The sequence below is a fragment of the Mesocricetus auratus genome, unplaced genomic scaffold (genome assembly GCF_017639785.1).
Source record: "Mesocricetus auratus isolate SY011 unplaced genomic scaffold, BCM_Maur_2.0 Super-Scaffold_100018, whole genome shotgun sequence".
Lineage (NCBI taxonomy): Eukaryota > Metazoa > Chordata > Mammalia > Rodentia > Cricetidae > Mesocricetus > Mesocricetus auratus.
This window is the reverse complement of record NW_024429199.1, coordinates 10,713,863-11,002,220: the sequence shown is the minus strand read 5'-3', so window position 1 is coordinate 11,002,220 and position 288,358 is coordinate 10,713,863. Positions and strand designations below refer to the sequence as shown.

Here is a 288,358-nt window from a genome sequence, read left to right as displayed (position 1 = left end):
CTTACATTTTTAGAGGTTTAGTCCATTATCATCATGAGATATGATAGGATGCAGGTAGACATGATGCTAGAGATGTAGCTGAGATTTCTACATCTTGATTTACAGGCAACAGGAAGTGGTCGGTCTCACTGGTAGTAGCTTGAGCAATGGAAAACACAAAGCCCACCCCCTCGGTGACACACTTCCTCCACCAATGTCATATCTACTCCAACAAAGTCACACCTCCTAATAGTGCCACTCCCTTTGGGGGCTATTTTCTTTCAAACCACCAGTGTGTGTGTGTGTGTGTGTGTGTGTGTGTGTGTGTGTGTGTGTAGTGTGTAGTGTGTGTCTGTGTCTGTGTGTATGCATATATATTTATGTGTGGAAGGTACCCATGTGCATGTGTTCTTAAGTGTATGTATAGAAACCAGAGAACAACTTACCTGTCATTCTTCAAGAGCTATTTGATATTTTTGTTGACATAGGGTCTCTCTTTGGCCTGGAATTTCCCCCTAGTTTAAGCTGGTTGACCAGAGAACTGGCAGGGATCTGGTGTCTGTCTCCACCTCCCCAGTGCTGGGGATATAAGCATGTAATACCATGCCTGGCTTCTTTTTTTCTCTCTCTTAAAAATGTGTTCTTGGGATCAGATAGGCTCTCTTGCTTACATATCAAGCACTTTACTGACACAACACTACCACCCCAACTCCAAACTCTCAAAGAACCTGATGGAAACCTCAAGGAACTTCCTGGGAAAGAGTCAAACACTCAACTAAGCTGGTCTCAGATTCCTGTGCAAAAATAATTTTAAAAATAGTACATACTTGTGCTTTGAGCTGATAACTGGCACTGCTCTATATTTTGTTTTTATTTCACTCATAACTAATACCATTGACATTCTCCTATGGTTGTAGAACCTGTACCTTCACATCTTACTCATGGGCTTTTCTCATTTTTATACTCTTTTCTCTCCATTCTTCCAAAGTCCAATACTCTAAAGATGCTAATCTTCTGTCAATAACACAAATTGTGAATCTGTTCCTTTTTTCAGATTGCTTTCTTCATTCTCTTCATTGTATATCTTGATGGTCTCAATTCTTCATTTTATTGGATTGAGTCTATCACTCTTTCTCTGTGTGGCTTGTACTTTGGGTCCTCTTTAAAATCCCACTCTTACTCTATGCTTTAAAAGTATCCATTCATGGCAAGGACTATTATAAAATTTTATGGATTCACCTTTCACATTAATTATTTTACCACCTAGATTGATTGGGGTTATGACTAAGGTAAGACTCTTTTCAGGATGGTATTGTAAAAGATACATATGTGTATGTGTAACAATAAATAGACAGACAAACAGACAGCTGAACTAAATTATCATTTAGGAATATAAGCCATTTATGAAATAGTCTGGTCCCTCCCTGTTGATCTGTGCAAATAAATTTCTGTGTAGTAATGGGTTTTTCTGGACTCTTCTGTTCTGCTCCATTGCCCTTGTTTATTTGTTCTGGTATCAGTATCATGTTTTTAATTACACAGTCTGGTGAGTTTTCATGTCCACTAGTGCAACTCTCCCACCAATCACCTTCCTTCTTGATTCTTCCATATAGATATTCAAGTCAGCTTGTCAAATCCCAGGAAAAATATAGTACAGGTTTGGTTTTAATGGAATTTCATCAAATGTATAGGTTAACTTCAGATAAAAATATTTGCAAAACGTTCCTTTCTATAAGCACTGTATTTATGTAGGTATTCTTTACCATTTTAATTATCATCATTTTATCCACAAATGAATTACACATTTTGTATATATTTTCATTTATATCTATGGCTGACAATATTGCATATCTGAGAACTGTTAAGAGTAGATCTTAACATTAAAATCTAATTTCAGCAATATCTATCTACTAATCCAATTCTCGAGAAAGTGATAGAAGGAAAACTTCAATCTGGAAAGGTTAACCACTCCCAAGAAAACACTAGAAATAAATAACTCCATACCAGAAAGTCAAAGGAAGTGGGCAAAAATATACACTGTAAGAACAAAATAACAGGGATCAATAAACACTGATCATTGATAACTCTCAATGTAAATGGTCTTATCTTACTTGTTAGATAAACAAAATACCATCACAATTCCCCTTCTTGTCTAACACAAAAAGGTTATAACTAATATAAGAAAAACTGTATATAATTATATAAAATATATACAGACCATAAGTACATAGACAATGTTTAGTCCATTTGCATTTGACAAATTCAGAGGAAATAAATACTCGATTATCTATCCTAACTTGGTGAGTCCAAAAGGTTGTACCTGATTTACTTTCTATTCTAATTTGCATTATGAAATTATCTTTTAATTTCTCTCAGGCTTTTACACTTTAAACCTCTGGTGGGTTTTTTTCTGAGTCTGGTAAACAAGGAAAACACTGACTAATAGATTGGATTTGAAAACAATATCCATCTTTCTGATTCATCCAAGGAATATACCTTGCCATCAAGGATAGATATCACTTCAGGGTAAAAGGGTGAATAAGATATTACAAGAAAATGAAGCCAAAGACAAAAATGACATGATCATCTTACAAAATACAGAAAAAAACATTGTCAAAATCCAACATCCCTTCCTATTAAAATTTCTTGGGACTGGGGACTAGAGATATGACTCAGTGGTTAAGAGCTGCTGTTCCAGAGGACTCAAGTTCAATTCCCAGCACCTCTGTGGCAGCTCACAAACATCTACAACTCCAGTTTCAGGGAACTAAAGCCTTCACACAGACAAACATGCAGGCAAAACACCAATGCACATGAAAGATAGTTTTTTAATTTTTAAAAAGAGAAAAAACAATCCTTGAGATTGGAAATACAATTGACATAACTCAACATGATAAAGGTGATTTAAGGCAAGCCCACAGCCAACATCAATCTAAACAGAAAGGAACCAGCATTTCCACTAAAAATCAGGAAAAAGACAAGGCTGTCCACTCTTTTCCATATCTATTCAAAATAGTACTTGAAATCTTAGTTAGAGCAGTAAGACAACTGAAGGATATCAAGGGGATACAAATTGGGCAGGAAAAAGTCAAAGTATCTTTATTTTAAGATAATATGCTAGTATACATAAGTGACCCTAAAAATTCCACTAGGAAAACGTCTACAGCTAATAAACACTTTCTGCCAAGTAGCCGGATACAAAATTAACTCATAAAAATCAATAGGCATCCAACATACACAAACAACAAATAGACTGAGGGGGGAAACAGGGCAACAAGATCTTTCATAAAGACTCAAGTAATAGAAAATATCTTGGAGAAACTCTATCCAAGGACGTGAAAGACTTGTGTGTTGTGGGTTCTCCTACATAACCACCTTTTTTTTTTCCTTTTTTCTCTTTTTGAATAAAGCTTAGGAAGAGTCTTCAGTCTCATTGTCCCCACCTCAGAGGCATCCAGCATGATGGACTGTGCCTGTCTTAGGTTGGCCTGCCCCACAGGTTCTTCCCTGTCATTGACTACCATCCCTCAAAGGACATCTCTGGGAAGCACGCCCGGGCAGGAGGAATGCCTATGAGCCAGGTCCAAGAGACTTCCCAAGGAGGGCCACATTCTGGGTGTTGAAGTGCTATGAGGACCTGGAGTGTGGAAATATACTGTAGGAAACACTTAGGGAGAATGATTAGTAATAAGACAATGTCCCCAATCAAAGCATAGAAAAAAAGGGATCATACCTGAGCCGACCTCACACTTTGGAGCAAGAAAGATCAGGCTCCCACATGTTTTTGGGAGAAATCAGGCAGCCAACACCAGGATCTCATCCCCCAAATCCTCCAGATCAGTAGTCTTAACTTTAAGGCACCTGGTGACCACTATTGATTTTAATGTCCTCACCTGAAGTTCCTTACAGTGGGAGGGCAAGTTTCCCATTCTCTTAATGGCAGAAGTAGACAAGAACAAAGTCTAAAAAAAAGCCAGACTCGAACAAACATAGCAAGTATATCGGACCTAAGCATAGTAGATATTCCTACCTAATGCACAAGGGATACCAAGCGACACAAAGAAAAAGACAGAAAAGAAGGAGGGTCCCAACGCTCACCTTCGTGAGGACCAAGGATATGAAACGGGCCAACTCACCAAACAAGTCACTGAAGAGGGGGCGCCTAAACGTGCCTCAAGGGTGAAGAAGAGTTGGAAAGGGCGCTGATAGAGAAATAGAAACTGTACCGATGGAGGATCCATTCTCCAATGCAACACCATCAACAAAAGACAAAGATCAGGGCCAAAACAAAACACACACACACACACACACACACACACACACACACACACACCAGCTGCAGTGATGGAAAAATGAATACACCCTGATTCAAGCAGGGTTGAGACCCATGGCAGTATAGGATCCACAAGCCCCACATCTAGGCACCAGATGTTTCGAGTTACCCTGCTCAGATACCCCTTGTGGGAGGGGATGAAAAGATAGAGCCCCAACGACTCAGGAAATGGGAGCCAGTGAGCAGCAGAGCTTGCTGCAGACTCGTTTATTAAGGAAGTCAGGCCTGCCTTTATACCCCCTCCCAAGGTCCTATTGGCTCAGATAGCTGACTCTGCTGTGTTGTCCTTTCCTCATTGGTGTTTCTGGGTCAGGTGTCTCTTGGTCAGTAGTCTCTGGGCATAGAGGCAGGCTTGGCTAAGGGAGGAAGTGCCTGCTGCGCATGCTCATGCAGGTTAGCCTGCCAGCTTGAGTTGGCTGGCTGGCAATTTCACCTACACTTGTGCAATAAAAACTTTAAAACACTGAAGAAAGAAATTGAAAAATGTATCAGAATATAAATAGATCTCCCATGCTCATGAATCAATAGGATTAATATAGTAAAAATGACCATTCTGCCAAAAGCAATCTACAGATTCATTGCAATCCCCTTTGAAATTCCAACACAACTCTTCACAGAACTTGAAAGGACAGTTCTCAGATTCATATAGAAACACACACACACATACAAAAGATAGCTAAAACAGTCATGAATAATAATAAAAAACCTACTAGAACTATCACCATCCCCCCAATTTCAAGTTGTACTACAGAGCTATCTATAATAGCAGCATGGTATTGGTGCACACACACACACACACACACACACACACACACACACACACTGACAAATTGATCAATGGGATCAAATTGATGACCCAGACATAAAACCACACACCCATGGACACATGATTTTTTTATAAAGAAGCCAGAAATAAACACTGTGAAAAAGAAAGCATCTTCAACAAATGCTGCTAGTCAAACTGGATGGCTGCAAGTAGAAGAATACAAATAGATCCACACCCATCACCCTGCACAAAACTCAACTTCAGCGGGATCGAAGACATCAACACAAAGCAAGATACCCCAACTCCGAGTAAAGACAAAGTGAGGAATAGTCTTGAACTAATTGGCACAGGAAATGACTTTCTGAGCAAGACACCAATAGTGCAGACACTAAGACCAACAATTGATAAATGGTACCTCATGAAACTGAAGAGTCTGTTGAGGGAACTATCAACCAGAGAAAGTAGCAGGCTATAGAATGGGAAAAGACTTTTACCAATTACATATCTGATAGAGGGTTAATATCTAAGGTAGATTTTTTAAAAACTACAAAATAACTGGATATCACAAAAACAAATAACCAAATTTAAAATGGGGTACAGAATTAAGCAGCATTTTCAAAAGATTAAATACAATGGCTGTGAAACCCACAAAGTTGCAGCATCCTTAGTCATCAGGGAAATGCCATTAAAAAATACATTTTGATTTCATTTTACACCAGTCAGAATGGCCAAGATCAATAAAACAAATGACAGATCATGCTGGTGAGGATGTAGAGTAAGGGGAGCACTCATCTATTGCTTGTGAGAGTGTAACTTGCACAGTGACTATGGAAATTGGTGTTGTAACTCCTCAGGAAGCCAGAAATAGATCTAACAAAAGAACCAGCTATACCACTTTTGGGCATATGCTCAAAGGACTCTACATACTACTTCAAAGACACTTGCCCAACCAGGTTCATTGCTTCTCTATTCATAATACCCAAAATTGGAAACAGCCTAGATGTTAGTCAACAGATTAATGGATAATGAAAATGTGTTATATTTACATACTTGACTATTATTCAACTTTTATAAAAAAATGAAATTCACAGGTAAATGGATGAAACTAGAAAAAAATATCCTGAGTGATGTAACCTAGACTCCAAAAAGACAAATATGATATGTATTCTCTTATATGTAGATGTTAGTGTTCAGGTCTTCAATAGGCATCCCACAAACCATGAAACCACAAAGGTTAGATATAGAATAAGGGACTTGGAGTAGAGGAATGGTCTCACAAGATGTGGAAATAAAATATATAATTATGGATAGTTGTGGGGGGAAGAGACTGGGGTGGGAGGATCAAGCAAAGAGGGAGAAGGCAGGGAACCGGAAGGAATGTAGGGACAACTGAAACTAAGGGCCGTCTGAGAGGTCTATGGAAACCTACGACAGTAAAAACTCCTTAAGATAAATATATACATGAAAGAAACCGAAATGGAGTCACCAAATAATGGAGGAGCCAAAGCCCCAACTAGGCTTTTTTACCATCAAGAGAAACCTCCAGTACCAGGAATGAGTTGTTGGCCAAAGGGATCTCGTGAAAACCCCCCAAGCAATTCAGGCTTTTGTCAAGGCTATTTGTTGCTCTCCACAAAATTATGGTAAGACCCTATTTCTGAAGAAAACCCCCTACATATCTCATTGAATAAGGAAAAGTCCTGCTGGTGCCTAACTACTAACTAGAGCCTTCTTCTCAACTGACTACTGTTCATGCTACTGAAAGGTCGTCTGCATGCTACCAGAGGAGAAAGGTAAACCCCAAGCCAGCTAAAAAACTCTTCAATCTACAATGGTGACCACATGCACCACATGCTGGTCCACTCATGGCAAGAAGGTTGTTAGAGCAGCCAACCACTATCTGATTGGATTTAAGAACCACTCCAAGAAATGGAACTCATGCCTGACCAAGAATCTGAGATTAGAGCTGGGTGTTGGTGGTGCATGCCTTTAATCCCAGCACTCAGGAGGCAGAGGCAGGCAGATCTCTGTGAGTTTGAGGCCAGCCTGGTCTACAGATCAAGTTCCAGGACAGCCTCCAAAACAATATAAAGAGACCCTGTCTCGAAAAACAAAAACAAAAAAAAAAAAAAAAAAAAAAAAGGAAAAAGAATATGACATTAGACAGGTTGTGGATCTAGAGGAAAATTATATACAATTGTTATGCTAAAGGAACATAGCAATTAAATGACTCCTAAGAACACTCTGCTAGATCCTTAGAACTTGTAGATCCACTGCCATAGATCAGTGTCTTGTTCAACCAACATCAGAGACGCTTTCTTCTGCAGTAGATAGAAACAACACAGAGTCCCATGACTAGGCAATGTACAGAGAGTAAGAGAATCCCGAACACCCAGTTTTAAATGGTAGATCTGCACCAAATCTCTCCCCTTAGGGCTCAGGAATCTATGTGAGAAAATAGACAGATTGTGAGAGCCAAAGGAGGTAGATAATACCAAGGAAACAAGTCTCCCAGACACGGCAGGATTGATGCATGTATGAATTACCTCACAGAGACTGTGGCAGCATGCACGTGGCCTCCACAGGTCTACGCCAAATTGGGTTCTAGTGCCGGGAAGTAGCCCTAAGCATCCATGCCCAACCAAGAAGCCATCTCCAATGACAACTACTCACAAAGGAAAACAGTTTCTCCAAGGGAGGTAGGTGTACTGGGCATACAAACGACACTTAAGGGCAGCCCCTACACCCACATTAGATGACCAACACAAAACAAACTCAACTGTTTTTTTGGAGAGTTTTTTGTCTCATAATTTTGGGTCATTTTTATATTACTGTTCTTTTGCTTATGCGGCTTGTGCATTATGGTTTCCAATTTTGGTTTTACGGGTCTTGTTTGTGTCTCTGCGTGTGTATGCATTTCTTGTACTTTGTCTCTTTTGTTTGTTTGCTTGAATGTTCCTTTTGTTTTATTCTTTTCATCTTTTTTTTTTTATTGGCTTATTTGTTTTCTTCAGTGAGAGAGAAAGAAGGCTGAATTTGGAAGGGTGGGAGGTGGAGAGGATCCGAGTGGAGATAAAGGAGGGGAAACTGTGAACTGTGATCAGAATATATTGTATGAAAACAACTTTATTTTCAAAAGTGTGATATATATGTATATATGTATATATCACATATATATGTATATCAAGAACCACTACACCCTGGCTAGACAGCAGTACAGTCTGTAGGGCAACCCTTTGTGACCACCTCCAGTACCTGCCCAGAGCATATGGCAGTGGGAGACTTGCTCCTGACTATTGCTGGCTGCCCCTTTCCTGTCAGACTGAGGGGCTGAGGAGTCCCCAGCATGGGGAGGGCGATCCCTTCACTCCAGTTGCCAAACATCTGCCCCACCCCCTGGGCCATCCTTCTATCTCCATCCCTGATGGCTGGACCTGGCCTTCCCAAACTGCTTTTGATCCCTCTTGGGTGGAGGCAGACCAAGTCCCTCCCCAGGCATCCGTGTCAGGGAGGGGCCTGCATTTTACTACAACTCCTAACAATGTCTCACTGCAATATTGGCTCAGCGCTGATCTGTTTGTCACAGGAATGTTGTGGAAATGACCTCCCTGGGCCAGCTTAGTACCCTCCTTTCCCCTTGATCTTGGCCATTCACGAAAGCAAGAATAGTAAGAGAATGTCAAATTTGATTAACCGGCTAATTAATGAATTAATTAGTGTGGAATCTGTGTGACTTGCTTTCTCCACCCCCTTGGCTTTCTCTCCTAAATGAGTGAGGCTTGATTTGTTTTTCCCATTCCATTTCCTTGTCTATTTTTTCTCACACTATTTCTAGGCTTTTAATGGGAACACAAGCTATTTTACCATACTTACTTTAAAAGCTCCTGTTAATCAATGTCTTTCTTCCTGTCCTAAATAAGAGCATTAGGTAATATTAACTCTTCACACCACACACACTATATAAGCTGTATAGCATTGAATTTTACCTTATTTTCCTCCACAAATAAAATAGTTGTGTTTTATTCAATATATTTCTATACATGCCCCCATATTTGACAATAGTCTGCTTCCTATTCCCTGAATCGTAGGCCTTCTAATTGTGATAATTTTACCTTGCCTGGTGGTAAGTAGAAAGTTCTAAGTTCCTTTTCATGAAGATCAATCATGTAAGGAAAACTCCCCAGTTTTATTAGTTCGAACCCTCTTGTATGCCACTCACCCAGGGGTACCACCCGTTGATCTTTTGCTTCAAATGCTAGGATAAAGCTGGAGGGGGGAGTCCCTGGGTGGGGCCGTGGCGGATTCCATGGTTGGCGAGGGTGACCGAGGCAGGGGACAAACACACCAGGCCGACAGAGAAGTTTTATTAGAAAGGGGAGGGAGGGGGGGAGGGAAGAGAAAAGATGTAAAGAGACACGGAGGGAGGACAGAAGAGAAGAGGGAGACAGGAGCAGAAAGAGAGGAGAGAGAAAAGAGAAAGAGCAGAAAAAGAGCAAGAGAGAGTAAGTGGGCGGGGCCTGTCTTTTAAAGGGGTCCTTTGCACCTGCGTGCTGACTAGTACTCATGGAACCCTGGGTTGATCGGGGTACTGCCTGAGTGCATTCTGCCAGGTGACAGGGGCAGGCCAGCATAATGTCTGAATCCTTACACCACCAACCTGGAACCCCTTTAAATCATGTTACACACACACACACACACACACACACACACACACACACACGAGGGATTTAGGCCACATGACCATCATGAGTTCAGACTATCAGCCACAGGAAAGAGTATCAGGTTGTGAAATTTCCAGAGACTTCTTATCATCACTGGGTTCTTTGCAGGGGTCTTGCTTCTTGTCCCCTAAGACTCAGAGTCCAGCCCTTTGCTTTCTCGCTTGGTGGAAATGCCTCAGAAGGTTTGTGCTGTACTTCCTGCGCTCAGTTAAGTTTGTGGAGCTTACCATCCCCTCAGCCCTGTCCGAGAACCACTGCACTGGAAGAGAAATGTTTTAAACCATTTATTCAATGCCTTGGTGTTGCAAGCAGGAAAGCTGTTGGGGGTGACTCACCTATATTGTTACCAGGAGCAGAAATGTATATCTTCCACTTTAAAATAAATCAAGATAATCACAAACTAGCAAAACAACACAGAAAAAATAAAACTTACTTGGAGCCGGGCGGTGGTGGTGCACGCCTTTAATTCCAGCACTCGGGAAGCAGAGGCAGGCGGATCTCTGAGTTCGAGACCAGCCTGGTCTACAAGAGCTACTTTCAAGACAGCCTCCAAAGCCACAGAGAACCCCTGTCTCAAAAAAAAAAAAAAAGAAAGAAAGAAAGAAAGAAAAAAAGAAAACTTACTTGAAAAGGGCTATGTGGGAATTGGACTGTAGGAGGCAATTGGCAACTACCAATTAACAAAGGTTATTGTGTGCCAAGTGCTTTACCAAGATTTTTCTTATAAAGACATGCTTCCTCCAGGGAATTTACTAATCCTCAAACCTCTAATGAGACTATCGCTCACTGGCCACACAAAATACCTTCAATTGAGTGCAAACGAGAGAGTCAAGGAAGATTTACTGTGCCCCAGTTTCTCAAGTCAACCAGGAGACTTGGGCCAGTAATGTGTGAGAGTGACTTGTCTTTTTCTGTGTTTGAGTTGGTTGTTTGTCCCCTGGTATTTTCAGCTCTACTCAGCACTTTATGAACTTGTGTGTCCCAGTGCAAACCATCCTCCAACTCCTCCTCACCTAGGGAAAAATCCGTTGAAATCTAAGGTTCCCCCAAAGATATAACTAAAATCAAGGGTAATAAATAGATTTTGCCTCAAGTGCTAACTGCCAATGAAGTTGCTTCAAATACTTAGGTTCATGTATTGGAAGGCTTGTAGGACAGTGCCCCCATTTATCTCTAACCCGTTAAAGGGAGTGCAGGCAGGGTGAAGGCAGGAAGTGGCTAGAGTGTAAGTAAACAGGTTTAGTAGATAAGAGAAGAAACCACAAGGGAACTAAAGTGATACAATTTCACCTTTCTCTTTAAAATTGGAAGTTTGTGTTCTGCTGGAAGCTCCACCTCAGCCCCTGGCATCCACATACCCAGAGAGTCTGGAAAGTTCTGGGAGCTCCACCTCAGTACCCCTCCCCCATCTCTCCCCTCTCCTCCCATGTGGGGACACCAGACCTTGAACAGAGACCCACTTCCCCTTCGGCCTGGGAGCAGGCAGCTGTGTAATGTTTACTGAAAACAATTCAGTGCTATAAAGCTCTTGATAGGGCTCAGATAAGGGCTCACTGAAACACCATGACTTTGACACCCCCTACGGCTAGATGCCTCTTCCTGCTCCCTGCTGTTTCTCCCCGTTCTGGGGCCGGAGATTAAACCACCAGCCAGGAGGGTGAGAAGTCTGGAAAGAATTATATGTAGATGGATGGCAGAAGTCCTTAAAAAGGGAAGCGGTTTTTTTCTTGGAGAGATATTCTCTCCTAAGCGGACTTAGGGTCTCCTCCTAAGCTGACTTGGGAAGCATAAAGTTTTCTTAAAGCAACTGACCGGTCTCTGTGTCATCTATCCCGACCACCTCGCTACATTCTCGGATGCAGGCCGCACAGCAGGTGCGACACTCCCACCCCCCCCAAACCCTGCCGGATCCCAGAAAGTCTGCCAAACGGGACTCCTCCCCCAGAGATGCTCAAGACCACTCCCACAAGGTATTTAAATTGCCCCACAGAAAACAGACCACGGTTTTTCGGTCTCTCTTTTCTGGGGCGTGGAAAATCATACGGGAGCATTTTACCCATTAAACGTGGGCTTTTTCTAACTCGGTTTGATTCTGTGTGATTTGGTCTGACTTGGATTGCTGCTTCGGCGAAGAGGCTTATCAGGATGCAGAAACTTTTCAGTGTGGTGTGCAGGAGTTACTGAGACTGGAATCCAGGCATCTATCACAGCACCAGGTGACAGCTGGGGCCATGCCTGAGACCAACTGTGGCAAGGGGGGGGGTGCTTCAGGTCCCAAAGGGGAGGTGTGGAATCTCTGGGGGAAGAGACAGAAGGAAGAGATGGACACGATGTAGGGTGAATCAGGATGGCTGCCAGTAGCTTTTGAGAAAAGATTACACCTTTTATACTGAATAGTTGCATATAGGATTAAACGGGAAACAAGGGACATGGGAGCTGGTCTGTGGTTTGAGATCAGGAGTTGAGAAATTAGCACTGACCTTGACAATAGGCCACAGGCATATGTTAATGAAAGGGCCACAAGTTCCTCTTATTAAAGAATGACTGCTTTATCAAACAGGAACTTTCCTCAAACCCTTGACCAACCAAGAATGGAGACTCTTATCCAAATGCCTGACCTTGGAAAAAGGACTTCTGGGGAGCAGACACTATACTATAATTTCTTAGCCTTACTAAATGAGCCTATTCCCCTCATAATGCGCCCCCAAAGGGCAGGACCTGATGTCTTCCTCTTTTCCCATTATACCTTTCTGATCTCTCTGTATTTAGTCACTGAACTTTAATGGCCTCAGGCTCTGGGTCTGAATTGTAGGCATTCCATCCTTGGGATCTGGTGTGTCTAGTAAATCTCTAACATTCCTGTTCTTGGTGTAATTAGGAGGACACAATGGAATTCCTGGTTCCTCAGAGGCAGGGATTTTTTTTTCCAAAGAATCATTTTGTTTAGGGAAGATACCATTGTACACATCTTAATCCTTTACCAAAGCCCATACAAAATTTCCCCAAAGGAAAGGCATTAATAGTATGAATCACTAAAAATAAAAGTGAAAAGGTGCTGGAGAAGCATGGTCTGCAATGAGGAAACGCTGACACTTTGTCAAGCAGCAATGGTGCCACACAGCCCACACCAGGGTCATATCCCAACCTTAACCAAAAGAACTTGCCCACTAGCCAAGTCCGTTTAGTAGGGGTTACCCAGGTTTGCTGCCAATAGCATCTCCAACTGTATAGCAACAGCAGTCACCAACTAATGGGGGAAAATACCCAGAATTCTGGAAGGATGGGTAACTGAATTAGCTTACAATTTTTAGGATCTGTCTAACGATGTAACTTCAGTCTTTATCATGAAAGCAATGACATGTGCTGGTAATCAATATCATTGAAACCTATGTAGAATTTAGCATTTCTTATTTCAAAACAGAAGTAAATAGCTAAAATGTTTGTGGGGACCAAATGTCAACTGTTTTCATATTGGGGATGAGGTTATGCAAGAAAGGAAGCATCAAGTTAGCCAGAATTTCATTATCTATATTGCTACTCTCCATTGTTAGCATCCAGGCACACCGTGGCCCCACCCCTTGGGGACCTGGCAGAGTGAATCACTCCTTCCGGCATGGCAGGCACTACCCTGGCTCTGCAGAGGCACAAAAGGTCTTTTTAAGACAAGCTTCATCCTCTCCCATTCCCTTCCCACTGTTCCTCTGAAGATGCAGGCAAATCTTTGCCTCCCTCTGGCTCTCTCTCTCTCTCTCTCTCTCTCTCTCTCTCTCTCTCTCTCTCTCTCTCTCTCTCTCTCTTCTCCTTCTCTTTCCCCACTCCCTTCCCTTCCCCCAATAAAACCCGTCCACATGAGCTCTGGTGCAGGGCATTTTTGTCTTTCACCACCATGGGATCCGCCAAGGTCCCATAATATACTGTCTTCTAAATGCTGTCTCAATGGAATTTAAAGAACATCTTTGTCCTTTTAACTGTCTGTCCTAATTTGGTTTCTGCCATTGGGATAAAACTTGACCAAAACCAAGTTGGGCAAGAAAGGGTTTATCGCTCTCTGGTTACAGTATAATATGCTAAGCCAAAGCAGGAACCTGGAGTCAGGAGCTGAAACAGATGCTACAGAGGAACACTACTTCCTGGCTTGCTCCCCATTTCTCGGTAGGTTTGCTTTCTTATACACCCAGGACAACCTGCCAGTGGTGGTAGCACCCACAGTGGTGAGCCCTCCCTGAATCAATCACTAGTCAATGAAACGTCACACAGAATTGCCTACAGGCCACTCTGATGAAGGATAGTCCCCAATTCCCTCTTCCCAGATGGCTCTAGTTTGTGTCAAGTTGACAAAAACTGTCCAGCATGCTGTCCTTGCTTCATCTTCTAACACTCTACTATTTTACCTGGTAAAATGTATGTATCGTAGCACAAAGCACAACACAGAATTGCATTTTAATGGCCCGGTAGATTCGGCTACAAAGAGCTCTCCACACAGTGTGATCAAGACTTTGAAGAAACAGTAAGGAAGGATGCTGATTCCTGGAAGTCTGCCAGAATTCTTCAGGCAAAAACTTAAAGGGGAAGCCTGGTACCCTCACTTAGCAGGGTCTGCTGAGTCTTCTAGACCTTACAACATTTTTTAAATGATTGTTTAATGTAATTAATTCAGAGTAATCTTTTGTTTTGAGTTCTTTAAGTCTGACTAGATCCAAATCTTCAGTGACGGAAGTGCACTAGTCATTCCCTTCCATCTTTTGTTTACAAACGACACTGGTGTCAAGAAATAACACTCTGAGACTGAGATTTTCCCGGATACCCAACTGGGGTGGACATGGACCCTGGGAGACAGAAGAGTACTGTTTTGAGTTTTGTTTATTTGCTGTTTCTTTAAGAACTCAGAAGACAGCTAGTTATTGCCCACTGCAAGTAGATGAAGGACAGGAGTGATTTCCAATGCCATCCTCCAACAAAGGAAGCACGATGCTTTACTCTGGGGAACCTGTAAATACTCAGTAAAGCACTTTGGGGGAAAGCACGTTACTGAGCATGCTCAGATGGGAACTATATTCTTTTTTTTTCTATTTTCTTTTTTATTAATTTTTATTTAAATTAAAGCAATCTTACTTTGCAGAAACTATATATTCTTAAGTGTGCTCAATTCAAGGTCATAATGCACTTGGGGGCATGCTTAGTCCTAGTCTACGGAGCGCTCGAAGGGCTATACCATGAGCAAGAACCCATTGGACATGTCCAGATCTCATTCTAGTGAAGACAAGTAGTGTTTCTGAGGGTGCACAGGCTGCCTTGTAAAAACAACAAATAGCAACACATCTAGGCACGCTTAGCTTTCTCTAAGAAGTTTTAGCTGGGTAAAGGAAAAGACTTTAAAGCTGCTTCAGCTTAGGAATCTGCTCACAATGATACCTGGGTATCTTAGAAGCTAACAAATCCTGTTCATCTTCCTGCTTCTGGTGGGAGGCCACAGTCATTAGCACCCCACAGCTTGTGGCTGTATCAGTCCAACCTCTGTGGTTTTCTTCACACAGCCTTGTCAATCCATCCATCCATCCATCCATCCATCCATCCATCCATCCATCTATCCGTCCATCGACATTCAAGCCATGCGTTCTAAGACCAGTTATAAAGACTGGCTCATGTCATAGACTTTGGTTACTTGGTGTTTGCTTAAAGAAATTAGTTTGTAAGTTTTTATGGTGAAATGTTGGAAGGCATTGCTGGCAGTCTACCATAGCCTGGCAGCTTTCTCTAAGCTCGGCAATATGGAAACTCCCTCCCTCCCCAGCAAGGCTTTCTGCTCTCTACCCAGTCTTATCTGGAGGATGACTCTAGGCCCAAGATGCCTGGCTTACCTCAAGGGTGACCCTTGCCACAGTTACCTATAAGCATTCTTCCCCAGATAACCCACGTGGTAATTAGGCAAGTGCTCTCGTCATTTTGATCATTTTGATAGGACCCTACTGCCACACACTACGCCTTGTGATAGGTGTGTGCCACTTATCTGGGTGTTGGTGGTGCACACCTTTAATACCAGCACTTGGGAGGCAGAGGCAGGCAGATCTCTATGAGTTCGAGGCCACCCTGGTCTCCAGAGTGAGTTCTAGGACAGCCTCCAAAGCAATACAGAGAAACCATGTCTCGAAACACCAAAAAAAAAATAAAAGGTGTGTGCCACTTAATGCAAATCAGGGTTTGTCCCCAAGCTTCCCGATCCTATATATACTTTATACTCTGGAATAAACTTGAGCTGAGTCACCAAAGTCTGTCTCCTGGAAGGCTGTCTCCACTTGTGTTTATGAGCTGAGTATAAAGCTTTCTGTCACTACTAGTGCCTCTTGCTCTCTCAACCTGGTGGCCTACAGGCCAAGAGGGAAAGAGGATCCCCCACAGTGCTACCTGAGATAGTTCACTGTTTCTTAAGCTAGATTAAGAATTTAAACTATACCTCAACATAAATCCAGCCACACTGAACCTCTTAGAAGAGAAAGTGGGTGGTACCCTTGAACGAATTGGTACAGGAGACAGCTTCCTGAACATCACACCACTAGCACAGACAGTGAGATCAACAATTAATAAATGGGACCTCCTGAAACTGAGAAGCTTCTGTAAGGCAAAGGACATAGTCAGCAAGACAAAAAGGCAGGCCACAGAATGGGAAAAAATATTCACTAATCCCACATCTGACAGAGGGTTGATCTCCAAAATTTACAAAGAACTCAAGAAACAAGTCTCCAAAACATCAAAGGACCCAATTAAAAAGTGGGCTGCAGAACTAAATAGAGAATTCTCAATAGAGGAGTCTAAAATGGCTGAGAGGCACTTGAGAAAGTGCTCAACATCCTTAGCCATCCGGGAAATGCAAATCAAAACAACTCTGAGATACCATCTCACTCCTGTCAGAATAGCTAAAATCAAAAACTCCAACAATTTATGCTGGAGAGGATGTGGTGAAAGGGGGACACTCCTCTATTGCTGGTGGGAGTGCCAACTGGTTCAGCCACTTTGGAAATCAGTATGGAGATTCCTCAGAAAAATGGGAATAAACCTACCACAAGACCCAGCAACTCCACTCTTAGGCATATATCCAAAAGATGCCCATTCATACAACAAAGATGTCTGTTCCACTATGTTCATAGCAGCATTATTTGTAATAGCCAGAACTTGGAAGCAACCTAGATGTCCCTCAACCGAAGAGTGAATAGAGAAAATGTGGTACATCTACACAATGGAGTACTATTCAACAGAAAAAAACAACGGAATCCTGAGATTCACAGGCAAATGGATGACGCTAGAAGAAACTAGCCTGAGTGAGGTAACCCAGTCACAAAAAGAGAAACATGGCATGTACTCTCTCATATATGGATTTTAGACATAGATCTGGGGAGTGCCAGCCTACAATCCCATGGCCAGAGAGTCTGGGAAACAGAAACTTCATTCAGTGGCTGATGGAAGAAGAGGCAGACACCCATGGCTAAGCACTGAGCTGAACTCAAGAAAGCCAGTAACAGAGAGGGAGGACTGATGATCAAAGGGATTAAGACTGGGCTGGTTTAACCCCCAGAAACAGCTGACCAGACAAAGGTTAACTCTTGAATCCCAGGCATCAGCCTGGGAAGCCAGCATGGGACTGATCAAGACCCCCTGAATGTGAGTGTCAGTGAGGAGGCCTAGGTAATCTATTGAGCCTTGGGCAGCAGATCAGTACCCATCCCGAGTATACACACGGACTTTGGACTCCAATAGAACAATGTGAGGTGCACTCTCACCCTGAACTCTTGGGGAAGGGTCTAGGCCCTGCCCTATATGAAATGACAGACTATGGACACCCCCATGGAGGGCCTCACCCTCCCTGGGGAAACGAGGGGATAATGGGGGGATTGGGGGGGAGGGCATGGGAGGAGGGGAGGGAAAGGGAGAGGGACCTGGAACTGACTTGTGAAGCAACCTTTTTTCTTATCTAAATTTAAACTGAAAAATAAATAAAAAAACAAGAATTTAAACTATATAGTATATATACACTATTTGTTGTAAATATATATTATATTCTCATGAAATTTTTATTAGCAAACAAGCTTTCCTATGAATCAGTATTTTTTTTTCCTTCCCTGCCCTTTACAGGAATCGACTGTGTTAATGCTTCCCACATGACAATCCTGTGGCCTCTCTTCTTCGTGTAATCCCAGGACTTGTCTCTGGGCCAGTTTGCCAGATGTATCTAACACTGGAAACATCTGTGTCCAGTGGCAGCTGGGTTAAGGACGTTTATTTTGGTTCCCTGCAGAAGATACTACAGAACTCAGTGGCTCTTTTGGGAAATGCTCATCTCAGAAATAACACCCTTTTTTCTGATTAGGGGCTCCCTAAAATTTCATTTGTGGAGCCAGAAATGTTCCTCAAAAGGTAGATTTGGATTTTCCTCTCTAGGAGAAAACCACATGGATTCTATTTAACAATTGGAGTTGCTCAATTGGAAAAACACATGACTCATTACAAATGCTGACAATCTCCAGGTGTTCCTGGTTACTCTGAACCAGTGAGCATTTGTTCTCACGTCCTGCTTTATGAAGTTAAAATGTTCACTTGCTTCAATTATGTCGGGCTTCCCATTTACCTGGCAGGGTGGGGTTTTACCAAGAGCAAAGACTCCACCAAAGTTTACAATAGGGAGCCCCCCAACCCTGAGCTTAATCCCCAAAGCTCCAAGCTTTACAGACCAGGATCACCTAGAAATCTGCATATTTCTACAATGCTTTCTGTTTAATTTTTTCATAAATGCAAAACTTATCTAAAAATAGTTAACTTTTAATGAGAACAGGTTATAAAACAAAAAGTACTTTTCTAGTGTTTCTGGAGGTCAGCCCACTTTAAATACCCCTGGGAACTTCTCTATGACAAATAAATCTTGTTGGCTGCATTGTCTAGTCCCTCTGGCTCCCTCTAGTGGAGTAGAATGAATTGCAGTTTCTATACTTTGAATCATGAACACTTTGAACCCTATGAATCAGATTAAAACAGAAAAACCACTAAGCATTTCAAAAACAACATTCTGCCTTCCAGAACAATCACTGTTGACCCAGAACAGGTGGGAAAGCGTCGCCTGTCTGCTTTCTAGGTAGGCACTGAGTGTGAGCCAGGGACGGAACTCTCCTCACTGTCCTTTGAAGATTGCTATCTACCCAACCTCAGATTCACGCCAGCAACAGTACTTTCTGCACATGGAGTGAACGAGATCTTAGAACACACTGAATTTTATGTTGAATCCACATCGATAGCCTGTACTTGTTTCATCTTCCATAGAGAGGGGAAATTGAAAGGAAATTGAATCTGGTTGAATATTTCCTGTGTTCAGGTCAGATAACCTTATGTTGTGAAAAGTCTAGAGACACCACGATAGAGAGCAGAATTTGTGGGAGTGACAGCCTCTGTTCCCTGCCTGCTTTACTCCTGGGCCTGGCATAGTTCAGCAATCTTCAGTGAGGGAGACTTGCTCCGAAAATGTAGTACACTCAGGAGTCAGTGCTAACCGTTCTATTGCAGAGGCCAGCAGCTCAGGGCTGCCTGAAGAGAAAGCATCAGGCCAGTGAGTGCCTCTGAGTCATTTCCATGGGCTGTGGAAGGTCAGCCTCAGAATCAGCCATTAGGTTTTCAGCTTAAGTCCTCCATTAGCAGAGAGGGAACCCAGACAGTGGAATCCAGATGTGTTTTGTTTGAGAAGTTTATTCCCAGTGGACTGTTCTGTCCCAGAGGAGTGAGTGTTCCAGTGTGATGTAATAGACATGCCCTGAGCATGCAGAAGCATCAAACGGCAGGACTGCTGCGGATTCAAGATGCAGCCTCATTCAGGGCTGCACCACCTGTAATGTGTGCATGCCACCGGTGCCCACTGTTGACTCTATCTCAGCATCTCTCTCTAATCTGCCTTCTCTCTGTGACCACAAGGACCATCCGTCTGGTCCCAGGCTTGGGGGATCGTTTCCTGGTCTCTAAAACAAGCACCTCCTTGGCGATGTTTCCCAAACTACAGTGCGTGTAACTGTTTTACATGCCAATCCCTTCAAGCAACTCAAACTTAAAACTTTTCAGAAGCCAGGGACATGGCTATTGGTAAGCTGCCAGCCATACAAGTATGGGGACATACGTTTGGATCCCCAACACTTCTGTAAAAGCCAGTAATGCCGGAGCTGAGGGTAGAGACAGACAACTCCCTAGAGTCCATTAACCACCCACTCTAGTCAAATCAATGAGCTCCACATTCGGTAAGAGTCTATGTCTCAATATTAAGATGGAGAGTACTTGAGAAAGAACATGACATCACCCTCCGGCCTACACATACACACCCACACACACATGTGCACACTCTCTCTCTCTCACACACACACACGTGTGTACATACACACACATACAAAACCCTCAAATATATCCTGCCAGTTATGGGTATAAAGTCATAGACACATAGTTTATATGTATAGTGAAATACATGTATTATAGTTAATATGCAAGATGAAAGTGAATGATTTCAAAGCCAGTTAAGTGAACTGGTATATCCCTCTGTACTTATAGCTTGCCCTTCAATGAGTGTAATTAAATTAGCCTAAAAGAAATGGTATTGCTTATATATTAATAATAAACACTCAAATAATAACATTGCATGTAATTGTACTTGCTTTATTTATTTACTTACTTGCTTATTTTGGATTTTCGAGACAGAGTTTCTCTGTATTGTTTTTGGAGGCTGTCCTGGAACTCACTGTGTAGACCGGGCTGGCCTCGAACTCACAAAGTTCTACCTGCTTCTGCCTCCCGAGTGCTGGGATTAAAGCATGTGCCACCAACACCCAGCCTTGTACTTGCTTTAAAAATAGTAATTATTGTCAGGCAGTAGTGGCACACACCTTTACACCTTGAGGCTGAGGGGTGGGTGGGAATGTAAATCTCTGAGTTCAAGGATGACCAGGGCTACACAGAGAAACCCTGTCCTGAAAACAAAACAGAAAAACAAACAAAAAACAGTAACAATGTCTGTATTGATGACTGGTTATCGAACCTAGCTCATCACAGACTAGATTTGTAAGCAAATTTTCTGAAGACATGGCATAAGCAAGCTATTCAGATAGATACAACAACTTGGTATGAATTAAAATGTCTGAATGTCAAGATCCAAGGAACTTTATAAAAATAAACTGAGGACCATGCACACCCCTGTACTGTTAGCCCTTGGGCAATGGAGACAGGAAAATCAGAAGTTCAAGATCACCCTCCACTGCATAGCAAGCTCAAGGCTAGACTGAGATACATGAGATCCTGCAAAGTAAAATATAAAAGTTAAAGAATGATTTATAGACAAATTTTTAAGCTTAGGAAAATTTGCTTAATTACAATGAATGTTTGTTTTGTAACTAAATAGGAGCTCTAAAGAGGTATGCACCCCTGGAACTTTATGTAGAATTAGATACACACATGTACTTCTTCCTAGAGTCATGGACTTACCATTTTCATCAGATTCATGATCACAAGAAACTAAATCCAATTGTGCTGTGAAGCTTCTGTCTCTGTAACCATTTGGAATATACATATTAATAATGGTTACCAAAAGTACTTTTAAGACATATAAAATGAACCATTGGGGCATGGTTTACTTGAGGTCTTAATTGGGCTATCAGTTTGTTCATGACTTAACATCTCTTCAAGTATTATTAGATTTGCCAGATGGGGGAAAAAAGACTTCTTTTATGAGCATAACTTTATATCCTCAATCATTTAGATGAACCCTTGTAAGTAGTGATTTCAGCATGGCTCATTTTACTTTTACACAAAGTTATCCTCATTTTAATAGAATAGGAGAAGCCTTTCATACCCTCAGGTAAAATTTTACAAATAAATGTAGATGTTTAAATTGTAATTACAATAAGTGGTATAAAGTTAAAGCCAATGTGTTAGTTACCATCATTACTACCTTGATTTAAACATATAAAAAATGCCGCCACAATTTTCGACGTAGCCTGATTTCTAAAAATTACCCAAAATATTGCCAGTCAGTAGAAGCTGTTGAACATATGAGATGAACTTTGACACCATAAAGCTCTCTGCATAGTTCACATATGGAAGACATCTTCAACATGGCTGCTAAGCATGGGAATATGTTTAGTATTGCTGGAATTTAAGTGGTCAGGGGTCAGCAAATGAATCCAAATGAACTAAAGAGATAAAAATCCTTTCAAGTAAACAATTTCTTTGTCTAGCTCCTTCATTTTTATAAGCACCTATTAACTAACATAGCAATGGTATTTCCCAGCTAAAAAGAGTTCAGTGAAAACCATCATTTCCAAGGCCAATGCTAGACATATAATGCTGTTTAACAGTGCCTATGTGCTTGTTGTGTATAAACTGTATTTTGAGGTTGCTGTAGATCAGATCCTGGTGGTCCCCCAAAGCCACTGTGTTGGAGGCCTGGTTCCTACTGTGGCTGTATGGGGAGGTACCGGAGTCTTTAGGTAAGGATCTAGAGAAGGCCGTTGGGAGGTTGGGAACATAACCTTGAAAGGGACTACACGGCTCTTGGCTCCTCCTTTGCTTCTCTTTTTGACACCTTAGCCATAAGATGGGACGTCTTCTGTTCTACTTTGTGCTCCCAGAACGTGCTGCCATATGTCCAAGGTAATGGGGCCAACCTGTTTCAGACATGATCTCAAAAACCATGAGCCAACTAGACTTTCCACCACCTACATTAACTTTCTCAAGTATTGCCCCAGTAAGAGAACGTTAACACACACTGAGCTGTACTTTGTAAATGTTGGTTTCTGGAGCTTTAGCTAAATCCACATGTCACTCTGATGTAATCCCACTGGAAACGAGCACACGGATAATGAGAGGGCATCAAAACTGGAGAGTTGGGGTACACCTGGATTGCAGAGTGCCTACCCGGCACTCACAAGGCCCCAGCTCCGCTCCAGAATGTCAATGAAAAGCATCTCTGTGGCTTAATCAAGTTGCTGGCATCATCCACAGCAGAATTCTGAAAGGTGAGCTTGCTGTCACTGGCCAAACAATAATTGAATTCCCAGAAGCCCTTTTATGCAAGCCAGGCCCTTTGGAGTCTTTTAAAGGCTTCTGTCTGGCCAACAAGAAAGCATGTTCAGAAACCTGGAGGATTGCACCTCTGGTAGGTCTAGAACGATGGTGAGAATATGCACAAACAATAATAGGACCCCTAGGATATGCTGCATTGCAGGGAACAGGGGAGTTGGCCTGTCCTGGCTGCCTTGAGAGGCATGTGTCATAGGTTTTTCATGTTACAGCCCATGGCTGCTGGGTCACAATGTACCTTCCAATTCCTGTGAGACTGCCCCACTCCCTCAGGCAGTGAAGCATTCAGGCCTCTTTGTGTTTATCTGTAAATTCCCTTAGTAGTCAAGGAAGCGTGAAGGCTTGACAGGACAATTGGTCTTAGACATCAATCTTATGTGCCCTGTATAACTTGCAAACTTCTCTGTATCCTGGCAACTACAACCGTATTGATCCTGGAAATTTCCATTGTATTCTGTTTCTGATATGGGTCTAGAATGTCTGATTGCTCTCAATAAAATTGTCACAGCCTCAGCTGTTCTGTGGCCCCTCCAACCTGGCCTGATTTCATTACTCTCGGCCATATCAGGTGACCTTGGTCCAGGAAGCAAGCTCAGGGTGCTTCCAGTATGTAAGTTCACACCTCGAAAAGAGTTGCCCTAAAATCAGGCAAGTAGTCTGCTTAGAAAGCATTGTAAATAAAGCCAGGCCTGCTGAGTGCTTCTTCACTGTTGTGAGCGAGGCAGGGCCCAGCACTTCCTGTGGTGGCTGAAGTCTTCATGCCTTTTTGAGAAACCATTTTGCCTTAGTCTCAATCCACTTAGTTTCCCAATCCATTTAAGTCACACAGTGGATGGTTCATTTACACTTAAATACTGAAGGATCACTTGACTGAAGGTCAGTATCTCTCAGACCTGCACTAGAATGTGGGCACCGCTAAAATACTTATAAACACACACATGTCACTCCAGATCTTCCCACATCAGGAGTTTTCTTAATTTCTGGATCATGCAGTTTCAAGGACGGTTTCAAGCCACTGGAGATGGCATTTGAACTGAAGATCACATGCGAGTTATATGTTTAAACTATTTTTAAATAATAATTTCCATTAAAATGATAGCATTTGGGGGCTAGAGAGCTAAGAACATATATGGTCCCTCTAGATAACCCAAGTTTGGTTCCCAGCACTCACATCAAGTGGCTCACAACTGCCTGTTATTCCAGCTCCAGAGGATATGGTGGCCTCTTTAGGCCTCATCAGATACAACACACACACACACACACACACACACACACACACACATACACACACACACACACACATACACACACTTAAAAATAAAAGTAATTCAATCTAACATTTTCTTCACCCAAATAACAACAACTCTGCAATGAGATATCACTTCACATGCTAGGGTGACATCGATAGATGATACATACATACATACATACATACATACATACATACATACATACAGATATATATCACAAGTGTACATGTGTGTTTGCCAGTATGATGGTTCATGCCTGCAATCTACAGTACGAAAGAGGCTGAGGGGAGACGATTGCCATGAGTTTGAGTTCAGTGTGGGTTACTTAGTGGATGATTCCTTGGAGAGGGAACAAGGAGGACGAGGAGGAGGAAGAAGAAAACCAGATTCAAAGAACTTTGCATCTCCAGACATTACTGGCGAAATTATAAATACTACAACCACTTTGGAAAACCATTTGGAAGCTCTTCAAAATGTTACTACAGAGTTTCTGTGTGACACAGCTGTTCTAGTCACTGTCTGTACTCAAAAGACTACCAAACATGCATGCATACAGTTGAAGATAGTGTTAATAATAGCAACGTAATAGCCCCAAAGTAGGAACACCCCAGATGAATCTCAAACTGATGAATGAATAAACAAAGCAGAGTATACCAATGCAATGGGATATTATTTGGTTATGAAAAGAAGCGAAATACTGGAACATGACAAAGCATGGATGAATCTTCCAAAAATGTTTACTGAAAACATGACATGCCAAAGATATACTATACAATCCTAATTCTACCAAAAGTTCACAATAGGCAAATCTATAGAGAAAGCAGGTTAACGGCTGATAAGTACTGAGAGTCTTTCTGTGGTGCTGAGATGTTCTATAGTAGAAACTGATAATGCTTACAGGGCACTATGATTATACCAAAAAAGAAGAAAGAAACACTAATTAATAATTAAATTTTAGTATTCATAATTGCATTTATGCAGTGATTTATTTTTTGTATTTTTAGATGGGGCTTCCACTAGCTGGCCTGGAACTCCCAATGTAGACCAAGCTATCCTGGAACTCAGTGACTCACCTGCCTCTATCTCCTGAGTTCTGGGATTGATGGTGTGCACCACCATGCCTGACCCCACACACCTATAAAGAGTTGGAGTATGGATGATAGTCAACGCTATAGGAAAACAATATATTTATTTACCAGAGAGAGAGAGAGAGAGATAGAGAGAGAGAGAATCGCACAAACCAGGAGTTAGAAGCGTGGCTGGCTTTCAGGAGAAAAGGGAGGTTCCTTTTCCTTTCACTTCCTTTTATATCTACCTGTGTCAGTTTACATGTCCCCGCCCTCATGGGCAGATAGCTTTTTGGGGTTCACTCCTACATTGGAGAAATGCTGTAGTCTTTTTTTCAGTATCTTTTATAGTTGAGGTTATGTTAGATTTCTAAATTTAAAGTTTTAAGACTGCATAATCTTATTACAAACACCAAAACATAAATCTAAGGGCTGTTTAAATACTCTCTTAAGATGATTTGTCAAAATAAAATTTTCTACTGAGAACTTAATACATGATGCACATTGCTTTAAGCCCTTCACTTATCAACAAAGTTAATGTAACCACTTTACAAGGTAGGTGTTTTTAGTTTCATCTTTCACTAGGTTAAATAAATTAATTATCAAGGTTAAACTAATCTTATGGTTCATAAGTAGTGGAGTCAGTTTCCAGTTTATTACTACTACAAAGCAGTGAGTATTATCTTTGACTGAAGACCACACTTTCTTTGCTTCTACAAAAAGGCTAGGCTTAATTAAAACCTTCAATCTGTACCACCTCTGCTCACAAAGATTACCTGCTTCAGTATCTGAGTCATCTTTGGCGCCACCTAATGTGCTCTGGGTGATCAGCAATGCAGACATTGCCTGTAGGCTTGTAATATGCAGTTTACTAATAGCGGAAGTTTGAGGTCTTCCTGGATTTCTAGAGATGTAGGTTAAAAATTCCAAGAGGCCATCTCTTCTCCTTTGCTCTTTTATACCAACTGGTCCACAGCCAAATCTATTCCTCCCACCTCCTGGCCTTGGTTATGGTCTTTCTAGTCCATAATCCAGACAACACTCACAATAGTCTCTGATCACACTGGCTGATTCTACTTGATGACACCTTGTCCAATTCTCCTGCATCTATGAGTTGACTGGCACTTCTGATATGCAAATGTGATCATATCTATAAGAATTTTCCACTTTCCAAGGGATAAAGTCTAATGTTTAGAATGGAATCCAGAATACTAGCAACTTCATCTAACCTTAACTATCCCCCTGGAAACCCCATCTCCAAGTCCCATCACATTCAACATAGGAATTTGTCACCTACCCTTGAAGACATGGGAAGTTCACTCTCCTATCAGTAACTCATTCCTGCTCTGGGCTGTGAGAGGCGCCAACCCTCTTGGGAGGCTGTGAAAAGCATCTGCTGGCTGAGAAGCTCAGTGAGGGTGGAGTCTACACACTGCTCTGTTTGCCTCTCTAGACCTACGGGATCTTCCGGCACAGGGAGACACTGAAAAAGAGGAAAAGGAATGCATACACCATCTCCAAAGAAAAGTGGCTTTATTAGCATCCTGAGAAAGGAAGATTTTCCCAAGTATCACTGGCCTTAGCATCTCTCTCTGCACACACACACTCCACATCCCCAGTCTGAAAGTAAAGATTGCTCTTTCTTTTGCTAGAACACCTCTCCCCGCATTTCTGCTCACCAGGGTTAATACACAGAGCAAGCACTTGTGTGATAATTCCTGTCACCACCCTCCAAAAAATGTCAAGGCCTGTGTTCATGTAAATGTAAATGAAGGTAACCTTGCAGGCAGATGTTCAGAGCCGTTCTCAGCTAGTCCAGCTGGCCACATAAGGAGTCTCCATTTGGCAAAATGAATACAAAAGGCATAAACAGACAGTGTTTGGTATCCTATTCTCATAAATAAGGGTCCTTGTGCGGTGCATACAGGGTTCTTGAACTTCCAACCTATAATGGTATAAACTAATAGAAGGAAAACATTGGTGTCAGTAACACCAATGTGACTATTTTCACCTTGAATGCCTCTTTAGTAGTTTTTAACCTTTATCTTTACACATTTAAATCAAAATACAATTGCATCACTTTCCCCTTCTCTTTACTCCTTCCAGTCCCTCCCAAGTCCCCTCCCCCAACTCCTTCCATGCCTCCCCTCATTGATAGCCTCTTCTTCCCAGATTATCATTACACGTGTGCACAAATACATGAATACAAATTGCTGAGTCCATTTTCGCTGTTTGTGTGTGTACGACTGCAGAGCTGAACACTTTGTACTGGACAACCCCATAGGGAGCTTGTCCCTGGGAAAGCTAGTCCTCCTTCTCTCAGCAGTCATCAGTCTAAGGGTGTGTGACTCTATGGCACTTACCCCTTGCCCATTAGCATGTCTCTTCTGTTCAATTAGACACCAGCCTGCGAGAGCCACTTACTGTACCTTTATGCTTACTGTGCCATGCTGCTCATTGTTGTGGTTCACAGCTGGACAGAACCATGACTTACCGCCCCTGCCCCCACAGCCTGCATAGTGTTTTCAGGTACCATGGAAGCTAAACTACAGGAAGGAGGCATTCAAGTTAGATTCTGCCAAATTATGCTAGCCCTGTGTCCCAAGCAGGCTGTGTCTTCAGCAATAGGGACAACTATTGCTGGGAGACAACTAGGGACAGTTGCCATAGTCTATGTTTTGGGAATCACTTGAACTATCCTGATCAACCATTCTAAAAGAGATTTCTCATGTCTGGTGCTGGGATTTTGATTAGTCTATGGGTCCCACTAGCCCCTAGAGGGCATGCCCTCTGGTATACTGAGGTCAAGATGGACAAGCAATTGTTTTATTAACTGTGGTGACTCCCCTGGCCCTATCTGAGTTTCATTTATTCAAACATTGTTTACTAGGTACTTATGCCAGATATATGAGTCAGTAGATACAAGAGCAACAACAAATGTAGTATGATGGTTAATCACAGTTGTCAACTTCATGGGTTTCAGAGTCACCTAGGAGACAGGCTCTGGAAATGTCTGCAGGAGATTGTCTATATTGAGTTAGCCTCTAGGCATGGCTACAGAGATAACTTCATTATCTTAGTAGAGGTGAGAACACCATCTGTGGGCAACACCATCCATGGGCTGGAGTCCTTTCTCCACTGAATAAAAGGGGGAAAGTGAGTTAGGCACAAAGACTAAGTCTCTGCTTCCTAATTAGGTGTGCCATGTGACCAGTAGCCTCCAGGTTCCTACCACTGTGCCTTGCCCTCCGCTGTGGACTTTCCCTCAAGCTGTGAGCCAAAATAAGCCCTTCCTTCCATAAGTTGTTTTTGTCAGTTATTTCATCACTGCAATGGGACGGCTAACTAATACTCATAGTGTTTTTTTTCTTATGGATGTTTAATTTGAACAAACATTTACACACAATATATAAAGCCTTGTGAAGGAAATTCGAGGTGCCATGGTGGACAGCTAGGGAGTCTACATTTGGCTTCACTGAGAAAGTGATATTTCAGAAGAGAGCTGAAGAAGGGGAACCATCCACACAAAGACCTAAAGAAAGGATGTTTCAGTCAGAGGAAACTGCAAGAGCAGAGGCAGTGGGCTGCCCCGGGAATTCTTGGCAGCAAGCAGGACAAGGCCAAAGAGGACACTGATCTAGGCTAAGGTAGATGGAGCGGGACCACACCCTCATCATCAGGAGTGACAGAAGACCTGCCACACCCTCACCAGCAGGGGTGACAGAAGACCTGCAAAGCCAAGAGTCCACCTCCTTGACCCTTGTTGCTCAGCATTCACAACTTGGTACCTCTCAGCTTACACACCCATCCCAGTGCTCTTCTTGGTTGAGATCTGTCCCCGGAGAGACACCTATTCTCTCCACATCCCAACCACACGAGGCTCTATGTGCCCCCTCTTCTAACCCTGTCTGTCATCCCTCCCCAGTTCCTGCGATCTTGCTTTTGTATTTTCTGTGATTCATGGTCCTTTGTTAGTCAAGGCTTCTAAACAGTCAATCAGTCTGGACTGTTTCTCCTTGTTTTCTCACACTGATTGGAACTGGATCGTCTCCCAAGCACACTGCTTCCTCTGCAGCCCTTGGAGGTGGACCATTTTCTCTCACACCCCACAGACTGCAGGGCCTGGAGCCGAGGCGGGGCGGGGGGGGGGGGGAGGACCTCTTACTGCCGTTTTCAGGCTGCTTCTCTTTCTTCACTTAAACACACATACTTTGAGCCTCTCATCATGAGCTCATACCATGCACTACCTGTCATTATAGCCATCGTTGACCAACTTCCAACTTGCCTACCTGGCTTTCCAGTGGGATCTATATCCCTACTTGCTTCCCCATACCCACTGCACCAGAATTGTCCATCTCAGCTAAGGATAACTTTCTCTGGATTCTCCAGGTAAAACCCTTGACATTGTCCTTGATGTTTGCTTCCATGTGTCTCATCCAATCCATTGCTATTACCATCCCCCTCAAATGCATCCCCCAGGGTGTGATCCTCTCTCGTGCCACGGTTGCCTCCCTCTCTCCCTAGATTACCACAGCAGCCTCAGAACAGGTCTTCTTACTTAAGTTTTTGCTTCCTGGAAAAGGAACTCTTTTAAAACCCTCATTACATTATAAGTAACTCATGAGCTGAAATCATACAACAGGCTCTCTTTCTATTTCACTGAGTGAGAAAGTTAAATTACCAGGGCTGGCCTACTTAACTTGAGACTTCTTGGCCCTGGGCAATTCACAGAAATATTCATTAGGCTCCCTCCCTTACAGAGTCCCTTCTTGATTCTTGGAAACCAGACATGTCCCTGCCTCAGAGCATCAGAGCTGCCTGGAGGCTCTCCTCACAGATCTTCCCACAGCAAATCCTCTCCTCTTTAACACACTAATCAAATGTCAGCTCCTTCCAAACCTAAGCACAAGATTGAAATATTATTGCCCTCCCCAGCCCTCCCCAGCATTCCCAGCATTCCCCAGCATCCTCAGCATTCCACAGCATCCCCAGCCCTCCCCAGCATTCCCAGCATCCCCCAGCATTCCCCATCCCTCCCCAGCATTCCCCAGCATCCCCCAGCATTCTCCAGCATCCCCAGCCCTCCCCAGCATTCCCCAGCATCCCCCAGCATTCCCCATCCCTCCCCAGCATTCCCCAGCATCCCCAGTATTCCCCAGCACTCCCCAGCACTCCCCATTCCTCCCCAGCATCCCCAGCATTCCCCAGCACTCCCCAGCACCCCCCATCCCTCCCCAACATTCCCCAGCATTCCCCAGCATCCCCAGCATTCCCCAGCACTCCCCAGAATTCCCCAGCACTCCCCAGCATCCCCCAGCGTTCCACAGCACTCCCCAGCATCCCCCAGCATTCCCCAGCACTCCCCAGAATTCCCCAGCATTCCCCAGCACTCCCCAGCATCCCCCAGCATTCCCCAGCCCTCCCCAGCATCCCCCAGCATTCCCCAGCACTCCCTAGCATCCCCCAGCATTCCCCAGCACTCCCCAGCATTCTCCATCCCTCCCCAGCATCCCCAGCATCCCCAACATCCCCAGCATTCCCCAGCACTCCCCAGCACTCCCCATCCCTCCCCAACATTCCCCAGCATTCCCCAGCATCCCCAGCATTCCCCAGCACTCCCCAGAATTCCCCAGCACTCCCCAGCATCCCCCAGCGTTCCACAGCACTCCCCAGCATCCCCCAGCATTCCCCAGCACTCCCCAGAATTCCCCAGCATTCCCCAGCACTCCCCAGCATCCCCCAGCATTCCCCAGCCCTCCCCAGCATCCCCCAGCATTCCCCAGCCCTCCCCAGCATCCCCCAGCATTCCCCAGCACTCCCTAGCATTCTCCATCCCTCCCCAGCATCCCCAGCACTCCCCAGCATTCCCCAACATTCCCCAACATTCCCCAGCATCCCCCAGCACTCTCCAGCATTCCCCAGCCCTCTGCAGCATTACCCCGCATCCCCCAGCATTCCCCAGCCCTCCCCAGCCCTCCCCAGCATTCTCCATCATTCCCCAGCATTCCCCAGCACTACCCAACACTACCCAGCATCCCCCAGCATTCCACAGCATCCCCCAGCCTTTCCCAGCATTCCCCAGCCCTTTCCAGCATTCACTAACATTCCCCAGCATCCCCCAGCCTTTCCCAGCATTCCCCAGCCTTTCCCAGCATTCACTAGCATTCCCCAGCATTCCCCAGCCACTTGTTTGTTCCACACACCACTTTTGATGCTGTTACTACATTTACTGTTCATTAGTTGCTAATATACTTCAGGTCTAGAACATCCCCCAAAAGACGCACATGTTAAATCTTGGTCCCCAGGGTGCTAAAAGATGATAGAACCCTCATTGGGTGGGGAATAGAGGAAGAAAGCTAGGCCTTTGGAGTTCACCATTGAAGGGAAGAAGGGAAGTCCAACCCCTTCCTCCTTCTCCAATCCCCAGTTGCTATGAGGTGAGCGGTCTTCCTCTGCCATACACTCCGTCATGAAGCACCATGATGTCACAGATCCGAAGCAGCAGGGCAAAGTGATCCTGGACAAACCCCTCTGTGACTCTGACTAAGGCAAACATTTCCTCCTTGTAAGGTGTCTATTTCAGGTGTTTTGCTACAATGACAAAAAGATGACTAACACTTCTGTCCGCAGAATGTAAATCCCATGAGGCAAAGATTAGTTTTTGTTCTGTTTGTTTCTGTTGCCCCCTTTCCCCACTGAAGATCCATGTCTTTGGAATCACAGCACATGATGAAGCATTGGGGCTACACAGAGAACAATTAAAGTCACTGAGAGTTTTAAGTAGGTATCTGTTGCAATCCAATTAGTCCTTTTAAAGATGGCTTTGGTTGAGATGTAGCACCAGTTACAGAGTAAGCTCCCAGGGCCATGGGCAATAGATTCAATGTGTGGCTTGAAGGTACTGCTAACAGAACAGTATTGAATGGAGACACTCAAGGTGACTCAGTCCTTGGTGCTTTCAGAGACAGTGTTTGAATGACTTATAGATATCCATCAGTGTTAAATGTCTTATAGATCTCTGACAATGTTTGAATGAATTATAGATCTCTGGCAGTATTTGAATGTATTATAGATCTCTGACAGTGTTTGAATGACTTATAGATCTCCATCAGTGTTGAATGACTTATAGATCTCTGACAGTGTTTGAATGATTTATAGATCTCTATCAGTCTTTGAATGACTTATAGATCTCTGACAGTGTTTGAATAACTTATAGATCTCCAACAGTATTGAATGACTTATAGATCTCTAACAGTGTTTGAATGACTTATAAATCTCTATAAGTGTTTGAAAGACTTTTAGATCTTCATCAGTGTTTGAACGACTTATAGATCTCTATAAATGTTTGAATGACTTGTAGATCTCGACAGTGTTGAATGACTTAAAGATAGCCTGAGAAAAGTGGCGACTAAAATCATGCAGTGGGTCTTCCCTGAGTCCTCTGTGCTGCCTGGCCTCCTAGGCTCCTGATACCCTTTCCTGGCTCAGCCATCACTGTGTGCCACTGAGGTGACCAAGAGACCACACTACCAAAGGGTCTCACTCCTCCTGTGATGTAGAGATGGGAAACGGGAGCTGTGAGGACCTGGGAAGACTAGGTGTCTTTGCAGTCTTCTACAGGGTAACTTCTTGTCATGATTTCCCCACCAGACCCAGAGCTCCCCATACTCAAGCCTTTCTTAGTTGCCTTTGGAAGTGTGTCTGCCAAGAGGCATAATGAGAAGATAGCAGGTGAAACAGTGGCCTGGGACATAGCCCGGCTTCCCTTTAGAGCAATTCAGGGGAAAGATACTAGACATCCAAGAAATGTGGGATGGGGAGCAAGTTGGGCACGTGAGAGAGAATGGCAGTTACGATGTCAACATCTCCGTGAAATCATTTTAAAGGAGGGAGCCAGGCCTGGGGAGATGGCTCAGTCTGTCAGGTAAGGTGCTTGCTGTGAAAGCATGAGCACCGCTTTCAGATCCCAACACCCAAGTAAATGTCAGGCATTTACTATGGCTGTAATCCCAGTGCTGGGGACAGGATGCAGGCACAGGCAGAGCAAGGGAGCTTGCTGTCCAGTCAGTCTCGTCAAAATGTGGAGCTCTAGGTTCAGTCAGAGACCCTTTCTCAAAGCCTAAAGTAGAGAGTGATGGAGGAAGACCCCCGGTTTCAACCTCTGGCCTCCACATGGATACATATGCACATGCATCTACACATAAACATGTACATACAAATACATACACTCACACCCCAGCCATTCCCACACACACAAGGGAAGGAAAAGTCAAATAAGATGATACTCAACATCTTATGGGAATCCCCCATGACAGCAGTGCCCATGCCACTGGAATGAGTGGGCAATAAACCCTTGTCACACTGTCATTGGCAAAGCAGCCCTCAGGCTTTGTGGGTTCAGCGAGGTCACCTCGGGCAGTCAACTTTACTTCCCTCAGTGGTAAGAAGCAAGAAGTATCACTTCCCCCCTTCTCTCTCACGGGGCTCCATTTAGCATCAGGCAGGAGACTAACTGTCCGGTGACACCCTTTGACAGAAGCTGATATATTTTTCTACTGTTCTTTGCGGAAACATCCTTTGTCTCACACAGGCACGTCTTCCATGGGTGCTTTGGAGTCCATTACTATTTTCCATCTTTTGTGTTATTTTTCTCACTTTAGTGTCTATCCTTGCCCTGTCTCCTTTCTCTCCCCCAACTGCTATGAGAAATGATTGCAGTCAGTTTTCTAAAATACTAAAATTCAGTTTCTCCTTAGAGCAACACCTGTCACCTGGATCCTTCTGCAGGGCCGTGACATGCTGCAGCGGCCAACACCCACCTGCCCTACGCCATCACAGTGCTGGAGTGAAATCCAATTGAATTCTCGACTGAATGGGGGGAATGAGAAAGAGACTGCTTTCCTTGAAAACTCATTAAATTCTCAATGGCCAGAGAACTAAAAATATCAGCTCGGGATTGCTCCTAAGAGGATTTAACATAACTGGATAGAAGTCATTACACTCAAGGTGTTCAACTTGAAGGAAGACCATTCAGCATTTCATGGGCACAGGAAGTCGTTGTCTGCCTTCTTTCCAAAATAAATAAAATGCATAGATCATAAACTCTTAGTTAAAATAACACACCCATATAAATGACCTTGTTATTTTACTCTGTACTAAAACCACGAAGGGGGCCATGGAAATTATTTCTTAAGGAATTTCTCCAGGGCTGCTAAACAATCCAAAAAATAGTTCTTGCAATGAAAACATTCAGCTCCATCTACCAAGAAATTGCTTTTATAGAGAGAAATGTGAGTTGCCCAAATTACCCTTATTTGCCTCTTTCCTGCAACTGAAAATGCTATGTGCTTTTCTGGTAGCATATTAAATTCTTGTATCCTAGATACTGCCAAAAATAATTTGCCATAGCAATTTAAGCATGACAATCTGTTCATGCAAGGCATGGAACCCACTCATTTGGGAGCTGGGAATCCCAGAAGAGTTGGCGCCAATTTATTAGTGCATGGTAATCTAAGAGTACATCTAGCTTCCGTGTTCCACAGAATCAGTTTATTTCCCTGGAAATGGAATATCCAGTTCACGTTTATTAAGGTAAACATACACGCCACAAAATTTACCACCTTGACCATTGTTAACTGAGTAGTTCTATGACCCTAAGTATTGCCATATTGGTACCATAATCAACCTTCTCCAAGTCTTCACCATTTCCCCAACAGAAACTCCATAGCATTCGATGCTAATCCCCACTGTCTTCCCCATCCCCTGACAACCACCATTCTACTTCTTGCCCCTGTGACTATGAATGTTACAGGAATGCACAGAAAAGGAATCCAGCAGCATCTGTCCTTTTGTGACTGGTGTATTGGACGGAGCATAGTGTCTTCCTGATTCATCTCTCGGTAGCGTATGTAAAAATGTGGTCTTTCAAGTTGATAATACCCTATTATTGCATATCTACAGTATAGTCTGCAGTATAGTTTATCTATTCATTTATCCATCAGCAGATACTTTAGTAGCTTTCACATTTGTACTGTTGAAAATGATGCTGCGCCAGGCAGTGGTGGCGCACGCCTTTAATCCCAGCACTCGGGAGGCAGAGGCAGGCGGATCTCTGTGAGTTCGAGGCTGGTCTGGTCCGACAGCCTCCAAAACAATACAGAGAAACCCTGTCTCGTAAAAACCAAAAAAGAAAAAAAAAAAAAAAGAAAATGATGCTGCTTTGAGTGGGGACTTACAAATACAGAACTCGTTTTCTAGAAACTGGGAGGGGGAGGTTAAAGAAATGACTCGGCAGTTAAAGGCACTCTCTGTGCAATCATAGGGACTAGAGTGCAGATCCCAGTACCCACATAACACACTAGACAACACACACGCATGTACCCACACACACACACACACACACACACACACACACACACACACACACACACACTTAGAACTCTGAGGGAGGTGGAGGAGGAACAGAAACAGGAGGATTGTTGGGGCTTGCTGGTGTGAACCTTAGTTGAAAGAATATAAACTGGATTGAGGGAAGATCTTGCCACAAAGGCATAGACAGAAAGCAAAAGGGGAAATAACACACACCTCCTGGCCTCTATGCAGACCCAGGCACATGCGCCTTCTTTATGAAAATCATGAAAGGTAACAATTAGAAACACTCAACTCATTCTTTTCCCATTCTAGGTCATTTTGCTTTACAGCCAATGACCAGAGTAATATCAAGTTTAAACTGCAGGTGGCAGCAAATATCCAATAAGCTAAGTAAAAAAAAATTTGACAGCAGACTGGAAATGCAGTTTTGCTTTTTGTGCTCAGTTCTTTTTAAACTGTGCTCAGTTCCGTTTCTTCAGGGTTGACTGGTGTTCTTCTCCAGCTTCTGCTGTGATTTGATGGTTTACACGTTTTCCTCAAATGCCCATGCAGTTAAATTTTATCCTCATTAAAAGGGATGGAGATTTAAACCAGTGTCTGTCTGGAGGTGGGTGTTTGGATGTGATTAGTATAAGGTATGATCGCTAATGGGAGCCCTGTGGCCCACTACTGAGATTATAAAAAGGAGAGGAGCCTCCAGGACAAACATTCCTGATCTTTGTCATGTGATGGTCTACATTTACTCTTGGACTCCCAACAGCATTAGGATATCATCATTTGGTTGTAGGCAACTAGACCACAAGCCAATTTTTTGTTTGTTTATTTTGTCAGCTAGCTCTTGTTTGCTTGTTGTGAGACAGGATTTTATATCCACAATGGGGCTCAGGTTAGCCTTGAGCTCAGGGTTATTCTGCCCTGGTTTTCTGGTGTGGGAGTTACAGGCGTGTGCCAGCACACCTTGCTTCAAAACTTTGCTTCATTAAAATGTATCCAGTATGCAGTGTGTTATTAGCATCAGGAAAACAACCAATACCATCTCCTATGTTCTATCTAAGGAACACTCACATGTGAAGTGGGTTTATTTTCTGTTTTCTTTCTTTTTTTATTTTTCAAGACAAGGTTTCTCTGTATCTTTGGACCCTGTCCTGGAACTCGCTCTGTAAACCAGGCTGGCCTCAAACTCACAGAGATACACCTGTCTCTACCACACAAGTGCTAGGATTTTCTTTCTTTTTTTATTTTTCAAGACAAGGTTTCTCTGTAGCTTTGGACCCTGTCCTGGAACTCACTCTGTAAACTAGGCTGGCCTCAAACTCACAGAGATATACCTGTCTCTGCCTCACAAGTGCTAGAATTAAAGGTGTGCACCACCACTGCCTGGCAGGTATTATTATTATTATTATTATTACTGTTATTTATTCTTCTCTCATACAATACATCCTGACCACAGCCTCTCCCCTTCCCCCCCAGATTTACTGCTCCTGTGTTCAGAAGAGAGCAAGCCTCCCAAGGGATATCAACCGAACACAGCATAACAAGATGCAATAGGGCAAGACACACACCCTTATATCAAGGCTGGATGAGGCAACCCAGTAGGAAGAAAAGGGTCCCAAGAGCAGACAAAAGAGTCAGAGAAACCCTTACTCCCACTGTTGGGAGTGTCACAAAACCCCAAGCTAAACAACTACAACATTCATGTAGAGGACCTCGTGTAAACAACCATGAAGGCTCCATGATTGCCACTTCAGTCTCTGTGAGCCCGTATGAGCCCTGCTTAGTTGACTTTGTGAGCCATGTTTTCCTGGTGTCACTGAAACCTCTGGCTCCTACAATCCTTCCTCCTTGTCTTCCACAGGGTTCCCTGAACTCCAGTTACTGTTTCACTGTGGGTCTCTACATCTGCCCCCATCAGCTGCCAGAGGAAGCCTCTCTGATGATGATTGGGCTAGGCACCAATCTATGAGTACAGCAGAATATCATTAGGAATCACTTCATTGACTTTTTTGGAGTTGTGTTTGGTTCTACCCTAGATCTCTAGGCCAAACAGCTTCCAGTTTCTGGCCATCCGGGCAGTGTCAGGCATGGGCTCCTTCTCGTGGCTTAGGCCTCAAATTAGACCAGTTACTGATTTGCCACTCCCAGAAGCTCTGAGACACCATTGCCCTAGCACATCTTGTGGGCCTGAAAGCTTGTGGGTCAAAGGCTTTGTGACTCAGTTGGTGTTCCAGTCCCACCACTGAGGTCTTGCCTGGCTGCAGAAGGTGGCCAGTTCAGACTCCATATCCCTTATTATCAGGAGTCCTTACTAGTATCATCCTCCTAGATTCCAGGAAGTTTCTACTGCACTAGGTTTCTATATCCCTCCCAAATGTCCCTGAAACATTATTTGGGCTAAACTATTTGAGTTTTAAAGGGCAGTAAATCCAAGAATTAGTATCTGAGTGCTTGGAACTCTACTCAGAATTTTTCCAACTCCACTAAAATGCTCAGGCCGCTGCAGGGTTTTAATCTTGCCACATCTGAGAGCTCTGAAACTCAGTGTCTAAGACTCACAAGGCATTGCTTCTAGCTTTTCTATGTGTCAGACACTACCAGTTGTCTAGCCAATATTGTCCTCACCTTTTTGTCTCCTTTTAAAAAAGCTCAATTTTTAAAAAGGCTACAGTGTACCCAACTAAAATTAACTGTACTTCTTTTTCTGCCTTGTAGCCAGATATGACCACCCAGCATAAGTCTGCTCTTGAGATGAAAGTTCAGATATGTAGGAAATTAAAATGTGCTTACTGAGTGAGCTCAAACCCACCTTGTTTCACACAATGTCTATTTTTTTAGCTGTCTACCTAAAACTTGGGTGACCAAAGGGAGGAGCATCTACATTGAAACAGGGAGGATACCAGGAATATGAACACCATTTATCACGCATTGCAAAGTAGGAAAAGGAGCATGGAGCAACAATGAGCAGATGAGGCCCACCTCCATCCCTGAACTCCACTTCTAGCTGGGATTTTACTTCCAAGTAGAATTTTCTACTTCCTGCGACATGAGAAAATTACACTATATAGATTTACACTAGATGAGTTAGAACCAAACTCTTTTTGGGCTTTCAAGAGAGGGTTTGTCTGTGCAGCCCTGGCTGTCCTGGAACTCGCTCTGTAAACCAAGCTGGCCTTGAACTCACAGAGACTCACCTGCCTCTGCCTCTCCGGTGCTAGGATTAAAGGTGTGTGCCACCACTGCCTGGCCAGAATCCAACTCTTAAGCGAGAAGAATGGATACACTGTAAAACCATAGTTTTAAAATCAGACACGAGTCTATAAATACAAAAACAGTGTATGTACAGTATTTACAGTAATAAGTTCAGAGACTCTTAGATAAATGGAGAAATAACATTTAGAAGTGAAATAAACAGAATAGGATGTCTTTTGTTTTACTTGTTACTTATGTATTACTTATATGTATGTGAACTTATGTATACCACATGAGGATGACTCTTTCAAACAACAAAAATGAACCTACAGTTCCTAAGATGTCTTGTAAAATCCCTACAAATAAAGAAAACTTAATTCAGTAACAGGTTGGGGTTCACCATGATGTTACAAGAAATCGTCTCTGAAGTGACACAGTCAGAATAATCCATATCCTATTACATTTTATAAGAACATTTGAAGGTCTATGAACACAGCCAAAATAGTCTTCCAATTAAATGAAACCTGTGTCAACATCTGAGAGAGAGGAGAGGGAGAAGGGAGGGAGAGGAGGGAGAGGAGGGAGAGGGAAGGATTCATGGAAAAGAAGTAGGAGAGTTGAAGAAATTATTCAAGGATCAGAACACCCAGTCGAGCTAAACAGGAGGAAAGTGAGGGTGAAGAAGGCTGAGATCAGAGCACCCAATCAAGCTAGGCAGGAGGAACGTGAGGGTAAGGGAGGCTGAGGCTCATGTGCTACAGCCAAGTCTAAGCCTATGGCCCTAATTTATCTTCTATACTTAGAGCAGGTCTCTTATCACTTGTGAAGTGAGAGATGTGGAATGTCTCATGATGCTTACAATTTAGCAGCAGAATAAAAAACCAAGACACACTGGCACAAAGAAAATAGTGTGCTGCAGTATATAATTATGCCCAAATTATATGGTTTGGTTTTGAGAACTGCTACAGAAATTGAGAGTGCAAAGAGAGCTGTAGGACCAGAGAGAGTTGGGAAGGGTTTCATGGAGGAGCTGGAAACAGGGAAAATTCACAGAGAGAAAAGGGAGATGGAGCGTTCTAAGTAGGAAGGAATGAGGCAAGAATGATTACAGATAATTGGCTTGCTGGTGCATAGGAAGGAAGGCTCACTTTGGAAAACAGTGGGAATAGATGTAGTATGCAGTGTTGGGTGAACTCATAGAAGCTATCAAAACCTTGGAAGAATCACTTTGAAACAATGAGAAGTAAGTCTTATTTCTTAAAGAATAGAGATAATTCACTATGACATTCCCAACTGCACTCAAATCCTTAATGATCAGAAAAATCAGCTACATCCCAAGGATCCAATTCATACCAATTATTGGCCCTTGGGCCAGCAGCTCCCTTCCTTGTCCATCACACTCCAATATAAAGGAGGAAATTCAGCCTCCAAAGGGAACTAGCACTTTAAACCTTCAGAGAGGAAGCAAGAAAATGTTTTCTGCAATGTGAAAAATACTACACCATGAGAAAAGAAAGATAGGGGGTCTTTTTAAAGGTCAGGGAAAAGTTGTCTAGAGTAAGAGCTTTAACTGAGGTTGTGTCATATGTGTTGCTGTGTTTACCTAATACACACAAGCCCTGGTTTTCTCCCAAAACACCACATGAATCTGCCATGGTAGCACACACCTCAGAAAGTACAAGAAGTGTGGAAGTTCATCTTCGGCTACATAATGAGTTTCAACCCAACCTGTGGTACACAAGGTGAGGGAAGGAGGAGGGAGGAGAGGGAGAGACAGAAGAGGGCATAGGAGGCATAGAAGGAGGTGAGAGAAGGGGGAAGGAGAGGGGAGGGGAGAGGATGGGGAAGAAGGAGGGAGGAGAGAGGGGAGGGGAGGGGAAAGGAGAGTAGAGAGAAGGGGAGAGGGGAGGGGAGGGGAGAGTGGAGTGAAGAGGAGAGGGAAGGGGAGAAGACAGAAGGGGAGAGGAGAGAAGAGGGGAGGGAAGTGGAAGGGAGGGGAGGGTAGTGGAAGGGAAGAGAGAGGAGATGAAACAGCACACTATAGAACTTTGGCAAAGGCAAATATAGCCACCAGGGTTTCCTGTTTCCCATAGCCACTAACCTGAAGGATGCAAACTCATCCACAGAAGCTCAGGGCAGCTTGGATGACTGGAGTGTGTTGAATTGTGATTCAGAGGATAGACCAGAGCTCTAATTCCTGCTGGTCCTCCATTCCACCCTGGGAAAACTCTCAGCAACCGCTTATTTCCATGAACTCACTTACCACAAATGTAATTGTGGGTGAAGATGCCATAAAGAATTCACCCAACCTGTAGAAAGGCATCAGAAGGTGTGGATGAGTGACACACATCAGTCACAAACAAGAAGAGGAATTTAGTGGCAACCATGCAAAAGCCCTACCTACACAGCCCCAAAATCAAGTCATGGGACTGCTATACACAATTATGACCAGGTCTCCTGAAAGCACCAGGAGAGGCCCCACCTGCACACACTGGAAGAAGAGATGGGAAGACAACAGTATAAGAACAAATTCAACAACATAAAGAGTAATATGACATCACCAGAGTCTATGGGTTCTACATCAGCAAGACCTGAACATCCCAATGCAGATGAAGCAGAAGAAACCAAACTTAAAAACAAGTTTATGAAGATGATAGAGGCCCTTAAACAGGAAATGAGAAAATTCAATAAAGAAATGATAAAAAATGGAAGAAATGGAGGAAAAGATAAACCAAAAAAATGCAAGAAATAAACAAATCTCTTTTAAAAAGAGATTTCTTTGTTTATTATGTATTCACATATCAGAAAAGGGCACCAGTTCTCATGATAGATGATTGTGAGTCGCCATGTGGTTGCTGGGAATTGAACTCAGGACCTCTGAAACAGCAGGCAGTACTCTTAATCCCTGGGCCATCTCTCCAGCCTCTCAACAAATCCCTTATAGAAAGCAAGAAAAGCCAATAAAATAGGTGAAGGAAACAATTCAAATAGTTCAAGATCTAAAAACTGAAATAGAGACAATAAAGAAATCACAAACTAAGGAAATGCTGGAAATAGAAAATCTGGGTAAACAATCAGGAACTACATATGCAAGAATAACCAACAGAATATAACAGATGGAAGAGAGGAAGTAGATCTATCGACCAAAGAAAATGTTAAGTCCAACAAGTCCTTAACCCAAAATATCCAGAAAATATGGGACATCATGAAAAAGACTAAACCGAAGAATTATAGATATAGAAGAAAGCAAAGAAGACAAATTCAAAGGTGCAGAAAATAAATTCAACAAAATCATAGAAGAAAATTTCCCCAACCTAAAGAAGGATGTACCTATGAAAGTACACGAAGCATATTAAGTGGTGTTTTCTATTAATTAACAACTACTAAATCTTCAAAATGACATGCAGTTAGTTCCCAATTGGATATTTGCACAAAAGCAAGGAAAGCCACCATCCTCTCCAGAAATATTTCAAAAAGTGATTGACTCTGATAATAATGTGACAAAAGATATAAGACTATATTCCATTTTTCTCAGTTATCAGTGTCTCTTTATAGAATTTTTCTCATTCACCCCAGTTTCTCAGAGTCTCTGTGCCTGGGAGGAGGGTGTATGTGTTTGCATAAGCACATACATGTGTGTCTGTGTGTGAAGGCAGAGGTTGGCAGTGGGTGTCATCTTCATCTTTTTTACTCTCCACCTTATTTATCTACCTCTCTATTGTTTATCTATTTATATATCCATCTACATATTATTGTTTATTTGTATAGTGATTCAGCGGGGCTTTCTGGCACTGCAAGGATCTACTATTTCCACTCCCTTCCTCAGTACTGAGGTCACAACTATTTGGCTTTTTGAGGGTGCTAGGGATCAAAACCCAGATCATCCTGCTTGTGTCTCTCTCCCAACAGAGCCACATCCCCAGCCTCAGATGGATTTGATATTTGGTTTTTCAGCCAATATCAGCATTTTCAAAGAATTTAGCACTCTGAAACACACCTTATCTCCCCAAACAGCTTTCATATCTGCTGTGGCTTAAATATGATTTGTCTTCTCTAAAACTTTTATCAATATTTAGTAGTGTTGGGCGGGTCTTTAAGAGGTCTCTCTAGCCTGCTGGTTCTCAACCTTCCTAATCCTGCAACCCTTTAATACAGTTCCTTATGTTGAGATGACCCCAATCATAAAACTGTTTTGTTGATACTTTACAACTGTAAGTTTGCTACTATGATGAATTACAACGTAAGCATTTGATTTCAGGATATCTGGTATGTGAGCCCTGAAGGGGTCACATCCCACAGGTTGAGAACTGCTACTCTAGAGAGAGTAGAGGAAGAAGGGTAGCTATATGTGAGTGAGTCATTATAAAATGAATTTGTGTACTCCTCCCCCACATTTCCCAGAATGTGTGGATAGGTATGAAGATTGGCTGGAATTTAAAACTGTATCACAAAATGTCCTCAGACATTCACCTTAGCACCATCTATCATTGGTGTTCTGCTGGAAGATGTTCCTGGGAGTGGGGGTGGTGTCCTAGTTTACTCGTTGGGGCTAGTGCCCCAAAGGAGGACCTAGACAGCCTTTGAAAAAAATGTCTGAGGCCCCACAGACCTGTCTCAGTGCCCAGATGTCACCGGGGTCTCCAGTCATCCAACATTCCTGCCTACTTAGATTGATGTAGCCTTGACTAGGGCAGCAAGAACCGGGCTGAGTTGAAAAAAGGAAACTCGGACATATATGAAGAAAATCTCCATTACCCCCTTCTGCTTACTTTAACCAAAATGGGATAGAAGACAGAAAAAAATCAGATGCATAAGGAATTATTTTCCCAAGAAGAGAAATCTGCCACAGGTCCCCCGAAACTCAGGACCCCACCCACTTTTGCACATTCCACATCTTGGTCCTGGGACTCCACCCCCTTCCCCCCCCCCACATCACTGCCTTCATAGCTCCCTCACCTTTTCTCACAATCAGCTTGTTGCTCTTCTATACCAAACCTTTGTGTGTTTTTATGTACCAGCAGGCAGTCTGAGATCAGAACCGAACCTGTGAGCAATCAAAGTATTTTCCTCTGTAAACCTGAATTCTCTCTTTTGATGATCCCCTCCCTTTTTTTTTAATTGTCATTGTTCTGTTTGGTAATAGTAGTCTAGATCTGTAAATACAGAAACATCACCCCTTCTTTTCTGTTTAAATTTATATATATGTACATGTTGCCCCCAAAATAAAAAAAAATGAAGCTGTCCATTATTACCTCTCACTTTGGCCTTCATCTTTTCCATCATTTTATAATATAGTACAAGGTCCTTGATAGATGCGCACACCAAACTTTAGACTCCAAGCTTCTGAATCTGCAAGCTTTAAAAGAGTGTTTCCTTTATAGATTCCCTAATTTCAAGTGTTGAGGTATAACAATTGATAATAGACAACACTGTATTGTCCCTCTTGTCATCACTATAACTTTATGCTGTATCTGCTTATAACAACTAGTCCTTTTTAGAGACTCAAACACTGAGATACAAAAAGATACCGAGATACCAGAATCCATGCAGTTAATTACTTTCAACACTGAACTGAGAACAAAGCAATTAGGTAGTTATGTTGAGGTTATTGTTAATAATTCATGTAACCTTTTCATAAATTAAATTAGTATCCTAAGGGAATAGCCAGAACTTGTTTTATTTTTCACTGTTGCAATACGTGAAGGCAGATAGAGTACCTATAAGAGTTAAAGTCGTGCTTACATTTAATGTGTCCTCTTTTAAGAAATATCTGTTTGGTTCTGTTATTGGCCATCCCTTTTAATTAGTATTCAAAATTAAAGGCAAGATGTGGCCTTAAATAATGGTATAATTTGCTTAAATATAGAATTGATAACTTATTGATGTTCAGGCATTATGACTAATGTCTTTAGTTATACATAGCTAAATTAATTAATTAAAATCAGTGTCTTCCAACCAACTCATTACATCTTTTAAATAGATATGTCTGATATGGGTGTCAAAGCACATATTATAGTTTATTCATGTAACTAGCATATATTTTTAGATATTTTTATTAATTTGTATTAGTTGCCGTGGTGGTTTGCATAGGTATGGCCCCCATAGACTCATGTGTTTGAATGCTTGGCCCATAGGGAATGGCACTATTAGCAGGTGTGGCCTTGTTCTAGTAGGTGTGGCCTTGTTGGAGGAAGTGTATCACTGTGGGGGTGAGCTATGAGGTCTCTTATGCTCAAGCTATGCCCAGTATACAGTCTCCTTCTGCTGTCTGTGTATCAAGATGTAGAACTCTCAGCTCCTTCTCCAGCATGTCTGCCTGCACACCACTATGTCCCACCATGATGATAATGGAATAACCCGCTGAAACTGTAAGCCACCCAACTAAATGTTTTCCCTTACAGGAGCAGCCATGGCCATGGTGGCTCTTCACAGTAAACTTTTTAATGCATCTGTTTTTCATATCTGTAGTTCATGCTACTCACTCTCTCTTCCATTCATGGGTAAGAACCATGTTCCTAGACCACATAATCAATTCCAAAAATGGTAAAACTGTAATATCACAAATGACTCAGGCTAATTGTAGTTGACCCATGAGTTGGGGATCATGTAGACTGCCGAGAAGATAGATAAGTATCTCAGTAGAATGAAGTTCTTGCAGAAGAGAATAGATCTAACAGAGTGCTAGAAAAGCTGAAAGTATGGTCCACATGGTCTTGTCTATGTGATCCCTGGATCTCCAAACACCACTGGTACCCTTTCTACCATGTTATTGTTTTCAGTTGATTTTGCCAGACTACGCCTTCCTTAGGGGAACACTGAAAAAAATCTTTCACTTCTAAGTTACTCTAAATATGTATGAATTTGTCATTATATAGGCTATATTCATGTTATTTTTCACATGAAATAAAGCTAATACATTTTCACTACCTTGCCAGAGAAGGTCTATATAGCCAAGGATAATCTTGACCTCGTAATTCTCCTGCGTTAGCCTTCCAAGTGTTGGGATTAGAAGCATGTGCCATCATGCTTGTCTGAAAAGTCCATTGTCTTCACATAGTTGCTAGGTATACTTTCCAGTTAGATGGTCGGCTTTTTCCAAGTACAGCTGGAAAGTTTGTTCTATATGAGTTGACTTATTAGACTTTGAATGCTAAATTTTGTCCTGAATTCTTAGTCTTCTACAGAGCAGAATTTACTACCTTTATTGCAAACACCCATGACATGTCTGACAAAAGGGGAGTCTAGAACTAAGGAAACGAAAACATATAATGTTTGGGCTGGAAGGCTGGTTCAGCAAATAAGAGCTTTTGCTGCTCTTCCTGAGGACCTGGATTCAGTTCCCAGTACCCACCTGGGAATTCCCTCTAACTCAAGCTCCATAAGATCTGATGTCCTCATCTGGCTTAGTGTGGCATATTTATACACATGATGCACATACCTGCCTACATTCAGATAAGTACAGATGCATGGTAAAATAAAATTAATTAATTAATTAAAAATTTAAAACGATCTAATTTAATTTAAAATCTAAAATTTAAAATTAATTTTTAAAATCAAACAAATAAATTTATACCCTCAACCCCTCCCCCCTTTTATTTTATTTTTTTTACAAATGTACTATTTGCTATTTTATTCAAGACTTAGCAGAGTTAGGGGTGGAATTCAAGAACTCCTCAACTGTGGTTTTATTTTGTTTTAACAGAAAAACACTGATAGTTTTGAAGTGACTGGTCATTCCCCTACTTCTCTTTCCAAGCAAACAGGAGCACAGCTGAAGAGAATAGCATTGTCTGTTCCCTTGTTTGAAACTGAGTCTCCTGGGAAGTCACCGAGCTAGTCAACACTTGGCACAAGCCAGTGCCATGGATGCTCTGAGAAGGCAATGGTGATGCAGGATTGCTGTGAAGGAAACACCAGGGGCAATGTGGTAGGAGAGACAGAGATAATGAACCAGAAAGGAACCAGACATTTAGGAAATTGAGAGAGTTCCTTGGGGGCCTTTTACGAGAGGCAGGGAAAGTAAGTAAAGAGTACATCTGTATAGGAAACCAAGGCCTGCCCGGCTTACAGTTTTCCTGGAAGACACTGGTTTAAACCCAGGTTTAGACTTCATACCATTCTCCTCTGATTTTCTGATTTTCCTTAATGATGTTTTCCAAGTCTAGAATTTCTCTGTAACAGCCCTCTGCCTTCCTGATCCACAGTGAGGCTTATTTTTGCTGCAACTCATTTTAGTTTGTAAGCCTGACTCTAAGTAGAGATTATTTTAGGCCCAGGATTCCTTTCTCGTGCTTCTTGGTGTTTGATTTATGACAATTTTAGTAATCATGGAGGGAAATTAAGAATTATAGTAAATATTGGTATACCGCCAATCCTGAGGCCAGTGTCTTACATTTATAATCAAATCTACTCTTTTTGTTGAAAATTACTTTACTAATAAGAAAAGGAAAACATTCTTCCTGTCCCTTTGCCCCATCCTAAGCCCTGGTCCATAATGAATATTCTGTTTCTTCTAGTTATGTCTCCATTTGAAGGGTTAATATCCTTTATTCTTTCATTCATTTTTGTGATTTCTTTTTCATATAATATGTTCTTATCACCTTTTTCCCTTCATCCAACTCCTTTCAGATCCTTCCAACCCAATTCACCCAACTCCAGGTGTCCTCCCTCCCTCCCTCCCTCCCTCCCTCCCTCCCTCCCTCTTCCTCTCCTTCTCATCTCCCCCTCTCTCTTCCTAGAAAACAAACAGGCAACACACAGAGAGACACACACAAATTTCTCACTACTTCTCTCTTGTACTCTCTCTCTCTTACACACACACACACACACACACACACACACACACACACAACATTGAGTCAAAAATCTACAAAAACCACAGCTGAATTCCTTTTGTGTTGACTAATCACTCTGGGGCATGGGGCCTGCCCTGGAGTATGGTTAATGTATACCCAGTGAAACTCCATTGAAAACAACTAATTTTTCCTTTGCAAGTGGTGTCAATTGCAGATAGCTTCTTGGTAGGGACCCCCTCTCTGGCTTGAACTTGTGCAGGCCCTATGCATGATGCCACAGTCTCTTTGAGTTAATCTATGAACCAATTGTGTTGTGTCTGGAGGATGCTATTTCATTAATGTCTTCCATCACTTCTGCCTCTTGCAATCATTCCTCCACCTCTTCTGCATAGATCCCTGAGCCCTGAGAAAAGGAGTTTAGTAAAAACATCCCATTTAGGACGGAGTGTTCCAACTCTCTCATCCTCTGTATAGCCCAGTTGTGGGTCTCTGGGTAAGTTCCCATCTACTAAAAGAAGAATTTCATTCTTTTTAAAAAATCTATATGATGGTTCTTATTTTCTACTTGTGTCCTACATGTTAGGGATATAGGGATAGACATATCACAACATGAATGTTAAAATGATCTGTATATGACATTTAATCATCATTAATGTATTACACCCCTTGAATCTAAGACCTAAGTTTTAGTATTAACTAAAATTAATCAACTTTGATGGTTTTATGAGGAAATGATTGGCTTCTCTAGTAAAGTTAGGTTATCAGTAGTCATCTCAAGAACTGTTTTGCTATCAAGTGAGATAGTTGGCTTGAAAGGGACATTATTACTATCGTGGAGTATAAGAAGATATAAGGATAAGGGAAATATTTTGGGTATTTTAGGAAATGAAAAACACATAGAAGAATAAAAAGAAAATTAATAAATGGCTTTATTCAGGCAAAAATATGCAACTGGTTAAAATGTCAGTTCTCAGCTCATATTCCCTCAGCCTGCATATTAACTGAGTTCAGCTATGTGGTAATAAATTATTTATGATTTAATAAAGCTTGCCTGAGAGTTCAGAATGCAAAGCTAGCCACAAGCCAAAGAGGCCAGGCAGTGGTGATACATACCTTTAATCACAGCAGCTATACTAGATAGCTATAGAGTTAGGTGGTGATGGTGCACATCTTTAATCTCAGGACTCAGAAGACATGCAGATAGATTTCTGTTAGTTCAAAGCCACACTAAGCTACACAAAATTGATCTAGTCTAAAAGAGAAACTGTAATGTGGTCTCTTCCCGCCAGCTGCCTCCATCCTGCTGCTGTCTCTGCCTCAAATAACACACAAGACAGTATATTAATTATGAAGCTGTTGACCATTTGCTATGGTTTCTCATCGGCTATCTATCAATTAATTATTAACACATAATTACTAATATATATTTTAATAAGGTCTTATCTTACCAAGGAGGCAGCCTCATGCATCCTCTCTTCCTAGGATCACATGGCGACTCTCTCCTCTTGACTACATTTCCCAAAATCCTCCTCCACTCCCACCTATCTTGCTTCCCTATTGGCCAACAGTGCTTTACTTATCAATCAATCAGACCAACATATACATGGAAGAACTTCCCCCATCAAGTGATCTCAGCACTTGGGATTACTTGTCTTTAATCCCAGCACTAGGGAGGTGGAAAAGGAAGAAGCAAAGAGTCTTATGTGGAGATTTAGTTTCCAGACAGGGAAGGCATAGGATTGCAGTCTGAGGATTCGTTAGGACAGGACAGTCCTTTCAGCCTGAGCTAGTGGCCAGCTACTTTGCTTATTTGGCCCTCAGCTTGAACCCCAATATCTATTTCTGGGTCTTTATTATTCATGTTACACAGCTAGATGTTTTCTCACCTCTAGTAGTTTCCCTATGCATGCTCTTAGGGTTCTTGGGGAGTTAAATTTTCAGAAAGCAAGTATCAACAAGTAAAGGATAGCTATTAATATAATAAAAAATCACCTGTGCTTTTTGTTGTCTTATTAGGACAGATTAAGAAGTGCCTTGTGCCAGGCTGTGGTGGCGCATGCCTTTAATCCCAGCACTTGGGAGGCAGAGGCAGGCAGATCTCTGTGAGTTCGAGGCTAGGCTGGACCAACAGCCTCCAAAACAATACAGAGAAACCCTGTCTCATAAAACCAAAAAAAAAGTGCCTTGCACAGCCTCTCACAGCATCCACAGTGACCTTGAACCCTACTTGCCATAGCAGTACCTAGAATGTAGGACCTACACCATGCTTCCTGGATCACCTCCCAGACAGACTGCTAACACTCAACTCCTGAGCTCGGAACCTGCTTTTGAGCAAAATACAAAGTAAGATTTTTCATTTTTTAAAAACTGTTTTTTTAAAGATTGATTTTATTTTTAAACACGTGTGCATGTGCGTGTAGGTCCAAGCAGAGTCCAGAAGAGGGCTAGAAGATTCCCTGGAGCTGCCATTACAAACAGGTACAAGCTTCCTGATGTGGGTGCTGGGATTTGAACTCTAGTCCAGAGTACCACGCCCTTCTAACCTGTGAGCCACCTGTCTCTCCAGCCCCATTTCTTTCTTTCTTTCTTTCTTTCTTTCTTTCTTTCTTTCTTTCTTTCTTTCTTTCTTTCATTCATTTTAAAACTCTACTGTAGTGATCTGTAAGGTTGGCTTTTACGGATGTGTGTTAAGGTGCACCTTTTGTTTCAGGTTTTGTTTTCATTTTTCTATTTTAAAATGTTTCTATTTTGAAAGTATGAGAAATTAAAGAGTAGGACAGGAAGAAGAGGAAAGAGGTGAAGGGCTGAACGCTAAGCTCTTTTGCACCAGTCAGTTGAGTGAACAGTTTTTGTAGAAGGAAGTCATGCTTTTGAAGTGTGAATCAAGCCAGTCAGGAGGCAGAGGTGAGAAAGGATGGTGTGATCCAGCAGCCAGAAAGCTTGGAAGACACCAACGTCATTCTCTGACCCCAATATGCCTTTAGATACATTTTTTTCTAAATATAGTTTCTTCTTTATTGACTCTTTGGCCCCCAAACTTTGTAATTCTTTCTTAGCCCATTTCTCAACCTTCAAGGTGACACATTAAATCTCCATTGAGAAAAGGAAGGCTCCTTCAAGCAGGGCTATGAAAGTATAGTGTTTCCCTGCCTGCCCTCTGCATTCTGAAGCTGGATGGACGACCTAGAGCCCAGCTCTATCTGCCAGTGGCAGAGTCAGAACCAGATCCGAGAGGAATGTGCAGGGGAAAGAGGATACTGGTGTTGGGAAGTGCAGGAAAACAGGTAGGCAAGCATCTAGGACATACATGGTCACTCCCACACTGGATCGAAGCCTAGAGATGGGCATCAGTCCTAATAATGTGCCTTGGCATTACTTTCTTCTACTCTGTCTGCTGCCTCTCTTGCCTCAGCCAACTTCCAAACTGTGTAAAATAGTACCACACTGAAAAACTACACAGCCTGATGTGAATTGTTTGAAGATACCTCCTGGGGGAGGGCAGGGAAGAAGACAGGGGCCACAGGACAGAAAGTATAAAGAAGCAGGCTGAGGAGGAGGCTGTCTGCAAGCCGCTGGCTCAGAATACACAGTAGCTATCCCCTGTCCCTGGTACCCAGTGGCACAGCCTCAAAGGGGTGATTTTCAGTCTTCATTCTAATGAGCTGTTTCCAAAGGATCCTAGCGTTGTCTAGAAGAGAATTGTGAAGAGACTGACTCGGGTAGGATAAAACTCACAGGACCGTGTAATGTTATAGAAGAAAACACAGTGAAAAGGAAACCAAGGATAAACCCACTGCCACAGATATCCACCTCTGGACCCCAAAGGATGGACAAACCTATAGCATTTCCCCTCTAAATGAGAACCACCCATACCATGACAGGGAGCCTGAAGCAAAAGTTTTATTTCCTGAACACCAGATTTGCGGCTCAGAAGCCAGGGTTTGGCCTAGTAACCTGAATAAAAGCAAAACGAAATGGAAAACTGACCAGCGCGTCACCAACTCCTACTGCCGGGATCTTCCCCAAGCTCGGCACTTGCTTACTCACTTTGTAGGTAGATTGCTTCTCCTTTACTGCTTTTCCCGGAGGCAAAGATTACTCTGCATTGCCTAATTTGCATGTTGCCACTCTTTGCAAAGAGGTCAGCACGTTTATCAAGGCAGTGGTTCTCAGCCTGTAGCTCACAACTCTTTTGGCAACCGTCTCTCTCCAAACATATTGACATTACAGTTCATAACAGTAGCAGAATTACAGTTATGAGGTGGCAATGAAAATAATTTTATGGTTGGGGGGTCACCATAACATTAAAGAGTTGCCGGGCATTAGAGGCACACGCTTTTAATCCCAGCACCTGGGAGGCAGAGGCAGGCAGATCTCTGTGAGTTCGAGGCCAGCCTGGTCTACAGAGCAAGTTCTGCGACAGGCTCCAAAGCTACAGAGAGAAACCCTGTCTCCAAAAAACAAAAACAAAAAAACAAACAAAAAAAGGTATCAAATAACATTAAAGGGTCACAACAGTAAGAATGTTGAGAACCACTGGCTTAGGAGAAACCAGGAACCTAGTTACTATCAGGACTGGCTTCTGTGAGGAAGCAAAGCTTGTAGGGACTTGCGCTACTTCAGTCAGCCACCTTTGACTTGTGCTGCAGCGGCAGGGGCCTAGGCCCTGTGTGCTTTCAGAGTCCCACCACACATGCGCACTTTACCCTTTAGAGTCTCTCTCCCAAGTCTTCCTCTGAAGCAGTAGGAACTTACATATGTGTGGGCAGGGCAAGCCCAAAGAAGAGGTTAGAATGTCTTCAGAGGAATGGTCGGCCAAAAGGACCAGGAAGCAGCAGAGGACGACGTTTCAGCCTCCCATTCTTTGTAAGGACACTTGTGACTTGTACCCCAGGTGACCCTTCAGAAGACCTGAATGCAGTTGCCCTGATAGCTCAGTAACCTGCTGTTTATTCACTTGTCCAGCTTGCTTTTCTTAAAAAAGATAACCTTCGTTTTTCCTTCATATCTTTGGTAGTCTTTAAAAATGAATGCCTAGACTTGAGCATTCATCTCAGACTCTACCTTTGAGGCCAAACAGAAGCTTAATATCAAATGAACTGCAGGAAAGCAGACCCTCCATGACAGGACTGTGCAAATGCTTTATTTGCCAGTGAGATAGAAACAGGAGTCCATCCCATGTAGAGTCAATCACCTCTGACCTAACTATAGAATTCTCATCCCTGCTAAATCAGATGTGGGTGAATTCCAGTGGCTCTAATATGTGAATAAAAGTGGCAACATTGTAAGAGTATAAGTTGACTTCATAGTCTTGCATGCCTCAGTGAAAAAGACAACAAATTATTTGAGGCTTTCTGTGAAAGTTAAAATCCCTCCCTGGGTACAAATATACCATGGGGCGAAAATAGAAATCTGGACTAAAAGTCAGGCTCAGAATTTAATTATAGAACTGCAGGAAGAACCCCAAATGTGAAGGTCTCCTATGTCACAGCTCTGTGTCAAAGACATGGCTCTGACAGGAACGAGCAGGAGCCTGAGACATGGGATGAAGACACATGGGAGTTATGAAGACACATGGGAGTTATGAAGACACATTGGAGTTATGAAGACACATGGGAGTTATGAAGACACATGGGAGTTATGAAGACACATGGGAGTTATGAAGACACATGGGAGTTATGAAGAAAAATGGGAGGCTATGTTGATGTCGATATGGACATGACTATGAGTGTGGCTACAGATGTGGATGTAAACATGGATGGGATCTGGACAAGGTTAGGAATATGGACAATAAAGACCTTATACCCTGGATGCTCTTCAATCATGGAGCCTGGAGAAAGCAGTCTCTCCCTCTTGCCAGTGGCCTCAGTCTTCTCTTGCCTAGACAGAAAAGGAAAGCCTCTCTTAATTGAGTATCTTGTAGGACAGCAAGCTTCCTTGGGATCTTGTCTTCTGCGTCCCCAATAACTCATATGTTGATAACATGTAAGGGTCTAGTATATGAGGTTGGAGGTTCAGAATCTGGATGGGAAGGCATAACTTACTGAAAGAGTTATAGAAAAATTCTGACAGAAAATAAGAAGAGAGCTATGACAACAGATTTGAAGGTGCAGAAACTAGGTAGGGTGATGCAGATGTAAGGCTGTATGGAGTTTATTGACTTGGAAACTTTTCCCCCACAATTCAAGGTTTAATATCATGTCAAGGACACCTAGAATTTGTTTCAAAATATTGTTCTTGGAAGAAAATGATGACATACAGAAGCCCAAGATACCTTTGGATTTTAAGGACTATGCTAGAAGGCTCCAGGATGTAGGGATAGGGTTTTCAAATGATATCCATTGCCTGTGTTTCCTAAGATAGTCCCTTCCCTGGGAGGAATATGAAATGTGCTAGCATGTTTTGAAAGGTCAGTGAAGTATTTCATATGAGTTAGGGTTTACAGAAGAAAATTTGACCGTAGAATACAGCTCCATGGGGCCTATGGAAAATAAAAAAATATGATTTTAGAGTTCATATAGCAAAGGCATAATCAGTATGACAGAAGTGGTAAACAGAGTTCTGGCATCCTAGGTGTTTGGAGTAATGACTAATAAACCTTAGTAGTCCTAGGTATGAAGAAGAGAGGTGAGGCAGCTTTCAACATTATTATTTGACTTGTGGCAACAACTCCCACCCCCAAAAAACCCAACCATTAAATACAGGCGAGCACTAGATGAGGATTGAACCATAATTGGAAAGCACCATCTGGTTGAATTCCCAGGTTACAGCCAATTATCACACCCAGAGCCCAGTGGCTGGAGAGGAAGCCTGCCTCCGCGCGAGCGCGCGTGTGTGCGTGCGTGCGTGCGTGCGTGCGTGCGTGCGTGTGTGTGTGCGTGTGTGTGTGTGTGTGTGTGCGTGCTCATGCTTGCCCATGCACACATGCATGTACACTAACACTCCAGCTCTCCTGTTAAAAAAATATGTTTACCCAGACCTTGTAAAAAGTCAGGGAAGTGAGGTGGTTGTGACAAGCGCCTTTAATTGCAGCACATGGGAAGCAGAGGCAGGCAGATCTCTGTGAGTTCAAGGCCAGCCTGGTCTACAAAATGAGTTCCAGGACATCTGGAACTGTTATGCAGAGAAATTTATCTTGAAAAACAAAACAAAACAAAAAAGTCAGAAAGAAATGGAGACCATCCTGTGTCATTCTCTTCAGCCTGAGGGTATAACTGGGATAGAGGTACTTAATCATGGACTGCAGTTTTGTTGTTGTTGTTGTTTTGTGGTTTTGTTTGTTTGAACTAAGGTTTCTCTGTGTAACCATCCTGGGTGTCCTGGAACTCACTTTGTAGACCAGGCTGGCCTTGAACTCATTGAGATCTGCCTGGTTCTGCCTCCCAAGTGCTGGAATTAAAGGTGTGCACATTTCTAATGTTTAGGATCATGGCACAAATTTGGTCTCTTTTAATCTTGGAGGCAACTTCACAGGGAAGATGCTGCTCCACCCCATTTACTGAGTAACTCAGGATTTCACCAGTGCCTCTTCAGACACAATGCAAAAGACCACTCTGTTACAGGTTCAAACAATGAAGCAGTTTTCCTTGGCACTAAAACTACAGGACACAACAGATTCAAGGGTGCCAGAGGCCATCAGTAGAGGAGAGGTAACTCAGCTCCTGTCAACTTCTGCATCTTCTTCAGTGAACTACTCTCTGCTTAAGTAACACTTTCTGCTATGCCCCAGGGTCCACTAGACTGAACACCTGGTCATGGGGCATCAAAAAACTGCAAGTGGAGATGCCCACTCTGAGCAGTATATTGTCAAATCCTCTAAGTTATAAGTTCACACAACCACTATGCACCATGTGAGGGGGAATTAGACAGATAGAACTGGACTTAAGCAATTCCTCGGGGTAAGAAAGTTTCATGAACAAGTGTCCAGATTCCCATTGCACCAACCTATGCTGCACTAGTGATCTTCTGAGATGCTCTCTGTGCCCAATGACAGAAGAAAAAGTACAATTCCATGTGCAAAATGAAATGACTTTAAAAATGTACGTGTTAGTGTATCTTGTAATGTCAACACTTACGAGGCAGAGACAGAAAGTACAAGGTCATGCTCAGCTATTTAGTGAGTTGAAAGCCAGTAGCCAGTCAGGGCTGCATGAGACTATATATATAGGAAATGGCTTAATATGTTGTTTTATGAAGTCTGGAGTGTGGCACAGAGCACCTGGTATATAGAGAAAGAATGAAGTAAGATATATATGCTGTCCCATATAGTCCTTGTCTTAATTAGGGTTTCTATTGCTGTGAAGAGACACCATGACCACTACAACTCTTATAAAGGAAAACATTTAATCAGGTGGCTTACAGTTTCAGAGGTTTGGCTCACTATTATCATGATGGGGCATGGAGACATACAGGCAGACGTGGTGCTGGAGAAGGAGTTAATACATCTTCATTCACAGGAAGTGAACTGAGTGTCTCACTGAGAGACGCTTGAGAAAAGGAGACTTCAAAGCCCACCTCCACAGCGCCACACTTCCTCCAACAAGGTCACACCTACTCCAACAAAGCCACACCTCCTAATAGTGCCACTCCCTATGAGCTTACAGACATTCAAACTACCACAGTACTGAGTTTATTTGATTTGTTAGGGTAATGGGATAAAAACTACAATGCTGAGCATAAAGAGTCATATGGAAGTAGAATCAAATATGTGCATCTTAATGTCTCACACTCCTATCCACTGGAGTGCATTCATCAGCAAGGAGGCTGGTAGCTGGTACCCTGTCTGGTTCAGGGTCAGCTAGGCTCTGTTCAAGGCATGACAGTGTGATAGACCCATAAACATAGTGGCATTTTGACAGGCGGGGGACATATAAAGCCCCAGTATTCCTCTCACCATGCTGACATACCTACTACGTCTACAGAATTCCTGTTGTGCCGGCAGCAAACCCAATAACTAGCATTTGATAGAGTATGAACTCTTAAAGACACATCAGGGCACTTAGTGATAAATTGTTTTCATCAGATCTCTCTCACACACACCCTCCTGAGAACAAAGGAATGAGTCATCCTTACTGGAAGTGCCTTTGATTCTGAATATGTGTTTGGCTGACTTTCCCATGAATGTCACTTCTAGGATTATTATTTGATGACTCACAGAATGATTTATTTACAGACACTGCATCCTAGAATGTATCACTTTTGATAAGGGACCCATAGTAAAGAATCCCAATAAGGCAGAGGTCACAACAACATGGAATCCACTGCTCCTACCATATATCTCATTATTCAAAAGTAGTTACTTTGCTAGAATGCTAGAATGGATTATTAAAAGCTCAGTTCACTTGGGGAAATGGCCCTGTGTGTGGTTGGAACCTGTCCTACATGGCATGGTATATGCCTTGAGATAATGTCTAATATATGGTTCAAACACTAGAACCAGGTCTGGAAACCAAGATGAAGTAAGAATGGCTATTCAGAGCATCCCACTAATTCAATCTCAGAATCTACACTCTGTTCCCATATACCATAAGGCTCTGTTTGATTCTAGGCCTTGCCTATAACCTTACAGGGGAAGAGGAAGACATGCACTGTCACAAGGGGTCACAGCAAAGATACTACAGAACTATCTCCATGGCTACCACCTGCTCACTTTGGATCTTAACAACAAAGTTCTCACAGACAAAGGCACTTTTTCATACTGGTATGTGAGTTGATCCTGATTATCACAAGCACCTAGGATTGTTGCTCAATGATAGAAGCAGAAACAAGTATTTCTAGATCTCAAAGGTTTCAGTGGGCTCCCTTTGTCCTTCTTCCGTTCATTCCTCTGTCCTGATGAAAAAATTTAATAACAATTCTAGCCTGACACAGGAAAGCTCATTAAGAGCTTGGGTTCCTCAAGAAAATTACCTAGGTCAGCTGGAGTACTTGTCAAAGGTGAGGGAAATCTAAAATAGATGGCAAACATTGGATTTGAATAATACCATTAGTGGAGTTTGAAGTAGTTTCATAGGAGCACCTGCTTGCCACATGGACTGTCTTGTCCTGAGTCCTTTTGAGATTTGCAAATGGCTATGGCATTAAAATTTTGGAGAGGGGATGGATTTTATAGGGGATAAAATGGATCTAAAAAATCCAAGGGACAGATTGTAGGAGCTATTTTTGGTGTCCTGCTCCACTTCTTTTGATTTCACCTTCAAGTGATGGACAATTAAAGAGCATGCCACAGCTCTCGCTCTCTCTCTCTCTCAGGTGCTGCATCTCTCTTCTCTTTTCAGTGTCACAGAGTTTCACTAAATCTATGTTTAATGGCATATACTATAGCGGTGGTTCTCAGCAAAAAACGCTGAGAACCTTTAATATAATTTCTCATGTTGTAGCGACCCCCAATTCATAAAATTACTTTCATTGCTACTTCCTAACTATAGTTTTACTAGTGTTGTGGATTGTAATGTAAATATCTGTGTTTTCTGATGGCATTGGCCAATCCCTGTTTAAGGGTCATTCAAACCCAAAGGGGTCAGGACCCACTCAACTAGGGAAGAGAGTCGATGGATTAACATAAGCCTTTAGGCAGTGGAAGGGAAATTCTGAGATGCATTCTACAGGGTTCTTCTGAGGGAAGCTCCTAGAACTGAGTTCCGATGGACATAGTGTAGCCAACTCAGCGGTATACTTTTAGTGGCTTTTCCTTTCTATATTTCAGCTTCAGTGTTTCCCTAAACATCTGCCAAGTAAAAGAGCCGCTTCAGTTCCTACTTTTAGAGCAACCTAAAGTAGATGGACAAACTAGTTGGCTTCTGGAAAAGACTATCATTGCTAATAAAAGGAAAGGCAACAATAGTGAAGAGTGTGAAGGGAACTGAAACCAGAAGCAAACATTCACTGAATATGAATCATGGACTAAGCACTCCGAAGGCACTAAATACATCCATTGAGATCAAATGACATACCTAAGGGGACCTCTGACTTTACGTAGGCTATTGTATGTGCCAGACTTTGGGCGACTATGTTAAGAAGCAGAAGTGAGAGTAGGAAAATGATTGATGTGTGGTATGCCTAAATAAATGTAACACATTCTTCCCTAAAATGTGAAATAATTCAGCATGTAATGTGTAAGAAACGTAAGAACCCCTCAGAGTCATTGTGCTCAATTTCCTTGTCTCACAGAAGAAAAAACACAATCAGGTCCAGAGGTGAAGATTTTTGTAGTCTTTCCTTCACATTAGACACTTGTGCCAAGACAGGAGTTGCCCCTGGAAAATATCTAGCTGAAAATATTGCATTGAAGTTCAGTTGCATGCAGAATCTCTATTGGTTTGGGCTCATGTTACTAAACTTTGTTGTATGGCCTTGTATTAAGTCCCATTTAAGTACAGAGTTCTCCCAAGAGGCAGAACACTGTGATGTAAAAGAGAAAATATCTGGGTTTCAGCTTGTTGCCCCCACAAAGGTCTATGGTAGATATCCAGTAGGGGTCATCTACCATAGTCCATACCTAACTCAATCTTCATGATTCTTTTGGCTGAAATGGAAAGGACCAGGAGAGGAAAGGGGAGAAGAATATTTCTCCACTTTTCCCTTCCTTCAAATCTTATGTCCAAATATCCTCTTTTACTAATGCCTGCCCCAGGTAAGAAATGACTGCCTCACTAGCACTTGGGAAGCAGTCAACAAATTGTTTGTTTCTTTGTTTGTTTTTTTGCTGATACAGATGCAGGTCATTTCTAGTCTCTGGAACAGATTTCCTATAAGTAACAATAGTATCTTTCACTGACAAAGTATGATGATCAATTTTATTCATTGTGATAAAATATATCTAACATTCAATTTTAGCCATTATAAGTTCACTCGTCATTACCATCTGTCTCCAGAACTTAGCTTCTGTCCCAACTTAAACTGCTCACATTAAATACCATTTTATACTCTCCATCCAACACTGTTTTATTGGGCTGTATGAATCTGGCCACTCAACCTACCTCATACTAGTAGAACCACACACTAACTTAATTCACTTAGCATAATGTCATCAGTATTCATCTCCAGAGCCTGTGGCAGACCTTTAAAGACTTGGTAAGATCCCATTGTGCTTACAACATCCTGTTTATCCAGCCTTTGGTGCATAGATACTTGTTATGATGAAGGAAGGTAGAGCTGCTATGATACTAGTATACAGATATCTTGGAGTCTTTGCTTTCACTTCTTCCAGATATGCATTAGGAGGATGTTGCTATCATGTAATATTGTATGTTAGGGTGTTTTCATTTTTTTCTGAGGAACCACCATATTTTTTCAGTGTATCATAATTTTATATTCCAACTAGAAATGTGCAAGTGTATTACTTTCTTCATATAATACTTACTCCTTTCTATTTTCTTGTCATTTGGTTTGGTTTTAATAATAGCCATCCCATTGTGTATGAAGTGGCATCTCACTGTGATTTGATATGAATTTCTCTGATGGTTAGAGATACTAAACATCTATCTTTGCACTTTCTTCCTGGTCATTTGTATACAGATTAGAAAAATGACATTTCAAGATTTTTAAAATCAGGTTCTTTGTTTTTGAGTTTTAGGAATGCTTTATACATTCTTGATATTAATCCATTGTCATGTATATGACCTGCAAATATTTCCTTAGATTTCAAAGATTTCCATTTCAATCTTGAGCATCCCTTCATCTGCCAACATTTTTTTTTAACTCTGATGAAGTCCAATTTGTCAATTTTAAAACTTGTTGCCTGGGCTTTAATCTAGAACCATCGTGTTCTTCTATGTCTGTCTGTCTGTCTCCCTCTATCCCCCTCTCTCTAGTTCTTTCTTCTCTGCATCTCTCCCTGCCTCTGCCTCTTCCTCTCCTCTATGTGTCTGTCTGTCTCTGTTTGTCCTTCCACTCTTCCTCCTTTTTCTCTCCCTCACTTTGCCTTTCTCTGATAGGGTCCCCAGTAGCTTCTGGCACAAAATGCTGCACCAGCTGCCACTGACTTTGGAGCTTACGTTTCAAACCTAATTGTGATTCTTCTGATCCTTAGTCAGATACGTTATCGATTGCATTCCTGGCAGTGATTTTAATTCTGAAGTGCGGCAGTCTGGAGTTTATCTAGGTTTTCTGAGCCTGAAAATAAACACAATTTTGTAAGCTTAAGAAAAAATATAAAACTGTTACTTTATATAAATTTCTGTTCAATTTTATAACCATGTTATTCATTCCGAGGACCCCTCTTGGTAGGGTCATGCAAGCTTTATCTGCTTCATCATTAATTAGCTGTTGCAACCATAAACAAAATTTTCAACACTCCTCTACCAGCAACCATTTTTTTTTTTTTGGGTGGGGATGGGGAAGATGGCAGGGTCTCACTGCATAGACTGACTATGTAGATACACAAATCTGGCCTCAAACTCACAGAGATCAGCCTGATTTTGCCTCCCAAGTGTTGGGAATTAAAGGTATGTGCCACCATGCCCAGCTTACCTGAGACCATTTTAAAATCATTCTGAATATATACATATTGAAATGTTTCCGTACAGAACTAGCCTAAGATAGTTCAAGTGAAAGGATATGAGAAAAAAAGATTAACCTGTAAATAGCTTACAACTACTGTTCAGTGAATCAGAAAAACTGCCAGGTAGGGGGATACATGTCTGTAATACTAACACATAGAAGGCAGAGGGAGAAGGGCCACGAGTTTGAAGCCAGCCTGGACTAAATAGCAAATTCCAGACATGCCTGAGCTACATGATGAGATCCTGTTTCATAAACCTGTGGCTTCTTGTGTCCTCTTGAAGGCAATATCATTTGTTTTTCCTCTTCTGGGCACTGTGTTATAGCTCCTCTTCTATATTTAACTGAACTGAGCATCTCCATACAGATGTCCTACAGGCGTCTCAAATGTTATCACATTCCATGTTGAACATATCTGTCCCAGCTTGTCCCTCCTATTCCTTTTCTGAGGTGGAGTTCTGTTTGATTTTTTTCTTCTGGGTGCACAGTTTCCATCCCTTCCTTTATCATATCACGAACACATTTAAGGTGGCAATTACTCATGCCCCACCTATTAATAAGTACAATGGACTCCTCATCCATATAGATGCCTCCGTGGTCCACTTTCCTCACTCACAACAATTATGGCACTGAAATGCAAACCCAATTATTTTATTTTCCTTGCCTAGGGTTTTTCAGGTTCCCACCCTTATCTTCAAAATAATCTTCCAAGATCTCCTTGTGAAGGTACGTAAGTCTTCCTGCCCATGAGTCACCTTGGCACCTGCTCTACCACACTACTGTGCTGTCACCCCATTCAAACTTTGTTCTAGCCACATCACACCAACTGGTGCCTCCTAAGTGGGCCATGCTCTCTCATCTTCAGGGCTTTGGCCTTGCTAATCTCAGAGCTTATTTTCTCTTCTCTCTTCATCTGAAACATGTTTCCTTCAGGGGTCTATTCAAATAACTACCTTCTTGTATGCTTTGAGGCCTTCTCAGCCACTCCAAGGCCAAGTGTACCCCTGTAACCTGAGTATACCCCCTGAAGTTCCTTTAAAATGCCTAATGATGTCCATCTTCTCCACTCGACTGTTACTTCCTTTAGGACAGATAACCAACAGGCAGCTTCAATACCTAGAACTCAATAACTCTTCATGACTGCTTTTGAATAGACACCTCATGATAGAAGCTGGTACTGTACAAAGATTTCTTGTCTAACTGCCATCCCCCCTTTTCTCTCCCTTTGCATGTCTTCTTTAAAAGTGAGCCTCTATGTTACAGGATCATGAGTGGGTTATAGCACACTTTACAATTCTGTGTGTTATTTATAATATAATTCTACATAAAAATAACCCATTTTGTTAATTATTCATAGGGAAAATGTTAGCTCCACAGGACGCTGGATAAAGCATAAAGTTTGGGGGGGTTCTCTTGGCTTAAGGCAGTAATGGCAGACACTCGTGTGCCATATTTCCTAATTTCCCAGTCAGAGCCGGAAGATGCAGGTAACTGTCCCCTTTCTTCTTTCAGGGGAAATATGGGAAAGGAGAATGGCTGCAGGGAAGAAGCTGATTTACACATTGGTCTCTGCATTCCTAGTTCTATGGGCTTTCCACTCAATCATAGAGACTGAACCCACAACACCTTTCTTGCCTCAGCAAGGTATGGGCTTACAGATTTAGTGAGCATATACATTTGTATTTACTGGAAATGCGGAAGGACAAGAGTGCTAACGTGACTGAGTCTTCCCTGACCCCAATTTAATGAAATAATAATACAAGTTTCTGTCAGGTCCAAAGGACATGCAGAAATGAGCTCAGTCTGGACAGTGGAGGCTTTCAGGCAGTTAGAGAAAAGCTAGCATTCCGCAGGAACTCATGAAGCTGGTGCCCCTCTAACAGAGGAGTCATTTCCCTGACCTCCGGCAGAAGGGATGAGTGACTACCAGTGCAGCCTACCAGCACATCAAAGCTCACGCTGGCCTCCAGGCTCCTTCAGTATCACAAGTGCCTGTCACACAGTTCAAAGTCAGTGCTGGCATCCTAGTCCTTCTCCCCACTTCTCCCAACCTAAACTCTCTCCACTCAGCTACTCATTCTCCCTATAGCCCTGCTATTCTTGCTGTGTTTTTCTCTCTCTATGCTCTGCTCCTGCTTCTCTTACCGGGGGTTCTCTGTTCTATCCCGTTAGTCTTCCCTCTCTCGCACAGAGTCTTGACCTTGTTCAGTAAACTAGCCATGTTTTCAGTCTATTTTTTTCTCCCCACCCTGGACTCTTCAAGAGGTCTCTGCCTATTCTCTTATATCCACAATAAAACCCCCCACTTAACTATGACATGGAGGGTCATGTCATCAGTTTATAGAGTTTCTAATTCTCTTTTATTTAATTATTAATGCTTAAGGGGACAGAAAACACACATTCATTTCTCATTACTGCCCCATTCAGAACATTGGAACTAAATGCATTTTCTGGAAGGTCTACTACTGAGGTACTGAGTGCCTGGCATCTGGCAAAAAGTGACACCAGTTTCAATCTTTCTTTCCTAGTTTCTACCTTCCTTCCTTCCTTCTGGAACCCTAACAGATCTGGAAATGCTCCAGGATCTAGTCAATCTTCATTTTATTTAGTTTAGTTTAGTTTTCTCTTGTCTTGCCACATTTGGACACTTTGTAAGTGTGGTCCCCAAGTTAATTTGCTAGGATTTCAATTTTTATGTGATGGCTCCTTGAATGTTAAAGAAGAATCTCACAAAGTGGAGGAACTCCATTCTGCAAAACTGCAGAGAGAGCATTATTTTCAAAAAATATGTGTAATTCTATAAAATGTGTCCTCACAGTAACCTAAAGGGACCCCACTTCAACACAGAATACAAGTTTTTAAAGTCATTTGACCTAAAGAGTAGAGACCTAAGAGAAGATCTATATAAAGTAATACATTTAGCATCGCGAAAAGTGCTTGTCATGCCACACGTTGGTACAAGCCCCCATCTTCAAGGGCTGACTCGTTCCATTGTTCAGGTCTCCTCCCTATATTCCAGTCCTATTCTAATTTCCAGCCAATGGTTTTTCGTACTCGATTATTCCAAGCTCCATTCCACTGAGAAGTGGGGTGCAGCTGACTGTGGAGGTATGCTCCTCTGCACCTAGGCACTTGGCATTGTTTTATTCAGTGTAGTCTGGCACACAATCATTCAGCGCAACCCTGAAATGGTCAAGCCTGGGTGAATTTGAAAAGACCAGTAAAGTCTAGGATTTCTGGTCTCCCTCCATTTCACCACCACTTCTCTGGAGCCGAGGTCCTTGACTTTAGAGGCCTGCACAAGAGGCATACGCATAAAAGACTCTGTCAAGCTGCAGGCTTGTTGCTAGCCGAAGGTGACCATCAAAACTCATCTCTGAACGATTTAAAAACAACAACAAAACAAACAAACAAAATCCATAAGACTACACACTCAGGCACAGGGCAATAGCCAAAGGCTGCTGGGACAGGTTGTAAGCTACAGGATTGGGTGGGATGCCAGCTAAGGAGGTGATGCTGCGGGACTGCCGGGATGCAGGGCTGACTATGATCTGGAGGTCTCGGTGGTGCAGGGCTGCACATTGCGGGGCTGAAGAGCTGTGGAGCTGCGAGCTAGAGGGATGCGGAGTGCGAGTCTGAGTGCAGGCGGCTGGAGGGATGAGGGATGCAGGGCGGGTTTGCGGGAAGCAGAGCGATTGAAGGAACGCGGAGCTACAGGCTGGAGGGCTGAGGGTCGGAGCTCGGCAGCGGGCTCAGGAGCTGCAGGTTGGAGGGTTGCGGGGTGGGGAACCAAGGGGCGGAGCTTGGCTGGGGACTGAGGAGCTGCGGGCTGGAGGACTGCGGAGCGGAGAGCTGCGAGCTGGAGGGCTGCGGGGCGGAGCTTGGCTGCGGGGAAATGACGTGGCCAGCCCCGCGCGCTCGCCGATCCCCGAGCCGCGCGCCCTGGTAACGGCGCTCCGCGGCTCCCGCGTCCGCGGCCCCGCCTCCTGCCCCTGCAGCCCGCCCCGTCCCCGCCTCCCTCCGCAGCCCCGGCGGCAGCCGAGTCTCGGGGCCCGGTGGCCGCCGCTTGCGGGACGCTAGCCGCGCCTTCGGCGAGCCGGGGTAGGGGGACGCGGCCGTCGCAGGCGGGGGGGAAGGCGCTGGCCGCCCGGACTGGAGGGCGCGGGCCGGCGGGTCGGCCAGCGGCCGCCCCGGCTGTCGCCTGCCCCGCGTCGTCGCTGAGCCGGCCTCGCCCCGCGCACGGGGACAGGTGCCCCGGCCGGGGTCTGCCGGGAAGATGGCGACCCCGGGCATGAGCTGGCAGCAGCACTATTACGGCGGCTCTGCGGCCGGGGCAGCCAAATTCGCGCCCTCGCCGGCCGCCGCGCAGCTGGCGGGGCACAGCATGGACTACAGCCCGGACATGCACCTGAAGATGAGCAAGAAGATCGCCCAGCTCACCAAGGTACGGGGTGCGGGGTTCGGGGCTCACCTGGCGCCGGGAGAAGGCGGCTCCTAAGAGAAGCAACAGCCAGAGTTGCCTCCTGGCCCTGCCAAACTTGGGTGGAATGCTGGCCACTGAACTTGAGCTAGACTGCACCTCGCACCGCGGGTTTCCAGGGCTTGCACCCCATTGTCGACCAAGAGTAAAGCAGCACAGAGCACAGAGGGCTCACTCTCCGGGTTCCACAGTAGTAAATGGACTGTTGCTCCTGTGCCTCTTGCCGGGGTCTGCGCAAGGCACCACACTAAGAGTACCCGGTGAAGTACTGTACCGGTTTACTTAACAAGACCCGGAATCCTCAGAGTTAATCAGTATCTGCTCCTGGGTCCCACGGTTAACGGGAGCATAAACTTCCCGAGGTTATTCCGAGGACTGTAGGAGGATGAAACATACCTTGCATGCCATTTTAGGGATTTAATGAGTCATTCCTTACTTACCCTCACATAATGTCAAATAAGGTCTATTAGATGAATCACACTGTGTTTGCATTTAGTAAATGTTTCATCTTTATCAGAAGACAGTTTTCAAGGATCCCATAGATACATCACCTGCACAGTTCTCCAACCACCGTCAGTGTGTGAGCTCCCTTTCTGACTTAGTAAATACTGATAATAAGGCGTGGGTCTGTGTAGATCTTCCCAGCAGTGTGGCGAGCGCAGTGTGGGCTTGATCACTGCTTGGTAATCTCTTGAGATCTGGCCCAACTCCAGAGCCCCCATGGTCTTATTTTACTAGAGTTTAAATAAAGAGAGGACAGGGAATGCTTGTGGAAAGGGAATAATAAGAGGGTGACATGATAGAGATGTGATGGATGATACAAAGAAAGATGCCACGAAGGGAAGAAGGAATGAAGGGATGAACAGAGGCTAAAAAACTAAAGACACGTGATCATGACTTGAACCAAGCAAAGCACTTTTGTGGAGTATATATGTGGGAGGGAGAGGGGGAAGGGAGGGAGAGGGAAGAGGGAGAGGGAGGGGGGTGTCTCCAGACTCAGAATGGAAGGTGTAACTATGGCCACATGTTATCAGAGCATTTCCACAGCTGGAACTAAAAGCCAGGCCTCCCCAGCAGTTTCATCTTCAGGATGCTGGTGGCCATAGTGAGGTTCATGAATAGTTGTTCTGGCTTTCCTTCTTCTTCTTCTTCTTCTCCTCCTCCTCCTTCTCCTCCTCCTCCTCCTCCTCCTCCTCCTCCTCCTCCTCCTCCTCCTCCTCCTTCTTCTTCTTCTTCTAGTTCTTCTTCCTCTTTCTCCTTCCTCCTCCTCCTCCTCCTCCTCCTCCTCCTCCTCCCCCCTCCTCCTCGGCTGTGTCCACGGCATTCCTTTTCTTGTTTTAGAATGTAACTCTTGGAGACTCTTGAAACACACACTCCATAGGTTAGAATTGGGGCTGTGTAGTATTTCATAAAAGCAGGTTTTCATCAGTAAACTTTCCCCCTTTCTACTCAGGCTTCAATTTCCTGTTCAGCAAAGCAGTCCAGCCTCGCCGCACAGGTGGATATTAAGGGGATGATCATATCTCTCTCTCTCAAATGTAATGAAACAGGTGCTGCTGGCCCAGTGCTTTCCTGGCTGCTGAGTGTTGCCTGCACTCTGATTTCCTGTTTGTAGTTACTGTTTCTAACACCCAGTCTGCTTGGAAGTGCTGCAGGCATTTAATCCCTTGTGCTGGGGTTTCTCAGTGTTCCTTATTTGGGGGGCTAGCCTGTACAATACAGAGATGCCTAGCAGTATACTTGCAAATTGTGGGTACAAGTTGCACATGCCTCTGCCCTGCATTTAGATGTGCCAATGGACAAGCCTGCAGACATTACCAAGTGTTCCCTGGGTAGGGTAGTGTGGGAGGCTTGTTGGTAAGGAATAATCACCATGGAGTTGTACTGAAATGCCTCGGGCTTCCCTCACTGCCAATCCTGGCCTTTATATTTCCTAAGGTAAAGCCTGAGCCTGATAACAGTCTAATAACAGGACTCAACTGCAGTCAGTCTCACAAACCCAAAAAAGCCACCCTTCCCTTGTTTATCACTTTAGAAATCATCAAATTTTGTAGTCACATATACTTTATAAGCATTGCATCATGAATATATGTATAAAAGGATTTATAGAAGTTTGACTTGGCAATGTATCTGCTGTCTGAGATTGTCATAAAGAGTTTACCACTGAGTTCATATCAGTTGGAGGTAAATTAAACACAACTATGGCTAGAACTTGACTTTAGCTTTTGCTTCAAAACTCAATATTGTAGAGGTAACCATTTGAATAGGGACTTGGGACTAAAGAGGGAGCTCTGTGGATAAAGTGCTTGCTCATGCTAACATGAGTACCTGTGTTTGATCCCCAGCACCCACATGAAAAAGCCAGGTGCTGCAGCATGCGTTTCCAATCCCAGGGCTTGGGGAGCAGAAACAGGAGGGTCCCGGTGGCTTTCTAGACAGCTGGTGTAGCTGAAGCAGCAAGATGCTGGTTCAGCGAGAGACCCTGTCTCAAAGAATAAAATGGAGAGTGATGGAATGACACCCGACATTGGTCTCTGGCCTCCATGCAAAGGACTCACACCAACATTAAAGAAGCCCTGTGATTAAGAATGTTCATTGTTGATGTCACACACTATCTTGAGTTAGAAGGCTGGCTCCACTACTTACTCATAGTGTGACTTCAAGCAAGTTACTAACCCTGAGCCTCACTGTCCTAGGTGTCACAATAGGGGTGATGCCACTTAGGGCACTGTAATAGCACACAATAGGCTCTTAATTCAGGTTGTTACTGAAATTACTTATTATGTACCAACAAAGTACTAAGAACATATGGGTGAGATATTTCTTAAAAATTTTAAAGGAGTACTTTAAATTTTAACTATTTTTTTTTAAGACAGAGGGTTCCTTATATGACTGAGACTGACCTCAAAGTAACAGTGTCCTGAGTCCCGGGCTCCCAGAAGGACTCTGTTCTGCATTTAATAGCATTATTGACACTGAATTTATTTTCATTTTTCCTTCAATATATGTTTTTATTTAAGTTAGAAACATGAATGCTTCACATGTCAATTCCAGCTGCCTCTCCCACCCCTCCTCCCTTGTCCCTCCACCAGCCCTCCAGCCCCCCACCCAATCCCCACATCATTCCCCAGAGAGGGTGAGGCCTTCCTTGGGGGGGGATCTCCAAAGTCTGTCATTTCATCCTGGGCAGGACCTAGGCCCTTTCCCATGTGTCCAGGCTGAGAAAGCATCCCTCTATTTGGAATGGGCTCCCAAAGATCATTCATACACCGTGGTAAACACTGATCTGCTACCCATGGCCCCAGTGATTTCTGTGGCCTCCTCCCTGGCACTACATTCATGGAGTCTGGATCAATCCCTTGTTAGCCTCTCAGGCATCAGTCTGAAATTCAAGAGCTCCCCCTTAACCGGTCAGCTGTCTTTGTGGGTTTCACCATCATGGTCTTGACCCCTTTGCTCATCACTCCTCCATCTCTGTCACTAGGTTCCAGGAGACTGAATTTATTTTCTACTCAGCTCTGTTAAAATTTGTATAGTAGATCTTCTGTTGAATAGCCGAGTTTAACATGCTGATTTGCTATTTGGTCTGCAAAGCATGCTCCCGGAGATCCCACTGGCTCTGAAAGGGTAAAGAAGTAAATTAACCGCTTTATAACTCACCTGGTGAGGCTTGTCTAGTTTCTTCCCATTTGGTCCCAGGCATCACACCCAGGCCTTGTGAGTGCTAGGTTAGCACTCTTCTCCTGAGTTGTATCCCCCAGCCCTTCCACCTTAACTAATGACGTTACTCGCTGGGTGAATATTTGCTTGGGTTCTGTTTCCTAAGAACCCAACGGGGTAGCCTTGTCCTGGTGAGAACAGCAATTCTTAGAGCCCGTTTAGTAGACAGGGATTTTACTGAGTGTGAGAGCAATCAGGAGAGAGAGAGGAACAGAACAGTCTCTGCCCGTAAGTCAGGAATATTTAGGTCATTAATGTCAAGTTTTGCAAACGAGTGCTGAACTGGTGGTGGATTCCTATGTCGTGGCATGTTTCTGGAACTGTTAATAACTGGCTTTAGGGCGAGGGTTGGGGCTGAGTGGATTCTATTTTGATCTGTGAGACCCCATTTCCATGCTTCCATACTTGCCTCTATGTTGACTCTTTAGAGTGTTACGTAGAAAAGCAGAACTTGGGAGCGGTAACCACGAAACAGCCTTGTTGTCCCCTTTCACTTTGCCGCCCCCCCTCCAGTCCATTTTGTCCCTTTCAATTGATTTCTTAAGACTGGATTATTTTTGGCTAGTGATGGACTTGATTTTTCTACTTGTCCTTAGATAATATAGATAGATCAGTTTCAGGTCACGAGACCACGGAAGTCTCAGCTCTGATTATTAAAACGTCCAGTGCTGACCATGCAATCTTGAGGGCAGATGCAGAGGTGAAGTCCCCATCCTCCGCTCGCCCTCCCCAGCCCTGCCTCCTGCCAGGGGGAAGGTAGGAGGCTGGGGAGGGGAAGCTTTTTTTGCTTCTGGCCTGGTGTCTACTCTTGCCAGCCCTGGTCTCGGATCCCTGTGAAGTGACACAAGGAAGGACACAGAAGGAAGGGAGCAGCTAAGTTCCATGGGCTCTAACTCTGGTGCTTCCGTAGCCTTGGCAGGCGTTTCCAGTCTGCGTTCACCAGTGGGTCCTCCACCTCCTGCCTCATTGCTTGAGATTTCCACTATAACTTCCGTGACGATAAAAATGCATCTAAGCTCTGACTAGTTGCTGGTTCCTGCCCAACCTCTTGGGGCTGGCATTATCTTTATATTCATTTTGTTATGGTGTGTTCAAACTCGAGATAAGCCTCTTGGCCGGACCCACACAGCTCCTTCTCAGCTGGCTGTGTCTCTTGCCCGTAGGACTCGCATCTGGTCCATGGGGGACAAGTTCAGCCATCTCTCATGGGCTCATGTTTCTCCACACAGCGTCTTTTCATCCTGCTGATTATTAGGGATGGATGAGTACCCACTCAAGTGTTCTTCACAGTGCTTGCTCTAAGTGTCAAGCTCCCCAAGTGCTTCCCTCAAAGCGTCCTTCTCAGCTTCAGTGTGGGCCAGCCATCCTTCCACAGACCCTTCCTCACTGTGGCTTCCCTAAGGAAATCACTAGACCAGCTCTGTAATCTCCATAAAGATTTTGCAGATGGGCGACCTACTGCAGCAATGTTTAACCTTTAGACTTCTTCCTTTGGCATTTTAAAGAGTGCTTTGACCACCTGCTTTGGAATACTATTTTATTGTCTTTACCTCTGAGTAGAAACTTATGTTTATTATCTTGCTATTTTAGCTAGTGCCTCTGTAGGTAACTGAGCTTCTGGTACACCTCATTCCACTCATCATTTATAGTTAGAACTCACAGAAGGTACAGAATAAGCTGAAGCTTATAGTTAAAAGCTTTCTGTTTGGTCCTTAGCATCAAGTTCTTTTCTTCAGTAGGTAGCTGTGGCCTTTCCACGTGGAGCTGTCCTGACCAGTCTGGTTCTCTGTGGACTCCTTCCTCTGAAGGTTTATAATATTTGTTACATTGATTTCTCATTTGATACAAATTCATCACTAGTGGTCATTATGCTTATGACTATCCATTCCCCTTACTTGATTGTTAGTTTATCAGCTATAGGAACCATAGCGTTTAGTTCCTGTAACCATAACTCTTCATACAATGTAACAGCTACTGAATATTTATTTGGAAAGGGTGATGGTGGTAATATGAAAGGAATTTTATTGTGAAGTAGGGAAAGTCAATGTTTTTGAGAAATTATATCTATGGTTTTCCTGGAATGGTGGAGTTAAAATATTCTAAGATGTTTAAATGTGACTGGCAGTTCATTAAATCATTGGTAAGTGCTATGTGAACTTAATTTTGATATAGAATAAAAATATAAACTCTTCTGTCTAAAATATAACATCATAATTTCAGAATGCAATTGATATTTTCATAATCAAACATTTTTAAAAAATCTTAACGATCATTTGAAACCATTTTTTTTCTATATTCCAAACAAGAATGTATTTAGGCAATGAAAATCCAGTAAAAATTTCAAACAATCCCATTTTCTCTTCATTAAATAAAACTGACTTTCAGTTTTATCTATTTTTATTTTTTATTTTTGAGATTGTAATTCCATTATTTCACCTTCCCTCTCCTCTCCAACCCCTTCCATGTGCCCTCTTCCTCTTTTGTGGTGGAAAACCAATTTGGGGTCTCTTCCCTCTAGAAGATTATTACTCCCGACTCTCAGAATTTCTTAATTTTGCCAGTAATTCTTTGCCAAAGGTTGAGGCCTCCTAAGCTTTCCTGTTCCATGTTAGCATGCTTATTGTGTCATCCTTGTTTAGGTCATGTTTAGGCAGCCATGTTGGTGAGACTTAATGGGTGTAGCTTCTCTGACATTTGTAGAAAACACAATCCCACAGCTAACTTCCTACTCCTCTGGCAGGCACCACCCTGCCCCTGGCAGTGATTCCTGAGCCATGGGTGCAGTAGTTGTTTTGTAGATGTATCAGTAGAGACTGGCCTCCACAACTCTGCATTTTGATTGGTTGTGGTTTCCTGTTTGTGGCAAAGATAATTTTCCTTATCTGTGGGTATAAGGACACATGTTTAGAATGTACTCAGGGATTATGCTGGTTAAATAAACTGGGTCTCCTCCAAGACCCGTAACTTCACGGAGTAGTTGGCTAGATTTTCAGTACTAGGTATGATTTCTCTCTTGTGTCAGTCTAAAGTCTAATTAGACAGCTGTTGGTTACCATCAAGGTATGAGTGACACTACTGCACCTTAAGAGTCATTGCGCCATGCTGGTCATTGTTGTGGTTCACAGGGATCATAAACCGTGTGGGACTATTGTTCGCATCCCTCTTGGGGAAGCTTGTGTGGAGCCTTCTGGTACTATGAAAGCTCAGGGAGGAGACTTTCAGGTCAGATCCAGCATGGGTCTTCTGGGTGCTATTTCTAAAATACATGGTGTCTTCAGCAGTAAGGATAGACCTTCCACTTCTGGAGGCAACTGGGGTAACAGCAGTAGCCTATAGTGTTTTGGGATTCCCTTATACAGCCCTGCAAAAGAGAGATTCTCATGCCTGGTGTTGAGGCTGTTATTAGATTGTCTCTGGCTTTTGCGTTGTCAGCCCAGATGGGAAAATTTCATTTAAACTATATATGTATATGTATATACAGACTCATGCATTATAGTTGTTTCTAGGTAGACATACAATGATATGATTCCTTTTTTCCAGACAACCTTACAGTTATATAACCCTCCTCCCCCTTCTGTGTTTATCTCCCTCCCTAATTAAAGCCCCCATTTTTCCATTTTCCCCATCACTTGTACCTTGCTCGTCCTATCTCTATTGCCCTCCTCACCCCACACATGGCCCCCTTTACTTTCCTGGATTCTGCAGTTGCTTACGTTATATCATTACTTTTACTGTTTTTAAGAATTGGATACTAGCCAGGCGGTGGTGGCGCACGCCTTTAATCCCAGCACTCGGGAGGCAGAGGCAGGCGGATCTCTGTGAGTTCGAGGCTGGACTGGACTGACAGCCTCCAAAACAATACAGAGAAACCATGTCTTGTAAAAACCAAAAAAAAAAAAAAAAAAGAATTGGCTACTACTGCACTGCATAACAATGTCCAGTTTGGGTTTCTGAGCGACCGCTGTAAGTAAGGTAGCCTTATGACGTAAGCATCTGGCTGTTTCAGCTCAGCATTAGCACATGCCAGATGCAGCCTCCTCCTGTATCCCATGGTGCACCACGGCTCTGCTGTTGTCTTGTGCAGTAGCATGGGTATAATCTTCTAGTCATAGCTGAATGGATTAATTTTTATGATTTTACTAATAGACACAAAAGCATGATGCACAGATAGGTGTAGTAGTGTGGTCCTTTAATCCTAGCATTTGGGAGTTGAGGCAGGAGGATCATGATGAGCTTGAGGCCAACTTTAGTTACAGAGTTCCAGGCCAGTCTAGGCTCCGTAGCAAGTCTCCGTTTCAAAATGAAAACAAAAGAAAAACTATACTATCCTATTAATTGTCTAAAAGGATGGGGATGAGGAGGGCGGAACTGCCTTTATAGTTAAAGGAAGCCCTAGACAGAAATTTTAGACTCTAGCCACCTTAAATCACTCATTTACAGACATAGAAGTTGGGGATCCAAGATATGGGACAGTTATACAGCCTGTCAGGACTTGAACTCAGTTCTTCAGATTGCTCTGCATGGACAGCTGAATTTACAAGCCTTTTTTTCTCAGTGTTCTCCCTCTCACCAATTGAGGTTAAGAAGTCGGGTTATTGTTTTCCCTATTGAAACTGTATTTCGCTTATCATCCAAATCAACAGACATTTGTTAGTATCGGAACCAATCATCTTTTTCCCCACACTGTAGAAATTTTCTAGATTTAAGGTTGGGAAGATAGTTAAGTTGGTAAAGCATTTGCTGTGCAAACATCATGCCTGAGTTCAATGTCCTGAAATCTATGTGTAACAAAACAAAACAAAACAACAAAAAGTCAGGCATGATATCACATGCTTGTAATCCCAGAACCAGTGAGGCAAAGATAGGTGGACAGGTGGATCCCTGGGGCTCACTGGTCGGCTGGCCTAACCTGGTACCTGATCCACCTCAATGCTTCAATACCATGTGCATTGAAACCACCAGTTTAATTGGATTAGGTCAGTTACTATACTCTAAATCCTAAAATGCTGACTGTTTCTGAAAATTTTTCATCTCCTCCAGTTGAGATGGGCATGACGAGTGGCTTGCGTCTGTAGTACCAGTTGGGTGCTGGATGGCAAAGGGACCTACTGATGAGGTGCTGTTGTGCCAGCCAGTCCTGTGAGACGTCACCAACAACCACAACAAAAATCCCTCTTGTCTGTGAACATCCAGATGAAGTCAGTCTGATGCTGTGAAACAAGACTGAGATGCACAACGGGAGTTTGCCCCGCATAGCTGGGTTTTCACTGTAGAAAGTCCCCATCCTGCAGATCCTTTGTGAATAAAAAGGATATTAAATAAATGTCACAGCTGGTGCACAGTAGGCCTTTTGTGGAGGTAGACACCTGCGGGGAATATTTGTTAACTGAATTTAGGGTTAAAAATGGAAAACAGAGTTGTAAATGATAGCTTGATGGAGGGTGGGGGGATGTTACCATCTGGTTCATTTTCTGTTTCAAGCCTATTTGAGCCATAGTAACTCTTTTAGATTTAGCTAGTAACCAAGTGTCTTTGAAATATTGTACATTGAGTTTCTCTTATCCAAAATGCCTGAATTTGAAGTGTTTGAGCTTCCCAAAGGTTTCTTATGTATTTTTATTTGGCCATATTTGCATAGGTTTTACCGGCCACATCTCAACCTTAAAACGTTCAGATTGCTTCAGAATTCAAAATGTTTGTGTTACATGACAGTGTTCAAAAACTTTTTAAGAATAGGGCACAGTGACATGTGCCTGTAGGCTGAACTCCGAGAGAAAGGTAGGCAGGAGGATTACTTGAGCTCACGAATTCAAGACCAGCACTGAAAATGTACTGAGACCCAACATGGAGAAAAACAAACAAATTGCTGCTGGGATTTCGGGATGTTTCAGACTTCACTGTTCAAATTAAAATCTTCACCTTGTTCCAGTCACTTCATGTATAGCAGTGAGTTTTGGAATCGTCAACTTTTGCAAGTGGAAGAGTGCCAATTGTAGTCAGTATTTTGGTATAATTAAAATCTGAGCCCAAAGCCCACACTGTGAAAAATATTTTCTTAGCTATTGCTAAATGGTATCAACAGACACTTGTCATTTGTAGACCTTGAGACTTTATTCTTTCCTACCAAAACTTTGACAAAAATGTGTAAGAAGTTGAAGTGTACATTTGTTGTGTTTTTCTTAGTACTGTCACTTTGATGTGTACACCCAATCTCAAAGCTCTGTAGTGCCTACAACGATGGAGAAACAAGGTCAGTGATCAATCATGCCATGTGGGGTGGGTATTTCAGATTAGCTGTCGGGTGCTGCCTCCTATGTCACAAAGCAGACAGCATTTTTAACAACGCTTTGAAGTTGTCAGTCTGTACCTCATTATTTATGTACACCATGTCTATATTGAAATTTGAGGGGTTTGAAAGTAAAACATTTTGTCCATAATTAGATTACCACATATGTTTAATACTTTTAGTCAAATACTGGAATAATTTGTTATCTAATTGTAGAATAAGTTGTTTTAGTTAACTGAAATTTACCCAGAGATCGATAATTTCCTACCGTCTAACATGTGTTTTAAAAACATCATTCACAAGTTAACTATGGTTCTTTGTCAGCCCCAAGTCATTTTCATGACCCTTAGTACAGGATATTAAACCAAAGTTATACCTACCATTAGACTAAGCCTGTAAATCAGGAGGCCCTAGCAGGATAGCTATGCATGTACCCCAACAAAAAACATAAGCTCACTTAAAACATGATGTGTTTTTTATTGTTGTTGAATTTTCTTTTTTAATCCCCTTTATATAATTCTTGAGTGTGTGTTTACTGCTCTAAGGGTGGTGGGACCTAGAAGAATAGATCCTAAAAGTGAGGCAGACTAAAGGCTCGTGCAATGGCAGTCTTCATTTGGAACATCAGACAATCTTACTCTGGGGGTTGAGAAAGGCCACATGAGCAAAGACCTCATGAGTTCCAGCTGTATACAATCACAAGGGAGGGTTCACACGGCAAAAGCATGTTTTTCCATAGAGGCCTATAAACAATTAATAATAGCCAGTCGTAATGAGTAATCTAAAGTAAACTCTCTCCTACCCACCGCACCTGGAAATAGCATGAAAACACATTCCAAGAACAATCCCATGGTTTTGAAGACTTTGAGGACACAAGACTCTTGTTTTCTTACAATCATTCAGAATTCCTCTCACTGGACTCTCTTCTTGTTTTCTCACAAGCACTCAGAATTCCTCACACAGGACTGCTTCCTTGGATGGTATTCTGACAAGTTTGAGTCTCGTACGTGATGATGTCATGTTTCAGTGGCAAAAGGCTGGGCACTGATGTATTTTGTTCATTCCCCTTTTATTTGGCATTTCTCACTTGCTTACCAATGAAGTACAGACCTGAATATGCAGATTTCCTACCATGCCTTCTCAGTTGCAGATGCTGCCTGTTGAGGGGAGTGGGTGCTTAGGTGCAGGTTGAGTATCTCAAACTTCAGATATTGGAGGCCAGAAGTCTCTCATTTTCAACTATTTTAGATTTTGGAATATTTGCATATATGTAAGGATGGGACTCAAACTTTAACATGACACTTGCTTGTGTGTGATAGACTCAGACTTAGTAGTGGTAAGTCTTTGCAATATTTTTGGTAGGTCTGCATTTTAACTGTGACTTGTCACATGAAATCAAGTTTGGAAATGCAGCAGCATTACTCAGTATCAGAAAGCCTCAGAATTTGGACCTTGGCATGCTTAGAAATGCTTAGCCAATGTTTGTGCAAGTCACCTTGCTTAAGCTTGATTTCTGCAAAATCGCATTTCCTTCAGAAAATTTTGTGATCAAATACAAAATAGTGTTCTTATTCTTAGATGTTAAATGTCAATCAAGAGTTCTGGTTGGCAGGTACACTTCAGTGAGTGTTTGCATGTGTCCAATGATCTACTGAGAACATGAAAGGGGTGCATGTGCTTAGAAAATTTATTCAATGTGTAAACACTGAACTAAGCACTATTAGTTACTTATTTCTGTTAATTTATTACCTCATTTTTGGATTATATGTTTTTTCTGTTTTTTTAATTTGATGAGGAAAATGTAATAGGAATATGCTGATGTATCATAACATTTACTAATTATGACAAATCCTACATGTACTACCATGGGCAACTTTTTCTATTTCATTTGGTTATTTGGTAGAAATTATGTATATACTCTCCTCATGCCACGAATCTTTGTTTCTTCAACATTTTCCTAATAAGGTGTTGATGCCCAGGTTAGTGCATTCAGTGGTTACAAACAGCCGTGTGTGTTTGGCCGGGGAACAGAAGGAATAAAAGGAAATCCCAGGAAGCTGGGGGTTAGTGTATCTGTGTGAGATCAGGATTTCCATGAGCAGGCCAGAGAGCCCCTAGGTAAGCCTCAGCAGTATTCACCCGAGAATCAGAGCCGGGGTTCCCTTAGCTCTACTTGAATATGTCTTATGGCTTCCATATGTGCTGCCTTCCAGTAAAGGTTTTCACCTCTCTGAACCACACTGTAAATTGACAAAAACAGAGCCTACTGCACACAGTTATTGCAAAGGTCAAATGAGATAATTTATGTAGGCGAGAGGCGGCCAATAAATGTCAAATCCTGTGTGCTCCAGTCCTTTCCCCTCCAGGCTGAGCCTCTGCCATCGCTGTCTATAACACAAAGTGTGTTTTGCACAGGGTCTCTGGGATGCAGGGAGGTTTGGCATCATTGGGGACCATAGCTAAAAGCAAAGGCTGAGGAATGATGAAAATCTGGTCAGTTCACATTATGCAAAGCAGTTCCTGTTCCATGCTCTGTGTTCCCAGGCATATTAGAAAGAGGTTGGTGACAACCCCTGGTCTGTCATGTCCTCAGCAGGTCAGCATGCAGTGCCTTTGTTTATGTCTGCCTGAAGCACTTTGTAACTGTTGATTTATTAACACTGAATTCGCTGTGTGACTCGTGTACAAATGGAGCTTATCTAAACACACCATGAGCATTAGATTTGGAGTTATGTACACATTTTAGAAGGAAGGTAAATCTACAATAGGAAGTTCATGGGTACAAAGGATAGATAGACTGTATCTAAAAACAGGCAGAATTTTGAATCTGCTTAGCCTGGTTCTGGCTTTCAGCTGTTGTTATGGGCCTGTGTGGCTGTGACTGTTATTACCACCCTAGACACCCTGCTATTATTGCAACTGTGCCTCTTGCTATTTCCCCAAACTCTTGGTGGTGAGACAAATAGAAGGAGGCAAGAATATTCATGTGCTGTGTGAGTTGCCAGTCATCTGGTCCAGGCTACAGTCAGAAGAATGCTACACAATTACATTGAGACCTGCTACTTGCATGTTAATTGTATCTGTCACATTGCCCTACTTCAGAAAAAGTGACACGATGTATAATTTATTTCAAAACACAGGGTGAGGGTCAGTGAGAAGTTAAGAGGATAAGAGCACTTGCTGCCAAGCCTGGCAGCCTAAATTTGATGCCTGGAACCCACGTGGAAGAAGAGAACCGAGTCCTGCGGGTTGTCCTCTGATCTCCACGTGTGCACTGTGGCAATGCCTTCCCTACGTTCAAACCCAGAAATGAATAACTGTTAAATTAAAAGACAGACACAGAGCAAAAGCTTCAACGCTGCTGTGTGACTTCAGCTTTATTTAAATAAAGCCATGTCTTTTGTGTTCATTATTTGCTTAGGATTTATTTGCAGTTGCTTCCTTGCCAGCGTACTCTACCAGTGTGGGAGATGGTTTTGTTAAATGTCTTTGTAGGAAATAAAGACACCCAGGAATCTCGCAGTTTTGAGTCTGTCACACGTTTGATTGGGCATTTTATGGATTACGTTTATGCAATATATAGGAAACTTAAAAAAAAGACAACCCAAGTATAGAATTCTTGACTTGTGGTTTTAGTGTCTCCATGCAGTTGTCTTCTTAAGTGGTCTAGGACAGGCACCGTTTTCTTTTGTCTAGGGATAGAACCCTGGGTCTCTTTCACGGTAGGCCACTTTCTACCACTGAACCAAGTTCCTGGCCAGCCCTTTTGGTGTTTTTAATAGCAGTATGCGTTCCTATCTGTCTTCTCTTTCTGATCCAAATCACCTTGAGCTTTTATTTTATTTTTATTTTTTATTTTTTTGGTTTTTACGAGACGGGGTTTCTCTGTATTGCTTTGGAAGCTGTCGGTCCAGCCAGGCCTCGAACTCACAGATATCCGCCTGCCTCTGCCTCCCGAGTGCTGGGATTATATTCACAATGTTTAGTCCATATGTGTTTGGCAAATTTGAAGAAAGTACTGTATTATCTATCCTATCTTAGAGAATCCATAGTTTTATACCTAAGTCGTTTTCTATTATAACTTGCATTATCATCCTAAAAATATCTTTTTAGACCTTAAAACAATTTCTTAGATAAACAATTTAAGCTCTTATGTTACATATTTTATCCAAGTTTCTTTTCTGAAGTTGGTAACAAGGAAAGCTTTAACTGTCTGATCTTCAACCCCATCAAAGACCTGACAAGGATATGGTGATATGGAAGTGCAGAGTAGACAACTTCCAAAGCTATAGAAATGACAAAAGCAACTGTCTGCCTGGACAGTCACCCAAGGTTCCTCTGCAGTGTTGGGGCGTCCATTGTGGCCTACAGGCCTAGAGTATTGGACAGACTTTTCAATGAAGCAGGAAGTTTGAAATACTTCCTTGTATTGACAAAGTTTGGCAGCCTTTTTCCTTTGTGTCCTGCTTGTCTGGTTTGTACAGTATATTGTCAGCAGTTGAGGCAATGGTAGCTTCTTGTCCAAATGACTAGCTTTGCCGCAATGAAAGCAAATTCCATATGCTATATTCAGTAGGTCTATGAAATGTTTAATATTGAAAACATACCTAACATGACTGCAAATTTGGTTACTATAGATTACTAACTACTAATCTGCATTTATTAATTATCATAAACAGTTTGTAATAATATCTTTCAAGGACTAGAACTTTATATAACATTTTTAAATGAGCTGCATAAGCACAATACCTTAAACAAGAGTAGAAACAGATCTGTGGTATAACAAAAACAACCTTAAATGTGTATCAATATACAAAATTCCATACAAATGTAAAATATTTGAGATGAATAGTTGTCTTTTTATCTTATATCCCTACATCCCCAGTAAATGGTGAGAAACTCCAATAACACATTGAATGACCATAAACCCAAAAAACCTCTTTTTCCTTGGTCATGCTGTCTCATCAAAGCAATAGAAATGTCCCTAATTCAGAGGCTAGCATTAAGCTAATAGACGAGAGAGAGAGAGAGAGAAAGAGAGAGAGAGAGAGAGAGAGAGAGAGAGAGAGAGAGAGAGAGAGAGAGAGAGGGAGGAGAGAGAGAGAGAACGAACTAAGGTACTGTGATGAGGCGGATGCTGGTTTCAATTGGACATCATGCTGATTTCATCCTATGGGGTTGCTACTGGATTCCATGAGGAAACTAGGTGTTAGAGAGTTCCAGTGACTTGCTCCAGACCAGACTGTGAACAGAGGCAGAATTTGAACCTAGAATTGTCTTGCTCCCAAGTTGACCTTGTAGAGGGCAGTTAGGTGAATACCCACATAAATTGCTTGTAGATCCATGATGAGTTAGGTGTAGTGTGAGACCAGCTTGTGGTGAGAAGAGCCAGGATCTTTGGCTGAAAGATCAGCTTCAGTAAGCAATGTATTAGAATATGATCCTGAGTATGTAGGTTATTAGGTTTACTTTGTTTGGATTATTATTATTGTTATTCAAATTCTGGTTTGAATTCTAAAGAATATAATAAGAGCAGGTGGAGGTGACAGTCTTGGGGAAAGAGCCAGGTAATGGGGATGAACACTGGAATTTAACTTAATATATTTCACAATCATTTGCCTACATAAAGTAGAATGTATGGTTATGAAATGCAAAATCTTAGATATTCAAGTTTTTTTAGAAATACCATTTTCTTTATTATTTTTAATTATGCATGTGGGAGGATCTGCTTTGTAATTTTCTTTCCTTACTGCTAGTCAAGTATTCCTGAAAAGGGGTCAGTTCTGTTTTGAGAGAAAGCTAGCTATCTGGTGGTTTAAACGGCTGTAACTCACAGAGATCAGTTGGCTCTCCTGGAGCTGGAATTAAGACAGTTATGAGCTATGTGACATGGCTTCTGGGAACCAAGCTTAGATCCTTTCCAAGCAGTACTTGTTCTTAAGCTCTGGACCATTTCTCCAGCCCTGTATACTCACAGTAATGTAAATGTTGGACAGCAGCTCACAAATCATAGACACTTGTCAAATGCTAATAAAGAACACCAAAGTTTTAAAGCAAGATTGTGATCCATTTAAGTGAATTGTCAGAGTAAACATCCTCCTAATTTGATGAAATTCTTCACACAAAATCTCTATACATTTGGTCATAATAAAATAACGAGTTCAGCATTTTGGGAGCATGGCATTGGTAATGGTGGACTGTAATTTTGAGGTCAGCCTGGGCTACACAGTGAACATGGAAGGTCTTTCCATTTTCTGTTTCCCTCTTCCATTTCTCTCTTTGGTGTTTTAAAGTTTTCATCCTAGGGTCTTTTATCTTCTTGTTTAAGTTTATTCCTAGCCTTTTAAAAGAAGGTTATTGAGAATGAACTTGCTTTCTTGATTTCTTTCTCATTCTTGGTGTACAAAAATGGCTACTGATTTTGTGTGTTGATTTTTATCTTGTCACTTTGCTGAATTTATTTATAAATGCTAAAGGTCATTTGATGGTGCCTTCAGGGTCTTCTAAGTAGTCCTATGTCACCTGCAAATGACTTTTTCCTGGTGGGATTTAGAATCGCCATGGCAACACCTCTCTGGGTGTGTCTGTGAGGACTTTTAACAGAGCAGAAAAGATGCAGAGTGTAGGAGGCACTGTCTCATTGATTGGGGTTCCAGACTGAATAAAAGGAGAAAGGGAATGAGCAGCAGCCTCCCTGCACACCCCCACCCCCGCCTCCTGAGGATAGTGGCTCTATGACCAGCTTCCTATTGCTCCTGCTGCCAGCCATGCCTCTCATGCTGTAGTGAATTATACCCTCAAACGGTGGTACATAACAAAATAAATCTTTTGTTAAATGTAAGTGGACATTTTTCTTTGGGGCCTTATTTTAGATGAAATCCTTTAAGTTACTTCCTAGTCAGTCTGCTGTTGGCTACATGTTTGTCACCTACAGCCCTTGTTATGTTGAGTTATGATGTTTCAATCCTTTTTTCTTTGGGGATTTTGTTTCATGAAAAAGATGGATCTTTGTAAGAGACCATGTCTGCATCTATTAGAATGATTATGTGATTGTCCTTCCTTGCTTCTATTTATGACCAGGGTTACATTTATTGACTTGATTATGTTGAGCTATCTCTGCAAGCAAGCATCCCTAGATTTAAAGCAGTTTAAAATCATACTGTGTGGTCTTTTAAATAGTTGTGAATTCAGTTTGCAAGTTTGCCTCTGTGTTCATCAAGGATATCTGTCTATAATTTCCCCTTTTTGTGGTGTCTTCATGAGGTTTTGATTAGGATAATGCATTTTAGAATGAATCTGGACCATTCTCTCCTTTCTGTGGTATGGAATACTTGGAGTATCAGTGCCTCCTCATGCTTTTTGGACCTGGAAAAGGTTAACAGGAGAATACATCAAGTTCTGTGCTCTTGTTTTGCTGGGAGACTTTTTATTATTCTGTTAATTTCATTGCTTATTATAGATTTGCTTATGCTGTTCATAGCATCTTAATTTAATTTATGTAGACTGTGTGTGTTTAAAAGTCTATTTCTTCTATCTTCCCTATAGTATTGGAGTATAAAGATTCAAAACAGTAGGTCTGGAGGATCATTAGGTCTCTGTTGTAATGTCTTCATTTTTGTCTCCAGTGTTACTAATTTGCATTTTCCTTTCTTTTGGTTAACTTAGTAATAGTTTGCTAATCTTATTTATCTTTTCAAAGAACCAATTTGTTTCAATAATCCTTTACATTGATCTTTTAATCTTGACTCATTAAATGGAATTCTACCATTTAGTATTTCTTTTCTTTTATATTGGTTTTGAGTTTGCTTTGTTCTTGTTTTTTCAGAGATCTTGACAAGCATCATTAATGTGATTATTTGAGATCTGGTTTTTGTAACATAGAAACTTATGATTTTGCACTACCCTATTTTTTTGTTTAGAATTGTCTACACTATGTTTCTTGTATTTTATGTTTTTATTTTCATTTCATTCTAGGAGTGTTGAAAAGAAAATTATTGTTATATCTCTGTGTTCTGACTTCCTTTTCATTTCATTATGATGTGGTAGAATTCATGGATTTTTTTCTTTCATATTTGTCAAGACATACTTAGTAGTCTAATATATGATCCAGTCTAGAGAAAATTCCAGGAGCTGGTGATAAAATGTTTCCTTTTTTTTATTTGTTGGATTCTGTAGATATCTGTTAAGCCTATTTGATTCAGAGTGTTGTTTAACTCTGATAGTTCCTTGATTTCTTGACTTGGTCTGTCTATTGATGGAGTAAAGGCCACCTACTATACTTGTATTAGGTCTGATGTATCCCATATGTCTAGTGTTATTTGCTTTATGGACTAAGATATGCGGAAGTTCAGTGCATTATACGTAAAATCACTGTCTCTTCTTAGGTAAAGGAGACTAATAATATGTAGTACCTTTATTTGTCTCCTTTTATTAATGTTGTCTGGAGGTTTGCTTTGCCATTTATGAATTTATTTTATCCTTCTTGCTTTCAGATTCAGTGCTTTGAAAATGATTTCCTATTATTTCCATTTCAGTCCATGTATGTCATGGGTGAGTTGAGTTTCTTATAGAATTTAATTAGCTGGGTTTTGTTTTTAATCTAATCAGTCTGTTAGTTGCAGTTTTTAAAATACTTCTTTATTTTTATTGTATGTGCAAGGTGTTTTGTTCATATGTATGTCTGTGTACCACTTGGGAGCCTGGTGCCCCAACACATCTGTTATTTTTTTAATTAGGGAACTAAAACCATTTAATTCAGAGTTATTATTGGCAGATATTCCTTAACTTCTGTCATTTTGTTGCTTTGAATCCTTTATCTTTTATTTCCCCTTTATTCGTCTTTTTTCTTGATCTTTTTTCTATTTATTTTTTCTTTTTTTTAAATTTAACTTTTTACACATGGTACTCTCAGTTCCCTCTCTCTCCCCTCCTCCCCCCGACTCCCCAATCCTTCCAACCCCTCACCCCACTCCATCCTTCCTCCACTCCCCAGGGAGGGTAAGGGTTTCCATGAGGGATTTTCAGAGTCTGTCATATCATTCCGGGAAGGGCCTAGGTCCTCCCCCATGTGTCCAGGCTGAGACAGCATCCCTTCATGTGGGATGAGCTCCCAGAGTCTATTTGTATGCCAGGAATAAATACTGCTCTACCCCCCAAGGTCCCACAGATTTCCGAGGCCTCTTCTCAGACACTCAGGTCCGGGGAAGTGGGGTGGTGGTCTGGATCAGTCCCATGCTGGCCTCTCAGGCATCAGTCTTCTTTGTCTGCAGTGGTGTCTGCCTGGTCCTGGTCTCTTCTTTGTTGGGAGGCTTTACCACTGTGTTACTGTCACTGCTCCTTGTGACTCAATGCAGGTTGTTTGGATCATCTTGGTTTCACTGTGGGTCATATGTGCCCACTTCTAGACTTCTGAATGCATTGAAGAATATTTTCCAACTAGTACCTAGTGAACTTCTGGATCCCACTGGTGTCTGAATCACCTGGCAGTTTTCGGTTTTCCCTGGTGTTGCTTTCTACTTGACCATGCTTTTTTTTTTTAAGCTTCCTAACCATTCTTGATGCTCAGTGCTCTTTTCTCTTCATTTCTTCTCAGAATGCAGTTTGCCCTTTGTTTCCCCCCTCAGCCCCAGAGCTGTGTGGAGGACCATTTGAAGCCTGCAGTCTCATTCCTACTCAATTTCTCATCATAGCTTGTTTAGCAGGTGGCATTCTCTTCACTGGGCAGGAAACTCCTGAGATGTAGAACTGCTCAAAATAACTTTCTTACCACTGTACCCTTGCAAATAAAGGTGAAGGTGCCACCTCTCGGAAGCACTGGAATCCTGTGTAAAACCAGTTTTCTGTGTTCACATTGGTAAGAGCTGGCTGTTTTATTGTAGACTTCTTGTCTTCTCAATTCTGTTTCCTTGCATTTTCCTGGGCCCCAGATCCAGATGCAGGGAGCTGGATCCCGTATCTATTCTTTTGCAGCTGTGTCTTATATTTTCTGAAAATGATATTAGTCAGACTTTCTCATCTCTGTAACAAAATACTAGATAGAGCAAGTAAAGAAAGATTTATTTTGGCTCATGGATTCAGGGAGTACAGTCCACAGTCCCTGCCCACTAATTCTGGCCTCATCATGGCAGTGAGGTCGTGTGAAAAGGCTACTGGCCTCCTGTCAGGCAGAAAATACAGCTCACTTCCCCTCTAGGCTGCCTACATTATCGCTTCATCCATTGTCTTACCCTCTGCTCTGTTGCCTGTGATGTTGTTCTGATACATAGACATGGAGAGAAGATCACAGGTGAGCGCTCTAAAGTTTTGAGGGAAAAGATTTTAAGTGTGATGACCTCTCCCTATTTTAACTATCTTCTGAAAGGCCTAAGCTGTAACCTAGATGGCAACAGGTTTAAGGCAACCAAGAACTAACTGGGTCTCACATGCTCAGCTTCTGAGACGAGAAGAGAGTGCACCTAATATGATGTGGTGGTAGATGGATTTTTTCCTATATCACTGTAGTCACTGAAACAACAATATTCAAGAGAACCAAGCTTCAGCTTCTTAAAAATACTTACTTTATTTTAATTTTTATGGGTATATGTATGTTTGAGCATATACATGTGCACCACAAGTGTGCAGAAGTGCAAAGAGATCAGAACAAGGCATTAGGTCATCTGGAATTGGAGATACACAGGGTTGTGAGCAGCCACGTGGGTGCTGGGAATTGAACCTGGGTTTTCTGCAACAGCAGTAAATGTTCTTAACTGCTGAGCCATCTCTCTAGTCTCCAAACTTCATTTTCTTACATTATGATTTGTGAGTGACCAGCTTATATAGTAGCAAGCTATAGTATAGATTATATTTATAAAAATATAATGAGTTCATACTAAATTACATTTCAAATAACAGGAGTTTGAAAGTATTAAAATGTACTTTTCTGATAAATAGCAAATGGAGGCACTATAAAAATATTCATAACAATAAACATCTAAAGCAATAAGTGCTGAATAGTCCCTATACCTGACCCTGCCATCACTTATCTTGGTTATAGTTGGATGCACAAAATCTTTCTTTGGATATTTGTGTCTTTAGACATTACCCCGTCCAAACATAGATGGGATCAGAAGGGTGAAAAGAATAATTCTGGTAAGTAGATAGGATGTTGAAAGAAAAAGCTTTTTAAACACAAATAAGCTGACAATTAAACTCTAGGAAATCATTTTCTTGGACATGACCATTTCTTTTTCTTTTTTTTTCCTAAAATTTATTTGTATTTTATGTATGAGTGCTTGGTATGTATCCCTGCAAATCAGAAGACGGCACCAAACTTCATTATAGATGGTCATGAGCCACCACGTGATTGAACTCAGATCCTCTGGACGAGCAGCGTGCTCTTAACTACAGAGCCAGCCCAGACATGACCATTTCTAAAGCTGAACTCAAAGATATGGAAATTCACAGTGGATTTTTATTATTGACAAAAATATTGGGGAATGAAAGTTTTTTATAAAAAACATGTGGCGTGTGGTTACTCATGGCTTGTTTTTTTTAGGCTACCCTACAGTATCCTGCTGTGTGACCTCTGTTCCCATAGGACTTCATTTACTGCCCAAGGAATGTCACAGGCTAGATGTCTCCTCTCCATCCTTAGCAGTGCAGCTCAGTGGACCCAAGCACATTATACAAACAGCCCGTTTGATTATGAGACTTTCTGTCCTCTAAGAACATCTGATGAGAACTTCTTTTTATGTTTATCTTTGCTTTTCTCAGGGAGAAAAAAAAAGATAGAAAGATTTAGAGAAGCCCAGGAAAGGCTCTGGAGTACTGATCACCTGTAGTCCCCTGGTGCTGTGGAATCTCAAATTCCACTTCAAATCTTCATCGCTGCTCCCTGGTGGTTACTAAACTAAGTGACAGCCATTTACTCAACCTGCATTCAGTTACCTACTGTGGCTCTGATAGTTCTTGGTATCTCTTACACCACCTACAACTGCCATTTTTTTATGCTCACAAGTTCTTGAGTCAGGAATTCAAAACAAGACAGCCAGGCGGCTGTATATGGTTCAATACACCAGAGTTGAAAGAGAATCCCTCCCTGGAGAACTTTGTTATGCATCTTGCACTTGGACCAGGATGAATGGAAGGCGGGCTTAGCTGGAAGTATTAGCTAAAGTCCTCTATAGTCCTGTATATGCAGCCTCTTTTGGTCAGCTGGCTTCATTTTATCTCTGTATGAATGCTGGCCAGGGTATGAATGCCACACTCTCATGGCCCTTTGGAAAGGAAGATCCTAGCAAAAGACTCTGTCTACCTCTTATTTTTAGTGATGGAAATAATAGAAAAATACACCTAAACCCCAAGCATCTGGAACGCCATTTTGTTCTTGCACGTCTTATCTCACTTTAAACTCAACCTTGGTTGCCCATTTGACCTTTCACTTCTGAGCTGGATCTTTAAAGGCATCCTTGTTGAAGACAGTTGGTGCAAGAGGATACCCACAGGGTGCTTTGTGGGCATGAGGTATACATCTTCTGGGGAGACTTGATCTTTGACCTCTTGGTGGTTTTCTTATTGCTCACAACAGCTGTCACTTTGGGGAATGGCAATGAATGGTCAAATCCAGCCACTATAATGAGATTATAGGGGCTTTCTGAGGTGTTATCATCAGTGTTTTTCATGCTAACAGCTATATGTCTGGAGTAGCATCCAGCTAGAGCCAGCTGGGACCAGCACCCATTTGCCAGGTTTCATGAATTTACCCACTTTTGTACCAGCCAGCAGGGACACAGCAGAAAGGATGGAATAGCTGTAGTCTGAGGAGCTATTGGAAGATTGTAGTCGTAGAGGTGAAAGATGTAACTGCGTGATAAGAACCACGATTTAGTGGCCAGTTGATGGGGTATCCAATGCCAAGTGCTGCCCTTGGATAAAAGAAGACCTCCACTCTGGCCAGTTTGAAATGTTGCTGTGGTGTAGAATTCTAAATTACTTTGGGGAAGCTTCTTTCCATGCCATCCTTTAAGATTGTCATCTGCACCTGGGTGTCTGCCACAACCTCAGCTCCTATCAGTTGTCCCAAACGGAATTAATCATCTTTGTTGGACATCCCTCCTCCACCCTGCCACATGGCAAAGATAAAGACATGAGCTAAAATGCCTGCTTTCCTTCCACAACTGTCATTTCTGTCTGGCTCAGTGTTAAATTTACTCTTTCAAAGTATAAGTCTGGAATTAAATTTACCTCTTCTCTTTTGTTTTAGGTATTTTTATTTTTTCTTTCCAAATATCTTTTATATTTGTTCTCATTTTTCATTACTCTTTGAGATTTTTTTTTGTTTTGGTTTGTTTGATTTTTGAGACAGTGTGTCTCTGTGTAGCCTTGGCTGTCCTGGAACTTGCTTTGTAGACCAAACTGGCCCCAAACTCAGAGATCCACCTGCCTCCTGAGTGCTGGAATTAAAGGTACACACTGCTAGGTCAATATTTGTTGTTTTTTGTTTGTTTGTTTGATTGGTTGGTTGGTTGTTTTTTTTTCCCTATGTTTTATGACTCAAGTATGTGGTGTCTTCATCAGTGGGGTTTCAATGTCAAGTTCTGGAAAGTAGCTAAAACATTGGAAGTAGCCTGTAGCATTTTATATTTTCCTTTTCCTTCCCATTAACTTGTGGAGGAATCAATTTTGCTTTGCAAAATTTCTCGACTTTGATGTTCTTCTATTTTAGTTATCTTGCGTAGTGCTATGACTAGACCATCAATAATACAATCACTGACACAAGTTCTCATTCCCTCATTGTTGTTTACCATGTCATATATGAGCTTCTCTGGAAAAATATGTATGTGGGATGTAGACAGGATGTCACTGAATTAAATGTGTCTTAGTTTCCCTGATGACTTTGAATGCTCATATAACTTTAAACTTCTTTTCTAGAACTTCATTATGCTTCTTCAGATTCCTTCATGATGCTATGGAGATTATCTCAGTAGGGAGAGCATCATAATGTTTGTTTCATTAAACTATTTGTAGTTCCTGCTGAGAAGTAGATTGAGACCTAAAATGTTTATCACTGTAGCAAACAACAGGACAAGGTATTTCAAAATACACTTGCTTCCCTTAAAATTCAATTTGTTATGCTATTGCCATGTTTCAAAACTTTTTATTTTGTAATTTTTTATTTCTTTTTAAGAAGTGAATTTTATTGGTCTGTATCTTTGTGTTTATTAAAGCAATAAGTGGCTCATCACCTTTTCCCATTTAGTTCATTCCAGAGGGTGTGACTGTGGCCATCAGGATGGGGGTTGGGGAGTAAATGTGTAATTTCTTAACAGGATGGCTTAATGATTGTTATACTACCCCCTGTCCCTGCACCAAATGAGATCATCCTCTATAATGATCAAAAGTTGCTAATGAATGTGGCTTATCGCCTCGATTATTAGATTAAAACATTGGTAAATCACACAGAGACCTGTTCTGGAAGCGCCTGTTGTTTTGGGAAGATAAACACTAACAGAGCTATAGCCCTGGAAGTCAGGTAGCAGCTATTGTCTAGGGAGCACGGGAGTAATCTCAATTACTCAGTGTTATGTAAGTAAAGTCTTTGTTCATTTTGTATTGCTATAACAGAGTACTTGAAGCTGGGTATGGCCTAAGTTAAGAGGTTTATTTTGCTAATACATTTTGATGACTAGAAAGTCTAAACAGCCTGGTACTGGTGTCAGGGTGAGGCTCAATGACATGGTGGGAAGAAAAGGAGAAGTGGCCCCAAACCAAAAACACCAAGTATGTGATGCAGCTTCCTTTATAGTTGCCAACTCTGTAAACAGCTGCCTCACCCCTAAGACACCCAGCCCATGCCTCAGTGGAGCATTAACCTCTTCATGGATGTCAAGTCTTGTGACCTAGCTATCTCTCCACGTTAGCTTCCCAACTCTGTAGACCAAGCAGTTAGCCCGTGAACTTGTGTGGATGGAACAGTACCACAAATCATAGCGTAGGCTGTCTGTCACTGTGGTTGTGACAAACTGGATTTTGTAGAATTACACACCATCAGTAGACTGAACATTTGGGACAGAGTATGTCTAGATTTCTGGTTCCTCATCAGACTGACTTGCTACCAGGACCTAAATAACTCTCCATATAAGTCTCCCATCTTTTCCTGTTAAACTCAGTGCTCTCCTGCTTTAGCAATGTCTTTTAAATGTTCCCTAATCTCATACCACCCAGTTTATCTTCTGTAGTGGAACTAAAACTTCAGTTTTTAATATGCAAATCAAATCAAGTCATTCCTTTGCTGATAGTCCTTCACTGACTCTCTCCACTCTCTTTAGGAATGTAGGGTTAAATGAATATACTGAATTCCATCAAGAATACTTGTGATTTTGTTTTAGTAATTCATTATACAGATGTGTCTTCCTGTATGACAGACAGCTCAGTAAATTCAAATTCCTGGTGAGTCACACCAAAAGCCCCTGCCCATTCTGCCTACACAGCCAGTGTAATACTGACTGCCCCCAGTGAGAATTGCTTCCTAACCTGTCTCTGGGGAGCAATTTGTTGGTTTTGTCTGCTGGACTCATTTGGTGAAAGTGACTTCAAGTTTAGGTGAGGTCAGGAAGATCGTAGATCTTTAAAGACTGAGGCACTAACCAGTGTGGCCTGCTTTTGTTGCTCTGTACATGTTGAAGGGAAGCTGTTGGATGGTTGGGAGCAACAGTTCTGCTTGGTTTATGTTTTGGTGGCCAGTTTGGTTTCTGAGTGAGGAGCAGATCAAAGCAGAGCAGGAGGGCATGCTCAGGGATGAGTTAGGCATGTGGTTCTTGCCTTAAATCCAGAGATGCTGGTGCCCTGCACTGGGCTCCTTGCAATGAAAATGGAGATGGCAGCAGAGACTGATGATGCCTTGTGGAGGCTGAACAGACAGAACCTAGTAATGATGGCTTCATAAGAGGTGGGGGGGGGGGAGGAAAGGAGAAAGGAAAACGCTCCTTGGTGAAATGTTCATTTTTTTTTAAAGCACATTCAGGTATTTGAAAGTGGGAAATGAAAAAATTAGAAAATAGGTTTTTATTCTCAAAGCCATTAATAAAAATTATGCTTAGTCTTAGAATTGGTCTTGGAGTTAGATGACTAATGTTAGTGATGAGAAATAACAAATATGTGACTTGACAATATAAGGTTCAGGCAGCAGCTTGTATAGAAGAAGGTGCTGTCAACGTGTATGGTCAGAAGGCTTCAGAGTAACCCAGAAAAGAGTCCCCAAGCTCCTGGGATAAGCCAGAGAGTGTGTCTTAGCTCAGGAGCAGAGTATCTGGCATAGATGCTGGAATGTGGGGGCCTGGACCTCAGATGGCTATGGGCTCCAAGACAGTGGCTCTCAAGAATGGGGTACCCCCACATTCAGTAGTATCTAGCATGTGCTATATCAAATAACCTTGCAGTCCCACCCAAGACACCTCTTTAAATTTTACTGTCATGCAAGTCCTTATTCAGAAGCCTGTTTGTGGAGTCCTCTAATTACACAAGGTCACGAGGTCAAACAAGCTAACTCGTTATAACTCTTCTGCTCACTCATTCACTCAGACCAGTGCATTTGTTCTTGCTAATGATCTGAGGCACCTGTGATTGTGCCGCTGTCACCTGCTGTAATTGCGTCATGGCCCACAACAGCTGATGACATACCATATAAGGACTGTAGTGGCAGTTCTTCTCCAGATCTGTCCTTGTGGTAGTCACTCAGTATCAAGTCGTGTAGTGTCAAGGTGTGTCAGAGCAAGGTGGGGCCTGTCCTGCAATGTAGAGAAATGCCTGCCATACTGGTTGCACACAGACAGGAGTCGTCTTCCTCTTCCTGGGGAGCACTCCTTACTTCCCCTCCAGAATTGACCACATGGATTCATTACTAACAGTCTTCTTGTTTACCGATAAGAACTTCTGAAAAAAAGAGTTAAAGTGTTGATTGATGAGTCATTAATATTATCCAATAAATTTTTATTTGTAAGATGCATTGTTTAGTTGATTATTGAAAAGGCACCAAATACAGAATAAAGACATAGATATGTATGAGGACAGAATTTGTCATGTTAAACAGAAACTGTAAAAGAGGTATGTTGAAATATTATAGGAACCCCCATATTGTAGGCCTCCTGGAGTTCAAATGCTGTTTTGGAATAGAACTGATGGTATAGTCAGTGTTAAAAATATTTTTACAGGATTTTGCAGACACAATTTTGACAATATTGTCCAGTATCACTGTGTATTATACATCTCTCTGAATTTCCTTTGCACAGAAAATAGAAATTGAGGAGCATGGTAATTTAGAATTGGAATTAGATGGGCCCAATAAAAACTCCACTGTATTTTTGGATAGCTTTTAATTGACCGGCATCCAGTTACTGTATAATTGTGATGAAATTACTTTTCAAAGTAAATATTTTTCATCATGAAACAATTGTTTTCCCATCTTCTCAGGTTGCAAGTGTTAAGATTTTTCACTTGTCCTAGTACTTTTTCTCATGTCTAGTCTCTTAAATTTGTAAAAATAAAAACGTGGTGTTCTCCCCTTCCTCTATTGAATTCTAAACTTTCTACAATGAACAGATTATAGATCAGGAAATACATACCAGATAATTTTCTCAAGTATAGGTTTAAATAATTGGACAGACAAGAGAGTGTTCCAGGGGAGCAGTGGCATTGGTAAAGATGTAGAAAGAATAAAACAGTTAATTTCAGAATATTTATAACTTCTCTAAATTTCCAGGAAACTGGAAATCTGTGTTACACAGTTTGAACTTTTGCCATGGCCATTGCTAAAATCATGGTAGTGCAGGATTCTTCTTGTCTGAATACAGATGGCAGGCAGTCTGTTTCTGTAGCCCTATCCACATCCCCTTTCCATTGTCCTGCCTTTTCAGTTCCAAGGTGCAGTCAGCCAGACCTCCTATTTAGTGACCGCACTGTGCCTCCCTGGTCATTTCTCTTCTTGACAAGTGCCGCGGCCGGGGATTAGACTAGTCTGGAGAGGCTTCCGAAAGCCCTGTAGGTGAGCCATGTCACAATCAGGCTCAGGTGATGTCCCTTCAAGCAGCCCACCAGGCAGCAGTGAGAGAGTACTAGCAGAGAGACTTGCTTACAAGAAAAGACTGGCTTCTTGCAGAGCCCCTCTCCTGGCCACAATTAGAATAACAGGAGCCAGAGACTTGGGGAAATGCACCCAGCTGCAGTGTTTTACTAAGGCAGGTGGAGAAGAGACGTAGCCTTCCCTTTTCTCCTAAAGTTGCCCGGCTTCTTTGTAATTAGGAGCTAACTTTGCTTTGTTTAGATCTTTGAAATCCTCACAGCCATGAGCTTGAGGAGTGGAGGTGGGAAGGATGGCATCTATGGCTTAATTTTGGACCTTCCAGGAAGTCACAGTCTTTGCATGGGACAAGCACTGGCGGGAGAACCCACTAGCAAGGCCTTCAGAATGACCAGAAGTTGTGTCGTGGTATTCTAATAGAAGAAACCACTAAATCACTACTCTTGAGAGCACCATTCTTTCTGTGCTTGCCTGTCTAAGAAAACACACAATAACTTTGTTCAGATCAGCTTCATAGAGCACCCATGGGAGTTAACTTTACATTGCTGTGACCAAGTTTACTGAAAAGGAAATCACTTACAAGAGGAAGGCTTTGTTTTGGATCATGGCTTCTTGGTTGCTTGGCCCCCTGCATATGGACTGAACTTCATCGCGGTGGGAGTCTGTGGTAAAAAATAAGAGGCGGCAGCTACATCATGGGGAGTGAGAAGAGGGAGGAGAGAGAGAGAGAGAGAGAGAGAGAGAGAGAGAGAGAGAGAGAGAGAGAGAGAGAGAGAGAGAGAGAACGAGAACACTTGTACTTGTGGGCTCTGTTCTTCCCCCACTTTTTCTCCATCTGGCCCCCAGCCTGTGTGCCAGCATCCCCTACATTCAGGGCAGGACTTCCCCCTTTAGGAAATTCTCTTAAGAAATGCCCCCATGCACCCAGGGGTGTGCTTATAAATCTAGGCACCTTTTTTTTTTTTTTTTTTTTTTTTTTTTTTACGAGACAGGGTTTCTCTGTATTGTTTTGGAGTCTGTTGGTCCAGCCCGGCCTCGAACTCACAGAGATGCCTCTGCCTCCCGAGTGCTGGGATTAAAGGCGTGCGCCACCACCGCCCGGCAAATCTAGGCACCTCTTAATCCAGTCAAATTGGTAGTCAAGATTAGTTGTCACAGTACTGTGAGTACTAATCACCACACATAGTGCTGTGGTGAAAGTGACCTTTCCTGTCTTAATCTAGTCGATCCTTTTAATATTTTTTAAGATTTGTTTTTATTTAATGTGCATAGGACTTTTGTCTGTTTTTGCCTGCATGCATGTCTGTGTACGACGTGCTCGTGGAAGCCAGAAGAAAGCATCCGATTCTCTAAGACTGGAGTCACATCTGGGTTTAACTGCCATGTGTGGGTGCTGGCAACAGAACCCAGGTCCTCTGCAAGAGCAACAAGTGCTCTTAATCATGAGGCCAGCTCTCAGGCCCTTAGCAGATCCTTTAAGAAGACTTAACTTTTCGTGTCATTGTTTTCTAATCTCATTCACCTCCAATTATTTCCTTCCATTTGGCACTACCAGGTAAAGTTCACTCCTTTTCTGGTTCTTTTTGAAATGAGGTTTATTTTATCGATTTTATATTCTTATTCTTTTTCATGGTAGTTAATAATGACTATGCAGATGTAAATTAATGAATTTGGCTGTGATCTTTTATTTAAAAAAAAACTTTGCCAACATCTCTTTAAGTTACATTCCAAAAACCTTGAAATACGTTTTATTTCATTTGTGTTTATAATGTTCCTACCCTTGGCCAAGTGGGCGTGGGATTTTTCTCATGGCCAGGCCTCCACAGGTGTCACTGGTTCCTGTGACTGGCAGGGGGAGAACACCACTTACCTTTGCCTGGTTTGGGCTTTTAGGACCCGGATAGCTTTGTTCTGCACCGCAGTTGCAGCCCTGTCCCACTGGGAGGCTTTCTCTGTACTCTTGCTCGGTCTGCAGTTTTCCTGGTAGATATTCGCCAAACTCACAGATGACACATACAGGGGTCCGCCCCCGAGTGTGCCTAGTGCTTCAGGAAGTTCCAGATGCTGGTACTTGTCCATGTTTTCTCTTCAACAATTCATTACAAAATTTCACTTAATTGTTCTTACTTGCCTGTAGGATAGCTGGTTTTCTTCCTTTGCTACAAATACCATAATGCTTGTTCCCTGTCTAGCCTGGGAGGCGTTTCCCATATTGAGACAGATGACTGCATTGTGGTTGGCGCTGTCTGACAAGATGATAACTTTGCAGGCTGATGTTTGTTGGGTGCAGTTCTGCTTCCTCCTTTCTGCATCTTAGGTGGCAATGGGATGACCGTGGATGATCTTTTTAATGAAACACACCCAGTACCAGGATGAGCAGATCTTTTCTTTGGGTGGTTCATTTTCTCCAGGAAATTCATTGGCCCTTTGCAGGGATGGCTGGAACTCTGCTGCTAGCGTCCAGAGGGTGCACTTGGGAGGGGAGTGACCAGGAAATTATGTTTCAGGTGTGGTTTTCCAAGTAGACCTTGCATTTTAGATTGTGAGCAGAACTGAATAGAAATTACAGGTGTTTCACATACAGTCCCTTCACTACACGGGTTCTTGTCTATTATAGAAGCTTCCTGCAGCAGGTGACACATTTATTAGATTGATGATCCCACAGCGACACATCATTTCCGTCATAGTGGACATTAGGACATTAAGTCAATGGAAATAAGACATATACTTGTTACTAGACCATACTCCATCAGCTCAAAAGCTAGTACCAGGGAGGTAAGAGGCTCCTTAGGCTGTTTCACTGAATTCTGCTTTTCTTCCATATTTCACTCCGGATTTGCTGTGCTCCAAGTCCCAAAACCTGTCCCACTTTCTCTGTTTTCTTTTTCTTATCCTTATTTTAAAAAATGATCATTGTAGGGATGAATTAAAGAAGAGAGAGAATAGTTTGGGTGCCATGGCTTTATTATTTGATTTTTTTCTTATTGATTTTTCAAATGCATTTTTCACATGTGAAATTTATGGTATCAATTCCTTCTGCATTAAGCACAAATAAAATTGACTCTATTAATGTTTTGTATTCTTAATATCAAAAATATATTTTGCCAACTTTAAACCATCTTCTTGATGTTTTGTTCTAAAACTTTAAGAAATAGGATTTTTAATTCATAAAGACAAAACACAGTTTTAGCTTCTTTTTTTATTTGAATAGTGCTGGTGTTCCTGTCTGTGACATTGCAAGCACACCAACACTCACCATAGTCAAATACTGCCGAAAAGTCTGCTAGCCTTTTGTCCTGCTGGCTTATAGAAGAGAGGACATGAAGTGTCATTTATACTATTTTATATACTATGTGTTTTAAATTAATCAAAACATTTTGGTAATGAATTTTAGATGTCCCTAGTAAAGAAAGCATGATTGTATACATTAAAATATAGGTAAGCTGAGAGATGCTTTATTTTTAACACCCCGTGAAATATCCTAAATTGTGATTGGATGGGCATTTGTGAGACTGGCTGGAGACAGGCGACTTCTCTGTCATTGCTGAAAGTTGATTACATTTACAGAGACAAGATGTATGCATGTCACACAATGGACTGAAGTGATCATAAATGACACATTTAGGTGTTCGGCAGGACCTCTAGAACAAAAGCTCTGGGTAACAGATCGTATGGGTTTGAACTGAAGACTGCAGCTTCACAGGGGAAACAGGCTTCGGGATGCTTTGAAGGATGAGTCATGTAAAGTAGGGAGAGCTCTGGCCATGATGGTCATCTCACTGGGCAGAAAAACCACGACCTTTCAAGGGAATGCCAGTGTCAGCGGAGCATAGCCCATTCGTCAGAACTAACGTATACAGTTAGATAAGTAGGTTAAACAGGACAGGCAGTGCTAACCGCTGCTCTCTGAAGGTCTGTAGCAGGCAGAAGCTGAGGAAGGTGCTTTGACTACCTTTCTCCAGGCAATCCTTTGAAGAGTTTTAGTAAGTAACCCAATATTCTCATTTGCAGGTGCAGGAGCAGGAATACACAGGGTTTGAACACCTTTGCCAGGTGCCATAAACGTAAGCAGTGCACAGACTCAAAGCCAGGTCTTGTTTTGCCACAAGGTCTGAATGCTTTTGCCATCATTACGTATGGGCCCATAGAATCTGTTTTTGCCATACACTGGTTTAAAAATGCCTTGCTTTAAGATGATTTGTCTAAGGGTGGTTGACAGGAGAGGTGGAAGCAGAGGTAACTGAGGTCAGGAGAGATGGCAAAGATTTTTCCAGTAACTCTTATTGGCTATCAAGAACCAAAGCAACGATAAAGAATAGATATCTAGAGGATAAGAGGAACTGGAAACACTGGTTACTGAGAAATGAGCAGACTGCAAGGTCAGGGGACGGGGAAAATGGTATTGTCAAAAAGAAAAGAATCCTGAGCTTACTCGTTTGTATAAAGGGACCATGTGACTCCTGTGTGTGTGTGTGTGTGTGTGTGTGTGTGTCTGTGTGTCTGTGTGTCTGTGTGTCTGTGTGTGTCTGTGCATCTGCCTGCATGTCTTTGTGTGTCTATGAATGTTCATGTGTGTGTGGTGTATGTACGTGTTTTCATGTGTGCAGGTGTAGTAGGGGCTGAGGTGTCTTCATTGATCACTCACTCTCCACGTTATTTCCTGAGCCAGGGTCTCTCACTTGAAGCTGGTCTAGCCAGTCAGCTTGCCTTTGGGGATCTCTCATTTCTGCCTCCAGAGCTCTGGGATTTTATAAGGGAGCTGTCACACCCCTGTGGCTCCTTATGTGGGTGCTGGAGATCTGAACTCCAGTTCTCACATTACATGTTCTTTAACCACCGAGCTTTCTACTCGGCCTCTTTACTCCCTATTTGACAGATGTTAGACCTTTCCCTGGTGTCCCTGATGCCTTGAGCAAAGGATGTCAAGCAGGCAGCCAGATGTCCCTCCTGCTGGCATTGGCTGCTCCTAACACTCTGTGGTGCTGTGAGGAAACTACATAGCAACAATAACTGCGTGCTGCCATGACAGAAAGTTCCATGACTTGGAAAACAGACTGCTTTAGATTTTTTGTTTTGAACTCTCGACTACCTTGTAGCCATTTCATCCAGACTGGAGGGGAGCACTTCCCTTGGTCTAGGAGGAGTCCTGTGATTTCATCCAGACTGGAGGGGAGCACTTCCCTTGGTCTAGGAGGAGTCCTGTGATCTGTGCAGAGACCTTCATTTGCGCTGTGCACATAGTCTTTCATTTGCAGGAAGGTGTGCTCTGATTTTTGTAGCAACCCATTGCCAGGCCGTTTTCTGGATATGAATGTAAGCAGGCCGTTTACTGGATATGAATGTAAGCAGGCTGTTTGGCTCACCTTTTGAGTCACTTTTTGATGCTCCTCTGGTATTGTGACATTACAGACAGCTGTGAGCTGACATATGGGCGCTGGGAATTGAACCCAGGTCCTTAGGAAGAACAACCGTTACTCTTAACCACTGAGCTAACTCTCCAGCCCCTAAACTTATGAATTAAAACATTTTAAGTATATGGATGTTTGCCTGCACGTGTGTAAGTGCATCACGTGCATACAGTGCCCGTGGTAGCCAGGAGAGGCCTTGGGAGCAGTAGGTGCTAAGAACTGAACCTGGGTCTTCTGGAAGAACAGCAAATGCTCTTAGCTGCTGAGCCATCTCTCCAGCTCCATCCTTTCAGACCTTTTCTGTCACATTCAGTCTTCATCGAGTTATTTCTACGGAGGACTTCGTGCTGTGCTTCATTCTGCACCCCACAGCTTGACGCTTGATACAAATGCGTATTATCTGAAATGTCCGTTATCTTATGTATGTTCTAGTTTGAAAAGTTCTGTTTTGGATTAAGAATGTATATGTTTTTCTTTTCTGTAATTCATATAGAAATTCAGAGCACATGCACGCACACACACACACACACACACACACACACACACACGCCCGCGCGCGCTCACATGCACACGTTGATGTTTTTAAAGTTTGGTACCTCAGATCCCGTAGAGGAATCCTGAATGACAACTGGATCCATGAACCTGTTGTATTCAAAAAGACATTTGTGTTTTAAGATTCAGATTAACTTTCCTAAGGAGATAGATAACATTCTACATCACCATGCAGGGAAAGAAAGCTTTATTACACTTTATAAATATTTTCTGAAATATTTTTCCAATAGAGTTATGGAAACACAGAGAACAAATGTATCTTTAAAAGTAATTATTTCCCAAAGCAATTAGGTTTTCAAATTATTTTAAAACCAAGGCTTTAGAGTGCCCTTGGCTTACATAAATCCGAATGAGCTTTTTTGTTAATTGCCTCCTAAATGTTTCACTTAGATACAAGTCTGTTGCTGGAATTAATTTGATTACATAATGCACGAAAAGCAGCTTTTGTCTTTCTATTTAATTTAATACAAAAGGAACTGGACCAAGAGGTGAAACGTGGAGGTGGTTAACTTCCGGTCAGGGCGAAACTGCTGTGTGTGGTCCTGTGCTGCTCTCCTCAGACATCGATGTGTGCCCAGCGTTCCCCTGCACCTGTTGTACAACTAATGGTGGAAACGAACTGAATGTTTTGTGAGACTGTGGATTAGGAGGATTTTCCCCGCACATTGCCGAGGACCGTCAGGTTCTCTTTACATATCTAGTCTGTGAGTGCTTCTCCCTCCACTGCTCTCACAGCCTCTTTGAATTCCCTCCTTACCTGGGAGCAGCTCCGTTCTGGCCTTTTCTCGACAACCCCCCTCCCCCCCCCCCAGGAAAGGAAAGGACAGGATCTCATGGGCGGGGTTGAAACCAGCAAGCCCCAGGCTATGACTTGCTCCACGTGAGAAGGACATTGGTCGTAGGATCTAACTTTATAAGCAAAAATAAACTCTGTTCTATTTTCTTATCTGTGTTTGTTTGTTTATTTGTTTGTTTTGGGACCCAGTCACACACTGTGGTCCAGGGACTGAAAATGTGGTGATCCTTCTGCCTCAGCCTTCTGAGTGCTGGGATTACACATGGAGCACTTGGCTTTTCTTTTTTTCAAGTGATTTATTTTATTTTTTTTAATGTGTATATATGTGTGTGTTACATGTGTGCAGGTGTTAGGAGATGCCAGGAGGGTGTGTCATGTTGAGTTCCCTGGAACTGTAGTTACAGGTGATAATGAGCCACCTGGTACAGTTACTGAAGGTGGAACTCGGGCCCTCTACAAGATCTGCAAGTGTCCTTAGCTGCAGAGTCATCTCTCAAGACCCACTTCCTTACTTCTTGATGGATTTAAACTGAGTAGTACATTACAAGAGAAGGATACTGCTTGAGAAGAGAATTGGTGGAAGTAATATATTTCATAGATTTACCCTCAGATTATTAATGTAATGATAGTCATATATGTAATGATGTTAATTAATGAATTTTACATACTCAGCACATGGACTGAGAAGACACAGCATCAAAATTAAATAATTTGGTATTTAAAACCCCCATAAAATAAAAATATAAAAACCTACACACTTCATAACCAACTTCCTGTTTCTTTAAAAACATAAATGTCATGAAATTAAAAAAGAAAGAAAACAATAGTGCTCTCTCTCCTCTCTCTCTCTCTCTCTCTCTCTCTCTCTCTCTCTCTCTCTCTGTATCACTAAAGTAATAGGACAGTTTAGAAAAATGTGGCATTAATGCTAAGTAGAGCTACATTGATAAAGAAATGATACTGTAAATTTCTGTACTGGAATAATTTAATTTTCTTTTTAGCCTCTGGGAATTACAGAATGTTGTATTGGTCTAAATTTGGGGGTATTATAATACTATGGCCTTCTATCTCAGAAAATAAAGTTTGAATATATTTTGAAACGGTATGCACTGGTAGATAAAATTTATTCTTAAAAGGTTCAGAAAAGAGAAAATTAACCACATGTGTCCATGTTTTGGTGTGCATGTGTATACATGCTTGACCCTGCAACCTGGGGTTTTCTTCCGACACTCTATTGGATCAGGGGTTTTCTTCCGACACTCTATTGGATCAGGGGTTTTCTTCCGACACTCTATTGGATCAGATGATGCTCCTTAGCTTTTGCCACATCGTTGTTGTTTGGCATGCATTCTCATTGTCACTTTTTTTTTTTTTTAACGAGACAGGGTTTCTCTGTATTGTTTTGGAGGCTGTCGGCCCAGCCCGGCCTCGAACTCACAGAGATCCGCCTGCCTCTGCCTCCTGAGTGCTGGGATTAAAGGGGTGCGCCACCACCACCCGACTCATTGTGACTTCTTAATTCTATGGTTTTTTTTCTTTTGTCCACCTTATCTTGTTAGTATGAGTTATATGGCATGAATTTAGCTGTTTTTCCCCTTTTCATGCAATGAGTATTATAGGTAATATAGGTAATAATATATAATAATAATATATAATAATAAATAATATAATAATATATAATAATGTAGGTAATTTAGGCAGCATAAATATATCCTACTTTTTATCCCAGTCTAACTGTCAAGAAAATAAGAAAGTACTTGTATAATTTCATCACCTCCAAAGGAATGGCTTTAAATATTTGATTAACATGCCTTTTCTTAGCAAGAATGGAAACTGGAGCTTTTCTTCCGTGAGAAGTCCCATCTCTAAGCCATAAGATGAGAACAATCTCTGACCTTCATACCCATATCCATAGGCATGTGCACCCCCCCCACACACACACATGCACAGATGCACACACATGCATTTACCACACACTCTCTCCCCAAACAATCAAACAGAAACATTAGTGAATATTACTTTGTAAGCCTTTTGCAGCTCTTTGGTACTCAGAGGGCAAGTTCCTTCTCTGTTGGCCTGTTCCTAGCACAGCACTGACTAGAAAGAGAAAGTGCAGCTGCATCTAGAATTGCCCTCTAATTGAGACTGGCTCGAAAGCCATGCCCTGGAGGAGCAGCGATGAGAAGGATCTACTCCTGGCTGCTATGTGGCGAACCTTTCACTAGGTAGACATGTGTGCCTGATGCTTGGGGAGGTCAGAAAAGGGTGTTAGATGCCTTGGAACCAGACTTACAGATGGTTACAAGTGACCATGTGGGTGCTAGGAATTGAGCCTGGGTTCTCTGAGAAAAGCGACCAGTGCTCTTAACCACTGAGTCATCTCTCTAGCCCCTTTAAAAATGCTGAAGTATTTGTTTAATATAGTCTGTAATGTATGTGGATGTTAGCACTTAACTTTTTGACGAGTAAATTAAAATCCATATCACCACAGAAGTTTGGTATAGAATGAGGGACAGACTAGGCAAGAGGAAATAGAATACATAGTTATGGATGGATGAAGAGGGGCTTTTGCTACAACAGGAGCATGAAACGGAGAGGGGAGGGGAAAAGGGGGGTGAAGGAGATGACAGCTAAAACTAAGGGCTATTTGAGGGATCATATGGAAACTTAATAACAATGGATGCTTCCTAATATACAGGAAGGTGATCTAAATGGAATCCCCAAATAGCAAGGAGTTAGAGCCCCCATAGGCCACTCTTGTCACCAAACAAAACCTCTGGGACTGGGTTACATGTAATTGAGTGTTGGCCCTGTGGGAACCCCCCAAACAATCCAGACTATTTCCAAGGTTACTTAGCACAGTCCGATAGCAATCCCCTACAGCTGAAGACAATGCCTACACAATTCGTTGAATATGGAAAAGTTGAGCTAGTACCTACCTAGAGCCTTTATGTCTATTGACAGTGTCCATAGTATTAGAAGGTACTATACATGGATGGGGCATGTCAATAAACTACAAGCCCTTCAGTCTACAGCAGTGACCGGCCTGCAAGATTTGCTGGTACAGTAGTGACACAAAGCTTGTACAACTAACCAATCAATGTCTGATAGATGTAAGGCCCATTCCATGAAATGGAACCCATCCCCAACACTGCTTAGGCCACCAAGAACCTGAGACTAGATAAGCTAGACACTAAGGGAAATCAGATACTACTGTTCTGCTTAAGGAACCTAGCAATAAAATGATTCCTAATAGCATTCTACTGTGTTAATAGATCAGTGCCTTGCTCGGTCATTATCAGAGAAGCTTCCTCCTGCAGCAGATGGATGCAGATACAGAGACCACAGCCAGACAACGTGCAGAGAGTGGGAGACCTTGGAATACTCAGTCCTAAATGGAATGTCTCTCCTTCAAATCCCTCCCCTCATGGCTCAGGGAACCCTACAGAAGAGTAGCTAGAAAGTGTGTAAGAGCCAAAGGGGAGTGTGGCCTCCGGAAAACCAAACCAAACCACTAAGGCCCTGTAAATCAACATGATCCACACACATGTGATCTCACAGAGACTGTGGCAGCATACACAGGTCTGGGTCAGATAGGGTCCCAGCCCTGAGAGGAGAAGTGTGTACAAGCCCCATCCCTAACCTAGACGCTATCTACAATTGATAACCATTCACAAATGAAGAACTTGGTTTGACCAATGGAGTCTCACTGGGTATACAAACCACTAGAAGACCAGACCACACGTCAGGTCAGCAGTAGATGAACAACACAAAAGGAACTCAGTGGCATTTTTGAGGGTTCTTTGTCCAATAATGCTTTGTCAGGCCTTCACTCTTTGTTTGGTTTTATTTTGTGTTATTTTTACCTTATAGGTTCTTTGTATATGCGTTAAGGTTTCCAGTTTTATATTTCTGTGGGTTTTCTGTTTGTGCAAATGCGTGTGTCACTGTGTCTGTGTTTCTTGAGCATTTTCTTTGGCTGTGTTTCTTCTGTTTGAGTCTATTCTCATTTGTTTGGTTTTGCTTTATATTATTTTATTACTATTTTTTAGATGCTTGTTTGTATCCTAATGAGAAAGAGAAAAAGAAAGGGTGTTGATTTGGGTGGGTGGGGAAGAGAGAAGGAGGAGCTCAGGCTCAGCCTCAGGCTCTCTGTTGCCCCTCCCCTACCCACCCCAAGGCCTGAGGATCAGAATGTAAAGCTCTAAGCTCCTTCTCCAGCACCAGGCCTGCCTGACTGCTGCAAACGTTCCCGTTATGACGATGATGGACTAACCCGATAAAACTGTAAAGTTGGGCAGCAAGATGGCACTCGGGAGGCAGAAGCAGGTGGAGCTCTGTGAGTTCGAGGCCAGCCTGGGCTACAGAGTGAGTCCCAGGACAGGCTCCAGAGCTACACAGAGGAAACCCTGTCTCTGGGGAAAAAGAAACAAACAAACAAACAAACTGTAAGCAAGCCCTCAGTCAAATGTTTTCTTTTATAAGGTTGCCTCAACCTTGGTGTCTCTTCACAGCAACAGAACACTAAAATGGACCCTGAAAGAAGCAGGGACCAGCCTAACTTCCCAGAAGAAATAAAGACCAACTGAGCCACCTGGGAAGGACACTCTCCAACATTTTGAGCTGCCTGCATGTTATGCAGTGAGCTCCGGGTTTCCGGTTTTTGTGAGCTGTGTTTGTCTGGTCTCTGCTTCTTTCAGGCTGCTAGACTTTTCTTGAGATTGGGAAGGAGGGACCTTGTAAATCTGGCCAGTTTCAGGAACTTCCTGAAACTATTTTGAGTTGTTTCTTCCCTTCCTTAATGAGCTTCCTCGAAATATGAGATGTTTGAATTGTAACTGCTCTGCAACACGTGGCTGGGACAATGGTTCAGTAGGTACGAGTGTTCACTGAGCAGGTTTAAGGACTTGAATTCCAGTCCTCCAGCACACCCATAAAGAGCCAGACATGGCCACATGTGCCTGTGGCTCCAGTATTGGAACAGTAGACAGTGGACATCACAGGCCAACCTAGCCAAAATGTCATCATCTCAAGATAATAAGACAGAGAGCCATAGAGGAAGACACCTCATGTCCACCTGAGGCCTTGGCATGCATGTATCTGGATATACACCCGTGTGCCCACGTGTAAGGTGATGCTTTTTTCTCTTTTGACTTTTTGAAGGACTCACCACCCAGCTCCCAAATAAATCACACAGGGAGGCTTATTCTTAGTTACAAATGCCCAGTCTTAGCTTGGCTTGTTGCTACTCAGCTTTTCTTATCTTCAGTTATCCCGTGTCCCTTTTCCCTGTGGACTTCCATCTTTCTTCTGTGTATCTTACTTTCCTTCTTACTCTGTATCTGGCTGGCTGGCTGGGTGGCTGGGTGGCTGGGTGGCTGGGTGTCTGGGTGGCTGGGTGGCTGGGTGGCTGGCTGGCTGGCTGGCTGGGTGGCTGGGTGGCGGGTGGCTGGGTGGCTGGGTGGCTGGGTGGCTGGGTGGCTGGGTGACTGGGTGGCGGGTGGCTGGCTGGCTGGGTGGCTGGGTGGCGGGTGGCTGGCTGGCTGGGTGGCTGGGTGGCTGGGTGGCTGGCCCCTGATGTCCTCCTCTTCTTGTCCTCTTGTTGCTCCTCCTCTTCCTCGTTTCTCCTGCTTATACCCTCTGTCTGCCAGCCCTGCCTGTCCTTGCTCCTGCCTCACATTCAGCTCTTTATTAGACCATCAGGTGTTTTAGACAGGCACAGTAACACAGCTTCACAGAGTTAAACAAATACAGCATAAACAAAGGTCACACACCTGAAAATAATAGTTTACCATACTCACATACATGCAGCACATACAGAATTTCTCAATTTGGAGGCTGGGATTCAGTCCCATGAGGGCTCTCTTTCTGGCTTGCATGTGGTAGTCCTTTTCTTGTGTGGTAGAGACACAGGGGCTGAGTATAGATGAGGCCCCACCTTGTGACCCATTGAAACTTTCCAAAATTCTCATCTCCAAATACCATCATGTTCAGGGACAGGTTTTCAAAATATGTATTTGGAAGAAATGTAATTCACCCCATATCAGCCAACATTAGAAAAGTAATATTCAAGAAATGACTTGAACTTGTAAATTGTGTGTGTGTGTTTGTGTGTGTGTACACTCATCAGTATGAATATGTACAGCCACATGTTCAGATGCTTTTACACATGGGTGCACATATGTGGAGGCTCAAGTTGAAGTTGGTGTGTCTCCTTGATCTTTCACTGAGTCCCGAGCTCATGGATTCCACTAGGGTGGGTAGCTAATCAGCTTCAGAAATCCACCTATCTCCTCACTCCTCTCCGCTTGAGTCTTCGTACATAAGATTCTTATTTTAAAATGACCATAACTTGGGCTGATTGCTCAGTGGATAGAGGCACTTGCTAGTGAGCCTGATGATCCGAGTTTGATCCTTGGGTCCCACAAGTTGGAAGGAGAGAACCAACTCCCTGGACTTGCACTCTGACCTCTACAATGTACCATGTCTTGTCCTTTCCCACACAATAAAATAAGTAAGTATAAAAATAGTTTTTAAAGATTATCTCTTAACGGCATGGTTCAAGTGGTAATTTATTGGACTAGTATTGATTTGTTGCACTTGGCTTCTTTTTATTGTTCTTTTTAAGTTTTTAGAAATGAATTTTAATATTTCTTTTTTTTCCTCTTCCTTTTTTTTAAATTTAGAAACAAACTTATTTCACATGTCAGTCTCAGCTCCCTCTCTCTCCCCTCCTCTCCATCCCTCCTCACCAGGCCCCCCAGTCTCCCACCCAATCTCCACTCTGATCCCCAGGGAGGGTGAGGCCTTCCATGGTGGATCTCCAGAGTCTGTCGTGTCATCCAGGGTAAGGTCTAGGCCCTCCTTCAAGAGTCCAGGCTGAGAGAGCATCCCTCATTGTGGGATGGGCACTCAAAGTCCATTTGTACACCAGGGATAAATACTACCCAAAGCCCCATAGATTACCTAGGTCTCCTCACTGACACCCACATTCAGGGTGTCTGGGTCAGTCCCATGCTTTCCACACAGCTATAAATCTGGGGTCCAAGAACTCCCCCTTGTTTAGATCAAGTGTGTGTTAAACCAGCCCAGTCTTAGCTCCTTTGCCCATCAATTCTCCCTTTCTGACACTGGATTCCAGGAGTTCAGTTCAGTGTTTATCTGTAGGTATCTGGAAGTTGCTGATATGTTCAGTATGGGTGTGTACTTTTTTATGCATTATGCCTTTGAATTAGACAGTTGGTTTCTCACTATGTGAGTTTTAATGGAAAGGAATATGGAAGCGTGGTTGCTGATTTTGACTAAGATGCCTTGCCTGTGTATAGATGAGACTGGGTGTTTGTAACAGTCTTTTCTACCCCTTCTCAGCCCTGCTGTCATGGGGGATTGCAGCACTGAACAGATGCACACAGTTATGCTGTAGGTATTTACAATGGCAAGCAGCAGCCTTATTTGGCTTTCAGATGTTGCTTGCTGACCTCTGCATTAGATTTTATGTGAAATAATGCTTGGTACTGTAATATTTTTCTGTTATTTTTGTGCATTTTGATAATGTAAATCTTATTCTTTCTAATTCATTGTTTTAATTCCAACTTAGCACTTTGAATGCTACAATGATTTTCTATCAATAGCTTCTTTACTAGACTCTCTGAGGACCTCCTATGTCTTTCCTGCCTTGTTGACCATATTTAATCTAACACTTCCTGAGTTTCAGGAGATGATAGTAAATGATGGGCATTCTGGATGGTCAGAACATAACCTTTCATCAATGGTGTTTGAGAAAGATGGGTTAAAGGATGTGGAACTTGACAAAAGGCTGGATGGAAATTAATGGTTAGAAAGAAGAGTCTTTCAATAAGTCATTGATGAGGGGGAAACTCACATACTGCACCCCTCTCCTGCTTCATTCCTGAAATAGTGACTCCCTGCAGTGGGCTAGACCTTTTTTTTTTTTTAATAATATTTTTTTTTATTTTCCATTTTAAATTTAGATAAGAAACAAGGTTGCTTCACAAGTCAGTACGAGGTCCCTCTCCCTTTCCCTCCCCTCCTCCCGTGCCCTCCCCCCATTCCCCCCCCCCGTTATCCCCTCATTCCCCCAGGGAGGGTGAGGCCCTCCATGGGGGTGTCCATAGTCTGTCATTTCATATAGGGCAGGGCCTAGACCCTTCCCCAAGAGTTCAGGGTGAGAGTGCACCTCACATTGTTCTATGGGAGTCCAGAGACCGTGTGTATACTTGGGATGGGTACTGATCTGCTGTCCAAGGCTCAATAGATTACCTAGGCCTCCTCACTGACACCCAGATTCAGGGGGTCTTGATCAGTCCCATGCTGGATTCCCAGGCTGATGCCTGGGATTCAAGAGTTAACCTTTGTCTGGTCAGCTGTTTCTGGGGGTTCAACCATGGGCTAGACCTTTTTAAGAACAAAGTCCTAAAGGAGTGACTAGGTTCCTGGAAGTCTGTCTGTTTCCTTTCCATTGTCTCCGTGTGCTTAGGAAGATAAAATTCGGCTCAGAGCAGAACTCCCATAGGAAGACTTGAGGCCCATAGTCTGTATCCCCTTGCCCTAGGATCCTGACCTCTCTTTTCTTGCCTTTTATCCTTTCCTGTTCTTTTTCTCTTTATTATTCTTTTAGACCAAGCATTGCTGTGTATCCCTGTTGGTCTGGTGCTCACTTTGTAGTCCAGCCTGGCCTTAGGTTCACGATCATCTCTCAGCCTTAGCTTCTTGACTTTAGGATGACTGGCATGTGCCACCATGCCCAGCCTGGTCTTTCATCTTAATGACTGTTTGATATGGGATAAAACAAGTGTTCTTCCTTTTCTCACACTCAATGTGGTTTGCTGTGGTCTCCTCTGATCACCACCATATATGTGGATTTCTCCAGTGTCTGTAATTCAGTTCACCTGGAGGGGACATTAGATCTCAGAGACTGAGAATTCAGTCCCACACGATCATGTCCACTTCAGATGCCCCTAGGAGTGCTAGAGCATAGGGCTGATCAGGCCTAAGGGGACCGACCCTATATTCTTTGAGCCCTGTAGTTCTGGAGCCTCCTTGGCATCACATGCTGCTGCTCCCTAAGGCTCTGTGGACAGCAGAGGCCCTGCCCAAGTCAGGTTTACATTTACATTCACTCACTAGTTTAAAACACAGCAGATTGTGTACACTGTCAATAAAATAGTTCTAAACCCTTAAAAAAAAGCAAGCTATAAGGGAGCTAGAAAAGGGGGATGTGTAAGTTTATATATTTAAGTATATATGTGTCTTTTAACACACAAAAAGGGCTCTGGGGAACCGTAAAATCTTGAGCTCTGTGAATGTGATACAAGGTCATGATGCAAAGTGGGGAGACTTTTCTCCTCATCTCTTCTGTAGCCCTCACAATGCTGGCCTGGGTTGTGCGGAGAACTACCTTCTCTGGCCAAATGACCACTGTTCTTCCTTTCATACTTTCTTCTATAGTACATCATCCTTAATTTTGAATGATTTTCTGAGAAAGAGATGGGAAGAGAGACAGAACCAGAGACAGACAGACAGACAAAGTTTCTATGTATTCCAAGATGGCCTGTCATTCAGTGTGTATATAGTAAATTTCTATCCTTCCTCCTTAGTCTCTTGAGTGTTGGAATTGTAATTGTGCATTTCTAAAAGTGAGTGATCTTGAATGTTTTAAAATAACAATTTAAAAGTCTGTGCAAAGATAGAAATTTTCAAAGCAAATCAATTGCATGATGTTACAGTGTTTAATATTTGTTCAGAAATAATATTTGCATAGAAAAAAGACAATCCAAATAAAAGAATTAACTTCAGGATGTGACAGAATACGTGCTGAATTCTTCTCCCTTCTTCAAAACCATGTAGGTAATATATGCTTTGAATACTAAAAACGATGAGCATGAGTCTGCAATTCAGGCACTCAAAGATGCTCATGAAGAAGAAATCCAACAAATTCTCGCAGAAACCAGAGAAAAAATACTGCTATATAAAAGCAAGGTAACAGAGGAGTTAGACCTTAAGAGAAAGATCCAAGTTCTGGAAGCATCTTTAGAAGATCATGTGAAGATGAAGCAGCAGGCTTTGACAGAATTTGAAGCCTATAAGCACAGGGTTGAGGACATGCAACTCTGTGCAGAGGCCCAGCATGTCCAGCGCATAGTGACCATGTCGCGGGAGGTCGAAGAGATTAGAAGGAAATTTGAAGAGAGGTTGCGAAGCTTTGGACAGCTCCAGGTACAGTTTGAAAAGGACAAACGGCTGGCCCTGGAAGATTTGAGAACCACCCACAGACGGGAAGTCCAAGAGCTGTTGAAGTCACAGCAGGACCACAGTGCCTCAGTGAACAAGGGACAGGAGAAGGCAGAGGAGCTCCACAGGATGGAGGTGGAGGCCTTGAACAGCACCCTGGAAGAGCTGAGACTTGAAAAGAAAAAGCTCATCGAGGAATATGAAGGCAAGTTGAACAAAGCTCAGTCATTTTATGAGCGCGAGCTTGATAATTTGAAAAGGTCACAGCTCTTCACAGCGGAAAGCCTGCAGGCTAGCAGGGACAAGGAGGCCGATCTTCGCAAAGAGTTCCAGGGACAAGAAGCCATTTTGCGAAAAACCATAGGAAAATTAAAGACTGAGTTGCAGATGGTGCAGGATGAAGCCAGCAGTCTTCTTGACAAATGCCAAAAGTTGCAGTTGGCACTAGCCACAGCTGAAAGCAATGTACAGGTGAGTGGGTGTGGTCCTTTAGTCTGTTCTTTCTTTCTTTGTATGTGTGTGTGTGCGCGCGTGCGTGCGTGCGTGGGTGCGTGCGTGTGTGTGTGGGTGTGTGTGTGTAAGCCTGAGGTTGACACTGGGTGTTTTCTCAGATTGCTCTGCCATCTTCCATGTTGAGGCAGAGTCTTTTGCTAAAACCAAGAGGGCTCCATTTGCCATTTCAGATATTCAAGCTAGCCAGCTTGCTCTGTAGATTCCTGGCCTCTGCCTCCCTAGCTCTGATATTGACCACCATTCTCACCTGGCTTTCACTGGGTTCCGGGAACCTGAACCTTATCCAAACATTTGGATGGCAGACACTTTACTCACTGAGCAGTCTCCACACACCCCCACCACCACTTAAAAAAAACAAAACTCTTATTTTGGATTTATTTATTTTATTTTATGGGTATGGGTATTTTACCTACATGTATCTGTTAATGGATGGTTGTAAGCCACCATGTGGATGCTTGGGAACTGAACTCGACTTCTCTGCAAGAACTGCTAAGCCATTGCTCATCCCTAACCACCTTTCATATGCGCTATTTTGTTGATTTGGAGAACAGCCTGGCTGGCTTTAGGATCAGCTGTTTACATTCATGCCACTTTATTACACCCTGCCCCCCACCCACCCCATTTTTTGTCTTTGCCTTTGTGAGGTAAAAAACTGGGAGGGGTAATTTTTATTACATTTACCTATTCTGTTAGAAGTTCAGACATCAAGAACCCAAAAATCTTGTTGGTTCTATGAGTGGATTTCATTTAAACAGCTTACTCTCATTATTTCCATCAGTGTCTTGGGAAAGTTGAAATATTAAGCTAGGGGTTAATTGTGCTTTTCTTTTTGTCTTCAATAAGGATAGTCTGCCTCCTTATTTGGTATTTAGACACTGAACAAAAAAATATTATTTTTGATGGTGTACACCTTTAGCCCCAGCTTTCAGGAGGCAGAGCTAGGCAGATCTCTTGAGTTTGAGGTCAGCCTAGTCTACAAATGATAGGGCTATACAAAGAAACATTGCCTCAAAAACCAACCAACCAACCAAACAAACAAACAAACAAAAAATAATTTACTATGAGATAGGCCACATGCAGAAAAGATGCCAAAAGCCTCTACAAGTTTTCTGGCTGTGTTAGTATCAGCAGAACATTAGAATACATTAGGCAGGGTAGAAATAGACTTCCCTAATTGGGTCATATGACTTAAAACGTCAGATTGTGTTACCTCATCTAACAAATTTAATAGTCTTAGTTACACAGAAATTTCCAGGAAAAGAAAAGGCGATGCTTGTAATTTAAATAAATTATTTAGCTCAGTGTCATGTTTGCATTTTGATTATGGCTATTTGATCTTTCTTAGGTTCTTCAAAAACAGCTTGATGACGCCAAGGAGGGAGAAATGGCCTTGTTAAGCAAGCACAAGGAAGTGGAGAGTGAGCTGGCAGCTGCCCGGGAGCGTTTGCAACAGCAAGCTTCAGACCTTGTCCTCAAAGCTAGTATGTCTACCATAGCTTGGTGCTCAACCCTTTGCTGTTTATTCAAAATAATACCTGAGTATTTTGAGAGTTCTGCTAATTTGATATTTTCCATCCCTTCTAATATCTTAATTTAGACTATGTTTTATTTTAAAATAATATCTAATATCTTTATGAGTAATTATAACAATGGAATGATGAAACTGTCAACAGTTGTGGGGCACAGTCCCTTTCCCCAACTCTCCTCCCACCCTGGAGCAGCCTTTGGGATTGCTTCTAGAACTCCACTGAGGTTAAGCCAGGTCTTTGACTTCACTGTGGAAAGGATTCTCAGAATGAACCATTTTGTTTCTCTGAAGAGATTTTTAACATAGATTTAAACCAGGGTCAAAAGAAAAGAGGTGATCAAATCTGACACACCTACATGTGGGCGTGGACTTCTCAGTAGCCAAGTTTATGATGTTGCTGTGTTTCTGTGTACCATCTTTAGAGCTGTCAAGGGTGTTCTGTGGTGTTCCAGTCAAGGATTTTAGTCAGGGTAACTTCCCCAAATCACACGAAGCATTTACTGTCAACAAAAGTTAATCACCTAGTTGGTGAGATTCCCTAAAATATCTGGGGAAGGCCAAAGACCAAATATAGTTATGTATGCTCAGGCCTTAAGCAAGGTTTATTGCTGTTTTTACTTGCTTATTTGGGAATACCTTTGTGTAAAATGAGCAGTGTCACATGTAAGCAATTTTCACAGCATATTTTAATTGCACTAGCTTTGAACCTAGTGGCTCCTTTTCCTGCCCATGTCCACATCTTCTCCCGTCTTAATATCCTGCCTCAGGATGCCTCATATGTTTTTTTGTTTTAGGAATATATTTTATAGAATCCACTCCACAAAAATAAGACATTTATTCTTTTCTGTCCTCCCTCTCTCCCTCTGTCTGTCTGTCTGTCTGTCAGACCCATGTGATTTCGTAGCCCTTGGTTAGTAGGAAGATGCTGATCCAGATCAGGTCTGAAGTTGCTTTTTATCTGAGTGGATAGTGTATCCAGTGGAGCTGTTTCAGGACCCCCTTGCATTTTGATTGGCTCACTGGTGACTTCTTGCCCATAAAGTGGTCGTTTTTAATGACCTTCAGCACGCATCTGAATTATGCAAGCTGTTTGCGTGCCCACAGAGATGGACCTAGCTCAGGCTTTCCCACTCCTTGGGCTGCAGTAGGTTCTCTGGCTGTGTGTCCAGGGTTCTTTGAGATCTCCAATTACATGGTGCTTTGTATGAGAGCCTGCTCCGCACTCCAGATCCCACATCTCCCCTTTACATTTGTTCCCTGCATACATATTCTTCCAGGAAGAGACTAGAAGCAGAGATGGAAAGGAGTGGGAGCGAAAGAGAAAATAGAAAGTAATAAGTGGCTCATTTTCATCTCACAGTGTTAGTAATGCATCTTCTCCTTCCTCGGTTACTCCCGGGAGACGCTGACATGAGCTACTGAGGAGTTGCCCCTACCTCAACTTGTTTAGCTTGCATTCTTCTCCTTTTTTAAAACGTGAGCTGCTACCATGGAACAACATTAGTGGTGCAAAAAAGGGCTTTCTGTGAGTTCGAGGCCAGCCTGGTGGACAATAGCTAGTTCCAGGACAGCCTCCAAAGCCACAGAGAAACTCTGTCTCCCTGTCTCGAAAAGGAAACAAAAATGGGCTCTCTGTTTTAAAGGATTATAATTGTCTAAGATATTCCCATAAGTGAATATTTCCCTTTGAACAGTGAGGAAGCCAAAGCCCTTCTCCTACCCCTGCTTACGGCCCACTCAGATGTGAAGTACAGTTGTGTCCTTAGAGACACACTTTCATGTCAACGGACTTAAAAATTAAGGAGATTTATTTTGTGGGGGCGGTTTCTAGGTCATATTGGAATGCTTCAAGCAACTCAGTTGACCCAGGAAGTTACAATTAAAGATTTAGAATCAGAAAAATGCAGAGCCAACGAGAGATTATGTCAGCTTGAAGAGGAAAGAGCCTTTCTGCAAAGCAGAACGCAGAGTCTGGATGAGGAACAGAAGCAGCAGGTGCTGGAGCTGGAGAAGGTATTGTGATGGCTGCCCGGAGGATGGGCCGGGAAGTTCGTCATGGCTGCCCGGAGGACGGGACCGGGATGTTCATCATGGGTGCCTGGAAGACAGGTGCCCTGAGGACAGGAAGGGAAGTTTGTGGTGGGTGCCCAGTGAATGGGAAGGGAAGGTCAGATCCTGACTCTTGCTGCACAGGAACACTTCTTAGTCTATTGTTTGTTGGGTTGTTTTTGAGAAATGGGGAAAGGGAGGCTGTGCAATTTTATGTATTTGGGTAATAATTTATTTTATAAACGTCTAAGAATTTCAATTTATTTTAAACCAGAAATTGAGTTAACTCTTATTTCATTGGGATTTGTATTTTATTAAATATCATATTAAACATACCTTTTTAAGTAAGTGGTGTATGTTATTCCTAGGAAGCTTCCATTTCTTTCTCTCCCTTCCCCCACCTCCATTTCCTTCCTCTCTTTCTGGTTTGCGTTTTTCTTTTTGAACTTGGAATGAACCCTATACCTTATAAGTGTTATGAAAATGCCCTGCATCTGAACTCTATTCCCAGGCTCTTTTCACTTTTTATTTTGAAGCAGGGTCTCTTTAAGACTTAGCTAAAGCTGGTCCTGAACTTATAATCCTTCATGGCAGCCTCCCCAGTAGCTAGGACAAAGGCCTTTAACATGATGTTTGGATCCTAGGAAATTTTTACAAAAGAGTAAAGAGAAGACAGCAAATGTCAAGTTGTGAAAATTCTTACAGCAACATTGTGATTTTTTTTCTATACCACAGTTGCTGCTTATTTATTGGATAGTTTCATCGAAAGCCATTTATTATCCCCCATGAAACAAGCATGAGTTTGGGCTATCCTCTCCCTTCTCTTTCCAGTATTTAAATCTATCTAGAAGTATCTGTTGTTGCCCTGTGCTCACTCTAGTTCACTCCCTAACCTGATGCTGCCTGCTCTTACTACCATGCCGTAAAAAATCTGGGTTTGCCTCAGTTTCCCCTTCTGTAGTTGTCATGAGATTGGTGAATCTCCCATTGTACTATTTGTACCTCTCCCCACAGTTAATATTGGTATTACACATTCTCTCATTCCTCTTCTACCTCTTTGGCTGTAAGTCTTACTTGTAAAATTTCCAGCTCTACCCATTCCATTTCCATTGATTTTTCCCATTCCATTTCCATTGATTTTTAATAAAAACAATTATTGGCTGAGAATTTCACACATGATTGTGTTATAATGTGTTTTCATCAAATCTTTCCCCTCTCAACTCTTCCCATAGCTCTACCATCTTTCCCTCCCAAATTCACGGGCTCTTTTTAAACCCACTGAGTCCACTAAATGCTTCCTAAGTATGTGTGTGGGTGCAGGGCCATCCACAGGAACATGGGCGACCCATTAAGAACTGCACCCTAGCAGCCATCAATTGCCTGTAGCTCCTTAGCCAGAGGTGAGACTTTGTGAGCCCCTTCCCCATTCATGTTGGGATTTTGGCTAGCTTGCTCTTGCGTAGGCCTTGTGCATCTGCCATAGTCCCTGTAAATTCGTATTTACGATGGTCCTGTAATGGCCACAAAATACTTCCAAAGCAACTCTCCACTACTCCTGGCTGAATTTTCTGACTCTTCCTCTGAGATGATTCCTGAGCCTTGAGGGTAGGGACTGTGGTGTAGATGTCCCATTTAGGGTTCAGCACTCCCCCACTTCTTATCCTCTGCACTTTGTGATATGAATCTCTATAGTAATCTCCATCTACTGCAAAAGGAAACTTGTCTGCTGAGAATTGAGAGCCGCAGTAGCCTCAGGTATAAGTATGTGGGGGACAGTTTAAATCAATGTTAGTTGGACAGAAGAATAGTGTAGGTTTCCCCTGGGGCCTATGACCGACCCAGCCATAGGTCCTTTGCCCAGATAACACTACCAGACAAGCGTTCTGTCTTGTGGAACGGGTCTTAAATCCAATCAGAAGGCAAATGGTTACTATGAAAACATTCCTGCCATCAGCACTATTGCTCTTAGTGATGCCCCAGAACTTGATGTAAGACTCTGCTGCTGAAGACACCACAAGCTTGAGTCATGGGACATGCAGACATCAAGCTGGTACTTACTGGGAAGTGCCATCCCTGCTGGCTAGCTTTCATGGTATCAGAAAGTGCTCTGCTTGCTACCAGGGATGGGGGGTAACCAATGATGTTGCCCAGCTGCGAACCCTGCAGGCTACAGTGATGACCTTCCTGTCCAGATCTGCCCAGTGTTTTCTTTCACTCCACACGCTCATCTGTCTGTTGTGGTAACATCAAGGGCCATTTGTTTACTGATCGCTGCAAATCTACTGCTAACAGCCAGATCTTTTCCTTTGAGTCTCATATATTTAACTCTCGTTGTCTCTATTTATGGTTTTGATAAAATGTCATGGCACTATGCACAGGATTTCTCTCCCTTTAAAACAGTTTATTGCATTCCTTACTTGGCCTAGTTGAAGGAGTTTCTTTTTTCCAATCTCCTTATCTGTTACTAAGACCTGCTGGTTCTACTCCCTTCACACATTTTTATTCTATCCATCCCCTTCTCTTCATACCCATCGACAGACCACAAGTTTCAATAGGTGTCATTGCTTGTATGGATGATAGTGACACCCTCCTAGCTGCTTTCCATAGCCTATGCAAAGCTGACTATTTGAAGTGTTTGTGTGTAAGTGCATACATGCATGCATATGTCTCTCTGTGTGTGTGTGTGTGTGTGTGTGATTTCTCATTCCCTCCATAATAAAAATCCAAGGTTATAGTATGAAGACTCCTTTCATTGTCTGTCTCCTGCCTGTTTCTGAGCCCCATCTCTCTTCTGTCAGTATTCCCAGACTTACGTAGCCTGTGGTAACTAGTGTGCCTCAGAAGCATTAGGCCTTCTGTCTTCCTCCATATTTGCCTCCTGCTTAACTACTTTTTTGCCTTTCAAAATTCTGAAAGTCAGTGGAAATGGTTATGAACCCATGCTTTTGACAAGAGATGTAAATGAGTTTTCTCTGGATGCCTTCTGGGCTTGTGTAAATTAAGTGAGAGAACATGTCATTACCAGCTCTATATTTTCTCTTCCCAAATTGAATTGATTCATATTCTCATTCTCTCTCTTTCCCTCTCTTCCTCTCCCCCTCCCTCTCTCTCTCCCTCTCCCCCCCCTCTCTCATACACACACACACACACTTTTCTACCCACCCAGGTTATATCTGTATTTTCTAGCAACATGCAATAGACACCCTTTCATAGAGCTCATAAAACTATTGCCACTGTGTTTTTACTTCCTTTTATCGATGGATTGTGATTGGTTAAAGGGCAAATAATTGACACACACCAGTTGTTCTGAATAATATTATTTGAGTAGTTAATAGATAAGCTATTTTGTGTACTATACAAAAACCTTTGTCTTTTAAGTTTGCCATTGCACAAACCCACATTTGATTCTGATACAGCAACAGTTTCTTTTATTTCTTTATTTTAAATATTTTATTTTGCCTCAGCCTCCTTGTCACTCTCTGGGAACACCAATTGTAAGGTTTCAAAGTCTAGGTCTGAAACCAATTAGTTCATTCCAGTTTACATATGCCTAAGGTGTTCAGAGATCGATAGCACTAATGAAAAAGGAGGTACCAGTTCTTAATTTTTATTTGTTTTCATTCAAGAAAGTAAATGAAGCAAAGAGAGCTCAGCAAGAATATTATGAAATGGAGCTTAAAACCCTGCAGAATAGATTGGAAGGCGAGGTGGCCCAGCTAAACGAGGCCCATTCGAAGACTTTGGAAGAATTAGCCTGGAAGCACCACATGGCGATGGAGGCTGTGCACAGCAGTGCAAGCAGAGATAAGAAGAAGCTACAAATGGTGAGTGGGAACTTCAGTCACCACGACAGTTTAAACAGGTGATCGTGTGGTGATGGTCCAACACGACCCGTATTGTGGAAGAATAGTTGCTCAAGTTTCATGACTCCTGTCTTGTCATCATGCTTAAATCATGGTTCCAGGAGTAATACCCATAAAAGTGAGATTTCTTCCCTGTCCTTCTCTTGAGATGTGGCCTCACTGGGTAACTCAGTCTGGTCTTGTCCTTGTCATTCTCCTGCCTCTACCTCCCAAGTGCATGCTCCACCCCACTGGGCTTACATTAAGCTCTTGGTTACAGCCTGGTTTGTTAGCACAGATTATGTAACGCAAGGCATAACAGAAACATTCTTTGACCTGGGGCTTTTTCATTATGAGATAACTGTACCATACAAGAAGCTTTAACTTACCGGAGCACATCTTTCTAGTAGATAGCTTCCTTCCCTGGGAACATTATTCATGCATGTGTGTTTTTATTTTCCTTCCTTCCTTGAATAATCTTCTATGATATTATATAACAGCCAATATTACACAGTAGAAAATGCAAATCATGTGACACACCTGGTCCTGTACACTTAGCTCTTTGCTACCCAGCTATGGTGGCATGGAATCTAAGCTGCACCTCTGGCACCTTCTCTGACAGAAGAGGATGTGATGTGTCCTATAGTGTTCCTGTAAGGATCAAGTAAGAACAAATGTTGAGTATTCAGACATGTCGTAGCCATGGCGATCAATAATGTCACTGGCGTTTGTTGTCATATGCCACATGCTGTACTGATGCTTTACACAATATTTTTTATTTATGCTTATGACAATTGATTGGTTGCTGCACCCTCTTTCCTGGTAAGGGGATGAGCTCAGTTACATGCAATTTGTAAGAATTGATTGGATCTCAAGTCTCAGGTCTGTCAAATCATACAGCATTGAAATACCCTCATGCAGGTGTTTATTAATAAGGGTGCTAATGTTCTATATAGTAGCACTTTGTAGTTTACAAGTGATTTTTCTGTGGTATGTTCCTTGATACTCATGACTTGGAGATTAGTGTCATCTTTATTATAAAATATATGCTATATTTTATTAGCCTAAATGATTTTTTTTTGCAAATCCCTGAACCTGATTAAGTGGAATAGATTGAATGCAAATTTAGATATTCTGCCTTAATACCCCTTCATTTTGTGACATAAGTGCTGGAAGAAATATTTTAAGATGTAAAAATTAAAAATTTAAGTGAGATTTTCTCTTAAGAGTGTTGTTTCTCTCTGAACTATTATGTGTTCATTTTCACACTCTTTCTCAAGACTGATTGCCACTGTCTCTGTGCCAGCTCACATGTCCCCTCCTTGCGTGGTCCTGTGCTTGCTTAAGGAGGCGGCTGTGCCCTGTTCAGGGTTGCACACCAATGCATGCAGTGGACACGGCTGCTCGTGATTTCCTCCCTAGCTATTGCTCGCCCTTCTTATTAACATTCATTTTTAGTTGATGGTGTCCTACTCTTAGCTGTTATTTAAGCAAGCTCCAGTTTGTCTTTAGTAAAAAAAATTCTGGATTTTGTGCTCCCTGCAAATCTACCTTAGCCCTCGTACAGTTCTTTTATAAAATAATCTCCATGTGTTTATTTTTATTTTATGAGTGAGCATTTTTCCTGTACATACATGTGTGCACCACATGCGTGCAATGGCTGTTGAGGCCAATGGAGGACATTGGAGCCCCTGGAACTGGAATTACAGATGGCTGTGAACCACTATGTAGGAGCTGGAAATGAAACCCAGGTCCTCTGGAAGAGCAGTCTTAACTACTGAGCCATCTCTCCAGTGCCGCACTTACGGTTCACAAAATCTGTTTCAGAACACATTTGCCACTGGAAAGATGACTTGAAGTTTGTTGTATGTGAGCACATCCAAAAGCTCTGTGTTGTGTTTGAGGCTTCCTTGGAGAAGCAGTACATACTGGCTCACCCCAGAAAGGGAGCCTGTAACAGACCGAAGTAACAATTACACCAGTGTCCAAATTGGGGAAGCGATGAGTGATTCCTGGGGTTCCTAGCAGGAGCACGGATGAAGAGCTGTGTGGAGCAGGAATGATTCAGAAGCAGCTGCAGCTTCCAAACGCCCACCCCATCAAAGTTGCAGCTGGAGCACCCACTCTGCTTGGGCTGCAGGCAGCTGTGCAAGTCTTGGGGACTCAGACTCACAGCTGGGTTGGCCAGAGCTCCTCCCCCCAGCCATTTTTCTTGCTCTTATGAAGCTAGAGAGAAGCCTTTGAGAATCGTCCAAGCTTTCCTTCACCACACTTGTGACTTTTTGCTTACCTCCTGAGGCGCATGAGCGCCTGGAGAGAAAGTTACTGTTTGAAGGGATTTGCCCCAGAGCCCTCTGAGCTGCCTTACCTGTACCACTTACCCAAATAGCTTGTTTCCTCCCTCTGCCTCCTTCCCTTGCTGCTGCCCAGTTAACATAGTAAGTGTGGGAACTGAAACCAGCTTCCTTCCAGAACGACCTTTTCTCTAATGTCAAAGAGCATCTAGGGGAAACAGATCAGTGCCTGGCTCAGCCAGCATCTGAGAAGCTCCCCGCTGCAGCAGATGGGAACAAATACAGAGAACCACAGCCAGACCTGAGAGACCTTGGGACACTCAGCACTAAATGGGACGTGTCTCTCAAATCCCTCCTCTCAGGGCTCAGGAAATGCTGGAAGAGGAGGCAGAAAGAGTGTAAGAGCCAGAGGGGATGGGAGATGCCGGGGTGGGTGTGGATGGCAAGGCCCTCTAAATCAACAGGATCAGAGTACACGTGAACTCACAGAGACTGAGGCCGCAGGCGCAAGGGCTCTGCACCAGGTCCTCTGTTACATACTATGGCTTCCAGTTTAGTGTTTTTATGGGATTCCTGAGTGTGCCAACAGTGGGTCTCTTGGGCCTTACGTGTTGTTGGTTGTTTTATTACTGTTTACTCTTTGACTCTTTTAGCTCTTTTGGGGGGCCCACCACCCAGTTTGCAAATAAACCACACACAGAGGCTTATTCTTACTTATAAACGCCTCCCTTGGCTTGGCTTCTTTCTAGCCAGGTTTTCTTAAGTTATCCCATCTACTGTTTCCCTCTGGGCTTTGCCCTTTCTGACTTCTGTGTATCTTATTATTCTTCTTACTCCCTGACTGGAGGGGTGACTGGCCCCTAGCATCCTCCCTCCTCTCCTTGTTCTATCTTGCTTCCTCCTCATCTTTCCAGATTCCCACTCCTATTTATTCTCTCTGCCTGCCAGCCCTGTCTATCCTTTCTCCTGCCTCATTATTGGCTGTTCAGCTCTTTATTAGATCATCAGGTGTTTTAGACAGGCAAAGAATCACAGCTTCACAGTTAAACAAATGCAGCATTAAACAAAAGCAACATGACTTTATATGGTTAAACAACTGTTCTACAGCATAAACAAAAGTAACACACCTTAAAATAATATTCTGTAACACTTCCTTTTGTTTTGTCCAATTCTGACCTGTTAGCTTTTGTTTTATCTTATATTTTATTATTCCTTAGAATTCTGTGGGTTTTTTTCTTTTTCTAATGAGAGACAAGGAGAGGATCTGGATGGGAGGGGCTGTGAGGAAGAACTGGGAGGGAGAACTGTAGAGATGGGCCGGAGTATTTTCAATAAAAGAAAAAAGGTAAGAATTATCGTAGGGTGACTAATAAATATGTTTATGAAAGTAAAAAAGAACATTTAGCTAAGATGACCTCTCTGTTCCTTATTTATTGCAAAAAGGACTGTATTTTCTACTGTAACTATAGTTCACCATCTGAACAAAAGTACAGGGACAACCTGTGCAGAGATGATGACATAGCACCCAAGACTGCTCTTGTCAGACAGTTTAACCTTTGATTGGACCCTAGAAACTGGGCTTCTCCCAAGATGGAAAGCTTACCAGCTTAAACTGTGTGTACCAATAGTGTGATAATGAGGGTACCTGCATGTCCCCTGGAACTTTGGAAGAGGGTGCCCATGCACCAGGCCCCAGTGAAAAAGACCTCGGCTCCGTGTCTCTCAGGAGCCTTCCTCCATACTTTATTTCAGATGCTGTCACAGCTTGCTAGGGGAGTCTAGTTAGCATGTCCGGTATGCAGGGGAAGCCAGTGCCTATAGCCCTGTAGATGCCCCACTCACACCTTTCCCTTTGTAGGTTGTAATTTAAATATTTTCACCCTAATAAACGACAACTATGTGTCAGTTGTATATCAAAGCCTGTGGCCACTCCTAGAATAGCATCCAACTCTCGTTGGTCATGGAGGTCCCTAGCACAACCTTACCACAGCTCTCTTCACCTTATACTGTAGAAATTGTGTTCTTACCAAGCTGTGCATGTCTATGTACCTCCGTTGTGTTTAGACATTAATTTTCCTCTGCCTAGAATTCTCAGTTCTCCTTTACTCCACCATTATTTTTAACTGGTATGCTCTTCAAACTCTGCTTAGTGGCATATCCAAAGGAAACTCAATCCCCCAAACACCAAAAGGCAGTTCACATATGCAGAAATGAGCTCAGCCTGGACTAAAGGAGGATTTCTAGCAAAAGCTAGAAAAACTGGCATTCCACAGGAACTTGTAAAACTGGTTCCCCCCCTTCTAAATGGAGTCATTTCCCTTACCTCTGACAGAAGGGACATAGGGCTACCTGTGGTGCCTAGAGCATATCAAAGCTCATTCTGGCCTCCAGGCTCCTTCAGTATCCCAGGTACCTAATAAACATTTCAGAGTTCACGCTAGCATCCTAGCCCTTCTCACCTCCTCCCATACTCTTAACGCCCTCCAACTCATGGGATTCCCCCCACCCCCACCCCCGCCCCAGGTACTCATTCTCCTTATAAGCCTGCTATTCTTTCAGGGTTTGCTCTTGCAGGTATGTTTGCTCTCTCTGGTCTGTTCCTACTTCTCTCACTATGTTTTCTCCATTTTTTGTCCTATTCTCCCGTCTCTTGCAGAGAGCCCTGGTCATGGCCAGTCAGCTGGCCATGTTCAGCCTACTGCTTTCTCTCTCCTCCCTGGACCTTTCCAGATGCCTCTTGCTATTCTCTCATATGTCTAAAATAAAAACCTTACCCTTAACCATACTGTGGAGTGGTCATGGCATCAGTTTATACACTTAGGAATTACTTTCTCTCTAAAGTTTTCCCTCAAAGTTTATCTGTTCCCTGCCTAGATAATTCCTTCTTTTCTATGTAGGTCTAATTTTGATGAGTAAGTGGTTCCTTATTTGGTACTGTGGGTTATTAAGACAGGCTTCATACCACATCTTGTCTGTGAGGATCGCGTATTAAGTAGCATGCCTGGAAAACAGGTCAGTTCTTTAGCAGTTATCACTGTGACTGGTTTTACAATCCATTCCTTCATTTTGTTCTTGTTAATTCTCAACTACATCCCACAGTTTGAATGGTGAATTTCCGTGTTGTAGGAATTTTTGTATTTTAATATAAAAGAATGGAAAATTCAAGAGACTGTTTGCTTTATTGTGTTAATTTATGATTTCTATCTTGCTTTTCTGGTTTTTCTATAGTAGCTTAGCCAGTGAGTGACACACCCTTGTCATGAACAGCACTATCTAATGGCTATATCACTATGATTTGACCTACTCCATTTAGTAATAAATGGTGTCACAGTTAACTGTGACATTATATATGAAGAGAGATAATTTGTAAAGTAAAATATTAACTTGATTGTGTTTCTTGGAATCTCAAGATGCATAGTACTTCAATCTCACTAATTTTAATTTTTTTCTCTTTGTAAGGAATTGGAGGAACAATATAAAAAGGAGAAACTGAGTCTGGAAGAGGATAAAAATCAGCTTCAACTAGAGCTGGAAAACCTAAAGCAAGTGCTGGAAGACAAGCTGACCTCAGCCAATCAGGAGGCAAGAGCTCTTTAGGCCTATGGCCTACATTACACGTACGCTTTGTAGTAACTTAGTCTGGTGGCTGTATAGGTAGGTGAGCAAAACTGGCCAAAGGTCTCGAATCGGTGCTGAATTTTCCTAACAGTGTGCTCATGTCCCGCTAGGTAGACATCAAAAACTCTAAGTGGCAATGCTTTTGTGGAGGGATGAACAGTGGAGAGGGCATCTCCTCAGGTGAAATGGAAGCGGCAGTTAACACTGTCGTCTTCTCTACACTGCACCTCGTTTTAAAGAGAGAGAAATTTATAAGGTCCAGATACTGACTTCTAAAATAACTGGCTGAATGTGTATGAGAATATTAGTTAGCCTTTTCTTTGGCTAAGGATACAATATTAGAAAAATGTTAGAAACTAAAAAAAGAAAAAAACCAACAAAAACCCCACGCATAAGTAAATGTATATGTAAAGACTTTTGTAAACGTAACATTTGTTCCTCCTCTGCCTCCATCGGGGCGATTGCTACCTGGTTCCCTAATGTTTACCTTTCTCTTTCCAGTTCATCCTCTGTGGCTTCTTGGGTGAGCTCCCTCTAATCCCCTGACTCGGTTCTTGTCTCTGCCCTTCTCACCTTGACAGCTTTTCTTCCCGCTCTGACCTCGTGGCTCCATACAGCCCTCTGTGGCCGCTTTGCTGTTACCCAGAACCTGCCACAGAAACACAGTAGAAGGCACACCTGCCCCGAGCGGGCTGTAGTTCGCACTCAGCGTTCTTGGATTGTTTTCAAATGTTTGTGCAGAGAAATTACAGAGTACTGCCTTGCAGAATGGTAGAGGCTTATGGTAGATACTGATGGTAGCCCAGCCTTGTCTTCTGTTGTCCTAGCTAACCCACAATGACTTTACGAATGCACTTTCTCATCAGAATCCACGCAGTTGCCGTCCTGCTCTCACTGGAAGACACTTATGTGACCGTCTGTTCTCATGCAGGCTCCTCGGGCTTCCTCTCTCAATTCTAAATGGTTGCTCTCACTATTTTCCCAACCTCCATACTGAAGCTTCTATGAGAAGAGTTGCAGTGAATATGTAATTTACTTTTCTCCTGACTATATTTTCAATTATGTTTCCATATCCTGGCGATGCTTTGCAGCCACATTACTATGGCTCCTGAGAATCTGCTTGGCTTATTGCCCCATCTGCTTCTGCCTCCCCTTTGGACCGGCAGCCCTTATCCCTGACCTGCTGACTCTGATCTCCAGGGATAAGATTCCTCTTCCATTTCCTGAACTTAAAATCAAGGATAGGCACATTTCCCAGTTAACCAAGGTTCCCATAGAACCTATTCACAAATCATTGGCGAAAACAGATTATAAATAACCACGTTATTATGCATGTACTGTATCAATTGGGGAAAACTGAAAGACTGAAGATACTATGAATTTTCTAATATAAATAAGTGTATAAAATCATAAGGAGTAATCCTTGAGACATTTAGAACCCATCCATCAGTGACTCTGAGTGGCATACATGGCAATGATGTGAGAGCAGAGTTTAGTGACTCAGTCTCAACTCTCTAAGTCATGGTGACCCGTGCCTTGCATGTCCCCTGTGGCCTCAATGTTAGTGGAAGCCACAGCAGGACCTGTTTGCTTGTTCAGTTAAACATAAAACTTCTAAGAAGGAAAACATTCCATATGCAGAAGACAAAGAAAGAGGAAGGAAGGTATGAACAGTTGATAAATTGCACAACAAATTCATGTCTTTATTACCATTAGAGTGTTTACAAAACAGTAAGAAAAATGGGCGCCACTGTTTTGTTTTTATAAACTAAAGAGAGAGAAGAAAAATAATTTTAACCTCACTAAATTGAAGAGCTAGGAATCTGTAAAATGCCACTCCATGACCATAAAATTAACTGAGATTAAAAACGGAGGTCATGCAGTATTGCTGAGTGTGGAGAGAGATAAACACCCAGAAGCCTTCAAGGGTGATATGAAATCACTGATTTTTCTGGAAAGGGCTTAGCAGCCTGTGTGAGAGCCTCGGATGGGCATGCCCTTTGACAGAAGCTTCAGTTTTGTGTTTATCATGTAAGCAAATAATAAAGGGCGATTGAGAAAATGTCAGCACCGTTTACAGGAGAAATTCAGCAATAGCTTAGATTTCCACAGAACTCTTGTTTCCCTAAACTCTTTCTAATTCACATGGTGTCATCTGTGTCCCCCATACTCTGGAGCTGTTCGTACTGCAGTGGGAATTGCCTGTTCCTGCATGGAGGCACCTCATGGCCTCTAGTTACCTGGGGATAGTACAAGGTCAAGAAAAGCTGAGGTACTGGTTTCTTTTACAGGTTAAATGCTTGCATACTGAGATGTTAAAGATATTTCATTCCCTAATCAGTAAGTATATGTGAAGTATTTTAGTAATTGACGCATCTATTTATTTAGTACATGTCGGGTGGTTGGTTAGGTACAAAGAACTCTTATGCTCTGTGATTGCAGTGACAATTAACATGGTCCAGGCAAGGATGAGAGGTTTCACAAAATGAAGTATTTCTAAGTCTAGCTAGATGCATACTGCAAAAGGAAGATAAGTGATTGACGGGCTGGGCAAGATGGGAAAGTGAGGAATATTATGAAAGGGCGTGTTTCAGGATGCTGTTGGAATGGCAGTATGGACAGTATGGATATGGTTTTACAGCAGCTGCAGTAATGGTATTGCTTACTGTTTCCCAGGCTTTGATTTGTAGTCCCCTCTCCTCTACCCTTAGGACAAACCAGAGCAGTAGATTCTAGTTACTAAGTCACTAAAGAGTGATAAGATTTGTCTGTGACATGTACTAAGTGGGTGAAATCAAAATTTCAGTCCATGTGATATTATGTTAGCTCAGTTTAACCATCAGGGCCACAGTACTTTATGCTTCCAACAAATACAAACACCAAAGGAGAAAGATTGTCGAGCTAGCTGTAGAGTTAGGCAGCCTGTATGTCACAGAGTCCCCGTGTGATGTTTTGGCTGTTAGCATTGTGGAAGGCTGCTAGAAGATTCTAAGCACGAGCATGTGGATGCTTACTTCATGGACAAGCCTTACACTCATGTCTGTGTTCTTCATTTATAAACATCCACTCAGTGCTTCCTCGGAGAAGGGGTTGGAGAAAACACACATGCATAGATAGGGACTGTAGGGAGGAGGTGTCTACCTTCTGTAGTCCCTTAGGAGTCATAATAGTAAGAATCTAGATGTTCTATCTCTGTTGCGAAGAGCAGAAGTTCCAGTGCAAACCAACAGAAGGACAAAGGAAATATACTGACCCACACGGGTTTAAATGTCCCAGGATAATGTCAGCTTCAAGCAGATTGGATTCAGAGCTGGAACTGGTGACACTGGGACTGGATTTCTTTGTCTCCTCTTGGATTTGCCTTCTTTAATATTCTTCGGGTTGACTTTTTTCTTCAGCCATGCATTCCTTTGGGCTTGGCACGGCTGACAAAAGAGCATCAGTAGGAGACCCATTTTCCTTTAAATCATCCCAGTTCTCTATGAATGATATGTTCGTCCCCATGACTGCTCCTGACTCATTCCCAGTGGCTAGAGAATGAGGCAACTGTGTTGGGTTAGACTTGGATCAGGCTGATTATCTGGAGTTTGGCTGAATTCCTACTGAGACCACAGGACACCCAGGCGGAAGGAATAAAGATCTTCTATATGCTAAAAGGAGATTTTTGACAGTGACAAACAACAGTTCTTTTTAAAATTAACTCATCTGAATTATACTCATAAAAAGCAATCAGCTATTCTTGTCACTTGAATTTTATATTTTACTATATTTAACTTGGCACAATTTAAAAGTTTTTCTTATTTAAATATTAATTTCCTCTTTAATTAAATTCTGTATTTCTTTAATATAACTTCCCTTTATTCTTTATGTGCTACTTATAATACTGTTCATAAATTTTTGAATATGTTATATTCATGTAATGCTTAATCAACTGAAAACTTACTAGATTGTAGAAGACTATTCCCATATTATTAAATTTGATTACTATTTTTCTTTTAAATTTTTTAAAAATTTATTTTATGTATATGGGTGTTCTGCCTACATGTATGTCTCTTACTACATGTGTGCCTGATACTGTGGAAGCCAGAAGAGTGTGTCAGGTCCCTTGGAACTGGAGTTACAGACCGTTTTGAGCTGCTTTGTGGATGTTGGTAATTGAAATTGGATCCTCAAGCAGCAAGTGCCTTTAACTGCTGAGCTCTCTCTCCAGCCCTTCCTTAAAAAATAGTAATGAATTTAGCTCAGTGTCATACCAGAGTGCCCAAGCTAGCCTGACCACACTGTGTAGCCTGGACTGACCTTGAATCTCCCAAATGCTGTAGTTGTAGGCATGTACAACCATACCCGGTTCTGTTCTTTCCATATGGATCGTCCCTTATATCTTTTCTATATCCTTGGATGTAATTATCAAAGTAACCCCACAAGATTGGGATTATTGCTCCTGTTTTATATAGGCAGAGCCTGGACTTACACTAGGATTCCTGTAAGTTTAATAACCTCCCAGTTGTTACCACTATCTTTCTTACAGCCCATTTACTACTGCCGTGAACAATTATGGGCTAGCCAGGTCAGCACAAAAAGTTGAGAAGACATACCACGTAAGCAATATGGAATACAGAATGGGGATGTTAAAACAGTGGCAGGTAAAGCTATAGACCGCTGTAAGTGGATGTTATATATGAACATGCCGGTAACCTTTAATAATCAGGAAAATGTATGCATTTTATGAAAATTTGTATTTTTAAGATGATTCAAAGAACTTAAACAACTTATCAGTTATAACCACAAAAGAATCGTCCATCATGTGTCTAGACAGGCATTAGGTTCAGAGAATTTAATGGATGAAGTTTTACCAAATTTTCTAATTCCTTGGCTATGAATGTATGCTAGAAAACGGGAAAGGGGGATAATTCTTAAATCATTTTACAAAGTTTCTGTCCATATAGAGACACTAACAAGATCACAGGATTGTACACTACCACCTCCAGACTCATTTAACATACACATACAGAGATACCATATATGTGTATGTATCTATACATATAGATATATACACATAGAGACACCTATATATGCATATAGACATACACACATAGAGATACCTACATGTATATATACATATTTATATACACATACAGATATATAAACAGATACATATATATACATATACATATATACATGTGCATATATATTCACAGTGTTACCTGTACTAAAAGAGCAGGCAGGCTTTGTGCCTGAAAAGGAAGGTGAGTCCCACTTTCTCTCTCTGTATAGACCTCCAGACCTCTTTGGTTACCTAGTGGCAAGCTCTATCCTCTGATCTTCAGACAAGCTTTATTTGTCCATGTGATATGTCACCACAACAGAGGGTGCTGAAGGACAATTTTTGAATTGGGAAATCTATAGTTGTAAGAAAATATCTTCAGGAAAATACTCTTATATTTTTTTAAAAAAGGCTTGTCCATTTTCTGTTCAAATGCATTTTTACTTCATATCATTTTTTACGAGTATTTATTTCATTCTTTGATTTTGGCCCTTACAATTAAATGGTTTCTGCCAATCCAGTCAACAAATTGTCCTTTTGCTTCTAGTTCCAACTCAAAAGTTTCTTTCCCGTGGCACTTCTGTATGGAAGCACAAATAACTATTGGTTCTCTGAGATATATTTAAGAGATTGCCAGTATTGACCTAAATGCATGAAGGCTTGACTTGTGATTTATAAATGGTTCAATTTTAATGAAAACTTTAAAACCGCTTATTTTTATCTTTAATATAATCTTTATCTTGCATTGGTTCCTTTTTTATAGCTATTTTATTGTCTGATCTAACCAGGAATTTCCTTTAAACCAAGAGCCCAAGGGAAGTTGTGTCCAAGTCCTTGCATTATGGTCCTGGGAAATGGAAACTGTAGTCATGGAAGCCTTTTCAAAAACATAACAGATGGTAAAGATTATCATGGCTAAGTGTTCCTTACAAATTCATGAAGAAGGGATGCATTCAGCGAAGCCAAAACTAAGAAAAAACCTCTCACACCATGAGACTGGCACTGCTCTGCCATTGTTTGGCATATTAAAAACACTCTGTTCACTCGTAGATTGGCCGCCTCCAAGATCTGGTAAGGGAAAGTGAACGAGGTCTTGGCTCCGCCGAGGGACTCATTGCTAGTCTTCAGAACTCCCAAGAGAGGCTTCAGAGCGAACTGGACCTGACAAAAGGCAGGCTAAAGGAGACCAAGGATGCCCTATTAAAAGTTGAGGTATATTGTATTTCTGCTATAATCTAAATGTGTAATGTGAACATGTAACTGGACCGCCTTGCTTAGAGCCTATGTAAGCATCATTGTATATAATTAATGTATTAGTTCCAGGAATCCCATTAACAAAGTAACGCAAATGCTGTGAATTGAGCCTGACTGAAATGGGTCATCTCCTGGTTCTGGAGCTAGAAGTCTAAGATAAATTCTTGTGTCTCTAAGAGGGAACCACTCCTCCCTCCTTTTTTTTGTGAGCTATTTGTAGCCCCGAAGATGGTTTTGCATTTACTCACGTCATCTCTGTCTCCACCTATCTCCACATTATCATAAGTATGCCAGTCATATTGGAGTAGGGGTTCAGTTGCTCCCATATGGCCTCATTTCACGTAAATAAAATTGCATGGCCGCTATTTCCAGATAAGGTTGAATCCTGAGACAGACTGAGTGCAAGGGCTGAGATTTCAGGGAAGCCTTTTACAGACACAGTTAAATCCAGGGTAATTAGTATGTGCAAGTTCTTTTCCTGGCTGAAACTGCAGCTTTCATATATAGCAAACAAGAGTTGTCTGTGACATGCAAGTCTTAGAAGGCCCCACCTTGGGAAAGGTAGCAAAGTTTCAGAACCTGTAAAACTAGGCAGATTATAGACAAGGATTCTTAATATCCTCTCAGAGTGGTGAACTGGAGTGTGGGCTCCATAGGCAGGCGGGGTGGGTCCTGTGTGAATTCTGTATCCACCCACTTACTGTGGCACTTTGGACAAAGATGCATTTTCTTCCTTGACACTTTAATACGACAGAGAGCAGCATAATAACACTTTTCATATCACAGTTATAGTAATTAAAAGAGATAAGCTGTGTACAGGAGAGTGCTCAGCAAAGTGGAAATACTTGGTGTTGGTTTTAGTAATAATATTAGCTTTTAACTTAGAATTGGTGACACTTCAAGAGTGTCACCTCCTATACTGTGTGTATATATGATTCTATTCATGTTTTACCTAGGGAATTCTACCTAGGGGACAATTGAGTATACTTTGAATACCAATTGCATTTTATTTTTAAAATCTGTGACAAAATAAATAGATGGCTTCTATGTACTTTTATCTAGTGGCTATATGATACAACAGTGCTAATATGACAAAGAATGAGTGTATATTTAGAATTACTGTAATGTATAATACAGTTTATGTATGTGATGCCAAACATTGCTTATAATATCAGTGGTAGAAATTTTCCACATAAGGATGAAAGGAATGACTTATTCATGTTAAAAGATGTTTTGTACATTGCCAAAAGTAAAAGGAAGATGGTATTTTAAATGGATAAATCTATTTAGTTGAAAGTTACATGAGGTTGTGTTTGTTTGTGCACACGTGTGTGTGTGTGTGTGTGTGTGTGTGTGTAAGGGCATGTGTTTGTTTATATGGACCTCATCTTGGTGTATGTACTCCATTCCTAACATTTCATCCTGTAACTCCAGCCTCAGTGGGATCTGATGCCTCTTTGGCCATCTGTATTCACATGCACATGTCTGCACACACACACACACACACACACACACACACACACACACACACACACTTAAAAATAAATCTTAATGAAGAATTTCTTTAAATAAGAGATAATTTAAGAAATTCTAATCTAATGCTACTGGTTATGAGGGGAAAATGATTCCTAGAGGATAAATAAATAGTATTCTAAACAGGTACCTGAATTCAGTGTTTGGTATTTACCTTTTGTTAGCCAAATGAACCATATTGAATGGAAATTTCAATACTGACTTCTTTTTCTGTTATTAATATGAAGACTGAAGACACCCTTTAACACTGCTCTATCCTGAGAGCTATCCAGGACCATCCATCATAGTGACCAAAGGATAGCTGTTACCTCCCTTTTGCCTGGTATCCTTGAGCAGTGGTCTACAGTTGGTGGATTTTGTCCAGGTGCTGATCTTTACCCACTAGTCCAGGGAATCACTTGACTCTATGCTGATCTGCAAGGATTTCTTGTGAATCATGTCATTTTCATACCATTAAGCACATGGGCCAATGGCTTAAGTTACATTAGAAAATATCCAGTCAACTTAAATCCCTCATAATTCCTTTAATCATATTGATGGTATGCAGATATAATGATTAATCTTTGGACAAATGGCCTGATTTTAAATATGAATTAATTTGAGGAACATGGCTGTAATAAACTAACTTCAAACTGTTCAAATAATACAAGTTTGGTTTTTAAAGGTTAAGGAAAGAACAGTTGAATATAGAATGTGTTTCATGTATTTTGTTGAAATATCTTGACTAATTCTCCTAGCTGGCATTATCAATGGCTGCTGTAAGGATTGGCAGGGTCTGTATAAGCATGTTGTTCATGACAGCAGTGCTAGGGCTTGTCGAGACTGACCAGTGCTCGCTTGTGTTTCTGTTCCTCAGGCTGAGCTACAACAAGAGAGACACCAGCACGAAGAAACACTTGCTGCCATGAAGGAAGAGGAGAAGCTGAGGGTGGACAGAATGGCCCATGACCTAGAGATAAAGTGGACTGAAAATCTTAGGTACACTGGGCTCTGCAGGGTGGTCTCCTTGGTACAGACGAGTGGGAAGTGACCCTGTTGTAGGCTCCTTATTAAAGCTGTGCCAGTGGTGTTTTAAGTTAATTTTTCTCATGATCAAATGTAGAGAATTTAGAGTTCTTCCTTTTCCTAATTTTCATTAATATATGTAAATAAAGCAGAGAACTAACTTGATTAGAAGACTATTTGTTCTTATGCCTATTGTGCCAATGGTAGAGTGTTAAGTGGTCCTGGTTAAGTTACTAGTTTGCTGAAAGCTAGCCTAGTGACACAGACTCACAGACTTAAGAATTCAGTGGGCTTTTAGAAAACCTATGAACCACTAGGGAATGCTTACTGGGGTAGATGACTCTCTTGACAAAGCAAATGCCTGCATTTTATTATAGACAAGAGTGCTCTAAACTTCGCCAAGAGTTAAGGCTTCAACACGAGGAGGATAAAAAGTCTGCGATGTCTCAGCTGTTGCAGCTGAAAGAGCGAGAGAAAAACGCTGCCAGGGATTCGTGGCAGAAGAAGGTGGAAGATCTTCTAACCCAGGTAGATCCAGTCTGCACTGTGGGCGTTCGCCTCCTCGGCACTCTGCAGTTGGATAAGCACAGCCTACTGCATGTCAGCTCACTGAATTCTGTTTTCTGTCAGGCGAACTTAAACATTTTAAATGTTTAAAGCCACACAGACATGCTCACATGAAACATTGTGCTAAATAAATCTGTTGGGTATGTGACCCTAAATTCTGAGAAAATTTCATAATTGTTTTTTAGTTTTATATTTGAGTAGAACACATAGACTTTACATAGGAAGGCCAGCTCGGTTTTTGAAAAGGGAAAATCATTTTGTATCTGGCCCTCAGATGCCATCTGGGCAACAGAAGATGTTCATTAGCAGTGTCCTGATTTCCTAAGCACATTTACCCAAGTGAACAATTTCTGTCTGTTCCTCTTGTGGGTTTGTACCTTAAGTACTAGAAGAGTATGGCATAAATGAAAAGTGGTATTTCTAGATCTATCTTATTTCAAAAAGATGTATAGCTGTATTTAAAATAGTTTACACATTTCACTTATTTACACAACCTCTGACTTTATTGACTTTTTGTACTTTCCTGGTAAACCAATAACTAAAAGGCCTGACTGTGTGCATCTCCAAACAAGGGCAGATCCTGGTAAATCAGTAATTAAAAGACCTGACTGTGTGCATCACCAAACAAGGCAGATCCTGGTAAACCAGTAATTAAATAGACCGACTGTGTATCACCAAGCAAGGACAGATGGTAAACTCTAATTATTAAATAGACTTCACTGTGTATATCACTAAACAAGGGCACAACTTAGGCATGAAGCAACTTCTGATTTAGTGCTGAAAAATGTGCTGATATCTTAATCTTTTTTTATTCTGTTTGTGATCATGAAGAATTTCACAATAGACTTCAAAATAGGCTTTCTGTAAGCTAGTTATTATGTATGTGGAAACATGTATTGCCCTTTTAGGAATGCTTGAGCTCTGCCCATTTGTGTCTGGTTTCTATAATTTATAATGATACTCGGAAAAGGTGTGTGTGTGTGTGTTCAAATCATTTGAAACCTTTGAAAGAAGAACAAGTAAACTCTTACTAGCTGTGGTATCACATTCGCACAGCTTACTAGTGGCCTTCTGAATACTTATTTTACATTCTTATTTAGGAACAAAACTGGGGCAGATTTACCCCATCCTTCTATCATGATCTGTACCTAGCAAGATGTAGTTGTTTCAATTACATAATAAAATGGAAACTGTCAAGTCTTTCTGATATTTTTTCAGTCAGAAAATATTGAACACGGGCATTTGGGCGACTGGGTTGTATTATAAATAAATCTCACCACTGTCACCATCATTTTTCTTTAAATTTATTTTTACTCCTTTCTATTGCATTTTTTCTTTGTGTATATACACCTGTGTATGTACATTGTGCATGTGTGGAAGTCAGAGGACAGCTTTCAGGACTCAATTCTTTCCTTCCACCATGTGGACCCCAGGGATTGAATTCATGTCATCAGACTTGGTGACAGACACCTTTACCTGTTGAACCATCTTGCTGGCCATCTCTGTTATTCTTGTAATCTCTTATATTAAGTTGTCAGAGGTCATCCTTGTTCCTTTTTTCCTTTCTGTCCTCCCCACTCCTTTCTTTTCTTCCTTATTTTCTTGTGTTTCTTCAGTGTTTATTCCTAAGAGGTTTTCTTTTAATTTATTTACCCCTCTTTGTATTCCATGATTGTATTTTAACTTGTTTTTGTTTTTGTTGTTGTTGGTGGTGGTGGTGGTAATGGTGGTGGTGGTGGTGATGATGGTGGTGTAGGGTCTTACTATGTTGCCCAGGTTGGTCTGGAATTCTGGGTTCAAGTTCTGTTTCTCCCTCACACTCCGAATGTCCAGGCTTACATATGTGTGCTAGCAGCCCACCACAGGCAAATGTGACACTCAACTCCAGCAAGAGTTTACTTGTCCTTACTTCGAAGTTTTCAAATAATGTGAAAACACACACAGGCACACACACACACACACACACACACACACACACACACAAACACACACACACACAATATCTTTTCAGAGCCTCATTATAAATTATAAAAACCAGACACAAATGGGCAGGCCTCAAGCATTCCTAAGAGGGCAATACACGTTTCTGGAATATGGTGTATATCAGAATTTGCAAACAAAACAACTGGGTTCTCATTCTGCTGTAATATCTAGAAAGTTGTAAAGAAAATACTCGACAATATTTTCTGTTAATAATCCTAGAGTATCATCACATATTCACTTATTTCCCTATTAAGGCAGAGTTTGTTGTGGTTCCAAACTGATGATTTATTTATCTTCATGTAGGATATTAACTGAGAAATTAAGAAAACTGATGGCTTAGACACAAACCTACAGAATAGAGGCATGATCTAAATTCATCTCTCAGATAATGTGGATGGAATGACTAGAACTGGAATCCCCTTGTTATGTGTAATTAGCCAGAGTCAGAAAGACAAATATTACATTTTCTCACACATGTGCAGAACATGTATTTTAGGATGTGTGTGCGTGTGGCTCTGCGTGTGATGAAACTGGCAAGGGGGTCGTGAGAAGGGAGGAAGAGGTCTGAAGAGAGGAGGGAGTAGGAAGAAACCAGGGTGCTAGAATACATATGAAGGGAAAGGACAAAGGGCACAATGTACGGAAGAACGGGAACCAGCAAGAAAAGTGGGCAGGATGAGGGAGGGTGGGGGGAGGAGAGGGAATCAGAACACAGTAGAACTGTATATGTATGTGAACATGACATACTGAAACCTGTTATTTTGGATGCTAAGTTCAAGTTTAAACAAAAGTGAAGTCTGGGATGACGACTCTGGGTGAGAGGGTTTACTCTACAAGCATGAGGACCTGAGTTCAAATCCCCAGAACCCACATAAGATCTCAAACATGGTCTTGTATCCTTGTCTGTACCACTCCATGTGAAGACTACAGACAGACAGATTGCTGGGCTTGCTGACTGTCAGCTTAGCTTCAGGGTCAGTGAGAGTCCTCCCCCCCCAAGCAAGCATGGCAGGGGATGACAGGGCTGGACATCTAACGTTCTCCACAAAACCCCACAAACAAAAATAAGCAGCAGCAACAACAACAAAATCCTTGAAGGAGAAAAGGTTCATTTTGCCACAGTTTTAGAGGGTTTTGTTCGAGGCCAGCTGGGTTCATTGCTTTGAGTATGCTGCCGGGTGGAATATTATGGTGGCAGGAGCATAAGGCAGCCATGAAGCAGAGAGAGGAGAAGGAGAGGAAAGCAGAGGCAAGATATACCCTTCTCAAGGCCTAGTGTGCTTCTGAGTACTTCTCCATCTCGTCCCCATCCTCCCCCCCCCCCGAGTTCTACTTCCTCCTGTTTTTCTGTGAACATCTACAGCCCATGGTCAGATTAAGCTATTGATTAGATCAGAGCCCTTATAAACTCAGTTGTCTCTTTAAAATGCTTCATAGACACACCCGGAAGTAGATTTTATTCTCTAGGCATCTATCAGTCCAGTCAACTATGATAGTTAATCATTACTCAGGGTCTCTCTCCTTACAAGACTGCAAGTTACTGGATTTCAGAATTTACATTTTCAACATGTTTGCAAATTACTCAAAGTAAAACCATGCCCTGCTTCAACAGTGAATAAATCAGGGTTTAGAGGAATGATGACTGGCAAGATGTCTCAGTAGGTAAAGGTGCCTGATGCCAAACATGAGGACCTGAGTTTGATCCTATTATCCTTGAAAATGATGAGTCTGTAGTGTTATAAGATGGTGTGAGGGTGGGGCCTTGGTCAATCCCATGGTGGGGGACAAACAGGCCATCATGCAGAACTTACGTGGAAAGGAAGTTTTATTGGGAGGGAAGTAGGGAGAGAGAAGACAAAGAGAAAAAGAAAGGGGAACAGAGAGGAGAGAGACAAAACAGTCAGGATCTGTCTGCCTCCCCAGAGAGGTGGCAGAAAAAGAGAGAGCGGGGATGGGTGGAGTTTGCCTGTGTGCAGACTATGTGGTGATGTAGCAGCCATGGGACCCTGGGATATTCAGGGTATTTCCTGAGTGCATTCTGCCAGGCGACATGGGACAGGCCAGCATAATGCCTGAATCCTTACATGTATGACATCAGTTTTGTTGGTATGGATCTTATATAGAATGCTAGACAAATATTTCCATAGAAGCTCTTAGTTTGTACAGTATTCTTAGGCAGGCATTTGCAATTTAGCTTGTATTCTGTAACAGATGACTATAGACCACATCTTTAATAGACAATGGAGGTTGGTTTCTGTGAAAGCCAGAAAGTCTAAAGTTCAAGGTGTCTGCACCTTGGCTGGTCAGGGTACACTCGCTGCCTTTCCTCTCGCTGCATCCTCACATAGTTGAAGGACCAAGGTAGCTCTCTGCAATCCCATTTACAAGGCAGCATCCTCTTGACCTAAAGGCTAGACCAAAAGCTCCAATTCCTAATACTACTCCCCAGAAGGTTAAGATTTCCCCATTCCTGCCCCCCAGTATTCATGATGTTCTTACATGCAGAACATACACATTACATCCCCAAATTCCATCTCATTCCAACATCAACCCTAAGGTCAAAATTTGAAGTCTTACCCAAATCAGACTGGAGTTAAGTTATATTAGGACAGATCCTAAATCAAATTGCTCTCCTGCTGCAAACCTGTGGAACTGACTAGCTAGCTTTCTCACACTATAACAAAATATCCAAAATAAGAATAAAGTGTAAAGTTTATTTTGACTTGCAGTTTTAGAGATTCAGCCCGTAGTTGCATAAACCCATTGCTTGTAAGGCCTGTGGTGTGGTGCCAGGATGTCAGTGGTTGAAAGCATGTCATAGAGCAAACTTCAGGGCCAGGAAAAACAGAGGAAATGAGGAAGGAGTTGGAGTCCCACCAGCTTCCTGCAAAGGCTTGTCTCTAGTGATACAAGGCTGTGTCCTAGGCCACTGTATTAGGGCACATCTCTCAAAAGCTCCCAGGAGCACCACCCTGAGAGCCAAGTCTTTGTCACGTGGGTTTGCGGGAGCCATTTACCATCTAAACCATAGCACTAAGTTAAGTTTTATGCAGCCCACATAAAGGATTGGAAAACAAGATAGGCGTTCTATTTCCAAAAGTGAGAAATATGAAAGGAAGCAATGATTCCAAACTGCAAGGCAGATTCAGTGAGATCTAAAGACTTGGAGTCACCTCCTCACTCCTCTGCCCTCTGGTGTCACTGTAGTGGAAGTCCCAGCCTCCAGAGACAAAGAGACAGTGCATTAGCAGTCCTGGCCCTAAAGCTTTGGAACCCCACCACCAGCTTTAGGAGGAGTCTTTCTGGCTTGTTAGCAGTGGGGTGCAGGGTCTCTCCTCAAGAAATCAAAGACAGATGATTCACTTTCAGAGACATCCTTCCCTATCCTCCCTCCCTCCCTCCTCCTCCTTCCTCCACCTCCTCCGTTTTCTTCCTCCTCTTCCTCCTCTTCCTCCTTCTCTTTCTACTCTTCTACATGAGTAGCCACGTGGGTGCTGGGAACTGAGCACAGGTCCTCTGCAAGAATCAAACGTGTTCTTAACTGCTGAGCCATCTCTCCAATCTCTACTTCTCTCTAAGACAGCCAACTCAGACCCTCAAAACTGCTTAGAAATCACTTCAGCTCAATATCCAATTTCTTTGCTCACGTTCTATTTCCTGTAAGACCTAAGTACAAAAGCAGCTGTTATCAAAGGTAACTTCTTTGTGAGAAGGATGACCCTTTCCCCAGTTTTCAACACTGCAATCTTTTTTACCTGAGACTTTATCTGGATGGCTTTTCCTGCCCAGATTTCTACCGACCTTTTATTTCCCCAGCATTCCTTTAGTGTTCTCTAAAGTGACTGGCACTTCTCCGCACCTGTCTGCTTTTCTTTCTGAGCCCTGCCGCTAGGTCCCTTCATACTAATGTAGGCTTTTCTAGCATGCCACCCAAACTCCGAGCTCCACCCAGTACTTCATCCTAAACAACTTCTACATTTCTTGATTAGAGCCCCGTCCTCACTTCTTGGTACCAGTAGTCCTGGCTTAGCCTGGGCTACACTGATGGAATGCAGTCGATGATAGCTTTTGGGTATAAATATTCCTCACAGCTGTTAAAGCTGGAAAGTTCAACTTCAAGGAGCTAGCTTCTTGGTTTGTAGACAGCCGCCATCTGCCTGTGCTCTCACTAGTAGGAGATATGAGGAAGCTCTCTGGGGATATTTTTATAAGGACAGTACCCACTAATGAAAGTGTTGTCCATATGACCTAATCCCTGTCCAAGGTTCTACTTTCTACTATTGTCCCTTTGAGTGTTGGGATGTCAACAGAGGAGTTTGAGAGTTGGACACACAAACATTCAGTCCATGTTTTTTTAAGATCCCAGCTTGTGTTGTGGTGTACACAGCTCTAAATGTCAGTGATCTCCAGTGTCAAATCCATAGCCTTCCAGGCATAGTAAACCTTGTAAAAATATGTTGTCTTATGTGTATGAATATTTTGCTTTGCATGTATGTATGTATACTATGTCTGTGCTTCTGCCATCAGAGTCCCAAAGAGGGTGGGCACAGGATTCCCTGGAATTGGAGTTACAGATGATTGTAAACTGCTATGTGAATTTTGAGAACTCAACCTGGGTCCCCTGTAAAAGTAGCAAGTATGCTTACCCTCTGACGCAGATCTCTAGCCTCATAGTCAACCTTTTTGACATTAGAAAACAACACTCAAGTCTATAAAGTTCATGTTTGAAAAGAGAATTTAAAAGCTTTAAAAATCATCTCATCTCTTCCCTAGAGTCCCAATTTCCAATGATTACCTCAAGGCAATAGTAATACAAAAACATCCAGCTGGTTTTGTGATTCTCATTTGCTCCCTGGAGAAACCTATGCCCCACAGCCATTTGTGTGCAACACTTGAATAGTTAGGTTGCAGCTATCTGGAAGACTTTAGAATAGCAATAGTGTTCCGTGCCGTTCCATAACCATCATCTTTTACACTGGACTCGGTTCTCACGTTCTAACCTTAAGCATCCTGTATAGGTAAGTAGACTGCCCACGGATCCATCAGATACATTTAGGGACTGTGTGTAGATCATTTACACTGTGTCTTAAATTTCTTCTTAAATCAGATTTCTTCTCAGAACTGGTTTTTGTGAGCATATTATTATTACTGTTCTATGTTTCACACTCGGTGTTTAATCTTGCTTTCTCTCACTTAGTTGGTTTCTGAATGTTCCCTTTTCTTCTGTGATCTTTTCTTATAGCGGCACTCTCTGGGTGAAGCTTTGCATAAATCTATCAACAATGTAAGTGAGCGGCACTTACAGTTTGTGCACAAGGCATGTTGCACCTTTGATTTTGCATAATAACACTGCTTTGAAGCTTTAACTTATACAAAAGTATACTTTGGCACACAACACAATTTTTTTGCATATAGGTACTAATAATATCTAACTTCCAACCATTCATTTGTGTATTGTATGTGTATACATCTACCATCTGTCTTATTGTTTTATGATGAAGCTAATGTAGATTTTCATCTTATGCATAAAATTCATTAATATAATGTTAACCTTGAAAGGCATGCTAATATTCTTGAAAAATACTAACTAGTTGAGTATCATAAAATGGGGATAAAAGCAAAAGTTTTTGAGTTAAAAATTTATTTTTGGAAAAGTGTCAATAGACTTTAAAGGATCAAGTGTTTGTGAAAGTTCACAAAATTTAAATATGTTTTATGTTTTACTGCCCTAATTTTTAACACAGGAAAAGCAAAATAATGTAAATCCCTTTCCTAAGAATTGGCAAAAGGATTATTTCTTTTATGTAGACCCACATACAGAAATTAAGATTCAAAATAATATTCCATATGTTTCCACTCAGTAAAGATTTGTACATGAAGAAAAAGATGAGATTTATCTTCATATCAAACCCATTATTACCTTAGTCTTCATGGTAAAATGACAGAGTTGATGTTTCTAAATAATATCCTCAGTTCCTGGATATCTCAGGAGAGGTCCACAAGCTTCTACTGGAAAAGGCCTATGAGTGGTTTTTTCTTTTCTCGGGTAGTGGAAAATGAAAATATTACATTTGAGTGCTGTTTCTGCTGCTGTCCTGTGAGACACTTACTCCCTGGAGTGTCACACAGGGTCGCAGCTGTCCTCCAGTGCACTTAGAAACAGAGTGCAACCTGCCAGTGTTTCCCTAGGCAAAGCAAAGTTTGAATCTAGATGTGTACTGTGAAACTTTAATATTTCATTTTCTACTACCTGAGAAACGAAACTTTTGCTTGCTTTTCATGGTCAGTTCTTCTTTAAACATAATAGCAATTGGAAAATAAATGGTTATGATCATCATAATTTTCTTAATATATATGTTCATCTACATTTGATGAACAAGGCTACATTAAGATATTCTTGTTAATAATAAAATCCCATAACATGGAATAAGAATTTTCTTTGATATTTCACTTTTGGGCCTAATAATATCAATCCAGATTTTTTTGACATATTTATTGATTGTATAGAAATAATAACCCAAATGTGATTGTTTTCTAAATAAATCACATTGTACCTTAGAATATTTGTGATGATGTAGCTATTCCCCTTAAAGGTACTAATTAAATAAAACTCAATATCATCATTAAAAGTACATTATCTTAAGTGTCTATTAGTAATTGAATGGGAACAGCTTTGTACATTTTCTAAAAAAAAAAATAGCATCGAATGTTATTACCACAATGAAAACCGCATTGAATTAAACCCCTAACGTGACATCATAGTTGTCATTAGTCACCTTTCACCCTCATCGTCCATAACCAAACTGAAGTGTTAGGATACCTAATAGCCAGACTGCCATTCCTCACCCACCATATGCTGCCTCCACTTCCCAAGTAATATCTCCTTTCTTAGCAGCAATTGGCTTCTGTAGCAGGGAGGAGAGGAGGGCGAGGAAGCTGGGATTGACATGTGAAGCAAGCTTGTGTCTAATTTAAATTTTAAAAAAGAATTGGCTTCTCTATAAGTCATCCTTTAAAAAAATCGAGTGATTACTAATACATCTTATAGATGCTTTCTAGTTTGCTTTAGTTTAAGACTGAGGTGATAACTAGGAATGTATTTTATAATATCTTCAGGAAAATAAGAAGTGCTATGGTGACTCTTAATTGCTAAGTTTAGTTTATGATCGTTCAAAAAATAAACCTGTCTTGGAATTGCTAAACAGAAGTTTTTCAGAGTGACCATAATTTCATGACCTGAAATGTATTCTTTTTTTAAAACGTTTTTAACTGACATATCATTTTATCACCTTCCCTTCTCCCTGTATTCTTTAATAATAGCAAATGATGTCTCCGCACCATCTATCATTGTCCATGAAAATGTATGCAAGTCATTGACATACTAAAGATTACTCTCATTGTACTCTTCGAGGCCGAAGTTAACAGGCTTTAGTGTTGCTTTCAGTACTTGAAAGTGGTGGACTTTATGCCTTACAATTAAGCTGATATTGCTTTCAACAGTTGTAATTATGTATTGGTGGTAAAAATAGCGTCCCCTGTTCTTCAAGATGGTGACATGACTTAATCCCAACAGAATCTGACAGCTCTGCTAACTGACATTGAACAAATCTGAGATAGCAAGGGACAGTGGGACAGCGGGAATGCATTAAAAACACGAGGGAGGTCGTCAGCATGCCTGTGTTTTCTGCCTGTGCCCTTGAGAGCACAGAAAGAAAGATCGGGAGTTCCAGGCCATCACCTAAGATATAGGAGACCCTGTTATAGTAATAACAGTTTTGAACATAAAAAAAAAAGAGTGGGCAGAAAAATCTGTGAGTGTCAGCCCTGCATCTGTAAGTTCAAGACCAGCCTAGGAGATAACGGTAATTAGAAACAAACATGGTGGTTGGCCTGGGCCCAAATATGATGTGCTGAGCAAGAATCTCAGAGCACCAGGAGAGATTCCTATAATATACAGCTAAGTTTGACGGGCACCTGCTGTCTTGCAACAGGCTGTTTCTTGAGGATAGATTATTTGTATACTTTGTGTGATCCTTAATTCTTGTAATAAGACTGAAGGAGGAAAAGGCTCCAGTATCACATAAAAAAAAAACAAGCAAAAACAAAAAAGCTGGTAGGTTAATATAGTGCCTGTGTTGGTACCCTGTCACAGCTGGCACCCTCAATTTGAATTGTTTACTTTTAGAGTTAATGATACAATCTACATATATTTGAATACTACTAAGTTAATAAATGACAAAATTAGTTCCAGTATTTATGTTGAGCAGCTTCAACACACACACAGTAAAGGCCCAGAGCCTTTGTGAAGAGCTCCCCAGTGAGGCGAGATGACATTAAAAAAGAAAAAAGTGTGTTTTAATGTGTTTTTGGTTTTGACATTTCTACAAAATCCTATCTTTAATGCCATATTTTCTAAAGATAGTAAAACTTCTGTGTGGGGGTGGTGCACGCCTTCAATCCCAGCACTTGGGAGGCAGAGGCAGGCGGATCTCTATGAGTTTGAGGCCAGCCTAATCTACAAAGAGAGTTCGAGGACAGCCAGGACTATTAACACAAAGAAACCCTATCTCAAAGAGAGACAGAAACCTATTTTCAAAAAAAAGTATTGCTAAATAGTGGAAGTCAGAGGATGTCAATCGCTTTCAGTACAGTTAAACTTTTTAAATTGTTGCAAGATAGAGGGCATGTTACTTAATTATGCCATACCTATACACAGATTGGTAGTAATTTTTAAAGAAGGATTTTTTTTTGCAAAAAGGTTCTCGTATTTTTTAATGGAATAAAATAGGGCTGGCAAGATGGCTTAGCAGCTAAGATGCCTGGCTATTCTTCTAGAGGATCTGGGTTCAGTTCCCAGCACCCACATGGCAGCTAACAACCCTCTGTAACTCCAGTTACAAGGAACTTCCCTGGCCTCTCCAGCACTACGTCACATAGTACACAGACATAACATGCAGACAGAACACACATAACACATAAAAATGAGTCATTTAAAAAGGTAAAGGGATAAAATGCCCAAAAGTGTAGGACATACAATGACACTAATACCATACACACAGTACTTAATTTGAGTAAGGTATGTAATTCAAAGCAACTGCTATTTCTCATTCACTGTTCAGTGTACCTTTCTAGATATTCTGTACCCTTTATTGATCAAGGTTGTCCTGACATTTAATGCAGACCCTTCCTTGCTTTATTTTGAATTAATGCTGTTTGATATCAATATGTATGTATAAACTGTATTAAACTCATCATTAAATAATAGCTAGAAAATATTAGTTCATATGACACTGCTTTGCTCACGGTCTGTCCCTTTTAATGGTTTGCCATTTTCCTGCTGAACGAAGGCTGATTTACTTAGTGCTGCCCTACTAATATGTTCACCTGCAGTGCTGCATTGCATGCTACGGCTTCTGCATATAATTCACATTACCGCATTGAGCATGAATGCAAAGACTGGAGTTTGTGTGCTTCCAAAGTTAAGAAAACAAAACAAGTGTATTTGACTACTAAATTGCATGGTGTCTTTCCACATATAGAGTCTGTTACTTTCTAGAGTGTAGATTCAAATATTAATCATACATTCTAAGTTGGAGAATAATATTTTGGAGTTCTCTTAAGGTAAAGTATACTGTAAAACATTGAAGCCAAAGAAAGTTTAAACTGCTTATGTTTTAAATGTATGATTATATTACCATGGCAATTCTCTTATTTTAATGTTATTTCCTCATTAGCTTCATCTTTAAATAGTTCAAACATAAATTGGTGTGTAGTCAGATTAATACAATTTGATGCAGTTGTGGTCCAGTTAACCCTGGGGGCCAGTGAGGGGGCAATAATCATTTAAGGCAGGTATCACAACAGAAAAACCTATGCCAGGTTGAGTGAGTGGGTGGTTTCTTACTAACCTAGGCATTTAGAGCAGCAGTTCTTGACCTGTGGATCCAGACCCCCACAGGGGTCACTTATCAGAGAGCCTGCATATCAGATGTTTACATTACAATTCATAACAGTATCAAAATTACAGTTATAAAGTCACATTGGAAATAATTTCATGGTTATTGGTCACCGCAACACGAGCAACTGTATTAAAGGGTCACAGCATTAGGAAGGCTTAGAGGGTACAATCTGGGGCCACCTCCCGCCCCATTGGTACCTTTGGGCAAAGCAAAACTTCATGTATACTCTTGCTGGATGAACACAGGCTGTGCCAGGGCATGGTAAGAAAAATGCTAGTTAGATTTTTAGTTCCCGCTTGGTCAGGTGCCATGGAAGAACTTTGAGAATATCAGTTAAAATTACACATGTGACACACGATGTCCCCACCTGTCGCATATGTATTCTAACAAGTTAATACCAGAGAAACATAAAGCAGTTGCCATGAGGCCTGTCCTGATGCTGAGACTGGTCCTGAGCCTAAGAGAGTAGAGAGATGCCTTTTGTCTCTCAAGCCCTGGCTGGCTGGGCAGAGAACGACTACAATTACAGATCACCCTTCACAGTCCTATTAACTGCTGTTGCCTCTTACGACTTCCCTTTCCCTTCAGGGTTCTCCTTAGTATTTATTAAACCCTGATGTTCCTTGCATAAAATTGTGAGCACTAAGCTATAATCCTATCCCACATCATGGCCTTAGTGGTCACTGTGCCTTTTTCGTTAGGTACGTATGGTGTTTACATCCACAATTTCTGAACTCAGGTGGATTGCCTTAAATTCCAGGCTACTCTGGGCTACAAAGTAATCCCCTGTCACAGAGACTATTGAAAATCTGAGTTCCTGGAGTCAGATTCACGGTACCTCCCTTGGCCCCCACCTCTGTAAAATCTCTGAAATATACCATTGTATAAAAGTAATTGATAAGTTTCAACAGCTAAACTAGCTCCTTGGGGAGTGCGTATCTGACATCTGTGTCAGTTGCATCATTTCTCACCAGGGTGTGGCTATTCCCTTGACAACATGTGCTGACTCTTCTAACTAATCCTGGTTTGTGTCTTGGTAACTTTGCCCCAAACCCTTCTGCGTAGCTCATGGTGCCGCCGAGCTGACTGCAGCCTCCTTTTCCTGCTGTGTTTAGCCTTCCCCGTTTGCCAGAGTGGCTTTCCCCTCTTGTCTTGCTTGGCATCGCTGGTGAGTCCCCAGTCAGTCTTCTTTCTCCTTTGCTTTCCTTGCGACACATGTTAAGTGGCCCGTTCCTGCCACCAGCACAGCAGAGAAAAGTCGTTGCCACATGCACACACCATAGGCACACCCACTAACAACAATGAAGTTTTCAGTTAGCTTTTTGTCTAGACCACGGTTATTCCGTCAGCTCTGTTTGGGCTGCTCCTTCCCTTTGGCCGGGGAGTCTGGGAGGCACACCCTGTGTTTACTCCTTGTCGTGTGTCTCTCTGCACAGATCTCCCTGCTCAAGCAGAACCTGGAGCTGCAGCTCTGCCAGTCGCAGACGTCGCTGCAGCAATTGCAAGCTCAGTTCACACAGGAGCGCCAGCGCCTCACGCAGGAGCTGGAGGAGCTGGAGGAGCAGCACCAGCAGAGACACAAGTCCCTCAAGGAAGCGCATGTCCTCGCCTTCCAAACCATGGAAGAAGAGAAGGAAAAGGAACAAAGGGTGAGGTTCCGGGGAAACACCTTCAAAGGCCGTCCAAGAGCTTCATGGTACCTTTAGATTCTTCTTTGTAGTGGCCTGGGACCCGTATGCAGCAAGTGTGGGCCTAGCGTTTGAAGATGAAGTAGAAAGCCCAGCCTTCAGATTCCTAAGAATCCAGGTTTTCCTTCTTTTTCTCTTCTCTCTTTCATTTTTCTTTAAAATGTTATTTATTGTGTTACTGAATTGTTCTCCAGGACATGACTTCCTGTAGGAGTCACCGCGCTTAAGCACACACTAATTGTACATCATAGCAGACAAAGAGTGGCGCTACCATCTGTCTGTTTACCGTAACACCAAGCTGAGCCCATCTTTGGCTCCCTAACAGTTGTGGTATAAATTCAGCCACTGTTCTAGCCATAGTGTATTATCGTAATAGTCTTTCATCAGAATTTTTGAGACTCTGAGTCTCATGTAACCATGCTAGCCTTGAACTCACTTTGTACCCAGGCTGACTTTGAACTCCTGATCTTCCTGACCCAGCCTCCTCAGTGCTAGGATTACAAATGTATGTCACCACACTCAGACTTTTATCAAATGCTAAATTTATTTTCACCCTGGGCCCACAAAAAGAGAAATGGACCCGAGAGATATATAGCTTTGTTTTTGTTTTTTGTTTTGTTTTTTTCTCTTGGTTTTTCCACTTACATTCTTTCATCTTGTACCAAAAAAAAATTCATGGTAAAATGAAATTGAAATAGTTTAAATTATAATTTCCTTGTAATATAACCCCACAGCTTATATGAAAAATTATAACTACAATAACTTAAAATGGGTGGAAATCAAATGAATATATTACTGGATTATTATCATAGTCTTTACCTTTTACGTTGTGTGTGAGCACACATACACGTGCAGAGACCAGATGTTGATGCCAGGTGTCCCCCTTTCTTTCTCTTCTGCTTGTTTGGTTTTTATTGTAAGGAGACAGGGCCCTTCATTGTGCCGGGAGCTCACTGGTTAACTAAAGTGGCCAGATGTGCACTGGCCTGCCTGTCTTCTTACGTGGATGCTGGGGATCGGAACTCAGGTCCAGAGCAAGGGACATGGCTCAGTGGGTAAAACATTTGCCATTCCCCTACAAGGACCAGAGTTCAGAGCCTCAGAAGTCATGTACAGTCGTGCACAATAGTTTGCATCTATAATCCCAGCGTTTTCATGGTGGGTAGTTACAGGAGAAACCCCAGAAGCTCATAGGCCACCTAGCCTGCTATCTGTGGAAAACAACAAGAAACTGCCTCAAACAAGATGGATGACAAGGAGCAACACCCTGAGTTGTCTTCTAACCAACACGCATGCACACACACACATAGACATGCGCACACACACACACACACACACACACACACAGAGTGTATATCTTCAGTCACACACGTTTATAGTCAAGCACATGCACAAAGAAAGAAAACAAACAAACTTAGGTTCTTGTGCTTGCATAACAAAAAATTTTGCTCACTAGTCCCCACATTATTTTATTCTCTGCTGGGATCTCCAGGTATCTACTTCTTTATTTTGTCAGGGAGTGGTGTGTGTGTGTGTGTGTGTGTGTATGTGTGTATGTTTCATGTGGGTGTGTGCATGTGCGCATGAAGCAGGGGTTGGTGTCAACTGTTTTCCTCTGTTTCTCTACACACATTTTTCCCCTTAGAATGAGTCTTTCTATACTTGGAGCTTATCCATTCAGATAGGCTGGCTGGCCAGTGAGTTCCCAGAATACCTCTGTCCCTATGGTCTTCCATCCTATGGTTACAGACACTCGCTGCTACCCCTGGCTTTTTACATGGGTTCTAGAGATCCAAGTTTTTGTTATCATTCTTGAGCCAGTTGCCTTGTCTGAGATATTTCCACAGCACCCATTGTTCAGTTGTAAACCACTAGTGTGACACAATTTGAATGTGATTCATTTTTGTTTAGCTCATTTCTTAGCGATGTATTTTTCACCTTCTTCCTATGATCTCAGTATAACAAAAGTTTTGTAGAAGAACCCAGTCATACTGTCATTTTCATCATAATACAGATTACCTATAAAGGCTATTTATTAATTTTTCATTCAGGTGCAAGCACTAGTTTAAGTAATGGTATAAATAAATGAAGGTTGAATTCAACAGTGATTATAGCTTTTCAACCTGTTTTGTGTCTTGACCATTGTTAACCTTAGTGTTAACAATGTATAATGTATAAGTAAAATGTTTTCTTTGTATACAAAAATAAATGAATTATTTAGAAAAATCTTATGCTTTAAAAAACAAAGAAACACTTACTTACATAGTAAGTTGTAATCTATAAATCATGTCCAGAAATCCAAGGAGGTCTCTTTGGTTAAGAATTAGGCCTGATAGACTGAGCAAGGTGCTACATTCCTGTAATCCCTGCACCCAGAATGTGGAGACAGGAGGATCAGGGTCATCCTTTGCTACATAGCATGTTTGATTTTTAAAATCATTTAACTTTAATCTTCAAAAGGAATCAGAACTTGAAATGTTTCTGTGTTGCATTAAGTAACTCAACTATCTAGCTGTAGGTTCTGTGTCAACGAAACAATCTTTATTTTACCCATAATGGAAGACACTCATGCTCCGTTTCTGAAAAGCGTTTCTCAGATGGTGATAAGCAAACAAATACTAAACTTTAAAACACCACTTCTCTGGTAAAGAAATGTGTAGCGAGTGTTTTTCTGTCCCACCAACCAGCTCCCAAGAAACAGTCCTGGCTGTCCTGGAACTCACTCTGTAGATCAGGTTGACCTCGAACTCAAGAGAGATCTGCCTGCCTCTGCTTCCCAAGTGCTGGGATTAAAGGTGTGCACCACCACCACCCAGACCTAACTAGTTCTTATAACTTAAATTAACCCATACCTTTTAATCTTTGTTCTTTTACATGGCTCGGTTACCTTTATGCTATACTGCCCATCCTGCTTCCTCTCCTGTCCAGCATCTCTGCTTTCTTCTTCCCAGAGTTCTCTCTCCATCCTGAAACCCCACCTATACCCCCTGCCTAGCTATTGGCCACTCAGCTCCTTATTGAACCAATCACAGTGACATATCTTCACACGGGATAAAGGAATAGTCCACAACTGAGTTATAGTACTCAGTCTCACAAATGCTTCATTTTAGAAATTACAGTAAAACAAAGCAACAAAAGTTCTGTTTCACTCAGCTAATCTCTCCCCTGTAAGGACCTGGGTGATGTGTTTCCACTCAACCACTTGTAGACTGTTACATCCATAAAACCTTTCAAGCAACTTATCACATGTAATCTGGAATAGTCGCTTTTATGTCAGAATACTTGACAGAAGGTTGTGTTAGCTTTTCCTTAAAGAGATATGAACAAATGTCTCCTCACTCCAGGTAGGAAGACCCACAGCAGACCAAAGCAGCAAGTCTAGCTTGATGAACCAATGAGATTAATTGGGATTACTTATAGGGGCGCATACCACTAAAGAAAAACGCTTCATACCCTCGCTCCAGCAGCCTTTAAACATCAGGGAGGGATCTTGTGGGCCCAGGGAGCTCTTCTGTCTCCATAGGAGAATGCTCGCAGACTCAGCTCTGAAGGTCTCCTGCAGGCCAGCCCAGCTGCTCTGACTTCAAGACCATGGCCATGCCATGCCCAGAGGGAAGTGCTCCATGGCACAGGGAAACTCAAGGGAGAAAACATTTCCTTTGGCACAGAGTTTCATAGTGATGGGAGCTCCGTACATCACCACAGTCCATGAAGCCCCAACCAGAGAAAGCCCTAACCAGGCCTAAGCCACAGTGTCCAAAGTCTTGTCAGTAGTGACTTTCTACTTCCAGGTAGTCCACTTCCTAAGTGATCATAGAGCTCCTCCAAAGACACCACCAGCCGGGGAGCAGGTGATCGACACATTAGTGTAGAGGAGACATTTCAGGGACAGACAGAAACTCTTCTATCCACTTACCCTCAGAGAATTGCTTCTTCACACAAATAACTTATAGAAAATAGCTGTAAAAGATTCTATCGGAGAGGACTAGAGAGATGGCTCAGTGGTTAAGAGTACTGGCTGCACTTCCAGAGGACCCAGGTTCAATTCCCAGCACCAACATGGCACTTTACCAGTTTGTTAATTCCAGATCCAGGACTTTGATACTTTCACACATACACACGTGCTGGCAAAACACCTATGCATATAAAATAAGTTTTCCCAATGCCCCCACTGTGCTTATGCAAGCCTAACAAGGAACCGACTTTGTGTTATTTTCTTAGTGACAACCCCCTCCTTTCCTTTCCAGACACACAGGTTCTTTCCCTTAGTTTTCAGTAATTGTATCCTTAGCAACTTTAGAAAATGACTTCATTTGGAAACTGCCTGAAGCTAAAAGTCTGTATTTCCAAATTCAACAAAAATGTGGTAAGCCAAACTGGTTTTATAATTGGTTATTTTCTACTGATTGCCCCAATGAATTTGTTTTCCAGTTACACTTACTTTATATCTGATTTCGATGGGAATGAACTACGGCAGCCGAGTCTTCTTAAACACTGGGCTCCCAGGCCGCTTTCTATTTTGTTTCCCGTGGTCTAGTGTAGTGACTTGATTTGCTTCTCACCCAGGCTCTGGAGAATCACTTGCAGCAGAAACATTCAGCAGAGCTGCAGTCACTGAAAGACGCGCACCGAGAGTCCATGGAGGGCTTCCGCGTGGAGATGGAGCAGGAACTTCAGACACTCCGCTTTGAATTAGAAGACGAAGGAAAAGCTATGCTTGGTATTGTGGGAAGGACTATAATCTTGTCCTACTTATTTGTACATTTCTCCATTGTAAACATCAACGGAAAGCATCGAGTTGTGTATTTAAATTTTGGAACATCAAGATGATGTTTCTGTGTGAAGAGGCAAGGAAGGAAGACTAGGATGGTGTCAGCTCCCTCTGTACTCTGAGAAAGCAGTGTTCATAACTGATTTGTCAGTCTCATGGACCTGAATGGAGGCAGAACACTTAGGGATCCCAGAAACCAGTCACTGACCAGTAGCCCCCACGCACCAACACATGCACTCCCACACATATACCAATGCGAGCATCCACATATGCATCCAACATCTACCCTTGCACATGCCCCCAAACATGCATCCACACGTGTACTCATACGTGTGTACCCATGTAATCACCTCACACATGTATCCCACACATATACCAATGCATGCATCCACACATGCACCCAAACATGCATCCACACATGTACTCATACGTGTGTACCCATGTAATCACCTCACACATGTATCCCACACATATACCAATGCATGCATCGACACATGCACCCAAACATGCATCCACACGTGTACTCATACCTGTGCAGCCATGTAATCACCTCACACATGTACTCCCACACATACACCAATGCATGCATCCACACATGCACCCAACATGCATCCACACGTGTATTCATACCTGTGCAGCCATGTAATCACCTCACACATGTACTCCCACACATACACCAATGCGTGCATCCACACATGCACCCAAACATGTACCCACATATGAACTTATATTCATGCACCAATGCAATCACTGCCACACATGCAACCTCACGCATATCCACTCACACACTCACATGTGCAACCCCGCACATAGCTCATGGCTTGGACTTTACAATCATGTGTTTCTACTTCAGGATTTTGTTTTGGTGAGAAAGGGAAAAAGACCTTTTTATTGAAGTCTTTTTCATATGGGATTCTTCCCTATGAGATGGATCTTTATAAAATGAGATAAAGTTTAGAAGAAAAAGTTGGATGTGTTTTTAAATTTTTATTTATGATTTTGTTTTTTGATGTTATTGGATAACTCATTTCTTCCATCTCATTTTCCCTGTTTGGTTTAATTTTAAATTTTCCTGGCATTTTTTTTTTCCTGTGTGTTTGATATAATCCAGTGAGCGCTCCTTCCAGATGGGACTTGGAACAAAGAGGACTAGCAGGGTGTGAGTGATTATCTGGAGCTCAAAGGGGAACCATGCGTCCTGTCTATCACCCATGGGACTGGTGCTGAAGTCCTAGGCCATGCTGTTACAGCTCTCACTACTTCTTGAGAAGCTGTTGTGACATCTAGCTTGAAAGTCACAGCAATCCTGAATATTTATGAAAGATTTGTGAAACATCAAATTGTATGCTGGAGGCTGTACTGTGCGACTTCATTAAGAATGAGCTGTTGGTCTGTCTTTGCATGGAACTCAGAGCTAACACAAGAGGTGGCCTTTGTAGAATTATGGCCATAGAGAATGTGATGCTGTTTGCACAGCTGTGTGAGGTGAGGTTGAAGGAGTTGAGTGTTGGAACTATTCCTATTCCTCTGAGATGTGATTTAACTACCATCAGGTTGAAAAATAATGTTGAGAACCTCTAAAGAGTTTTCTTTTTAAGATAATCATTTCTGTAGAAATTGCCTTTTTCACTCATTATAATTCTCTGGCGTCACCCTGGTTGTTGTGATCATCTCTAGTTTGTTCGTATTCTTTTCTTTCTAGTCATAGTGATGCACCACCGTGTCCCTGTCTGTCCTTCAGCCATTGAAGGTGACTTGGGATTTATTTTGCTGTTGCATGTATGCGCACAAACATCACGTGTATGCTGTCTGTGTAAATACAAGGTTTTGGTTATGTGGAATAAAGGCCAGGAGAATAGTTTCTAGGTCATGTGGTGATTATGTATTTAGTTAGTTTTTAAAGGCCCTGCCAGAATGTTCATCAGAATGTCTCTGCCATTTTTCAGTCCTCTAGCATTGTATCAGTAACCATTTCCCTCACATCTCACCACTATTTGATATTGTGACTATATGTCATAGTATCTCATTGTGGTTTTATTCTTCATTTCCCTAGTGGATAGAGATGTTGAATACTTTTCGTGTTCTCATCAGCTTCATGTCTTCTCTTTTGGTTGAGTTTATCATTGTTACTGTTGAATTTTAAGTATTCTATTTATATGTCCTAGTTACGAGTCTTTCTCAGGATCCTTCAGGTCTGTTTACTCTATCACTCCCATGAACATACTGTCCCTGAGGCCACCACCAACTTTTGAACTATTGTCACTGTCTGGATCTCACCTTATTTTTTCTGTGTGCTCATCTGGCCACTTTGGCCTTCTGGGGTCATTCTGCACTTGTTTGCATGTTACTGTATACTGTCACTGTACCGATTTTCTTATCTGTACCCTTTAGTGAAGTTCTCTGTGAAGGCCTCAACAGGAGCCTAAGTTGGCCAACTACAAGCAAGGGCAGCATTCTTTTACTAGATCTCATGTTTAGCTTTAAAACCCACAATTTGCATTTTACTCATCTACATCTCTATATTAACACTTAAAAATGTTCAAGTAACGCTCATGTTTAAGGAAATAACATGGGTTGGCTCTGAGTTCTGTTAGGAACACAGCCACTCACATCACAATTTGAGGACCATGGACCTAGGGTTTAAAGTAAAATCCCCGCAGGTTCCATTTCCTTCATGATACCGTGTACCCTGTGACCTCCTGCCACACAGACTTCACAGCTTGCTGGACAGGCCACATTCTGGCTTCTTTTGCATGTTCTGCCTTAGTGATAAAAGCACCTCCTTCTCTACTTAGAAGCCCCAGTTCAGTCCCGCTGAATTGCAGGCAGTCACTATAACAGTCTCTCTGTGACCGATCCCGAATCACTGACTCTCAGAAAGTGGGAGACTTTCACCACTGTGTTCTCATTGTACTTATGGGAACCTCTGATGTGCCAGTTAGTTACCCGAAGTAATGCCTTCACCTCTGGATTGTGAAGTTATAAAGAAAAGGTCACATTTTATTCTCTCTTAGGATACTATTGTCATCCAATAAATGTTGTGTGCTGTATGAAATAATTAATTCCAGGGCCAGGCATAACGCATAGGAAATGAAGATTTCTGCCCAGTTGCAGAGTGAGTTCCAAACCAGCCTTGCTTACCTGAGACCCTGTCTCAATAAATAAATAAATCGATAAATAAATAAATAAATAGAATTGAAAGTCAATTCCAAACTCTACTGAATGTGATGTCTGACCTCCAGGTAATTCAGAGTGTTTTTCAGCCAGTACTTCTGGGGATGTTGTAAAATAATTCCTACTGGGAGGAAAATTGCCTCTTAAACATTTATAAAGGTACAACTTTATTATTTTAATAATATAAAACAACCGAAGTATTTCATCTCCACTACCACTTTATCTTCCAACTGAATTCACAAAAACCCACTTTTGTCATTTAAGTTCTTGACATTTTTCATGCCATCATCAAAGCTAAGTAGATATTTCAAATCCACATTTGATAATCTATTTTATGCATATTTTTGAATATCCTAATTTTAAAAGTTATATTCTGGATCTTTTATGGTTTTTTTCCTAAGATAGTGGTAGGATTTTGAAATTTTCTAACCCTTTTCCTTTGCATGCCAGCTTCCTTGCGATCTGAGCTAAACCACCAACATGCAGCTTCGATTGATTTATTACGACATAATCACCATCAAGAACTGGCAGCCGCTAAAATGGAACTAGAGCGAAGCATAGATATCAGCCGAAGGCAGGTCAGTGCGAACACACCTCACTGATCCCTTAAATTTGGGTCCACTGGGCCCTCCCTCTAAGAGAGGTACTTTGTAATAAGTGCTAATTCCATTAGCTATTATCAACATGGTGAAAGTTTCCTTCTTCACGGCAAAGGAGCAACCTTCTTTTTTTTTTTTTTTTTTTTTTTTTTTTTTTTTTGGTTTGACGAGACAGGGTTTCTCTGTTTTGGAGGCTGTCGGTCCAGCCTGGCCTTGAACTCACAGAGATCCGCCTGCCTCTGCCTCCCAAGTGCTGGGATTAAAGGCGTGCGCCACCAACGCCCGGCTAGGAGCAACCTTCTTTTGTATGCCAGCCATAAATTACATTTTGTTTTATGACCTTTTGACTGAATATTTTGCATTTTGTTTAAATGTTAGGAAAATAAGCAATAAAATGTGAAAAAAAATATAAAGAGTAAAGCCATCTCTATTCAATAGGACTATCCACGTCAATACAATGTTCTATGTCTGGGAGGTCCATTGTGGTAGTTGGTTGTCTAGTACAACCAAGGAACTACATATTCATTTTTATATATTTTAACTTAAACAGTCACGTTGTATGACATACTACACAGAAAGAGTAGACCCTCAAAAAGAAGAAAGATAACTCATACTCCCAAAGTATTAATTAACCACTACGGGTTATACTTTTTAGACTTTGCTCTTTGGCCCAGTGTCCTTTTTTTAATTTGATAATCTGTGATTGTAATGATATATGTGTATGGAAGGATGCAGCAGTTGGCACTGCAGAGAAAGATTCTGTTTTTACATTTAAAAGTTTTACTTTGTGGGTTTTCCATGTTAACAAATTAGCCTGGATTTGCTCTTCATTGCTATGATAAATGGACCTCCTTGTAACCATAGAGGGAAGTTACTCTTCAACTATGTGGACAGTAAAGTTGACAATGTCTACAGAATGTGTAAAAACATTGGCTTATAGGGAAGTCTTTCTAGACAAAAAGCTATCAGGACAGCAGTGAAAGCAGTCAAAGGCTGCCTTTCCAAAGAATGGAATGTGAGTGTTGGGTGGGAGGGGGGATCCCTAGATGAAAATCCTTTTGGTATTAAAGGACAGTGGTACAAGCAGTTTACTACAAGATCTATACAACTTACGAAGAGACCTGTGTTCTACTCCAGACTCTGCCACTGATCATAAATTAAATGACAATCTTGCCAAAAGCAATCTACAGATTCAACGCAATCCCCATCAAAATACTGGCACAATTCTTCACACACTGTGAAAGAGCAATAATCAACTTTATATGGAAAAAGAAAAGACCCAGGGTAGCCCTGTACAATAAAGGAACTTCCGGAGGCATCACCATCCGTGACTTCAAGCTCTATTATACAGCTGTAGTCCTGGAAACAGCTTGGTATTGTCACAAAAATAGACAGGTAGACCAATGGAATCAAATTGAAAACCCTGATTTTAACTCACACACCTATGAACACTTGATTTTTGATAAAGAAGCTAAAATTATACAATGGAAAAAAGAAAGCATCTTTAACAAATGGTGCTGGCATAACTGGATTCTGGAATGGAGAAGACTGCAGACACATCTATATCGCCATGCACAAAACTTAAGTCCAAATGGATCAAAGACCTCAACATAAATCCAGCCACACTGAAGAAAAAGTGGGAAGTACTCTTGAACGAACTGGTACAAGAGACCGCTTCCTGAACATAACACCAGTAGGAAAGACACTGACTTCGACAGTTAACCAATGGGACCTTCTGAAACTAAGAAGTTTCTGTAAGGCAAAGGACACAGTCAACAAGGCATAAAGGCAGCCCACAGAATGGGAAAACAATATTCACTAACCCCATATCTGACAGAGGGCTGATTTCCAAAATTTACAAAGAACTCAAGAAGCAATTGTCCAAAACACCAAAGGATCCAATAAAAAAGTGGGGGACTGAACTAAATAGAGAATTTTCAATAGAGGAGTCTAAAATGGCGAGAGACACTTGAGAAAGTCCTCAACATCCTTAGCCATTAAGGAAATGCAAATCAAAACAACTCTGAGATACCATCTCGCTCCTGTCAGAATGGCTAAAATAAAAAACACCGATGATAATTTATGCTGGAGAGGATGTGGAGAAAGGGGAACACTCCTCCACTGCTGGTGGGAGTGCCAGCTCATACAGCCACTTTGGAAATCAATATGGAGATTCCTCAGGAAAATGGGAATCAGTCTACCACAAGACCCAGCAATATGCCCACTCTTAGGCATATACCCAAAAGATGCCCATTCACACAACAAGGATGTCTGTTCCAGTATGTTCATAGCAGCATTATTTGTAATAGCCAGAACCTGGAAGTAACCTAGATGTCCCTCAACTGAAGAGTGGATGGAGAAAATATGGTACATCTACACAATGGAGTACTATTCAGCAGAAAAAAATGGAATCTTGAAATTTGCAGGCAAATGAACAGCACTAGAAGAAACCATCCTGAGTGAGGTAACCGAGTCACAAAAAGACAAACATGGTATGTACTCATTCATATGTGGATTTTAGACGTGTAACAAGGGAGTGCCAGCCTACAATCCCACTGCCAGAGAGTCTGGGAAACAGGAAAGAACCTAAGAGAGATATGCATGGTACCCCAGAGAAGGGGAATGAGGCAAGATTTCCTGAACAGATTGGAAGCGTGTTGTGGGGGAGTGGGAGCTGGGAAAAATAGAGGGGTAGAAGAGGAGGTCAGGGGGCAGCAAGAAAGTTAAGTTGGGGAAAAACAGGGGAGAACAGAATGAGAAATACCATAATAGAGGGAGTCATTATAGGTTTGAGGAGACATCTGGCACCAGTGAGATCTCTAGTGATCTATAAGGATGACACCAACTGGCAAACTAAGCAATAGGGGAGAGTCTATCTTAAATGCCCATCCCTGATAGTGAGTTTGACGACTACCTTATATGCCATCCTAGAACCTTCATCCAGTGACTGGTGGAAGCCGAGGCAGACACCCACAGCTAAACACTGAACTGAACTCCTGGAACCTAGTGACATAGATGGAGGAGTGATGAGCAAAGGGCTAAAGAATCGGCTGGTGAAACCAGCAGAAACAGCTGACCTGAACAAGGGGGAGATCTTGGATCCCAGACCAACAGCTGGGAAGCCAGCATGGAACTGATCCAGATTCCCTGAATGTGGGTGTCAGTGAAGAGGCCTGGATAATCTATGGGACCCTGGGCAGTGGATCAGTGTTTATCCCTGGCATATAAATGGACTTTCAGTGTCCATACCACAAAGAGGGATGCTCTTTCAGCCTGGACTCTTGGGGTCCAGCATAGGCCCTGCCCTGAAGGAAATGACATAATCTGGATATCCCCTATGGGGAAGGGAGTAGGGATAGGGTGGGAGGCTGGGGGGGTGGACAGTAGGTGGGCAAGGGAGGTGGGGAGGGAGAGGAAGCTGGGATTGACATGTGAAGAAAGCTTGTTTCTAATTTTAAAAAGTAATAAAAAAGGTAAAAAAATAAATTATCTTTGAGAAAAATTAGAGTATATGTTGTTGTTTTTTACTCTCAGGGCATACCACCCAGTCCCCAAACAAATCACACACAGAGACTTATTCTTATCAATGCCCAGCCTTAGCTTGGCTTATTTCTAGCCAGCTTTTCTTAACTTATTATCCCATCTATCTTTTGCCTCTAGGCTTTTATCTTTATCCTATATTCCTTTGTTTACTTCCTACTCAGTAGCTTGCTGGGTAGCTGGGTGGCTGGCACCCAGAGTCCTTCCCTTTCTCTCACTCCTAGATCCTTTCTCTCCCTAGATTTCTTCTATTTATTCTCATTGCCTGCTAGCTTTGCCTAGCCTTTTTCCTGCCTTGCTATTGGCCATTCAACGCTTTGTTAGACCAATCAGATGTTTTAGACAAGCAAAGTATCACAGATTTACCATGTTAAACAAAAGCAAAAAAATTTCAACACATCTTTGCATCATTAAACAAATGTTCCACAACATAAACAAATGCAACACATCTTAAAATAATATTCTACAACAACTTGTCAGAACTATTAACATTCAAAATTGTCATCTTTCTCTCCCTCATATCAACACAGAAACCAAATCTACAGAAAACATTATGGTGTTCTTTGTTTTTTGCAGAGTAAGGAGCACATGTGTAGAATTAGTGATTTGCAAGAGGAACTACGCCACAGAGAGCGCCACATCTCAGACTTGGACAAGGAGGTCCAGCACCTCAATGAAAACATAAGTACCCTAACAAAAGAGCTGGAACTTAAGGGGAAAGAAATACTCAGAATACGAAGTGAATCCAACCAGCAGATGAGGTATGCCAGTAACTATAGCAAAAGATGCATTGTTGACTAAAATATTGTTGGAGATATGCTTAGTAATATGACCCTAGTTTTGTGACTAGAGTGCCCTCCCAATAACATATAGAAGACCACTTTTCACTGTATGTGGTGGGTATGATATCATCTGGAAAACATATGTCTGCGTTTTTATGATGTATTTTTATTCATTAACTTTGGGAAATGATGATAATTAAGGATTTTTAAAAATTTTTATTAGAAAAAAGCATTAAAGGAGACAAAATTTAACACTAACCAGACGATTATAGGAAACTACATAGCTTAACTTAACCTGTTTGCATTAATTTTCCAAATGTTATACCAAAAAGGGGGCATTTCAACTCTGGTAGAACATAGACGTTTTGAAATCCTGACTTCAGAATAACATTTTCTTAACTAAAAATAAATTAAACAGGTTGCATGAACAAGATATAAACAAGAGACTTGAGAAAGAGCTGGATGTCATGACAGCAGACCACCTCAGAGAGAAAAATATCATGCTGGCAGATTTTAATAAGACTAATGAGCTACTCAAGGAAATAAATGCAGCTTTACAAATGTCGTAAGTCATATTACACTAAAGAAAATGTGTGTGTGGATAATAAACTGAGGAGCACTGTGTCTAAGCTCAGCTTAACTGTCTGAATCTAATAAAAACGATACTTAGTGAGGAAGACTTAAGTACTATATTACAGATGTAATATCATTGTGATACGTATGTTCTGTAAGTAAGGATATGGCCATTGAATGATTTTGTTTCTGCTGCTATTGCCGCAGGTCTGCTAAAACAATGCATATCTTAACAGTGACCCCCATGGTACATCACTTCTCTGATGATGTCTCAAAGTGTGTTCATTATATAATGTGAAGCTTTTAGTACAATGTGAACAATAGGTATTTTACAAAGCCATGCATAATTTAACAGTACTTATTTTACAAAAAACAAAATGTCCTTCAGAGCAAGCATACACCGTTAACAATGTGACTCCATTTAGCAAGTACATTGGTAGGTCCCAGGGAAGGAAAGGGACAGAGACTTCATTTCCAATACTTGGGGACTGCCTGAATTTCCACGATTAGCATTTAAATGGCTTTTTTAATTTAAGGAATCTATACGATAAAATCATTACAAATAAAGTTATTACTCAAATTTAGTAAGCCCATTATTCAAGTCAAAATTTGTACGTATTTCCTAACACTCATTAAAAAGATTAATAGCCCATCTTTCCAAGATCCTTCCAAACTGCTACAGACAACTCACTTTGAATTCAGTCTGTCTCTCTGAACTAACCCCTGGTCCGCTTTAGGTTATCTTAGGTTTAATATACCCTAAGCTGCTACTAATGGCTTATTCACTGATAGTCCTTCTTGTTCCAGTTATTAAGGTGCTTCAATAAGGTAACAATTAAGTCACCACTACCCACAGGATCAGACTCTTAGCGTTGTGATGCCTTCTTATGCTTTTATGTGACTAATACCGACACACCTACCTCCAATATAGATACCATCTACACATCTTCTGACAGTGTAACCACTCAGTCTCCGCAAATACTCCAGGCATAGGTGCACACACACACACAGACACACTCAAGTAGGAGCAGGCCCCCAGCTGCTTATTTGACTGGCTTGTCCTCAGGGAGGAGGCACTCTTGCTGATAGGCTCTCTCCACATGGTGTTCATATAGTGAATCTGCCATGGATAAATTGCATGTGGGTTCTTACTTAGTGAAGTTACCCATAAAACCGAGAAGAAACTTGTTATTTCCACAAGCTCAGTGGTGTGCTGTTTGCCCTTACCCTTCACCCACTGTGACCTCCTCACATGTCTGCAATGCAGCAGAGCATACGTAGAACATGTTTGGTAGAAATCAGATATGATTGGCCTCAGAGGCATGGCTCTCACATTTCCTGACCTCTGTGTATTCTGGGCAGACACTGATATTCTGGTGTCCCTCTTCACATCACAAAAACAGTCCGTGTTTGTCTGTGTGTCCTGGCATCTCCTTAGAAATAGTAATTTAGGAAAAGGAAAAGTTTTGCTCTGCGGTTTTGCTCATTGTGAAATTTCAACAGATAGTAAACATTAACTTAATGTCTCTATAGTTTGAACTTTTGACAATTGAAGAATTAGTATTACTGATAAGTAAAATGTTTTGCCTTCTTTTTTAGAACATTTATTTTATACTTTGCCTTGGGTCTATACTAACCAACCATACTTCTCTTCTTACCTGCTAATACCATATAGTTCTCCTTTAGATTTAGGTAATCACTTGTTTAATTAAAGTCAAATCATGTACACTTAGTCTTGACTTGCACTGTCCCACAGATTTTTCCATGATAACAAAAATGTTCTTTATTGGCTCTTCCCAGTCTAGTGGCTATTAACCATGAGTAGTTATGGAACACTTGAACTGTAGTCAGTGTGACTGAGAACTTAAACCCTAATTCACCATAATTAATTTAAATGCAGATAACAGTCCATGGACTAGAAGCTGGCATATTGGGAAGTAGTCCCGGATGTTTCTGGCCATGCCCTTTCATGATGACTGTAGATCTGCTGAGTGATTAAGGTTTACACAGCTGATAAGTGGGGAGCGGGCAATGTGAACTGTTCACAGCCTATTGCAGGGGTTACTCTACTGTGACATGAACACCTGCATCTCTGCTTTGGTGCTTCTGATTCCAAACCCAGGTACTTTTATTAGAAGGATGAGAGGGAACTGTAAAGGCACATGCTTCAGCCCGCAGGCCAAAGTATGGGGCTGAGGAAACACTAGAGCATCTGGAAGCTTCTCTTCTAGATTCTTCTAGATTCTGCTACACCTGCTGAACTCTTGGGGAGAACGAGAACAGGTTTAAAAGTCTTTGAAGAGACTTTTAGAAACTGTGCTCTGTGTGCTGAGTATTCAGACCCCCTTAGAGTTTTGTGGAAATTTGATTGTCTTGACGTTGTCCTAACAAGAACCTCGCATCTAATTTTAAAATGTATTGAGTTTCATTTGTAAAAAAAAAAACAAGCAGGGGATAGGACATATCTCAGTGGTAGCATGTTTGTTTAGCACATACAAGATATTAGTTAAATTCCTAAGACCCTAAGGAAGAAAAAAACATAATAGCAAGTGAGAGAATAGGCTACTCAATTTTACCTAAGTGGCATTTTTCCATTGGTAGAGTTTAAGCTAAATTAAAAATTGTCCCAGTACCTTGGGGTCCAGAAATATTTATTGTATTATTGTATAAAAAGTGCTTAGTGTTTGTCATTTTAGTTTCTCTGGGTTTGTTATTTGTTGTTATTTTTTTGAAACAGGGTTCTACATAGTTCTTGAATGTCCTTGAACCCTTGTTTTCTGTGTCCCTACCCCACAATGGTTGGGATTACAGATATGGACTATCACTTTAAATTAGCACCTTACTGTATTGGAACAAAAGACTATTTCTTTATGAGAGAATTGTCAGTCTGCACATGGACATTAAACAGGGCAGTAATTTTTAACTATGAGGATAGACTCTGCAATACCAGAATTGCTTATTTTGAGTCCATAATCTCTAAACCTCCAATGATTTTATAATTGTTTAGTTCTTTGTTTAATTTACCACTCAGGCTATTCCCATAAGCTTTGAGGACATCTGGAAGTAGTAGTGGTCTTGTTAACACCAAATAAACATTTGCTTGGAAATTATAGAAGTCCAACAGTGAAATGCTTCAGTCCTCTGTTTCATTTATATATAACAGAATTCATAAAACATAATTTTTGCTGCATATGTTCCAGATAATGTTATTGTTCAGCTCTGCAGTCTCTAGTCATTTATTTTCTTGTCAATTGCGTCTTATAAAGCAACATGAGGTAGATGACAACTTGGAAAACATCTTTGCACAGTTTAATGCAGAACTGTGTTGTTTGTGAGCTATGGAAAACTGACCTTTACACTCTGAGACACACACACACACACACAAACACACACACACACACACACACACACACACACCCCTCAAGAAATATTCTTGGCTGGAGTCTAGCAGTGACCCTAATTAGCCCTCCCGTGTGTTCTGCTTCTCCTTTCTATATTCAGTCTTTCTATATATTATTTTTAGTGATAATGTGAAAACTCAATGAGAATAAAATTGGATTCTACCTACCATATTAATGTTCAGAGACATGACTTTTATGCATTAGGGTCAGAAGTATATTTCATAAAGGCTATTTAAGATCCATGGGACCAAACAGACTCCTTGTGATGATAAGGCTTAGAGGTTGGCTGGCATAGTAGTACATGTCTATAATCCTTACACTTGAGAGACCCAAGTAGGAGCATCTCTGAGTTCACATCAAATCCAAGATATAAACTGAGACCCTGTGTCAAAGAAATAAAGGATGGAAGGAAACAAAAAGAACTAGAAAAAGTCAAACTTAGATTCCCCCCTCCCCAATCTCCTGACTCTACGTCATCCTTTGCACTAGGCCTTTTAGATGCACTGTTGGTCTAGTAAGCTGCCCAGATGGCTGTGAAAAGGGAAAACATTGACCAGCGTTGCCTTGAAGTAGATATTGGAATGGTACTAAGTTCCTTCTCATCAGAATGTTGAATGGGATTCTTGTACACTTAAAAGTTACAACCAGTTCATAATAGTTTCCTCTTCTCTCCTTTAATGCTTTCCTATTCATTCGTATAGATTGCTGCCTTTCAATGCTTACCTTCATTATTATCTAGTTATTTATTAAAATTTTTGCTGATGTAAAGCTGTGCTGTGGGGAGAATTATATTAATTCTGTAGGTAAAAAATGTTTGAGCTAGGGCTGGAAAGATGGCTCAGTGGTTAAGAGTACTGGCTGCTCTTCCAGAGGTCCTGAGTTCAATTCCCAGAAACTATCTACAATGCGATCTGGTGCCATCTGGCATGCAGGCATACATGCAGATAGAGCACTCTCATATATTAAATAAATAAATAAATATTTTGTAAATGTTTCAGCTAAACTAGTTGTGGTGGTTGCACACTTATGCCAGCACTCCAGAGGCAGAGGTAGGTGGATCTCTAAGAGTTAGAGACCAGCCTGGTCTACATAATGTGTTCCAGGCCAGCCAGGGCAACATAATGAGACCCTTTCTATAATAATAATTGGTGTTATTATTGTATTATTATAATATAAATATAATAATATAACAACAGGATGTCTCAGCTATATTAAAACACACACTTGAACAGGGGAGATCTTTACAACAAAAAAGACGTTCCAAAACTGTAAATGGCTGTCTTAGATTCGCTTTACTACTTCTTGTTCTGCCACAAAAATAACATCTAGGCTGGGGTTTAGCTACCCTTTCTACCAGCTGTTCTCTTAGCGGTGGGGAGTGGATCCAAATCTGCTTTGCTTCCAACCACAAAGGCAGCCCTCCAGTGACATCTTGTGGCTGCTCCAGCCCAAAGTCCAAATGCCTTTTTTCCCTCTTGAATAGCTAGTATTTACAAACCTGAATAGAAGACGACAAGCTTGCCTAATAAAATGCATGTATGTTGGCAATTCCTTTCATGTTGTGATCAAAATGCAAGACAATTCTGTGACCTCAGAGGATATCATTTGTTTTTACTTAGTATGCACTGTCAAAAAAGAAAAGGGGGAAATGTACTGAAATGTGCTGTGTGACAAACTTCTGTTCTGACTTAGGCAAGTCCCAGGTGAGCCAGGGACAGTCACTGTCTAGCTCCTCACTTCCCTTCAGACCAGCAGTCAGGGACAGGGCGGGAAGCCAGATATTTTTCTCCAAATCATTTGTTTAGATTGGCTTCATGGTGGGTTTTTCTGACTCTAAAATATAGAGATTGTCTACTCTCTAGGATTTGCCTGTGACAGATCACCAGTATCTTCATGATAAATCATCTAGAAGTTTCTCAATGCTTGTTAAGTAAATTATTTCAAGACTCTTCATTAGCCACAACTTAGCAAGTTTTAATTCCACCTTGTCTATTCTGAAAATAATAAAAATTAACTGCTTTAATTATCTATAATTTCTGAAACCGTTCTCCCCCCACCCCCAAACTAAGCCAGCAGATTTCATTTGCATTCTTTTTATCGGCCCTGCCTCCACTCTTAGACTCAGCATGATCCATGTCACCTCTGCTCGTAAGAATGGTCTGTGTTGTAGTCTTCGGTGGCATTCATTCCTGTTAACAGTCTCTTACCATTCAGACAAGAGTAAGCTGACAAGGAAATGTGATTATTCTCTTACCTGATGAGCCTTTTTTAACTGGTCCATATTGACTCATAATGTAGCTTTAACACTGCGCTCCCCACAAACTAAGACAAGAGGATATCATTCATGTGTGTCTTTTGTTCGCCTTTGTATCTTTTCTTGTTCCTTATATATGTTACATATCTCATCACACACATTATTGATGGTAATCACTCCCAGTAGTCACTGACCTCAGTTTGTGAAGTTTGTATTATTCAGTGTCTCAGTTCCTTCACAGAGCTCACCTCACCTCATTCACATATGACATCAAATGGATAAATCCTTCCAAAAGTAACCTGTGGTGGGAGCACTTACTGGCTCCTATTCCTATGAAACCTTTAACAACTGCAGTTCTTGGGGCAATCATGCTACCATGCTTGCAAGTCTTAGTTAAATGTGTGTATTTAACTGGACTAATTGAAACATGTTGATGTCTATTAGAACAGGATGTGTCTGTGTCATATCAGTGAGATAAAGGTTTTCTCATTTATAGACTAGAAGAAATGGAAGAAAAGTACCTAATGAGAGAATCGAAGCCCGAAGATATACAGATGATCGCAGAATTAAAATCCTTGCTTACAGAGAGAGACCAGGTCATAAAGAAACTAATTGTAAGATATTTTGTTTTTAGTATAACCATGTTAGTAATCAATAGACTATTGGTTGGGAAGATATGCGGAAGTATTTTTGAATAATGGTAAATGAAAATGAAAAATTTTTGTGTTGTGATCAAGTTTATTAAAATGTAATTTCAGATTTCAATTTTGATTAGAATAATGGAGTTTTATGCTATTCAGTGTTTTTATTGAAAGTTTTAATACATATGAAATATTTAATAATATGGCATTACCACTTAAGAGTTAACATCCTATGTATAGGGATGCACATTTTACCACAGAGTTAGAACTAAGAAAAATCTATGAAGATAGCCATGCATTAGAGTGTACTGTCAACTTATAGATGAGTTTCTTTTTATGTTGTTTGTTTTGTTTTGAGATGGAGTTATGCTATCAAGTCCTTTAACCTCACAGCAATCCTCCTGCCTCAATAGCTGAAGTTCTGGGATGACAGGCAGGCATCACCTGCCATCATGTTTCATTTCAAATGAATCATGTTAATTTTCTGAAGTGTATTCCACCAAACACTGATCAGGAGAGCTATGGAGCCATCCGTGTACTCAGGAGACTGGGGTAGGAGAATCTTAAATTTGAGGCCAGCCTGAGCATCATGTCAAACTCAAGAGTATCTTGGGATACACAAGAACCTGTGTCAAAAGCTAACAACAAACAAACGAAAAGGAAGGTTTCATGATCTTGAGGAGGAAGAACTGTGTACTCTATCAGGGAGTCAGTGTGCTGAGTGTGAAGTACACACAAAAGTCCATTCGAGGGAAAAAATAAGATTGTAGCGTAAATATACCATCTTGAGAATAAAAAAATACAAATGTTTGAAAATTTATAAAAATAGTTCAGAATTTTCTAAAATTCTCTATTCTGGTCAGTAATTAAAATGTTGCTGTTCATTGCCACTAATAAATGAAAGTCATGGTAAAAGTGAAAAAACGACACTTACCATCTATATGTTCCTTGGTTGCTTTAATTACACATCCTGAATATTACTGTGTAACAGCACAAGAGCAATATTCTGACATCCTCTAAGAATTACTTTCATGATTTAGAAAATTCCATCTGTTTTGAAGACTGGGACGTTCCTTTTGAAGCCAACATGGGTGATTAGGGTCCATAGAAAGAGCCCAGGAGTAGGCTGTGGAGAGTTCCTATGGCTGTCAAGCACCCAGTTCTCCAAGCGTGGTACCTATGAGCATAGTTCTACCCAACAGCAGTAGACTGGTGAAAAACTGTAGTTTCATTTATAAAGTGAGCAAGTATCAAAAGTACATTGACCTCTGGCCTCCAAGTAGCAATTTATTTTCCCAGTTACTACTTGAAATGTTACTGATACAATTGTATTTATCCTCACCAAAAGGCCATTCCACACTGTTTCTGTAACAGTCATTCCCTGAACCTCAAGGCATGTGGGGCCAAGATCTGTAATGTAAATGACAGTCAGTGGCGACTAAGATGGTTATGAAGGGTCTGCTTGTGCTGGACTACACTAGAATCAGGGCCAGTCTGAACACAGCCTGCATTCTCCCCCTGCTGCTGTCTGCCATAGCCTTCCCAGTCTGCTTGTCCAATTAGCACATCATACTCATGACTCCAAAATGAAAGGTTTTCTCTCTCTAGAGGCTATTCTCTTTCTGTCGTCAGTGCTATAATACATTACTATGTCAAAGAAAACACTAGATGAGATCAAATCCATTTTCAGTTATTGTAGAATACTATATGGTAGTGTCATGTTTATATATGGCAACCACTCAGCCATGTATGTTAACAGAAATTCTTAGGGTCAGCGTCTGGCCCTGGCAACCCTGATACAGGAGACTTGGCCACTCGTTCTCAACAGGCCAATTGTACAGACAATGGTAAAAAGCAGAAAAAAGATATGTATTACATGAGGCCACATGAGAAGAGGTAAAAATAAGTCTCAAGAGCCTCTCTACTGAATTCCATTGTCCATCTTTGGGTCTTGAATGGGACTGAGGTTTGAATGCCAGGCAAGAGGTATTCATAACATAACAGTCTGGCCCAGATTGATGTTACCCGTCATCATTGTCTTAGTTGCAGTCTCTCCAACTAGGTGATCTGGCATCCTGTCAGAACTATTTGAAAACCTGTTTGGGGACAAGTTCTACCTCTGCCTGGCATCTCTGCCTTTTTCCTTCTCTGAGCATGAGACTCGAGGGAAAATTGCAATTTTCTGGAGACCATTGTTACTATACTCTGGTAGGTGTCTCTTCAGGACTATCCTGATTTTGGTCAGGACAGTTGTGTGTACATACACCTCAAGTACAAGTTAGACACACTCAGATGCCACAATGAGTACCACAAAGAAATACAGGACCTTAGTGGATCCTATCTTGAGTTAAAGGTTATTAAACGGTGCTAAAAACTGACCTGCTAGCAACATTTAAGACACAGGCAATCAAGCCTAGACATAGTTAAACAAAATATATAAGCCTTTATAGTTTATTAAATTTTTAATGGAATGGCAATCATACAATTTAATTTTGTAAATCTATAATAGAAAATGTTGAAAGGCTGTTTATAATTCTTTTGCATAGGAGGATAATAAATTTTATCAACTGGAATTAGTCAATCGAGAAACTAACTTCAACAAAATATTTAACACAAGTCCTACTGTTGGTGTTATTAACCCATTGGCTAAGGTATGTGCCATAGACATTGTAAAGTAGGGATGTACTTAAGGCCTGGAGGGAAATGGGCTAAGTTATATGGAGCAAACAGCATAAGGGTAAAGCTCCCCCAAATGGTTTCTTAAGAGTAATAATCTCCTACTAAAGTTTATTAGTTCTTTATTTAATCATTTTCAGAGTGAGCTACTCATTTATAGGTAATTTATACTCCTTAAAATATTTTATTAAGCCGGGCAGTGGTGGCACACGCCTTTAATCCCAGCACTCAGGAGGCAGAGGCAGGCGGATCTTTGTGCGTTCGAGGCCAGGCTAGACCGATAGCCTCCGAAACAATACAGAGAAACCCTGTCTCGTAAAAACCAAAAAAAAATATATATATATATATATATTATTAATATTGAAACAATTTGACTCTGGCCCAAATTTATTGTCATTTCCTTATTGACCACAATCACCTGTGGAGTTCAGAAAGACTCCAGTCCCGATGTCAAACAGTTCTTCCTAGCTCCAGGCCTTCTGTTGTAAGGGACTAAAGGTGACACCATACACTTCACTTTCTACATTCTTTGACTGTTCTTGGCAATTTAAGTACGGCTTTTTCTGACTCTGTATTATTCTCTCAGAACAAATGGAAGAGCCTTGAATTACATCTGGCTAACTTATCCACTATTTCACACGCTCCCTTTCCCAGCCCTAGTGTTTGGGCACAGTGGGTGTTGAGTAAATGTGTTAAACTGCAAATAATTATCAATACAAATTATTCTATAAATAAAGCAAGTAATGAATAAGTAATTGCATATACTGATTTCACATCAATTGTGAATCTCTTAGGAGAAATCAATAATAAAATAAAACTTACATTAAAGCTCTTTATAATTCCATATTTTGTCACTTCACATTGTGCTGATTTCTGCTAGGTTCAAATCCAGAAATTTTATTTTCAAAACTTATACAATTTGTCTGTTTAGAATACCAAATTTACTCTTTCTTCAGGAGTCTCCCAGACTTTGAACTTTAGTGTTTTGCAAACTAAAAATGATAGTTCTATCTTTAGAACTTCTTGTAGAAAGCTCTCAATAAATAAATGAAGAGAGTTAACTTTATGCTAGGTTTTTGTTTTTGTTTTTGTTTTTTGAGTTTTGAAACAATCTCATGTGACCTAGGCTGCCCTTAAACTCACCCTGAAGCCAAGGCTGGCTTTGAACTCACCCTATACTTAAGGCTGGCCTTGACTCACCCTATACCCAGGAGCAGTCTTGAACTCACCCTATACCCAAGGCCAGTCCTGAACTCACCCTATAGCCAAGGCTGACCTTGAGCTGCTTACTGATCCTCCTACCTCTACCTCCTAATCTCTTGGGTTATAGCTGTGTGACATACACTTGACTTTAATTTTATTTTTAAAAGTAATAATTTAGGATAACATAGCTTTTAGTTAGAAAATATTTTAAGGTTTACGTAAACAGCATACTAGATAATTTTATGCATTTATTTTATCAGAATTAATTGTTTTAGCTTTAAAGTCAATATTTTAGAATTTTACCAGAATTATGGGTTTTTTGTTTGTTTGGTTTTTAGACATGGTCACACTATGTAGCCCTGGCTGATATTACTGTGTAGACAAAATTGGCCTTGAACTCAAAGAATGCTGGTATTAAAGGCATGGGCCACCACACCTGGCTATCAGCTATATAATTTCTTAAAGGAGAAAAAAAAAAAGCTGAAACCTTTCAAATGTTAGAGTAAGAAAAGGCATAGAGTGGTGAGAGAGTCTCTGAATGCTGTTGACTCCTAATATCTTTCCACTTTTCACTCAACACACAGTGCTCTGATGCCAGAGATACACTGTATTGTAGACACTTGTCAGCCACAGGGTGACACAGAGAACGGCCATGAGACTGGGTTATCTTAAGTGGAGGAATGTCCTTTCTTAGATATTATTCCATTTTTAAAACTAATTTTGCAAGAAAAGAAATTCAGCATACATCCAATTGAAAAACATGTTGGACTATTCTAAGTCAATTACAGCATACCAATTTTTATTTTTCATGAAGGCTGGTGCTCATCAGTTCTAGAACTAGGAATAAAATCTCTTGGGATTAAATTAATAACTTGCAAGCTGACAAATTTTGATGGTGCATATGGGTTCCTCTTATTTCTGTTCATTTTAAGTACTGATTAGACATTAAAAATTGATTACTCTTGACTATAGCCTTTAAATTGTGAGCTAATTCACAATATTGCCAATTAATTAAAAATGCATATTTAATTATGCAGATTCAATTTTCTTTCATCAGAAAGATGGCACAGAGAATCTAAAATCAAATTATTTGTCAGTTTTAAATCTTTAGTAAGAATATAAGATTTGTTTCAAACTACTATGCCAAGCATTTTCTTATTCCTTTTTTTCCAGGCAAGAACAGCCTCTCTTTGACAGATGGATAAAGTTCATGGACCTCTCTTTTACTATTGTGCTTAACTTCATGCTTCCAATTCTAGCCTAAACCCACTTACCCTTGTGGTGTTAGGAACTTTTCCTACCTCACTTGTCCCCTGCACCCCACACTCCAGCCTATTCTTCTCTCCCTGAGTCCACTGTGTGGTTAGGGACTAGAGGTGAACTCCTTACTGTCCCTTTCCTGTGCTTTCTATCCTGGTAGCATGGTCTATCTTAGAGGATTCCATGTAGGTGAACACTTTCGAGGGTCCCCAGACCACACGTTGGGTAACACTGGTTAATTTGAACATGATAATTTGACTTAAAGGTTCCAAAAATTTTCCATGCCAAATTTCTATTTCCTGTTTTTTTGTTGGTTCCTATGCAGCAGACGAGTATTCTCACGTGTGTTATCTTTAACGCAGCAAAAGAAGAAGAATGATAAGTCCCCAACAAACAGGTTTGTGAGTGTTCCCAATCTAAGTGCTCTGGAATCCGGTGGAGTGGGCAATGGACATCCTACCCGCTTGGAACCCATTCCCAATTCTCCAGTCCATGAAGTTGAGTTCAACAGCAACAAGCCACTCCCACAGACATTGCCGCCCAAAGAGCCAAAGGCATTTTTGAGGTGAGCCTTGTCTCACCAGTAGTTTTTTTCTTCTTCTTCTTTACATTTTTAACTTGAGACATTTTCCTTTTTGTATTGCAGAAATCCACTACTCCAAAAACCTAAAAAATAATTACAATAGTTTGAAAATATTTTACCACTCTAGAGAATTCTGTTTTGACACTGACCAAAGATTTTTTTTTTAATTTATCACTAGTGAATTTACTAAATCCTATCTGAGGTGTTCACATAATACATGTGCTCAGAATTTCAATATTTATAGTTTTTATTCGTGCTTATTTATTTCTTAAGATTTTTATTTTTATGGTTTATATATTTATTTCCTTTTATCTTGCTTATTAAGATACATATGCATATTGCCAAATTAAAGTAAAATAAGCTCTGAGAACTTAATGATACAGTTAAATATAAATAAATTTAGAAACACCTCAGTTTTTAAAATTATTCCAATTTTAATCTGCCTCAGAGCTGATTAAATATATTAAGTAAATTTTGAATGAAATGAAATTATTAAGACATTAAAGGATTAAAAAATTTTAATTACTGTTTTGTGCTCACTTAATACAACTTCTTTTTCTTGTTGTTGATTCAAGTTTATTTTTTTTCTTTTTCCTAAATCCTCATAACTCCACTGGTAAAAATTACTACTGGTAAAAATTACCAGTGGAGCAGCAAGGTCAGGCGAGCACATGTTAGCCTGTCCCTTCACTACGACATGGGTCTCAAGAGTCAAACTAATGAGTACACTCTGGCTTAGAACCAGTCACTTTGCCTGCTAAGTTCTATCTCTGCCCATGAAATCTTACTTTGGCCCATAAAAAAAAATTTACCAGTGGAGTTAGTATTTCTGCTTGTAAGCTAAATGATTTGTAACATAGTCAATGACTAGTTCTTGTAAAGACTAAGAAACTAGTAAGAATGAACAGTAGTTGAGTCTGTCTCTGACCGTGTCTCCTGCTAAATTCTCTGTGTTGCTTGTCTCCCGTGCGTGGGTGTGCTCAGGTATCAGTAAGGATGCATGTGCATGTGCTCAAGGAACTTGACCGCTGGAGCTTCCATTACACATTGTTGCGTGCCTTGTAATTCCCCCAAAGACGGTAGGGATGCTTTTGTTTTCTTAAGTAGCACAAAGGATCTTAGTTAGAATTAAGATGTACTACTTGGAGAATAGAAGAGAGCCAGGTTTCTAATGCACTCTGTAGAGTATCTGCTTAGGGAATGATGGTAGCTTAATATAAATGTGCAAACATTAAAAAGAACTCTACCTTGATTCAGTTATGACTAAATTTAGTTCTTAGTGAAGGATACAAACGTGAGAATCAATGCTTGTGGCAGATTATAGTTAAAGGGGAAAAGTTGCCAAAAGAAGGAACACTATTTTGTTCCCTTTCCCCACAAATACTCAATTTTTTAAAATTTCCAAGATGATAATATTGCTTTAGCCAGCTGCTGTCTTCCATCCTCACGGAGTAATCATTGTGATGTGGCTCCTCTGTTACTGAGTTCTTCTGAGCTGCTGCTGTAACTCCTGCTCTCAGAGCACCCCTCTGAGAAGGCAGAAGGGTAGCCAGTCCTTACATACAGTTCTGACAAGGGTTGCCAGTTATGGAAATCGGTGCTTACTGTTTAATTGCCTTCCCATTACTTTGCAAACCATTTAATCGTGGGTTATGTCTCTCTTTTTGTGAATTCAGTCCTCCTCAGAGTGAAGCTTCCCCGGTGGCTTCTCCAGATCCGCAGCGCCAGGAGTGGTTTGCCCGGTACTTCACATTCTGAACGAATTGTGCTGGCACAGCTCTGGTGGACTGTTAGAAGAGCATGACTGTATCCGAATCATTATGCGGACAGGCTTTCCCATGTAAAGCACTGTGAATGAGAAAGTGTTTGTCTGTCCAATTTGAAAATGCACTGTATTTCTTGTGATATTTATTGGAATCACTCTCTGAGGGTACTATACTCTATTATGTGTGTAATTATAACAATTATTTTTATTTGAGATGGAAGTCTTTAATCTTTGTAATTACTGCATAATAAATTTTGTTAGAACAAATGTTTTTTGTTGTTGTTTTCTATTAAGTGTGCTTTAAACACTTTTTAATACCAGGTGTAAGACCTGTCAATGAGTTTTACTGCATTAATGATCATTAACTGTTACCTTGATAGTCTTAAACTCAGTATAGGGAAATATATTCTACTAATACCTTTCATTGTTGTGTATAATTTTAACTAAATTGTCAATATTTATAAATCCAGAATAAAATAATTTATGTAAATTGTGTACTTTCAAGTGTATGAATTCTTGCTGGTTTATAGTTTTTTAATTTTTTTGTTCTAATAGATAAGATATAAACCTTCAATGCAGCTTGTATCTGTGATTAATATTATTTAGTGTCAGTTTTCATAGTACCCAGTTCTTGTTGACACATGAATACAGATCCAAAGATGTCATATATGGTTTTCTTTTCTTTTTTGTCCATTTTTTATGACTGTTTAAATATATGTATATATACTTTTGCATGCATGTATGTGTACATAGGTAGATGTGGAGGCCTAAAGCCAATGTCAGGAATCATCGTGGGTCCCCTTTTCCAGTATTTATTGAGGCAGGTCAGTCAATCAAACCTAGAGTTCACTAAGTGACTAGTCTTGTTAGATCTGTCTCCATCTTCCAAGACTGAAATACAGGTGGACACCATGCTCACCTAGCGAATATGTGGGTTCCTGGAGACCTGAATTCCTCCAGTCCTTACATTGTGCAGCAATTGTTTTAACCCCTGAGCAATCTCTCCTGCCACACATTTGACAGCAGAAAATACTTGCTGCTGCGACTCTAAAGAATGCAGCGAGAGTAGCAAGTGTTGGGCACACTTGCTTCAAGTTCACTCCTTCAGTTCTGCTTTTGAGTACACAGCTAGCAGTGGAATTACAGGGTGCTGTGGTAATTCTGCCTAGAATTATAGGCTGGGATATCTCCAAAATGGATGTCAGCACCACCATCCTCGCCCAAGTTATAGGCACATAAAGCACCACTTAGACTTCTCCAAAAAAGGTAAGAGCTGGGTGACCAATGCTTTTTATACTACAGTAAAGTCACTGATTTTATCTTTAATAACTAAATTGAATAATTATTACCTGTCAGTTGCTGGCCAAAGATATTCCAAGCTGACGGTAAGTCACTTTCTCCTACTAGTATGTACTTTCTAAGAACACTGTCAGTAAGTAGGGGGACATGACCTTTCTAATGGCTGCTATAGCTATGTATTATCTTCATCCACAAAGATCGGTGGCAGCAATCAAAACGGACTTGTCTGGGCACTTTCTGGAAAGACATTGATATCTGTTCACCTCAAAAGGGAAGGAACCAATAGGCCAAAGATTCCAAGTCTAGCTTCACAAATAAGTGAGTTTATTTGGAGTGGTTCACATAAGATGGTTAGTGCAGGGTTAGCTTGCTGCACTGAAAGTCCCATGCAACCGACATGAGATGTGACTCAGCGGTAAGAGCACTTGCTGGACATAAGTTCAAACCCAGGACTCTCACAGGTTGTTCTCTGACCTAAGTTGGACCCGCCATGATAAATATAAACAGATGCAGCATCTTCCATGGTTCCTGTCACACTTCTTTGGCTGTAAAGTTCATTCTTTGGTGAGAGTGAATTTCGAGCAAAGCGTATGTACTGGACTCATAAGTCAAATAACCCCTTTCTCTCTTGAAGTTGTTTTCAGTCGGATTAATTTTCACAGCCGCAGAAATGAAACTAGACGAGTGAGTTCCAGCAAAACTTGGAAGTCCCTAGGGTGCTCTCTAATGACATTCTTAACTTTTGAGCTGGGGGAAGCTGGTGGTCTGAAAAGTCAACGTATTCTAAAAGGGGCTGGAGAGATGACCTCGCTGTTAAAGAGAATGCCTGTTCTTCTGAAGGACCCAAGTTCGATTCCCAGAACCTACAGGAGGGAACTTACAACTGCCTGTTACTCCAGCGCCAGCAGATCCAACACCCTCTTCTCTGGCCTCCATAGGAAGCTGCACTCATACCCACACAGAGAGACACACATACACATCATTAAACATAACAAATCTTAAAAACAAATACAGTCAAAAGGGTTTCACCAGTTTCTCACAAGAATATTCACAGTCAGACAAAAAGGTTGGCAAGAAATACCTATAAAGAGCTTAAAGATAACCTAAGTTGAACTATGTTGTGGACCTGTCTGCCACATTCCAGTCTTCACAATCATAGAGGTTTTAGTCAGTCAAACTTTTAGTAGTTTCACTGTAAGGTGTGGTTTCTTTCCAGGTACTTTGGTTACTTGTTTTTATTTGTTTTAAGATAGTCTCACTATATACCCTGGCTGACCTGGAATGAACTCTGGAGACCAGGCTGGCCCTGAACTCACAGAGATCTATCTGTGCCTGTCTCTGCCTCTCCTAGAATTAAACTCTAGTGCCACCAAGCCTGACTGCGGGTCCTTGTGATACGGGTTCTTGGAGTGCAGAGGAGCCTTTCTGGGTTTTCTTGGATTGACCTCAAGGAGCTAGGATGCAGGGTGATCAGGGTCACTTGAGCTACCCCAAGAAAGTGGCATCTGGTTTCATTGTCTCATGCCCAAGAAAAACAAAATGTGAACAAGGAGAAAAATGAATATAGATTATAAATTAGTTAAGGAAAAGTGAGAAAGAGCCTACAGTGAGTAGGACACAGAGCAGTGTTAACAAGAGAGTTTATTACATCCTCAAGGTATGAGAGTAGCCAATGGCTACAGGAACTTTACAGAAGGAAACACTCCTGGAATGAGAGTGCACAATGGTCAGACTACTGTGCTGACCTCCATGCTTAGGCTGGGTAAATGCTATTTTTTCAGACTGTTTTCCTGGAGAGTGTTTTTCTATCCAGGTAATTGACAGACTCATTTGGATTAACGTGTTTTGAGATTCCATCTCAAGTAGCCCAGACTGACCTTGAACTGGCTATGGAGCTGAGGATATCTGTTACCATTGAAGTATCACCCCAGCCCCTGGCATCCATATATCAAAGCATCTGGAATGCCCTGGTGGAAGTTCCATCTGGAGCCCCCTCCCCTATCTCTCTCTAAACCCTGTTGCATCTCAGAAAGTCCACCAAGTGATCACTTCTCACCCAGAGATGCTCAAGACCACTCCCACAAGGTATTTGAATTGGTCCCCAGAAAACAGACACTTGATTTTTCAGTCTCTCTTCTTCTCTGGTGGAGGGGAGCAGAAAATCATTGGGGAGCATATTATTCATTAAACATGGGCTTTTTCTAATTCAGTTTAATTTGGTCTCATTTGGATTGCTGCATCAGCTGAGAAGCTTATGGGGTACAGAAACTTTTCAAAAACCCCGAGCTGGTAGCTTACTTCCCAAGTACTGGGATTCCAGGCCTGGGCCATCAAGCCTGCCAATTTGGATAATCACATACAGGTGGGGATGATGATATGTCTCTTATTTTCCAGTAATCCTCCTGATGTAATATTGTAATCTTATTGACATTCAGAATGTCATGTCTATATCAGGGTCCTGAGATTCAGAGTAAAACTCAGATTCTTTTCTTACACACACACACACACACACACACACACACACACACACACACCTTATTTAACAAAATAGATACAAATATTTTCTTTTAAATAAAAATCTGCAAAAGTGGCCATGCTGTGCTGGGAGAAAGTAGCCTTTCCTTAATGGGCCCCAACAAAGCCTTGCCTACATCTTCCTTCCGTTAAGACAAAAACTCCATAAATTGCAAATACTTCTTAAACTCATCCACTCAGAAATTTGGAGACTGAGACTTACTGGAGAACTGGTTCCAAGATTAAGAGCACTTGCTGCTCTTCGAGAGGACCCAGGTTTGGTTTCCTCCATCCACATTGTACCTCACAGTCATCTCTGGCTCTGGAAGATCTGACACCCTCTTTGAACCTCTGATGGCACTAGACATGTACATGCTATAATCCATACATTTGAGCAAAACACCCATAAACATAAAATAAAACTTAAATCTAAAACAAACACTACTGAACCACCACCTAAATCAACGTAAGTTACTAAGTAGGCTATCATAGGCCTATTGATTTACTGTAACAGGAACTAAAAGTCCAGCTATCATTGCAAGGTTCATGCTGAGCCTCAGTGTCAATTCTCCATTCCCTCAATAGTTTATTTTTTTTATTTTTCCAGACTAGTCTCTGTCACATTGTTCTTGAAGTCAAAGGATATGGGAAGAAACCTGCAATTTTTAAATACTTATGCAGTTATGTTTAAATTTTCAATGTCCCGGTATTTCTTAATATATAGGAATACAATTGATTTTTAAGCACTGATCTTAGATTCAGTAAAAACCACTTATGAGTTTTAGTAGCCTTTGTATACATGTCACTATTTTCTACATAGTTTTAGGCTCTCTGAATACAGTTAATTTACTTCTTTCTCATTTGGACACCTTCTTGCCTTCTTGATGCAGTGCAATGTTGATTAAACGTGAGGAGGAAAAATATTTTTGTTTTTACATGGAAAGCATTCAGTATTTTACATGGAAACCCAAACAGTGGGTATTTTTGTAAAGACAATTGATAAACACATTACTGGGACAGAATACGAAATTTAATAATAACCCCACACAAATTTTTAACAACTGATTTTTTTTCCCTTATGTGCACAATTCTTTTCTGGGAAAGGCAAAGCTCTGAAACAAAAGCTAATACATAATCATCCGACATATAAAATTTAGCTGGAAATGAATCAGAGACGTGAGACCTATACTGAACAAAAAATTCCACCTTTACCAGAAAACGTAAAGAAAATTATCATTTGTTGTGATTTTTAGTTGGGCAGATTCCATAGATACTGCCCCAGTCCCGCCCGAGGTTCCCCGTAGCTCTTTCCTAGTCCCCAACCTGGGTTCCTACCGCCCGGCAACCACCAGCGTCGCCCTAACCCCGCCCGCAAACCCCCTTGCCCCACCCAAACTCCGCCCTAGTTTTCACAGCCCCGCCCTTCGCTGGGTCCCCGCCCCCTGCTCTCTGCTTCCCGCGCTGGTAGGGGCGCGCGCCCGCCTGCGTCCGGACCCGGAAGAGCCGCAGCGGCCGGAAAGTTGGGACCGTGCGCGGCTCGGGGTCGGCGGGAAGCACAGCTCTGCCGAGGCCGGGCGAAAGCATCGGGACGAAGCCTGCGCGTCCCCGCGTAAGGCGGCCCCTTCAGCGGCCGCGCGCACGCCCCGCCCCCTCCCACGCCGCGCGGGTCGAGGTGAGCCCCGGCGGGAGCAGCGCGTCCCCGGCGAGCAGACAGTGCGTGTCAGCCAGTAAGTGACGGCCGCAGCCGCGTGTCCCGGGGCTTGTTTCCCTCCAGGGTTAGCGTCAAGTCTCACCCGCTTCCTTTAGTTTCTAAACTACCCGCGGAGCTGGAAGCCCACCTCCAACCACCTGTGGATTAGGAACCAGATTTGGAAAGCATCCCTCCGCCCGGCAGGGATCGCTTGCCAGGCGGCCAAGGGGCGCGCAATGAGCGCGCACCAGCCAGCGGCGCGCAACGTGGGGCCGAGACGCGCGCACCAGCGACAGGAGCGCTACGCGGGCTCAGACGCCCGCCCCGGCAGGGCGTGGCCACAGCATCCGAGGGGCGGGGCTGCGCGAGCCTCCGGGAGCCCCGCCGGGCTCCCTTCCGAAACTGCTCTTTTTGGCGCCACAGTATGAAATAAAATAAAGCTGTTTTTATTTGTTTGAACGCCAGATACTCAGCAAGACAAAAGGAGAGGGAACTTGGTTGTTGTATAGGCATCGTGGCCCAGTTAGTAAATGGCTTAGGTCTGTGCGGAGATACCGGTGTTGGCAAACTTAAGCCATTGCACAGATGTTGAAAAAAAATAACAAAACAGTTTTTTTTGTTTGCTAAACAACCGGCGCATTTAACAGTGTAATTTGACGGTCTAACCAGGCAAAAATTTTACCTGCCCTGAATATAAACCTAAAATTCTTCACCTATGTTGTATTTTAGTTGTTTTTCTAGATTACTAAATTTGATGCTCTCCATTTAGTCACTCTTGAGAGTGGTGTTGGTTTTTTTGTTTGTTTTTGTTTCCAGCAAAGATCATATCGTGAAATACTATGTGATCCCTTTCCAAATACTTCCTGTTTTACTCTTGGTTAAATATGTATGCTGTTACCTAACAAAACCAAGTTGGTTAGTGGTCTTTTGAGGGGTTTTGTTTGGGTTTTTGTTTTTTGAGACAGGGTTTCTTAGTTAACAGCTCTATGGACCAGGCTGACCTGGAACTCACAGAGATCAGCCTGCCTCTGCCTCCCAAGTGCTGGGATCAAAGGTGTGCACCACCACCCCTGGCTATTTTTGTTGTTGTTGTTATTGCTTAGTGTTTTAGTGTTGACTTACTTTCCCTGATTCTCAAAAAAATTATTTATTTATCTCTTAATCTCATACTAGCTTCCTGTAATTGCCAGTATTCTTGGCTTAACTGTGATGTAACTTTACACCTCTCCTACCTCCTAGCTAAGCAGAGAGGTTCAGCGAAGGGAGAAGGCGGTGTGATTCAGCTAGGGGATGCTAAGTTGAACTTTATATCCGTCTTCAGTCATTATGTTTGTAAAGTATGATAAATATTGAATAAATAAAATAAATCCAATTAAAAACACACCTTTGGTAAAGTATTTGCTCTGTTTGTAAACTTAGACTCATTTGCAGCTGGAATGGAACCCCTCAGTGCAGTTAACAGTTTCTCCTCTGGGACTTGTCACTTCATTTAAATTAAATCCCTCCCCTTTGTTCCTTCTTTCTCTCTTAGTATATGTGTACCTGAATGTTATATGCAACACATGTGTGTAGGTGCCATCAGAGGTCACAAAATGGCATCAGATCCCCTGGAACTGGAGTTACAGGGCCTGGGATCCCTCCCTATATTGGTGATGGGTTCCAAATCCAGGTCCTCTAGAAGAGTAGCAAGTGCTCTTAACCACTGAGCCCCCACCCCCTTGCTCTCACTCGTGCTGGGTTTTGACTCCTTATGGAGCAGTTTTGTTTGCTCTGTCCCTTGGGTCTCTGAGGGCCTGGTACTTCTGCTTCTTTTGCTTGTGAGGATAGTGGCTCGTGCATGGTAGATATTAGGAAATGCTGAAGTGGGTTTAGGATTTGTGATGACTGTACCTGTGGAAATGAGGCAGGCTCCTTGTGTTTGTAAATACACGTTTGAGAGAGAGCCAACAGAGTGAAATTCGTGCAGTACAGTGTGCTCCTAGCTTTCCTACGTCCTTAATGACTGCTTTTACTGAAGCCCATCATTTTCCTATGTTACTAAGAGAAAGCAGGAAAAAAGTTTGCCTCCAATGTACAATCCTAAAGCAGACCCCTAGTCATGTTAGAACTGTCAGTCTGACAAATAGTATACTTTGTTATGCAGCAAAGTGTGTTTGTGCACGTGTGTGAGACTGTGTATGTGTGAGATGTGCATGCTTGTAATCCTAGCACTTGGAATACTGAGGCAGGAGAATTGATGTAAATTCGAAGCTCAGCAGAGAGACCCAGAGAATTCGTCAAGAAATCAATAAAGGCAGGGAAGGGAGGGGGGGAAAGGATGAGGAAAAGAAGGCCCAGAACTTTCTACATATCGTGTATATAAATTGTAATGTTTTAATAAAGGGCTAAAGAGGAGAATGATTTAGGGAAAATAGATGAGAAATACTCTGTGTCATTTAACTCTGATGATCAGCAGCACAGGCCCCTTCCCATGGCCTCACACGGTGTGCTTCTCTGGGTGCAGCAGGCTGGTGCTCCAGTTGAACCCAGATGTCTCTCTCATTTCACACCCCCCCAAGCCCCCCATCATTTTCCTTCACTATTTCAGGCATCTTTCCTGGCTCTTACAGATGTCAGGATGCTCAGAATGCACATTAACGCTTTTAACGCACATTGCCTTTAATGTACTTAACACATTGCCATCAGCATGCTAAACGCTAGGCTCTTCCAGTTTTGCCATGGTGACAGTTCTGGAGCAATCTTTTGAACAGTGCTCAACCCCTTGATGTCTGCAACCTATCTTGTAGATTTGCTTGTATGTGGCCAACAGAGCACCTCCATGTTTTCTAATGGACTTAGAGAACATAGAATGGAGCCTCTCCTCTTTTATAAGTCATTTTACCAAGTTACTGGAAGATGGCTGCTGCATCAGGAAGAACTTCACTATTGTTTCTTTGTGCGCATGCTCGTGGGGGGGGTGCGTGCCTATATGCTATAGCATGCATATGAGGGTCAGAGGACAACTTCTAGGAGTTGTTCTTGCATGTGGAGGTCAGAGGACAACTTCTGGGAGTTGGTTCTCGCCTTCCACCTTGAGGCAGGGTCTCTCTTGTTTCTGCAGCTGCACAGTATATTCTACAGTAGTCGGCCCTTGAATTACTGGGCAATATTCCCATCTCTACCATCTCACAGTGATAGTACTAGAATCACATATGTGATACGTATGCTATTGGATCCAGCTGTAGGCGAAGTCACTCTCAGATAACCATAAGAGACTTATTTAATTATAAATGCTTGGCCGATAGCTTAGGCTTGTCCAAGCCAGTTCTTACAACTTAAATTAACCCATTTCTATAAATCTGTGGGCTGCCTGAGGCTCATTTACTTCATCTATGAACTTCCCATGTTACTTCTTTCACATCTGGCTGGAGACTCCTCAGACTCTACCCTTCTCCCCAACATTCTCTCTGCCCCCCAAATCCTGCCTATGTATTGGCCCATCAGCTTTTTTCTTAACAATGAGAGCAACACATTTTCTCAGTGTACAGAAAGATTATTCTACAGCATCCAGCCTGTTGGGGAGGTTCCAGGTATCCAGACTGGGGTCCCTAGGCTTGTGCTGAAAGTGCTTTCCCCCACTGAGCCTCCTCTCTAGCCCCCATGCCATTGCTTACTAAAGCACGTGTTTTACATAACTATACGGGATCATTCATCTGTAGGTAAGATTGGATTCAGATTATTTTGTGACTGCAGTGTGACTGGGATGGTTTGTGAGCACAGGATCTTTTTTAAGTAGTGTGCAAAGCTTGAACAGCAAAGGTATATATAATACCATCCTTTCTTTCTCTTTCGTAACCTAGATTCAAGATGAATAGTGACCAGGTGACACTGGTGGGACAAGTGTTCGAGTCCTATGTGTCGGAGTACCATAAGAACGACATTCTTCTGATCTTGAAGGAAAGCGATGAAGACGCTCACTACCCAGTTGTGATTAATGCCATGACCCTCTTCGAGACCAACATGGAAATTGGAGAGTATTTCACTGTGTTCCCCAACGAAGTGCTAACTGTTTTTGACAGCGCACTTCGCAGGTCAGCCTTGACAATTCTACAGTCCCTTCCTGAGCCTGAGGGGTTTTCGATGAAGCAGAACCTTCATGCCAGGATATCAGGTAAATCATGAGACAATGTTGGTGCATATAGTATTCTGGGAAGATGTGTAAAATAGAGCACGTACAGGACTCAGCCTTAAGAAGTGATTGTGATTTGGGGGCAGGCGAGATTGGCTCAGCAGATAAACGTGCTTACTGCCAAGTTGACAACCTGAGTTTTCTCCCTGAAACTCATATGATTGGAGAGAACTGAATCCCAAAATTCGTTCTCTAGAGATGTGCTTTCAAAAGAGACCATTGGTTTCTGTTGCCTGAAATTCTTAATTGGGTTGATGATCTGATTTTCTAAAGTAAGGCACAAACATGGTCAAGAGCTTCCACACAATATGAAGACCTGAGTTTGGATCCTTAGCTTTACGTATACTGCCAGGTGTGCAGGTGAGCATCTGCAATCCCAGCACTCCAGAGGCAGACGCAGGAGAGTTGCTGGAGCTTGTTGGCCAGGCATTCTCATGGAATTGGTGATTTCCAGGTTCAGGGAGAGACATGGTCACAAAATACCACATAAATAGTTCAGGAAGATACTGAACATGACAATCTGGTATCCACACATGGGCACCTATCCACCCACACACAGTAAAGTGCTGCAGAGTCAGTTATCAAATAGAAATTGATGATGTTATTTTTCCATTAGGTTTGCCCGTTTGTCCTGAGCTGGTAAGGGAACACATCCCTAAAACCAAGGATGTGGGACACTTTTTGTCTGTCACTGGGACGGTGATTCGAACAAGTCTGGTGAAGGTGCTGGAGTACGAGCGGGATTACATGTGTGACAAATGCAAGCATGTGTTCGTGGTGCAGGCTGACTTTGAGCAGTATTACACCTTCTGTCGGCCATCTTCATGCCCAAGCTTGGACAGCTGTGATTCCTCGAAATTCACTTGCCTCTCAGACCTGTCTTCATCTCCAGCCAGATGTCGGGATTACCAGGAAATCAAAATTCAGGAGCAGGTAAATGATAAACCAGTGGGGGGGAGGGGAATAACACATTTGGAAGTGCTCTTTTGTACCAGAGCCAAGTGGCTGGGATTGGAGAATACAGAATGGAAACAAATTACCCCGTGCCTTCACCTTGTGGAAGATCAAAGTCAAAATTGTCAAACATACATTAGAATGTATATTTTAGAAACCATGACATAATCATTGTTTTAGGCACTGATGAGACTTTAGAACCACTTAATAATGTTAAAATTTTAAAGTAAATATTGGGGCTAGAGAGATGGCTCTGTGGTTAAGAGCACTTGTTGCTGCTCTTGCAGATGATGTGGGTTTGGTTCCCAGGACCCACATAGTAGGTGTCTGCAGCTCCACTTCCAGGGGATCACACGCCCTCCTCTGGACTCTGAGGGTACTGCATGCATATGGTGCACAGACATACATGCAGGCAAAAACACCATCACATAAAGTAAAAGTAAATAGAATAAATGAACAGAAAGTTTGTATCAAGCATTCTAAACTAGTTGTTCTTGTTTAATGGCTGCCAAACATTGGAAAGCACAGAGTTTAGGGTTTGGTTCAAAATTTTAAATGTATGATCACTCTTTAACAGATAAAGGGAAACTTACCTTTCCTTTCCTTAAATCCAAAAGTTTGCTTCCTCATGTAAATAAGGAACTAGGCAGCTCAAGGCCAGCATGTCAGCTCCTCAGTATGGGGTTCTTACAGTTCCCTTTTCTTGTCCCTCCGTTGTTAATTTAGATAGGTCTCACTTGGTAGCCCATGCTGACGTGGACTCACCATGTGTGGGAATAACTTCCGAGAAATACTGTTTGAAGCTGTCCCTTACAAATCAAACTTTTGCCCATCCTGTGACCATTCTCTATACATTCTGCTTCTGTGCTGTATTTTCAGTCAGTTTACAATTAACCAACCTTTAAGAAACAGTGTTAGCAACCTTAGTAAACTTGAGTGGCCCCGATGATCTATTCCCTATTTCTCCTTCCTGACGCATTTATGCCTGCGATTCCGAACAATGCATGGGTGAAGATGTGGTGACATAAGACCGTTCACTGGAGGTAGTGAGGCCTTCAAAGCAGTGCCACCCCACAAAGAATGTTGAAAGTGACGTGGGTGTAAATGGATAGTGTCTGTTTGTGGCTTCGTGAGCTGTTCTGAGACAACTGGGCCAGAACAGTTTCCTCCCTCGTGAGATTCCCATAAAAGGTTAAGACAAGAGTGCCCCTTTCCTTTTGGAGGCCATGTTTGCTTTGCTTCAGAACAAGCCAGGCCCACTCTTGGGTAAATGAGAGCAAAGGGCAGTTTCTTTCTGTTACTTCATACCACACTGCCACAACATGTGTCCCAGGCTGGCCTCAAATGCATGATACTCTTCCTGCCACAGCCTACCAAGGGCTGAGATTGAGACTATAGGAATGTGCCACCACGCCTAGCTTTTTCCACCAGCCTCGACACATGGCTTCTATTCCTGTCATGCTTTATGGTCTGGGATGGTGGCTACAGTTTCTAGTCAGAAAATTGAAAAAGGATGGTCAGTCAGATACACCTACCATCTAATAAGTCTTGTCAGCCTATGACTGCCTATGTTTCATTGGTCAGGACTTAGTCTTATGACCACACCTAGGTACAAGGGAGCTTGGCAAAGTCATTGACAAGGCTGTGTCTACATGGAATAAAGCCAGAGTTACTAAGGTACAGTGGAGGGACTGGAGATTATGAAAGAAAATGTCTCTCCATTGCTAAATAAGTAACTTTGTCACTTAAGTCAGTTTGAATATTTATTTTAACCATCTACAATGTACATTATAGAGTTATTATCCCATATTTGGTGTTTTAGCTTTACTCTACTTGAGTGAATTCTTTTTTTTTAAGTTTTATTTTATGTTTGTATATGGGTCTCTGTATGTGGGTACCCACAGAGGCCTGATGGAGCTGGAGTAATAGGTGACTGTGACCCCGAAAGACCAGTTGAGACATCTCTCCAGCCCTAGTGTTAGTGAATTCTTTGTTTTTTCAAGACAGGGTCTCACAATGTAGCCCCAGCTGTCCTGGAACTCACTATGTAGACAAGCTTGCCTTGAGACACACCTGCCCGTCTTCCACAGGCTGGGATTAAGGAGCACATGCTCAGCTAGTGTTAGTGAATTCTTGAACTGGTATTAGTTATAATTTTCAAGAAAAAAATCCTTAAGTCCTATCAGAATCAAATTATATGATACTATCGGAGAAATGGAGCAACTTCAGGTCCTACTACATTGTGGATACATAGCATCTAGTTAAGCACACTCATGTTTATCATTATGTTTTCTTTGGTAGGTCCAAAGGCTGGCTGTTGGGAGTATTCCGAGATCTATGAAGGTTATCCTGGAAGATGACTTAGTAGACAGTTGTAAATCTGGTAAGGAATTACTTTGTAGCTTTTGAGACAGCATTTCTGTGTTGCTCTCATTAGTCTTCAACTCTTGGGCTTGAGTGGTCCTCAGCTCCCCTCTTCCCCCCAATACCTCGGACTGCATGTGGCCAGCAAAAGTAAACTTTTGGTGGTACACACAAAGTTGTAGAAGGCATTTGTTTTGGGCTTGGAGGGGGAGGAGGTGAGAGCTGAGGTGGAGATGACCAGTCTACCCCTGTTGCCTGCTTGTTGACCAGGAACTGCTCACCTAACACATTTAAAGTGATGCGGCAGAACTGGAGATAGGTCCAGATCACTCACTGGTGATCCAGTGCTCTCTTCAGTGGGTCATGTTTAATGGTGTCATCTTCAAAAGGGGACTAGTTGATGTGGTGGACAAAGGATGCCAGGTGTGCCTGTCAAATGCTACTAAACATCTTACTGGCACCTAAACAAAAGGAGTGATTGTTTCTCTGTGCTGTGTGCTAGTGACTACACAATACAGTGATGCTGATTTTGAAAAAGAATATTTTTTAGCAAAGAACATTATGTTTCCATATAATTCACTGAAACTGAATTATGTCTGCACTGAAATCTTATTTCTTTCCATTGTCATTAATAATAAAGGTAAAAGCAGTCTGTTAGCAGCCATTGGTTTCATTACCCACAGCTAATTTCCCAAACCTAAGAAACCAAAAGGTAGAAATAGTGTAATCCTTGCCCTCCAGGAATTCACACTCCTCAGAGCAGTGAGGTGGAGTACTGTGCTGACAATTGTATTGTAGATCAAAGGAAAGAATCTGACTGCAGATGTCTGCAGGACTAAAGCTGCTGGAGAAGGGAGCGGGATTGGAATGCTTAAATGGAAGATCTCTAGCTGCATGAATAGTTTGCATATTAACTATAGAAAAATACAAAAGTTTTAAATATTGTTACTGCGAACTTCACAATTGCAATGACATATGAATCTGCCATTTGATAAATATTTGTGTATTTGAAAACATTATGTATTTTCAGTACTCTGCAAATGCAAGTTAATTTTGATATAATAGCTAATACTTACTGAGATCCCATTAATTTATATATATTTTATGATTTAATTTTCATTGACAATTCAGTCAGATAATTTGCCCAAGAACAGTGGCACTAGGATCTACATCCAATCGGACAATAATGAGATTGCTGTTACTCTTGGCCACTCTTCATTACTCTGCATTTTCCATATAATCAACTGTTGATTGAAGTCTGATTTTTACTAATGGATACTATATCTAAAGTTAAGTCCCTCATTAATGAATGTGGGAGAACATCAATAAAATCCATTAGAATGAAGGTAATAGGGTGTTTCAGGTAAGTGCTCACGTAAACTTATTCCAGTAATTTTCACCTAAAATGTTAAGAGGGAATACAGTAAAATGCCATTATTTCAGGTTGACTTTGACAGGCATCAAGCTCTCAGGAACATGTATGTAGAACACACATTTATTGTACTTATCTGTCTGCATTTGTCATTAAGGTGCATTTAGCTAGAAATGTGCCTGGTAGTGTATGCAGCAGCACCACCATCTTTATGCAGTTAACACTAAGGAGCCTTTCTCTGGGAAATCAAAAGCTCTGCAGATTACATATTCCTCCTAGAGATTTAGAGTGAAAGGCGTTATAAAAACACGTGTGAGGATCTGCCTACCAGGCATAGGTTTTCCTCAGGTAGGAAGGAGCAAGTTGGTTGTTCCTTTCTGCTCTGAAGTAGAATCGGTATCCATTGATTTATTACAGTTCATTCCTTCTTTGAAAAAAGTGAGTCAAATATTAGCAAAAAAGCAGAAAGAACCACAAGAAACTAAAGTGCATGCCAATCAGCACAAGGCTGTCTCCTTTCCTAGTTCCAAGCTAATTCAGTTTCACTTTCTGGCTGACGAACAGTGATAAATAAACCACCTCGTACTCTCTTCCCAGTAAGGGTAACAATTGTGATTATTACACAGCAGGTTTTTCAAAAGTTAAAACTGCCGACTTTTGACCTTAACTATTCAGAAACAATTACTTGTTGGGGACTGAGAATATGGGGTGTTTTGTCCTAAACTTGCTGACCACTTTCTAGATGAGCATATGTACTCATGTGGTGCTTTTTCTTAGGGGATGACCTCACTATCTATGGGGTTGTAATGCAACGGTGGAAGCCCTTTCAGCGGGATGTACGCTGTGAAGTGGAGATTGTCTTGAAATCCAACTATGTCCAAGTGAATAATGAGCAGTCCTCAGGGATGGTCATGGATGAGGAAGTTCGAAAAGAATTTGAAAACTTTTGGGAACACTATAAGAGTGATCCCTTTGCAGGTTTGTGACTAAGGGCATAATGCTTGTCATAATTGATGACATTCAACTTGGTAGTTAAATGTGATATGTTCTGCAGATGGTTTACGTGCTGTGCAGGTCAGTGGCTTTATTCAAGGGGTGTCATTAGTATCTCTGGTAGCAGGCTTCCATCCAAGTCCACTTCTGGCACTGAGTTTTTATTTCTGTTGTGTGGTGTGTCTGTGCAATTCTGTATGCATAATTGTGTATGCATATGAAAGCCAGAGATCAGTTAAGCTTGTGTGATTCCTCAAGGACCATCACCTGTGTGTCTGTGATCCCCCAGCCCCACCAAGTTGCCTGCCTCAGGTAGAAGGCTCATAGATTTGCTGCAGTGAACCCCAGTGATCACTTCTCTCTGCAGCCCCCCCGCCACCGCTGCCCCATACAGGGATCACAAGCATGTGTCACCGTACCTAGCTTTTTATGTGGGTGCTGGGAATTAAGCTAAGGTCAGTCCTCATGTTTTTTGCATCACATACACTGATTTCTAGCACATTCTGAAGTAATGATAATTCCGTTAGCTTACGATTTTAAAGTTGGGAGTAGATGGAAAAGACCGATGGGAATGATGTACCGAATACGTCATCAAGGCAGTAATTCTGACTGAATTTACCATGTATTACATGAAATAAGACACCATAGCCTTGGGTTTGTAGGGCATGCTTTTTATTGGGAAAAAAAAACCTACATGTATAAGACATGCATTAAATCTGATTTTCATTTTTCTTTGGAGGTATCTTGAGAAAAATATGACTCCAATCTGACGATTATTATTCTCAAGTCACAAGCTGACCTAGACACTTATTTCACAAAATAAGGCTTCCATTTGTCTATAGGGCACTTTGCTTCCATTTTGTGTAATTTTCTTTAATCTTCCATGTGTAATTCCTTGATCTTTATGTGATGAGGGTAGAAAGGAGCCCAGTTCTCTGCACTGTGGCTTGACTAAGCAAGCACTTTGAGAATCATACATCTTTAAGTGCAGTTTTTGACTGAACAGGTCCTTAGAATGATATGTAATTCTTCTTTGAGCTGTGTTCATTCCTTATTCATTCCAGTGCCAGAGCTCATCTGCCTTCACTACATCATACTCTCCCCCCTAGAGAACCCCATGTTCTTTGTACTAATGAAGATCTGTCTTGTAATGAGAAAACCATAGCTATGTAACTCATCTGTCAGATAAAGCACAAAATACATATAATAGTTAGGAAGACCTGGGGAAAATCAGAGCCCCTTCTTACTTTCCTAGGTACAGGTGTGTTTTATTTGACCATTCTGAAATCCTATGTATGTGTCTTGCTGGATTGGGGAAGAGAAACTATATCCAAAGGACATCTTTGCTTTGCACTCCAATGCTGCTCCTCTTGGGGTTTGACTTGCTACTTGAAACTGTGGGAACTGCCTAGGCTGAGCCAAGTGCCTCTATTCTGATCTGCAGGGAGCCTGGTACTTAGGTGCTAGACAGAACTCCAAACACTGTATTTGGGTCTGTGGGACCATTTGAACTCATCATGTGCTGAATGAATTATCTTACAACAAAAAAGGTTTTCTGTATGGCAATGGAGAGTCAGTGACCTTTAAGTAGGACTGTTAATAATATGGACTGAATGCATTGTGTTCCATGATAAAGCCATGGAAAATGGAGGCAATGGATCCATTCTGTTACTGGTCAGAATCTCAAGTCTTCTTGCCTTAGAGCCCTGACTTTTTTCCTAGGCAAGAAGACTTGAGATTCTGACTAAAATCCAAGGGTTACACATAAAACAGAATGGATCCAAGAAACATGTTGAAGAGTACGTAAGCTAGGCCAAAAACTATCACATGCTGGCAGAAGTCATAGCGCAATGGTAAAGGGTACAGGCCTTAGTGTGCAGCCTACACATGGGTCCCAGCGCATCCTGGACGACAGCCTCAGCTTTCCTGCCTCAGTCTACAAGATTCTAATGAGTCTTCCCCGAGCCTTCCCATGGTTGACAGTCCCATGTACAAAGACCACTGTTCTGTTGAGCTACTACTTCCCATCCAGTACTGGCTCAATATTGACTCAGTGTCAAATAATTGATACTGATGAGCCCAGAACAGCAAAGGAAGTAATCCTTCAATTAACAGGAAGCCAGAAGTAAGATGTAGTAAATCTAGGAAGTATATTAACTACTGAGCAGACCAGTGACTGGATAAAATACTTTACTTACAAATATGCTAAAATGAGTCCCAGATGTCTTGCTTTTATTGAAAGCACACAATTCGACTTCAAGATCTTTACCTTGGATTACTGGGGTTGTAGTCTGCAATGATCTTAATATGCCAATACTATATAACTTATTGCAAATAAAACAATTTCCCAAGCAATCAGAAGTCAACTTGCAGGGTGGATTAGCTTTACTTCTTTCTCTTGTGCTTTCAGAAGCCGCACAAGCTCCAGCTTACCTCTTTAAAAAGGTACTGGTTATTATAATGCCTCGTTTCTGAGACTGGCTAATTTCCTTTTAACTAAGTAGTGGGATACTTTGAGGATATATGACTTCGTTATATTAAGGGATAAGGCTTGATAGCTAAAAGTTGAAAAAGAAAGAAACTGCTTTGTTTTAATTCAGTATGACAAATTTATAAAAACTTAAATAGGTAGCATAGGGCAGTGGAGGGGATGAGAGTCAGAGACACTTTTTTCATGGCACTAAATTTAGAATCTAAAAAGGTTAGTGAGATATGGTGCCATATACCTATAATCTCAACACTTGGGAGATTGCATTTGAAACCAGCTTTGGCTACTTTGCAGAACCACCTCAAAACCAAAACAAAAACGCCTAAGTGAAGCTACTCACACTCTTTCCTCATTTTTCTTGGTCCTTTGTCATTTTAGATCGGCACAAAGAGTATGTTTGTAAGAAAATGGCCGCAGGATAGTGAGATTTCAATGAGAGTTTCTGGAAAAACTGTTGAAAACTCTGATCTTTCTCACTTCCCAGGGAGGAATGAAATACTGGCCAGCTTGTGTCCTCAAGTATTTGGGATGTATCTAGTAAAGCTTGCTGTGGCCATGGTGCTGGCTGGTGGAATTCAAAGAACTGATGCTGCAGGAACAAGGGTCAGAGGTCAGTACCTGCTGCCTGCCACATTTTGAGAAATAATAACATAGAGGGGAAGAGAGACGCTTTCTTTCTTGAACAATAACTGCTTGTTGGAGGGTGGGAGCGGTGAGTTATAATGACGCATGTTTGAAAACACCAAAATGAAGTACATTACTTTGTATGCTAATTTAAAGAATTAATTTTAAAAACTGACTGTAGTTTCTCATATCTGGATTTTTTTATATAGCCTATATCTATATTTATCAGAAGCTAGGTTTTCTAGTTTCAGAAAGATGAAAGAATCACGAAATTTTCAGTCGTTATATACTACAAGCCTGTAAAGTACTACAAAATTGGCTCCCTTGTCTCCAAAAAAGAGTGAGAAAGATCAGAAATGGTGTCTTAGTGTCTTCCAGATGGTCTCCATCTGTGACTATGGACTGCTGCTCAGTCGTCTGCCTGCTGATTCTCCTGCTGGTAGAAGCAGATAAGCATCTGCTAGAAGTTGCTGCTGTAGGTCACATTCAAGCAGAGACCACTCCAAGTGCAACACGGATGGCAGAAAACTGTGCAGCAAGCACGGCACACACAGGGCTGTTGATAACCAGAGTTAACCCAAAGACTAAAAGAGCATTGCTCTAAGCCACGTTGTTAGCAGAACTCTTAAGACCGTATAGTACAGTAACAAATAAACAGACATTTTATAAATTATATATCTTGATCATCTGTTATCTGCAAGGCACTCTACTAAATGTTGTTAAGCTTAAATAATGGTTTCTTATTAATATATTTAGAAAATACTTAAGAAATTTGTTTGTCCAGTATAAGTATCTACCATAGGCTAGGCTTGTCCATTTATGTTAAATGGTAAAATTGAGTACTTAATAATTTTAAGGTATATGCTTCACTAAGCTATGAAAATTTACATAAATGAAAATGTTTTTAGTTAATATAATCATAATGATTTGATAATGTATAAAGCACTTATAAAATCCCCAACATTTAGAAGTATTTTTAAAAATAGATACTCTTGTAGGACTTAACATAGACAGCTTTAATCACAGTAGTTTGGATTTAAAAATAAGACAAAAAAGCAGAAAGTTGTTATAAGTCAAGGATTTTAAAAATGTTAAACATGGGCCTCAGCATCTGGAAAAAGCACACATTCTATTAAAAGACTTTAAAATTTCAATGTCACATTCAGTAACTAAAAATTGCTGTATTTGTGACAGACAGCTAACTTTTCTAAGGAGTTTCTTGTTAACGCCTTCCTGAAGAACCTTGCATAAAATTTATCAAAATGCCATTTAAAAAGTGTTGGCATTTCATAAGGGCCACTTCCTTTTTTATTAGCTATATTGTGTTCATAGGTCTTTTACGAATTCTGAACCTTTACACATTTTTTTCCTAGGTGAATCTCATCTTTTATTGGTTGGGGATCCTGGCACAGGTAAATCGCAATTCCTCAAATATGCAGCAAAGATTACACCAAGGTCTGTATTGACCACAGGAATTGGATCCACTAGTGCAGGTACTGTGTGTGACAATTTTAAGTAAATTAAATCAACATTAATATAGAAACTAACACAATTATTTTCTTATGAAAATTTACCTGTTGTAGGAGTCATCTGAGAAATGTAACATCCGTTTTATAATGTTAAGAAAGTATTTCAGAAAGGTTCATGTCCTCTGTATGGAACTTAGTTTTACATAGGAAAATGTAAAGATATCATTTATAAAGATCTACCAAGCACAACATCAAAATAGTGAAATTCATGTCTAAAAGTACGTAGATAGCATATAGCTTAAGGCATTTTGATGGACAACAGTGGCTCCTAATGACACCTCTTAGATTTATATATTTAGAAAGTATATATTCACATATGTACTAAGAAATTTCATTCGTATACTGTAATAAGTATACTTAAAAGCTTTCATAGATAGACTATCAATATCTGGTTATAAAGTGACAAGAAATGTAGGAGAAAGTATTTTTAAAATGTGTCTTGATGTTTTCTCTTTTCACAGTTTTGATTATTTCTCCTGTTCTTCTAAAAATAGGGCTTTGGTTTCATTTTTTATAGTTGCTGTATTAAGGTAGTCTCATTTCTGTAGTCTCTACTCAGAGTTCTGATCAGACACTTAAAAGTTCATCATAAAAGGAAGCATTCCAATAGTCCCATCTGAGGACTTTAAACACTGCTGATAAGATAGGGTCTGTGCATTGAGAACATAGAAGAGAAGAAGTGCTCTGTAAAGAGTGCTGCCGGTACATTTTAAAATCCTTATGGCCCAGTGTGTTCTACATGCTGTAATCAAGAAGACACTGTAATTACATGAAGTGATTCCTAAGCAGTTATGAGGAGTGCCAAGAAACAAGCCCATGCCATCTTGAAGGCAACTATTAATGTCAGACTTACTATTAATACTTTTACAGTAAATGGCCATGGTTTCAAAGTGTTAATGATAATGTAAACTGAATTAGCACTTTGTTAAGATCATAATCTAAATGTGAGAAAAAAGATTAGTAAAGGATTTTTAACTGTAGAAACTTATTGCTACTTTTTCCACACTCCAAAGATGTCCGTGTCATATAAATGCATACTTGGTGTTGCAGGGTCATACTGTATCACTATGAATTGTGATATAAAACTATGCCATAGCTTTTCTTTTCCTTAAGTTTTATATTACCTTTCGTTTATTTTCTGTGTGTGCATAAATGGATGTTAGAGAACAACTTGTGGGAGTTAGTTTTGTTCACCATGTGAATCCTGGGTATTCAAGTAATCAGGCTTGGCAGCAAGCATCGTTACCTGCCATAGACTTTCTTAGTAAAACTAGACCCTAAAACTATAGGGTAAAATAACAATAGAAAATTAAGGATCAGACAAGGTTTTGAATGAGCAAATGCATGCATGCTTCCTCAGTTTCTAGAGTGGTTCTTTAACTCAAATGATACCTTCACAACCTACTCACCTAGCTCTTCAGTGTTATAAATGGACAGACAGAAAGTGTGTGTATGTGTGTGTGAGAAGAGAGAGAGAGAGATGTTTGTATAGGAAATGGTTCTGGGTGTGGTGGTAGGAGAATCTCTTGTGAGTTGAAGGCCAGCCTGATCTACATTGTGGGTTCAGGACACCCAGGACTACATAGAGACCCTATTTCAAAAAATAAAAAAGGGGTCTTGGGATGGTATTTAGCTGTAATTCAAACATGTCTGTAAATGAGGCTAAATAGGAGGAAAATCCCTGCATGCTAATTTCTTAATTCTTAATTTAAATAGTTGTTATTACTCATTTATTTTTTTATATCTAAATTCTACAAAGCAGTAGCATTTAAAATAGTAAAAGGCAATCGTTTTATGTCTCAAACTTTTGTGACAATGGGTTATCCATTTAAAACTTCATATAAAGACCGTCAATGCATAGTGGTTTTCATAATCAGAATAAATACTCCAGTGAATTGCTTTACATGGTGATTTTAGTTTAGATGTTTATTTCTAACAAGCTTATTCCTGCTGTATTGATCACTGAACTCTTGTTTTAACATTTTCTCCTAACTGCAGTGAGACAAAAATGAGATTTTTCTTTTCAAATACTTTTAGAAGTATTTTATTTTTAAAACCTATGAACTGGGTGATGGGTAATACTACAATAATCTGGAGTATTAAATTTCAAAGTTTAACATTTAACAAGACTTGTTTCACAAATTCACCTTTTAAAATAGCAAGAAATATATACAACTTAAGAGTCTATTTAAACAAATGCCTTTTCCTTTCCTCAAAATGCTTTTAAAAGTGCAGTATAAAACGTAGATGTGAAGGCACTGCATAACTTGCATCCTATGGCTATCCTGCTTACCATCAGCACGCATCAAATAAAAATATTCTACTGTAAATTTTAATGGAGCCAAACCTCGAGGAAGTACCTATTTCTTATTAAAGAAAATAAGCTTTTGGCCCATTTATTTGGTAAATTCCTTTCTAAAAATTGTTCTTCAAAACAACTGTCTGGAAAAGCTGTCTAGAATATGTCAACTACAGATATGCCCTGATCTTATCATTTTAATGAGAAGCAAAGGATATGTGGTATTGTAGCTGTGAACTTAAAACATACTTCTAAAGGTAGCCAGCCTAGTAGGATAAAGCTAAGTAGACCTTTTTAAATTACCTTTCTGTAGCAACAGTACAACACATGTTCAGTTTCTGTAAACTGAATAGCAGATCTGAACCATTATAATCTTATACTAGAAACCTTGCATTTGTTCTCACCAGTTGAAATCTCTGGACAATGATTTATGATCATGGTTTTAGAAGTAGGGAAGCATAAACCATAGTCAGAGGGACTTCAAAGGTAGCCGCATTTATTACATAGAAACCAGAAGTCCAGTTTTAACATAAGTTTTGGTGGTAGCCACAAGACACACTGGGGTAGCCTAGAAAAACCTTGGTGGTTGTAGTTGATTTCAAATTCCCTTTTTAAAGACATCTTTTTTACTACAGGATGGAAGTTTGCTCCTTAAATTAAAAGGACACTGTCTTCACAGGAAGACTCATTTTAGTTGAAGTAAACTTTGTTCTTTTAAAGGCTAGTAAAAAGTATTATTGTCCAAGAGGCTACAACACCTTTACAACCTGGTCTAATTAATAATTGATAAGTTTTCTTTTTATAAGTGCTTTAATTACATATAAAGGAGAAGAAAATAATATATATATATATACTTTAACCAGATTAGTTTCATGAACAAATAAAATAACACATTAGAGAAAAAAAGTACTTAAAAATAGTTGTATTTATATTCCACAATTTGCTCAAATACTGGTTTTCTTATAAACTTTCTACAGGATGTTTTTAAACAAATTCTTCACATTTCACCTTGACTATGTACTTACGGAACTTCAGGGAAATAGTTCTGTTTTTAATAGCTTAAACTGTACTACTCGGATGGCACCCGGTCACATGCAGTCCATGTGGGATTCTAACATGACGTTCAGTGAGTTTTCTGACGTGGACCATCCCTTTGATGCTGAAGGTAATGCATCTGTTGAAAGAAGGGACTGTAGATTTGGGTTACTGCTCTCTGCATCTTCCAGTTTTTCTGTGTTATCTTCCCAGTTAATGTGGAATCTTGTGACTCTGGGATTAGATGCCAAAATATTTCTTTGAAGCTAGAAAAGAAACATTTAAATGATGAGCACCAGGAAAGTAAGAGTACCATATGCAAACTGAGTGGCTCTGGTAGTCCTTTTAAAGAACTAAATTCATATGCAAAGGTATCAGCAAGTGAAGCACTTAAACCTAACTAATAAGCAAGGACTACAATAGCAAATAGCAAAAGCACTATTTGTAAGGAAAAAAAATCCATCTAGATCTTCCACCCACACACAAAGTACCTTGCTTTCATACTGGTGCTTCCTAAAGGGGGGAGGCACTTCTGCACACCCTTTAAACGATAGTTTTAGTTAAATAAGCATGTCTTTAGCCTAATGTGTTTTCAGGCTTAGGAACATAGCTCAGTGCAAAGGAAGTACTCTGCCTAAGTCCCTAGGTTCAAATAAGCACCAAGAAATTAAAACAAAAACAAGATTTGAAATTTTTCCTCATAGAACCTCTAATTAGTGGGATATTAACTGTAATGTATTAAAAATCATTTTTAGAAACAGTATTCTAGTTTTTTCATTTTGTTTTGTTTACTGGTATACGAAGGTTCTACTAATCCTTGCTCAACAGGATGTCTCTAAATTGTGGAAGACATCCCACCCGCACCAGCAGAAAGGAGAAGTCTCTAGTCTGTGGCAAGGCTGTCACATAGGGTACCATATAGAGTAAAAAAATCACCAGTAACTAAGACTGGTAAAATCCAAGATACTAAGTATTTTTAAGATGACTGAATCAGATTTTGATGTCTCAGAATTTAAGTTATAATCATCAGAAATACTTAATACCTTTAGTTTAACCTCTAAGAATAGCAGATAGAATAACATATGCAGATATTCTGAATATTATTAGAAATAAGCACACACTGGGCATGCTGACAACTGTAATCCTAAAGCCTGGACAACTGAGGAATGAAGAATGCCATAGTCAAGTTCAAGGCCACTTTGGGTTACAGCAGAAGAAAGACCCTGTCTCAAAACCATCACAAAAGAAATGGACAAAAAAACACATTAATCTTGCTGTGACTTTAGGAAAAAATATTTTCATAATCACTTCACTACAAAAATAGACATTACATGTCCTCAAGGTTGAAATAAAAGACCTAATGGCAATGAAGGCCTGCTCTTTGCAAGAAGCTAGACCATTTAACTCAAGGTACCCACCTAACACTAATTCCTGGAGAGACAGGATTGAGGCCTTCCGTGCAAATGGAACAACAATTAGTTTGTTCAAGCACTACAAAACTTCAGATTTCTTTAAGGCCACGTTGTAGAATGAAATAGCAACCCTCTAAAAACTGGATAGTACACGTAATTAAAAAGGAATAAATAGTATGGGCCAGGCAGTGCTGATATACACTTTTAATCCCAGCACTTGGGAGGCAGAGGAAAGTGGATCTCTGAGTTCGAAGCCAGCCTGGCTTGCACAGCAAGTTCCAGGATAGGCTCCAAAGCTACAGAGAAACAAACACCAAATTGAAAAACCAACCAAATAAAAGGAATAGTAAGAAAATTACCTTAGAAAAATCTGGTTTTACTGGTGGATTTTCCCTTAATTCTGTTTCAGTATATTCATTATTTACATAGTAGCCAACTCTAATAAATTCTTGACCTCGATAGGTGCAAGTAATTAGCACAACTGTTACCCCCACTGCATCTGCATCAGGAATGAGTCCTGGATTCGGTGCATCAGCCTAGAATAATTTAAAAAGAAACACAAAGCAGTCTGTTAGTGCAGGTACAGTGAGTGAGTTTCAATTACTTTAGCACTACTTGAAATCACATTAGTGGGGGAAATTTTTTAATTAATTAATTTATTTTTGGCTTTTAGAAGCAGAGTCCTGCTATATGGCCCTGGCTGGCCTGTTACTCACTGTTCAACCCAAGCTGGCCACAAATTTATGCAATTCTTTCCATCTGCCTCCTCTGAGTGCTAGAAGGAAATAATTCTGGCTTTACTATATGATGATTAATTACATAATACATTATAAATTCCATTGTTTATAGTCAAATCAATCATTGTAATTAATGATCCTAACCTTTTGCAGTCCTAATTTTCAGTCCCAAGTTACTATGTATCAAGTTAGTTTCACAGAATTTATTCCAATAAATGTTTATCCTATCAGTTTTCATCTTCTATCAGACATAGTCAGGTTCTTTAGATCTAGTCAGACACCTTTTGCAAATACTTCAGTAGTAAACTATATAAAACTGACAATTCAGTTTAATCCCCAGAACAACTAAGTAAGCAGTAAACATAAATAGTGAATAAAACTCACACTGGGTCTTCAAAACCATAGAGCAAAGCATATTGTAAGTAGTCACTTGGTTGGACACTGCATATAGCGCACTGCTTGAGCCACATTGGAAATTCAGTGCAGGCAAAGACATTTTGAATCATGATTAAACAAAAGAACTAGAAGTAACTAAAGATACCAGAAAAGGCTGGAGCCATGTTCACAGTAATGAGCAAGATGGCAGAGACTGACTCAATGGAGAAGAACCATAAACTAATAAGACATAGTGGTGTTGAGGCATCTAAGTACAGCCTGAAGCAGCCATTCTGTGTGATAAACAAACGAAACTCTAGCATAACATCCTTTGCATACAAACACTTCACCTCTGTAGATATGTTAACTTGAAAGCTTAAAACTGTTAATTATATAGCCCAGCAGTGGTGGTGCATGCCTTTAATACCAGCACTTGTGAGGCAGAGGCAGGTGGATCTCTGTGAGTCTGAGACCAGCCTGGTCTACAGAGCGAGTTCCTGGACAATCAAGGCTACACAGAAAAACCCTGTGTCAAGAAAACAAAAGACTGTTTTATACATATCATGTAGACAACACTAAAGACCATAAAAATTCATGGAGACTAAAAGTCTCAGTCACTTTCAGCTTCTCTTACTCTATTACCTTGTCACTCTCATTTCTAAAGCCTGGGTGTTAGTCTTTGTCTCTTATGCAAAATACTTCTAAGCTTTCTAAGTTGCCTCAGTTCTAGCTTGTTTATGACTTATATTGCTGCCATTTAAACATGGAACTCTTTCTACTCCTTAGATGCTTTAGTTCCTTCTCTAGGAAACAAACATCTTCAATTTCATTTATAAGGCTCTTCACACTTTGTAACCTCACCTGTGTGTGTATGAATAACACAAATTCTGTGCGATGTGCTGGAAACCTTTCATGCCACTGCCTCAAACAGTACCCTTGGCTATAAAGTTCCTTCGCCACAGCCTCCTAGATGTATCTCTTGATATTTTCATCAAACCTATTTTCCAAGTAAAGTTCTTTCTGATACAGAATGTAGCAGCGTCCCCTTTTTATGTCTTTGTTACTTGACACAAATCTCCTAATCTATGTCTTAACAACCTAAATGCATCTATAAGAATTTATTATTTTAGAGTTTTCTCATTACTCAGTTCCTGTCCTGATAGGGTTTATGATCCCTTTGGACAGACACCAAAGGTGGGGGTAGGTAGGGACAGAGACCCTCTCCAGTAGATTATACCCTTTGTCCTACAATTTTATGCATTCTGGGGTTACTTTCAGGGTATCCAAAGTGATTATGGGAAAGAGCTCAGTAATGTGCCTACCACTCAGCAAATTAGTTGTAGCTGTGTCTGTTTAAAAACATGGTTGCCAGAGGATTCACCTTGAGCAAATTTGGGTCAAGAAATGTGTATACCTCTCAGATCATTAAGGATGGAAAAGTGATGGGGATCACCTTTGTTTACCCAAACCTCAATACCGGGCAGATGTCTGCATATCTCCCTGCGAGTCTTAGACCCACTCATAAGAAAACAGCAGACCAGGAAAATAGGACAGTTTTCTCATAACACAAAACAAAAAGTATGCCTTAGTTTCTTTTTGTTAATAATTGTCAGACTCTGTAAGTTGCATAGGCTAACACATGACCTAAATCATAGTGCTTTCTCTGTTCTTTCTGGCAACATTTACACTGATACCAACAAAAGCTACATACTGCTATGAGATTTTCCTCACAGCACCACCATAGCAAGCCAAAAGCTTAGAGGTATTCCTAACATATACACACACAGATTCCCAGAGGCTCACTCCAAAATCAGCGATACAAAGGGTATATGTGACTATACATTAAGGCGAGCTTCTTTTACTACATCGTACTACATCGTGACTTATCAGTACAGTATGTAGTCCCCAGGCTTATGGGTCCAAACAAATTCTGCCTCTTTATATACTGAGAATAAAATAATAGTCTTAATTAATTACAGATACAGCTAGTTTTGTCAGTAATTTGCTAATTGCCTTATTCCTTCTAACATTATGAGGTGGTTCATTAGTGGGGTCACATGTCTTTGTAAGCAGAAGGATCAGGCATGCCTGAGACTGCAATGCTTCCTTAGGCACTCTGTGTTCCTACAGCTTTCACAAGGTTACTCTCTCTCTCTTTCTATTTTAATTAAAGTATTACAGCCTTTAGATTACTGTAGTTGAGCCTTTCTTTGCCATGTTTATATACACTAAATTATTTGGTTTGCTAACAGCAAACCCTCAGTCCCATCTCCTCAGTTCTGTATCTAAGAGGCAGCTTCTCTACAGTGTGCTCGTAAGCAACTCCTCGCCCATTTCTAATGGATTCCTTCAATGTGAGTATTCACTGAAACTGAAGTGAGAAATAGAGGTCAGGGATAGGAAGTCAATTTTTCTCCTGGATTCTGCCTGCAGTGAGACTTGGTTGGTTAGGCAGAAATACTTCTAACAGAAATTAATAGTTATTTAAAAGCTAGCTCATTACTCCTTGCAGTATTATAAATAGCTCCCTCTAAGAAGCATGGATAATTGAAAAAAGTCACTAGTTTAATATAGCAATTTAATATAAAGTAAGAGAAATAACAGTTATACAGAAGATAATGTCTCAAGCTTAGGCACAGACTTAAATAATGTCAGAGGTATCTAAGAACATGATTTATACTCACAGAATTCCTACTCTCAAGTTCTAATGGGTAATAGACATGTCACAGTGGTCCTCTATGAAAACCTAGATAAGCAGCTTCAGTGAAGTGCCAGCCTTTAATCCCAATAGCTCAAGTCACACACCTCCATCTGCTAACATTTCTTAGCCTTGCAGTTACTATGTCAAAATGAGGTTGTTGAAATTACATCAGCAGACACATATTACTAACCAGTATACCGTCTGAATACACATTTGGGGATACTTTCGTCTTGAAGAACTGTTCCACAGGATAAAACCCAAGTCAGTCTTGTGAGCCATGATACAATTTAAGGTGTACTGTGGTCTGTCTAGTTACCAACAGTAAAGACATTAACATCTCTGCACATAAACTCAAGTACAGAACTTCTTTTATGACAGACACTGCCTGAAACAACAGAACAGACTAAAAATTGGAGTAGATAAGTAAAATTACTTAAAACAAAATGGATCAAGTGTGCTGAGATCATTTAGTCTATTAGAAACTGTAGTGATGTTTTTATTCATGATCTAACAAAGTTTGCACGAAGCTAACCACACTAGTTACCCATAGAGGCCAGGCAGTGGTGGCACACACCTTTAATGCCAGCAGAGGCAGAGGGATCTCTGTGAGTTCAAGGCTACCCTGGGCTACACGAGATTGAACCTATCTAAAAGAGAAACAGAGCTCACACAAAGGTGATCTCAGCACTTGGGATCCCACGACTTTAATCCCAGCACTAGAGAAGAATATAAAGACAAGAGCTCATTGAGCAGTCTGAGGAGCAGTGCAGTCTGGATATGTAATCAGAGGACACAATCGCCCCTTTAGTCTGAGCATTGGTAGAAGTGAGAATTCTCTAGTGGCTGGCCTCTTTGTTCATCTGGTCTTCAGGCAAGCTTTATTTGTTAGATCATAAACAAAATATCACCACAAGAAACATATCTGGCATATACATTTTAAGAGTAATCTTACCTGAAAAACAAACATATGCCTTCCTGCAGGAACGGGGCCTACTAAAACAGAGTCTAAAACTTGATCATATTCTTCACTTTCGGCAGAGCCCACATAGATAATTTTCCACTCCAAGTCTAGGGTTAAAAACCAAAAGCATTATTTTATTAATCAATAGCAATTATATTAACAAATGATAAAGTCCTCATCTAGAAAGATATAGAAATGTTGCTTATAAATTTCTTACCAGAATTCTTGTTTCATTTCAATAACATCTCCAAATTCTCTTTCATTAAGCACTGGTCACTGGAGAGGGCTACTCCCAAATAAAACATGAACAAAACCCAGGGAAATACTAAATTTCCCTAAGTACTCATAAGGTAAACGGCATAATACCCAGAGAACTCCTTTGGTAAAGAACACCTGGAACACTAATCCCATTGCCCAGGTGGTTTACTGTGCAATCTCCCAGGCTTCTCTCACCACTGAAGAAAGGCTGCCCCGTGAAAGGGAAATCAGCACAGAACCCAGAGTAGGAAATTGTCAGCAAACCTTCCTTGTGATTCAAAAGTAAGGGGCTTCATCATCTGTGTAAATTTGTCAGGCTGTTATCTCCTCACTCTTGCTGGCCAAAATAACTGACGGTTTATACTAACTTGTAGTTACCACTGATACATAGTACCACTATACCAACTGTAGCTAAAGGATACAGTGGGGCTGTTTCCTCCTGTTACTCCTTTCTGCCATACATTCTTAAAACCACAAGAAGAAACCAAGGTCCTTACACCTCCTCACACAGCAGGGACATGATACACTCAAGTACAACCTAAGACTTGTCTTGTGATTCAATCTAGATTTCATTAAGCACCATTTTAGAAAAGTCAATGGAGAACAGAGAGGAGTAAATCCATTCTTTCTGAAGAATCTGTTCTTTAAACATGGGTGAAGATGACAGATAATCTCCTATGGTGTTGAACATGTGTGGTCTGTGCGTGGCTTCGTTACAGTGAGACTATACTAAGTACCCCCCCCCCAGCTTTGCTTCCCTGGTTCACACTGGGGAATGTCAACAAAGCCTTTTTTGGTGGAATTATGTAGTTATTCCCTAAATTTGTAGGACTATGGTATTTCTTTGTATTCATACTATATTGTAAACTGAAACTTAAAATTTCAACGCCTTATTATTTGTAATGTTTTAAAATTCAACAGTTTTTGAGGACCCATTATGTCATGGGTTACTACAATGAGTGACATGGAAAACCACAAGTTTTCTTGTTGTACTGGAGATCAAACCCAGAGCTTTCCAAATTCTAGGTACCCACTTTACCAGAGCTACAGTCCTAGTCCCTAAAGGTTTTGAGCAGAGATTCTACAGGGATCCATCCACCTTTTCATCTTAAAGGGTCATTTTAACTGCTGTGCCTTGTATAGACCGGATGAGGGCAAGGAAAAAGAGACTGCCTCAACAACTGAGGATGGAAACTACGGTGGTGTGGTTCCCTATGGTGGCCTTGAGGGTGGTGTAAAACACTACATCCCAGGTAACGTCTGGAGATGGAAGTGGCTACTCCACTTCCTTTTTCCTTTCGGGTATAAAGGAGAAAATAATCAGGAGTTAGTTTTAAACATGTTTGAAATGTCTATTAGATGTTTCATTGTGGATACAACATAGGTCAGATCTTAAAAAATAGAAAATAGGCAATAATACATAAAGACAAGGAAAAGAATGGGATTCCTCAGGACTGAGTCTGTAGACCCTCCAAAGTTGACAGGTCACGAAGATGAAGAATCAATTAAAGTATTAGGAGCTAGTGGCCAATGAGGGAAGTGATCCAAAAGCCAAATGAAGAAACTTAGAGGTATATGAAAATTTAAGTAATCTACTAAAATTCATGCAGCTTACAGATCAGAATGAGAATTTAAGTTGGGTTGCTGGTACTCAAAAGCCTTGGCTTTAAAATAAATACAAGTAACTGGGTAAATCCTGCCTTTCTAGCTGTGAAATAATGGAATTAAAGAACACAGACAGTGGGTTAAGACTAGCAGTGGAGAGCTACATAATCCAGCCTTAGTAAGCACAAGCAGTAACTCAAGAAGGGGCATACACCGAATACTTATTTATTAGTTTGCTTATAAAGCCAGTTTTCCTTTCTGTATTTTAGGAAGTTAAGGATAAGGCCTGTGGCACTACAAGTTACTAGCTGGAATTTACTCACTTATTTAAAAAGTTAACTTTTCCATTTAATCATGGTACTCCCAGACAGACAGCAGCTCCACGTGTGATGGGAGGGGTGTTACCAAGGAAATTTTAAGTTAATTACACTGTTGGGAATCAGTAGTCTAGGAGAAAGTATAAAGCCTTTGCAATCAGAATAGGCCCGAACTTTCAAAATATAAATCCACAGGATCAGTTTTGGTGCACTGCAAATATTAAACCCTAGAAATTATAGGCAGGCCAATCAAACTTGTACAGGCATATCGATGGGGCATAATAAAGCCCCTACTTAAATCCCTTAAAAGTTTTTCGAGCATTTATTGTGTTTCTGTATGTATATGGGTACCGCTGTGGAGGACAACTGGATGAGTCAGTTGCTCACTCTGCCATGTGGATTTTGGTGACTGAAGACCTCTGGTAGTCAGGCGGGTAGCTAGCGGCTTTACTGGCTGCACCATCTATCTCACTGGCCTTTCCATCCCGTTTAAGACAGACGAAATAACCACTTCATCCTTAGAGCAAATACTACTCAAGGCTTCTTCTGAAGCAAGGCTACAGGGCAGCTTCTAAAGGAAAACTGAAATAGTGCAAGATGATTGATGAGCATGACAAACGGTGGCTAATCTGTAGGTTGGGGTAGACACAAATCATAAACTCAAAATTCCCTTCGAAGGATTTTGTAGTTTGATTTCAAGAACTTAAAAAAGAAATCACAGTACAACAACAAAAGTATGGAACCTAGACTAGAGCTTTTGCAAAATAAGTCAACTCCATTTCCTTACTCCACACAGCCTCTAGATGGAGTACACAGGAATGGTACCTTTTTGAAAGATTCCTTTGCAGCTTTGGAATGACTCAGCTTAAAACATCCTAAAATAATGGTGCCCTGGTTTTGAAGTGTACTAGAGTAGGTGTATTCTTGACATAAGTGATACCATTGCTGTAAAAGGATCCCAGTTTAAAACAGAACCTCACTTGGTTTCTGTGGATGGCTGGTTTCGAACTATCCAATGGAGTGACCCTGTAACAATACCCTAGATCATGTCTTCCTTGCACAAAGTTGAATCCTAAAATGGAAGCCATTGCTTGAAAAATACCTGAACTTCTAATGCCTAGAACACTACTACTGCGTTAGAATGGACTCACCCATGCTCTTTTCTTTAATATTTATATATAAATTGGCAGTTAAAAAGAAAAACCAATGTTGGGTTTGGAAATGGGTCTGGTGTGGAAATGCTTTTTACTAATACTATCGGGCAGTAATAAATGGAGTTTTAAGCAAAACATTCTTAACCTTACATCACCACAGCCTAATCGTGATTACTGTATTGTAATTATGAGTCATTCTTCAAAATATTTCCCACATATTAAATGTATGTGCATTTATACTTTGTATAGATTTAAAAACAACAGAGGGGTACATTTTAAAGTCATGGTGTGGTTAGCTAAAAGAGTGGGTGAAAGACCTATGACTTCCTTTTTACAACTCTAAAAGTTTATTGCAACGGGCATATATTGGTTTTTATAATTAAAGTTAACATCCTACATAAAGTTCACTGTAGAGATTAAAAACTTAAATGAAAAGAAATTCTTTCCGGCATGATTAGTATAATACTCTTAAAGGCATTTTTTACGAAGTACTTCCAGGTCCCAAGATGTCCTCCTAACTAACTTAAATTAACACTAATGAAGTTAAACTTTTTGTTTCAAGTTTTGAAAATGAAGCACTGGTTTTAATAAAAACCTAAGAAAACTGATGATAAACCCTCATTTTAGCTTTCTAAATTCTGTATCTCTTCACTGTTTCGCATTTTTTTAAACCGCAAAACGTACTTCGGAAAAGGCGTTTATCTCCTAGCCAACGTCCGTATTTTCCCTAATCCTCCAGGACGTGGAGTTATTTTAATTGCATCTTCGTACGTTCTGGGGAAAGTCTTTGAGACTTTTTAGAAGCCAGTACCGGGAACTGTTGAAGCGCCCAGCTTTGGTTCTTGAGCAGGATGGAACTTCCTAGCCCGGCACTGACTGTTTCAGAGAGATTTCCGTCCTCCTGGAGAGGCGTCCACACTGCTGGGGAGCCTGCGCGCAGCATCCCGGGCGTCCGCAGGGAGCACCCCGGGGAGGACGGCGGTCCCCGGGAGCCAGGCGCGGAGGGACGGAGTCAGCGCCCGCCTTCCGCCGCTGGTTGGTGGAGGGAGCCGGAGAACGGCGCGAGGACAGCCCCGGAGGGGCTCGGGCGGGAAGGCGCGGGCCCGCTCGCCCCTGGCGGCCCGGAGCAGGCGTCGTGCCGCCGGGTAAGATGGCTCCGCTCCCCGCCGGGCCGCGGGGCCCTGGGGCCGCCGAGGCCGCACGACCCCCGCCGGCGCCTCGCGAGCCGGGGCCGCCCAGCGCCGCCCGCCGCAGACAAAGCTGACAACATGGCTCCCTCCGCCCGGTAAGTTGCTCGCAAGTTGCGGCGCGGCCGGCGTCCCTCAACTTCAAGTTTCCCTCGCATGGCCGCCCGCCCGCCGCCCTCCCGCCGCCCGCGGCCCACCCCGCGCGAGGCCGGGCCGGGAAACTTTAACGTCCGCCGCCACAACTGACAGCCCGGCGCCACTCACCTTCAGACAGGTCCTCGATGCACTCGAAGGTGATCTCGAACTGGAACGGGTTGTAGAAAGGCGACGGGTTATCCAGCACCACTACATTGTTCACCTGAACCTTTGCCATATTTTGAAGAAAACACAAACAATGGGGCCGGGGCTGGCGGCACCACAGAGTCCCGCGCGCGGCCGCTCGGAGAGCGCAGACCCCCGCCCCGGCGCGGCGCGGCCCGACGTCGTGCAGCGGCGACTTGAGAAACTTTTTTTTTCCTTTTTATTTACACCGCAGCACTCCACAGTGTTTTGCAGCTTTCCTATTCCACTAAACTACAGCCCATTCTGCCCTGATAACTAGCAGCGTTGCGCGCGATTGGCTGCCCCCGAGCTCTGACCCTCCTCCTCCAGCGAGGGCCGTGGCGGCGAGCAAGATGGGCTCCCGCTCGCGGAACGGACGGGAAACTTTCACTGCGGCTCCACCTGCTGGTGTGGACCAGGACAAAGGCGCAGAACAAAGTGAGTGGAATAGGGGCTGGGAGGCCCGCGCGGAGGCCGCCGCCGGCGCCGGGGGGGAGGGGCGGCGCAGGCCCCGCCCCCGCCCGCCGGGCCCGCGCCTCACGTCGGGCGTGGCCGCGGCGGGACGGAGGGGGCGGGGCCCGCGAGGGGGCGGGGCCGGCGGCCGTGGCGGGAGGGCGCGAGCCGGCCCCTCACGTGCGGAGCGTGGGCCTTTGCGTTTTCGGGTATCAACCCCCCTCCCCCACCCCCGTCTTTAACGTTTGTCCGTCAGTGAGGCGGCTTTTGCGGGCTCTGCTGTATGTAGCGGAGAAGATGGGATTTTCTGCACTCGTCGGGCCCAGCTGTCTGTTTCCTGTGATGGTAGGGAGTAGGAAGAAGGGCCGGTTGCAATGGAAATAAATTGCATCTCATAGACCCGTGGCAGTTCGAAAGGAGCAAGCCATTTTGGAAGTCAAGTTCTTGGCCACTTCCCGGCGTTTTGGCAATAGAAAATGAGGGCGGGGGAATTACACACACACACAAACACACACACACGAGAGTCCGGGGAAAAAAATCTAAATATACGATCTTTGGCTGCACCTTGCATTTCTTCCCATTTCAGACTGAAAAGAGATAGAATGAAAGGGGAGAAAAAAGGAAAAGATGCAATCAGTTAAAAGTCTTATTTCTGCTCTTTGGGGCAGCAGAGCAAGAAGTTAGAAGTCAAGAGAAGGGAAGTGTCTGGAGACCAAAGGACAACAAATTTATTACAATAGCGTTTGAGAAAGGAGAAAACTAAGTATACTATGATATTTGATCTTCAAGAAATTTATACCAACTGTCCATACATTAAAAATAGCATTACACATTCTGAGGAGCCCTTCTGTGACTGTAATGCCTGTGAAAGCATTTCAAGGCCTAATTGAGGAAATGGTGCTTGTTTATGCTACTTAGCTACTATGGTGGGCAGGGAAACGGAAGCTGTTAACACCTTTGTGAAAATTAACTTTCCTTTTGCTAAGTTGAGGTGTTACTCTTAAACTATTGTGCCCCCCCTTGGAATTAAACTACTAAATGTTATTAAATAAAATTCAGATTGAAAATTGTTTCTTAGTGTTAATCTGCAATTTGCAAAATTTTGGTTAGTCATCTTGTAGACATTTTCGGACGTAGGTAGGTCGCTAATGATGAGAAACCTTTGCCTTTTAAAGTTATTGTGGAACAGGCCCATCCTCTTAGTTGAAGGAAACGAAAGTGGGGGAGAGAACCACTCATATTGTCAGACTGAGCAGTCCCCAGGGCCTATGATGGCGAATGTCTTTAATCCCAGCACTGGGGAGGAAGAGGCCAGGGAATCTCTGTGAGTTCCAGCCAGCCTGGTCTACAGAGTGAGATCCAAGAGAGGCTACAGAGCTACACTGGGAAACCCTGTCTTGGGGGAAAAAAAAGGGGGGGGTGCCTACCAGTTTAATCACAGTTGTTTCTATGCATCAGAGTAAAAGTCACACGGTGGTGGTAGAGGCAGTATATCATGCTCATAAGTAATACACAAACACACAATACATATGCATAAAGGCCTTGTGAGCAAAAGAATGAGAAGATAGCATTCACAAGCTATGAAAAACAACAAACCAAAGCCTCTGAAGAAACAAACAAAAGCTGTGAGTCTTGGAAGGTCTAGCCGCCAGTATTTTGTTATGATAGCCCTAAAAAAATAGTGAAACTACGAAACATTTTTTTCTGATGGTGAATGAAGGTTGCTTGAGTATTTAAGCATGTTTAGTCCCGATATTTATCAGTTATCAAGTAGTTTGTGAGCCAGGAAATGCAACACGGAAGATGCTGTGGAATCAGGGTGTGCGTAACCATTCTTCAATGGAAGAACCTATTGTTGAACATGTACCTTGACATTTGAATAGATAAGCAGCGTTTCCATGGATCCAAAACTCTACAAAGGGCTTCTAAGACTAAAACATTTAGTTAAATTGAGGTTACATAGAGACCAGTGAAAAATCAAGTTAAATTCAATAGAATTAAAATGTGCTGAATGAAATTTTCTTGGAACTGAGAATGAAATCGAGTCCTGCCTACTGCAAAGGTAAAATAGAAATGGCAAAGTAACTTTTAAAAAGTGTATTATAGGGCCTGGAGATGGTGGCACTGCCTTTAATCCCAACACTTAGGAGGTAGAGACAGATCTATAAAACGAATTCCAAGGCAGCCAAAGCTGCAGAGAAATTCTGTCTCTAACCCTGCCCACATGTATTATCAGGGTGTTGGGGGAAACATGAATGGAGATCAGAGCACAGCTTTGTGTAGAGAAGGCTCTCTCCAACCTACATGAAGGTTCTGGGGCGGAGCTCGTGTCACCAGACTGCCGTATGGAGAAGCCATCTTGAATACTCCTAACCTTGCTTTTGTCGCCCTTTTCTCGTTTTATCTTGCACAATCACGTGTTGCCTTTGAAGGTTATTGGTATTATTAATCCCGTCTTTAAAAGCAAAACTCGCATGGGTTACCTTTTTGTTTGTTGGCTTGTTTCTGTTGTTTGCAGCGCTGGGGATTGAACCCAGATTCTCCCACGTGGTAGGCAAATACAGGCCAAGTATACTGAACTCTGATCCTCATTAGCGTAAAGGCCTCTTTTACAGTAGCAGAGTGACAAGTTAGGGACTGTTCTAAGCATTGTTTCCCTGTAAAACTAGAATGTGCAGATTGCTGGGGTTTTCTAACCAAAATCTCAGTGATTTTCATTTATTGCATACATACAGAGAGCATTTATCGTGTTAAATTTCAGTGCAAGGCTCTACCATAAAGCTATAAAGACCTTATGGTCTCGTAGCAAAGGTAGCTTATGTGATCAAAACTTATGACTAAAAGAGAAAGATCTACGTTCCTTCTCAACCAGTGACATTAAAATGAGCGAAATAAATTTTCTTTATTCTTTGTAAAGAATGTTAAGTGTCATACATTTTGAGCAACCCAGTACCCTAGAATGGCTAGGAGGGCAAGGAACTACTATTCAGGGTAGCAATTAAGGGCTACTACTTAGGGACGGATGACATAAACTCTCTGTCTTCACCACATCAGGTAAAATTTAAAGTATTGTTAATGTGTGGAAAACTAGAGGGATAGAGTTTCCTGGGGGAGAGGGGGTAGGCTGGCCAGCACTGTGTTAATGACTTCACTAAGGAATCCCTAAAGACAAAAGTGACTGTAAATGGTCAAGGCAGGTGCTGGAGATGGGGTGTGACCCTACTGAGAGAACCGCCCCAGGGAGGAGGGCTGACAACCTGTTTTGAAGGGACCGCTCTGAACGTGGGGGAGGATAACACCGCACATCCACCCTGCACCCTTACATGTCTTAGAGTTGGTGCCAAATTAGGAATCCCACCCCCTGCTTTTTCTTTGGTTTGGCTTATAGCTAATTATCTTTTGTTTTTTAAGGGGGGGGGAGGAGAGAGGAGAGGACGGACACAGCATCACACATGTATGGAAGGACAACCATTGTGGGCTCTCCCCTTCCAACCTGGGTTCTGGGGTCAGTTTCAGTGGTCAGGCTTGCCTGGCCAGCCCTTTGCTCAATGAGCCATCTCAGCAGCCCTTTGAATCTCCTAAGGTTTCCATGTGCTACATACAGTGTACCTTTTCTCATTGTCTGTTCCATAGTATTCCTAAAGGTTTTACAGTTTGTTATTCATCGCTGTCCACCACTCTGTTAAAAATGTGTTAAATGTGCATCGGATACCTATTTGTAGCTGAACTACTGTGAAATATCCATTAGATGGTTATAAATGAAAGCACCTGCTTTCCGAAGCAGCAGTATTATGTGTTAAAATCTGTCTTATTGTTGCTAAAAAATTATTCTGCCATCCCAATTTCTTAACCATTCTGTCCTCCTCCTCTTTTAAATTGGGTCTTTCTAACCCCTTCAATTCAGTCTTCCTTGCAACATGCCTTCTTTAATTTTTCTTTAATTTCTTTGTCTCTTGCACTCATCACAGGTTTTCCTGTTTACCTCATGGGTCAGGGATGGGAAGTGATGAATAGAGGACTCAGATCTTTAAAACACCTCTAGGCTAGACCAATGCTTGTACAAAGTCACTGCTAAACAAAGCAGCTTTTTCTAGTTGGTTGCTATAGAGACAAATGACATTAAATGGAGTCACATTTGGCAGAGACTAAGCAAGTAGGCTGTGTAAGGCTGGGGCCTCATATGCATGGCCTTTTAGAGGCAGAGCTATATTCACAAATGAACTAATGAGTTATTAGTTGGTAAATGTTGTTCAAGTACCCTTTGGTATGATTACACAGTATTTTTAAAAATACAGCTTGAGATATAATTCATAATATGTTCCCTCATTTAAGGTATCTAACTTACTGGATTTTTATGGATATTTAGATGGTGTAAGCATCACCATAACTAGGATTATTTATCATTTCAAGAAGGTACTTTTGGGTCTGGCATGATAGTTTATACCTATAATCCCATCACTCAGAAGGCTGAGGCAGGAAGATGGCTAGTTCAAGTGCAAAATCTTATCTCAAAAGACAAAAACAGCTGGGTTGGTGTTGCAGAGCTTTACTTACAGCACCAGAGGACCGAGGCAGGGAATAAATGCAGTGTCACCCAGATCTACGCAGAGAGTTCCAGGCTGGCCAAGGCTACATAGTAAGTTCTGCTTTTAAAGTGTGAGTGTGTGTGTGTGTGTGTGTGTGTGTGTGTGTGTGTGTGCATTTATTCATACTCTATTTGATTTTGTTACTCATAGCTTTCTATTTTGTAGATAAAACTCATAAAACTCATTTCATTCATTGTCAATTGTTGGATATTTGAGATGCTTCCACTTCTGTCTATTATGTATAATATTGAGAGGAACATTTGTATGCATATGACTGTTTTCATTTCTCTACATTTATGCTTAGAGATGAACCTGGTCATGTATGGTAACTCCTTTTGAGGAGCTACCAGATTGTTTCCAAAAATCTGCACCATTTTACATTCCCATTAGACTTGAGTGTTCCAAACTCTCTTTACTGCACTTGCTATAATGGGGTCTGGAGAGATGACTCAGTAGTTATCAGTCCTGGCTGCTCTTCCAGAGGATCTCAGTTCAGTTTCCAGCACCCACATGGCAGTTCACAAGCCTCCATAACTCCAGCAAAACCCTGCTCTGGCCCCCATGGATGTGGTGCACATGCATGCAGGTAGACCACTCATAAAATAGCAAAATTTTTAAATACACTTTTGAATGTAGTTATGACATGTAAAGTATATTTCATCGGGGTTTTGATTTGTATTTTCCCAGTGGCTAAAGCTGTTGTCTTCAGTCACATGTTTGACATTTGTGTATTTTCTGAGGAGGCTGTCTTCACAGCTTTTCCCATTTTCAGTTGGCTCATTTGTCTTTTTATTTTGGAGTTGTGCTCTTCACACAATCTAAGTCAAGTCTTTTAATCAATACATAGATTTAATTATTTTCTGTGGGTTGATATTTTTGGTGGTATCTTTTCCAGAATAAAAGTGTGTGTGCTATATCCCCTCCCCTTCTCACCTCCCCTTTCCCCTTCCCTTCCTCCTCCCTTTCCTCCACCCCCTCCCCTTTCCCTTCCCCTCCCCTTCCCACCTCCCCTTCCCCTTCCACCTCGCCTTCCCCCCTCCCCTTTCCCCTTCCACCTCCCCTTCCCCTTCCCCCCTCCCCTTCCCCTTCCCCTCCCCCTCCCCTTCCCCTTCCCCCTCCCCCCTTCCTCCCTCCTCTTCCCCTTCCTCCCTCCCCTTTCCCTTCCCCCTCCCCTTCCCCCGCCCCTTTCCCTTCCCCCTCCCCTTCCCTCTCCCCTTTCCCCTCCCCTTTCCCTTCCACCTCCCCTTCCTCCTCCCCTTTCCCCCTCCCCTTCCTCCCTCCCCTTCCCCTTTCCCCCTCCCCTTCCTCCCTCCCCTTCCCCTTTCCCCCTCCCCTTCCTCCTCCCCTTCCCCCTCCTCTTCCCCCTTCCCTTCCTCTTCCCCTTCCACCTTCTCTTCCCCCCTCCCCGTGTGTGTGTGTGTATGTATGTGTGTGTGTGTGTTTGTGTTTGCATGTGCGCAAATGTGTTCATTTGTGTGTGAACTATTTTGTCTATTTCTTTTTTTTTTTTTTTTTTGCTTGTGCTTGTAAATTCTCAAAACCATTACCTATTCCATAGTCATAAAGATTGCAGTAGTGAGCTGGGCAGTGATGGCACATGCCTTTATTCCCAGCTCTTGGGAGGCAGAGGTAGATGGATCAATGTGAGTTTGAGGACAGCCTGGTCTACAGAGTGAGTGCCAGGACAGGCTCTAAAGCTACACAGAGAAATCCTGTCTCAAAAACAAACAAACAAGCAAACAGATTACAGTAGTGCCTTTTTCGTGTATTTTTAGCACTTTACAGTTATGTCTTTGATTTCAGTTTGAATTATTTTTGTATACAATGTGAAGTATGGAACCCAAAAATCATATTTCTGCAGGGGATATCCAGCATCCCGGAACATCTGTCGAATAAATTCCCTAGGCAGCTTCCTCTTTTTTTTTTTAACATTTGTATTTCTGTGTCAAAGTGTCTGCCATTTTTATGCACATGGAGGACAGAAGAGGACCCCAGACCCTCTGCAGCTGGAATCCCAGACAGTTGTGAGACGCCTGGTGTTGATGGTGGAGACCAAACTCAGGTCCTCTGAGAAAGCAGCAGATGCTCTCATGTATAGAAGTAGCTCTCCAGCCTGTTAGTGTGGAAGTCTTACGAAAAATGAGTTTGCTATGAATACACGGGCTTCTTATGGACAGTAGCACTCCTGAGCTGCCGCACTGCACTGACACTGTAGCTTACAGACAGTTTCCAAATGAGCAAATGTGAGTCTTCCAGTTTGTTCTCTGGCTTCCAAGATTAGCTAATGAGATCATTAAATGTATACGTGGACTTTAAGGACACTTTGTCAGTACCACAAAGAAGCCACCTTCAGTGAGTGTAGATAAAGATTGAATTCAACCTGTACATATGTTTGAGTATTTCTTTTAAGCTTTAAATTATGTATGTATATTTGCATGGTTTTGTGCATGTGGGAACAGGCGCCCACAGAGACCAGAGGTGTCAGGTTCCCTGGAACTGGAGTTACAGGTGGTCATAAGCTGTCTGATATGGTTGCTGGGAGGGAAACTCGAGTCCTTCTAAAAAAGCACTATGTATTGTCAACCCCAAGTCATCACTCCAGCCCCACTTCTGAGGAGTAGTAGCATTTTAACAATATTGTCTTCTAGTCAGCAAATGTGAGATGTTTTCCTTTACCCCATCACTTTTAACTTTTTCAGCAGTAATTTGTAGACTTTAGAGTCTTGAGTTTTGTCCTGTCATGTTGGATTCATTCCAGCTTTTTTAGGCTACAATAAATGGAGATATTTTCTTAATTTGAATGATGTAAAAAGCATCTACCTTTCTCTTTTTTAATTAATTTATGTTTTCATATAATATATTTAGGTCATATTTTCTCATCTCTCCCAACTCCTCCCTGTAGGTGTCTGCTATGTAGACCTGTAATGGTGGCCACACCCCTTTGGGTGTGATTAAGGCAGACAGAAGTGAAAGAGAGGAGCTTGAGGTGTGATTTTTTTTGTGTGTGTGTGCTCTCTTTCTGTTGGGTCAGCGAATCCAGTAGGTAGGAAAAGCAGGGAAATGCTCCAGTGGTTCTTTGTATTTTTCTGTCTAATTGTTCCCTGATAAACGCCCATTTATCATTTATCTTAGGTCTAGTGATATAATTACATCCTTGCCTTCACCTCCCAGACCGTTCCTACCTCCCTACCCACACAACTTCATGTTCTCTCTCAAAAACAAAACAAAACAAAGCAGCCCAATTTAAAAATACATATTAAAATGAAACAAAAAAAACATAGACTACAGTTTGTGTTGGCCAATTACTTATGCGCATGGGTCTTGCCCTAGAGTGTGGTGGACAAGAGACCCAGTGACACTCCTTGGATGAAAACTGAGTTTTCTTTGTCAGCAGGTATCAACTGCACATAGCGTCTTGGCATTCACTTCCCCTTCTGGGTGCTAGAACTTGATGTCTGCTTTGAACCTGAGCAGATCTTCTGGGTGCTGTGACAGTCTCTGTGGGTTTATGCGTGAATCATTTCTGTTGTGACTGGAAGATGCTATTTCCTTGAAGCCATCTACCATGTCTGGCTCCTACAGTCTTTCTGCCTTCTCTTCTCCATAGATCCCTGAGCCTTGAGGGGAGAGGTTTTACAAAGACACCCCATTTAGGATAGAGTGCTCCAAAGTCTACTTTTCTCACATTGTCCAGTCATGGGCCTCTTGTTAATTATCTACTGTAAGAAGAAGCTTTTCTGATGGGGACTGAGTGATGTACTGGTGTATGGTATAGCAATATGCTAGTCAGAGTCATCCTTTAGCAAAATAATAGTAGTAGTAGGTTTTCCCTTGGGCCCATGACCTATCTAGTCTCAAGTTCTTGGCCACTTGGCAGTGTCAGATATGGATTCTATCTCATGGAGTGGGTGGTAAATCCAATAAAAAAAAAGTGGTTGGTTACATCTCTAACACTTGTACCACTATTGTACTAGTATATCTTGTAGGTGAGTTGCTCTTATAGGTCATAGGATTTGTAGCTGAGTGATACTAATTACTTTTCTACTCCAGTACCATGCAAAGTACCTTCCAGCACCATGCACACCAATCAGTAAGGATAATGTTTCTAGCTAGGCACCATCTTCAGTAATAGGGTCTTGCCATCAGATTATGGAGAATAACCCAATAGGTTTGGTAATTGTGATATTTTAGAGAATCTATGAGACCTCTCTCTATTGCTCCTTTTGGAAGAACCCCCATGACCTCTTACTAACTACCTAACCTCTGTTTATTTGGATTGAAACACACACACATCTAAAGCTTTAAAGCTAACATCCACATATAACATGCAATATTTGTGTTTGGGATAGTGAGTAACCTCACTCATCAATTTATCTGCTTATATTACATTTTCATTTTTCTTAACAGCTGAATAATAATGTAAATGTACCACATTTTTATTATCCTTTCATCAGTTGATGGGCATCTAGGCAGTTTCCAAGCTGTAGTTACTATGAATAGAGCAGCAATCTACATGGGTGAGCAAGTGTCTCTGTAGTCAGATGTAGAATCCTTTGGGTATGAGCAAGTGTCTCTGTAGTCGGATGTAGAATCCTTTGTGTATATAGCTGGTGGTGGTATATCTATTCCCAGCTTCCTGAGGAACCATCACCCTGGTTTCCGTAGTGGTCATGCCAGTTTTCCCTTCTCCGAGCCCCTTTCCCACAACTTTGCCAGCATGTGCCCTCATTTGTTTTTATTAATCTTGGCCATTCTGATAGGTGAAAGATGGAATCTCAAAGTAGTTTTGATTTGTATTTTCCCAATGACCAAGGTTGTTGACCATTTTAAGTGTTTCTTGGCCATTTGTGTTTCACCTTTGGAAAAACTATTTAGTTCTATACCCAAATTTTTATTGATTTGTTTTCTTGATGCTCAGGATTTTATGGTTCTTTATATGTTCTAGATACTCACACTCTATAATTGATAGAGTTTTTTCTTACATTCTGTAGGCTGCTTCTTTGCTTCTTTGCTCAAATTATGGTGTCCTTTGCTCTGAAGAAACATTTTACTTTCATAAGGTCCCACATAGTAATTGTTGGTGTTAGTGCCTGTGCTATTGATGACCTGTTAAAAGAGTAATTTCTTGTGCCAAAGACTTAAATCCTATTCCTCACTTTCTCTTCTGTTGGATTCAGGTAGCTGGTCTTATGTTGAAGTCCTTGATCTATTTGGACTAGGGTTTTGTGCAAGTGATACATATGGATCTATTTACATTCTTCTACATGCAACAGTTCAGTTTGACCAGAACCATTTGTTGAAGATGCTGTCTTTTCTGCAATGTCTACCTTTGAATAATTTGTCAAAAATCAGGTGTGGAATTGTCTGGGTGTTCAATTGAAACCATTGATCAATGTGACTATTTTAATGGCAATACTACCATATATTTAGTACAATAGCTCTGTAATACAACAGGAAATCTGGGATGGTGATACCTCCAGCAGTTTCTATTTTATTCATGATTTTTTAGTTTTTTTATGTTTTTATGTGAAGTTGAATATTATGTTTTCACTTTCTGTGAAGAATGTGTTGGAGTTTTGATGAAGATCACATTGAGCCTTTCCATCTTCTGATATCTTCTTCAACTTCTTTTTTTAGTGTCCTAAAGTTTTTTCATACCAGCCTTTCACTTGCTTGGTTAGAATTCTTGCAAGATTTTTTTCTTGATTTTTCCTTCAGTTTGTGTGTCATTTGTGTATAAGAAAGCTACTGTTTTTGTGCTGCTTTGCTGAAGGTGTTTGTTACTCTAAAAGTTTCCTTGTGGAGTCTTTAGGGTCATTCATGTGTACCGTCGTTATCACCTGTACTCAAGGGCGCTTTGAATCACTTTGACCTCCTTCAGGGGTCTTGCTGCCCCACTTAAGACTTCAATTACTAACTATATTGAATAAGTATGGAGAGAGTGGGCATCCTTGTTTTGTTCCTGATTTTAGTAGAAATGCTTTGAATTTCTCTCTGTTTAGGATAATGTTGGCTATGGACTTGCTATAAATGTCTTTATTATGTTGAGGAATGTCCCTTGTATCCCTAGTTTCTCTAGTACTTTTATCATAAAGGAATACTGGATTTTGTCAGAGGCCCTTTTTGTGTCTAATGATCATGTGGTTTGTCTCTTTATGTGGTATATTACATTTATGTATTTACTTATGTTGCCTGCAATATTTGGATGAAGCCAACTTGCATCTATCCTTTGTGGTAAGTAAGTGTGTGTGTGTGTGTGTGTGTGTTTGTGTGTGTGTGTTTGTGTGTGTGTGTGTGTATGTATGTATGTATATACCTTAAGAGCTGAATGAGCAGTAGTACTTTTTGGAACACATTCACTAGCTGGGGGATTTCAGTTGTGTTTTGTTTTGTGTGTGTGTGTGTGTGTGTGTGTGTGTGTGTTGAATTGGGAGAGGGAGGGAAGCATACAAGAGGGAGGAGGTTTGTCACATACTCTGAACAGCCATCTTCACAAAGTTTTAGGCATTTTGCATAAATGTTTCTTGCTGTATGCCCTTTCCAGAAACCATAACTATTGAGTTTTGAGAAGTCGTTTTCATTAGTTATGCTTGTTTTACTGTGGAACATGCCACTGGAGCTCTTCACTGCCGGTCCAGGAGTGGGCTCCCTGCTGTGACAGTTTAATCCTATTTTCACTGCTGAGTTATTTGCACAGCTGTCATAACTGGTTTACCAGGAGCCTTGCTGCCAGTGTCCCCTTTCATGTTTTCAAGTTTTCCTTGGTGTGTGTCACTGGTTCTTGGTGCAGTACATTCTACCCCGTGTTAGCTTAGGATGGAACAACAGGAAGAACACTGCCCTTGTTATCATTTGTTAATTTGTTAAAATTGCCAAACACTTCATTGAGCAACCTTAGTTGTGTTCTGCAAAGGACAAAATTTTTCAAGTGTAAGACTGCCTCTGACTGCTGTCCTTTATAAAAGATTACATAGTATAGTATTGATTGAAGGTACTACTTGGGAAGTGCCAAGGAGGAGGGAAATGTTCTTAGTGACCTGTTTCACAAAGAAAGCAGGATTGAAGCACAGCAGAGGAGTTAGAGAATATAAGAACCATTATTATAGCATTACATTAATCCTTGGCCAGCACCATATTTGAGCATATTATACATTTAAACACATGCTTTTACAATAGCTTGCTGAATTGATAAATACGAGAACCCTCTTTAAACAAAAACAGAAACACAGGGTGAGGTGGGATTCTCCCCTTGCTCATTGGTTATCTTCTCCCTTCTTGTTCTAGCATTAAATTCTCCAAGTGTGACAGTAACGCCATCCATATGAACATTTGGATTGCTAAGTACCTATTACATATACTGTCTGTGTTTGCTGCATTAAAACCACCCCATTCCCCTTGCACTCTCAAACCTTGCATATCTGGAATTCAACATATTAACAATGTTATTTAAAAATAAGTATACATCTTACATGTTAACTGTTTGCCACAGATTTCAAGAAACACCTAAGGAGCCCTCCTGTAGTCCTAAGAGTCACAGGATTGGAAAGGACGTTCGTGACTTCTGCATTACATAAAATACGTTTGTGTGCCTTCTTTGACAAATACCACTTCCTCCTCTAAATGCTAAGGAATGGGGATCTAGTGTGATTATTTCCTTATTTGTGAATGCTGTTCCCACAATGACATATTTATAAGACTGTATGCCAATACTGCCTAATATTAACTTGACTGTTCCAACCCTCTTTTGTGTACTTACTTCAATGAAATCTTTTCTGTTCTTTCACTTTTAACTTGTGCTTTTTAAGTCTAAATTATGTCTCTTATACATAGAATCTACCAAAGTCAAACTTTTCATTGGTATATTTAAACTGCTGATATTTAGTGTGATTACTGATACGGTAGAATATATTTATGCCATTTCCTCTTTGTTTTCTATCTAATATCACCCCCATTCTTCTTATTCTTCTATTTTTTCCATTACTGCCTTTTTAAAAAAATTTCAAGACAGGGTTTCCAGCCTGTCCTGGAACTTTTTTTTGTAGACCAGGCTGGCTTTGAACTCACAGAGATCCACCTGTCTCTGCCTCCCCAGTGCCGGAATTAAAGGCTTGTGCCACCATGCCTGGCTCTATTACTGCCTTCTTAACTGACTTACTGAGGTTGTTTTTAGTGATTGCCTTAGGTGTTACCACAATATACTACAATTTATTTATTCTTCTGTTTGATAGACTTCTAAATTATTTTCAGTTTTAATTATTCTAGAAAATTCCTGAGAATTGTGTATGTTTAAGAATGTTATGATCATTCCTTTATATCTATATATAGATAGGTAGATGGGAAGATAGAGCATTTGATCTTTCCTGTGGAGCACATGATTATACATCCTTTGTAAGGAATAAAGTAGCAGTAAAATTCCTCAAGCTAATCATTTGTAAATGATCAAATTATTTTCCATCATGGTTTTGTCAGTTTTGAGACAGGGTTTCCCTGTAGCTTTGGAGTGTGTCCTGGAACTGTTTTGCTTATAAATGCACGGCTTGAACAGTGCTCAGCTGGGCCAGGTTTGTTCTGTTGTATGCATATCCCCTGTGCCAGCTTTCCTGGAGCCTGGCAGATCTACTTTCAGGATATGAGCTGTATGGCTGCTGCATTGACGCTACCTTAGGTGACAGCTCACCCAGGGCTGGGCATCCAGCACCTCATCTTCCTCCACGCAAGGCTTGTGTCGGTTCTTTAGGCTTTTTCACAGTATAGTAAGATTCGGGCTCTAAAAGTTTAGCATTTCAAGAAAACAAGGCAGAAGTCTGTATATTATGAACTAGCTTTGAAAAACACATAGTATCTGGAAAACACATAGTATCTACCATCTTCACAGTTGACTGCTACTCAAGATAATCCTACAGACCTGCCCTGGTTAGGGAATGTGTACATGCTGAGTATCTTTCCATGTACTTATTTGTCAAATGTGGTTTGTTTGTAAAAGGTATATTCAAAACTTTTACTATTTACTTTCACCTTACTCAGTTTTGTGAGCTCTTTATATATTGCATAAATGAGTCTGCTAGTGAGATTTATGACTTATAAATAATTTATCAGACTGTTGCTCATTTTTCACCTTTTCTTTTTCTTCCTTTATTAAAAATAGATTCTTCTCTCATATAATATACCCTTATTACAGCCCCCCACCATGCCTTCCAATTCCTCCCTACCTCCCCTCCCTTTCTCTCTCTTTAGAAAAGTACAGGCTTCTAAGAGATAATAACATAACCAAATAAAATATAATAAGATAAAACAAAAATATCATATTGAAGTAGTACAAAGCCAACCAACAAAAGGAAAAGAGCCCAAGAGAAGGCAAAGGAATGAGAGACCTACTCATTCATACACTCAGGAGTCCCATAAAAATACTAAGCTGAGAGTTGTAATAAATACACAGAACTCCTGGTTTGAACCATGTTGGCCCTGTGCATGGTCTTCCAGTCTCTGTGATTTCATATGAGCTTTGTTCAGCTGATTTAAAGGGCCTCGTTCTCCTGGTATCCTCCATTCCTACAGGCTCTTGCACTTTTTCCAACTCCTCTTCCATGGGGTTTCCTGAGCTCTGAGGGGATGGATTTAATGGAAACATCCATTTAGTCTTGTGTGTTTCAAAGTCTCTCTCTCTCTCTCTCTCTCTCTCTGTCTCTCTCTCTCTGTCTCTCTCTGTCTCTCTCTCTCTGTCTCTCTCTCTCTCTCTCTCTCTCTCTCTCTCTCTCTCTGTGTGTGTGTGTATTATCTGTCTGTAAGTCTTTGTATTTGTTCCCATCTACTGCAGGAGAAGGGTTATCTTATGATGGCTGAGTAAGGCACTAATCAGTGAGTATAGCAGAATATTACTAGGAGTCATTTCTTTGTTTATTTTCTTTTTTTAAAGACCAGTAGTATTTGGTTTTACCCTATGTCTCTGGGCTATCTAGTGTCTGGTTCTTGGTCACCCAAGCAGTGTTGGGTATGGGTTCCATTTCATGGAGTTGGGACTTAAGTTAGATCAAACATTGGTTGAATATTTCCACAAGCTTTGTACTATCTTTGCTGTAACAGACAGATTGTAGATTAGAGATTTTGTGGCTGGATTTGTGTTTACATTTCTCTTTTGGTATCCTGTAGACTACTTTTCCATTTTAAAGATACTAGAATGTAGGGGTGAAGGTTCTTTGTAGGCACCAGCTGAATCTCTCAGTGTACAGTAAGTTGTGTGAATATTATCTTCAGCAATGAGGCCTTGCTCTCAGTTTATAGATAGCAACTTATTGTCTTAGTAACAGCCTAGAGTAGTTTGGGGCTTTCCTTGGGACCCTTTTGGCCAACAACTCAATTAGATATAACCCCATCCCAGGACTGGAAGCTTTGTTTTTGTGACAAGAGATGGCCAGTTGGTACTCTATGTTCCTCATTATTTGGAGACTTCAATATAATTGCCTTCATATATTGTAGGAAGTTTCCACTGCACTAGGTTTTCATACCACCCCTCAAACATCCCCAATTCTAGCTTTCCCTGCAATCCCTCTCCAAACACTATCTCCCCTCCACTGCTCCACCTGATCCTCTCATTCCTGTCCCTACCCCACCCACAGTCCACCCACAACATCTGTTGTTTCTAGGGAGATCCATGTATCCCTTCTAGTCTCTTCCTCTATAGCTAACCTCTCTGAGTTTATGGATTGTAGTTTGGTTGTCATTTATTTAACAACTGATATCCACATATAAGCAAATGCATACCATGTAAGGATGAATAAACTGAAATAAATTTATATATAGTATAATGCTACTAATAGCATTTCCTTTTCTTACTTCATTGTAAGGTATATAATTATGTCCTCTCCTTAATTCTTGATAGTTTCTACTTACGACTTCTCTTTTTATTTTTACCCCCACCTTGGTCTGTCTGTCCAGAAATGTATCCATTTTATCAGTGTAGTGATTGTTAGTACTCATAATGAGTTATATCCCCTTTAAATATCTTTCCTAGCCAGGTGGTGATGGCCCACGCCTTTAATCCTAGCACTGGGGAGGCAGAGGCTGGCAGATCTCTGTGAGTTTGAGACCAGCCTGCTCTACAAGAGCTAGTTCCAGGACAGCCTCCAAAGGCACAGAGAAACCCTGTCTCAAAAAAAAAAGTATTTCTTTTACATATTTGAACTCACTATTTTCTGTTGTTATCCTCTTTTACAGATAAACTGATGCTGATATATATTAGGAAACTTGTAATCCAGTAGCCAGAGTGACATAGGATTCTAATCAAGTTTAGCTGGCTCCAAAGTTATTTTTAATCACTTTCTTTATTGACTAGTGAATCAGAATCCAGCAATATATATGGGGAGGTGTTACCTCTCCAGTATTGTGACTGAAAACATGCTTACCATTTCCCTTGGTGTTAACAACTGTTTGCTGTTATTGCATGAGGTACTATTGGGCACTCCCAAAAGATCAAATGTCCATAGTCAGGGCACCCATAGGGACACTGAGAAAATTTTAGAGGCTTCTAGTTGCCACAAAATACTAGCTAACACATTGGATTATTTACATCACATAGCACTCCTGAAGTCTTCTAGTACCTGGACATGGGCTTAGGTGCTATCCATTCTGAAGCAAATGAGAGCCTTGACTGTGTTTTTCACTTTCACAGACAGATACACTTTTGAAGCTAGAAGTTAACATAACTTCTTTGTTTCCTCAGGTCTGACAGTGACAGCTGTGAAAGACTCAGGAGAATGGAATTTGGAGGCTGGAGCCTTGGTACTTGCAGATGCTGGCCTTTGCTGTATTGACGAATTTAACAGCCTCAAAGAGCATGACAGAACCAGTATCCATGAAGCAATGGAGCAACAAACTATAAGTGTTGCTAAGGCTGGGTAAGCACTTCTGCTCCCTAAAGTCTACGGAAGGGAGGGACTATTGAGTATAAATTCAAGAAAATGGGTACCTTGTTGGTACACTCAGGGGTTATGTTTATCAGTTTTCACTTTCCAAGTACAAGGTGTTTGTTATTAGAATATAAAAGTGAATAAGAAAAAAAACTGAGTTATTTTGAAAAAGAAAGATTAACAATAAAGTATAAAAGTAGACTTTTTTTTTTTTTTGGTTTTTCAAGACAGGGTTTCTCTGTATTGTTTTGGAGGCTGTCCTGGAACTCACTCTGTAGATCAGGCTGTCCTCGAACTCACAGAGATCCGCCTGCCTCTGCCTCCCGAGTGCTGAGATTGAAGGTGTGCGCCACCAACGCCCAGCAAAAGTAGACTTTCTTAGTATACCTTGACCAATGCACGGTTTAACTGAGGGCTTGCTTATAGTTTCAGAGGGTTAGTCTGCTATGGCGGAAAGTGTGGTACAAGGCAGGCAGGTAGGCATGACACTAGAACAGTAACTGAGTTTACATCCTCATCCTTAGGCAACAGGCAGAGAGAGAGCAAGAGGGGACCTGGAGTGGGCTTTTGAAACCTCAAAGCCCTCCCCAATGACACACCTCCTCCATCAAGGCCACACCTCCTAATCCTTCCTAAAAGTGACACACCTGTTCCATCAAGGCCACACCTCCTAGTACTTCCAAAACACTCCATCCCTTGGCTTATAGGGCTGTCTCCTTCAAAGCACCACATGGACTGATTTAGCTCAGGAGGAGCTATTTGTAGCTCTCTTTCAATGCAGGACTCAACTTACTCTTTCCATAGAAATTGTGTATGTACTCAGGGTATATCAATTATTAGGGATTTTGAAAGATTCATGAAATAAATCTAATGATATATCTTCTAAGATAATACCTGAAAGCTGTAAGTATTAGAAGGTGCTTTGTTTCACCTGAAAGTAATGCTGTTATGATATAAATGTTCCCCAACCAGTCTGTAGGCTCCATGCTCTTTGGGTCAGAATTCTAAGAAAAAAGAGTTTCTTTTTTATGTAAGTTGACAGGCTGAATTACAAAGGATGAAAGGCACAGAAGCTAAGCTTACCAAAAGAAGTTTGAAAAGGATAAATATGGAGAACCATATGACCCAGTTATACCTTTCTTATGTAATACTTAAAAGAGTCACATACAGTGAAGATACTTAGACTCCGTCTTTATTGCTGCACTACTCACAGTCTTTGGAAATGGAAGTCCATCAGCGATGACTGAATGAAGACAATGTGCTATATATACACAATGGAATTTTACTAAGTCATAATGAAAACTGAAATTTTATAGGAAAATGAATTGAACTGCAAATCATGGTGTTAAGCAAAATAAGCTAGACTCACAGTCAAATACCACATGTTTTCAGTTATGTGGGAAGGGAAGAAGAAATCTTACCCGAGTGGGAAGGAAGAGAAAAGAGAGGAATGGAAAGCATGTGACATGAAAGTGGAGCGAGCTGCCTAGAGGAAGAAAGTGGGCCAGCAAGAGGGCATGGCAAGGCAGTGAGGGAAGGAGACTTTTGGAGCACAGTGCAATTGATACTACATGTTTGAAAATAATGACGCCCATGACTTTGTACGTTAGCTTAAAGCTAATCTTAAAAGAAATTTATGTAGATGGAATAAACATGCTTGAACACTTTGAAATCCACATGCAAAAAAGGACCGTACAAACATGGTTTATAGCAGCATATATCGACATATATGACATTCTAGAAAGGGCCAAACTAAGGAGAGATGGTCAGTGTTTGCTGGTGGTTACAGAAGAGAAATAACTACAGAAAGACATCTCTCTTAAGGGATGATGTTCTAGTGTTGTGTTCTAAAAACAGGGAAACTCAAGCATTTGGGTTGCTGCTCAGGTTTCTGAACACTTCTTCCCGGCTGGTGTCTGTGTGTGAGCATAGTTCACAGCTCTCTTTGGGCTCTCTTAGTAAACCTACCTAGAAAAATGCCACATAAGAAGAGATTGAAGGAAATAATGGTGCCTAAGTCACTGGGAGAGTTACCTGCAGTTGCCCTGTTGTAACTGAAATAACGCCTCCCAGAGGAACTATTTTGAAGAATAATTTTCAAGTTGGATTTCCGTATTTGAGAAGAAAAGGACTCATTTTAGAGTATGAGAACCTGTTGTTGGTACTGCTGGCAGGTTTTCATTGTTTCCTTTGGGAACTGTCTAACAGATACTTAATATGTACTCCACAGTTTGCCTAAGCAGCAGCTTGAACATTCTGATTTAATGAACTGTTCACTGGGGCTTCCCATGTCGATCACCACACCTTGGGCACAGTGGTTATGGTCACTACACAAAACATCTGTATTGTGTTTTAAGGGAAAGCGCCCATATGTTTCTGCTTCACCTTGGTCTCCCACCCAGTGTTAATACTTCCTTGACTGGAGGCCCTCACCACAGTTAGTGTCTTCGCCTTCTGACCTTTTTACATTTATTTAAGAAAGTTTTTACTTTGCAAAGCAATTTAGCATATTTATTTTACTTTAAAAGTATTGTAGGGATTGGAGAGATGGCTCAGTGGTTAAAAGCATTGGCTGCTCTTCCAGTGTTGATTCCCAGCACCCATGTGGTGGCTCACAACTGTCTGTAACCCCAGTCCTGGGGGATCCAAAAACCTTTTCTGTCTGGCCTCCAAGGCATCAGACATACCAGTGGTGTCAAGACAAACATGCAGGCGAAATACCTATATACATAAATAAAAATTTAAAGATTGTTAATTCTTTACTACATTCAAGGAATGATGGTTCAAGGATCATTGTTCTCTAGTTATTACAGCTAAATTGGGTTTTAATCACTCTTCTTGTGTTGATATTGCTAGCATTCTGTCCCCCCATAACTATTCCTGGATTCATAAGGACTTTATACTATTTTACTGCTAGCATGTGTTTTAAAAGCATGTACTTTGCCAGGCGTTGGTGGTGCATGCCTTTAGTCCCAGCACTTGGGAGGCAGAGTCAGGTGATCTCTGTGAGGCCACCCTGGTCTACAGAGGGAGTTCCAGGACAACCTCCAAAGCTACACAGAGAAACCCTGTCTTGACAAACAAAAAGAAAAAAAAGCATGTAATTTAAAATTCCTAACATTGTATAGTATGCAATTATATAAGTTTTGTATATTAAATTTCTTCATATTGAAAAGGATTCTTTATCAATTTAGTAAAGATAGTTGTAATCACATTATGATAACAAAGCTGGACTTACTGCATTCTCTGAATTTAGTTAATTTTTCCTGTCTGTTTTTTGTGATGCAAGGGGCCACATGTTGACATGCATCCAAGAGCATAATTTTGATTTTGATTTTGATTCTGAGCATTGTGTTTATAGTACATGCGGACCTGGAATTCTCAAGTAGGCTAAGCATTTTCTCATACCTTAAAATTTTAAATTTCATTTAAAAACAGAACAGTTGTTGCAGTGTGGGTTTAATCTGTTTGACCTTGAACTACTAGATCTCACATTTTCCATATAGAGGAATGACTTGAAATAAAAACTCCCAAGAAGAGCAAATGCTTCCAAGAGGCCAAACACCTTCCTCCCACATTATTTTTCTCTCTAAATTTTCTACAAAACTTATGCCTCTCTCATCACTCAGAAGCAAGCAATACTCAACATGGACAAGAGCAACGAATACCCCTTATTTAGCATAAAGCGTATCTGAATTGTAGATGCTCTATAGAAAAGTCAAAATGGGTTCTATAGAGAGTAAATTCCTTGCCTCAAAGACAGCTGGCGTCAATGACAACCTGATAGGTTTCTGACCTTGTGGGGCAGGCCTGTCTTTCTTTAGTCTCTAACTCTGAAATGAATGTCACTGCTTTTCCTTCCAGGATCTTCTCTTGTTGTTATTTTCATTCTTTTTGTTTGTTTGTCTTGCTTTTTCAAGATAGGGTTTCTTTGTGTAGTTCTGGCTATCCAGAGCTCACTCCATAGCCCAGGCAAACCTAAAGATCTCAGAGATCCACCTGTCTCTGTCTCTCAAGTGCTGGGATAAAAGGTGTGCACCATTACCATCAACTGTTTTTTTTTAATATTTTGTGACTGATATAATTATGCCATTTATCTCTTCCCTTTCTTCCCTGCAAACCCTTCATGTACACACATGCTCCTGTTCTCCAAATTCATGGCCTTGTTTTTCATTAATTGTTTCTCTGACATGTTTTAGCATGTCACTTCATGCATACTAAAGGGTAATCATTCTTTTCAAAAATAAGAGCTATAGACCTCATTGTTCCATTTTTCCATGCTTATTACCCAAGTTGCCTTTTGCATTCATGTTAAACATTATATACTCTTTTCACATGATGGGCACATAACCCACACAGACATGTCACAACCCGTACTTTTCCCATTGTAATTTGAAATTGTTACAAAATTGGGAAGGAATCAAGATGGTTTCTGCAATATAAACTCTTATTAAAATCAGAATATTCTAGTTCATTTGTAACCTTTTTTTTTTTTTTTTACAGCTGAGTAGTACTCCATTGTGTATATGTACCACATTTTCTTCATCCATTCTTTGGTTGAGGGGCATCAAAACTGCTTCCAGGTTCTGGCTATTACAAATAATGCTGCTATGAACATAATTGAGTAAATGTCCTTGTGGTATGAGTGTGCATCCTTTGGTATATATGCAAAAGTGGCATTGCAGGGTCTTGAGGTAGATTGATTCCCAGTTTTCTGAGAAGCTACCATACTGATTTCCAAAGAGGCTGTACAAGTTCACACTCCCACCAACAATGGAGGAGTGTTATCCTTACTCCACATCCTCTCCAGCATAAACTGTCATCAGTGTTTTTGATCTTGGCCACTCTGACAGTTGTAAAATGGTATCTCAGAGTTGTTTTGATTTGTGTTTCTCTGATGGCTAAGGAAGTTGAGCATTTCCTTAACTGTCTTTTGACCATTTGAGATTCCTGAGTGAAGTAACCCAGACCCAGACACAACAAGGCAAATATAATAGGTACATATTAGACATAAAGCAAAGGATAACCAGCATACAGACCACAACCCCAGGGAACCTAGTTAACAAAGAAGACACTAAGAGAGCGATACATGTATCTGCCTAGGAAGGGGGGGAGGGAAGATAGGATCTTCTGAGTAAATTGGGAGCTTGGGGGAAGGATGGGGGATGGTGGAAGGGGAGTGGGGGGGAAATGTATAGCTCAATAAAAACAAGTTCAAAAACTAAGAATATGAACAAAGATAAAAATACTCAGGAAGCCTAGAGTTTACAAAATATAAATAAAGTTGGTAACCAGAGAGAAGCTTCCCAGCAGATGTTGAAGAAGACCAACGGTTCATTCCTTGCTCGTGTTGCTTAAACCTAGAACCTTTGGGTAAGGTAGTGCCATCTGGCCACATTACCCATACTAACCTCAAACTCTTGAGCACAAGGGCTCCTGCTTCAGATTATCAAGTAGCTGGACCAAGCATATAGCACTGTTTGTAGCCCTGGAACATTTTGCATGTGTGTATATGGTGTTGCATGCATGTGTATGTCAAAATACCATCAATATGTTTTTATTTTGTATAGCTTTATGGTGTGTGTGTGTGTGTGTATGAATATATGTTTGTGTATGTGTGCTTTGTGCTTAGCAGCTGTTTCTGTAATTTATTTATTTTATATGCATTGGTGTTTGCCTACAAGTATGTCTGTATGCAGGAATCAGATTACCTAGAAGTGGAGTTACAGACAGCTCTGAATCACCATGTGGGTTCTGGGAATTGAACCCCAGTCCTCTGGGAGAGCAGCCAGTGCTCTTAACTACTAAGCCATCTCTCCAGCCCCAGCAGTTATGTTTTTTAACTGAGGTTCTCTTAATATAGGAATGTGAGACATCCTAGAAACATTTATGTAAAAGTAGCATCTCAAAATGATTTTAGAGCGGATGCTTTTACTGCTGTGTTTGCCTTGCCGAAAGGGTCCAGAACATACTAGGAAGGATTTTACTCTTGATTAGTCTGAGTGAACTAACCACTCCAGCAAACAGTAAACACACTAGAAGGTTATTCGTTGCTTATATCAAACTCTAATCCCATTGTGAGGGCCCTGCCATCATAACTTCATCTTAACCTAAAACTTCCCAAGGGCCCCTTCCCCCTTTGCCATCATGCTGATATTAGGAAATTAATATGTGACTCTGTTCTCCCCACTCCTGTGTTAGGAGGATGTAAAAATGCAAAACAAAACCTACTGACTTCTAACAGGTATGATTCATTGTTAAATACAGTCGTGGTGTTACGCAGTCCTTTTTCAACTCTTTGTCTTACAGACTGAAACCAGAACTCATTGACTCTGTTTTGTTTCCTGCTAAATTCTACGTCTGGTGTCTATGAGCTGGTTTACCCTCCATACTTCCTGTAACTAGTGCTGTCATTTTACTTACCATGATGCCCTGGAGTCCACCCATATTGTAGCCTGTGTCCGGGCTCCTGAAGGATGAATATCTGTTTGTTTCTCCTTCTGTGTACACTGGGCTATCTCTGTCCCTCAGCAGCTCTATCCAGGCTGCCAGAGAAGTGTAGTGGCATCAGCTGCTTAACTGTAGCCATCTTAATGTCATTTCAGTAGAAGATTCCATAGTTTAAAACACTTTATACAGTTCAGGAAGTTTGCTGGGTCTCTGTTGTTCAAAAGCTTTTTTCAAAGTCTTGGCCTTCTGTCTTGGTTTTTAGCATAATTTTTCTAAACCTCAATTTTCTAAGCTGTCTTTATTGTCATTCATTTCTCCTTAAAACCTGGTCAGCTCTTTCTTACAGTCATCTCTTTCCTGTGAAAGAGGAAAGTCTTCTACCAAGGAAAGTTTATCTTTTAACCTAATGCAGGTTGAAGGAGGATGGCCCTGTTCCATGCAGCCCCCAGGCACAGGCTCCTTCCCAGTGTGACTGTGACTCCAGGGCTTTGTCCTTCCCAGTTAACAAAGAAAACTATGGTGGATTGTGCAGGAAGGCTGTTAGGGCCTAGAACAGGCACCTACAGGCGGTATATGCTTTCTGTTTGTTTTATGGTATTATAGTCGACTTGGTATTAGTAGCCCTTCTCAACTGTGGAAGGAGATGGAAAGTACATCCATTTTCTCTCCATTTCCAGGGAGAGGAAAAAACAAGATTTAGTAAGGATACAGGAAGCATTCCACAGACTGGAGCTAATTGGAAGGAGCAACATATGGTAATTATGAATGCCATGAGTAAACATGGGGATTAGTCCAGAAAGAGGTATAGGAAAGTGATGAGAGACCATTATACACACATTTCTTTAGGATCTGTGAAAATAACATGTACAACATGTTTATGATTTATAGAAAATGTATTATTGTATATTTAGGACATTTTTAAACATGTGGATGAAATAAGTAGAAAAGTAGCTTGTTCAGTATCTACAGCATTTTCTGCCCTTAAAGCTATTGCAGGAAAATGTATATATCAGCATTAAGTTTCAAGACTGTTGAAGCTATGCATATAAAATGATAGTTTCATAAATACTAAACAAGTTGAAGCTTTATTTTTACTTTTTAAATATGTCCATTTATTGAGCATTGCCAGAGAATGTGAGGATGACAGTAGTTAAGTCCCTTGAGGGAGATCAGATGTAGTACAGAGAATAAGACAAATGAGTACCTAGCATGCCAGGCAGATCAAGGTCACAGCAGTGGCATGTCTACAGTGAGTTGGCTCACAGGGACACAGTCTAGAAACGAAGGAGCATTGGTCTTGGCACTCAGCAGAACTTGTCTTGAATCTTGGAGCAGCTGCTCCTGGGCAACTTCCAGAAGTTTGTGTCTCTGAACTTCTGCTATATTTCCAGGCTTAATTATATGATTAATATAATTAACAATAATACCTGACATCCAGCATTTTTGTGATGATAGACATAATGCATATACACTTAAGTGTTTGATATTATAAATATGGTGTTTTTATTACTATCACTGCAGAAGGGAGTGTTCTGCCTTCTTTAAATCTATATGATTTTAAAAACTAATCTCCTTTGTAGCGAGCTGCCGGTGTTTGCAACTACAGTACTACCATACTTCACAACGATCCGAGGCTAAGGACTAAGGATGAAAATAAAGACAAAGACAGTGGCTCATTCTTACAAGGAGAATGGCATTTATTTTTACAAGGGTAGAGCCTCATACACCAAAGGCAGGCATGATGGGAAAACACCAAGGTCAGAAGCCTACCTTCCCAGGGCCCTCCAGCAAAGGGTGGGCCAAAAACAGGAATTAGTTTTTAGACAATAAACAGGAACTTGCATGCAGGCCTTACTAGGAGGAGGGGGCCAGAAGTGTTTTACTAAAAGCTCCTAGTAACAAGCAGTCAACAGACCCCCATGGGGGAAGGGTGCAACACTCCTTTATACTAACTTGTAAATTTCCTTCATTCAGTGGTTATTCAGTAAGCCATGGCTGACACAAGTATTTAGGACCTAAGTATGTTTGAGCCTTTATTGATTTTCTAAAACCCTAGTTGGTTTTTAACAGAAATGTAGTAGTACAAGTCTGCAATTGCCTTTCCCTTCCTAAGAGTCCAGAGACCACCTGGCCCCATGCCCATCCTTCCTTACCAGGGGATCTGCCCGGCCTCTTACCCCATGTCGTCTTTCACCCTTCTCCTGCTTTGGGTTACTTGCCTTCACCAGCCAGGCCTTCCTTATCCTCTTCCTTAAACTCATCCTTTCTGTTTTTCCCAGTTACCTCAGGAAAAAAATGACCAGTTTCTCTTACTCTGTGTCAAGTCAAAGAACACTCGCAAACTATCCAGGTGTCTGCGCAGGAAGTCTCTCCAATAGGCTCCTAAGGCCGGCACCGACACCAACACCCGACCCCTGGCGGCGGGCGGGTGCAGTGCAGAGCCTTTTCATCCTCCAGCAGTTCTGCTCCAGGCTGATTGGAGACAAGAAACACAGTGGATTCTCAGCACCGTCCTCTGCACCACAAACGCCCTGTTTGTGGACCAGGGAAAGAGGTGTTTCAGTCTTGACAGATGCAGTTTTGTTTTGTCTCACTGCTGGTCCTGCAGAAACCCTCCTTGGTTATGAGTGCAGGAACATCACCAACGATGGACAGTATGCTTTGCAGGGTTAGGAAATACTGTTAAACTGAAGTAATGAGACTGATTTCAAGCCCCAAACATCTGCCAGTTTGGCACAAAAATTGTAAAAGGTGTACCATCCATTTGTCTTCTCTTCCACTAAGCTTTAAAAGGGGCTGAGATTTTGGTAGAAGTGACTTGTCTTTGTCTTATTCAATAGTGGCCTTCTGAGCTATGTGCCACAAGTAAAGATTTTTAAAATTTTTTCGACCTCGGGGAGTGAAGAAATTGCTAGAGCCATCTGGATAGAATGGAAATGGCAAATGCAGCTCATGTGTGCTGTCTCAAGACTGTGACTTCCGAGAGGCAGGTACCCCACTCCAAATGTGGTTACCAAGTGCAGAGCACACACTAACAGATAAGAATGCTATGCTTCTGCTCTTAGTAAATGTGGCACAGTTTGGGGATTAATTAGCATTAAAGTGGTATCTAAATACGCTATCCATTCCTGTTACTCCACGGCCTTGCTTAGGACTCTGTGTCCCTTTTACCAGGCCACTGATTATGCTAGCTCCCCATACATTTCATTTCTGTGTGGACTGGTCCTTCCTAATTACCAAGTCCTTTCATAACTGCTCCTAAGAACTCTGTGTCAAACGGATTCTAGCCTCCTTCCTGAGTTCTTCCTCCCGAACTCTTTTCTTTCCTATCTAGAATGGTCAAAGCAAAGCCAGGCAAGGTGGTTCATGTCTGTAGTCCTCCCTCACAAGGCCAGAAGATTCTGAGCTTGAGTTTGATGCTGGCATGGGTTACGTAGTAAGTTCAAGGTGGTGGGGGAGGGATGGGTAATTCCTGATTTCAACTTGACTACATCTGGCATTAACTAAAACCCAAGTGGCTGGGTACCCCTGTGTGGGATTTTTTATAATTAAATCATTTAAAGTAGGAAAACCAGTTTTTAATCTGTATCTTTTGAGGTGGAATGATCCACCTTTATTCTGGGCCACACCTTCTGGTGGCAGCCTATATAAAGGACATGGAAGAAGGATGTTCTTTGCCTGCTTGCCCTCACTCTGGCCAGCAAGTCCATTCCTTTACTGGCATTAGAGCCTACGTCTTTGGGACTCGGATGTATACTGAAGAGCGATGAGACATCCAGCCCTGTGGACTGAACTGCTACTGGATTCTTGGACTTTCTGTTGGTAGACAGCCATTGTTGAACAAGCAGGACCAAAGCCTATAAGCCACTCTAATAAACCTCGTATATATATTTTCATTCATTCTATCAGTTCTGTTTCTCCCGAGAACCCTAATATAGGCTTATAGATAGATGGATGAATGATAGATAGATAAAAATCAAAACAAAATTAGCAAATGCATAGGAAGTTTTTGCTTCAACCATTTCCCAGTATCATCCGTTCCTTCTACCCCCAACAGTATCAGTATATAGCCTTTCAATTAATAATGTCCAGGTGACTTGAAGGGTCTAGGTCAAAAGCTGCTTCATCTCATTTCTCTGGTTATCTTTTTTCATCTAGCTAGACAAATACATGGTGCCTTATTTCTCCTGTAACTTTAACCATAAGAGAACTTCCAGTATGCTGCCTTGAATTAGATTATAGCTAGTAGAGTGCAAACTCCTTGAGTATTGTGTCCATGCTTGGTTTAATTTTGCATACCTCTGAGTATTTAACGTAGAGGGTTCTGCTCAACACAGGAGCATAGGAAGTGTTTATGGAGCAATTCTCTTCAAGATACTCATTCTAGTTTATTTTGCTTGAACTGGGTGGTCTGTGAGATATCTTCTTCCATCTCAACATTTTCTTTCACAGAAGTTTCTCTAGATTTTCAGAGTACAAGTACAGCCCAATTTTATAACAAACCTTATCATACCTCTTGCTTAAATCTGAGTTAATGAATTGTTCCCTTTATCTTGGTAGCCTCGTTTGTAAGCTGAACACAAGGACCACCATCCTGGCAGCAACTAACCCCAAAGGCCAGTACGACCCCCAGGAGTCCGTGTCTGTGAACATTGCCCTCGGTAGTCCACTCTTAAGTCGATTTGATCTTGTCCTGGTCTTGCTCGACACCAGGAACGAAGACTGGGATCGTATAATTTCTTCCTTCATCTTAGAAAATAAAGGTAGGTGAAGAGAAACGAATCATTCACTGCAACAAGGACAGATTAGACCTAACCAAAGGACATTCCCTTAAGTTAAATACTCAAGACATATATGGTGACAGGTAATAGAGAGATACTTAGACAGAAGGCATCTGTGAAGTTAGTGGGCTTCAGAATAATGAACAGAAGGGAAAGTGGCTTTCTCCACCTCTATCACGAAAGTATATAAACTATATATGCATGTAGGGAGGCAGGTAGATGGATGGATGGATGGGTACACAGATGAACAGACAGAGAGCGCTAGATATCCTTTCTCATAAGAGACATCCTTGTGGTAAAAAATTAATACTTTTGCACACAAAGAAAACTGGAAATAATTATGAAACGGAAATCAATAAATGTTAGTTTTCTTTAAATTAGACTACTCAAGTCCTTATTGCCATAAATGAGACCAGAATTATTCTTTTTTAGTTTGTTTGTTTTTCAAGACGGGTTTCTCTGTATTGTTTTGGAGGCTGTCCTGGAACTAGCTCTGTAGACCAGGCTGGCCTGGAACTCACAGAGATCCTCCTGCCCCTGCCTCTCAAGTGCTGGGATTAAAGGCATGTGCCACCAACACCCAGTGACCAGAATTATTCTAAATAATTTTCACTCTGGGGTAAGCTTCTTTTTATTAATCTTACATCATAAAACAGCTTATTCAGGAACTGCATGCTACAAGGAGGATAGGTCTAGATTTCAGTGAACATAAAAACCTGAAGCTTATCTTTTAAAAATGTGTTAGGAGCCAGGTGTGGTGATGTGCACCTTTAATTCCAACACTCGAGAGGCAGGCAGATCTCTGTGAGTTCTAGGTCACCCTGGTCTACATAGTGAGTTTCAGGACAGCCAGAGATATTTATGTAGATAGACTCTGTCTCAAAAAAGGTCAAAAATAAATAAATAAATATTAAAATGTGTGTAGGAACTTCTTCAAATTCCTCAAAATAAGATGTTTTCCAGCTGTTTCTAATTTACTGATTCAATGTCTGATGTGCGGCAGGTTACCCAAGCAAATCAGAGAATCTGTGGAGCATGGAGAAGATGAAAACCTACTTCTGCCTCGTTAGGACTCTCCAGCCCACACTGTCTGATGTGAGCAATCAGGTGCTCCTCCGATACTACCAAATGCAAAGGCAGAGTGATTCCCGGAATGCAGCCCGGACAACAATCCGCCTATTGGAAAGCTTGATCAGATTAGCAGAAGGTTTGTTTCATTTTGCAGATATTTTTATTAGTGCCCAGTTTGTACCAGGCATGCACCATGCAGTCAAAAATGATAAGAGTAATCACCACTCATAGTAAAGGCTGAAAGCATGTCAGAAGATGGGATGGATAGCTTAGCAGATGAAGATTCTTGCCCTAAGCCTGATGACTCGAGTTTGGTCCCTTGGTCCCACATGGTGGAAAGGAAGTATTGACTCCCACAAGTTGTCCTCTGACCTCCATACACACATGTGAAAACACACAAGTAAATAAATGCAGTTATAAAAATTAATAATAGGAGTTATAGAGGTGGCTCAGCATTTAACAGGACTCCCTCCTCCAACAGTTTCCAAGCTTGGTTCCTAGCACCCATGTCAGAGTAACTCCAGCTCCTGGATCCAATGTCCTCTGCTGGCTTCTGTGGGCACCTGCATACCTGTAGTGTACACGTATGTGAGTGCGCACACACTTTTAAAATAATAAAAATTTCATGAATTAAAAGTAAAGGCTCTGAGCCCCCAACTACCATGCTTCTGAGGATACATAGTGATTATGGAGTGAGTCGTTGTACCATTTATGGACCTCCCACAGCTTAAGCTAGTATTCATTTAGAAAGCCTTACTTGTGCTGTTTCTCAGTAGCAGACTCCCAGCATTTTAAATAATGCAGTTTCTTGCTTGTTTGGAATTGTTTCCTATGTAGTGTTACTTGTTCATATCCAGTAATTGCCATTTGTGACTCATGCCTATTCTTTTTTAATAGAAAAATTTTTTTCATATACTATATTCTGATCACAGTTACTTTTCCCTCATCTCCTCCCAGATTCTCCCCACCTCCACACTCATCCAACTCCATACCTTTTCTCGATCCTTCTCCCTGTAGAAAACAAACAAAAATACAGAAAAAATAAAACAAAAAATAAAAGGCATAAGGAACATATACACTTAGAAAAACATATATAGACACTCACAAAACCCATGAAACACAAGCAGAAATATATAAACAAAATGCCAATAAGATTAAAAAAAATACCCCAGCGAGGCATTATAAGACAACACCTATCCAAGCACACCATTGAGCTTCTTTTGGGTTAGCTATTCACTGCTGGGCATGGGCTTTGCCTTTAATCATGATTTGTTCCTAGTAAGATTCCATTGGAGAAAACTGAATTTTCCTTTACTAGTGGTTGTTAATTGGAGATAGCTTCTGTGTTAAGGATGGGAGCTTGTGTCCACTTCATCGCTCAGAATTGGGACCCCACCCGCTTGGACCTGTGCAGGCGCTGTGCGTGCTGTCAGTCTCTATGAGGTCATGTGTATGTCAGTCCTGTTGTGTCTGGAGGACACTGTTTCCATGGTGTCTTCCATCCCCACCTGCTCCCTACTTCTACCTCCTCTTTCCTGCAGTTTCTTGAGCCCTGAAAGGAGGAGTTTGATGAGGACGTCCCATGTAGGACTAGGTGTTCCAAGGTCTCTCACTCTCTACCTGTTGTCCAGTTGTGGGTCTCTGTATTTGTTCCCATCTCCTGCTGTAGAAGCTTCTTTGATGATTGCTGAGCAAGTCACTGATCAATGAATGAGTATAGCAGAGTGTCATTAGGAGCCATTATATTGCTGTGTTTAGTAACAACAGTAGTATTTGGTTTTCCCTTAGGTCCTATCAAGTCACCTGAGCAATGCCAGGCATGAGTCCTGTCTCTTGGGGTGGGCTTCCAATCCAGTTAGGTGCTGGTAGGTCACTCTCACAACTTGTGTGTACATTATGCAGTCAGGTCACCATTGTAGACGGAAGGTTTTGTACATGGGTTTGTGTCTAGCTTTCCCCTCTGGTAGCATGCAGAGTACCTCCGTACCATGACCACCAGCCAGCTGGGATGAAGGCTCTCGTTAGGCACCAGTTGGACTTAATCATGGTCAGTGAGTATATAGGTGTTGTCTTCATCGACAGGGCCTTACCTTCAGTTTGTAGAGAGTAACCAATAGCCTTGATGATAGCCTGAGCTGTTTGTGGATTTCCATAGGGTGTTGTTCGCCAGCACCTCAATTAGATGTGACCTATTGGTGACACTTGAGGTTTCACTTGATGATGAGAGAAATCTACTTGGGACTCTGTCTCCCCCATTATTTGGTGATTCCACTTAGATTTCTTTCATATAGGTATGTTTTTAAAGAAGCTTCTATTGTAATAAATTTCCATATAACCCCTCAAATGGTCCTTAGTTTTAGCTGTCCCTCCCTGTATCTTGTGCCCCCCTCCCTTTCTCTCTTTCCCTTCCCTTCATCCATTTAATCTTCCCATTCCAGTCATGGCCTTGTCCATTCATCACTACATATTCTATTTCTCATTCTTTACCAAACCTCTGTGGTTATACCAATTATAACATGTCTTTTGGATGCTTAAAAGCTAACATCTAGCCGGGCGTTGGTGGCGCACGCCTTTAATCCCAGCACTCGGGAGGCAGAGACAGGCGGATCACTGTGGGTTCGAGACCAGCCTGGTCTACCGAGTAAGTTCCAGGACAGGCTCCAAAACAATACAGAGAAACCCTGTCTTGAAAAACCAAAATAAATAAATAAATAAATAAATAAATAAATAAATAAAAGCTAACATCTACATGTAAGAGAATACATACCATATTTGTCTTTTTGGGTCTGGGTTAACTCAGGATGATTTTTTTCTAGATCCATCTATTTACCTGTGAATTTCATGATTTCTTTTTGTACAGATGGGTAATAATGCGTTGTGTAAATATACAACTTTTTTCATTATTCACTCATTTGTTGACAGGCATCTAGGCTCTTAACAATTTCTGGCTATTATGAATAGAGCAATAATGAACAGAGATGAGCAAGTATCCAAGTGTTTCTCAGCCATTTGTGTTTCATCTTTTGGCTACATTCTGTTTCATTCTGTACCGCATTTTTAAATGGGTTATTAAATTGGATTATTTTCTTCATGTCTAGTTTTTTTGTTGTTGTTATTTTTATACTTTAGATATTATCCCGCTATTGGATATGTAACGGGTAAAGATCTTTTCTCATCCTGTGTCCTGCCACTTTGTCCAGATGCTGGTGTCCCTTGCAATGCAGAAGCTTTTCAGTTTCATGAGGTCCCATTTATTAATTGTTGGTCTTAGTGCCTGTGCTATTGAAGTTACCCGCTAACTCTGTATAAGGATCAATATGTGATTTTAGCTATAGTGGTATTTCTTTTATGAACTTGGGTGCCCTTATCTTTGATGTGTAAATATTTAGAATTCCAATATCCTTTTGGTGGATTTTTCCTTTGAGTGTCCTTTCCTATCTATTTTGATTACTTAGGGTTTGAATTCTGTTTTGTCTGATAATAAAATGACCATACCAGCTTGCTCCTTGAGTCCATTTGCTTGGGATATCTTTTGTATCCTTTTACCCTGAAGTGATGTCTGTCTTCAATGGTAAGGCATATTTCTTGGATTTCTTTCTAGCAGAAAGGTGAATCCTGTTTTCTAGGCCAATCTGTTACTCTGTGTGTTTTGGGGGGAGGAATTTGAGTCATTAACGTTGAGAGATATCAATGGGCAGCATTTACTGATTTGTTATGTTGTTGTGGTGGTATGGGTTTTTTCCTCCTCTCTTGCTTTGCTGAACTACAGTTATTTGTTCCTTGTGTTCTTGTGTGTGATTAATCACTTCAGATTGAAGTTTTCCCTCTAGAACCTTCTGTAGAGCTGGATTTCTAGATAAATGATGTTTAAATTTGATTTTATCATGGGATATTTTTATTTCTCCACTTATTGTGATTGAAGTGATTGGAAGTTTTGCTGGGTACAGTTGTTTGGTGGCATCTGTGGTCTCTTAGAGTTTGCAGACTATCCATCCAGGCTTTTCTGGCTTTGAGTCTCCTTTGAGAATTCAGGTGTTATTCCAATGGGTCTGCCTTGATATGTTATTTGGTCTTTTTCCCTTGCAGCTTTTAATATTCTTTCTTTGCTCTGTACATTTAGTGCTTTGATTATTATGTGCTATGGAGAATTTCTTTTCTGGTCCTGTCTATTTTATATTCTATATACTTCTTGTACCTTGATAGGGACCTCCTTCTTGAGATTAGGAAATTTTCTTTTCTTCTATGATTTCATTGAAAATATTTTCTGTGCCTTCGACCTGGGTTTCTTCTCCACCTATCTACAAAAAGTAGAAATATTTTGTAGATTTGGTCTTTTCAGTGTCCCAGATTTCCTGGGAGATTTGTACTTGGATTTTTTTTTAGATTTAACATTTTCTTTGGTAGAGGTATCCATTACTTCTACCTTGTCTTCAACACTTGAGAGTCTCTCTTCCATGGCTTGTATTCTTTTGTTGAGGTTTACCTCTGAGGCTTTTGTTTGACTTCCTAAATTTGTCATTTCCAGTTTTATCTCAGTTTTAGGTTTTCTTTTGTTTTCGGTGATCTTATTTCTTTGTTAAATTCTACTTTCATGTCATGACATTTTTTTATCTTTCCACTGTTTGTGTTTTCACAAACTTCATTAAGGGATTTGTTCATATCCTCTTTAAGGTCCTTGAACATATTCACAATAGCTATTTTGAAGTCCTTGTCTTGGGCTTCAGCTATATTGTATTTCACTTGACCTGCTGTAGTATGATTTTTGGGTTCTGGTGGAAGCATATCTTCTTGGTGATTATTGATTGCATTTTTGTGCTGGTTGTATTTTTGTGCTGGTGTCTAGGCATTTGGGATTGAGATGATTGTGATACTGGCTTTTGCTATCTGCTCTTGTCTTTGCTGGGTGGCTGTTCCTTTCCTTGTTTTCTGTTGGCCTATCTACATCTTAGGGAAGTGTAGTGCCGTGCTTGTACAGGTCAGTGGGTGGCAGAGAGAATAAAGGGAGGGCAGGAAAATAGGTTGGGAGAGACTTCAGGAAATTTCAACCCAAGGGAAGGAATTCTGTTCACACCTAGAGTTGGAGTCCCCAGGGAGTTAGAGGTGTTACAGAAAGAGGGGATCCTGTAAGTATGTTGCAGTCAGGTAAAGAATTTTCTGGAGAGACAGGGCTGAGACCCAGGGTCTGAACCTAGAGTTGGAGTCTCCAGTGAAGGTGTTGAGGTGGAAGGAGGCACATCTGTAAGCAGGTTGTTACTTACTCAGGGGAGTGTGAAGAGACCCTAATGGATGGCATGAAATGTAGAGTGATTTACCTACCTGAGTCCCTGCCAGGTGTGGCCACTGGGGCCATGGTAAAGTGTTTCTAGGTATTGGGGACTAACAAGAAGGAATGGGGTCAAAGGGTGGGGTCTGAGAGGGTCTACAGGAAGGAGGAAGTCTGGGTCCACTCCAGAGTTTGACTGAGTTCCCCAGGAGTGCAGATAGGGGAGGAGGACATGCTCCTGCAAGCAGTCTGTTACAGGACTGGGGGTGAGATGGGCAGATTGTCATGGAGGACAGGGAAAGAGGGTGAGAATCACCTACCTGACTCTCATCGCATATGGCCACTGGCTTCCCAGGTAAAAGTGTTGCCAGCTCTAATAGGTAGCTGAAACCAAGGGATGGGGTGAGGGGGGGGAAGCTGAGTCCACAGCAAGGTTCAGTGAAGTCGCCAGGGAATGGGGTAAAACAGGAACATGGGCTTGTGCAAGCCTCCTGTGACAGTGGAGTCCCCAGGGAATGGGGGAAAATAGGAACATGGGCTTCTGCAAGCCTCCTGTGACAGGGCTGTTACAGGCTTGTAATAGAGGACAGGAAGAAGAGTAAAAATCACCTACCCAATACCCATCCCAGTGTCTCATGCCTGTTCTTATAACCAAATCAGCAAAGCTGTCCCCTTCCTGCCCCAAAGGCTTAGGGCTTACATGTACATATGCAGCTAATGTCCATCTCAGATAGCATTTACACCTTACCTGTGTTCAAATTAATAACATTCATGCAAATTGAATGTATCATATCCTGAAATCACATAAACTTAATGAAAATGCCATAAAACAAATGAACCTCATTTTATTCAAGAATTTATAGCTATTATTCAGGCAAGAAAAATCTAAAATTTTTTGCTTTCTGGTTTGGTGCTTTAAAGGGCTCGTAAATCATAGATAAAAGAGGTGCCAGAGATGAGAAATGAATTTTAATTTTGTGTATTTAAATGACAGTAAAAATGAAGAGTAAAAATTGCTAAATATTAAAGATAGTTTTACAGTGCCTTTCTTTGCTAGAGTCTAGAATGTTCTCATTTAAATCCACAAAATTTTGTGGGCTATGAAGGACTGGGCCTTCATATGAAGAAACCGCTTTGAAGATGGTTGCCTACTGTACTAAAACTATCTGATATTTAATTTAGCTCATTGGTAAAATGCAAGTCTAGAGAGGAGAGAAGCCAAGTAAAGGATTGCATTTATCACCTCAGATATTCCTAAAGTGTCTTTCTGTCCTAGCTCACGCTCGCCTGATGTTCCGCAATACTGTGACACTGGAAGATGCCATTACAGTTGTGTCAGTCATGGAGTCCTCAATGCAGGTAAGGGTATTTTGTACCTAATGTTCACCCAAATTACAAGCCCTTCTTAAAATGACACTTTATTAACATACTACGAGTTGTAAAAATGATCATATTCTGTACTTTGTACTTCTTGGGAAATTCCAAAACCAGTATTTGAAAGAAGGGGCTGTTGCAGATGGAGAGCTCACTCTGCCTTTGCCTTTGTCTACAAATGGAAGTAGCTGGTCTCAATATTTTCCCTTCTCAGCAAACCTAGGAGAGTTCCTGCTCTCACTAGTGAAGGTGGCTTCCTGGTGCAGTGACCACTCACTGCCCTGCAGGACAAGGAATATAGAAATATAATGATTAATGTTTTTTACTCTTTCGCTCTTCTTGGCCTTTTTTTGAGGGGCCCACCACCCAGCACCCAAGTAAATCACACATGGAGTCTTATATTACTTATGAATGCCCGACCTTAGTTTGGCTTGTTTCTAGCCAGCTTTCCTTAACTTTAATTATCCCATCTACCTTTTGCCTGTGGGCTTTTATCTCTCTCTCCTAAAAATCTTACTTTAGCTCTTACTCCATGGCTGACTGGCTGGCTGGCCCCTGGTATCATCTTCCCCTTTTTTCTTACTGCTCCCCCTTCCTCAGTTCTCCTGTTTATTCTTTCTGCCTGCCAGATCTGCCTATCCTTGCTTCTGCCTTGCTATTGGCCATTCAGCTCTTCATTAGGACCACCAGGCATTTTAGACAGGCACAGTAACACAGTTTCCCAGAGTTAAACAAATGCAGCATAAACAAAGGTCACACACCTGAAAATTATAGTCTACTGCACAGAAATTTGAATGGGTCCCATTGTTGTGATGCCCAAGATGAGGATGTAGAGGAGAACGGGTCTTTCCCACCTGAGCTCAGTGGTCCCTGGTGTGTCCTTACTCTTGTGCAAGTTGATCTGTGACTGCTCTGGTGTTCTCTCGCCCCTCAGGGAGGTGCTCTGCTAGGAGGTGTGAATGCTCTTCACACATCCTTCCCTGAGAGCCCGCAGGCACAGTACCGGAGGCAGTGTGAACTCATTCTGGAAAAGCTCGGGCTCCAGAGTCTCTTGAGCGAAGAACTTGCAAGACTTGAAAGGTAAAGGAGGAAAGGAAAGGCAGATAGTAGAGATGGCATTTGGTGAAATGGGAAGTTAAAGCCAGGCGGTGGTGGCACACGCCTTTAATCCCAGCACTCGAGAGGCAGAGGCAGGCGGATCTCTGTGAGTTCGAGACCAGCCTGGTCTACAAGAACTAGTTCCAGGAAAGCCTCCAAAGCCACAGAGAAACCCTGTCTTGGAAAAAAAAAGCAGAGAACTGCCAGGCATTGTATCTGTTGTGTATAACCAACCACTGCAAAACTGAGTGCAGGTGTGGGGAGGAGACACACCCACTATTTTAGTACTTAATTTTTGAGGAACCAGAAATTCAGGCTAATTAAGGGGAAGATGGTTATCTCTGTGCTCCTTATCATGTTGACTTAGTCAACAACTGGGGAATGGCACAGCAGTGTTTCAAAACTCATCACTTGTGAAGTATGCACAGTACATGGGAGTGATGTGTTAGGCGAATTAAAATTTTACCTAAAGATATTTGACCTGAACTTCAGTGTTCCCTAAATGCATGGGTTTCTGTAAAGCTAGACTTTGAATCTTCACCTCAGAAATGAGTAAGAAATGGCAAGACTGTTTGTCCAGGCACCTTTGTGACCAGTCAGAGTAGCATCATAATATACCTCAACTTGTAATCAGTGTTACCTCTAAATCAGGTAATGACCAAAATGCGTGTTGAAACTGAGTGGCTGTCTGCATTGGGATTGTTGATTGCATTAAGTCAGAACTTGAAAATATTTTCCTATTTCTTCACTCTGCTGACTCCCTGGCTTCTCCCAGAAGCATTCTGCTTCTAATGTGTCAAACCTAAGCACGTTTCTCCTGGGGAGCGGAGTGGAGTTTACTCACTAGTAACGGTATGGGCTGTGGTAAACTGTATGAAATTAACCAGTCTCTCCTTGGCCCTAGCCGTTTTATGACCCAGAGCCATGTATGGTTAGGTGTAGCTGATCTTTTGAAGTTTCAGCTGGGCTCAGTTCAGCTTTGCCTGGGGGAGTCTGCTCATTGTGACCAGCTGGAACGACCAGACCAGACGTGATAAGTGCTGGAGTCAAGAAAAGCTCAGCCTTAGTCATCTCATATTTGGGAGCAACTCCTCGACTGGAATGGGGAGAAGTGTATATGACTTTCTGAAAAGAAAAAACCAAACCTGAATGCTACCTTAAACAGTCCACCCTACTGTTATTTCTTTATCACGCAGAAACATGTTATAGTGTTGATCTTCAAAACAGCAAAACCAAGTGCCTCACACTACGGGTAAATTATCTTCAAGATCCAATTGGCAGCTAATCTCATCAAGTCATAAGAACACAAATATCTATATGTTTTTGACTTTTAAGAAAGACTTCCCCAATAGATCTCATAGTAAAATCACACATATTTTCCCCATACTTTCTTCCATAAAGCACTAGGCTGGTAACCACCTCAAATGATGGCCATTCTGTCTACTCAAGTCAAATGGCACAGATAGCACTTGGCTGTAGGATGCTGTAGCACACCTGAAGAAGTTTTATGTAGAAATTTAATTACTAAGCAAGAATGGCATGATCAAATCATTGTACTGCTGAAATTCCTCAGCTTTGCGGCCATTCTTACAGCTTTATCAAATGTGAGTGCGCTGACATTATCTGATACTGACATGTCTACTCATGGCAGTGATTTGGAAGGCTGCTTGCTTCTCTGTTTGGTTGCAACCCAAATTAGAAACAAGGAACATAAGCACTCTGGCAATATTTCTAAACCTGTGCGTGATAAGTTTATAATCTATTTTTATAATTTGTAATTTTATAAAAGTAATATACATTCTTTGTATTCATTACTAGAAGTAATGAATTAGTTAAAAAAAAGTCAAATGTAATCTTATTTCCCAGATCTATATATTTACTTCTTAGTATATTTAAATTTGTATTTTTAATTCTTTTTTTCTTTACTGTAAATGGATTTTAGAATAATTGCTCTTAAGTGTAATTTCCTTTCAGATTTAGCACAGGGAAGCAGGTCATATGTTTCACCAGTGAGCCAACGTTTCTAAGTTAAGAAGGACCTTCTAAGCACCCTCCCTGGGCTGTGGTGATACTTTGTTTATGCTTTAACAAATACTGCTTGCCTGAAGATCAGAGTGGGGAGCTAGCCGTAGAGGCCAGGCAGTGGTGGCACACACCTTTAATCCCAGCACTCAGGAGACAGAGGCAGACAGATCTCTAAGAGTTCAAGGCCACTCTGGACTTCATGAGATTGAACCAGTCTAAAAGAGAAACAGAGCCAGGCGGTGGTGGCTCACCCCTTTAATCCCAGTACTTGGCGGTCACATGCTTTTAATCCCAGCACTAGGGAAGGGAGGTGGAGACAGGAGTCATGTTGCTGGGCAGAGAGGGGAATATAAGGCCGGAGGAGACAGGAGCTCATTGCGTTCAGTCTGAGGATTCGGTAGAGGTAAGAACTAGTGGCTGGCTGCTCTGCTTCGCTGATATTCCAGCATTTACCCCGATATCTGATTCAGGGGGTTTATTATTAAGACAGATTAGAACTCAGCTACCCTGGGGAACTGTAATTCCTGCTAGAAAGTAGTTCTGACCTGTACTCAGCTTTAACATGCCCAACACTGAGAGCAGGCTGCCTGAGTAATCCTTCATTCAGAGCTGAAAAGCAGGTGCTAATTCCAAGTCAGACTGCAGGAGAGCTGCCCAGTCTCCGAGGAACCGTGATGGGGTTTTATAGGAAAGGGTGCACAGTGCCCAGAGGTTCTGCTGTGCTTGTGAAGATGGATAGGCATTGGTGGCAGCAGAGGCTCTGCTGTGCTTGGGAAGGTGGATAGGCATTGGTGGCAGCCGCAGGCAGGAACCACAGGCTCTTTACTTCCATGGAAGGCAGTTCTCATGCACACTAAATTTCAGTACCTCCTTTTGGTAAAGCTGCGGGTGAAATCCACATCTCCAGACTCTCACTTTAATTCTGATCCACAAACTGCCTAGGTAGCATCACTTAGCAACATCGGCTTCTGTGCAAGGAGACACAAGGATTTCTTGTATTTGAACATTACACTGGAAAGGCTCTGAGTAAGCATTTTACACTGGTCTTTAGAAGGTCTCCAATGAAGTCACTGGCTTCCTGAGAGATCTAAACATGAACCAGCCTCTGGTTTCGTTTTCTTTATTACAGTTTTAGGTTGAAAGAGAATGCTTGCCAGAGCACTGGATTCAAAGTAATTTTCTTCTGCTCAAGGAGACTGTACTTATTATTGACTTAAAATTGTGTTGCACTTAGATGTGGCATCTTAGAGACTAAAGAAACAGAAGGCTGGCATAGAATTTCTTCCTTTCAATGTTTTCCTTGTTTGTCTCTGCCCAGGTTACAGAATGAGAGTGTGCACCAGCCCCAGCCACAGGCCGTAGATGTTGTGGCGGCTCCCTGTTCCTCGAGAAATGACCCAAGGGACAAGCCAAGGCTCAGGACTTCAACGCAGCAGGGACAGAGCTTTAGCTGCGACAACTCCTCCCCTGCTGGTGGTCCCATGGAATGTCCTGATGGAGACTCCACACCTGGTCTTTGTCTTAGTGGATTAACAAGTAGTAACCACTCAGCCGAGCACAAAAGTGGCAGAGATGACACCTTAGACCCCTTTAACCTTGTGGCATCTCCTGAGATTGAACCAGAAAGCAGTGCTTTGTCTCCTGAACTGAAAACAACTGAGGAAAATGTGGCTTTGAAAATCCCTAACAATAAATCTCAGGGCAAAGAGAAACGCGGGCCAGGGCACAGGAACAAATTCTTAGAAACTGAACATCTTCCGTCACTGGGAGCCATGGATGCCCCCTTAAGGTCACATAGTGTCAAGGGTACAAAGGTTAGAAAGGCAGCAGTTCCATCTGAAGGAGCAGGACAGGATGGTGAACCAAACTTTGGTCTGACTCCTGTACCCCACAGGTCCCCCAAGCTGAAGAAAGAGGGGTCCCAGAGTGTACATAGCAGTACTACCCGGGTGCGATCACTGCCTTTTACCCCTTCCATTCCTTTGCCTGGACCAGAAAAAACAACAGGAACACCCAAAAGAAAGAGACAGAAATCTCCCGCTCAGGTGCCAGAGTCTGAGCGTGTTGAGACTGCACATACTCCATCGGTGAAACTGGCCAAATTCACTTTCAAACAGAAAAGTAAACTGAGCCACTCCGAAGCCCACAGCCCTGTGCCTCCCACTTCCTCTAACATAGCAGTCAACGGTTCTAAAATTTCCCAACAAAGGACAAGAAGAGAAGCAGCTGTGCCTGTGGAAGGCCCAGGAAAGTTGACATCTACCTCAGGAGATGGATGCTCTGACCAGCTGCAGGCAAAGACAAAGGAGCTCTCAAGGCAGCTACCAGAGAGAAGTCAACCACGAGAGGAGAGGGACCAGGGGCCTGAAAGAAGGGCTATTCAGCTCCAACTGGAGCTTGGGAACCAGGCTGGGCACTCTGATCCAGCTTGTGAGACAGACAGAAAGGAAGGGGTTTCCTGCAGTAATAAAAGCAGCAAGGTTCATGCTGGCACATTAGCCAGACTGGCAACCTTCTCCTTCGCTTCCCCACCAGAATCCAAATCAGAAGCCCTCCCTCCTGAAAGGAAGGACCATGGGGAGAGAAGGCACAGCCCTCCCGCAGCCACAGTTCCAGTGCTTGGCCAGCAAAGGCAGTCCTTTCAGCTGCAGCCGTCCACTGAGAGAGGGAATCTCTCCACACACTCCCTCTTCAGCCTATCAGAACTAGATGACGAAGCATTAGATTTTGACTGGGAGGAAGAGATGAGAAAGAAGCCATGATTGTGAAAAGCCGTCTGGCCAGAATTGTCTTTCCCAACTCAACCGAGCGCCTTCAAAGGACATCGTCGTGTTTACAGGTGTACACACAATGTGCATTAAGTGCCATGCAAAAGTCCAACTCCCTTGTTGGGTTTATAATTTCAGGTTTATGTTCATGAATTAAAAGGCTAATGAATTTCAGTCAGTGTGATACCAGCACGTGGGATGAATGAATTAGTGTTTCATTTCACAAAAAGATGACTTGCCATGCTAGGGCATTTCTACTTTTTCACCTGTTCTTGGGTGGCTTTTGTTGTGTTGCTTTGGTTTGTTTCATTTGGTGGAGAAATTAATTTCTAAGTTGCTTCTTTCACTCATCCAGACCAAATGGCATGAAAGGAGCACTCATAAATCTAAGGAGGCAAATGAGTGTTGTCTGTTTTCTCTGGCTATTTTCTTTTATATTTTCTCTCCAGTATGTACTGAATGTGGTGACTATTTATTAACATTTGGAATGCCTTGGGAAATCATGTGGTTTTCTCACACTTTTGCATTCATTCACATACAGCAGATTAAATGTGACTGATGGGTTTCTGTCTTTGAGAAGCTTCTTCCGTTCCCTGGCATCAAAGCAAGTGGTACAGTGACTTTCTGAGCACTGAGCTTTGGGACTTTCTCTTTTTTCCCCTGGAGCCAGTACTCACTGACTTGATTCTCTTTTGCTCTCAGGAGCCTACCTTCACTACAACTTCAATCATGTGGTTGGTAAAGGGTGTGAACCAGGACCCCAGTGTAATGGGTCACATCTGCACCAGTGTTTATATGGAAATGTAACCCTGCTAGGCTGTCATTTATGTGTCTTTAAAACCAAACAAATTGGGCCCAGAAGTAGAATGCTTATCCATCATGTATGAAGCCCCTTATTAAATCCCTTGCACTACAAAAACTAAATACATAAGCAAAAATAAAAGTAAATAAACCAAAGAAGTTTCTGATGCTGGTGGGAATAGATGACTCAAACCCTGTTCTTCTGTGTGCTGCTAAACCTCTTTCTTTGGATTCTAGCAGGGTCCTTGGGGTTCCTAGAGACTTGCTTCAGAATGTGCATTTATAACAGTGATCAATTCTTTAATTGACTGGGGGACTTTGGGACATGAAGAGTACTCAAAACTGTATGTGCTTTGTTAATGTTTACTTCATGAAATTCATACAGAAAAAAACCCACAAAAGTTTATAAAACCCATTTTCTTAAGTATTTAAAAATTAATTACCAAATTGACTATCTTTCTGGAACATTTTAAATTGTTAGAACATATTTATTACTTAAGAGTCTTCAGGCACCTCAAACAGTTCATAAAATGTTTATACAAGCAGTAATTTTAAAAAGTATTGAAGTATTGCATATTCCTTAAACCTGCTCAAAAACATTAAACTATGGTTTAAGTAATGTGTTTTTGCAATTGTTTAATAACTTTCAGGCATAGAATGATCCTGAATATATTACTAATCCCCTATCATCTGTTTCTTTTCTGCATTGTAGTAGACGTCCTAGAACTGAAGAGGAAGAAAGGATTTGGTGTTTTCTCCTTTGGGGAGGGAGTATATACATGAGTGTGCTTGAGTACTCTCACCGTTTGCGCATGTGGAGGCAGAGGTTGATGTTGGTGTCTAGCTCAAGTTTTTCCACCTCAGTTTTTTCAGACAAGGTCACTCACCCAATCTGACCTGTCATTTCTGCTACGCTCACTGGTCAGAGAGCTTCCTGAACCCACCTGTTTATGCCCCCAAGGCTAGGGTTACAGACATCCACCTGGCTCAACTTATATATGGATGCTGGGGATCCAAACTCAAGGCCTCATGCTTGCACAGTGAATGCTTTGCCGCCTGAGCCATCTCCCAAGCCCCATATGGAGATATGCAACACCGTGCTCTGCTCTTTTGGAGCGGGGGAGGTGAGACAGGATCTCACTCCATGGTCCTGGCTGGCCTGGTACTCACTGTTCTGTTATGATGGTCTTGCTGTGTGTCCTAGTTAGGGTTACTATTGCCGCGATGAAACGCCATGATGAAAAGCAAGTTGGGGAGGAAAGGGTTTGTTTGCCCTACACTTCCTCATCACCGTGCATCTCAGAGGAAGTAGGACAGTAACTCAAACTGGAAAGGAACCTCGAGGCAGAGCTGATGCAGAGGCCATGAAAGAGTGCTGCTTACTGGCTCGTTCTCCATGACTTGCTTATCCTGCTTTATTATAGAACCCAGGACCACCAGCCCAGGGATGGCACCACCCACAATGGGCTGTGCTGTCCCCACCAGTTACTAATTGAGAAAATGCAGTACAGGCTTGCCTACAGACAGACCTTACGGAGGCATTTTCTCAGGCGAGGTTCTCTCCGTTAGATGACTCTAACCTTGTCAAGATGACTTAAAACTAGCCCGTATACTCTGCTTGTATTTAGTTTCAAAGTCTCCCACCTTAGCCAATGGGAAAGTCCCTTATTCCAGCATCCTAATAACTCCTTGAAATTTCTGAAAGCAAGAGGGTGTTTGACAACAGTGGACCTCCCAACTTATTTATTTATTTGAAACTTATCTGTTTGTTTGCTTGTTTTACATTCCCCAGGTTGTAGAAGTAGCCATCCCAAGGTCTCTCCATTTTAGAGGTGAGAACTAGTAGAGACCAAGGTTCAGTTCCCAAGATGCACAGAACAATCAGGTTCCACTGCTGCTGTTCATGTCACTCTTACTGATCTCAGAGCTGGAAATACTTTAACAAATTGACTTGTGTATTATTTTGAGACACATAACCCTTGTGTAGCCAAGGCTGCCTAAAACTTACTATTTAGCCTAGGCTGGCCTTGAGTTCCTGGTCCTCTTGCCTCAACCCCTCCCACCCGACAGTGCTAGGGTTACAAGTACATGTATCATTATGCTCCAGTCGGGTTCAGCTTCCAGTGTTCATCTCACATGTGGCATAGATCATTAGTTATATGGGGACCCCCCATAATCCTTTTCACTGTCACTGTAATGCACACAGCACTAGTAACTGCCATAAAGGCACACTCTTAACTGTCCTATTCGTTCCACCCTCCTCTAAAGCCTGTAAAGGTTAGGCCAGGTGTGGCATAGGTTAGACCAGGTGTGGACCTACGATCCAACCCTTGAGAGGCTGTGTCAGGAGGGTTGCTGGGACTGAGATGTCAGCCTGGGCTCCACGGTATGTACCAGACTAGCCTCGGTCAAGCCGTGATTATGAGCCTGTCTCAAAAAATAGAACAAAGAAGACATACAATGGTGTTTGGGGACTGTTCAGGCAGAGGAGTGCTTGAAAACATTAGGCTGTCTCCCGCTCTCTCCTCTCAGATTGGCCCCTTCTCACCCCTCCTCTTTTCCTGTCTACCAATAAACTCCACGTGTAGCTGTTAAAAAGAAAAGAAAAGATTAGGACCTCGGTTCAATTCCCAGAACCCATGTAGAAAAAACAGATGTGCTGGTGTGTGCTTGTAATCTCAGTTCTGGGGAGCAGAGACAGGTGGACCCCGTGGGGCTTGCTGGCCAAATTTGGAATAGGGGGAATTAACTTCTGTTAACTTTGCCACCATCGGTGATCTCATTCACAAAAGCAAAATGCCAGGTGTATTTGAGTTAGGAATGGGACAACATCAGAGGCTAGCTGAAATAAAACTGGCTTTGCTGGAAGCCTCTCGTGAAGGATGAGAGAGTCTAAGGGCCAAGCATCAGCTTTCCCTCAGCCTCTCCCAGGGCCGCTGGGTCCTGTCTCTGCTTCCATGCATGTGCTCGCCCTGCCCCCGCCGTAGCCATCCCCGGTGGGTGATGAAGACTGGTGTGCTCCAGGCCCCCTGTAGTTTGTGAGATGCTCTGAGGCCTGGCTCCAAATGTCACTTCCTTTCCCCTTTCAGGTGAGCACCTACCTTCATCTCACTGACGCTGCTGTTTGCTTTCTGTTTCAGAGTCTTGGTTCACAGAGAAGGAAGGGTATAAGTACACAGCCGACTGGGCCGAGGGTGGAGACAATCTGGCCGGCCTCCCACATCCCTGTTTCCCAGTGGGTTTACGGTTGTTGGGACCATAAATCCCAGGGACTGGTTGGGAATGCTCTGGAACTGCCTTTTCCTAGGAACCATGGGAGCTGCCTGACGACAGCAAGGCCTTGCTGGCGGTGCTGACGTACAGACGAGGCTACAGAAAGCAGAGGGAGCGGCCTACTGTGCTGCTGAGTTCCTGCTTCATCGGCCCATGTATATGTTGATCTTCACAGCTGTTAGAAATGCTCAGGTGAGAGCCAAATGGCTGCAAGTATGAGGAGGGTGTGGAAATACACTTTATGTTTTTCCAGATTGTTTAACTAACTGCACAGTTGCCAACGAAGTAGAGACTAGATCCACTTTGAGGAAACAGAAATACCAAAATGCCAGGTACTTAATCCTTAGAATTATACAGAATTATAATCCTTTAGAATTATACAGAAGTAGCAGTCCATAATAATGATGTATGTTATCATTGTTAGAAAATTATTTTTAAAGGTGGAGAATCTAGCCAAGTGTTGTGGCTCCGTTCCTATAATCCTGGCTGGCACTCAGGATATGGAGGCAGGAGGATTTTAAGTTTCAGGCCAGCCTAAGATATATAGTAAGTTGAAAGAACCCTGGGCTATGAAGAGAAATCCCCCTCCCTCCTTTCTTCCTTCCTTTCCTCCCTCCTTTCCTCCCTCCCTCACTCCTTATCCCCTTACCCCCTCCTTACCCCCTCCAGACCAGTGACATTGCAATGAACATTTGCCAGTAAAACTGATGCAACAACTGATGTCTCCATTGCCACCAGGACGAATGAAGAGGTGTTGGTAAAGCACCTCTTGTTGTGGGTTTGTCTTTGGTTTTGCTTTTGTTTGATTTGTTTCCTTATGGGGGGCGTGGCAGGGATGAAGGGAGGATATGGGGGACCAGAAGGTTAAACAATCAGGGTGCATGATGTGAACCTCCCAAAGAGTCAATAAAGAAGTTATAAAAAAAAAAAAGAAGGAAAGACAAAACGAACAACAAAAAGATGCATGCATGAAGATAAGAAATGGATCACCTCTTACCTTCCTTTAGGTCTTTTAAGTATGGAAGTAACTTGTGTCATTTACTGTGAGGTTCTCATTGACACTCTTGCCTCAAAGGTGTCTGGAGGCAGCATGAAGATTGTTCCCAACTATAACTTTTGCCCCCAGGTAAAGGAAGTAATTTCATCAGTTGTACCAGTCCACTGAGAGATAAGCCTGAGCCAGGAGTCCATTTGTTACCCGCCCTATGCACATATATTCTGCCTGGGGACCTTGTTTTGTGACAAACCCGATTTCATTGTCCACTCAGACCTTGTGACCAACAGTTCTTAAATTCAGTTCTAATTCAGTAGTTCTCAACCTGCATGTCAAGATTCCTTTGGGGTTGACTGACTCTTTCCCAGGAGTTGGATATCAGATATCCTGCATATCAGATATTACAATTCAGAAATAGCAAAGTTACAGTTAAAAAGTAGTAATGAAGCCAGAGCTCTTACACAAAGAAACCCTGTCATGGAAAAAAGAAAAAGTAACAAATATAATTTTCTGGTTGGGGTCACTACTTCATAAAGAACTGTGTTAGGGTCACAGTGGTAGGAGGGTTAGAACCCCTGGTTTAGTTCCTTTTCCCAGGGTGCTATGGCTTGAATCTGAACAGGAGCCCCCTACTTTTCCCCAAGCTGTGGGACCTGTCGGAAGTGAAGCCTAGTTGGTGGGAGTAGGTCCCTAGGGGCTGGCCTTTGAAAGCTATCTTTACCCTGTAGAACATTCTCTGCTTCCTAGCCCATGTAAAGGTTTTAGATTTGCTGAAGGAAGGCCCCAGTATGCAAAGACAAAGAGTGTTTATTCCAGCATGCAGGGTCACCATTTGTACAAAATGGCGACCTAGGACAAAGGCACACAGGTCCTTTTAAGCATAGCTAGGGAAATTCCAGGAACAGCTATGTCAGTTCTAACGTGATTGATCAAACAAGCAGCAGTTACATTAATACATTTTGTATTTTTGTCTTGTCATATTTGGGCATACTTGGGCAAGCCTGGGTCTGTTTCAGGGCATTATAGGACCTGCCATTATTTTGGTCATTGCTTTGAGATACTGTGGGGCCAACTCAGGCCTTTGTACGTGCTCTCTCCTGTTGAACTGAGCTCCACCATGTCCGTTGGCCGTGTTTGAAGAAATGCCTCTGGAACCATGAGCCAGAGGAATATCAGAAGAGTTGCTTCTGTCACAGCAGTGGAAAAGCATGGGTGGCTACCCAAGTTGGTGCCCTTGGGGAAGGACTTGAAAATCGATGTCCTTCAGGGTTGCTAAGGTATGGAAGAACAGCCTTTCTCTTGAGTCTAAGCACTGAATCACGTCCAGGAGCTAGCCACAGAATTGTGACTTTACTGGGATGGTTTCTCTAAACTTCTTCGTGGCCCTTTCTTTCACTATGTTGACCCCATGCATCAGAATCTCCTGGGGCTTGTTAGGATACAGGGAGCTATATAGCAGTCCCTTGTCTCGGATCTCCTATTCAGTAAGCCTGGGCAGGACTCTCAAAACTGACTTCTTCCTCACGGTTTCTAAGGTGCCACCTGGTGCTGCTGGTGATCTTTGTTATGGTGGGAGCTTCACCCCAGCCCCTGGAATGTTCTGGTGGAAGTTCCACCCTAGTTCCCCTCCCCTATCTCTCTCCGAACTCCGCTGCATCTCAGAAAGCCCACCAAATGATGACCCCTCCCCAAGAGATGCTCAAGGCCACGCCCGCAGGGTATTTAAACTGCCTCCCAGGAAATAGATTGTAGTTTTCCGGTCTCTCTTTCCCATCTCCTCTGGGGGGAAGGGAGGGTGGGGCTGGAAGGCCATCTGGGAATGTTGTATCCATTAAACATGGGCTTTTTCTAATTTGATTTGGTCTCATTTGGATTGCTGCATCAGCAAAGATCAGGGTGCAGAAACTTTTCAATGTTTTATTTATGATCTAACAAATCAAGCTTGCCTGAAGATCAGAGTGCCGAGCTAAACCACTAGTTAGCCAGGTGGTGGTGGTACACACCTTTAATCCCAGCAGTCGGGAGACAGGAAGGCATATCTCTGTGAGTTCAAGGTCACCCTGGGCTACACCAGATTGATCCAGTCTAAAAGAAACAGTTCACACAAAGGTGATCCCAGTACTTGGAGTCACATGCCTTTAATCCTAACACCAAGGAGTTGGAGACAGAAAAGGATATGGCTGGGCGGAGAGAGGAATATAAGGCTGGAGAGCACAGGAGCTCAGGGTAGTCTGAGCAGCAGTTAGTCTGAGGCAGTCAGTCTGAGGATGCAATCTGAGGACAGGATCTCCCCTTCATTCTGAGGTAGAGGTAAGAGCTAGTGGCTGGCTGCTATGCTTCTCTGATCTTTCAGCCTCTCACCCAATATCTGACTCCGGGTTTTTTATTATTAAGACCTATTAGAATTCATGCTCTGGGTACAAGATGACATTTTGGAAGATCACTGATATAGATCGAGTAATATATTGCCGGCCATGTCTTGCCTCTAGGGACTCTGGTCATTTCCACTGTTCTCTGGTCAGTTTCAGCACCAGTCATTCTCACTTGACTGCTAGGTGAGATGTCTACCTTGCATTTGACAGCCTTATCCTGACTTTGATTAGTCTAGGATCTCACTCTCCACCTTGATTAGTAATTGACTATTGCCTTACCCCAAGGGAGGGACATGAGCCCCTCTGCAGCTGAGGGCCCAAAGGGTGGAGAACTCAGCTGTGGGCCGCTACTAGCTGCGCACACTTGGAGCTGCAGGAATAGGTGCATCCAGCTGAGAGGAATAATCCAGGCCGCATCCACCATACATCTCCCATCATGCACCTGGGGCCATGACAGACAATTTGAGATAACAACAAAATGCAGTGACCAGAATAAATATTTGTAAAACAGAGTATTTTTAAAATGATGAGCAGAATATTGAATTTTAATAAGGATTAATTAGCACCATCCCTCACTGTAATGAGACTCTGTGAAGTCATGGGATGTCTCTTTTCTCATCAATGCATCCCATTATTTAGAAGAGTGTCTAGCCATAGTAGGTATTCAATAAATATTTCTTGAATGAAATATTTAAGACCTTGAAAGGAATTATTGCCATTATCATAATTTCCCATTTTCCTTCTCTCTTTTCCCACTCTTTCTCTACAGTTTACTATATGTGATGTGTTGTCTCCATGAGTCAGGAAGGACACTTAGAGGAAAAAGTGGGTGACTTGGGGACAGCACCTGGGCAAACAGGATGCATTCCATCGCAAAGGGCAAGTTTGCCCCTCCCCCCCCTCGTGTGTGTGTGTGTGTGTGTGTGTGTGTGTGTTTAACCTTTTTTCATCACTAGACCCCAGAGGTGAATAGAATGTTTCATTGTCCTAACAACAACAAGTTGTTTGAGAAAGTTAAGTGGAAAATCTTGACATAGTGGGAAAAGAGAAGAGTTCTTAGTTCTGGGCTCCCCAGGCATTCTGTGGTGGTCCCAGCAGGTGAAGAAAACACTTACTGGCCTGGACCTGCACTAGTTTAGCACATGATTTGGGAAGAGGGCTCACCATGCCTCCATAAGCCCCTCCTCCCTTCTACATTTATGTGGGTACAACCAATTTTTTTTTGACTTTTTTTTTTTTTTGGTTTTTTTGAGACAGGGTTTCTCTGTTGTTTTAGAGCCTGTCCTGGAACCTGCTCTGTAGACCAGGATGGTCTTGAACTCACAGAGATTCGCCTGCCTCTGCCTCCCGAGTGCTGGGATTAAAGGTGTGCATCACCAACGCCCGGCACAACCAATTTTTTCTAAGCCAGTGATTTCTCTGCCTGGTCAGATAACAATTTCTCTGGGTTAAGTGTCGTTAGCTACAGAAAAATGAGATTGTGTCACCAAGGTACAGGAGGAATCCCAAGTCTCGGATGCTCCATGTAAGGATTCAGGCATTATGCTGGCCTGCCCCTGTCACCTGGCAGAATGCACTCAGGCAGTACCCTGGTGGGCCCAGGGTTCCATGGAGATGCAAAGGACCCTTTTAAGAGAAAGGTCCCATCCACTTAACTGTCTTTTTCTACCTGCTCCTCTCTTTCTGCTCTCTCCTCTTTCCCAATCCTCTCTTTCCTGCTGTTCTCCTGGGGCAGACCAGACTTTTCCTGTCTCCCTCTTCTCTCCTTTATTCCCCCTTCCATCTGTTCCTGGTTGGCTATCACTTACCTCTCCCTTTGCTCCCTTTCCCAATTAAACTCCATGTGTGTTTGTTGATGTTTGGTGGTTCGTGTCTTATCACCTGCTGCTGCAGCAAAGGAACGACACTCTGCCATTTAAAAACAAAACAAAGCGGGGTGGGTTGGGGAGGTGGTTGGCAGGACATGCCTATAATCCCCAGCATTCTGGAGCTAGAGGCAGGTGGATCTCTCTTGAGTTCGGGGCCAGCCTGGTCTAGGACAGCCTGAATTCTAGGACAGCCAGCAGCTACCTGGAGAAACCCTGTCTCAAGAAACTAAAATAATAATATATGATTAATTAGAAAACAAAGCACAACCCTGCTTAATAAAAGCTCAAACCTGAGAAACTTAGGAAGCAGGTGAGCTGTGTCTGGTTGTTGGTCCCTCTCTAAGGCAAGGACAATATGTGAAACCTGGGGTGGTCAGGGTACTCTAGAGTGCAGAGCCAATAGAATAAATATATATTAAAACAGTTTGAGCCGGGCATTAGTGGCGCACGCCTTTAATCCCAGCACTCGGGAGGCAGAGGCAGGCGGATCTTTGTGAGTTCCAGACTAGCCTGGTCTACAGAGCAAGTTCCAGGACAGCCTCCAAAGCCACAGAGAAACCCTGTCTCGAAAAAACAAAAACAAAAAACAAAACAAAACAAAAAAAAACCAGTTTGTTAAACCAGCTTACTTCAAAATAGTGACAACAGCTGGATCACACTTGAGAGGCTCAGAACACCTGGTAACTGCTCTGTCCTTGGGGCTGAAGCCTCAGCCATCAGAGTAGCCCCACGGTGACAGTCCCACACTGGAACACTGGAGAGGCTGAAACCCCACTCACCCCTTTCAGTCCAAGTCCAAATTCGGTTTGAGAATGATGGGATGGGGATGGGGGGGTTCTGGAGAACAGTCACCAAAGGCAGCCTGGAGACACTGGTCTGGAATCAGCTAAGGGGAAAAATTAACTTCAGTGGCAAGAGCGAAAGCAACAGGTGAGAAGTCTTGCTTTTGCCATGCCTATTTTTTTTTAATATGTGCTGCCACCAGAAAGTACTGCATACTGCTCCCATTTGGGGTAGGTTATCTGGCATCAATTAAGTCAATTAAGAGAATTCCCCAGTATTTTCTGGAAGTGCTTCAGAAATGAGGAGCATTCTTGCAGTCAGACTGTCAGCCTTCCGGAAGATGTCAGCATCATCTGAAGAGGCACACAGCCACTACGAAGGGCTCCAGAGCATCCCTTTGGAGGGACTTCAATCGCATGCGCGTAAAGGTGAGTCTCCACTCCATGGGGAGAGAATGAAGAGCCTCCAGGTTGACGGATGATGAGGAACACGCTACTGTCGGCACTACCTGTAGTCATATTGGGAGAGATCAAGGGCTTCTATTACACGATGAGGTCTGCACATGCTCACATCACATCGTGATTAAGGAAAATGGGTCCTGGGTTGAAATCCAAAATTTCTTTAACTCAGAGAGTTCAGATTAGGACAGGTGTTACTTGTTCTGTCTCTCAGGCCCAGAAGAATGGTGATGCAGGCTGATGAGTTAAGACCCGAGTTACCCTGCTGCAGAACGAAAATCCTGGATTATAAGTACCATTTGTGATGACTTTGGGGGACAATAAACTTCTATTTTAAAAAATTCCTCAACTGTAGCTCCCTACTCAGGTGCTTCTCGTTTGTAGCAAGTTGACACTGAAACCAACTATTACACGAGAGACCGTTTATGTTCCATGGCAAAGTGAGGCCTGAGGAGAATGTGGGAAGGTGATGGTGCAGAAGGGATCACCATTGGGACCAATAGTACATTCGCTATCATATTAGACATCACATGTGTATGTGTAAGGACACACACACACACTCAATGTACATGGGACCAATAGTACATTTACCATCACATTAGACATCACATGTGTATATGTAAGGGCACACACATACACACACTCACACTCAATGTACATGGGACCAATAGTGCATTCACCATCACATTAGACATCACATGTGTATATGTATGGACTTACATTTATATATGCATCATGTACATTATATAGATAATATACATTAGATGCTTAGATTACACAGAATTATGTTAGAAAAGTATTGCCAATCATGCTTCATAGATGAGCATGGGTTTTGTGCTCATCTATGTAGCATGGTTAGCAATACTTTTTTTTTTTTTTTGGTTTTTCGAGACAGGGTTTCTCTGTATTGTCTTGGAAGCTGTCCTGGAACTCACTATATAGGCCAGGCTGGCCTCGAACTCACAGAGATCCACCTGCCTCTACCTCCCGAGTGCTGGGATTAAAGGCGTGCGCCACCAATGCCCAGCTAGTAATACTTTTCTGACATAATTAAACCCAAGAGGATGCTAATATCTCAAGGTCACATGCAAACAAATGAATTATGGTAGAGCTAGAATTGTTTGATTCTAAAGTCAAGGTCCTGATGGAAATGTGAATTACACCAAGACACCTCCCAAAGAAGTCACCCTCCAAGGCAGAGCATGATAGAATGGCAAAAGCCATAAAGATTCTTAACCCACCTCTCACTCAACTGTCATTCACTTTCAGAAGAAAGAATGGGGTAGCAGCCCCTTGGTGACCAGGGTACCTCCTGGTGACCAGGGTAAGTGCCAGGCTGAGGATGCTTCTCTTGTCCACTGCATGCAGACCTTGGCAGCTACTCACGTGGTTCAAAGCAGAGAAGCCATCCTCTGCCTAGAGTAGCCATCCTCCGCCCCACATCTAAGAAACGGAGTAGCAAGCTATGGAGTATTGGCCCCAGAACACCAGCTACACACGGAGAATATAGTACCCCCCGGGAAATGGTCCTGCAAAAGACACTTCATTTTCCTTCAAGTTCACCCAAAGTCTTTTTCTAGAGAACTTTCCCCTCATGTTTCAGAACTGTACTTTGGACTAATGTCCTGAAGGGGTTTTTGTTTCCTGCCCTTGTTTGATTAGAAAACGGATTGTTCCCAGAAGTCAATGGATGCACTCTTGGAAATACAAGCTAGGCCAGCCCATCTACCACTAGGGGGCGTGAAGTACCCGACAGAGGAACCTAGAAGGCAGCGAGTGCACAGTGGAAGATTCCAGGGCACTCAACTCGAATCCTTCAAGTATTTATTTCTTCCAGTGTCAGCCTCATTTGGACACCTGCAGAAGACGTGTGTCATTTGATAATCCTGGAAATTTTTCATATGAAAATGGGGATGGGGAGGACCTAGCTAGCTCACATAGGAAGGTTACAGCAGAGCTTCAAATTCCTGAGACCGTGTCAGGCCTTCTCTGGAGAGCCAGCATTTATTTAATAATGTGACCCTTCAGGAGGTGCTGGACAGGAAGTCACACTCCACAGACACGAGGTCCTAAAAGAGATCCTGTCCATCAACAGCAAAAAAAATAAAAAATAAAATAAAATAAATCAGTAATCAATAGACCCTTCAGCACCCAGAGAAATCAGTGTGTGGATGGGACTGGCCACCAAATGGATCTGGGTTCCCTAGCTCTGCGGGCTTCTGGATGTCAATAAACAGCACGTGCTGTATACCACACACTGTGTACTGGGCAGTGGGGAAACAATGGGTCTCTGCCTGCTGAACATTACTTTCTACTGAGAATCCTATACCCTTGGGGACAAATTTGATATTCCTGCATAGTATGTGACATCATAGTTTGTGCTCTTTTCAACTATATCTTCCCCACCCCTGTGTGTTTCACCTTAAAACTGTAGTATCCAGAGCCAGGTCAAGACTGTGCTTGCAAACGTCAAGGTTTTCCTTTTGTTTTGCAGTTCTGAGCATTGAGCATAGGACTTTGTCCACGCTAGGAAAGTGTCCTAGTACTGAGCTGCATCCTCAGCTTTACACTTCAGTTGTTTGTTTGATTGTTGATTTGTTGGTTTGGGGGGGGCAGTTCTAGACAGGGTTCACTGTATAGCTCTGGTTCTCCTAGAACTTGCTCTGTAGACCAGGCTGGTCTCGAACTCAGATATTCCCCTGCCTCTTCCTCCCAAGTGCTGGGATTAAAGGTAAAAGCCACACTGCATATCTCACACTTCAGCTCTTAATCTGCTTTTACTTCTATGTTATTAGAGTGTGGTAAGCTCAAGAGAACTACAATCATTTATCTAAGTCCTCTGATCTGACTCAGTGCCATTGTTTGAAGAAGTTTCCAGCCTCCCTGACCAGGTTGTAAACATTACCTACTCACTAACTCAAGAGCCACTTATATTTTTATTGACAATTCAGGGCTCAGCCGGTTAGGTGTGCCCACACAGTTGTCTGATTCATCCACAGAGAATGCACAGTCCACTCAGTGGAAACATTATGACAGAGACAAGCCTCTCACTTCCTTGGAAACAGTGGTAGTGTGACAAACAGTGACCCCATGCAAGTATCCCTAGCCTAGTTTTCTGATCCTCCCCCTGACTCAGTGAGCTACCCTATTCAGCAAAATTAAATGCACAAAGATGAGTTTTGTTCCTTGCAGCCATAAAACTCTGATATACACAGGATGACAAAGTGATTAAGCCATTGGCATGTCCTTTAGGAGCTCAACACCTAACTGGAAGAAAAAACAATATTTTCAGGGCATCTAATGTGTTGGCTTCTACTGTACTAGACAAATCAGCAGTTAGCAAGCTGAGTACCTGGCTATAAGGAACTTGGTCTTCTGGAAGAACGAATACCTCAATGAGTAATGACATATTTACATAAAATAGTTTTAGATATTTTACTGGATAGTTTTATGTCAGCTTGACACAGCTAGAATCATCAGAGAGGAGGGAACTTCAATTGAGGAACTCTAAGAGACTGGGCTGTGGGCAAGCATGTAGAGCATTTTCTTAAATTTATGATTGTTGTGGGAGGGTCAACCTCCATTGTGAGTGGTACCACCCTGGTCTAGTGGTCCTGGGTTCTATAAAAAGCAGGATGAGCAAGCCATGAGGAGCAAGCTGGTAACCAGCACTCCTTCATGATGCTGAGAGCTCTCTCTTCACTTAGGGAGTCCGCCCTGTGCACATCTTGATCTGCTGACGTCAAACATCCAGCCCCAGCCCTGTGAGAAAAGGTTTCTGTTCTTTACAATCCCTGCTGCCCCCCCTCCCCCTGACCTCTGATACATTGTCCTAGCAGCCCTGGAAAACTAATATAGGTTTTCAGTTGAAAAGGAACAGGGGGAAGAGGGAGTGGGGGTGGAGACAATACTATTGTGAGTGAAGTCTATTCATATTACAACTTTTTAAAATCTGTGAAAATATATCATTGCATTGGATAAATGAAGTTTAACTGGACCATGTTTTGAAGACAAAGCATATGAATCCGTTTCTGTAACAGGAGTTAAAGCAGAAAGTGTCTCAATGTGCATTGAAGTGGGACCCGTGCAAACTGTACCATAGAAAAGAGAAGCTTAATTAAGACCACAGCGTGTTTGCTAATTAGCTTTCTCCTCTCTGGTGAGGCCAGCAGAGGCAGCCGTAAACAGCAGAGGACATAGATGCAGGGATGCGCAGATAAGACAAAGAGGGAATAACTGCTCAGTGCTCAGTTTCCTTGCATGGCAGCAGCACTTTCATTAATAATGAACGCTGTCTGTCCTCATGTCTTCTGAGTTTCCTACTAACACTACAGTTATTGGTTTGAAGCAGGAGACTTGCAGTAACCACAGGCAACCGAGAGATTCTTAGAAAGCATGATGCTGCATTCCAGGGGAAAATCCATTTCTAGCGTATATTTCCTAAGAAATTTCATATTTAGTGTGGGCATGCAGGTGGCCTGATGTTGGCTTGCAAGTGCTCTTCATGTCTAGGATCCTAGAAGTTACTTGAGCCTAAGGCCCTAGCAGGCCTATATTCTGACTTCTGTAGACAAGAAATACATTCAGAGCAACCCAGCCACAGGTCCGAATCATTTTAGGATTTTAATGCTTTGTAAATCAGAGGGACATTCATAGTCTTGTCCAACTAGTCCTGTTTTCAGCTCTATTCTGTCCTTTAAGAGTCATGTGTGGATTGGGGAGAGATCTTGGTTGGTATGGTGATTCGCCTTGTAAACACAAGAACCTGAGTTCAATCCCCAAAAGCAACATTAAAAAAGAAAAGAGAAGAGAAAGCAGAAGAGAAGGGAAGAGAGGAGAGGGGAGGGGAGAGGAAGGGAGGGGAGGAGAGGAGACTAGAGGAGAAGAGAAGAGAAGAGAAGAGAGGAGAGGGGAGGGGAGGGGAGGGGAGGAGAGGAGAGGAGAGGAGAGGAGAGGAGAGGAGAGGAGAGGAGAGGAGAGGAGAGGAGAGGAGAGGAGAGGAGAGGAGAGGAGAGGAGAGGAGAGAGAGAAAAGGAAAGTTTGGTGGGGTAGTGCATGCTTGTTGTAATCTGCAACCCTGAAACTGGGAATGTGCAGCCAGGTGGATTGCCAGCATTCACTGCAGGTCAGCCCAGTCTACTTGGAAAGCTCCATGCTAGTGTACACCTGTCCATACATAAGCAAGCATGTGTGTGTTTACGTGTGTGTGCACCATACACACAGCCATACATTTCCTGTTTGAACAAATTTAAAGCCAGGAAACTTAGTTAAATGTTTCATTTAGACTGAAGTCACTGTCTCCTTTCTCTTTACACAAGGGAGGGCCTGCTCTACAGTTTGCTTCTTCCCACACTGGAAGGGGATAGAGTTCTGTCTCAGCTGATGTGACGTAGGCATGATGGATGTCCTTAGAACAACCCTTCTCAGTCTGGGTGGGGGGCTAGCGCACAAAGAATAAGGTCCATTTCATGCACGTACCCTTGAGAAAAGGCCACTCAACTCAGATTTGGGAAAGAGGGGGAACCTAGTAACTTTTAGAAACAATATACAGTGGATGGCATTCAATCCAACTCTGAGTCAATGAATAGGAAAAGTGGGGGCTGGGTGGGAAAAAGAGCCAAAAGTGAGGAGGGAAATTAAAAAGAGACGAACGCTTTTTTCTTTCCCTTTTGTTTTAAAAAGTGTTTTGTCTGCATGGGTGTCTGTGCACCACTTCAGTGCCCGATACCCAAGGATTCCAGAAGACAGTGTCAGGTCCCCTGGAACTCAAGTAATAGACAGTTGTGAGTTGTGGATGCAGGGAATGGAACCCAGGTCCTCTGGAAGAGAAGGCAGTGCTCTCAACCGTTGAACTAGCTTCAAAAGCAGAGAAAGGTGTGCTCCGTACAGAGACGGCAACGTACATTAGAAAGGAGAGCTCGGAGACAGAGGGTGTCCACGCACTTTCGTGGCATCTTATGCTTTCTTTATTCTTAACTTTTATTTTACCATGTGGTCCCATGTTGTTTGCCAAAAAGAAAAAAGAAAAACACGAAAGCACAAAAATTATATCAGCAGGTAAATAAGCCTCATCTACAAACCACGGAGTCACATGAACCTTGTGTTTTTTCCTGTCACTCACTGGCCTGTTTTTTTGTTAGCTACAGAGACTTGGATCAACTTCCTATATCTACTCTTTGGGCCCATGGCCCTCTTCTCTCATGTTCTCTGATCTTTGCATCTCAAGCATTGCAACTGCCTTCCTAACAATGTAATTAAAGTAGCAACTCTAACGACAAGTTTAAATGAGCATTAAGCCCTTGATCTCTGGTATACTTTGCAGTGTGTTTGCCCTTAGCATTATCCTGAAGGCATCGATGGACTGAAACTGCCGGAAAAGTATAGGATTTTTTCGTTTCTGATGGACAATAATAATTACGTGGCCATGAGGGCAAATTTGTAAACACATTCTTGTTTTCAACTCTTCCATGCTCTAAGGCTGCTTGAACACTTCTTGGGGGAGGGGGTGAGAAGACACAGCACTATAACTCAGGCACTGAGAGTCAGTGAGTAGCAGAGCTTGCTGCAGACTCGTTTATTAAGGAAGTCAGGCCTGCCTTTCTACCCCTTCCCAAGCTCCTATTGGCTCAGGCAGCTGACTCTGCAGCGTTATCCTTTCCTCATTGGTGTCTCTAGGTCAGGTGTCTCAGTGTCTCTGGGCTTGGCTCAGGGAGGAAGTGCCTGCCTGGCATGCTCACTCAGGCTGGCCTGGGCACCTGGGCAGGACAACTGTGGCTTGGGTAGACTGGCCGGCAGTTTCTCCTCCACCAGGCCTTCCCAGTCGAGGAGTCTGGTGATTCCTGAGACTATAGAGGAGCTTCGAGACGTGCAAGTTGCTCTTACAAAGGATGTTCAGACATCTGCTTACAGGCCCAGGGAGCTCGGTAGCCAGCTCACGTGTGGCAGCAATCTCTATGCAACTGTACTTTTCTTCAAAAGTCAAAGTCTCTTTTCCTTTCAGGATTCACCAAAGTGTTTTCTTTTAACCCTTCACACTACGAGACACTGAAAGCTTCATTTCCTGGAACCATGGGTAGGATGACAGCCAACTCAAATGCATCCCAGTGGAGAAGGCTCGGAGACATGAGCTCCCAACTCAGGTTTCCGGTGGACGAGCATTCAACCCGCAGACTGGAAGCTGAGGTCATGGATCACTTTCTCATTTCTACCAAGTGTCAAGTCACTTTCTGCTCCCTGACATAATTGTCTGACATCATGCATAGCAAATTACTTTTAGCCCATTTCCTCTCCTCACTCAGACAGACTTCTAATCAGCTATGAAAAAGCTGCTATTAATATCTCTCAGTTTAGATGATGCTAGTGAGGAAAGTGTTGAGAGTGGCTGTGTGGAGTGTTAGTCTAAGGGTCAAATAGGGAAGCAGCTTGGGAAACTGGGCTTCATTAGCTGGAAAGAGAACGTCTAGAAAATGTAAAACTTGCTTCACGCAGTTTCTGAGCAGCCTGGAAACAGGACTTTAACCCACTGATAAATTTCTTTATTCATATAAAGGAAACAAATCAACAGTGTCGTTCCTTTCTGGTTTTCCCCCAGGGCTTTGAAAATGGGGTTGGAAACAGAATTCTTTGGGAGACCTGTGTAAGCAGAACAGAATGCTGAGGTTCGTCAGACTCAGTCCACCGCTAATCAGCCGGGCAGGCCAAAAGGTTTCCATTCACAAAAGGGCCAGCCTTACTGCGACCTCACTGCCAGTGCTTGCTGGCGCCTCCTTCTCCTGAAGCCCTGTGAAGTGAGCTAACCACTAGCAAGCTCTCTCTTCCAGAACTCCTTTCCTTGCAAAGGAGAATTGCCCTCTGTGCTGCATTTGGGATCTGCTGACTGATCTGTAGAGAGAACAGACAATGGAGGTCTCTGTATCACTACAGAGGAAGAGAGGAAAGCCTGACACCCAAACAACCACATCTGAGATCTGTCGTTGCCTGGGGGTGGCCCAGTGATCACTTCATAGGTCATTAGAGTTTCTCACTAAGAAAAATGCCTACTTTAGTTAGGAAATGAAGTCTATCCTCTTTTGTCATCCTTATAAGTCCGGTGTGTGAATATGTGTGCGTGTGTGCGTGCGTGCGTGCGTGTGTGTGTGTGTGTGTGTGTGTGTGTGTGTGTGTGTGTGTGTGTATGTGACTTCACATTTCTGAATAGGTTTTGCAATACTGAGAGTTGCATAATCAGTTGCAGGCTCTGTAACTCCACTGAGGTAACTGAACACTAAGCCAATTATTCTAAATGCTCTTTTCTTTCAAAAGAAGGAAAGCCGTGAACAGTATGTGTGACAGTTCAGTGTGGTGGCACATATCTGAAATCCCTACACCTGAGAGGTTGAGGCAAGAGCATGGTGAATTCAAGGGCAGGCTGGATTACGTTGCCTGACCCTGTCAAGAGATGGGGAAGGGGCAAGACGATGGTGTGACAGAGACTGTGATGGTATGACATTGTAGACCCTGAAAGGTTTCCTTCCTTCCTGCAATAGGCAGATTTGGGTTCTATAGAGAAAGGAGGCAGACCTAGCCCGGGACAGATAAAGAAAGCATTCTTTGCACGTCTATAAAATTATAGCATCATTTTGCCAAATAATTCTGTGCTCTATGGGGGAGGAGGGGTCAGAAGCAGCTTTCCTCCAGGGTACTTGAGAGTTTAGGGCAGTTGCTTTCCTGGGGGCTTTACTGGTGGCCAGCTTTCTGATGGGTGATGACTGGTGCTGACTGTCACCCTGACAGGATCTAGAATCACTAATGAGAGACATATCTGTCTGTGAGGGATTATCCTGATGGCTTGAGCGAAGACCCACCAAGATGTGGGCAGCATCACTCCGTTGTTCTGGTGCCCTGGACCGGATGAAAAGGAGAGAGCCAGATGACTAGCATTCACCTCTCTAGCCTTCTTGACCGTGGGCACAATGAGAGCAGCCCCTTCCGCTCCTGCCACTGCATACGCCCTGCCAGAGTGAACAGCATCCTGTCATCAGACTTTCTGTTCTGTCTGACGGATCCCAAATAACCAAATGGAGACTTCTAATTAATTACAAAAGCTCAACCAATAGGTTGGCCTTGTTCCTAACTAGTTCTTATAACTTAAATTAACTCATATCTTTTAATCTCCATCTTTTATGGGGCCCAGTTACCTTTACTCTGCACTGCCCAGGTTGCTGCCTCAACATCTGGCTGGCAACTGCCAGCATCTCAGTCCTTCTTCCCAGTGTCCTCTATGCCCCAAAATCCTGCCTAGCTATTGGCCTTTCAGCTTCTTATTAAACCAATCCGAGTGACAAATCTTCACCGTGTAGAAAGCAATTATTCCACAACAGCATCCTTTACGAGTGTAGGGAAAAAATAAACACTCCACCCCTCTGGTTGTTTGTGCTGGGTATTTATTTGCAGCAACAAGACAAGTCAGGAACACAAGTTACACTGTGAGTGAGGGTTAGCGTGTGTTTCCACAGGAGAAGCCACATTTTAAAAACATCTTGAAGCATCTCAGAAGTGACTCTTAAAAATGATTTGTGAGTTGGGTAGAACTGGATTCTTTCACAAAGGGGTTAGGCTGAATGCCAGGATCCCTGTTCTGACTGTCCTTGATAAGGAACAGCAATGTGGAAGTGTAAGCCAAATTAACCCTTTCTCCCCAACTTGCTTTTTGGTCATGGTGTTTCATCGCAGCAATAGAAGCCCTAAGACCACAGATAACTTGGAACTTTTTTTGCTCCCAGAAATGACTCATTTGGTCACACCTATGGGCTAGGGACCTGGGGATATAATTTTTTGCCACACAACCATGTGTCAACAAAGACTGAGTTTTGTGTTTACTAATGAAGAGAAAAGAATAGATTTCAGGACATACTTTTATTTTTTACTTTTATTTATTTATTTTACAATTGACAGCTAAGCTGACCTCACTGGAAAGAAAATCCCAACTTTGTTCCCAGCCACAATAGCATTTAGCCCCACAGTTCTCTATACCCTCAGAGCATGACCATAACATGCAGGAAAAAAAAAAAAACCCAAAAACCATTTTAGTCAATACTTGAAGGCTGAATGAAGGAACTGGGCGATACCATTTGGCTGCAGAACATCTTTTCAGGATTGTAAGGAATCTGATGATGCCATCTGTCTGCATGCCACATTTTAAGGGTTGTCTGTTGGGAAAGGAGGGAAGAGAAGAGTAGAGAGAGAAAACCAGCTGTGTCCCAAGTCTGGGAACATGCTTGGCTGTCTCCATAGGAACTCTGCATTGGAAATAATCTGTCAGAGTTCCATGCCAGATTGACAACACATGTGCCTGTAACACCTGCTGACAGAGAGAGGTTTAGGGCATGGCTCTGCGGCTGGACCGTTCCCCTAAGCAGTGGTTCTCAGACATCCTAATGTGTAGACTCTTAAAACAGTTCCTCGTGTTGTGGTGACCCCCAACCATAAAGTTACTTTATGCTGACTCATAACTGTGATTACTCTACTGTTATGAATCATAATGTAAATATCTGATATGCAAGGGTATGTGAAGAGGTCCTTTGATCCCCAGAGGGGTCGTGACCCACATGTTGAGAATCACTGCCCTTAAAGGGGAACACGGCATTCTCTGTACTCCGTCTCCCTCCCTCACTACTTTCAAACAAAATGTGGCATGATCAAATTACCTGTGCTCTTAAGATACTATTTTTCGGTACTTAGCTAAGTACATGATCTAAATATGGCTCACAATTATTCTAACCATGTAGATAATCGATCAAGTAGATGTGCAGTGTTTAATCGAGTGTTTCTTGATAGACATCTGAGAACATTCCTATATTTTCTTTTCCACATAGCTCAGCCACAAACATTCTGGTGGACATACCTTTCCACACACATGTAATCGTCATCACAGAACAGTCCCTAATGCAAAATGGCTTGGTCACAGGTGTTCTCGATCATGTAGCAAGGTTTGCTGCCTGGCTGCCTCCCCAAGAGCTGCACTGATTTCCCAAGCTCTGGAAGTAATCTACGTTAACCTTCCTACATTCTGCTTATATGAGAAAAATATCTTATTGCCCTATTTTCTTCCTTCCTTCCTTCCTTCCTTCCTCCCCCCTCCCTCCCTCCCTCCCTCCCTCCCTCCCTCCCTCCCTCCCTCCCTCTCTCTCTCTCTCTCTCTCTCTCTCTCTCTCTCTCTCTCTCTCTCTCTCTCTTTTTCTTTCAGACAGTCAGTGTCTCTCTACATAGGTCTGGCTGTCCTGGAACTCACAGAGATTCATCTATCTCTGCCTCCAAGTGCTGGGGTTAAAGGTGTGTGCTACCAAGTGCGGCTTCATTGCTTTCTTAATCACATGTACTAGTTAATAAACATGCTAAATTCACTTCATATGTCAACAAGTTGTAATCCTGATTTATTTTCTCTTTTGTGACCCTTTGCCTACTTCTCTATGGTTTGTAAGAATCTGCTATGGTAAAGATGCTAAGTGTCTGGTTTGTAAGATACTGTATAATATTCTAATATTGTTCATGTCTGACTTTTCATCCTCTGCCCTGACTCAGCCTCTGCCATTATCTCTTCTGCAGTTACTGGTGAAGCATAGCTAGTAAGCTTCTCTCTCATCTAAATCTACAGAGATAGTTTGTATGAATTTTATTCTAGTGCTGTTATACATTTTACTGTCAAGTAGCACATAGTATTGAAAAAGACATTTTTCTCACCAAGCCCACTCTCTATGTATGTCTGTGTGGGTGCATGTGGGCACACATACATGTGTCAGCCAGCACTCTCTGTGTATGTATGTGGTGGCCAGAGGCTGGTGTTAGAAGGTATTTTCTCTTTTAACTCTCTACCTTGTTTCTGAAGACAGGGTCTTACATTGAGCTTGGAGGAGCTCCCTGATTGGCTGGACTGTTGACCACCCATCTACCTGGAATCCTCTTATCCTCCCCCTCAGAGGCAGAACTACAGACACCCAGCACATGGCCCGCTTTCATCTGGGGATCCAAACTCTGGTCCTCAAGCTTGTTCAGCAAGCGCTTTACCAACCAAGCCGTATCCATAGCCCCACGAGCCGCTTTTAAATCTCATCTACTTCTCAAACCCCACTGAATTCCTTGTTACTGAGAATAATAATGAGGAAAACATGGTTTTCACCTTTCAGTGTGGTTGGTCACTTGGATGCAACCACAAGTCCTGCTCTATCAGAAATGCCCCCGAGTCAACAGGATTATAAATAAAGGAATGAAGAAAGGAACTAAAAGTAAGCAGCAAGTTTGGTGCTATTGCTCTCCCAGCCTTGGATAAGCCCGGGGAGTCACCAGGGATGATGTCAAGTGGACAAAGCAGGGTTTTAGACGGCCCACTTGTTACAGTCCTTTCTGCTCGGCCCCTGATCTAAGCCACAGCCCCTCCCCCTCTGACTCACAAGATGCAGGCTCCTGACTAAAGACCCGCATAGATCTCTGGGGTTCACACTTTGTTTTCCCTCCAGGTTTTCTGTTGTCGCTTTTGTTTTACTGAATCTGGATCTCACTGTGTATACAGGATGGCCTTGAACTTCCTAGTCTCCTGATTCAGCCTCTTTAGTGCTTGCATTACAGGTCTTTGCCACCAATGCCTGGTCTGGTGGCAGTTTTTTATTATTTTGTTATTACTGGTGGTGGCTGCCAGTTGTGTGTGTGTGTGTGTGTGTGTGTGTGTGTGTGTGTGTGTGTGTGTGTGTATGCACAGGTGAGATGTGTGTGGTGGACACAAGTACGTCATATGTGTGTGGAAATGAGAGAACAACCTTGTGGAAACAGTTCTCTCCTTCCAGGCTTACAAGGGTTCTGGGGATCGAACTTAGGTTGCCAGGCTTGTGCTGCCAGTGCTTTTACCTCTGAGCCTTTTCACCAGCCCCTGGCAGCATTTTTAAAATGACTACATTGACACCTAATTAATATGTCATGAAATTCACTCATTTTCAATGTGCAGTGTGAGAATTATTAGAAAATTGCTGCGCTGTGTATTCATCACTGTCATCTAGTATGAGAACATTTTCACTACATTTCCCATCATTCCTTCTAGATCCCCGGTATCCATTAATCTACTTGCCATCTCCAGGGATAACTCCAGCCCCAGTTCCAGAGCTCACTGGGCTCTTATTTGTGCTTCCAAATTCCTCTCCTTTCACTTCCCTGATCTGGGTACATCTTTAATGTGGAGTGGAAATTTTACTTATGGCTGTTTAGAAAAAAAAATCACCAAAGATCATCTCTCCTGAGCTCTGACTTCCTGGGTGTTTTGTTGTTTTGCTTGGTTTGGTTTTTATCATCCACCAGAGGGTGCTGCAAAGACCGGTCTTTGACTCCCTTGTTATATATAGCTGAGCAGCTCAAGAGAGAGAAGTCACTTCACTGCACCCTGGGGGTTTCCACAGTACTTTTCCTCTTGGACAATAGCAAATGGCAATGAAGCCAAGAGCGAAAGCGTGTCTGAGTGCACAGTGGGGGGGGGGTCATGCTCAGGCTTCCCAAGCCTAGAGCTCTTCCTTTTATAAGAAAGTATAATCAAAGAAGCTGGAGGAGTTCTTAACTTATAACAATTTGATTGAACAAGTAGAAAGTAATCAAAGTAGTAAGGTAAATTGGATAATATCGTACATTTTAACATAAAGTAAGTAGAAACACGCTTCTCCCCCCTCTCTGTGTATGTGTGTGTGTGTGTGTGTGTGTGTGTGTGTGTGTGTGTGTGTGTGTGTGTGGTCAGGCTTGCATGTGTCAATCAGAGGACAACATCAGGTGTCTGTCTTTGCTTTCCATCTTGTTCATGATAGGGCGATTTTCATTGGCTTCTTAGCTGGCTCATGTGCTTCGAGGATACTTTGTCTCTCCCATCTTGTCATAGAAGCCCTGGGATTATGGGTTCCTGTACCATATCTGGGCTCTTACTAAGATTCTGGGAATCCAACTTAGGTTCTCAAGCTTGCACAACAAGTACTCTAATGACTGAGCCACGTCTTCAGCCCATGTTCTCAAGTTCTTACCTAAACTCAGTATTTGCTTAGCTGTGATTACCTGAGTAATGATTCAGTGCTCCAGTTTGGATCTGAAATGTCCTCGAAGGTTCACATGTGAAAGACCTGGTCCCTGTCCTAACACAACTGGGAGCTGGTGGAACCCAATGAAAAGTTCCAGGTCTGGGGTAAGGGATGCCCTCAAAAGGGTTTGGGTAGTGCTAGTCCTTTCCTCTCTCTTTTATTTTAATTCCTAGTGTAACAGGCCTCCAGACCTTAGCAAGCCCTGGGGCCTTAGCACAACCAACTCCATAGTAGAAATACCACTCCGCACATAGACAGAGCCATCTGCCAAAACCAAAACATAGGCTTAATCTATCAAAGTCCACAGTTCTGGGAGTCTCCAAATATACTACCCTGGCTTTTTGGGGGTCTGTCGTTCTGCTTCTGGCTGACTGTTCTTGTTAATTGAAGTATGTCAACCCAGAATGTGGTTTTTGTGCTTAAAAACTCACCCCGAGAAAGGTTCAGGGCTACATTGGGATCCCAAACACCCAGCGTAGTTGCTGGCCAGCTAATAGAGACTTCCTATTGGCTTAAACCCATCTTTGAGCAGTCCTCTCTGGTGGGTACTACACACCTCTAGTTGCCATGAAACTTGCCCCACCACTCACTTTTCCACTAGTCACAGGCTCCTAAACCGTGAGACACATCAAGCAGGGCCTAAACCTCCCAGATTGCAAAATAAACCCCTTCTCATTTTCAATTGATTAATCTGAGCCTTTTGTTACAGTTACAGAAAAAAAACTGAGCAACATATTCAGTACTGACAACTCAGATTAGGTTTTGAGAAACAATTTCATCATGATGTATTTCCAGGGGCCTGAACTAAAAGTGACTGAATTTAGTTGTCAGTTTTGATTCTAAGAGGGGCTTTGCTTCATGGTCTTCAAGGTCTGGGGGCAGATATATTGTTAGGCTCCTTCCAGCTGAATGCCTCCTTCACCCACCTCCATTGGGGGTATATCAGACAAGCGGGTGGCTGGAAAGATACGTGGGGTTTGCTCGGCAGTCAGAATAGTAGCTCCCGGGAGTGATTTTAGGGGAGCTTACTGGTGAATTGTGTGAGCAATGCATCCTGGGGCCATATGTCTGGTGTGCTGTGTCTATTCATGAACTACATAATCCCTGGAATCCTGGCTGCTGTGTCAGAACCAGCACTTAGTCACATTCACAAGATGAGCTTCAGGACTGGCTCTCCCTGCACCTGCCAGGTATGGTGTGGCATTCTGCATCATGTTTCTTTTAATCTAGAAAGTGGTACCACTGTTAATGTTGCCCTTCACCACCCCCTACCAAATGGATGGAAGCGTGCTAGACTAACATAAAGTATTGAAGCACTGTACTGCTGTGAAATAATCCTTCTGTACACTGCAGATGTGTTGCTCTCATTGTTAATAAAAAGCTGATTGGTGGACAGCTAGGCAGGATTTTGGGGATAGAGAGAATGTTGGGGAGAAGGAGACACAGAGGGGGCAACATGGGAAGTATGTACCTGAGGTATATAAGCCTATAGATGAATAGAAATGGGCTAATTTAAGCTATAAGAGCCAGCTAAAAAACAAGCCTAAGCTACCAGCCAAGCATTTATAATTAATATGAAATGTCTGTGTGGTTACTTGGGAACTGACTGGCGGGACATGAAAGGCCACCTACACTGTACCTGAAAGACAAAGGGGGAAGAGGCAGAGGCAAAAGCTCAAAGACAGAGCAGTAGAGAAGAGGAAGAGAATCAGAAGAGGAAGAGGAATGAGTCTCTGTTATATTGGTGTGGCCTTCCCTGCATTCACCCAAAGGTATGCAAGGCCATCTTCATCTTTACTCTTCTTTATTCTAGCTGCCTCCAGGTGTCTTTTCTTGGGACAGTGAACTCTAGAGTTGCCTGGCGATTTGGAATGGCCGTGTCTGGTGAGAATGATATCTAGCCCTAGATGTGTTGGATGAGCATGGTGAAGCCTCCATATGAGGGCAACAAAGTGAGTAAGTTATGGAATCTTCTAGAACCCAGAAGGAGCATGAGGAAAGGTGGTAACTATAGAATCTGCTCAGAGCAGGGCAAGGACAAGACCACACCAGCAACCATACTCTTCATGATAACCAAAATCTAAACTGCAAACATTAACTTTGATAACTGTCACCTGTGGTTTGAATGGCTTCTCCCCACACCACCACCACCACAAAGTTTTTATATTGGGACCTTAATTCCTTGGTGTGGCAGTGTTGAAGAGAGGGGCACAGTAAGGGGTGTTTGGATCATTAATGGGCCAGAGCATCTTGGATGACATGAGTAAGGTTCTATGATACTCTGCTGTGGTCACTGTGAATGAACATTAAGGAAAGTTGAGCCTCCAAAGCTGACTGGCTCAAAATTAAGAATGAAGTCTATAGCCTGATGATTGAAGGGTGTGTGATCCTATGGGTACTCCATCCTTGGAAGACATAGACTAGACTTTGTGGACCTTGAATACTGCGGTTTGAATAGTCTCAGGCAGTCTTTTATTACTGCCTAGACTAATGAACTAGGACTAAGAGTCTTACATAAATACATGTAAATATTGGCCAAGCCTGGTCTGGCTTGATGCCTCTCTCATTTGCATAAACAGCAGGAGTGAGAGTCTCCCAGAGAAGTTACTCTATGTAAACTAGTTCCTTTCTTTGATCTTTCCATGCCCAGTTTTATTTTCCAGTGCAATGAAGAAATTTCATTTTCTTTTCTTTCTTAAACAAAGCCTCCCATTTTCTCTTGGACTCTTTTTAAATGAACTTTGGTTGATGAAACAGAAAAGAGACTAGTAAAGTACTACCAAATGGACATTATTCTACAATTGGAAACACCTACACAATTACCCTTTAGACAATTGTGTAGGTCTTTCACTTTGACCAGATCATAATTGGTTGCATATATGGGTTAACCCCACTAATGAAGACACTATTGGTCATAATGGCCGGCTTCAGTTTGGACTTACAGAGTGGATTTACAGTCCTGGGCTTTTCCTCTTACTGGCTCCTTCCCAGGATCTGTTGTTTCCTGAAAACAGATGGGTTTGGTTTGGAAGGAAATAACACACTTAAAGACATTCTGCCCTACCCCCAAGCCCTCTGTTGTTTACAAATGCCTACGGGGGGTTGGGGGGAAGGAAAGAGAGAAGTTTATTGTAAAGGAAAGAATTTGCCTCTGGTCATGTCTAGCACGAGCATCCCTTCTTAGTTTGCAATGCGGTTAAGAGGACAGGAAATGCTGGTGACATGGTGTCAGTAATAGTGCGGAGCATCTATTTCACCGCTCTCTCTGCCAAGTGCAACGCTATTCTTTCTGCGGACATTCTCATTGGTTCATCATAACCACCCAATAAAACAAGAGTCCTAAGTCTTATCCCTCCTCCGGAGACTGAGGCTCAAGAGCAGCCTGCCCAGATCATATAGCAAATGAGTGTTTGAGGCAGAGTTTGAATCCAGGAAGTGTGACAGTAGGAGCCCTAGTGGGTTAAACTATTCTTATTTAATTCATGCAAAACCTCTATGCGTTTCTTATGTTTTGCAGATGAGAAAACTGGCTAACACTAGTTAAATGGCCTGAGATTGCTGCTGTGACATAAAGCAGTTGAGAATCAGGCCTGGTGTTCCTGGGCCCTCAAGCTTTGCTCTTCCCATTAAACCCGTGATGCATTAGTTTTCTTTCTCCCCAAGGCCACTTTAAAAACAGAAGGGAGATTACTGAAATCGATGATCAGCAAGACTAGTTTAATGGCAGTTGATACTCCTGCCAACCTTTTACTTCTAGGAAGACCCTGGGGTCTGTGTTCTTTGCCTGCTCTTAGCCCCTCCCTGCAGGTCTCTGGGATGGCACTGGGCATGGATTAGATAATCAGGGGTCATTTTCTGAGAGGGATAAAAATACATAACACACATTGAGGTTTTGGGAAGTGCCAGCCAACAGCTATGCAGGATCCTGATGTGAGAATAGGGAATATGAGATCCTAAATTTACAAGTATTTTCCTGGGCTGCTTAAGGGTTGTCTGTTAGTCTTCAGGACTTGTTTGATTCTCTCATGAAAAGGAGCTCTTCCATTTGGGATGCGCACTTTATACAAACTCAGGGAAGTTCTTGCAACTTCAGAGTCAGAGCCAATTTTCTCTCCCAATATGTATTTGCACATGCAGCATGTAAAGGACTAACGACCTCAAAGCCTAATGCTGGCTAAGTAACATGTGCAGGCGTAGGATCCGGGGAGTTCCAGATAAGGGAGTCTAAAGGATGGTGTGGCCTCCTAAACTAAGCAGGTCATTAAAAGAACACCATAGCAACCTGCATTAGTAATCCCAACTCTGAGACTACAGAAGAACACTCCGGCATAAGGCCCTTTTCCGCCCTATAGCCCACCCCCATGCCGCGTGCACAGACTCCATACCCGAGGAGAAGTCGACCTCCTTCTGATTGCAGGACGACCTGCTTCTGTTAAGGTCAGCTCGTCCCTTCTTTTATTTCCATCCTTTCCTTCCCATGCTGCCTCCACCCATCCCACTCTAACAGAATATATTTAACTATCATCTTAGGATGAGCAGTCACGAGACTGTTGGGAGAAACCATCGGTGATAATCATCTCAAAACTGACATTCTCAGTCAGGGAGTTGGTCAACCAGGAAAAACCCAGATTCTGCATTTTAAATGTCCTACTTTGTTTGTTTGTTATTTATTTATCTATTTAGAGGATCTTGCTATATATAGCACAGTCTGGTCTTGTAGTGGTGGTCCTCCTGCCTCAGTCTCCCTAGTACTGGGATTGAAGGCAAGTGCCGCCATGCCTGGCACTGACGCTACACTTAGGTTCCACAGTGGCAGCAGCCTGCCTCTGCCACCAAAGCAGTTAAGTTGCATCATCACCTGTCGCCAGGCGCCTTTCCACCTCAGCTATGCGACAAGTGCACCCATCCCAAGTGCCTGCCAGGCACAGCTCGCTCTCTTGACTCATGCCTCTCTTCTTCCTCCTGTCTCTTTCCTGTCCTCTCCGTCTGTCTCTGTTTCTCTCCTGACCCCACTCCCAGCTGGCCTTTCGTTCTTTCATGATCCTCCTCCCCCAGTAAGCCTTTTGAATGAACTTTGTTGCTTAGTGAAATACTTTGGCAGAGCCTGGCCAACAGCCAACAGTACCCACTTCACCTCTCTCTCTCTCTCTCTGTCTCTCTCTCTGTCTCTCTCTCTCTCTCTGTCTCTCTCTCTCTCTGTCTCTCTCTCTGTCTCTCTCTCTCTGTCTCTCTCTCTCTCTGTCTCTCTCTCTCTCTCTCTGTCTCTCTCTGTCTCTCCCTCCCTCCCTCCCTCCCTCCCTCCCTCCCTCCCTCCCTCCCTCCCTCCCTCCCTCCCTCTCTCTCTCTCTCTCTCTCTCTCTCTCTCTTTCTCGTCTTCACCTAAATGGAGGCTATGATTAAGATACCTTAGATGCTGCCTAAAACTCTTCAAAACACATTTAGGGTGAAACACCAAGCAGCCAGTGTTCGCTTCAAACAGATTTAAACTTGGTCAGGAAGAGGAAGTGAACAAGCCAGTTGACTGCCCCGTCCAGCCTGGAAGAGTGCCCCGGATCAGGGCCCCGAAGCTGGAGGCTCTGGTTTCCTTTTCTTTTTCTCTGTTTTACAAGGGAAAGAAAAGACAGATGGCCCAGCGCAAGCTTCTAGCCCCGGACGGATGCAGGAGCTTTGAAAGCGTGTTATCAGAAGATGCTGTGAGGAAATGCCATCTTTATCACTTGTCACCTGTGTCAGTAGCCAGCCGGTTTCAATTGCCTTCGCCCGAAAACAGCCAGTGTTGTTCAGTGAGCAGGTCCCGGTGGGGCAAGCGCGAGGCGAAGAGAGCCAGATTTGGGTCAGAACACTGCTGACAGCCCTCAAGCTGTCCCTTGTCTTCTGTTCCGCCCCAGGCTCTGGAGCCTGTACTCGGGAAACCCCTAGCTTAAACACATCTCCTGACATTTTCTCAGCCTGTTTTCTTTCCTCTGAGGTCTTTCGTGCTGTGGACTGCACTGCCCACTGTAGCCTTCTGCATTGCTGGTGGGACTCCAAGCATCTGCCCAGAAAACCCTCCCAAATGGGAGGAAGGCCAAATGTTGACCTATGGGCGAGAATACAAACAATCGAGCCTAAAAAGGCTCGTTTCTGGATTTGGGAAGCTGAGAACACCAAATCAAAACTTGGCAGCAGTGGAGAAACGGAGGCCCACTGGAGACCACACAGGCACCGAGCTGACTCCGTTTTCTAAGCCAGGGAGCTAGAAACAGCAGGACGCCTTGTACCAGCAGCTGTGCCCCGGAGTGGGACTGAACAGAAGAGCGCGGAGCCCTCAACTGGAGCTCATCCGGCCAAGGGCTTTGGAGTGAGAGGCCAAAGCTCAGGATGCAAAGTTGGCTTTTAGGGTTGCTCGGGCCCTGCTGAGAGGGATACCTCAGACAGTTCGGACACCAGCTCTTACTCCCCAGAATGTGCATTCTTTAGTTTTTTTACTTGATGGTGTAGTAATTATCATCTCAACCCACTTTAAACCACTGGCCTTTTTTATCCTCCATGATTTTCTTCATCCTAACTTTTCTCTAAATTTTCCCTTCCTGGAGCATTCCTGTCTTCCTTGTTCAGTAGGTTCAGGTACCTCTGAAAACGACATTGCCCACCCAGTCAGGAGCTCTGTCCTGATTCTCTGACTTGAACAGCCTCAGACCAGTTACTACTCTACGAGGCCTCCCAACGGGCAGTCACTGTCACAGCAGACAAAGGCTTTAACAAGGGGGTGGCATGCAGGAAGCCCTGAGTGTGTGATGGCCTCGCTGATTGTGTGCTGTTGACATGGGCATGGCCATGGCAAGGACCTTAGCCTCAGACTGGGAAGGAAATGCCAAAGCCTTCCCTTCTGGTCTGAGTGTGAATGCTAACTGTGTGGGTCCACCATAGCTTTCTGCCCCAACCCAGGATATTTACATCCTGAAGACCTCTCCCCTACAGAGACTGTTCCTACTAATTAGCTAAACCCTCTGTACACCATAAACCCTGCCTCCTTGTTTATCAGTGTGTAATAGCCATACCTCCTTATTCAGCTGTATGCAATAGCCTCTAAATAATAAACACACTGAACTTTGGGAAGGAGGCTGTGGTTTCTCCAGCAGAGGGCCCAGACTACCCAAGCCCAGCTTCCTGTTCATGTGTCCATCTGTCTTCATGTCCATCCTTTGAGCTGTGTTGGACATGGCATAGAATGCCCAAGGCCCATCTGATGTAAGGTGCCACCAAGCTGTTCCTACTCTCCTGATTCAAGGGAAGGGGATTTTCCAGGCTCGACCCTTTAAACTCAGAACCCAGTCACTACAATGGAATCCGCACTCCTGAAAGGGAAGTGTACCTGCCAGGGAGTCATGGGGCACTTGGAGTCACTTGCCCCGAGGAGGGTAAAAGAGAGGCACTAAGTTGTGAACTGTGGGCACTCATGATCAAGGTGGTGTATTCAGCAGATCCATTACTTTGGTTTACAAGGAGAACCTTATTTCTTTTTTCCTGTTTCTTAATCTCTCGGTTGAGGGCATCCAAAGATTGACCAGATCCTTTATCCCCAAGCCTACCAACACTTTTCTTGTTTGCCTAGCCCAGGACTCTGCCATTCGCTGTCTAATTCCTGTAGGTACTCATCCTGTGTGGGATCACAGATGGCTGCACTGTTAGACTTCATTTTATAGAAACTTGCCAGCACAACACACATGTGATGAACATTAGGACAGTGAGTGCTTCCTAGAGAAATTTTAGAAATCCAATTAACAGCACATTAGCCTTGAGGCATCTCCAGCCATTTAGGAAGAGCACGGGTCCATTTGATTCCAGTTTGTATCACTGTCTTAGCAAGCAGGGTGTCTTATGGTCAATTCCATCAAATACCACAAATCCATCTCTGGTTTCTATTCCCCTAGCTTTATTGCTGCAGCTAGTGCCTCACCTCATACAAAGGGTCTTTAGTCGGGTCCAGCAATCCCTACTGAGTGCATGGTAGATATTATTCCAACCATGGAGGGCATTCAGAGAATGAGTAAAATAGAACCCCAGATCTGGACATTTCTACAGACTTACATGCATGTATAAAAGGTATGTAGGCTGTAGGCAGAGCAATTGCTCCCAAAAGATGCCTATGTCCTGATGTCTGGACCCAGAGACTATGTGGTTTTACATAGCAAAAAAAAAAAAAAAATGTAGGTTGGTTAAATTAGGTGGTTTGAGGTTGTAGGATTATCTTGGACACCCTGAGTGGACTTAATTGATAAGAAGTCTTTATAAGGGCCTGCATCAGAGAAGGGTAATTATCACAGAAACATGTGATCAGGGGACATAAACCAAGGAGCACAAACAGACTCCGGAAATGATACCGGAAGTAGCTTCTTCTGGAAGCATCTGGGTGGAACCAGACTGCTGTCCCATTTGGGACTTCTGGTCTCCAGGACAATAAGAATAAACTTATGGTCTAAGTCACTGTGTAAGTAAGTGGCAGTAAGTTATAGCAATGATAGGAAGGAAATAGTATAAAACTGGAAAAGGAAAATTTGCTACATCAGAGGACGATCACTACAATCTGAATCTTTAAAAAAGAAAAACTATAGGAGCTCAAGAAACCAAGTGTGATCAACTGTGATACAGGGCACGTTTTTATTTTTATTTTTTATTTTTATTGCATATGCTTTTTTATTGAGAGATTATTTTTTATTATTTTAATTTTAAATAGCTTGTTTTACATGTCAATCCCAGTTCCCTCTCCCTCCCCTCCTCCTGCACCCCTCCACCATCCCCCCCAGCCTCCCACCTTATGGCCATTTCCTTCCACATAGGGGATATCTAGAGTCTGTCATTTCACTCAGGGCAGGGTCCAGGCACTCCCCTAAGAGTCCAGGCTGAGAGAGCATCCCTCTTTGTGTTATGGACACACGATGTCTGTTTGTATGCCAGAGATAAACACTGATCCACTGCCCAGGGCCCCATAGGTTGCCCAGGCCTCCTCACTGACTCTCACATTCAGGGGGGCTCCCAGCTGTCAGTCTGGTGTCCAAGAGCTCTCCCCTGTTCAGATCAGCTGTCTCTGCTGGTTGTGCCAGCCCATTCTTTGCCAATTTGCTCATCGCTCTTCTCTTCTGTCACTGGGTTCTATGGGTTCAGTTCAGTGTTTAACTGTGGGTGTTTGCCTCTGCTTCCATCAGTCACTGGATGAAGTCTCCAGGATGGTTATAGACATCAAGTTCATTATCAGGAATGGGCATTCGAGGTGGTCTCTCCACTATTGCTTAGCTTGCCAGTTGGTGTCATCCCTTTAGATCACTAGAGGTCACTCTGGTGCCTGATCTGTCTTCTAACCTATGATTCCCTCTTCCCCCTATTCTACCCCCACTCAACCTTCCTGTTCCCCCATGACCTATTCTCTCTTCCTCTTCTCCCCCTCTCTTCTGAAAGTAAGTGGATCCCCCATGTTTCTCTGTGTACTCCTGCCTGGTCATCTGCTGGCCCGCTAGAGTCTGTAAGTCCATCACAGATTAAATCCAGCCCTTGGAGAGTCTGAAGAAGATGTGGAAGCAGGAAGGGAGAATATAGAATAAGGTCTCACTTAGCCCAAATTGGCTTTGAAGTCCTGATCTTCCTGTCCCTACCTCCCAGAAGATGATGGGATTTCAGGTGCACCATGGCTGGCTGGCCTTTTTCTTTGGAAACGTCTTTATTGCAGCCCATTGCGGCCTGAAATTCAGCTCACTTGTAAGAGTGTCCCCACAGTCAGTGCCAGATTGGAGGGGTCTAGATTTGTCACTTATTTTGCATTGCTTGTTTCTTTTTGTTTGCCACAAGCCTTTTCCCTAAGGAAAATTCATGGAACCTGTTAATTAAGACTCAAATGAGATCCTACTGCAAAAATAATTGTGATAAAACATATTCTGGAAAGAAACTAAAGTTTTCATTACATATTGTTTTTTAGAATCAATTCTTTTCAAAACAATCGTTTTAGTGTGGAGACCTAAACAGAATATTCAGTTTTCACTATGAAGTCTATATCAGACTTTCAGGGGACTAGAGAAAACCTCACAGAAAAAGTGAAATATTAATTATGGCAAATATGTCTTTGGCCTACAAGGCAGAGGAGAAGCTGCCTTGACTGCCAGAGCAGGCGGTGTCTTCTACCTCTTTTGTCTCTCGGCAAGCTGCTGTCCCTCTGAGCTTCTTATTGACCTTAATTTCTGAACTGGAGGAGGTCTGTGATTTTGAAATCAGGCCCTTTCTGATATTAAAATTCTACAAGTGTCTTTGGAAATAAGGGCTGCTGGGAGCAAGAGAACTGCTGGGAGAAATGATTCTGTGAGGCTTGGTCCCAAGGTGACGTGGATTAGCGCGTGCTAAGGGTAGCTGCTATCACTGAATGGAAGCAGGGTACCTCGAGGTTCTGTGATGTCCTAAGAAGTTACCTTTGGAGTCTCAAATGCCTTGTGTTTACTCTGTCTACTATTTCTTACTAAATACAAGCATCAAAAGTGCATAATTCAAATGCTGTTAAGTTTTCAGACAGGGTAACTGGAACAGGTCAAGGAGTTTCTTGATGCTTGTAAAACAGTGATATGCCATAGCATTTGTGTCCTCAGGGAGGTCTCAGAACATTCCGAACTTAGGCATGCATATCATTTTGCTTTATGAGTGACATTGAATATATATATATGTTAATCCTCACCCCCCAGAAAATTTTACTATAGTAAATTTGATATTTTAAATCCCTTCTATAACTGGGTAGACTTGTTCATGCCTGTAATCCCAGTGCTTGGGAAGCTGAAACAGAAGGATCATGAGTTAATGGCATATCTGTACTAAACTACAAGGCCTGTATCAATAAATAAATATAAATAAATCAAAATTCCACCAATGTCTACATGTTAAGACTGTGGTGTCTGGTCCAACAACTGTATTAGGATGTAGTGAAACCAATTAGGTTATTGGCATGTGCTGTGGGATAATCCTTTTGTATGCTGTGAATATGCATTACTCCCATTGGATAATAATAAAGCTGATTGGTCTATAGCAATAAAATTATGCGGGACTCAAACTGAGGACTCGGATGAAGAAGGGTGGGATTTGGGGAAGATGCCAATGAGCCACCCAAGAAGCAAGATCCTAGAGGACAGGTAAAGCCACAAACCATGTGACAATACACAGATTAATAGAAATAGGTTAATTTATATGTAAGAACTAGTTAGCAATAAGCCTGAGCTATTGGCTGAGCATTTATACTCATATATAAGCCTCTGTGCATTTATTTGGGACCAGGTGATTGGGATGGGATAACTACTATTTATAGGCATGCTCTTTAGGAGGGAGAACCTGGTTTCTGTGCCCAAATCTATCCTTGCTTCCTAGATAGCATGAAGTATGTAAGATGCTCTGCAATGTATCCAACTGTATGCTACTTGAACACGGGCTCAAAGTGACAGGACTGTTGGGGTTTGATGTGACTGTAACTAACAGGGTCAGGATTGAGAAGACTTGGGCCCCAGCTGGTGGAGCTGTTTGGGGGAGGCTGTGAAATCTTTAGGAGGTGGAATCTCCTAGAGGAAATGGGTCACTGTGGGTGTGCCTCTATCTTTGCAGGCTGGCTCTACTTCCTGTTTGCTCTCTGCTTCCTGACTGTGGATGCAATGTCCCCAGCTGGCCTCTTGCTCCTGCTGGGGTGGGTCAGGACAGGATGGAACAGGAGTGGGTCAGGTATTCTGGCACATGGGAGTCACAGAATACTGAGTGTTACACAGCTCAGGTGGAAAGGTATCCTGGAGCTCGGGAGCCAAGGATCACCACAGGTTGCAGTAAGCTTGGCAGCTTACAGCCTTGCCTCAGAGAAAGGCTTCTCCGGTGTATCAGCTCCGCTCCGGCAGGACAGGGTCTTCCTGCTGGGGATGTTCGCCTAGTGTAGCAGTTTTGCTAGGCAGGAGGTTTCTCGGGGGAAGTTGCTGCAGTTCAGCTCTGCTCCTGGAGAGCAGAGAGCTGAGAGCAGGGAGCCGGGAGCAGAGTGTAACAACTCAGCTCTGTCAAGGAAGGTTTCCTCGGCAAGTGTTACAGCGCTGCTCCCTCTGCTCTGCCCAGGGTCGCCTCTGCTCTGTCACCACCGCAAAAGAAGATCTTCACCCAAAGCTCATCCAAAGGGGTTTATTGGAAGGCAGCTGGACCAGCCAAGCTGAACATACACAGGGTTTATATAGGGATTCTTGGGGTTGGGGGAAGTTTTTCCAGAGTAGGGATTGGTCCGATTTCAGTGCTGAGCTCAGATTGGCTAGAGCTCTGCTCCGGGATTGGTTACTTTTTTACACAAGATTAGGGTCAGATTTGGTTCTGGTTTCAGGGCCAAAGTGTGTTTCTTTCTCTGGTCCTTTTTAGCCTTTTGGCTCCAATTTTAGGGCCAGGGTACATTTCTTTTACTGACTCTGATTCCAGGGACAAAGTGTGTTCCTTTGGCACTGATTTTAGGGTCAGGGTACATTTCTTTGGTTGTGGTTGCAGGGCCAAAGTGTGTTTCTTTGGCTCTGCTCAGGGTGTGTTTCTTTGACTGGTCCCTTTGCCCTACACCTGCTGCTATGCTTTACATGACATTCTGACATCCCGGAATGTATCCAAACTGTACCGGTGAAGAGACACTTCTGACCTTCCGTTGTTTCTCCTCAGGCTGCTGGTCAGAGCAGTGAGAAAAGTAACTAAACTGGCTGACCCTAGGAACCACAATCTGAAAGAAATCTTCCCATTCTTAAAGCAGTCATTTGGTAGAGAGTTTTCCTAGTATTCATGAGGCCTTGAGTTCAATCTGCATCACTGCACAAACCAGGCATGGTGGTGCTCACCTATAAATTCTAGTACTAAGGAACCAGAGACAGAAGGTTCAGAAGTTCAAGGTCACCCT

General features: G+C 42.0%; 3 protein-coding genes and 1 long non-coding RNA gene across 16 annotated transcripts; 2 read left to right on the top strand and 2 right to left on the bottom strand.

Annotated features, from left to right (window-relative positions):
- Nucleotides 1–65,098: 65,098 nt before the first annotated feature.
- On the top strand, nucleotides 65,099–175,191 carry Fam184a (family with sequence similarity 184 member A). Of its 12 annotated transcripts, XR_005869423.1 has the most exons (20): nucleotides 65,247–65,501; nucleotides 110,219–111,073; nucleotides 112,461–112,596; nucleotides 114,475–114,656; nucleotides 118,319–118,516; nucleotides 124,288–124,410; nucleotides 130,541–130,702; nucleotides 133,134–133,255; nucleotides 133,660–133,810; nucleotides 141,075–141,116; nucleotides 147,228–147,440; nucleotides 152,046–152,199; nucleotides 155,875–156,002; nucleotides 160,140–160,324; nucleotides 160,764–160,910; nucleotides 167,070–167,187; nucleotides 169,761–169,865; nucleotides 172,716–172,918; nucleotides 173,921–174,015; nucleotides 174,613–175,191. XR_005869423.1 is itself a non-coding variant. In XM_040728115.1 (19 exons), the coding sequence occupies exons 1-18, from the start codon at nucleotides 65,334–65,336 to the stop codon at nucleotides 172,730–172,732; spliced, it is 3,243 nt and encodes a 1,080-aa protein (XP_040584049.1). In that variant the 5' UTR covers nucleotides 65,099–65,333; the 3' UTR covers nucleotides 172,733–172,750; nucleotides 174,613–175,191. The 12 variants fall into 12 exon arrangements, 11 of the variants coding, with proteins under 11 accessions (XP_040584049.1, XP_021084744.1, XP_021084745.1 ...); XM_040728115.1 differs by lacking the exon at nucleotides 173,921–174,015 and having other exon boundaries at nucleotides 65,099–65,501; nucleotides 172,679–172,750; XM_021229085.2 differs by lacking the exon at nucleotides 173,921–174,015 and having other exon boundaries at nucleotides 65,100–65,501; nucleotides 172,716–172,750.
- Nucleotides 175,192–180,002: 4,811 nt separating this feature from the next.
- On the top strand, nucleotides 180,003–251,787 carry Mcm9 (minichromosome maintenance 9 homologous recombination repair factor). The gene is made up of 13 exons (XM_013115807.3): nucleotides 180,003–180,241; nucleotides 184,044–184,354; nucleotides 184,989–185,305; nucleotides 187,628–187,709; nucleotides 189,840–190,040; nucleotides 193,028–193,153; nucleotides 194,541–194,660; nucleotides 225,814–225,988; nucleotides 237,011–237,213; nucleotides 238,235–238,438; nucleotides 244,842–244,924; nucleotides 245,874–246,019; nucleotides 249,381–251,787. The coding sequence occupies exons 2-13, from the start codon at nucleotides 184,051–184,053 to the stop codon at nucleotides 250,822–250,824; spliced, it is 3,405 nt and encodes a 1,134-aa protein (XP_012971261.1). The 5' UTR covers nucleotides 180,003–180,241; nucleotides 184,044–184,050; the 3' UTR covers nucleotides 250,825–251,787.
- On the bottom strand, nucleotides 197,475–209,477 carry Asf1a (anti-silencing function 1A histone chaperone). The gene is made up of 4 exons (XM_005073297.4): nucleotides 209,002–209,477; nucleotides 204,208–204,323; nucleotides 199,802–199,978; nucleotides 197,475–198,296 (listed from the first exon to the last, which is right to left on the bottom strand). Exons 1-4 carry the CDS (start codon nucleotides 209,108–209,110, stop codon nucleotides 198,084–198,086), a joined length of 615 nt encoding a protein of 204 aa, XP_005073354.1. The 5' UTR covers nucleotides 209,111–209,477; the 3' UTR covers nucleotides 197,475–198,083.
- Nucleotides 251,788–260,673: 8,886 nt separating the features above from the next.
- On the bottom strand, nucleotides 260,674–281,500 carry LOC121132873. Of its 2 annotated transcripts, none has more exons than XR_005869572.1 (3): nucleotides 281,182–281,500; nucleotides 278,400–278,461; nucleotides 260,674–261,429 (listed from the first exon to the last, which is right to left on the bottom strand). It is a non-coding gene; the product is annotated as an uncharacterized LOC121132873 (long non-coding RNA). The 2 variants fall into 2 exon arrangements; XR_005869573.1 differs by lacking the exon at nucleotides 260,674–261,429 and adding an exon at nucleotides 271,269–271,566.
- Nucleotides 281,501–288,358: the final 6,858 nt, after the last annotated feature.

Bases quoted from the DNA above. Each gene is read 5' to 3' on its own strand.
- Fam184a (XM_013115817.3), top strand. From the start codon at position 65,334: ATGGCGACCCCGGGCATGAGCTGGCAGCAGCACTATTACGGCGGCTCT. The intron at 111,074-112,460 runs GTGAGTGGGTGT...GATCTTTCTTAG, and splicing joins CAGCTGAAAGCAATGTACAG to GTTCTTCAAAAACAGCTTGA. The intron at 133,256-133,659 runs GTACACTGGGCT...ATTTTATTATAG, and splicing joins AAGTGGACTGAAAATCTTAG to ACAAGAGTGCTCTAAACTTC.
- Mcm9 (XM_013115807.3), top strand. From the start codon at position 184,051: ATGAATAGTGACCAGGTGACACTGGTGGGACAAGTGTTCGAGTCCTAT. The intron at 185,306-187,627 runs GTAAATGATAAA...TTTCTTTGGTAG, and splicing joins AAATCAAAATTCAGGAGCAG to GTCCAAAGGCTGGCTGTTGG. The intron at 238,439-244,841 runs GTTTGTTTCATT...TTTCTGTCCTAG, and splicing joins CTTGATCAGATTAGCAGAAG to CTCACGCTCGCCTGATGTTC.
- Asf1a (XM_005073297.4), bottom strand. From the start codon at position 209,110: ATGGCAAAGGTTCAGGTGAACAATGTAGTGGTGCTGGATAACCCGTCG. The intron at 199,979-204,207 runs GTAAGATTACTC...AAATTATTCTAG, and splicing joins GGCATATGTTTGTTTTTCAG to GCTGATGCACCGAATCCAGG. The intron at 198,297-199,801 runs GTAATTTTCTTA...TTTCTTTTCTAG, and splicing joins TAAAACCAGATTTTTCTAAG to CTTCAAAGAAATATTTTGGC.